Source organism: Poromitra crassiceps (genome assembly GCF_964638095.1).
Source record: "Poromitra crassiceps genome assembly, contig: HAP1_SCAFFOLD_54, whole genome shotgun sequence".
Classification (NCBI taxonomy): domain Eukaryota; kingdom Metazoa; phylum Chordata; class Actinopteri; order Beryciformes; family Melamphaidae; genus Poromitra; species Poromitra crassiceps.
Genome location: NW_028152261.1, coordinates 1,767,775 through 2,056,132, shown reverse-complemented (window position 1 = coordinate 2,056,132; position 288,358 = coordinate 1,767,775).

The window sequence follows — 288,358 nt, the reverse complement described above, 5'->3', positions numbered from 1 at the left end:
TTGTACATGGAGCGGAGAGGTACTTGTACATTGAGCGGAGAGGTACTTGTACATGGAGCGGAGAGGTACTTGTACATTGAGCGGAGAGGTACTTGTACATGGAGCGGAGAGGTACTTGTACATGGAGCGGAGAGGTACTTGTACATGGAGCGGAGAGGTACTTGTACATTCAGCGGAGAGGTACTTGTACATTGAGCGGAGAGGTACTTGTAGATGGAGCGGAGAGGTACTGTCGACACTTGTACATTGAGCGGAGAGGTACTTGTACATGGAGCGGAGAGGTACTTGTACATGGAGCGGAGAGGTACTGTCGACACTTGTACATTGAGCGGAGAGGTACTTGTACATGGAGTGGAGATGTACTTGTACATGGAGCGGAGATGTACTTGTACATTGAGCGGAGAGGTACTTGTACATGGAGCGGAGATGTACTTGTACATGGAGCGGAGAGGTACTTGTACATGGAGCGGAGAGGTACTTGTACATGGAGCGGAGATGTACTTGTACATGGAGCAGAGATGTACTTGTACATGGAGCGGAGAGGTACTTGTACATGGAGCGGAGAGGTACTTATACATTGAGCGGAGACGTACTTGTACATGGAGCGGAGATGTACTTGTACATTGAGCGGAGAGGTACTTGTACATTGAGCGGAGAGGTACTGGTACATGGAGCGGAGATGTACTTGTACATTGAGCGGAGAGGTACTTGTACATGGAGCGGAGAGGTACTTGTACATTGAGCGGAGAGGTACTTGTACATTGAGCGGAGACGTACTTGTACATTGAGCGGAGATGTACTTGTACATTGAGCGGAGATGTACTTGTACATTGAGCGGAGAGGTACTGGTACATGGAGCGGAGAGGTACTTGTACATGGAGCGGAGAGGTATTTGTACAGGGAGCGGAGAGGTACTTGTACATTGAGCGGAGAGGTACTTGTACATGGAGCGGAGAGGTACTTGTACATGGAGCGGAGAGGTACTTGTACATGGAGCGGAGAGGTACTTGTACATTGAGCGGAGAGGTACTTGTACATGGAGCGGAGAGGTACTTGTACATTCAGCGGAGAGGTACTTGTACATTGAGCGGAGAGGTACTTGTAGATGGAGCGGAGAGGTACTGTCGACACTTGTACATTGAGCGGAGAGGTACTTGTACATGGAGCGGAGAGGTACTTGTACATGGAGCGGAGAGGTACTGTCGACACTTGTACATTGAGCGGAGAGGTACTTGTACATGGAGTGGAGATGTACTTGTACATGGAGCGGAGATGTACTTGTACATTGAGCGGAGAGGTACTTGTACATGGAGCGGAGATGTACTTGTACATGGAGCGGAGAGGTACTTGTACATGGAGCGGAGAGGTACTTGTACATGGAGCGGAGATGTACTTGTACATGGAGCAGAGATGTACTTGTACATGGAGCGGAGAGGTACTTGTACATGGAGCGGAGAGGTACTTATACATTGAGCGGAGACGTACTTGTACATGGAGCGGAGATGTACTTGTACATTGAGCGGAGAGGTACTTGTACATTGAGCGGAGAGGTACTGGTACATGGAGCGGAGATGTACTTGTACATTGAGCGGAGAGGTACTTGTACATGGAGCGGAGAGGTACTTGTACATTGAGCGGAGAGGTACTTGTACATTGAGCGGAGACGTACTTGTACATTGAGCGGAGATGTACTTGTACATTGAGCGGAGATGTACTTGTACATTGAGCGGAGAGGTACTGGTACATGGAGCGGAGAGGTACTTGTACATGGAGCGGAGAGGTATTTGTACATGGAGCGGAGAGGTATTTGTACATGGAGCGGAGAGGTACTTGTACATTGAGCGGAGAGGTACTTGTACATGGAGCGGAGAGGTACTTGTACATGGAGCGGAGAGGTACTTGTACATGTAGCGGAGAGGTGCTTGTACATGGAGCGGAGAGGTACTTGTACATGGAGCGGAGAGGTATTTGTACATGGAGCGGAGAGGTACTTGTACATGGAGCGGAGAGGTACTTGTACATTCAGCGGAGAGGTACTTGTACATTGAGCGGAGAGGTACTTGTAGATGGAGCGGAGAGGTACTGTCGACACTTGTACATTGAGCGGAGAGGTACTTGTACATGGAGTGGAGATGTACTTGTACATTGAGCGGAGAGGTACTGGTACATGGAGCGGAGATGTACTTGTACATTGAGCGGAGAGGTACTTGTACATGGAGTGGAGATGTACTTGTACATTGAGCGGAGAGGTACTGGTACATGGAGCGGAGATGTACTTGTACATTGAGCGGAGAGGTACTTGTACATGGAGTGGAGATGTACTTGTACATGGAGCGGAGATGTACTTGTACATTGAGCGGAGAGGTACTTGTACATGGAGCGGAGATGTACTTGTACATGGAGCGGAGAGGTACTTGTACATGGAGCGGAGAGGTACTTGTACATGGAGCGGAGATGTACTTGTACATGGAGCGGAGATGTACTTGTACATGGAGCGGAGAGGTACTTGTACATGGAGCGGAGAGGTACTTATACATTGGGCGGAGACGTACTTGTACATGGAGCGGAGATGTACTTGTACATTGAGCGGAGAGGTACTTGTACATTGAGCGGAGAGGTACTGGTACATGGAGCGGAGATGTACTTGTACATTGAGCGGAGAGGTACTTGTACATGGAGCGGAGAGGTACTTGTACATTGAGCGGAGAGGTACTTGTACATTGAGCGGAGACGTACTTGTACATTGAGCGGAGATGTACTTGTACATTGAGCGGAGATGTACTTGTACATTGAGCGGAGAGGTACTGGTACATGGAGCGGAGAGCTACTTGTACATGGAGCGGAGAGGTATTTGTACATGGAGCGGAGAGGTATTTGTACATGGAGCGGAGAGGTACTTGTACATTGAGCGGAGAGGTACTTGTACATGGAGCGGAGAGGTACTTGTACATGGAGCGGAGAGGTACTTGTACATGTAGCGGAGAGGTGCTTGTACATGGAGCAGAGAGGTACTTGTACATGGAGCGGAGAGGTATTTGTACATGGAGCGGAGAGGTACTTGTACATGGAGCGGAGAGGTACTTGTACATTCAGCGGAGAGGTACTTGTACATTGAGCGGAGAGGTACTTGTAGATGGAGCGGAGAGGTACTGTCGACACTTGTACATTGAGCGGAGAGGTACTTGTACATGGAGCGGAGAGGTACTTGTACATGGAGCGGAGAGGTACTGTCGACACTTGTACATTGAGCGGAGAGGTACTTGTACATGGAGCGGAGAGGTACTTGTACATGGAGCGGAGATGTACTTGTACAGGGAGCGGAGAGGTACTTGTACATTGAGCGGAGAGGTACTTGTACATGGAGCGGAGAGGTACTTGTACATGGAGCGGAGAGGTACTTGTACATGGAGCGGAGAGGTACTTGTACATTGAGCGGAGAGGTACTTGTACATGGAGCGGAGAGGTACTTGTACATGGAGCGGAGAGGTACTTGTACATGGAGCGGAGAGGTACTTGTACATTGAGCGGAGAGGTACTTGTACATGGAGCGGAGAGGTACTTGTACATGGAGCGGAGAGGTACTTGTACATGGAGCGGAGAGGTACTTGTACATGGAGCGGAGAGGTACTTGTACATTGAGCGGAGATGTACTTGTACATGGAGCGGAGATGTACTTGTACATGGATCGGAGAGGTACTTGTACATGAGAGCGGAGAGGTACTGTCGACACTTGTACATTGAGCGTAGAGGTACTGTCGACACTTGTACATTGAGCGGAGAGGTACTTGTACATGGAGCGGAGAGGTACTGTCGACACTTGTACATTGAGCGGAGAGGTACTTGTACATTGAGCGGAGAGGTACTTGTACATGGAGCGCAGAGGTACTTGTACATTGAGCGGAGAGGTACTTGTACATGGAGCGGAGAGGTACTTGTACATGAGAGCGGAGAGGTACTTGTACATGGAGCGGAGAGGTACTTGTACATTGAGCGGAGAGGTACTGTCGACACTTGTACATTCAGCGGAGAGGTACTTGTACATGGAGCGGAGAGGTACTGTCGATACTTGACATTGAGCGGAGAGGTACTTGTACATGGAGCGGAGAGGTACTTGTACATGGAGCGGAGAGGTACTTGTACATGGAGCGGAGAGGTACTTGTACATTGAGTGGAGAGGTACTTGTACATGGAGCGGAGAGGTACTTGTACATTGAGCGGAGAGGTACTTGTACATGGAGCGGAGAGGTACTTGTACATGGAGCGGAGAGGTACTTGTACATGGAGCGGAGAGGTACTTGTACATTCAGCGGAGAGGTACTTGTACATTGAGCGGAGAGGTACTTGTAGATGGAGCGGAGAGGTACTGTCGACACTTGTACATTGAGCGGAGAGGTACTTGTACATGGAGCGGAGAGGTACTTGTACATGGAGCGGAGAGGTACTGTCGACACTTGTACATTGAGCGGAGAGGTACTTGTACATGGAGTGGAGATGTACTTGTACATGGAGCGGAGATGTACTTGTACATTGAGCGGAGAGGTACTTGTACATGGAGCGGAGATGTACTTGTACATGGAGCGGAGAGGTACTTGTACATGGAGCGGAGAGGTACTTGTACATGGAGCGGAGATGTACTTGTACATGGAGCGGAGATGTACTTGTACATGGAGCGGAGAGGTACTTGTACATGGAGCGGAGAGGTACTTATACATTGAGCGGAGACGTACTTGTACATGGAGCGGAGATGTACTTGTACATTGAGCGGAGAGGTACTTGTACATTGAGCGGAGAGGTACTGGTACATGGAGCGGAGATGTACTTGTACATTGAGCGGAGAGGTACTTGTACATGGAGCGGAGAGGTACTTGTACATTGAGCGGAGAGGTACTTGTACATTGAGCGGAGACGTACTTGTACATTGAGCGGAGATGTACTTGTACATTGAGCGGAGATGTACTTGTACATTGAGCGGAGAGGTACTGGTACATGGAGCGGAGAGGTACTTGTACATGGAGCGGAGAGGTATTTGTACATGGAGCGGAGAGGTATTTGTACATGGAGCGGAGAGGTACTTGTACATTGAGCGGAGAGGTACTTGTACATGGAGCGGAGAGGTACTTGTACATGGAGCGGAGAGGTACTTGTACATGTAGCAGAGAGGTGCTTGTACATGGAGCGGAGAGGTACTTGTACATGGAGCGGAGAGGTATTTGTACATGGAGCGGAGAGGTACTTGTACATGGAGCGGAGAGGTACTTGTACATTCAGCGGAGAGGTACTTGTACATTGAGCGGAGAGGTACTTGTAGATGGAGCGGAGAGGTACTGTCGACACTTGTACATTGAGCGGAGAGGTACTTGTACATGGAGCGGAGAGGTACTTGTACATGGAGCGGAGAGGTACTGTCGACACTTGTACATTGAGCGGAGAGGTACTTGTACATGGAGCGGAGAGGTACTTGTACATGGAGCGGAGATGTACTTGTACAGGGAGCGGAGAGGTACTTGTACATTGAGCGGAGAGGTACTTGTACATGGAGCGGAGAGGTACTTGTACATGGAGCGGAGAGGTACTTGTACATGGAGCGGAGAGGTACTTGTACATTGAGCGGAGAGGTACTTGTACATGGAGCGGAGAGGTACTTGTACATGGAGCGGAGAGGTACTTGTACATGGAGCGGAGAGGTACTTGTACATTGAGCGGAGAGGTACTTGTACATGGAGCGGAGAGGTACTTGTACATGGAGCGGAGAGGTACTTGTACATGGAGCGGAGAGGTACTTGTACATGGAGCGGAGAGGTACTTGTACATTGAGCGGAGATGTACTTGTACATGGAGCGGAGATGTACTTGTACATGGATCGGAGAGGTACTTGTACATGAGAGCGGAGAGGTACTGTCGACACTTGTACATTGAGCGTAGAGGTACTGTCGACACTTGTACATTGAGCGGAGAGGTACTTGTACATGGAGCGGAGAGGTACTGTCGACACTTGTACATTGAGCGGAGAGGTACTTGTACATTGAGCGGAGAGGTACTTGTACATGGAGCGCAGAGGTACTTGTACATTGAGCGGAGAGGTACTTGTACATGGAGCGGAGAGGTACTTGTACATGAGAGCGGAGAGGTACTTGTACATGGAGCGGAGAGGTACTTGTACATTGAGCGGAGAGGTACTTGTACATGGAGCGCAGAGGTACTTGTACATTGAGCGGAGAGGTACTTGTACATGGAGCGGAGAGGTACTTGTACATGAGAGCGGAGAGGTACTTGTACATGGAGCGGAGAGGTACTTGTACATTCAGCGGAGAGGTACTTGTACATTGAGCGGAGAGGTACTTGTAGATGGAGCGGAGAGGTACTGTCGACACTTGTACATTGAGCGGAGAGGTACTTGTACATGGAGCGGAGAGGTACTTGTACATGGAGCGGAGAGGTACTGTCGACACTTGTACATTGAGCGGAGAGGTACTTGTACATGGAGTGGAGATGTACTTGTACATGGAGCGGAGATGTACTTGTACATTGAGCGGAGAGGTACTTGTACATGGAGCGGAGATGTACTTGTACATGGAGCGGAGAGGTACTTGTACATGGAGCGGAGAGGTACTTGTACATGGAGTGGAGATGTACTTGTACATGGAGCAGAGATGTACTTGTACATGGAGCGGAGAGGTACTTGTACATGGAGCGGAGAGGTACTTATACATTGAGCGGAGACGTACTTGTACATGGAGCGGAGATGTACTTGTACATTGAGCGGAGAGGTACTTGTACATTGAGCGGAGAGGTACTGGTACATGGAGCGGAGATGTACTTGTACATTGAGCGGAGAGGTACTTGTACATGGAGCGGAGAGGTACTTGTACATTGAGCGGAGAGGTACTTGTACATTGAGCGGAGACGTACTTGTACATTGAGCGGAGATGTACTTGTACATTGAGCGGAGATGTACTTGTACATTGAGCGGAGAGGTACTGGTACATGGAGCGGAGAGGTACTTGTACATGGAGCGGAGAGGTATTTGTACAGGGAGCGGAGAGGTACTTGTACATTGAGCGGAGAGGTACTTGTACATGGAGCGGAGAGGTACTTGTACATGGAGCGGAGAGGTACTTGTACATGGAGCGGAGAGGTACTTGTACATTGAGCGGAGAGGTACTTGTACATTGAGCGGAGAGGTACTTGTACATGGAGCGGAGAGGTACTTGTACATGGAGCGGAGAGGTACTTGTACATTGAGCGGAGAGGTACTTGTACATGGAGCGGAGAGGTACTTGTACATGGAGCGGAGAGGTACTTGTACATGGAGCGGAGAGGTACTTGTACATGGAGCGGAGAGGTACTTGTACATTGAGCGGAGATGTACTTGTACATGGAGCGGAGATGTACTTGTACATGGATCGGAGAGGTACTTGTACATGAGAGCGGAGAGGTACTGTCGACACTTGTACATTGAGCGTAGAGGTACTGTCGACACTTGTACATTGAGCGGAGAGGTACTTGTACATGGAGCGGAGAGGTACTGTCGACACTTGTACATTGAGCGGAGAGGTACTTGTACATTGAGCGGAGAGGTACTTGTACATGGAGCGCAGAGGTACTTGTACATTGAGCGGAGAGGTACTTGTACATGGAGCGGAGAGGTACTTGTACATGAGAGCGGAGAGGTACTTGTACATGGAGCGGAGAGGTACTTGTACATTGAGCGGAGAGGTACTGTCGACACTTGTACATTCAGCGGAGAGGTACTTGTACATGGAGCGGAGAGGTACTGTCGATACTTGACATTGAGCGGAGAGGTACTTGTACATGGAGCGGAGAGGTACTTGTACATGGAGCGGAGAGGTACTTGTACATGGAGCGGAGAGGTACTTGTACATTGAGCGGAGAGGTACTTGTACATGGAGCGGAGAGGTACTTGTACATTGAGCGGAGAGGTACTTGTACATGGAGCGGAGAGGTACTTGTACATGGAGCGGAGAGGTACTTGTACATGGAGCGGAGAGGTACTTGTACATTCAGCGGAGAGGTACTTGTACATTGAGCGGAGAGGTACTTGTAGATGGAGCGGAGAGGTACTGTCGACACTTGTACATTGAGCGGAGAGGTACTTGTACATGGAGCGGAGAGGTACTTGTACATGGAGCGGAGAGGTACTGTCGACACTTGTACATTGAGCGGAGAGGTACTTGTACATGGAGTGGAGATGTACTTGTACATGGAGCGGAGATGTACTTGTACATTGAGCGGAGAGGTACTTGTACATGGAGCGGAGATGTACTTGTACATGGAGCGGAGAGGTACTTGTACATGGAGCGGAGAGGTACTTGTACATGGAGCGGAGATGTACTTGTACATGGAGCAGAGATGTACTTGTACATGGAGCGGAGAGGTACTTGTACATGGAGCGGAGAGGTACTTATACATTGAGCGGAGACGTACTTGTACATGGAGCGGAGATGTACTTGTACATTGAGCGGAGAGGTACTTGTACATTGAGCGGAGAGGTACTGGTACATGGAGCGGAGATGTACTTGTACATTGAGCGGAGAGGTACTTGTACATGGAGCGGAGAGGTACTTGTACATTGAGCGGAGAGGTACTTGTACATTGAGCGGAGACGTACTTGTACATTGAGCGGAGATGTACTTGTACATTGAGCGGAGATGTACTTGTACATTGAGCGGAGAGGTACTGGTACATGGAGCGGAGAGGTACTTGTACATGGAGCGGAGAGGTATTTGTACATGGAGCGGAGAGGTATTTGTACATGGAGCGGAGAGGTACTTGTACATTGAGCGGAGAGGTACTTGTACATGGAGCGGAGAGGTACTTGTACATGGAGCGGAGAGGTACTTGTACATGTAGCGGAGAGGTGCTTGTACATGGAGCGGAGAGGTACTTGTACATGGAGCGGAGAGGTATTTGTACATGGAGCGGAGAGGTACTTGTACATGGAGCGGAGAGGTACTTGTACATTCAGCGGAGAGGTACTTGTACATTGAGCGGAGAGGTACTTGTAGATGGAGCGGAGAGGTACTGTCGACACTTGTACATTGAGCGGAGAGGTACTTGTACATGGAGTGGAGATGTACTTGTACATTGAGCGGAGAGGTACTGGTACATGGAGCGGAGATGTACTTGTACATTGAGCGGAGAGGTACTTGTACATGGAGTGGAGATGTACTTGTACATTGAGCGGAGAGGTACTGGTACATGGAGCGGAGATGTACTTGTACATTGAGCGGAGAGGTACTTGTACATGGAGTGGAGATGTACTTGTACATGGAGCGGAGATGTACTTGTACATTGAGCGGAGAGGTACTTGTACATGGAGCGGAGATGTACTTGTACATGGAGCGGAGAGGTACTTGTACATGGAGCGGAGAGGTACTTGTACATGGAGCGGAGATGTACTTGTACATGGAGCGGAGATGTACTTGTACATGGAGCGGAGAGGTACTTGTACATGGAGCGGAGAGGTACTTATACATTGAGCGGAGACGTACTTGTACATGGAGCGGAGATGTACTTGTACATTGAGCGGAGAGGTACTTGTACATTGAGCGGAGAGGTACTGGTACATGGAGCGGAGATGTACTTGTACATTGAGCGGAGAGGTACTTGTACATGGAGCGGAGAGGTACTTGTACATTGAGCGGAGAGGTACTTGTACATTGAGCGGAGACGTACTTGTACATTGAGCGGAGATGTACTTGTACATTGAGCGGAGATGTACTTGTACATTGAGCGGAGAGGTACTGGTACATGGAGCGGAGAGGTACTTGTACATGGAGCGGAGAGGTATTTGTACATGGAGCGGAGAGGTATTTGTACATGGAGCGGAGAGGTACTTGTACATTGAGCGGAGAGGTACTTGTACATGGAGCGGAGAGGTACTTGTACATGGAGCGGAGAGGTACTTGTACATGTAGCGGAGAGGTGCTTGTACATGGAGCGGAGAGGTACTTGTACATGGAGCGGAGAGGTATTTGTACATGGAGCGGAGAGGTACTTGTACATGGAGCGGAGAGGTACTTGTACATTCAGCGGAGAGGTACTTGTACATTGAGCGGAGAGGTACTTGTAGATGGAGCGGAGAGGTACTGTCGACACTTGTACATTGAGCGGAGAGGTACTTGTACATGGAGCGGAGAGGTACTTGTACATGGAGCGGAGAGGTACTGTCGACACTTGTACATTGAGCGGAGAGGTACTTGTACATGGAGCGGAGAGGTACTTGTACATGGAGCGGAGATGTACTTGTACAGGGAGCGGAGAGGTACTTGTACATTGAGCGGAGAGGTACTTGTACATGGAGCGGAGAGGTACTTGTACATGGAGCGGAGAGGTACTTGTACATGGAGCGGAGAGGTACTTGTACATTGAGCGGAGAGGTACTTGTACATGGAGCGGAGAGGTACTTGTACATGGAGCGGAGAGGTACTTGTACATGGAGCGGAGAGGTACTTGTACATTGAGCGGAGAGGTACTTGTACATGGAGCGGAGAGGTACTTGTACATGGAGCGGAGAGGTACTTGTACATGGAGCGGAGAGGTACTTGTACATGGAGCGGAGAGGTACTTGTACATTGAGCGGAGATGTACTTGTACATGGAGCGGAGATGTACTTGTACATGGATCGGAGAGGTACTTGTACATGAGAGCGGAGAGGTACTGTCGACACTTGTACATTGAGCGTAGAGGTACTGTCGACACTTGTACATTGAGCGGAGAGGTACTTGTACATGGAGCGGAGAGGTACTGTCGACACTTGTACATTGAGCGGAGAGGTACTTGTACATTGAGCGGAGAGGTACTTGTACATGGAGCGCAGAGGTACTTGTACATTGAGCGGAGAGGTACTTGTACATGGAGCGGAGAGGTACTTGTACATGAGAGCGGAGAGGTACTTGTACATGGAGCGGAGAGGTACTTGTACATTGAGCGGAGAGGTACTGTCGACACTTGTACATTCAGCGGAGAGGTACTTGTACATGGAGCGGAGAGGTACTGTCGATACTTGACATTGAGCGGAGAGGTACTTGTACATGGAGCGGAGAGGTACTTGTACATGGAGCGGAGAGGTACTTGTACATGGAGCGGAGAGGTACTTGTACATTGAGCGGAGAGGTACTTGTACATGGAGCGGAGAGGTACTTGTACATTGAGCGGAGAGGTACTTGTACATGGAGCGGAGAGGTACTTGTACATGGAGCGGAGAGGTACTTGTACATGGAGCGGAGAGGTACTTGTACATTCAGCGGAGAGGTACTTGTACATTGAGCGGAGAGGTACTTGTAGATGGAGCGGAGAGGTACTGTCGACACTTGTACATTGAGCGGAGAGGTACTTGTACATGGAGCGGAGAGGTACTTGTACATGGAGCGGAGAGGTACTGTCGACACTTGTACATTGAGCGGAGAGGTACTTGTACATGGAGTGGAGATGTACTTGTACATGGAGCGGAGATGTACTTGTACATTGAGCGGAGAGGTACTTGTACATGGAGCGGAGATGTACTTGTACATGGAGCGGAGAGGTACTTGTACATGGAGCGGAGAGGTACTTGTACATGGAGCGGAGATGTACTTGTACATGGAGCGGAGATGTACTTGTACATGGAGCGGAGAGGTACTTGTACATGGAGCGGAGAGGTACTTATACATTGAGCGGAGACGTACTTGTACATGGAGCGGAGATGTACTTGTACATTGAGCGGAGAGGTACTTGTACATTGAGCGGAGAGGTACTGGTACATGGAGCGGAGATGTACTTGTACATTGAGCGGAGAGGTACTTGTACATGGAGCGGAGAGGTACTTGTACATTGAGCGGAGAGGTACTTGTACATTGAGCGGAGACGTACTTGTACATTGAGCGGAGATGTACTTGTACATTGAGCGGAGATGTACTTGTACATTGAGCGGAGAGGTACTGGTACATGGAGCGGAGAGGTACTTGTACATGGAGCGGAGAGGTATTTGTACATGGAGCGGAGAGGTATTTGTACATGGAGCGGAGAGGTACTTGTACATTGAGCGGAGAGGTACTTGTACATGGAGCGGAGAGGTACTTGTACATGGAGCGGAGAGGTACTTGTACATGTAGCAGAGAGGTGCTTGTACATGGAGCGGAGAGGTACTTGTACATGGAGCGGAGAGGTATTTGTACATGGAGCGGAGAGGTACTTGTACATGGAGCGGAGAGGTACTTGTACATTCAGCGGAGAGGTACTTGTACATTGAGCGGAGAGGTACTTGTAGATGGAGCGGAGAGGTACTGTCGACACTTGTACATTGAGCGGAGAGGTACTTGTACATGGAGCGGAGAGGTACTTGTACATGGAGCGGAGAGGTACTGTCGACACTTGTACATTGAGCGGAGAGGTACTTGTACATGGAGCGGAGAGGTACTTGTACATGGAGCGGAGATGTACTTGTACAGGGAGCGGAGAGGTACTTGTACATTGAGCGGAGAGGTACTTGTACATGGAGCGGAGAGGTACTTGTACATGGAGCGGAGAGGTACTTGTACATGGAGCGGAGAGGTACTTGTACATTGAGCGGAGAGGTACTTGTACATGGAGCGGAGAGGTACTTGTACATGGAGCGGAGAGGTACTTGTACATGGAGCGGAGAGGTACTTGTACATTGAGCGGAGAGGTACTTGTACATGGAGCGGAGAGGTACTTGTACATGGAGCGGAGAGGTACTTGTACATGGAGCGGAGAGGTACTTGTACATGGAGCGGAGAGGTACTTGTACATTGAGCGGAGATGTACTTGTACATGGAGCGGAGATGTACTTGTACATGGATCGGAGAGGTACTTGTACATGAGAGCGGAGAGGTACTGTCGACACTTGTACATTGAGCGTAGAGGTACTGTCGACACTTGTACATTGAGCGGAGAGGTACTTGTACATGGAGCGGAGAGGTACTGTCGACACTTGTACATTGAGCGGAGAGGTACTTGTACATTGAGCGGAGAGGTACTTGTACATGGAGCGCAGAGGTACTTGTACATTGAGCGGAGAGGTACTTGTACATGGAGCGGAGAGGTACTTGTACATGAGAGCGGAGAGGTACTTGTACATGGAGCGGAGAGGTACTTGTACATTGAGCGGAGAGGTACTGTCGACACTTGTACATTCAGCGGAGAGGTACTTGTACATGGAGCGGAGAGGTACTGTCGATACTTGACATTGAGCGGAGAGGTACTTGTACATGGAGCGGAGAGGTCCTTGTACATGGAGCGGAGAGGTACTTGTACATGGAGCGGAGAGGTACTTGTACATTGAGCGGAGAGGTACTTGTACATGGAGCGGAGAGGTACTTGTACATTGAGCGGAGAGGTACTTGTACATGGAGCGGAGAGGTACTTGTACATGGAGCGGAGAGGTACTTGTACATGGAGCGGAGAGGTACTTGTACATGGAGCGGAGAGGTACTTGTACATTGAGCGGAGATGTACTTGTACATGGAGCGGAGATGTACTTGTACATGGATCGGAGAGGTACTTGTACATGAGAGCGGAGAGGTACTGTCGACACTTGTACATTCAGCGGAGAGGTACTTGTACATTGAGCGTAGAGGTACTGTCGACACTTGTACATTGAGCGGAGAGGTACTTGTACATGGAGCGGAGAGGTACTGTCGACACTTGTACATTGAGCGGAGAGGTACTTGTACATTGAGCGGAGAGGTACTTGTACATGGAGCGCAGAGGTACTTGTACATTGAGCGGAGAGGTACTTGTACATGGAGCGGAGAGGTACTTGTACATGAGAGCGGAGAGGTACTTGTACATGGAGCGGAGAGGTACTTGTACATTGAGCGGAGAGGTACTGTCGACACTTGTACATTCAGCGGAGAGGTACTTGTACATGGAGCGGAGAGGTACTGTCGATACTTGACATTGAGCGGAGAGGTACTTGTACATGGAGCGGAGAGGTATTTGTACATTGAGCGGAGAGGTACTTGTACATTGAGCGGAGAGGTACTGTCGACACTTGTACATTCAGCGGAGAGCTACTTGTACATGGAGCGGAGAGGTATTTGTACATTGAGCGGAGAGGTACTTGTACATGGAGCGGAGAGGTACTGTCGATACTTGACATTGAGCGGAGAGGTACTTGTACATGGAGCGGAGAGGTACTTGTACATGGAGCGGAGAGGTACTTGTACATGGAGCGGAGATGTACTTGTACATGGAGCGGAGAGGTACTTGTACATGGAGCGGAGATGTACTTGTACATTGAGCGGAGAGGTACTTGTACATGGAGCAGAGATGTACTTGTACATGGAGCGGAGAGGTACTTGTACATGGAGCGGAGAGGTACTTGTACATTGAGCGGAGATGTACTTGTACATGGAGCGGAGATGTACTTGTACATGGATCGGAGAGGTACTTGTACATGAGAGCGGAGAGGTACTGTCGACACTTGTACATTGAGCGTAGAGGTACTGTCGACACTTGTACATTGAGCGGAGAGGTACTTGTACATGGAGCGGAGAGGTACTGTCGACACTTGTACATTGAGCGGAGAGGTACTTGTACATTGAGCGGAGAGGTACTTGTACATGGAGCGCAGAGGTACTTGTACATTGAGCGGAGAGGTACTTGTACATGGAGCGGAGAGGTACTTGTACATGAGAGCGGAGAGGTACTTGTACATGGAGCGGAGAGGTACTTGTACATTGAGCGGAGAGGTACTGTCGACACTTGTACATTCAGCGGAGAGGTACTTGTACATGGAGCGGAGAGGTACTGTCGATACTTGACATTGAGCGGAGAGGTACTTGTACATGGAGCGGAGAGGTACTTGTACATGGAGCGGAGAGGTACTTGTACATGGAGCGGAGAGGTACTTGTACATTGAGCGGAGAGGTACTTGTACATGGAGCGGAGAGGTACTTGTACATTGAGCGGAGAGGTACTTGTACATGGAGCGGAGAGGTACTTGTACATGGAGCGGAGAGGTACTTGTACATGGAGCGGAGAGGTACTTGTACATGGAGCGGAGAGGTACTTGTACATTCAGCGGAGAGGTACTTGTACATGGAGCGGAGAGGTACTGTCGATACTTGACATTGAGCGGAGAGGTACTTGTACATGGAGCGGAGAGGTACTTGTACATGGAGCGGAGAGGTACTTGTACATGGAGCGGAGAGGTACTTGTACATTGAGCGGAGAGGTACTTGTACATGGAGCGGAGAGGTACTTGTACATTGAGCGGAGAGGTACTTGTACATGGAGCGGAGAGGTACTTGTACATGGAGCGGAGAGGTACTTGTACATGGAGCGGAGAGGTACTTGTACATTCAGCGGAGAGGTACTTGTACATTGAGCGGAGAGGTACTTGTAGATGGAGCGGAGAGGTACTGTCGACACTTGTACATTGAGCGGAGAGGTACTTGTACATGGAGCGGAGAGGTACTTGTACATGGAGCGGAGAGGTACTGTCGACACTTGTACATTGAGCGGAGAGGTACTTGTACATGGAGTGGAGATGTACTTGTACATGGAGCGGAGATGTACTTGTACATTGAGCGGAGAGGTACTTGTACATGGAGCGGAGATGTACTTGTACATGGAGCGGAGAGGTACTTGTACATGGAGCGGAGAGGTACTTGTACATGGAGCGGAGATGTACTTGTACATGGAGCAGAGATGTACTTGTACATGGAGCGGAGAGGTACTTGTACATGGAGCGGAGAGGTACTTATACATTGAGCGGAGACGTACTTGTACATGGAGCGGAGATGTACTTGTACATTGAGCGGAGAGGTACTTGTACATTGAGCGGAGAGGTACTGGTACATGGAGCGGAGATGTACTTGTACATTGAGCGGAGAGGTACTTGTACATGGAGCGGAGAGGTACTTGTACATTGAGCGGAGAGGTACTTGTACATTGAGCGGAGACGTACTTGTACATTGAGCGGAGATGTACTTGTACATTGAGCGGAGATGTACTTGTACATTGAGCGGAGAGGTACTGGTACATGGAGCGGAGAGGTACTTGTACATGGAGCGGAGAGGTATTTGTACAGGGAGCGGAGAGGTACTTGTACATTGAGCGGAGAGGTACTTGTACATGGAGCGGAGAGGTACTTGTACATGGAGCGGAGAGGTACTTGTACATGGAGCGGAGAGGTACTTGTACATTGAGCGGAGAGGTACTTGTACATTGAGCGGAGAGGTACTTGTACATGGAGCGGAGAGGTACTTGTACATGGAGCGGAGAGGTACTTGTACATTGAGCGGAGAGGTACTTGTACATGGAGCGGAGAGGTACTTGTACATGGAGCGGAGAGGTACTTGTACATGGAGCGGAGAGGTACTTGTACATGGAGCGGAGAGGTACTTGTACATTGAGCGGAGATGTACTTGTACATGGAGCGGAGATGTACTTGTACATGGATCGGAGAGGTACTTGTACATGAGAGCGGAGAGGTACTGTCGACACTTGTACATTGAGCGTAGAGGTACTGTCGACACTTGTACATTGAGCGGAGAGGTACTTGTACATGGAGCGGAGAGGTACTGTCGACACTTGTACATTGAGCGGAGAGGTACTTGTACATTGAGCGGAGAGGTACTTGTACATGGAGCGCAGAGGTACTTGTACATTGAGCGGAGAGGTACTTGTACATGGAGCGGAGAGGTACTTGTACATGAGAGCGGAGAGGTACTTGTACATGGAGCGGAGAGGTACTTGTACATTGAGCGGAGAGGTACTGTCGACACTTGTACATTCAGCGGAGAGGTACTTGTACATGGAGCGGAGAGGTACTGTCGATACTTGACATTGAGCGGAGAGGTACTTGTACATGGAGCGGAGAGGTACTTGTACATGGAGCGGAGAGGTACTTGTACATGGAGCGGAGAGGTACTTGTACATTGAGCGGAGAGGTACTTGTACATGGAGCGGAGAGGTACTTGTACATTGAGCGGAGAGGTACTTGTACATGGAGCGGAGAGGTACTTGTACATGGAGCGGAGAGGTACTTGTACATGGAGCGGAGAGGTACTTGTACATTCAGCGGAGAGGTACTTGTACATTGAGCGGAGAGGTACTTGTAGATGGAGCGGAGAGGTACTGTCGACACTTGTACATTGAGCGGAGAGGTACTTGTACATGGAGCGGAGAGGTACTTGTACATGGAGCGGAGAGGTACTGTCGACACTTGTACATTGAGCGGAGAGGTACTTGTACATGGAGTGGAGATGTACTTGTACATGGAGCGGAGATGTACTTGTACATTGAGCGGAGAGGTACTTGTACATGGAGCGGAGATGTACTTGTACATGGAGCGGAGAGGTACTTGTACATGGAGCGGAGAGGTACTTGTACATGGAGTGGAGATGTACTTGTACATGGAGCAGAGATGTACTTGTACATGGAGCGGAGAGGTACTTGTACATGGAGCGGAGAGGTACTTATACATTGAGCGGAGACGTACTTGTACATGGAGCGGAGATGTACTTGTACATTGAGCGGAGAGGTACTTGTACATTGAGCGGAGAGGTACTGGTACATGGAGCGGAGATGTACTTGTACATTGAGCGGAGAGGTACTTGTACATGGAGCGGAGAGGTACTTGTACATTGAGCGGAGAGGTACTTGTACATTGAGCGGAGACGTACTTGTACATTGAGCGGAGATGTACTTGTACATTGAGCGGAGATGTACTTGTACATTGAGCGGAGAGGTACTGGTACATGGAGCGGAGAGGTACTTGTACATGGAGCGGAGAGGTATTTGTACAGGGAGCGGAGAGGTACTTGTACATTGAGCGGAGAGGTACTTGTACATGGAGCGGAGAGGTACTTGTACATGGAGCGGAGAGGTACTTGTACATGGAGCGGAGAGGTACTTGTACATTGAGCGGAGAGGTACTTGTACATTGAGCGGAGAGGTACTTGTACATGGAGCGGAGAGGTACTTGTACATGGAGCGGAGAGGTACTTGTACATTGAGCGGAGAGGTACTTGTACATGGAGCGGAGAGGTACTTGTACATGGAGCGGAGAGGTACTTGTACATGGAGCGGAGAGGTACTTGTACATGGAGCGGAGAGGTACTTGTACATTGAGCGGAGATGTACTTGTACATGGAGCGGAGATGTACTTGTACATGGATCGGAGAGGTACTTGTACATGAGAGCGGAGAGGTACTGTCGACACTTGTACATTGAGCGTAGAGGTACTGTCGACACTTGTACATTGAGCGGAGAGGTACTTGTACATGGAGCGGAGAGGTACTGTCGACACTTGTACATTGAGCGGAGAGGTACTTGTACATTGAGCGGAGAGGTACTTGTACATGGAGCGCAGAGGTACTTGTACATTGAGCGGAGAGGTACTTGTACATGGAGCGGAGAGGTACTTGTACATGAGAGCGGAGAGGTACTTGTACATGGAGCGGAGAGGTACTTGTACATTGAGCGGAGAGGTACTGTCGACACTTGTACATTCAGCGGAGAGGTACTTGTACATGGAGCGGAGAGGTACTGTCGATACTTGACATTGAGCGGAGAGGTACTTGTACATGGAGCGGAGAGGTACTTGTACATGGAGCGGAGAGGTACTTGTACATGGAGCGGAGAGGTACTTGTACATTGAGCGGAGAGGTACTTGTACATGGAGCGGAGAGGTACTTGTACATTGAGCGGAGAGGTACTTGTACATGGAGCGGAGAGGTACTTGTACATGGAGCGGAGAGGTACTTGTACATGGAGCGGAGAGGTACTTGTACATTCAGCGGAGAGGTACTTGTACATTGAGCGGAGAGGTACTTGTAGATGGAGCGGAGAGGTACTGTCGACACTTGTACATTGAGCGGAGAGGTACTTGTACATGGAGCGGAGAGGTACTTGTACATGGAGCGGAGAGGTACTGTCGACACTTGTACATTGAGCGGAGAGGTACTTGTACATGGAGTGGAGATGTACTTGTACATGGAGCGGAGATGTACTTGTACATTGAGCGGAGAGGTACTTGTACATGGAGCGGAGATGTACTTGTACATGGAGCGGAGAGGTACTTGTACATGGAGCGGAGAGGTACTTGTACATGGAGCGGAGATGTACTTGTACATGGAGCAGAGATGTACTTGTACATGGAGCGGAGAGGTACTTGTACATGGAGCGGAGAGGTACTTATACATTGAGCGGAGACGTACTTGTACATGGAGCGGAGATGTACTTGTACATTGAGCGGAGAGGTACTTGTACATTGAGCGGAGAGGTACTGGTACATGGAGCGGAGATGTACTTGTACATTGAGCGGAGAGGTACTTGTACATGGAGCGGAGAGGTACTTGTACATTGAGCGGAGAGGTACTTGTACATTGAGCGGAGACGTACTTGTACATTGAGCGGAGATGTACTTGTACATTGAGCGGAGATGTACTTGTACATTGAGCGGAGAGGTACTGGTACATGGAGCGGAGAGGTACTTGTACATGGAGCGGAGAGGTATTTGTACATGGAGCGGAGAGGTATTTGTACATGGAGCGGAGAGGTACTTGTACATTGAGCGGAGAGGTACTTGTACATGGAGCGGAGAGGTACTTGTACATGGAGCGGAGAGGTACTTGTACATGTAGCGGAGAGGTGCTTGTACATGGAGCGGAGAGGTACTTGTACATGGAGCGGAGAGGTATTTGTACATGGAGCGGAGAGGTACTTGTACATGGAGCGGAGAGGTACTTGTACATTCAGCGGAGAGGTACTTGTACATTGAGCGGAGAGGTACTTGTAGATGGAGCGGAGAGGTACTGTCGACACTTGTACATTGAGCGGAGAGGTACTTGTACATGGAGTGGAGATGTACTTGTACATTGAGCGGAGAGGTACTGGTACATGGAGCGGAGATGTACTTGTACATTGAGCGGAGAGGTACTTGTACATGGAGTGGAGATGTACTTGTACATTGAGCGGAGAGGTACTGGTACATGGAGCGGAGATGTACTTGTACATTGAGCGGAGAGGTACTTGTACATGGAGTGGAGATGTACTTGTACATGGAGCGGAGATGTACTTGTACATTGAGCGGAGAGGTACTTGTACATGGAGCGGAGATGTACTTGTACATGGAGCGGAGAGGTACTTGTACATGGAGCGGAGAGGTACTTGTACATGGAGCGGAGATGTACTTGTACATGGAGCGGAGATGTACTTGTACATGGAGCGGAGAGGTACTTGTACATGGAGCGGAGAGGTACTTATACATTGAGCGGAGACGTACTTGTACATGGAGCGGAGATGTACTTGTACATTGAGCGGAGAGGTACTTGTACATTGAGCGGAGAGGTACTGGTACATGGAGCGGAGATGTACTTGTACATTGAGCGGAGAGGTACTTGTACATGGAGCGGAGAGGTACTTGTACATTGAGCGGAGAGGTACTTGTACATTGAGCGGAGACGTACTTGTACATTGAGCGGAGATGTACTTGTACATTGAGCGGAGATGTACTTGTACATTGAGCGGAGAGGTACTGGTACATGGAGCGGAGAGGTACTTGTACATGGAGCGGAGAGGTATTTGTACATGGAGCGGAGAGGTATTTGTACATGGAGCGGAGAGGTACTTGTACATTGAGCGGAGAGGTACTTGTACATGGAGCGGAGAGGTACTTGTACATGGAGCGGAGAGGTACTTGTACATGTAGCGGAGAGGTGCTTGTACATGGAGCGGAGAGGTACTTGTACATGGAGCGGAGAGGTATTTGTACATGGAGCGGAGAGGTACTTGTACATGGAGCGGAGAGGTACTTGTACATTCAGCGGAGAGGTACTTGTACATTGAGCGGAGAGGTACTTGTAGATGGAGCGGAGAGGTACTGTCGACACTTGTACATTGAGCGGAGAGGTACTTGTACATGGAGCGGAGAGGTACTTGTACATGGAGCGGAGAGGTACTGTCGACACTTGTACATTGAGCGGAGAGGTACTTGTACATGGAGCGGAGAGGTACTTGTACATGGAGCGGAGATGTACTTGTACAGGGAGCGGAGAGGTACTTGTACATTGAGCGGAGAGGTACTTGTACATGGAGCGGAGAGGTACTTGTACATGGAGCGGAGAGGTACTTGTACATGGAGCGGAGAGGTACTTGTACATTGAGCGGAGAGGTACTTGTACATGGAGCGGAGAGGTACTTGTACATGGAGCGGAGAGGTACTTGTACATGGAGCGGAGAGGTACTTGTACATTGAGCGGAGAGGTACTTGTACATGGAGCGGAGAGGTACTTGTACATGGAGCGGAGAGGTACTTGTACATGGAGCGGAGAGGTACTTGTACATGGAGCGGAGAGGTACTTGTACATTGAGCGGAGATGTACTTGTACATGGAGCGGAGATGTACTTGTACATGGATCGGAGAGGTACTTGTACATGAGAGCGGAGAGGTACTGTCGACACTTGTACATTGAGCGTAGAGGTACTGTCGACACTTGTACATTGAGCGGAGAGGTACTTGTACATGGAGCGGAGAGGTACTGTCGACACTTGTACATTGAGCGGAGAGGTACTTGTACATTGAGCGGAGAGGTACTTGTACATGGAGCGCAGAGGTACTTGTACATTGAGCGGAGAGGTACTTGTACATGGAGCGGAGAGGTACTTGTACATGAGAGCGGAGAGGTACTTGTACATGGAGCGGAGAGGTACTTGTACATTGAGCGGAGAGGTACTGTCGACACTTGTACATTCAGCGGAGAGGTACTTGTACATGGAGCGGAGAGGTACTGTCGATACTTGACATTGAGCGGAGAGGTACTTGTACATGGAGCGGAGAGGTACTTGTACATGGAGCGGAGAGGTACTTGTACATGGAGCGGAGAGGTACTTGTACATTGAGCGGAGAGGTACTTGTACATGGAGCGGAGAGGTACTTGTACATTGAGCGGAGAGGTACTTGTACATGGAGCGGAGAGGTACTTGTACATGGAGCGGAGAGGTACTTGTACATGGAGCGGAGAGGTACTTGTACATTCAGCGGAGAGGTACTTGTACATTGAGCGGAGAGGTACTTGTAGATGGAGCGGAGAGGTACTGTCGACACTTGTACATTGAGCGGAGAGGTACTTGTACATGGAGCGGAGAGGTACTTGTACATGGAGCGGAGAGGTACTGTCGACACTTGTACATTGAGCGGAGAGGTACTTGTACATGGAGTGGAGATGTACTTGTACATGGAGCGGAGATGTACTTGTACATTGAGCGGAGAGGTACTTGTACATGGAGCGGAGATGTACTTGTACATGGAGCGGAGAGGTACTTGTACATTGAGCGGAGAGGTACTTGTACATTGAGCGGAGACGTACTTGTACATTGAGCGGAGATGTACTTGTACATTGAGCGGAGATGTACTTGTACATTGAGCGGAGAGGTACTGGTACATGGAGCGGAGAGGTACTTGTACATGGAGCGGAGAGGTATTTGTACATGGAGCGGAGAGGTATTTGTACATGGAGCGGAGAGGTACTTGTACATTGAGCGGAGAGGTACTTGTACATGGAGCGGAGAGGTACTTGTACATGGAGCGGAGAGGTACTTGTACATGTAGCGGAGAGGTGCTTGTACATGGAGCGGAGAGGTACTTGTACATGGAGCGGAGAGGTATTTGTACATGGAGCGGAGAGGTACTTGTACATGGAGCGGAGAGGTACTTGTACATTCAGCGGAGAGGTACTTGTACATTGAGCGGAGAGGTACTTGTAGATGGAGCGGAGAGGTACTGTCGACACTTGTACATTGAGCGGAGAGGTACTTGTACATGGAGTGGAGATGTACTTGTACATTGAGCGGAGAGGTACTGGTACATGGAGCGGAGATGTACTTGTACATTGAGCGGAGAGGTACTTGTACATGGAGTGGAGATGTACTTGTACATTGAGCGGAGAGGTACTGGTACATGGAGCGGAGATGTACTTGTACATTGAGCGGAGAGGTACTTGTACATGGAGTGGAGATGTACTTGTACATGGAGCGGAGATGTACTTGTACATTGAGCGGAGAGGTACTTGTACATGGAGCGGAGATGTACTTGTACATGGAGCGGAGAGGTACTTGTACATGGAGCGGAGAGGTACTTGTACATGGAGCGGAGATGTACTTGTACATGGAGCGGAGATGTACTTGTACATGGAGCGGAGAGGTACTTGTACATGGAGCGGAGAGGTACTTATACATTGAGCGGAGACGTACTTGTACATGGAGCGGAGATGTACTTGTACATTGAGCGGAGAGGTACTTGTACATTGAGCGGAGAGGTACTGGTACATGGAGCGGAGATGTACTTGTACATTGAGCGGAGAGGTACTTGTACATGGAGCGGAGAGGTACTTGTACATTGAGCGGAGAGGTACTTGTACATTGAGCGGAGACGTACTTGTACATTGAGCGGAGATGTACTTGTACATTGAGCGGAGATGTACTTGTACATTGAGCGGAGAGGTACTGGTACATGGAGCGGAGAGGTACTTGTACATGGAGCGGAGAGGTATTTGTACATGGAGCGGAGAGGTATTTGTACATGGAGCGGAGAGGTACTTGTACATTGAGCGGAGAGGTACTTGTACATGGAGCGGAGAGGTACTTGTACATGGAGCGGAGAGGTACTTGTACATGTAGCGGAGAGGTGCTTGTACATGGAGCGGAGAGGTACTTGTACATGGAGCGGAGAGGTATTTGTACATGGAGCGGAGAGGTACTTGTACATGGAGCGGAGAGGTACTTGTACATTCAGCGGAGAGGTACTTGTACATTGAGCGGAGAGGTACTTGTAGATGGAGCGGAGAGGTACTGTCGACACTTGTACATTGAGCGGAGAGGTACTTGTACATGGAGCGGAGAGGTACTTGTACATGGAGCGGAGAGGTACTGTCGACACTTGTACATTGAGCGGAGAGGTACTTGTACATGGAGCGGAGAGGTACTTGTACATGGAGCGGAGATGTACTTGTACAGGGAGCGGAGAGGTACTTGTACATTGAGCGGAGAGGTACTTGTACATGGAGCGGAGAGGTACTTGTACATGGAGCGGAGAGGTACTTGTACATGGAGCGGAGAGGTACTTGTACATTGAGCGGAGAGGTACTTGTACATGGAGCGGAGAGGTACTTGTACATGGAGCGGAGAGGTACTTGTACATGGAGCGGAGAGGTACTTGTACATTGAGCGGAGAGGTACTTGTACATGGAGCGGAGAGGTACTTGTACATGGAGCGGAGAGGTACTTGTACATGGAGCGGAGAGGTACTTGTACATGGAGCGGAGAGGTACTTGTACATTGAGCGGAGATGTACTTGTACATGGAGCGGAGATGTACTTGTACATGGATCGGAGAGGTACTTGTACATGAGAGCGGAGAGGTACTGTCGACACTTGTACATTGAGCGTAGAGGTACTGTCGACACTTGTACATTGAGCGGAGAGGTACTTGTACATGGAGCGGAGAGGTACTGTCGACACTTGTACATTGAGCGGAGAGGTACTTGTACATTGAGCGGAGAGGTACTTGTACATGGAGCGCAGAGGTACTTGTACATTGAGCGGAGAGGTACTTGTACATGGAGCGGAGAGGTACTTGTACATGAGAGCGGAGAGGTACTTGTACATGGAGCGGAGAGGTACTTGTACATTGAGCGGAGAGGTACTGTCGACACTTGTACATTCAGCGGAGAGGTACTTGTACATGGAGCGGAGAGGTACTGTCGATACTTGACATTGAGCGGAGAGGTACTTGTACATGGAGCGGAGAGGTACTTGTACATGGAGCGGAGAGGTACTTGTACATGGAGCGGAGAGGTACTTGTACATTGAGCGGAGAGGTACTTGTACATGGAGCGGAGAGGTACTTGTACATTGAGCGGAGAGGTACTTGTACATGGAGCGGAGAGGTACTTGTACATGGAGCGGAGAGGTACTTGTACATGGAGCGGAGAGGTACTTGTACATTCAGCGGAGAGGTACTTGTACATTGAGCGGAGAGGTACTTGTAGATGGAGCGGAGAGGTACTGTCGACACTTGTACATTGAGCGGAGAGGTACTTGTACATGGAGCGGAGAGGTACTTGTACATGGAGCGGAGAGGTACTGTCGACACTTGTACATTGAGCGGAGAGGTACTTGTACATGGAGTGGAGATGTACTTGTACATGGAGCGGAGATGTACTTGTACATTGAGCGGAGAGGTACTTGTACATGGAGCGGAGATGTACTTGTACATGGAGCGGAGAGGTACTTGTACATGGAGCGGAGAGGTACTTGTACATGGAGCGGAGATGTACTTGTACATGGAGCGGAGATGTACTTGTACATGGAGCGGAGAGGTACTTGTACATGGAGCGGAGAGGTACTTATACATTGAGCGGAGACGTACTTGTACATGGAGCGGAGATGTACTTGTACATTGAGCGGAGAGGTACTTGTACATTGAGCGGAGAGGTACTGGTACATGGAGCGGAGATGTACTTGTACATTGAGCGGAGAGGTACTTGTACATGGAGCGGAGAGGTACTTGTACATTGAGCGGAGAGGTACTTGTACATTGAGCGGAGACGTACTTGTACATTGAGCGGAGATGTACTTGTACATTGAGCGGAGATGTACTTGTACATTGAGCGGAGAGGTACTGGTACATGGAGCGGAGAGGTACTTGTACATGGAGCGGAGAGGTATTTGTACATGGAGCGGAGAGGTATTTGTACATGGAGCGGAGAGGTACTTGTACATTGAGCGGAGAGGTACTTGTACATGGAGCGGAGAGGTACTTGTACATGGAGCGGAGAGGTACTTGTACATGTAGCAGAGAGGTGCTTGTACATGGAGCGGAGAGGTACTTGTACATGGAGCGGAGAGGTATTTGTACATGGAGCGGAGAGGTACTTGTACATGGAGCGGAGAGGTACTTGTACATTCAGCGGAGAGGTACTTGTACATTGAGCGGAGAGGTACTTGTAGATGGAGCGGAGAGGTACTGTCGACACTTGTACATTGAGCGGAGAGGTACTTGTACATGGAGCGGAGAGGTACTTGTACATGGAGCGGAGAGGTACTGTCGACACTTGTACATTGAGCGGAGAGGTACTTGTACATGGAGCGGAGAGGTACTTGTACATGGAGCGGAGATGTACTTGTACAGGGAGCGGAGAGGTACTTGTACATTGAGCGGAGAGGTACTTGTACATGGAGCGGAGAGGTACTTGTACATGGAGCGGAGAGGTACTTGTACATGGAGCGGAGAGGTACTTGTACATTGAGCGGAGAGGTACTTGTACATGGAGCGGAGAGGTACTTGTACATGGAGCGGAGAGGTACTTGTACATGGAGCGGAGAGGTACTTGTACATTGAGCGGAGAGGTACTTGTACATGGAGCGGAGAGGTACTTGTACATGGAGCGGAGAGGTACTTGTACATGGAGCGGAGAGGTACTTGTACATGGAGCGGAGAGGTACTTGTACATTGAGCGGAGATGTACTTGTACATGGAGCGGAGATGTACTTGTACATGGATCGGAGAGGTACTTGTACATGAGAGCGGAGAGGTACTGTCGACACTTGTACATTGAGCGTAGAGGTACTGTCGACACTTGTACATTGAGCGGAGAGGTACTTGTACATGGAGCGGAGAGGTACTGTCGACACTTGTACATTGAGCGGAGAGGTACTTGTACATTGAGCGGAGAGGTACTTGTACATGGAGCGCAGAGGTACTTGTACATTGAGCGGAGAGGTACTTGTACATGGAGCGGAGAGGTACTTGTACATGAGAGCGGAGAGGTACTTGTACATGGAGCGGAGAGGTACTTGTACATTGAGCGGAGAGGTACTGTCGACACTTGTACATTCAGCGGAGAGGTACTTGTACATGGAGCGGAGAGGTACTGTCGATACTTGACATTGAGCGGAGAGGTACTTGTACATGGAGCGGAGAGGTACTTGTACATGGAGCGGAGAGGTACTTGTACATGGAGCGGAGAGGTACTTGTACATTGAGCGGAGAGGTACTTGTACATGGAGCGGAGAGGTACTTGTACATTGAGCGGAGAGGTACTTGTACATGGAGCGGAGAGGTACTTGTACATGGAGCGGAGAGGTACTTGTACATGGAGCGGAGAGGTACTTGTACATGGAGCGGAGAGGTACTTGTACATTGAGCGGAGATGTACTTGTACATGGAGCGGAGATGTACTTGTACATGGATCGGAGAGGTACTTGTACATGAGAGCGGAGAGGTACTGTCGACACTTGTACATTCAGCGGAGAGGTACTTGTACATTGAGCGTAGAGGTACTGTCGACACTTGTACATTGAGCGGAGAGGTACTTGTACATGGAGCGGAGAGGTACTGTCGACACTTGTACATTGAGCGGAGAGGTACTTGTACATTGAGCGGAGAGGTACTTGTACATGGAGCGCAGAGGTACTTGTACATTGAGCGGAGAGGTACTTGTACATGGAGCGGAGAGGTACTTGTACATGAGAGCGGAGAGGTACTTGTACATGGAGCGGAGAGGTACTTGTACATTGAGCGGAGAGGTACTGTCGACACTTGTACATTCAGCGGAGAGGTACTTGTACATGTAGCGGAGAGGTACTGTCGATACTTGACATTGAGCGGAGAGGTACTTGTACATGGAGCGGAGAGGTATTTGTACATTGAGCGGAGAGGTACTTGTACATTGAGCGGAGAGGTACTGTCGACACTTGTACATTCAGCGGAGAGCTACTTGTACATGGAGCGGAGAGGTATTTGTACATTGAGCGGAGAGGTACTTGTACATGGAGCGGAGAGGTACTGTCGATACTTGACATTGAGCGGAGAGGTACTTGTACATGGAGCGGAGAGGTACTTGTACATGGAGCGGAGAGGTACTTGTACATGGAGCGGAGATGTACTTGTACATGGAGCGGAGAGGTACTTGTACATGGAGCGGAGATGTACTTGTACATTGAGCGGAGAGGTACTTGTACATGGAGCAGAGATGTACTTGTACATGGAGCGGAGAGGTACTTGTACATGGAGCGGAGAGGTACTTGTACATTGAGCGGAGATGTACTTGTACATGGAGCGGAGATGTACTTGTACATGGATCGGAGAGGTACTTGTACATGAGAGCGGAGAGGTACTGTCGACACTTGTACATTGAGCGTAGAGGTACTGTCGACACTTGTACATTGAGCGGAGAGGTACTTGTACATGGAGCGGAGAGGTACTGTCGACACTTGTACATTGAGCGGAGAGGTACTTGTACATTGAGCGGAGAGGTACTTGTACATGGAGCGCAGAGGTACTTGTACATTGAGCGGAGAGGTACTTGTACATGGAGCGGAGAGGTACTTGTACATGAGAGCGGAGAGGTACTTGTACATGGAGCGGAGAGGTACTTGTACATTGAGCGGAGAGGTACTGTCGACACTTGTACATTCAGCGGAGAGGTACTTGTACATGGAGCGGAGAGGTACTGTCGATACTTGACATTGAGCGGAGAGGTACTTGTACATGGAGCGGAGAGGTACTTGTACATGGAGCGGAGAGGTACTTGTACATGGAGCGGAGAGGTACTTGTACATTGAGCGGAGAGGTACTTGTACATGGAGCGGAGAGGTACTTGTACATTGAGCGGAGAGGTACTTGTACATGGAGCGGAGAGGTACTTGTACATGGAGCGGAGAGGTACTTGTACATGGAGCGGAGAGGTACTTGTACATGGAGCGGAGAGGTACTTGTACATTGAGCGGAGATGTACTTGTACATGGAGCGGAGATGTACTTGTACATGGATCGGAGAGGTACTTGTACATGAGAGCGGAGAGGTACTGTCGACACTTGTACATTGAGCGTAGAGGTACTGTCGACACTTGTACATTGAGCGGAGAGGTACTTGTACATGGAGCGGAGAGGTACTGTCGACACTTGTACATTGAGCGGAGAGGTACTTGTACATTGAGCGGAGAGGTACTTGTACATGGAGCGCAGAGGTACTTGTACATTGAGCGGAGAGGTACTTGTACATGGAGCGGAGAGGTACTTGTACATGAGAGCGGAGAGGTACTTGTACATGGAGCGGAGAGGTACTTGTACATTGAGCGGAGAGGTACTGTCGACACTTGTACATTCAGCGGAGAGGTACTTGTACATGGAGCGGAGAGGTACTGTCGATACTTGACATTGAGCGGAGAGGTACTTGTACATGGAGCGGAGAGGTACTTGTACATGGAGCGGAGAGGTACTTGTACATGGAGCGGAGAGGTACTTGTACATTGAGCGGAGAGGTACTTGTACATGGAGCGGAGAGGTACTTGTACATTGAGCGGAGAGGTACTTGTACATGGAGCGGAGAGGTACTTGTACATGGAGCGGAGAGGTACTTGTACATGGAGCGGAGAGGTACTTGTACATTCAGCGGAGAGGTACTTGTACATTGAGCGGAGAGGTACTTGTAGATGGAGCGGAGAGGTACTGTCGACACTTGTACATTGAGCGGAGAGGTACTTGTACATGGAGCGGAGAGGTACTTGTACATGGAGCGGAGAGGTACTGTCGACACTTGTACATTGAGCGGAGAGGTACTTGTACATGGAGTGGAGATGTACTTGTACATGGAGCGGAGATGTACTTGTACATTGAGCGGAGAGGTACTTGTACATGGAGCGGAGATGTACTTGTACATGGAGCGGAGAGGTACTTGTACATGGAGCGGAGAGGTACTTGTACATGGAGCGGAGATGTACTTGTACATGGAGCAGAGATGTACTTGTACATGGAGCGGAGAGGTACTTGTACATGGAGCGGAGAGGTACTTATACATTGAGCGGAGAGGTACTTGTACATGGAGCGGAGAGGTACTTGTACATTGAGCGGAGAGGTACTTGTACATTGAGCGGAGAGGTACTTGTACATGGAGCGGAGAGGTACTTGTACATGGAGCGGAGAGGTACTTGTACATTGAGCGGAGAGGTACTTGTACATGGAGCGGAGAGGTACTTGTACATGGAGCGGAGAGGTACTTGTACATGGAGCGGAGAGGTACTTGTACATGGAGCGGAGAGGTACTTGTACATTGAGCGGAGATGTACTTGTACATGGAGCGGAGATGTACTTGTACATGGATCGGAGAGGTACTTGTACATGAGAGCGGAGAGGTACTGTCGACACTTGTACATTGAGCGTAGAGGTACTGTTGACACTTGTACATTGAGCGGAGAGGTACTTGTACATGGAGCGGAGAGGTACTGTCGACACTTGTACATTGAGCGGAGAGGTACTTGTACATTGAGCGGAGAGGTACTTGTACATGGAGCGCAGAGGTACTTGTACATTGAGCGGAGAGGTACTTGTACATGGAGCGGAGAGGTACTTGTACATGAGAGCGGAGAGGTACTTGTACATGGAGCGGAGAGGTACTTGTACATTGAGCGGAGAGGTACTGTCGACACTTGTACATTCAGCGGAGAGGTACTTGTACATGGAGCGGAGAGGTACTGTCGACACTTGTACATTCAGCGGAGAGGTACTTGTACATGGAGCGGAGAGGTACTTGTACATGGAGCGGAGAGGTACTTGTACATTGAGCGGATAGGTACTTGTACATGGAGCGGAGAGGTACTTGTACATTGAGCGGAGAGGTACTTGTACATGGAGCGGAGAGGTACTTGTACATGGAGCGGAGAGGTACTTGTACATGGAGCGGAGAGGTACTTGTACATTCAGCGGAGAGGTACTTGTACATTGAGCGGAGAGGTACTTGTAGATGGAGCGGAGAGGTACTGTCGACACTTGTACATTGAGCGGAGAGGTACTTGTACATGGAGCGGAGAGGTACTTGTACATGGAGCGGAGAGGTACTGTCGACACTTGTACATTGAGCGGAGAGGTACTTGTACATGGAGTGGAGATGTACTTGTACATGGAGCGGAGATGTACTTGTACATTGAGCGGAGAGGTACTTGTACATGGAGCGGAGATGTACTTGTACATGGAGCGGAGAGGTACTTGTACATGGAGCGGAGAGGTACTTGTACATGGAGCGGAGATGTACTTGTACATGGAGCAGAGATGTACTTGTACATGGAGCGGAGAGGTACTTGTACATGGAGCGGAGAGGTACTTATACATTGAGCGGAGACGTACTTGTACATGGAGCGGAGATGTACTTGTACATTGAGCGGAGAGGTACTTGTACATTGAGCGGAGAGGTACTGGTACATGGAGCGGAGATGTACTTGTACATTGAGCGGAGAGGTACTTGTACATGGAGCGGAGAGGTACTTGTACATTGAGCGGAGAGGTACTTGTACATTGAGCGGAGACGTACTTGTACATTGAGCGGAGATGTACTTGTACATTGAGCGGAGATGTACTTGTACATTGAGCGGAGAGGTACTGGTACATGGAGCGGAGAGGTACTTGTACATGGAGCGGATAGGTATTTGTACATGGAGCGGAGAGGTATTTGTACATGGAGCGGAGAGGTACTTGTACATTGAGCGGAGAGGTACTTGTACATGGAGCGGAGAGGTACTTGTACATGGAGCGGAGAGGTACTTGTACATGTAGCGGAGAGGTGCTTGTACATGGAGCGGAGAGGTACTTGTACATGGAGCGGAGAGGTATTTGTACATGGAGCGGAGAGGTACTTGTACATGGAGCGGAGAGGTACTTGTACATTCAGCGGAGAGGTACTTGTACATTGAGCGGAGAGGTACTTGTAGATGGAGCGGAGAGGTACTGTCGACACTTGTACATTGAGCGGAGAGGTACTTGTACATGGAGTGGAGATGTACTTGTACATTGAGCGGAGAGGTACTGGTACATGGAGCGGAGATGTACTTGTACATTGAGCGGAGAGGTACTTGTACATGGAGTGGAGATGTACTTGTACATTGAGCGGAGAGGTACTGGTACATGGAGCGGAGATGTACTTGTACATTGAGCGGAGAGGTACTTGTACATGGAGCGGAGATGTACTTGTACATGGATCGGAGAGGTACTTGTACATGAGAGCGGAGAGGTACTGTCGACACTTGTACATTCAGCGGAGAGGTACTTGTACATTGAGCGTAGAGGTACTGTCGACACTTGTACATTGAGTGGAGAGGTACTTGTACATGGAGCGGAGAGGTACTGTCGACACTTGTACATTGAGCGGAGAGGTACTTGTACATTGAGCGGAGAGGTACTTGTACATGGAGCGCAGAGGTACTTGTACATTGAGCGGAGAGGTACTTGTACATGGAGCGGAGAGGTACTTGTACATGAGAGCGGAGAGGTACTTGTACATGGAGCGGAGAGGTACTTGTACATTGAGCGGAGAGGTACTGTCGACACTTGTACATTCAGCGGAGAGGTACTTGTACATGGAGCGGAGAGGTACTGTCGATACTTGACATTGAGCGGAGAGGTACTTGTACATGGAGCGGAGAGGTATTTGTACATTGAGCGGAGAGGTACTTGTACATTGAGCGGAGAGGTACTGTCGACACTTGTACATTCAGCGGAGAGCTACTTGTACATGGAGCGGAGAGGTATTTGTACATTGAGCGGAGAGGTACTTGTACATGGAGCGGAGAGGTACTGTCGATACTTGACATTGAGCGGAGAGGTACTTGTACATGGAGCGGAGAGGTACTTGTACATGGAGCGGAGAGGTACTTGTACATGGAGCGGAGATGTACTTGTACATGGAGCGGAGAGGTACTTGTACATGGAGCGGAGATGTACTTGTACATTGAGCGGAGAGGTACTTGTACATGGAGCAGAGATGTACTTGTACATGGAGCGGAGAGGTACTTGTACATGGAGCGGAGAGGTACTTGTACATTGAGCGGAGATGTACTTGTACATGGAGCGGAGATGTACTTGTACATGGATCGGAGAGGTACTTGTACATGAGAGCGGAGAGGTACTGTCGACACTTGTACATTGAGCGTAGAGGTACTGTCGACACTTGTACATTGAGCGGAGAGGTACTTGTACATGGAGCGGAGAGGTACTGTCGACACTTGTACATTGAGCGGAGAGGTACTTGTACATTGAGCGGAGAGGTACTTGTACATGGAGCGCAGAGGTACTTGTACATTGAGCGGAGAGGTACTTGTACATGGAGCGGAGAGGTACTTGTACATGAGAGCGGAGAGGTACTTGTACATGGAGCGGAGAGGTACTTGTACATTGAGCGGAGAGGTACTGTCGACACTTGTACATTCAGCGGAGAGGTACTTGTACATGGAGCGGAGAGGTACTGTCGATACTTGACATTGAGCGGAGAGGTACTTGTACATGGAGCGGAGAGGTACTTGTACATGGAGCGGAGAGGTACTTGTACATGGAGCGGAGAGGTACTTGTACATTGAGCGGAGAGGTACTTGTACATGGAGCGGAGAGGTACTTGTACATTGAGCGGAGAGGTACTTGTACATGGAGCGGAGAGGTACTTGTACATGGAGCGGAGAGGTACTTGTACATGGAGCGGAGAGGTACTTGTACATGGAGCGGAGAGGTACTTGTACATTGAGCGGAGATGTACTTGTACATGGAGCGGAGATGTACTTGTACATGGATCGGAGAGGTACTTGTACATGAGAGCGGAGAGGTACTGTCGACACTTGTACATTGAGCGTAGAGGTACTGTCGACACTTGTACATTGAGCGGAGAGGTACTTGTACATGGAGCGGAGAGGTACTGTCGACACTTGTACATTGAGCGGAGAGGTACTTGTACATTGAGCGGAGAGGTACTTGTACATGGAGCGCAGAGGTACTTGTACATTGAGCGGAGAGGTACTTGTACATGGAGCGGAGAGGTACTTGTACATGAGAGCGGAGAGGTACTTGTACATGGAGCGGAGAGGTACTGTCGACACTTGTACATTCAGCGGAGAGGTACTTGTACATGGAGCGGAGAGGTACTGTCGATACTTGACATTGAGCGGAGAGGTACTTGTACATGGAGCGGAGAGGTACTTGTACATGGAGCGGAGAGGTACTTGTACATGGAGCGGAGAGGTACTTGTACATTGAGCGGAGAGGTACTTGTACATGGAGCGGAGAGGTACTTGTACATTGAGCGGAGAGGTACTTGTACATGGAGCGGAGAGGTACTTGTACATGGAGCGGAGAGGTACTTGTACATGGAGCGGAGAGGTACTTGTACATTCAGCGGAGAGGTACTTGTACATTGAGCGGAGAGGTACTTGTAGATGGAGCGGAGAGGTACTGTCGACACTTGTACATTGAGCGGAGAGGTACTTGTACATGGAGCGGAGAGGTACTTGTACATGGAGCGGAGAGGTACTGTCGACACTTGTACATTGAGCGGAGAGGTACTTGTACATGGAGTGGAGATGTACTTGTACATGGAGCGGAGATGTACTTGTACATTGAGCGGAGAGGTACTTGTACATGGAGCGGAGATGTACTTGTACATGGAGCGGAGAGGTACTTGTACATGGAGCGGAGAGGTACTTGTACATGGAGCGGAGATGTACTTGTACATGGAGCAGAGATGTACTTGTACATGGAGCGGAGAGGTACTTGTACATGGAGCGGAGAGGTACTTATACATTGAGCGGAGACGTACTTGTACATGGAGCGGAGATGTACTTGTACATTGAGCGGAGAGGTACTTGTACATTGAGCGGAGAGGTACTGGTACATGGAGCGGAGATGTACTTGTAGATGGAGCGGAGAGGTACTGTCGACACTTGTACATTGAGCGGAGAGGTACTTGTACATGGAGTGGAGATGTACTTGTACATTGAGCGGAGAGGTACTGGTACATGGAGCGGAGATGTACTTGTACATTGAGCGGAGAGGTACTTGTACATGGAGTGGAGATGTACTTGTACATTGAGCGGAGAGGTACTGGTACATGGAGCGGAGATGTACTTGTACATTGAGCGGAGAGGTACTTGTACATGGAGCGGAGATGTACTTGTACATGGATCGGAGAGGTACTTGTACATGAGAGCGGAGAGGTACTGTCGACACTTGTACATTCAGCGGAGAGGTACTTGTACATTGAGCGTAGAGGTACTGTCGACACTTGTACATTGAGCGGAGAGGTACTTGTACATGGAGCGGAGAGGTACTGTCGACACTTGTACATTGAGCGGAGAGGTACTTGTACATTGAGCGGAGAGGTACTTGTACATGGAGCGCAGAGGTACTTGTACATTGAGCGGAGAGGTACTTGTACATGGAGCGGAGAGGTACTTGTACATGAGAGCGGAGAGGTACTTGTACATGGAGCGGAGAGGTACTTGTACATTGAGCGGAGAGGTACTGTCGACACTTGTACATTCAGCGGAGAGGTACTTGTACATGGAGCGGAGAGGTACTGTCGATACTTGACATTGAGCGGAGAGGTACTTGTACATGGAGCGGAGAGGTATTTGTACATTGAGCGGAGAGGTACTTGTACATTGAGCGGAGAGGTACTGTCGACACTTGTACATTCAGCGGAGAGCTACTTGTACATGGAGCGGAGAGGTATTTGTACATTGAGCGGAGAGGTACTTGTACATGGAGCGGAGAGGTACTGTCGATACTTGACATTGAGCGGAGAGGTACTTGTACATGGAGCGGAGAGGTACTTGTACATGGAGCGGAGAGGTACTTGTACATGGAGCGGAGATGTACTTGTACATGGAGCGGAGAGGTACTTGTACATGGAGCGGAGATGTACTTGTACATTGAGCGGAGAGGTACTTGTACATGGAGCAGAGATGTACTTGTACATGGAGCGGAGAGGTACTTGTACATGGAGCGGAGAGGTACTTGTACATTGAGCGGAGATGTACTTGTACATGGAGCGGAGATGTACTTGTACATGGATCGGAGAGGTACTTGTACATGAGAGCGGAGAGGTACTGTCGACACTTGTACATTGAGCGTAGAGGTACTGTCGACACTTGTACATTGAGCGGAGAGGTACTTGTACATGGAGCGGAGAGGTACTGTCGACACTTGTACATTGAGCGGAGAGGTACTTGTACATTGAGCGGAGAGGTACTTGTACATGGAGCGCAGAGGTACTTGTACATTGAGCGGAGAGGTACTTGTACATGGAGCGGAGAGGTACTTGTACATGAGAGCGGAGAGGTACTTGTACATGGAGCGGAGAGGTACTTGTACATTGAGTGGAGAGGTACTGTCGACACTTGTACATTCAGCGGAGAGGTACTTGTACATGGAGCGGAGAGGTACTGTCGATACTTGACATTGAGCGGAGAGGTACTTGTACATGGAGCGGAGAGGTACTTGTACATGGAGCGGAGAGGTACTTGTACATGGAGCGGAGAGGTACTTGTACATTGAGCGGAGAGGTACTTGTACATGGAGCGGAGAGGTACTTGTACATTGAGCGGAGAGGTACTTGTACATGGAGCGGAGAGGTACTTGTACATGGAGCGGAGAGGTACTTGTACATGGAGCGGAGAGGTACTTGTACATGGAGCGGAGAGGTACTTGTACATTGAGTGGAGATGTACTTGTACATGGAGCGGAGATGTACTTGTACATGGATCGGAGAGGTACTTGTACATGAGAGCGGAGAGGTACTGTCGACACTTGTACATTGAGCGTAGAGGTACTGTCGACACTTGTACATTGAGCGGAGAGGTACTTGTACATGGAGCGGAGAGGTACTGTCGACACTTGTACATTGAGCGGAGAGGTACTTGTACATTGAGCGGAGAGGTACTTGTACATGGAGCGCAGAGGTACTTGTACATTGAGCGGAGAGGTACTTGTACATGGAGCGGAGAGGTACTTGTACATGAGAGCGGAGAGGTACTTGTACATGGAGCGGAGAGGTACTTGTACATTGAGCGGAGAGGTACTGTCGACACTTGTACATTCAGCGGAGAGGTACTTGTACATGGAGCGGAGAGGTACTGTCGATACTTGACATTGAGCGGAGAGGTACTTGTACATGGAGCGGAGAGGTACTTGTACATGGAGCGGAGAGGTACTTGTACATGGAGCGGAGAGGTACTTGTACATTGAGCGGAGAGGTACTTGTACATGGAGCGGAGAGGTACTTGTACATTGAGCGGAGAGGTACTTGTACATGGAGCGGAGAGGTACTTGTACATGGAGCGGAGAGGTACTTGTACATGGAGCGGAGAGGTACTTGTACATTCAGCGGAGAGGTACTTGTACATTGAGCGGAGAGGTACTTGTAGATGGAGCGGAGAGGTACTGTCGACACTTGTACATTGAGCGGAGAGGTACTTGTACATGGAGCGGAGAGGTACTTGTACATGGAGCGGAGAGGTACTGTCGACACTTGTACATTGAGCGGAGAGGTACTTGTACATGGAGTGGAGATGTACTTGTACATGGAGCGGAGATGTACTTGTACATTGAGCGGAGAGGTACTTGTACATGGAGCGGAGATGTACTTGTACATGGAGCGGAGAGGTACTTGTACATGGAGCGGAGAGGTACTTGTACATGGAGCGGAGATGTACTTGTACATGGAGCAGAGATGTACTTGTACATGGAGCGGAGAGGTACTTGTACATGGAGCGGAGAGGTACTTATACATTGAGCGGAGACGTACTTGTACATGGAGCGGAGATGTACTTGTACATTGAGCGGAGAGGTACTTGTACATTGAGCGGAGAGGTACTGGTACATGGAGCGGAGATGTACTTGTACATTGAGCGGAGAGGTACTTGTACATGGAGCGGAGAGGTACTTGTACATTGAGCGGAGAGGTACTTGTACATTGAGCGGAGACGTACTTGTACATTGAGCGGAGATGTACTTGTACATTGAGCGGAGATGTACTTGTACATTGAGCGGAGAGGTACTGGTACATGGAGCGGAGAGGTACTTGTACATGGAGCGGAGAGGTATTTGTACAGGGAGCGGAGAGGTACTTGTACATTGAGCGGAGAGGTACTTGTACATGGAGCGGAGAGGTACTTGTACATGGAGCGGAGAGGTACTTGTACATGGAGCGGAGAGGTACTTGTACATTGAGCGGAGAGGTACTTGTACATTGAGCGGAGAGGTACTTGTACATGGAGCGGAGAGGTACTTGTACATGGAGCGGAGAGGTACTTGTACATTGAGCGGAGAGGTACTTGTACATGGAGCGGAGAGGTACTTGTACATGGAGCGGAGAGGTACTTGTACATGGAGCGGAGAGGTACTTGTACATGGAGCGGAGAGGTACTTGTACATTGAGCGGAGATGTACTTGTACATGGAGCGGAGATGTACTTGTACATGGATCGGAGAGGTACTTGTACATGAGAGCGGAGAGGTACTGTCGACACTTGTACATTGAGCGTAGAGGTACTGTCGACACTTGTACATTGAGCGGAGAGGTACTTGTACATGGAGCGGAGAGGTACTGTCGACACTTGTACATTGAGCGGAGAGGTACTTGTACATTGAGCGGAGAGGTACTTGTACATGGAGTGCAGAGGTACTTGTACATTGAGCGGAGAGGTACTTGTACATGGAGCGGAGAGGTACTTGTACATGAGAGCGGAGAGGTACTTGTACATGGAGCGGAGAGGTACTTGTACATTGAGCGGAGAGGTACTGTCGACACTTGTACATTCAGCGGAGAGGTACTTGTACATGGAGCGGAGAGGTACTGTCGATACTTGACATTGAGCGGAGAGGTACTTGTACATGGAGCGGAGAGGTACTTGTACATGGAGCGGAGAGGTACTTGTACATGGAGCGGAGAGGTACTTGTACATTGAGCGGAGAGGTACTGTCGACACTTGTACATTCAGCGGAGAGGTACTTGTACATGGAGCGGAGAGGTACTGTCGATACTTGACATTGAGCGGAGAGGTACTTGTACATGGAGCGGAGAGGTATTTGTACATTGAGCGGAGAGGTACTTGTACATTGAGCGGAGAGGTACTGTCGACACTTGTACATTCAGCGGAGAGCTACTTGTACATGGAGCGGAGAGGTATTTGTACATTGAGCGGAGAGGTACTTGTACATGGAGCGGAGAGGTACTGTCGATACTTGACATTGAGCGGAGAGGTACTTGTACATGGAGCGGAGAGGTACTTGTACATGGAGCGGAGAGGTACTTGTACATGGAGCGGAGATGTACTTGTACATGGAGCGGAGAGGTACTTGTACATGGAGCGGAGATGTACTTGTACATTGAGCGGAGAGGTACTTGTACATGGAGCAGAGATGTACTTGTACATGGAGCGGAGAGGTACTTGTACATGGAGCGGAGAGGTACTTGTACATTGAGCGGAGATGTACTTGTACATGGAGCGGAGATGTACTTGTACATGGATCGGAGAGGTACTTGTACATGAGAGCGGAGAGGTACTGTCGACACTTGTACATTGAGCGTAGAGGTACTGTCGACACTTGTACATTGAGCGGAGAGGTACTTGTACATGGAGCGGAGAGGTACTGTCGACACTTGTACATTGAGCGGAGAGGTACTTGTACATTGAGCGGAGAGGTACTTGTACATGGAGCGCAGAGGTACTTGTACATTGAGCGGAGAGGTACTTGTACATGGAGCGGAGAGGTACTTGTACATGAGAGCGGAGAGGTACTTGTACATGGAGCGGAGAGGTACTTGTACATTGAGCGGAGAGGTACTGTCGACACTTGTACATTCAGCGGAGAGGTACTTGTACATGGAGCGGAGAGGTACTGTCGATACTTGACATTGAGCGGAGAGGTACTTGTACATGGAGCGGAGAGGTACTTGTACATGGAGCGGAGAGGTACTTGTACATGGAGCGGAGAGGTACTTGTACATTGAGCGGAGAGGTACTTGTACATGGAGCGGAGAGGTACTTGTACATTGAGCGGAGAGGTACTTGTACATGGAGCGGAGAGGTACTTGTACATGGAGCGGAGAGGTACTTGTACATGGAGCGGAGAGGTACTTGTACATGGAGCGGAGAGGTACTTGTACATTGAGCGGAGATGTACTTGTACATGGAGCGGAGATGTACTTGTACATGGATCGGAGAGGTACTTGTACATGAGAGCGGAGAGGTACTGTCGACACTTGTACATTGAGCGTAGAGGTACTGTCGACACTTGTACATTGAGCGGAGAGGTACTTGTACATGGAGCGGAGAGGTACTGTCGACACTTGTACATTGAGCGGAGAGGTACTTGTACATGGAGTGGAGATGTACTTGTACATGGAGCGGAGATGTACTTGTACATTGAGCGGAGAGGTACTTGTACATGGAGCGGAGATGTACTTGTACATGGAGCGGAGAGGTACTTGTACATGGAGCGGAGAGGTACTTGTACATGGAGTGGAGATGTACTTGTACATGGAGCAGAGATGTACTTGTACATGGAGCGGAGAGGTACTTGTACATGGAGCGGAGAGGTACTTATACATTGAGCGGAGACGTACTTGTACATGGAGCGGAGATGTACTTGTACATTGAGCGGAGAGGTACTTGTACATTGAGCGGAGAGGTACTGGTACATGGAGCGGAGATGTACTTGTACATTGAGCGGAGAGGTACTTGTACATGGAGCGGAGAGGTACTTGTACATTGAGCGGAGAGGTACTTGTACATTGAGCGGAGACGTACTTGTACATTGAGCGGAGATGTACTTGTACATTGAGCGGAGATGTACTTGTACATTGAGCGGAGAGGTACTGGTACATGGAGCGGAGAGGTACTTGTACATGGAGCGGAGAGGTATTTGTACAGGGAGCGGAGAGGTACTTGTACATTGAGCGGAGAGGTACTTGTACATGGAGCGGAGAGGTACTTGTACATGGAGCGGAGAGGTACTTGTACATGGAGCGGAGAGGTACTTGTACATTGAGCGGAGAGGTACTTGTACATTGAGCGGAGAGGTACTTGTACATGGAGCGGAGAGGTACTTGTACATGGAGCGGAGAGGTACTTGTACATTGAGCGGAGAGGTACTTGTACATGGAGCGGAGAGGTACTTGTACATGGAGCGGAGAGGTACTTGTACATGGAGCGGAGAGGTACTTGTACATGGAGCGGAGAGGTACTTGTACATTGAGCGGAGATGTACTTGTACATGGAGCGGAGATGTACTTGTACATGGATCGGAGAGGTACTTGTACATGAGAGCGGAGAGGTACTGTCGACACTTGTACATTGAGCGTAGAGGTACTGTCGACACTTGTACATTGAGCGGAGAGGTACTTGTACATGGAGCGGAGAGGTACTGTCGACACTTGTACATTGAGCGGAGAGGTACTTGTACATTGAGCGGAGAGGTACTTGTACATTGAGCGGAGAGGTACTGGTACATGGAGCGGAGATGTACTTGTACATTGAGCGGAGAGGTACTTGTACATGGAGCGGAGAGGTACTTGTACATTGAGCGGAGAGGTACTTGTACATTGAGCGGAGACGTACTTGTACATTGAGCGGAGATGTACTTGTACATTGAGCGGAGATGTACTTGTACATTGAGCGGAGAGGTACTGGTACATGGAGCGGAGAGGTACTTGTACATGGAGCGGAGAGGTATTTGTACAGGGAGCGGAGAGGTACTTGTACATTGAGCGGAGAGGTACTTGTACATGGAGCGGAGAGGTACTTGTACATGGAGCGGAGAGGTACTTGTACATGGAGCGGAGAGGTACTTGTACATTGAGCGGAGAGGTACTTGTACATTGAGCGGAGAGGTACTTGTACATGGAGCGGAGAGGTACTTGTACATGGAGCGGAGAGGTACTTGTACATTGAGCGGAGAGGTACTTGTACATGGAGCGGAGAGGTACTTGTACATGGAGCGGAGAGGTACTTGTACATGGAGCGGAGAGGTACTTGTACATGGAGCGGAGAGGTACTTGTACATTGAGCGGAGATGTACTTGTACATGGAGCGGAGATGTACTTGTACATGGATCGGAGAGGTACTTGTACATGAGAGCGGAGAGGTACTGTCGACACTTGTACATTGAGCGTAGAGGTACTGTCGACACTTGTACATTGAGCGGAGAGGTACTTGTACATGGAGCGGAGAGGTACTGTCGACACTTGTACATTGAGCGGAGAGGTACTTGTACATTGAGCGGAGAGGTACTTGTACATGGAGCGCAGAGGTACTTGTACATTGAGCGGAGAGGTACTTGTACATGGAGCGGAGAGGTACTTGTACATGAGAGCGGAGAGGTACTTGTACATGGAGCGGAGAGGTACTTGTACATTGAGCGGAGAGGTACTGTCGACACTTGTACATTCAGCGGAGAGGTACTTGTACATGGAGCGGAGAGGTACTGTCGATACTTGACATTGAGCGGAGAGGTACTTGTACATGGAGCGGAGAGGTACTTGTACATGGAGCGGAGAGGTACTTGTACATGGAGCGGAGAGGTACTTGTACATTGAGCGGAGAGGTACTTGTACATGGAGCGGAGAGGTACTTGTACATTGAGCGGAGAGGTACTTGTACATGGAGCGGAGAGGTACTTGTACATGGAGCGGAGAGGTACTTGTACATGGAGCGGAGAGGTACTTGTACATTCAGCGGAGAGGTACTTGTACATTGAGCGGAGAGGTACTTGTAGATGGAGCGGAGAGGTACTGTCGACACTTGTACATTGAGCGGAGAGGTACTTGTACATGGAGCGGAGAGGTACTTGTACATGGAGCGGAGAGGTACTGTCGACACTTGTACATTGAGCGGAGAGGTACTTGTACATGGAGTGGAGATGTACTTGTACATGGAGCGGAGATGTACTTGTACATTGAGCGGAGAGGTACTTGTACATGGAGCGGAGATGTACTTGTACATGGAGCGGAGAGGTACTTGTACATGGAGCGGAGAGGTACTTGTACATGGAGCGGAGATGTACTTGTACATGGAGCAGAGATGTACTTGTACATGGAGCGGAGAGGTACTTGTACATGGAGCGGAGAGGTACTTATACATTGAGCGGAGACGTACTTGTACATGGAGCGGAGATGTACTTGTACATTGAGCGGAGAGGTACTTGTACATTGAGCGGAGAGGTACTGGTACATGGAGCGGAGATGTACTTGTACATTGAGCGGAGAGGTACTTGTACATGGAGCGGAGAGGTACTTGTACATTGAGCGGAGAGGTACTTGTACATTGAGCGGAGAGGTACTTGTACATTGAGCGGAGAGGTACTTGTACATGGAGCGGAGAGGTACTTGTACATGGAGCGGAGAGGTACTTGTACATTGAGCGGAGAGGTACTTGTACATGGAGCGGAGAGGTACTTGTACATGGAGCGGAGAGGTACTTGTACATGGAGCGGAGAGGTACTTGTACATGGAGCGGAGAGGTACTTGTACATTGAGCGGAGATGTACTTGTACATGGAGCGGAGATGTACTTGTACATGGATCGGAGAGGTACTTGTACATGAGAGCGGAGAGGTACTGTCGACACTTGTACATTGAGCGTAGAGGTACTGTCGACACTTGTACATTGAGCGGAGAGGTACTTGTACATGGAGCGGAGAGGTACTGTCGACACTTGTACATTGAGCGGAGAGGTACTTGTACATTGAGCGGAGAGGTACTTGTACATGGAGTGCAGAGGTACTTGTACATTGAGCGGAGAGGTACTTGTACATGGAGCGGAGAGGTACTTGTACATGAGAGCGGAGAGGTACTTGTACATGGAGCGGAGAGGTACTTGTACATTGAGCGGAGAGGTACTGTCGACACTTGTACATTCAGCGGAGAGGTACTTGTACATGGAGCGGAGAGGTACTGTCGATACTTGACATTGAGCGGAGAGGTACTTGTACATGGAGCGGAGAGGTACTTGTACATGGAGCGGAGAGGTACTTGTACATGGAGCGGAGAGGTACTTGTACATTGAGCGGAGAGGTACTGTCGACACTTGTACATTCAGCGGAGAGGTACTTGTACATGGAGCGGAGAGGTACTGTCGATACTTGACATTGAGCGGAGAGGTACTTGTACATGGAGCGGAGAGGTATTTGTACATTGAGCGGAGAGGTACTTGTACATTGAGCGGAGAGGTACTGTCGACACTTGTACATTCAGCGGAGAGCTACTTGTACATGGAGCGGAGAGGTATTTGTACATTGAGCGGAGAGGTACTTGTACATGGAGCGGAGAGGTACTGTCGATACTTGACATTGAGCGGAGAGGTACTTGTACATGGAGCGGAGAGGTACTTGTACATGGAGCGGAGAGGTACTTGTACATGGAGCGGAGATGTACTTGTACATGGAGCGGAGAGGTACTTGTACATGGAGCGGAGATGTACTTGTACATTGAGCGGAGAGGTACTTGTACATGGAGCAGAGATGTACTTGTACATGGAGCGGAGAGGTACTTGTACATGGAGCGGAGAGGTACTTGTACATTGAGCGGAGATGTACTTGTACATGGAGCGGAGATGTACTTGTACATGGATCGGAGAGGTACTTGTACATGAGAGCGGAGAGGTACTGTCGACACTTGTACATTGAGCGTAGAGGTACTGTCGACACTTGTACATTGAGCGGAGAGGTACTTGTACATGGAGCGGAGAGGTACTGTCGACACTTGTACATTGAGCGGAGAGGTACTTGTACATTGAGCGGAGAGGTACTTGTACATGGAGCGCAGAGGTACTTGTACATTGAGCGGAGAGGTACTTGTACATGGAGCGGAGAGGTACTTGTACATGAGAGCGGAGAGGTACTTGTACATGGAGCGGAGAGGTACTTGTACATTGAGCGGAGAGGTACTGTCGACACTTGTACATTCAGCGGAGAGGTACTTGTACATGGAGCGGAGAGGTACTGTCGATACTTGACATTGAGCGGAGAGGTACTTGTACATGGAGCGGAGAGGTACTTGTACATGGAGCGGAGAGGTACTTGTACATGGAGCGGAGAGGTACTTGTACATTGAGCGGAGAGGTACTTGTACATGGAGCGGAGAGGTACTTGTACATTGAGCGGAGAGGTACTTGTACATGGAGCGGAGAGGTACTTGTACATGGAGCGGAGAGGTACTTGTACATGGAGCGGAGAGGTACTTGTACATGGAGCGGAGAGGTACTTGTACATTGAGCGGAGATGTACTTGTACATGGAGCGGAGATGTACTTGTACATGGATCGGAGAGGTACTTGTACATGAGAGCGGAGAGGTACTGTCGACACTTGTACATTGAGCGTAGAGGTACTGTCGACACTTGTACATTGAGCGGAGAGGTACTTGTACATGGAGCGGAGAGGTACTGTCGACACTTGTACATTGAGCGGAGAGGTACTTGTACATGGAGTGGAGATGTACTTGTACATGGAGCGGAGATGTACTTGTACATTGAGCGGAGAGGTACTTGTACATGGAGCGGAGATGTACTTGTACATGGAGCGGAGAGGTACTTGTACATGGAGCGGAGAGGTACTTGTACATGGAGTGGAGATGTACTTGTACATGGAGCAGAGATGTACTTGTACATGGAGCGGAGAGGTACTTGTACATGGAGCGGAGAGGTACTTATACATTGAGCGGAGACGTACTTGTACATGGAGCGGAGATGTACTTGTACATTGAGCGGAGAGGTACTTGTACATTGAGCGGAGAGGTACTGGTACATGGAGCGGAGATGTACTTGTACATTGAGCGGAGAGGTACTTGTACATGGAGCGGAGAGGTACTTGTACATTGAGCGGAGAGGTACTTGTACATTGAGCGGAGACGTACTTGTACATTGAGCGGAGATGTACTTGTACATTGAGCGGAGATGTACTTGTACATTGAGCGGAGAGGTACTGGTACATGGAGCGGAGAGGTACTTGTACATGGAGCGGAGAGGTATTTGTACAGGGAGCGGAGAGGTACTTGTACATTGAGCGGAGAGGTACTTGTACATGGAGCGGAGAGGTACTTGTACATGGAGCGGAGAGGTACTTGTACATGGAGCGGAGAGGTACTTGTACATTGAGCGGAGAGGTACTTGTACATTGAGCGGAGAGGTACTTGTACATGGAGCGGAGAGGTACTTGTACATGGAGCGGAGAGGTACTTGTACATTGAGCGGAGAGGTACTTGTACATGGAGCGGAGAGGTACTTGTACATGGAGCGGAGAGGTACTTGTACATGGAGCGGAGAGGTACTTGTACATGGAGCGGAGAGGTACTTGTACATTGAGCGGAGATGTACTTGTACATGGAGCGGAGATGTACTTGTACATGGATCGGAGAGGTACTTGTACATGAGAGCGGAGAGGTACTGTCGACACTTGTACATTGAGCGTAGAGGTACTGTCGACACTTGTACATTGAGCGGAGAGGTACTTGTACATGGAGCGGAGAGGTACTGTCGACACTTGTACATTGAGCGGAGAGGTACTTGTACATTGAGCGGAGAGGTACTTGTACATTGAGCGGAGAGGTACTGGTACATGGAGCGGAGATGTACTTGTACATTGAGCGGAGAGGTACTTGTACATGGAGCGGAGAGGTACTTGTACATTGAGCGGAGAGGTACTTGTACATTGAGCGGAGACGTACTTGTACATTGAGCGGAGATGTACTTGTACATTGAGCGGAGATGTACTTGTACATTGAGCGGAGAGGTACTGGTACATGGAGCGGAGAGGTACTTGTACATGGAGCGGAGAGGTATTTGTACAGGGAGCGGAGAGGTACTTGTACATTGAGCGGAGAGGTACTTGTACATGGAGCGGAGAGGTACTTGTACATGGAGCGGAGAGGTACTTGTACATGGAGCGGAGAGGTACTTGTACATTGAGCGGAGAGGTACTTGTACATTGAGCGGAGAGGTACTTGTACATGGAGCGGAGAGGTACTTGTACATGGAGCGGAGAGGTACTTGTACATTGAGCGGAGAGGTACTTGTACATGGAGCGGAGAGGTACTTGTACATGGAGCGGAGAGGTACTTGTACATGGAGCGGAGAGGTACTTGTACATGGAGCGGAGAGGTACTTGTACATTGAGCGGAGATGTACTTGTACATGGAGCGGAGATGTACTTGTACATGGATCGGAGAGGTACTTGTACATGAGAGCGGAGAGGTACTGTCGACACTTGTACATTGAGCGTAGAGGTACTGTCGACACTTGTACATTGAGCGGAGAGGTACTTGTACATGGAGCGGAGAGGTACTGTCGACACTTGTACATTGAGCGGAGAGGTACTTGTACATTGAGCGGAGAGGTACTTGTACATGGAGCGCAGAGGTACTTGTACATTGAGCGGAGAGGTACTTGTACATGGAGCGGAGAGGTACTTGTACATGAGAGCGGAGAGGTACTTGTACATGGAGCGGAGAGGTACTTGTACATTGAGCGGAGAGGTACTGTCGACACTTGTACATTCAGCGGAGAGGTACTTGTACATGGAGCGGAGAGGTACTGTCGATACTTGACATTGAGCGGAGAGGTACTTGTACATGGAGCGGAGAGGTACTTGTACATGGAGCGGAGAGGTACTTGTACATGGAGCGGAGAGGTACTTGTACATTGAGCGGAGAGGTACTTGTACATGGAGCGGAGAGGTACTTGTACATTGAGCGGAGAGGTACTTGTACATGGAGCGGAGAGGTACTTGTACATGGAGCGGAGAGGTACTTGTACATGGAGCGGAGAGGTACTTGTACATTCAGCGGAGAGGTACTTGTACATTGAGCGGAGAGGTACTTGTAGATGGAGCGGAGAGGTACTGTCGACACTTGTACATTGAGCGGAGAGGTACTTGTACATGGAGCGGAGAGGTACTTGTACATGGAGCGGAGAGGTACTGTCGACACTTGTACATTGAGCGGAGAGGTACTTGTACATGGAGTGGAGATGTACTTGTACATGGAGCGGAGATGTACTTGTACATTGAGCGGAGAGGTACTTGTACATGGAGCGGAGATGTACTTGTACATGGAGCGGAGAGGTACTTGTACATGGAGCGGAGAGGTACTTGTACATGGAGCGGAGATGTACTTGTACATGGAGCAGAGATGTACTTGTACATGGAGCGGAGAGGTACTTGTACATGGAGCGGAGAGGTACTTATACATTGAGCGGAGACGTACTTGTACATGGAGCGGAGATGTACTTGTACATTGAGCGGAGAGGTACTTGTACATTGAGCGGAGAGGTACTGGTACATGGAGCGGAGATGTACTTGTACATTGAGCGGAGAGGTACTTGTACATGGAGCGGAGAGGTACTTGTACATTGAGCGGAGAGGTACTTGTACATTGAGCGGAGACGTACTTGTACATTGAGCGGAGATGTACTTGTACATTGAGCGGAGATGTACTTGTACATTGAGCGGAGAGGTACTGGTACATGGAGCGGAGAGGTACTTGTACATGGAGCGGAGAGGTATTTGTACATGGAGCGGAGAGGTATTTGTACATGGAGCGGAGAGGTACTTGTACATTGAGCGGAGAGGTACTTGTACATGGAGCGGAGAGGTACTTGTACATGGAGCGGAGAGGTACTTGTACATGTAGCGGAGAGGTGCTTGTACATGGAGCGGAGAGGTACTTGTACATGGAGCGGAGAGGTATTTGTACATGGAGCGGAGAGGTACTTGTACATGGAGCGGAGAGGTACTTGTACATTCAGCGGAGAGGTACTTGTACATTGAGCGGAGAGGTACTTGTAGATGGAGCGGAGAGGTACTGTCGACACTTGTACATTGAGCGGAGAGGTACTTGTACATGGAGTGGAGATGTACTTGTACATTGAGCGGAGAGGTACTGGTACATGGAGCGGAGATGTACTTGTACATTGAGCGGAGAGGTACTTGTACATGGAGTGGAGATGTACTTGTACATTGAGCGGAGAGGTACTGGTACATGGAGCGGAGATGTACTTGTACATTGAGCGGAGAGGTACTTGTACATGGAGTGGAGATGTACTTGTACATGGAGCGGAGATGTACTTGTACATTGAGCGGAGAGGTACTTGTACATGGAGCGGAGATGTACTTGTACATGGAGCGGAGAGGTACTTGTACATGGAGCGGAGAGGTACTTGTACATGGAGCGGAGATGTACTTGTACATGGAGCGGAGATGTACTTGTACATGGAGCGGAGAGGTACTTGTACATGGAGCGGAGAGGTACTTATACATTGAGCGGAGACGTACTTGTACATGGAGCGGAGATGTACTTGTACATTGAGCGGAGAGGTACTTGTACATTGAGCGGAGAGGTACTGGTACATGGAGCGGAGATGTACTTGTACATTGAGCGGAGAGGTACTTGTACATGGAGCGGAGAGGTACTTGTACATTGAGCGGAGAGGTACTTGTACATTGAGCGGAGACGTACTTGTACATTGAGCGGAGATGTACTTGTACATTGAGCGGAGATGTACTTGTACATTGAGCGGAGAGGTACTGGTACATGGAGCGGAGAGGTACTTGTACATGGAGCGGAGAGGTATTTGTACATGGAGCGGAGAGGTATTTGTACATGGAGCGGAGAGGTACTTGTACATTGAGCGGAGAGGTACTTGTACATGGAGCGGAGAGGTACTTGTACATGGAGCGGAGAGGTACTTGTACATGTAGCGGAGAGGTGCTTGTACATGGAGCGGAGAGGTACTTGTACATGGAGCGGAGAGGTATTTGTACATGGAGCGGAGAGGTACTTGTACATGGAGCGGAGAGGTACTTGTACATTCAGCGGAGAGGTACTTGTACATTGAGCGGAGAGGTACTTGTAGATGGAGCGGAGAGGTACTGTCGACACTTGTACATTGAGCGGAGAGGTACTTGTACATGGAGCGGAGAGGTACTTGTACATGGAGCGGAGAGGTACTGTCGACACTTGTACATTGAGCGGAGAGGTACTTGTACATGGAGCGGAGAGGTACTTGTACATGGAGCGGAGATGTACTTGTACAGGGAGCGGAGAGGTACTTGTACATTGAGCGGAGAGGTACTTGTACATGGAGCGGAGAGGTACTTGTACATGGAGCGGAGAGGTACTTGTACATGGAGCGGAGAGGTACTTGTACATTGAGCGGAGAGGTACTTGTACATGGAGCGGAGAGGTACTTGTACATGGAGCGGAGAGGTACTTGTACATGGAGCGGAGAGGTACTTGTACATTGAGCGGAGAGGTACTTGTACATGGAGCGGAGAGGTACTTGTACATGGAGCGGAGAGGTACTTGTACATGGAGCGGAGAGGTACTTGTACATGGAGCGGAGAGGTACTTGTACATTGAGCGGAGATGTACTTGTACATGGAGCGGAGATGTACTTGTACATGGATCGGAGAGGTACTTGTACATGAGAGCGGAGAGGTACTGTCGACACTTGTACATTGAGCGTAGAGGTACTGTCGACACTTGTACATTGAGCGGAGAGGTACTTGTACATGGAGCGGAGAGGTACTGTCGACACTTGTACATTGAGCGGAGAGGTACTTGTACATTGAGCGGAGAGGTACTTGTACATGGAGCGCAGAGGTACTTGTACATTGAGCGGAGAGGTACTTGTACATGGAGCGGAGAGGTACTTGTACATGAGAGCGGAGAGGTACTTGTACATGGAGCGGAGAGGTACTTGTACATTGAGCGGAGAGGTACTGTCGACACTTGTACATTCAGCGGAGAGGTACTTGTACATGGAGCGGAGAGGTACTGTCGATACTTGACATTGAGCGGAGAGGTACTTGTACATGGAGCGGAGAGGTACTTGTACATGGAGCGGAGAGGTACTTGTACATGGAGCGGAGAGGTACTTGTACATTGAGCGGAGAGGTACTTGTACATGGAGCGGAGAGGTACTTGTACATTGAGCGGAGAGGTACTTGTACATGGAGCGGAGAGGTACTTGTACATGGAGCGGAGAGGTACTTGTACATGGAGCGGAGAGGTACTTGTACATTCAGCGGAGAGGTACTTGTACATTGAGCGGAGAGGTACTTGTAGATGGAGCGGAGAGGTACTGTCGACACTTGTACATTGAGCGGAGAGGTACTTGTACATGGAGCGGAGAGGTACTTGTACATGGAGCGGAGAGGTACTGTCGACACTTGTACATTGAGCGGAGAGGTACTTGTACATGGAGTGGAGATGTACTTGTACATGGAGCGGAGATGTACTTGTACATTGAGCGGAGAGGTACTTGTACATGGAGCGGAGATGTACTTGTACATGGAGCGGAGAGGTACTTGTACATGGAGCGGAGAGGTACTTGTACATGGAGCGGAGATGTACTTGTACATGGAGCGGAGATGTACTTGCACATGGAGCGGAGAGGTACTTGTACATGGAGCGGAGAGGTACTTATACATTGAGCGGAGACGTACTTGTACATGGAGCGGAGATGTACTTGTACATTGAGCGGAGAGGTACTTGTACATTGAGCGGAGAGGTACTGGTACATGGAGCGGAGATGTACTTGTACATTGAGCGGAGAGGTACTTGTACATGGAGCGGAGAGGTACTTGTACATTGAGCGGAGAGGTACTTGTACATTGAGCGGAGACGTACTTGTACATTGAGCGGAGATGTACTTGTACATTGAGCGGAGATGTACTTGTACATTGAGCGGAGAGGTACTGGTACATGGAGCGGAGAGGTACTTGTACATGGAGCGGAGAGGTATTTGTACATGGAGCGGAGAGGTATTTGTACATGGAGCGGAGAGGTACTTGTACATTGAGCGGAGAGGTACTTGTACATGGAGCGGAGAGGTACTTGTACATGGAGCGGAGAGGTACTTGTACATGTAGCAGAGAGGTGCTTGTACATGGAGCGGAGAGGTACTTGTACATGGAGCGGAGAGGTATTTGTACATGGAGCGGAGAGGTACTTGTACATGGAGCGGAGAGGTACTTGTACATTCAGCGGAGAGGTACTTGTACATTGAGCGGAGAGGTACTTGTAGATGGAGCGGAGAGGTACTGTCGACACTTGTACATTGAGCGGAGAGGTACTTGTACATGGAGCGGAGAGGTACTTGTACATGGAGCGGAGAGGTACTGTCGACACTTGTACATTGAGCGGAGAGGTACTTGTACATGGAGCGGAGAGGTACTTGTACATGGAGCGGAGATGTACTTGTACAGGGAGCGGAGAGGTACTTGTACATTGAGCGGAGAGGTACTTGTACATGGAGCGGAGAGGTACTTGTACATGGAGCGGAGAGGTACTTGTACATGGAGCGGAGAGGTACTTGTACATTGAGCGGAGAGGTACTTGTACATGGAGCGGAGAGGTACTTGTACATGGAGCGGAGAGGTACTTGTACATGGAGCGGAGAGGTACTTGTACATTGAGCGGAGAGGTACTTGTACATGGAGCGGAGAGGTACTTGTACATGGAGCGGAGAGGTACTTGTACATGGAGCGGAGAGGTACTTGTACATGGAGCGGAGAGGTACTTGTACATTGAGCGGAGATGTACTTGTACATGGAGCGGAGATGTACTTGTACATGGATCGGAGAGGTACTTGTACATGAGAGCGGAGAGGTACTGTCGACACTTGTACATTGAGCGTAGAGGTACTGTCGACACTTGTACATTGAGCGGAGAGGTACTTGTACATGGAGCGGAGAGGTACTGTCGACACTTGTACATTGAGCGGAGAGGTACTTGTACATTGAGCGGAGAGGTACTTGTACATGGAGCGCAGAGGTACTTGTACATTGAGCGGAGAGGTACTTGTACATGGAGCGGAGAGGTACTTGTACATGAGAGCGGAGAGGTACTTGTACATGGAGCGGAGAGGTACTTGTACATTGAGCGGAGAGGTACTGTCGACACTTGTACATTCAGCGGAGAGGTACTTGTACATGGAGCGGAGAGGTACTGTCGATACTTGACATTGAGCGGAGAGGTACTTGTACATGGAGCGGAGAGGTACTTGTACATGGAGCGGAGAGGTACTTGTACATGGAGCGGAGAGGTACTTGTACATTGAGCGGAGAGGTACTTGTACATGGAGCGGAGAGGTACTTGTACATTGAGCGGAGAGGTACTTGTACATGGAGCGGAGAGGTACTTGTACATGGAGCGGAGAGGTACTTGTACATGGAGCGGAGAGGTACTTGTACATGGAGCGGAGAGGTACTTGTACATTGAGCGGAGATGTACTTGTACATGGAGCGGAGATGTACTTGTACATGGATCGGAGAGGTACTTGTACATGAGAGCGGAGAGGTACTGTCGACACTTGTACATTCAGCGGAGAGGTACTTGTACATTGAGCGTAGAGGTACTGTCGACACTTGTACATTGAGCGGAGAGGTACTTGTACATGGAGCGGAGAGGTACTGTCGACACTTGTACATTGAGCGGAGAGGTACTTGTACATTGAGCGGAGAGGTACTTGTACATGGAGCGCAGAGGTACTTGTACATTGAGCGGAGAGGTACTTGTACATGGAGCGGAGAGGTACTTGTACATGAGAGCGGAGAGGTACTTGTACATGGAGCGGAGAGGTACTTGTACATTGAGCGGAGAGGTACTGTCGACACTTGTACATTCAGCGGAGAGGTACTTGTACATGGAGCGGAGAGGTACTGTCGATACTTGACATTGAGCGGAGAGGTACTTGTACATGGAGCGGAGAGGTATTTGTACATTGAGCGGAGAGGTACTTGTACATTGAGCGGAGAGGTACTGTCGACACTTGTACATTCAGCGGAGAGCTACTTGTACATGGAGCGGAGAGGTATTTGTACATTGAGCGGAGAGGTACTTGTACATGGAGCGGAGAGGTACTGTCGATACTTGACATTGAGCGGAGAGGTACTTGTACATGGAGCGGAGAGGTACTTGTACATGGAGCGGAGAGGTACTTGTACATGGAGCGGAGATGTACTTGTACATGGAGCGGAGAGGTACTTGTACATGGAGCGGAGATGTACTTGTACATTGAGCGGAGAGGTACTTGTACATGGAGCAGAGATGTACTTGTACATGGAGCGGAGAGGTACTTGTACATGGAGCGGAGAGGTACTTGTACATTGAGCGGAGATGTACTTGTACATGGAGCGGAGATGTACTTGTACATGGATCGGAGAGGTACTTGTACATGAGAGCGGAGAGGTACTGTCGACACTTGTACATTGAGCGTAGAGGTACTGTCGACACTTGTACATTGAGCGGAGAGGTACTTGTACATGGAGCGGAGAGGTACTGTCGACACTTGTACATTGAGCGGAGAGGTACTTGTACATTGAGCGGAGAGGTACTTGTACATGGAGCGCAGAGGTACTTGTACATTGAGCGGAGAGGTACTTGTACATGGAGCGGAGAGGTACTTGTACATGAGAGCGGAGAGGTACTTGTACATGGAGCGGAGAGGTACTTGTACATTGAGCGGAGAGGTACTGTCGACACTTGTACATTCAGCGGAGAGGTACTTGTACATGGAGCGGAGAGGTACTGTCGATACTTGACATTGAGCGGAGAGGTACTTGTACATGGAGCGGAGAGGTACTTGTACATGGAGCGGAGAGGTACTTGTACATGGAGCGGAGAGGTACTTGTACATTGAGCGGAGAGGTACTTGTACATGGAGCGGAGAGGTACTTGTACATTGAGCGGAGAGGTACTTGTACATGGAGCGGAGAGGTACTTGTACATGGAGCGGAGAGGTACTTGTACATGGAGCGGAGAGGTACTTGTACATGGAGCGGAGAGGTACTTGTACATTGAGCGGAGATGTACTTGTACATGGAGCGGAGATGTACTTGTACATGGATCGGAGAGGTACTTGTACATGAGAGCGGAGAGGTACTGTCGACACTTGTACATTGAGCGTAGAGGTACTGTCGACACTTGTACATTGAGCGGAGAGGTACTTGTACATGGAGCGGAGAGGTACTGTCGACACTTGTACATTGAGCGGAGAGGTACTTGTACATTGAGCGGAGAGGTACTTGTACATGGAGCGCAGAGGTACTTGTACATTGAGCGGAGAGGTACTTGTACATGGAGCGGAGAGGTACTTGTACATGAGAGCGGAGAGGTACTTGTACATGGAGCGGAGAGGTACTTGTACATTGAGCGGAGAGGTACTGTCGACACTTGTACATTCAGCGGAGAGGTACTTGTACATGGAGCGGAGAGGTACTGTCGATACTTGACATTGAGCGGAGAGGTACTTGTACATGGAGCGGAGAGGTACTTGTACATGGAGCGGAGAGGTACTTGTACATGGAGCGGAGAGGTACTTGTACATTGAGCGGAGAGGTACTTGTACATGGAGCGGAGAGGTACTTGTACATTGAGCGGAGAGGTACTTGTACATGGAGCGGAGAGGTACTTGTACATGGAGCGGAGAGGTACTTGTACATGGAGCGGAGAGGTACTTGTACATTCAGCGGAGAGGTACTTGTACATTGAGCGGAGAGGTACTTGTAGATGGAGCGGAGAGGTACTGTCGACACTTGTACATTGAGCGGAGAGGTACTTGTACATGGAGCGGAGAGGTACTTGTACATGGAGCGGAGAGGTACTGTCGACACTTGTACATTGAGCGGAGAGGTACTTGTACATGGAGTGGAGATGTACTTGTACATGGAGCGGAGATGTACTTGTACATTGAGCGGAGAGGTACTTGTACATGGAGCGGAGATGTACTTGTACATGGAGCGGAGAGGTACTTGTACATGGAGCGGAGAGGTACTTGTACATGGAGCGGAGATGTACTTGTACATGGAGCAGAGATGTACTTGTACATGGAGCGGAGAGGTACTTGTACATGGAGCGGAGAGGTACTTATACATTGAGCGGAGACGTACTTGTACATGGAGCGGAGATGTACTTGTACATTGAGCGGAGAGGTACTTGTACATTGAGCGGAGAGGTACTGGTACATGGAGCGGAGATGTACTTGTACATTGAGCGGAGAGGTACTTGTACATGGAGCGGAGAGGTACTTGTACATTGAGCGGAGAGGTACTTGTACATTGAGCGGAGACGTACTTGTACATTGAGCGGAGATGTACTTGTACATTGAGCGGAGATGTACTTGTACATTGAGCGGAGAGGTACTGGTACATGGAGCGGAGAGGTACTTGTACATGGAGCGGAGAGGTATTTGTACAGGGAGCGGAGAGGTACTTGTACATTGAGCGGAGAGGTACTTGTACATGGAGCGGAGAGGTACTTGTACATGGAGCGGAGAGGTACTTGTACATGGAGCGGAGAGGTACTTGTACATTGAGCGGAGAGGTACTTGTACATTGAGCGGAGAGGTACTTGTACATGGAGCGGAGAGGTACTTGTACATGGAGCGGAGAGGTACTTGTACATTGAGCGGAGAGGTACTTGTACATGGAGCGGAGAGGTACTTGTACATGGAGCGGAGAGGTACTTGTACATGGAGCGGAGAGGTACTTGTACATGGAGCGGAGAGGTACTTGTACATTGAGCGGAGATGTACTTGTACATGGAGCGGAGATGTACTTGTACATGGATCGGAGAGGTACTTGTACATGAGAGCGGAGAGGTACTGTCGACACTTGTACATTGAGCGTAGAGGTACTGTTGACACTTGTACATTGAGCGGAGAGGTACTTGTACATGGAGCGGAGAGGTACTGTCGACACTTGTACATTGAGCGGAGAGGTACTTGTACATTGAGCGGAGAGGTACTTGTACATGGAGCGCAGAGGTACTTGTACATTGAGCGGAGAGGTACTTGTACATGGAGCGGAGAGGTACTTGTACATGAGAGCGGAGAGGTACTTGTACATGGAGCGGAGAGGTACTTGTACATTGAGCGGAGAGGTACTGTCGACACTTGTACATTCAGCGGAGAGGTACTTGTACATGGAGCGGAGAGGTACTGTCGATACTTGACATTGAGCGGAGAGGTACTTGTACATGGAGCGGAGAGGTACTTGTACATGGAGCGGAGAGGTACTTGTACATGGAGCGGAGAGGTACTTGTACATTGAGCGGAGAGGTACTTGTACATGGAGCGGAGAGGTACTTGTACATTGAGCGGAGAGGTACTTGTACATGGAGCGGAGAGGTACTTGTACATGGAGCGGAGAGGTACTTGTACATGGAGCGGAGAGGTACTTGTACATTCAGCGGAGAGGTACTTGTACATTGAGCGGAGAGGTACTTGTAGATGGAGCGGAGAGGTACTGTCGACACTTGTACATTGAGCGGAGAGGTACTTGTACATGGAGCGGAGAGGTACTTGTACATGGAGCGGAGAGGTACTGTCGACACTTGTACATTGAGCGGAGAGGTACTTGTACATGGAGTGGAGATGTACTTGTACATGGAGCGGAGATGTACTTGTACATTGAGCGGAGAGGTACTTGTACATGGAGCGGAGATGTACTTGTACATGGAGCGGAGAGGTACTTGTACATGGAGCGGAGAGGTACTTGTACATGGAGCGGAGATGTACTTGTACATGGAGCAGAGATGTACTTGTACATGGAGCGGAGAGGTACTTGTACATGGAGCGGAGAGGTACTTATACATTGAGCGGAGACGTACTTGTACATGGAGCGGAGATGTACTTGTACATTGAGCGGAGAGGTACTTGTACATTGAGCGGAGAGGTACTGGTACATGGAGCGGAGATGTACTTGTACATTGAGCGGAGAGGTACTTGTACATGGAGCGGAGAGGTACTTGTACATTGAGCGGAGAGGTACTTGTACATTGAGCGGAGACGTACTTGTACATTGAGCGGAGATGTACTTGTACATTGAGCGGAGATGTACTTGTACATTGAGCGGAGAGGTACTGGTACATGGAGCGGAGAGGTACTTGTACATGGAGCGGATAGGTATTTGTACATGGAGCGGAGAGGTATTTGTACATGGAGCGGAGAGGTACTTGTACATTGAGCGGAGAGGTACTTGTACATGGAGCGGAGAGGTACTTGTACATGGAGCGGAGAGGTACTTGTACATGTAGCGGAGAGGTGCTTGTACATGGAGCGGAGAGGTACTTGTACATGGAGCGGAGAGGTATTTGTACATGGAGCGGAGAGGTACTTGTACATGGAGCGGACAGGTACTTGTACATTCAGCGGAGAGGTACTTGTACATTGAGCGGAGAGGTACTTGTAGATGGAGCGGAGAGGTACTGTCGACACTTGTACATTGAGCGGAGAGGTACTTGTACATGGAGTGGAGATGTACTTGTACATTGAGCGGAGAGGTACTGGTACATGGAGCGGAGATGTACTTGTACATTGAGCGGAGAGGTACTTGTACATGGAGTGGAGATGTACTTGTACATTGAGCGGAGAGGTACTGGTACATGGAGCGGAGATGTACTTGTACATTGAGCGGAGAGGTACTTGTACATGGAGCGGAGATGTACTTGTACATGGATCGGAGAGGTACTTGTACATGAGAGCGGAGAGGTACTGTCGACACTTGTACATTCAGCGGAGAGGTACTTGTACATTGAGCGTAGAGGTACTGTCGACACTTGTACATTGAGTGGAGAGGTACTTGTACATGGAGCGGAGAGGTACTGTCGACACTTGTACATTGAGCGGAGAGGTACTTGTACATTGAGCGGAGAGGTACTTGTACATGGAGCGCAGAGGTACTTGTACATTGAGCGGAGAGGTACTTGTACATGGAGCGGAGAGGTACTTGTACATGAGAGCGGAGAGGTACTTGTACATGGAGCGGAGAGGTACTTGTACATTGAGCGGAGAGGTACTGTCGACACTTGTACATTCAGCGGAGAGGTACTTGTACATGGAGCGGAGAGGTACTGTCGATACTTGACATTGAGCGGAGAGGTACTTGTACATGGAGCGGAGAGGTATTTGTACATTGAGCGGAGAGGTACTTGTACATTGAGCGGAGAGGTACTGTCGACACTTGTACATTCAGCGGAGAGCTACTTGTACATGGAGCGGAGAGGTATTTGTACATTGAGCGGAGAGGTACTTGTACATGGAGCGGAGAGGTACTGTCGATACTTGACATTGAGCGGAGAGGTACTTGTACATGGAGCGGAGAGGTACTTGTACATGGAGCGGAGAGGTACTTGTACATGGAGCGGAGATGTACTTGTACATGGAGCGGAGAGGTACTTGTACATGGAGCGGAGATGTACTTGTACATTGAGCGGAGAGGTACTTGTACATGGAGCAGAGATGTACTTGTACATGGAGCGGAGAGGTACTTGTACATGGAGCGGAGAGGTACTTGTACATTGAGCGGAGATGTACTTGTACATGGAGCGGAGATGTACTTGTACATGGATCGGAGAGGTACTTGTACATGAGAGCGGAGAGGTACTGTCGACACTTGTACATTGAGCGTAGAGGTACTGTCGACACTTGTACATTGAGCGGAGAGGTACTTGTACATGGAGCGGAGAGGTACTGTCGACACTTGTACATTGAGCGGAGAGGTACTTGTACATTGAGCGGAGAGGTACTTGTACATGGAGCGCAGAGGTACTTGTACATTGAGCGGAGAGGTACTTGTACATGGAGCGGAGAGGTACTTGTACATGAGAGCGGAGAGGTACTTGTACATGGAGCGGAGAGGTACTTGTACATTGAGCGGAGAGGTACTGTCGACACTTGTACATTCAGCGGAGAGGTACTTGTACATGGAGCGGAGAGGTACTGTCGATACTTGACATTGAGCGGAGAGGTACTTGTACATGGAGCGGAGAGGTACTTGTACATGGAGCGGAGAGGTACTTGTACATGGAGCGGAGAGGTACTTGTACATTGAGCGGAGAGGTACTTGTACATGGAGCGGAGAGGTACTTGTACATTGAGCGGAGAGGTACTTGTACATGGAGCGGAGAGGTACTTGTACATGGAGCGGAGAGGTACTTGTACATGGAGCGGAGAGGTACTTGTACATGGAGCGGAGAGGTACTTGTACATTGAGCGGAGATGTACTTGTACATGGAGCGGAGATGTACTTGTACATGGATCGGAGAGGTACTTGTACATGAGAGCGGAGAGGTACTGTCGACACTTGTACATTGAGCGTAGAGGTACTGTCGACACTTGTACATTGAGCGGAGAGGTACTTGTACATGGAGCGGAGAGGTACTGTCGACACTTGTACATTGAGCGGAGAGGTACTTGTACATTGAGCGGAGAGGTACTTGTACATGGAGCGCAGAGGTACTTGTACATTGAGCGGAGAGGTACTTGTACATGGAGCGGAGAGGTACTTGTACATGAGAGCGGAGAGGTACTTGTACATGGAGCGGAGAGGTACTTGTACATTGAGCGGAGAGGTACTGTCGACACTTGTACATTCAGCGGAGAGGTACTTGTACATGGAGCGGAGAGGTACTGTCGATACTTGACATTGAGCGGAGAGGTACTTGTACATGGAGCGGAGAGGTACTTGTACATGGAGCGGAGAGGTACTTGTACATGGAGCGGAGAGGTACTTGTACATTGAGCGGAGAGGTACTTGTACATGGAGCGGAGAGGTACTTGTACATTGAGCGGAGAGGTACTTGTACATGGAGCGGAGAGGTACTTGTACATGGAGCGGAGAGGTACTTGTACATGGAGCGGAGAGGTACTTGTACATTCAGCGGAGAGGTACTTGTACATTGAGCGGAGAGGTACTTGTAGATGGAGCGGAGAGGTACTGTCGACACTTGTACATTGAGCGGAGAGGTACTTGTACATGGAGCGGAGAGGTACTTGTACATGGAGCGGAGAGGTACTGTCGACACTTGTACATTGAGCGGAGAGGTACTTGTACATGGAGTGGAGATGTACTTGTACATGGAGCGGAGATGTACTTGTACATTGAGCGGAGAGGTACTTGTACATGGAGCGGAGATGTACTTGTACATGGAGCGGAGAGGTACTTGTACATGGAGCGGAGAGGTACTTGTACATGGAGCGGAGATGTACTTGTACATGGAGCAGAGATGTACTTGTACATGGAGCGGAGAGGTACTTGTACATGGAGCGGAGAGGTACTTATACATTGAGCGGAGACGTACTTGTACATGGAGCGGAGATGTACTTGTACATTGAGCGGAGAGGTACTTGTACATTGAGCGGAGAGGTACTGGTACATGGAGCGGAGATGTACTTGTAGATGGAGCGGAGAGGTACTGTCGACACTTGTACATTGAGCGGAGAGGTACTTGTACATGGAGTGGAGATGTACTTGTACATTGAGCGGAGAGGTACTGGTACATGGAGCGGAGATGTACTTGTACATTGAGCGGAGAGGTACTTGTACATGGAGTGGAGATGTACTTGTACATTGAGCGGAGAGGTACTGGTACATGGAGCGGAGATGTACTTGTACATTGAGCGGAGAGGTACTTGTACATGGAGCGGAGATGTACTTGTACATGGATCGGAGAGGTACTTGTACATGAGAGCGGAGAGGTACTGTCGACACTTGTACATTCAGCGGAGAGGTACTTGTACATTGAGCGTAGAGGTACTGTCGACACTTGTACATTGAGCGGAGAGGTACTTGTACATGGAGCGGAGAGGTACTGTCGACACTTGTACATTGAGCGGAGAGGTACTTGTACATTGAGCGGAGAGGTACTTGTACATGGAGCGCAGAGGTACTTGTACATTGAGCGGAGAGGTACTTGTACATGGAGCGGAGAGGTACTTGTACATGAGAGCGGAGAGGTACTTGTACATGGAGCGGAGAGGTACTTGTACATTGAGCGGAGAGGTACTGTCGACACTTGTACATTCAGCGGAGAGGTACTTGTACATGGAGCGGAGAGGTACTGTCGATACTTGACATTGAGCGGAGAGGTACTTGTACATGGAGCGGAGAGGTATTTGTACATTGAGCGGAGAGGTACTTGTACATTGAGCGGAGAGGTACTGTCGACACTTGTACATTCAGCGGAGAGCTACTTGTACATGGAGCGGAGAGGTATTTGTACATTGAGCGGAGAGGTACTTGTACATGGAGCGGAGAGGTACTGTCGATACTTGACATTGAGCGGAGAGGTACTTGTACATGGAGCGGAGAGGTACTTGTACATGGAGCGGAGAGGTACTTGTACATGGAGCGGAGATGTACTTGTACATGGAGCGGAGAGGTACTTGTACATGGAGCGGAGATGTACTTGTACATTGAGCGGAGAGGTACTTGTACATGGAGCAGAGATGTACTTGTACATGGAGCGGAGAGGTACTTGTACATGGAGCGGAGAGGTACTTGTACATTGAGCGGAGATGTACTTGTACATGGAGCGGAGATGTACTTGTACATGGATCGGAGAGGTACTTGTACATGAGAGCGGAGAGGTACTGTCGACACTTGTACATTGAGCGTAGAGGTACTGTCGACACTTGTACATTGAGCGGAGAGGTACTTGTACATGGAGCGGAGAGGTACTGTCGACACTTGTACATTGAGCGGAGAGGTACTTGTACATTGAGCGGAGAGGTACTTGTACATGGAGCGCAGAGGTACTTGTACATTGAGCGGAGAGGTACTTGTACATGGAGCGGAGAGGTACTTGTACATGAGAGCGGAGAGGTACTTGTACATGGAGCGGAGAGGTACTTGTACATTGAGCGGAGAGGTACTGTCGACACTTGTACATTCAGCGGAGAGGTACTTGTACATGGAGCGGAGAGGTACTGTCGATACTTGACATTGAGCGGAGAGGTACTTGTACATGGAGCGGAGAGGTACTTGTACATGGAGCGGAGAGGTACTTGTACATGGAGCGGAGAGGTACTTGTACATTGAGCGGAGAGGTACTTGTACATGGAGCGGAGAGGTACTTGTACATTGAGCGGAGAGGTACTTGTACATGGAGCGGAGAGGTACTTGTACATGGAGCGGAGAGGTACTTGTACATGGAGCGGAGAGGTACTTGTACATGGAGCGGAGAGGTACTTGTACATTGAGTGGAGATGTACTTGTACATGGAGCAGAGATGTACTTGTACATGGATCGGAGAGGTACTTGTACATGAGAGCGGAGAGGTACTGTCGACACTTGTACATTGAGCGTAGAGGTACTGTCGACACTTGTACATTGAGCGGAGAGGTACTTGTACATGGAGCGGAGAGGTACTGTCGACACTTGTACATTGAGCGGAGAGGTACTTGTACATTGAGCGGAGAGGTACTTGTACATGGAGCGCAGAGGTACTTGTACATTGAGCGGAGAGGTACTTGTACATGGAGCGGAGAGGTACTTGTACATGAGAGCGGAGAGGTACTTGTACATGGAGCGGAGAGGTACTTGTACATTGAGCGGAGAGGTACTGTCGACACTTGTACATTCAGCGGAGAGGTACTTGTACATGGAGCGGAGAGGTACTGTCGATACTTGACATTGAGCGGAGAGGTACTTGTACATGGAGCGGAGAGGTACTTGTACATGGAGCGGAGAGGTACTTGTACATGGAGCGGAGAGGTACTTGTACATTGAGCGGAGAGGTACTTGTACATGGAGCGGAGAGGTACTTGTACATTGAGCGGAGAGGTACTTGTACATGGAGCGGAGAGGTACTTGTACATGGAGCGGAGAGGTACTTGTACATGGAGCGGAGAGGTACTTGTACATTCAGCGGAGAGGTACTTGTACATTGAGCGGAGAGGTACTTGTAGATGGAGCGGAGAGGTACTGTCGACACTTGTACATTGAGCGGAGAGGTACTTGTACATGGAGCGGAGAGGTACTTGTACATGGAGCGGAGAGGTACTGTCGACACTTGTACATTGAGCGGAGAGGTACTTGTACATGGAGTGGAGATGTACTTGTACATGGAGCGGAGATGTACTTGTACATTGAGCGGAGAGGTACTTGTACATGGAGCGGAGATGTACTTGTACATGGAGCGGAGAGGTACTTGTACATGGAGCGGAGAGGTACTTGTACATGGAGCGGAGATGTACTTGTACATGGAGCAGAGATGTACTTGTACATGGAGCGGAGAGGTACTTGTACATGGAGCGGAGAGGTACTTATACATTGAGCGGAGACGTACTTGTACATGGAGCGGAGATGTACTTGTACATTGAGCGGAGAGGTACTTGTACATTGAGCGGAGAGGTACTGGTACATGGAGCGGAGATGTACTTGTACATTGAGCGGAGAGGTACTTGTACATGGAGCGGAGAGGTACTTGTACATTGAGCGGAGAGGTACTTGTACATTGAGCGGAGACGTACTTGTACATTGAGCGGAGATGTACTTGTACATTGAGCGGAGATGTACTTGTACATTGAGCGGAGAGGTACTGGTACATGGAGCGGAGAGGTACTTGTACATGGAGCGGAGAGGTATTTGTACAGGGAGCGGAGAGGTACTTGTACATTGAGCGGAGAGGTACTTGTACATGGAGCGGAGAGGTACTTGTACATGGAGCGGAGAGGTACTTGTACATGGAGCGGAGAGGTACTTGTACATTGAGCGGAGAGGTACTTGTACATTGAGCGGAGAGGTACTTGTACATGGAGCGGAGAGGTACTTGTACATGGAGCGGAGAGGTACTTGTACATTGAGCGGAGAGGTACTTGTACATGGAGCGGAGAGGTACTTGTACATGGAGCGGAGAGGTACTTGTACATGGAGCGGAGAGGTACTTGTACATGGAGCGGAGAGGTACTTGTACATTGAGCGGAGATGTACTTGTACATGGAGCGGAGATGTACTTGTACATGGATCGGAGAGGTACTTGTACATGAGAGCGGAGAGGTACTGTCGACACTTGTACATTGAGCGTAGAGGTACTGTCGACACTTGTACATTGAGCGGAGAGGTACTTGTACATGGAGCGGAGAGGTACTGTCGACACTTGTACATTGAGCGGAGAGGTACTTGTACATTGAGCGGAGAGGTACTTGTACATGGAGTGCAGAGGTACTTGTACATTGAGCGGAGAGGTACTTGTACATGGAGCGGAGAGGTACTTGTACATGAGAGCGGAGAGGTACTTGTACATGGAGCGGAGAGGTACTTGTACATTGAGCGGAGAGGTACTGTCGACACTTGTACATTCAGCGGAGAGGTACTTGTACATGGAGCGGAGAGGTACTGTCGATACTTGACATTGAGCGGAGAGGTACTTGTACATGGAGCGGAGAGGTACTTGTACATGGAGCGGAGAGGTACTTGTACATGGAGCGGAGAGGTACTTGTACATTGAGCGGAGAGGTACTGTCGACACTTGTACATTCAGCGGAGAGGTACTTGTACATGGAGCGGAGAGGTACTGTCGATACTTGACATTGAGCGGAGAGGTACTTGTACATGGAGCGGAGAGGTATTTGTACATTGAGCGGAGAGGTACTTGTACATTGAGCGGAGAGGTACTGTCGACACTTGTACATTCAGCGGAGAGCTACTTGTACATGGAGCGGAGAGGTATTTGTACATTGAGCGGAGAGGTACTTGTACATGGAGCGGAGAGGTACTGTCGATACTTGACATTGAGCGGAGAGGTACTTGTACATGGAGCGGAGAGGTACTTGTACATGGAGCGGAGAGGTACTTGTACATGGAGCGGAGATGTACTTGTACATGGAGCGGAGAGGTACTTGTACATGGAGCGGAGATGTACTTGTACATTGAGCGGAGAGGTACTTGTACATGGAGCAGAGATGTACTTGTACATGGAGCGGAGAGGTACTTGTACATGGAGCGGAGAGGTACTTGTACATTGAGCGGAGATGTACTTGTACATGGAGCGGAGATGTACTTGTACATGGATCGGAGAGGTACTTGTACATGAGAGCGGAGAGGTACTGTCGACACTTGTACATTGAGCGTAGAGGTACTGTCGACACTTGTACATTGAGCGGAGAGGTACTTGTACATGGAGCGGAGAGGTACTGTCGACACTTGTACATTGAGCGGAGAGGTACTTGTACATTGAGCGGAGAGGTACTTGTACATGGAGCGCAGAGGTACTTGTACATTGAGCGGAGAGGTACTTGTACATGGAGCGGAGAGGTACTTGTACATGAGAGCGGAGAGGTACTTGTACATGGAGCGGAGAGGTACTTGTACATTGAGCGGAGAGGTACTGTCGACACTTGTACATTCAGCGGAGAGGTACTTGTACATGGAGCGGAGAGGTACTGTCGATACTTGACATTGAGCGGAGAGGTACTTGTACATGGAGCGGAGAGGTACTTGTACATGGAGCGGAGAGGTACTTGTACATGGAGCGGAGAGGTACTTGTACATTGAGCGGAGAGGTACTTGTACATGGAGCGGAGAGGTACTTGTACATTGAGCGGAGAGGTACTTGTACATGGAGCGGAGAGGTACTTGTACATGGAGCGGAGAGGTACTTGTACATGGAGCGGAGAGGTACTTGTACATGGAGCGGAGAGGTACTTGTACATTGAGCGGAGATGTACTTGTACATGGAGCGGAGATGTACTTGTACGTGGATCGGAGAGGTACTTGTACATGAGAGCGGAGAGGTACTGTCGACACTTGTACATTGAGCGTAGAGGTACTGTCGACACTTGTACATTGAGCGGAGAGGTACTTGTACATGGAGCGGAGAGGTACTGTCGACACTTGTACATTGAGCGGAGAGGTACTTGTACATGGAGTGGAGATGTACTTGTACATGGAGCGGAGATGTACTTGTACATTGAGCGGAGAGGTACTTGTACATGGAGCGGAGATGTACTTGTACATGGAGCGGAGAGGTACTTGTACATGGAGCGGAGAGGTACTTGTACATGGAGTGGAGATGTACTTGTACATGGAGCAGAGATGTACTTGTACATGGAGCGGAGAGGTACTTGTACATGGAGCGGAGAGGTACTTATACATTGAGCGGAGACGTACTTGTACATGGAGCGGAGATGTACTTGTACATTGAGCGGAGAGGTACTTGTACATTGAGCGGAGAGGTACTGGTACATGGAGCGGAGATGTACTTGTACATTGAGCGGAGAGGTACTTGTACATGGAGCGGAGAGGTACTTGTACATTGAGCGGAGAGGTACTTGTACATTGAGCGGAGACGTACTTGTACATTGAGCGGAGATGTACTTGTACATTGAGCGGAGATGTACTTGTACATTGAGCGGAGAGGTACTGGTACATGGAGCGGAGAGGTACTTGTACATGGAGCGGAGAGGTATTTGTACAGGGAGCGGAGAGGTACTTGTACATTGAGCGGAGAGGTACTTGTACATGGAGCGGAGAGGTACTTGTACATGGAGCGGAGAGGTACTTGTACATGGAGCGGAGAGGTACTTGTACATTGAGCGGAGAGGTACTTGTACATTGAGCGGAGAGGTACTTGTACATGGAGCGGAGAGGTACTTGTACATGGAGCGGAGAGGTACTTGTACATTGAGCGGAGAGGTACTTGTACATGGAGCGGAGAGGTACTTGTACATGGAGCGGAGAGGTACTTGTACATGGAGCGGAGAGGTACTTGTACATGGAGCGGAGAGGTACTTGTACATTGAGCGGAGATGTACTTGTACATGGAGCGGAGATGTACTTGTACATGGATCGGAGAGGTACTTGTACATGAGAGCGGAGAGGTACTGTCGACACTTGTACATTGAGCGTAGAGGTACTGTCGACACTTGTACATTGAGCGGAGAGGTACTTGTACATGGAGCGGAGAGGTACTGTCGACACTTGTACATTGAGCGGAGAGGTACTTGTACATTGAGCGGAGAGGTACTTGTACATTGAGCGGAGAGGTACTGGTACATGGAGCGGAGATGTACTTGTACATTGAGCGGAGAGGTACTTGTACATGGAGCGGAGAGGTACTTGTACATTGAGCGGAGAGGTACTTGTACATTGAGCGGAGACGTACTTGTACATTGAGCGGAGATGTACTTGTACATTGAGCGGAGATGTACTTGTACATTGAGCGGAGAGGTACTGGTACATGGAGCGGAGAGGTACTTGTACATGGAGCGGAGAGGTATTTGTACAGGGAGCGGAGAGGTACTTGTACATTGAGCGGAGAGGTACTTGTACATGGAGCGGAGAGGTACTTGTACATGGAGCGGAGAGGTACTTGTACATGGAGCGGAGAGGTACTTGTACATTGAGCGGAGAGGTACTTGTACATTGAGCGGAGAGGTACTTGTACATGGAGCGGAGAGGTACTTGTACATGGAGCGGAGAGGTACTTGTACATTGAGCGGAGAGGTACTTGTACATGGAGCGGAGAGGTACTTGTACATGGAGCGGAGAGGTACTTGTACATGGAGCGGAGAGGTACTTGTACATGGAGCGGAGAGGTACTTGTACATTGAGCGGAGATGTACTTGTACATGGAGCGGAGATGTACTTGTACATGGATCGGAGAGGTACTTGTACATGAGAGCGGAGAGGTACTGTCGACACTTGTACATTGAGCGTAGAGGTACTGTCGACACTTGTACATTGAGCGGAGAGGTACTTGTACATGGAGCGGAGAGGTACTGTCGACACTTGTACATTGAGCGGAGAGGTACTTGTACATTGAGCGGAGAGGTACTTGTACATGGAGCGCAGAGGTACTTGTACATTGAGCGGAGAGGTACTTGTACATGGAGCGGAGAGGTACTTGTACATGAGAGCGGAGAGGTACTTGTACATGGAGCGGAGAGGTACTTGTACATTGAGCGGAGAGGTACTGTCGACACTTGTACATTCAGCGGAGAGGTACTTGTACATGGAGCGGAGAGGTACTGTCGATACTTGACATTGAGCGGAGAGGTACTTGTACATGGAGCGGAGAGGTACTTGTACATGGAGCGGAGAGGTACTTGTACATGGAGCGGAGAGGTACTTGTACATTGAGCGGAGAGGTACTTGTACATGGAGCGGAGAGGTACTTGTACATTGAGCGGAGAGGTACTTGTACATGGAGCGGAGAGGTACTTGTACATGGAGCGGAGAGGTACTTGTACATGGAGCGGAGAGGTACTTGTACATTCAGCGGAGAGGTACTTGTACATTGAGCGGAGAGGTACTTGTAGATGGAGCGGAGAGGTACTGTCGACACTTGTACATTGAGCGGAGAGGTACTTGTACATGGAGCGGAGAGGTACTTGTACATGGAGCGGAGAGGTACTGTCGACACTTGTACATTGAGCGGAGAGGTACTTGTACATGGAGTGGAGATGTACTTGTACATGGAGCGGAGATGTACTTGTACATTGAGCGGAGAGGTACTTGTACATGGAGCGGAGATGTACTTGTACATGGAGCGGAGAGGTACTTGTACATGGAGCGGAGAGGTACTTGTACATGGAGCGGAGATGTACTTGTACATGGAGCAGAGATGTACTTGTACATGGAGCGGAGAGGTACTTGTACATGGAGCGGAGAGGTACTTATACATTGAGCGGAGACGTACTTGTACATGGAGCGGAGATGTACTTGTACATTGAGCGGAGAGGTACTTGTACATTGAGCGGAGAGGTACTGGTACATGGAGCGGAGATGTACTTGTACATTGAGCGGAGAGGTACTTGTACATGGAGCGGAGAGGTACTTGTACATTGAGCGGAGAGGTACTTGTACATTGAGCGGAGACGTACTTGTACATTGAGCGGAGATGTACTTGTACATTGAGCGGAGATGTACTTGTACATTGAGCGGAGAGGTACTGGTACATGGAGCGGAGAGGTACTTGTACATGGAGCGGAGAGGTATTTGTACATGGAGCGGAGAGGTATTTGTACATGGAGCGGAGAGGTACTTGTACATTGAGCGGAGAGGTACTTGTACATGGAGCGGAGAGGTACTTGTACATGGAGCGGAGAGGTACTTGTACATGTAGCGGAGAGGTGCTTGTACATGGAGCGGAGAGGTACTTGTACATGGAGCGGAGAGGTATTTGTACATGGAGCGGAGAGGTACTTGTACATGGAGCGGAGAGGTACTTGTACATTCAGCGGAGAGGTACTTGTACATTGAGCGGAGAGGTACTTGTAGATGGAGCGGAGAGGTACTGTCGACACTTGTACATTGAGCGGAGAGGTACTTGTACATGGAGTGGAGATGTACTTGTACATTGAGCGGAGAGGTACTGGTACATGGAGCGGAGATGTACTTGTACATTGAGCGGAGAGGTACTTGTACATGGAGTGGAGATGTACTTGTACATTGAGCGGAGAGGTACTGGTACATGGAGCGGAGATGTACTTGTACATTGAGCGGAGAGGTACTTGTACATGGAGTGGAGATGTACTTGTACATGGAGCGGAGATGTACTTGTACATTGAGCGGAGAGGTACTTGTACATGGAGCGGAGATGTACTTGTACATGGAGCGGAGAGGTACTTGTACATGGAGCGGAGAGGTACTTGTACATGGAGCGGAGATGTACTTGTACATGGAGCGGAGATGTACTTGTACATGGAGCGGAGAGGTACTTGTACATGGAGCGGAGAGGTACTTATACATTGAGCGGAGACGTACTTGTACATGGAGCGGAGATGTACTTGTACATTGAGCGGAGAGGTACTTGTACATTGAGCGGAGAGGTACTGGTACATGGAGCGGAGATGTACTTGTACATTGAGCGGAGAGGTACTTGTACATGGAGCGGAGAGGTACTTGTACATTGAGCGGAGAGGTACTTGTACATTGAGCGGAGACGTACTTGTACATTGAGCGGAGATGTACTTGTACATTGAGCGGAGATGTACTTGTACATTGAGCGGAGAGGTACTGGTACATGGAGCGGAGAGGTACTTGTACATGGAGCGGAGAGGTATTTGTACATGGAGCGGAGAGGTATTTGTACATGGAGCGGAGAGGTACTTGTACATTGAGCGGAGAGGTACTTGTACATGGAGCGGAGAGGTACTTGTACATGGAGCGGAGAGGTACTTGTACATGTAGCGGAGAGGTGCTTGTACATGGAGCGGAGAGGTACTTGTACATGGAGCGGAGAGGTATTTGTACATGGAGCGGAGAGGTACTTGTACATGGAGCGGAGAGGTACTTGTACATTCAGCGGAGAGGTACTTGTACATTGAGCGGAGAGGTACTTGTAGATGGAGCGGAGAGGTACTGTCGACACTTGTACATTGAGCGGAGAGGTACTTGTACATGGAGCGGAGAGGTACTTGTACATGGAGCGGAGAGGTACTGTCGACACTTGTACATTGAGCGGAGAGGTACTTGTACATGGAGCGGAGAGGTACTTGTACATGGAGCGGAGATGTACTTGTACAGGGAGCGGAGAGGTACTTGTACATTGAGCGGAGAGGTACTTGTACATGGAGCGGAGAGGTACTTGTACATGGAGCGGAGAGGTACTTGTACATGGAGCGGAGAGGTACTTGTACATTGAGCGGAGAGGTACTTGTACATGGAGCGGAGAGGTACTTGTACATGGAGCGGAGAGGTACTTGTACATGGAGCGGAGAGGTACTTGTACATTGAGCGGAGAGGTACTTGTACATGGAGCGGAGAGGTACTTGTACATGGAGCGGAGAGGTACTTGTACATGGAGCGGAGAGGTACTTGTACATGGAGCGGAGAGGTACTTGTACATTGAGCGGAGATGTACTTGTACATGGAGCGGAGATGTACTTGTACATGGATCGGAGAGGTACTTGTACATGAGAGCGGAGAGGTACTGTCGACACTTGTACATTGAGCGTAGAGGTACTGTCGACACTTGTACATTGAGCGGAGAGGTACTTGTACATGGAGCGGAGAGGTACTGTCGACACTTGTACATTGAGCGGAGAGGTACTTGTACATTGAGCGGAGAGGTACTTGTACATGGAGCGCAGAGGTACTTGTACATTGAGCGGAGAGGTACTTGTACATGGAGCGGAGAGGTACTTGTACATGAGAGCGGAGAGGTACTTGTACATGGAGCGGAGAGGTACTTGTACATTGAGCGGAGAGGTACTGTCGACACTTGTACATTCAGCGGAGAGGTACTTGTACATGGAGCGGAGAGGTACTGTCGATACTTGACATTGAGCGGAGAGGTACTTGTACATGGAGCGGAGAGGTACTTGTACATGGAGCGGAGAGGTACTTGTACATGGAGCGGAGAGGTACTTGTACATTGAGCGGAGAGGTACTTGTACATGGAGCGGAGAGGTACTTGTACATTGAGCGGAGAGGTACTTGTACATGGAGCGGAGAGGTACTTGTACATGGAGCGGAGAGGTACTTGTACATGGAGCGGAGAGGTACTTGTACATTCAGCGGAGAGGTACTTGTACATTGAGCGGAGAGGTACTTGTAGATGGAGCGGAGAGGTACTGTCGACACTTGTACATTGAGCGGAGAGGTACTTGTACATGGAGCGGAGAGGTACTTGTACATGGAGCGGAGAGGTACTGTCGACACTTGTACATTGAGCGGAGAGGTACTTGTACATGGAGTGGAGATGTACTTGTACATGGAGCGGAGATGTACTTGTACATTGAGCGGAGAGGTACTTGTACATGGAGCGGAGATGTACTTGTACATGGAGCGGAGAGGTACTTGTACATGGAGCGGAGAGGTACTTGTACATGGAGCGGAGATGTACTTGTACATGGAGCGGAGATGTACTTGCACATGGAGCGGAGAGGTACTTGTACATGGAGCGGAGAGGTACTTATACATTGAGCGGAGACGTACTTGTACATGGAGCGGAGATGTACTTGTACATTGAGCGGAGAGGTACTTGTACATTGAGCGGAGAGGTACTGGTACATGGAGCGGAGATGTACTTGTACATTGAGCGGAGAGGTACTTGTACATGGAGCGGAGAGGTACTTGTACATTGAGCGGAGAGGTACTTGTACATTGAGCGGAGACGTACTTGTACATTGAGCGGAGATGTACTTGTACATTGAGCGGAGATGTACTTGTACATTGAGCGGAGAGGTACTGGTACATGGAGCGGAGAGGTACTTGTACATGGAGCGGAGAGGTATTTGTACATGGAGCGGAGAGGTATTTGTACATGGAGCGGAGAGGTACTTGTACATTGAGCGGAGAGGTACTTGTACATGGAGCGGAGAGGTACTTGTACATGGAGCGGAGAGGTACTTGTACATGTAGCAGAGAGGTGCTTGTACATGGAGCGGAGAGGTACTTGTACATGGAGCGGAGAGGTATTTGTACATGGAGCGGAGAGGTACTTGTACATGGAGCGGAGAGGTACTTGTACATTCAGCGGAGAGGTACTTGTACATTGAGCGGAGAGGTACTTGTAGATGGAGCGGAGAGGTACTGTCGACACTTGTACATTGAGCGGAGAGGTACTTGTACATGGAGCGGAGAGGTACTTGTACATGGAGCGGAGAGGTACTGTCGACACTTGTACATTGAGCGGAGAGGTACTTGTACATGGAGCGGAGAGGTACTTGTACATGGAGCGGAGATGTACTTGTACAGGGAGCGGAGAGGTACTTGTACATTGAGCGGAGAGGTACTTGTACATGGAGCGGAGAGGTACTTGTACATGGAGCGGAGAGGTACTTGTACATGGAGCGGAGAGGTACTTGTACATTGAGCGGAGAGGTACTTGTACATGGAGCGGAGAGGTACTTGTACATGGAGCGGAGAGGTACTTGTACATGGAGCGGAGAGGTACTTGTACATTGAGCGGAGAGGTACTTGTACATGGAGCGGAGAGGTACTTGTACATGGAGCGGAGAGGTACTTGTACATGGAGCGGAGAGGTACTTGTACATGGAGCGGAGAGGTACTTGTACATTGAGCGGAGATGTACTTGTACATGGAGCGGAGAGGTACTTGTACATGGAGCGGAGAGGTACTTGTACATGGAGCGGAGAGGTACTTGTACATTGAGCGGAGATGTACTTGTACATGGAGCGGAGATGTACTTGTACATGGATCGGAGAGGTACTTGTACATGAGAGCGGAGAGGTACTGTCGACACTTGTACATTGAGCGTAGAGGTACTGTCGACACTTGTACATTGAGCGGAGAGGTACTTGTACATGGAGCGGAGAGGTACTGTCGACACTTGTACATTGAGCGGAGAGGTACTTGTACATTGAGCGGAGAGGTACTTGTACATGGAGCGCAGAGGTACTTGTACATTGAGCGGAGAGGTACTTGTACATGGAGCGGAGAGGTACTTGTACATGAGAGCGGAGAGGTACTTGTACATGGAGCGGAGAGGTACTTGTACATTGAGCGGAGAGGTACTGTCGACACTTGTACATTCAGCGGAGAGGTACTTGTACATGGAGCGGAGAGGTACTGTCGATACTTGACATTGAGCGGAGAGGTACTTGTACATGGAGCGGAGAGGTACTTGTACATGGAGCGGAGAGGTACTTGTACATGGAGCGGAGAGGTACTTGTACATTGAGCGGAGAGGTACTTGTACATGGAGCGGAGAGGTACTTGTACATTGAGCGGAGAGGTACTTGTACATGGAGCGGAGAGGTACTTGTACATGGAGCGGAGAGGTACTTGTACATGGAGCGGAGAGGTACTTGTACATTCAGCGGAGAGGTACTTGTACATTGAGCGGAGAGGTACTTGTAGATGGAGCGGAGAGGTACTGTCGACACTTGTACATTGAGCGGAGAGGTACTTGTACATGGAGCGGAGAGGTACTTGTACATGGAGCGGAGAGGTACTGTCGACACTTGTACATTGAGCGGAGAGGTACTTGTACATGGAGTGGAGATGTACTTGTACATGGAGCGGAGATGTACTTGTACATTGAGCGGAGAGGTACTTGTACATGGAGCGGAGATGTACTTGTACATGGAGCGGAGAGGTACTTGTACATGGAGCGGAGAGGTACTTGTACATGGAGCGGAGATGTACTTGTACATGGAGCGGAGATGTACTTGCACATGGAGCGGAGAGGTACTTGTACATGGAGCGGAGAGGTACTTATACATTGAGCGGAGACGTACTTGTACATGGAGCGGAGATGTACTTGTACATTGAGCGGAGAGGTACTTGTACATTGAGCGGAGAGGTACTGGTACATGGAGCGGAGATGTACTTGTACATTGAGCGGAGAGGTACTTGTACATGGAGCGGAGAGGTACTTGTACATTGAGCGGAGAGGTACTTGTACATTGAGCGGAGACGTACTTGTACATTGAGCGGAGATGTACTTGTACATTGAGCGGAGATGTACTTGTACATTGAGCGGAGAGGTACTGGTACATGGAGCGGAGAGGTACTTGTACATGGAGCGGAGAGGTATTTGTACATGGAGCGGAGAGGTATTTGTACATGGAGCGGAGAGGTACTTGTACATTGAGCGGAGAGGTACTTGTACATGGAGCGGAGAGGTACTTGTACATGGAGCGGAGAGGTACTTGTACATGTAGCAGAGAGGTGCTTGTACATGGAGCGGAGAGGTACTTGTACATGGAGCGGAGAGGTATTTGTACATGGAGCGGAGAGGTACTTGTACATGGAGCGGAGAGGTACTTGTACATTCAGCGGAGAGGTACTTGTACATTGAGCGGAGAGGTACTTGTAGATGGAGCGGAGAGGTACTGTCGACACTTGTACATTGAGCGGAGAGGTACTTGTACATGGAGCGGAGAGGTACTTGTACATGGAGCGGAGAGGTACTGTCGACACTTGTACATTGAGCGGAGAGGTACTTGTACATGGAGCGGAGAGGTACTTGTACATGGAGCGGAGATGTACTTGTACAGGGAGCGGAGAGGTACTTGTACATTGAGCGGAGAGGTACTTGTACATGGAGCGGAGAGGTACTTGTACATGGAGCGGAGAGGTACTTGTACATGGAGCGGAGAGGTACTTGTACATTGAGCGGAGAGGTACTTGTACATGGAGCGGAGAGGTACTTGTACATGGAGCGGAGAGGTACTTGTACATGGAGCGGAGAGGTACTTGTACATTGAGCGGAGAGGTACTTGTACATGGAGCGGAGAGGTACTTGTACATGGAGCGGAGAGGTACTTGTACATGGAGCGGAGAGGTACTTGTACATGGAGCGGAGAGGTACTTGTACATTGAGCGGAGATGTACTTGTACATGGAGCGGAGATGTACTTGTACATGGATCGGAGAGGTACTTGTACATGAGAGCGGAGAGGTACTGTCGACACTTGTACATTGAGCGTAGAGGTACTGTCGACACTTGTACATTGAGCGGAGAGGTACTTGTACATGGAGCGGAGAGGTACTGTCGACACTTGTACATTGAGCGGAGAGGTACTTGTACATTGAGCGGAGAGGTACTTGTACATGGAGCGCAGAGGTACTTGTACATTGAGCGGAGAGGTACTTGTACATGGAGCGGAGAGGTACTTGTACATGAGAGCGGAGAGGTACTTGTACATGGAGCGGAGAGGTACTTGTACATTGAGCGGAGAGGTACTGTCGACACTTGTACATTCAGCGGAGAGGTACTTGTACATGGAGCGGAGAGGTACTGTCGATACTTGACATTGAGCGGAGAGGTACTTGTACATGGAGCGGAGAGGTACTTGTACATGGAGCGGAGAGGTACTTGTACATGGAGCGGAGAGGTACTTGTACATTGAGCGGAGAGGTACTTGTACATGGAGCGGAGAGGTACTTGTACATGGAGCGGAGAGGTACTTGTACATGGAGCGGAGAGGTACTTGTACATGGAGCGGAGAGGTACTTGTACATTGAGCGGAGATGTACTTGTACATGGAGCGGAGATGTACTTGTACATGGATCGGAGAGGTACTTGTACATGAGAGCGGAGAGGTACTGTCGACACTTGTACATTCAGCGGAGAGGTACTTGTACATTGAGCGTAGAGGTACTGTCGACACTTGTACATTGAGCGGAGAGGTACTTGTACATGGAGCGGAGAGGTACTGTCGACACTTGTACATTGAGCGGAGAGGTACTTGTACATTGAGCGGAGAGGTACTTGTACATGGAGCGCAGAGGTACTTGTACATTGAGCGGAGAGGTACTTGTACATGGAGCGGAGAGGTACTTGTACATGAGAGCGGAGAGGTACTTGTACATGGAGCGGAGAGGTACTTGTACATTGAGCGGAGAGGTACTGTCGACACTTGTACATTCAGCGGAGAGGTACTTGTACATGGAGCGGAGAGGTACTGTCGATACTTGACATTGAGCGGAGAGGTACTTGTACATGGAGCGGAGAGGTATTTGTACATTGAGCGGAGAGGTACTTGTACATTGAGCGGAGAGGTACTGTCGACACTTGTACATTCAGCGGAGAGCTACTTGTACATGGAGCGGAGAGGTATTTGTACATTGAGCGGAGAGGTACTTGTACATGGAGCGGAGAGGTACTGTCGATACTTGACATTGAGCGGAGAGGTACTTGTACATGGAGCGGAGAGGTACTTGTACATGGAGCGGAGAGGTACTTGTACATGGAGCGGAGATGTACTTGTACATGGAGCGGAGAGGTACTTGTACATGGAGCGGAGATGTACTTGTACATTGAGCGGAGAGGTACTTGTACATGGAGCAGAGATGTACTTGTACATGGAGCGGAGAGGTACTTGTACATGGAGCGGAGAGGTACTTGTACATTGAGCGGAGATGTACTTGTACATGGAGCGGAGATGTACTTGTACATGGATCGGAGAGGTACTTGTACATGAGAGCGGAGAGGTACTGTCGACACTTGTACATTGAGCGTAGAGGTACTGTCGACACTTGTACATTGAGCGGAGAGGTACTTGTACATGGAGCGGAGAGGTACTGTCGACACTTGTACATTGAGCGGAGAGGTACTTGTACATTGAGCGGAGAGGTACTTGTACATGGAGCGCAGAGGTACTTGTACATTGAGCGGAGAGGTACTTGTACATGGAGCGGAGAGGTACTTGTACATGAGAGCGGAGAGGTACTTGTACATGGAGCGGAGAGGTACTTGTACATTGAGCGGAGAGGTACTGTCGACACTTGTACATTCAGCGGAGAGGTACTTGTACATGGAGCGGAGAGGTACTGTCGATACTTGACATTGAGCGGAGAGGTACTTGTACATGGAGCGGAGAGGTACTTGTACATGGAGCGGAGAGGTACTTGTACATGGAGCGGAGAGGTACTTGTACATTGAGCGGAGAGGTACTTGTACATGGAGCGGAGAGGTACTTGTACATTGAGCGGAGAGGTACTTGTACATGGAGCGGAGAGGTACTTGTACATGGAGCGGAGAGGTACTTGTACATGGAGCGGAGAGGTACTTGTACATGGAGCGGAGAGGTACTTGTACATTGAGCGGAGATGTACTTGTACATGGAGCGGAGATGTACTTGTACATGGATCGGAGAGGTACTTGTACATGAGAGCGGAGAGGTACTGTCGACACTTGTACATTGAGCGTAGAGGTACTGTCGACACTTGTACATTGAGCGGAGAGGTACTTGTACATGGAGCGGAGAGGTACTGTCGACACTTGTACATTGAGCGGAGAGGTACTTGTACATTGAGCGGAGAGGTACTTGTACATGGAGCGCAGAGGTACTTGTACATTGAGCGGAGAGGTACTTGTACATGGAGCGGAGAGGTACTTGTACATGAGAGCGGAGAGGTACTTGTACATGGAGCGGAGAGGTACTTGTACATTGAGCGGAGAGGTACTGTCGACACTTGTACATTCAGCGGAGAGGTACTTGTACATGGAGCGGAGAGGTACTGTTGATACTTGACATTGAGCGGAGAGGTACTTGTACATGGAGCGGAGAGGTACTTGTACATGGAGCGGAGAGGTACTTGTACATGGAGCGGAGAGGTACTTGTACATTGAGCGGAGAGGTACTTGTACATGGAGCGGAGAGGTACTTGTACATTGAGCGGAGAGGTACTTGTACATGGAGCGGAGAGGTACTTGTACATGGAGCGGAGAGGTACTTGTACATGGAGCGGAGAGGTACTTGTACATTCAGCGGAGAGGTACTTGTACATTGAGCGGAGAGGTACTTGTAGATGGAGCGGAGAGGTACTGTCGACACTTGTACATTGAGCGGAGAGGTACTTGTACATGGAGCGGAGAGGTACTTGTACATGGAGCGGAGAGGTACTGTCGACACTTGTACATTGAGCGGAGAGGTACTTGTACATGGAGTGGAGATGTACTTGTACATGGAGCGGAGATGTACTTGTACATTGAGCGGAGAGGTACTTGTACATGGAGCGGAGATGTACTTGTACATGGAGCGGAGAGGTACTTGTACATGGAGCGGAGAGGTACTTGTACATGGAGCGGAGATGTACTTGTACATGGAGCAGAGATGTACTTGTACATGGAGCGGAGAGGTACTTGTACATGGAGCGGAGAGGTACTTATACATTGAGCGGAGACGTACTTGTACATGGAGCGGAGATGTACTTGTACATTGAGCGGAGAGGTACTTGTACATTGAGCGGAGAGGTACTGGTACATGGAGCGGAGATGTACTTGTACATTGAGCGGAGAGGTACTTGTACATGGAGCGGAGAGGTACTTGTACATTGAGCGGAGAGGTACTTGTACATTGAGCGGAGACGTACTTGTACATTGAGCGGAGATGTACTTGTACATTGAGCGGAGATGTACTTGTACATTGAGCGGAGAGGTACTGGTACATGGAGCGGAGAGGTACTTGTACATGGAGCGGAGAGGTATTTGTACAGGGAGCGGAGAGGTACTTGTACATTGAGCGGAGAGGTACTTGTACATGGAGCGGAGAGGTACTTGTACATGGAGCGGAGAGGTACTTGTACATGGAGCGGAGAGGTACTTGTACATTGAGCGGAGAGGTACTTGTACATTGAGCGGAGAGGTACTTGTACATGGAGCGGAGAGGTACTTGTACATGGAGCGGAGAGGTACTTGTACATTGAGCGGAGAGGTACTTGTACATGGAGCGGAGAGGTACTTGTACATGGAGCGGAGAGGTACTTGTACATGGAGCGGAGAGGTACTTGTACATGGAGCGGAGAGGTACTTGTACATTGAGCGGAGATGTACTTGTACATGGAGCGGAGATGTACTTGTACATGGATCGGAGAGGTACTTGTACATGAGAGCGGAGAGGTACTGTCGACACTTGTACATTGAGCGTAGAGGTACTGTTGACACTTGTACATTGAGCGGAGAGGTACTTGTACATGGAGCGGAGAGGTACTGTCGACACTTGTACATTGAGCGGAGAGGTACTTGTACATTGAGCGGAGAGGTACTTGTACATGGAGCGCAGAGGTACTTGTACATTGAGCGGAGAGGTACTTGTACATGGAGCGGAGAGGTACTTGTACATGAGAGCGGAGAGGTACTTGTACATGGAGCGGAGAGGTACTTGTACATTGAGCGGAGAGGTACTGTCGACACTTGTACATTCAGCGGAGAGGTACTTGTACATGGAGCGGAGAGGTACTGTCGATACTTGACATTGAGCGGAGAGGTACTTGTACATGGAGCGGAGAGGTACTTGTACATGGAGCGGAGAGGTACTTGTACATGGAGCGGAGAGGTACTTGTACATTGAGCGGAGAGGTACTTGTACATGGAGCGGAGAGGTACTTGTACATTGAGCGGAGAGGTACTTGTACATGGAGCGGAGAGGTACTTGTACATGGAGCGGAGAGGTACTTGTACATGGAGCGGAGAGGTACTTGTACATTCAGCGGAGAGGTACTTGTACATTGAGCGGAGAGGTACTTGTAGATGGAGCGGAGAGGTACTGTCGACACTTGTACATTGAGCGGAGAGGTACTTGTACATGGAGCGGAGAGGTACTTGTACATGGAGCGGAGAGGTACTGTCGACACTTGTACATTGAGCGGAGAGGTACTTGTACATGGAGTGGAGATGTACTTGTACATGGAGCGGAGATGTACTTGTACATTGAGCGGAGAGGTACTTGTACATGGAGCGGAGATGTACTTGTACATGGAGCGGAGAGGTACTTGTACATGGAGCGGAGAGGTACTTGTACATGGAGCGGAGATGTACTTGTACATGGAGCAGAGATGTACTTGTACATGGAGCGGAGAGGTACTTGTACATGGAGCGGAGAGGTACTTATACATTGAGCGGAGACGTACTTGTACATGGAGCGGAGATGTACTTGTACATTGAGCGGAGAGGTACTTGTACATTGAGCGGAGAGGTACTGGTACATGGAGCGGAGATGTACTTGTACATTGAGCGGAGAGGTACTTGTACATGGAGCGGAGAGGTACTTGTACATTGAGCGGAGAGGTACTTGTACATTGAGCGGAGACGTACTTGTACATTGAGCGGAGATGTACTTGTACATTGAGCGGAGATGTACTTGTACATTGAGCGGAGAGGTACTGGTACATGGAGCGGAGAGGTACTTGTACATGGAGCGGAGAGGTATTTGTACATGGAGCGGAGAGGTATTTGTACATGGAGCGGAGAGGTACTTGTACATTGAGCGGAGAGGTACTTGTACATGGAGCGGAGAGGTACTTGTACATGGAGCGGAGAGGTACTTGTACATGTAGCGGAGAGGTGCTTGTACATGGAGCGGAGAGGTACTTGTACATGGAGCGGAGAGGTATTTGTACATGGAGCGGAGAGGTACTTGTACATGGAGCGGAGAGGTACTTGTACATTCAGCGGAGAGGTACTTGTACATTGAGCGGAGAGGTACTTGTAGATGGAGCGGAGAGGTACTGTCGACACTTGTACATTGAGCGGAGAGGTACTTGTACATGGAGTGGAGATGTACTTGTACATTGAGCGGAGAGGTACTGGTACATGGAGCGGAGATGTACTTGTACATTGAGCGGAGAGGTACTTGTACATGGAGTGGAGATGTACTTGTACATTGAGCGGAGAGGTACTGGTACATGGAGCGGAGATGTACTTGTACATTGAGCGGAGAGGTACTTGTACATGGAGTGGAGATGTACTTGTACATGGAGCGGAGATGTACTTGTACATTGAGCGGAGAGGTACTTGTACATGGAGCGGAGATGTACTTGTACATGGAGCGGAGAGGTACTTGTACATGGAGCGGAGAGGTACTTGTACATGGAGCGGAGATGTACTTGTACATGGAGCGGAGATGTACTTGTACATGGAGCGGAGAGGTACTTGTACATGGAGCGGAGAGGTACTTATACATTGAGCGGAGACGTACTTGTACATGGAGCGGAGATGTACTTGTACATTGAGCGGAGAGGTACTTGTACATTGAGCGGAGAGGTACTGGTACATGGAGCGGAGATGTACTTGTACATTGAGCGGAGAGGTACTTGTACATGGAGCGGAGAGGTACTTGTACATTGAGCGGAGAGGTACTTGTACATTGAGCGGAGACGTACTTGTACATTGAGCGGAGATGTACTTGTACATTGAGCGGAGATGTACTTGTACATTGAGCGGAGAGGTACTGGTACATGGAGCGGAGAGGTACTTGTACATGGAGCGGAGAGGTATTTGTACATGGAGCGGAGAGGTATTTGTACATGGAGCGGAGAGGTACTTGTACATTGAGCGGAGAGGTACTTGTACATGGAGCGGAGAGGTACTTGTACATGGAGCGGAGAGGTACTTGTACATGTAGCGGAGAGGTGCTTGTACATGGAGCGGAGAGGTACTTGTACATGGAGCGGAGAGGTATTTGTACATGGAGCGGAGAGGTACTTGTACATGGAGCGGAGAGGTACTTGTACATTCAGCGGAGAGGTACTTGTACATTGAGCGGAGAGGTACTTGTAGATGGAGCGGAGAGGTACTGTCGACACTTGTACATTGAGCGGAGAGGTACTTGTACATGGAGCGGAGAGGTACTTGTACATGGAGCGGAGAGGTACTGTCGACACTTGTACATTGAGCGGAGAGGTACTTGTACATGGAGCGGAGAGGTACTTGTACATGGAGCGGAGATGTACTTGTACAGGGAGCGGAGAGGTACTTGTACATTGAGCGGAGAGGTACTTGTACATGGAGCGGAGAGGTACTTGTACATGGAGCGGAGAGGTACTTGTACATGGAGCGGAGAGGTACTTGTACATTGAGCGGAGAGGTACTTGTACATGGAGCGGAGAGGTACTTGTACATGGAGCGGAGAGGTACTTGTACATGGAGCGGAGAGGTACTTGTACATTGAGCGGAGAGGTACTTGTACATGGAGCGGAGAGGTACTTGTACATGGAGCGGAGAGGTACTTGTACATGGAGCGGAGAGGTACTTGTACATGGAGCGGAGAGGTACTTGTACATTGAGCGGAGATGTACTTGTACATGGAGCGGAGATGTACTTGTACATGGATCGGAGAGGTACTTGTACATGAGAGCGGAGAGGTACTGTCGACACTTGTACATTGAGCGTAGAGGTACTGTCGACACTTGTACATTGAGCGGAGAGGTACTTGTACATGGAGCGGAGAGGTACTGTCGACACTTGTACATTGAGCGGAGAGGTACTTGTACATTGAGCGGAGAGGTACTTGTACATGGAGCGCAGAGGTACTTGTACATTGAGCGGAGAGGTACTTGTACATGGAGCGGAGAGGTACTTGTACATGAGAGCGGAGAGGTACTTGTACATGGAGCGGAGAGGTACTTGTACATTGAGCGGAGAGGTACTGTCGACACTTGTACATTCAGCGGAGAGGTACTTGTACATGGAGCGGAGAGGTACTGTCGATACTTGACATTGAGCGGAGAGGTACTTGTACATGGAGCGGAGAGGTACTTGTACATGGAGCGGAGAGGTACTTGTACATGGAGCGGAGAGGTACTTGTACATTGAGCGGAGAGGTACTTGTACATGGAGCGGAGAGGTACTTGTACATTGAGCGGAGAGGTACTTGTACATGGAGCGGAGAGGTACTTGTACATGGAGCGGAGAGGTACTTGTACATGGAGCGGAGAGGTACTTGTACATTCAGCGGAGAGGTACTTGTACATTGAGCGGAGAGGTACTTGTAGATGGAGCGGAGAGGTACTGTCGACACTTGTACATTGAGCGGAGAGGTACTTGTACATGGAGCGGAGAGGTACTTGTACATGGAGCGGAGAGGTACTGTCGACACTTGTACATTGAGCGGAGAGGTACTTGTACATGGAGTGGAGATGTACTTGTACATGGAGCGGAGATGTACTTGTACATTGAGCGGAGAGGTACTTGTACATGGAGCGGAGATGTACTTGTACATGGAGCGGAGAGGTACTTGTACATGGAGCGGAGAGGTACTTGTACATGGAGCGGAGATGTACTTGTACATGGAGCGGAGATGTACTTGCACATGGAGCGGAGAGGTACTTGTACATGGAGCGGAGAGGTACTTATACATTGAGCGGAGACGTACTTGTACATGGAGCGGAGATGTACTTGTACATTGAGCGGAGAGGTACTTGTACATTGAGCGGAGAGGTACTGGTACATGGAGCGGAGATGTACTTGTACATTGAGCGGAGAGGTACTTGTACATGGAGCGGAGAGGTACTTGTACATTGAGCGGAGAGGTACTTGTACATTGAGCGGAGACGTACTTGTACATTGAGCGGAGATGTACTTGTACATTGAGCGGAGATGTACTTGTACATTGAGCGGAGAGGTACTGGTACATGGAGCGGAGAGGTACTTGTACATGGAGCGGAGAGGTATTTGTACATGGAGCGGAGAGGTATTTGTACATGGAGCGGAGAGGTACTTGTACATTGAGCGGAGAGGTACTTGTACATGGAGCGGAGAGGTACTTGTACATGGAGCGGAGAGGTACTTGTACATGTAGCAGAGAGGTGCTTGTACATGGAGCGGAGAGGTACTTGTACATGGAGCGGAGAGGTATTTGTACATGGAGCGGAGAGGTACTTGTACATGGAGCGGAGAGGTACTTGTACATTCAGCGGAGAGGTACTTGTACATTGAGCGGAGAGGTACTTGTAGATGGAGCGGAGAGGTACTGTCGACACTTGTACATTGAGCGGAGAGGTACTTGTACATGGAGCGGAGAGGTACTTGTACATGGAGCGGAGAGGTACTGTCGACACTTGTACATTGAGCGGAGAGGTACTTGTACATGGAGCGGAGAGGTACTTGTACATGGAGCGGAGATGTACTTGTACAGGGAGCGGAGAGGTACTTGTACATTGAGCGGAGAGGTACTTGTACATGGAGCGGAGAGGTACTTGTACATGGAGCGGAGAGGTACTTGTACATGGAGCGGAGAGGTACTTGTACATTGAGCGGAGAGGTACTTGTACATGGAGCGGAGAGGTACTTGTACATGGAGCGGAGAGGTACTTGTACATGGAGCGGAGAGGTACTTGTACATTGAGCGGAGAGGTACTTGTACATGGAGCGGAGAGGTACTTGTACATGGAGCGGAGAGGTACTTGTACATGGAGCGGAGAGGTACTTGTACATGGAGCGGAGAGGTACTTGTACATTGAGCGGAGATGTACTTGTACATGGAGCGGAGATGTACTTGTACATGGATCGGAGAGGTACTTGTACATGAGAGCGGAGAGGTACTGTCGACACTTGTACATTGAGCGTAGAGGTACTGTCGACACTTGTACATTGAGCGGAGAGGTACTTGTACATGGAGCGGAGAGGTACTGTCGACACTTGTACATTGAGCGGAGAGGTACTTGTACATTGAGCGGAGAGGTACTTGTACATGGAGCGCAGAGGTACTTGTACATTGAGCGGAGAGGTACTTGTACATGGAGCGGAGAGGTACTTGTACATGAGAGCGGAGAGGTACTTGTACATGGAGCGGAGAGGTACTTGTACATTGAGCGGAGAGGTACTGTCGACACTTGTACATTCAGCGGAGAGGTACTTGTACATGGAGCGGAGAGGTACTGTCGATACTTGACATTGAGCGGAGAGGTACTTGTACATGGAGCGGAGAGGTACTTGTACATGGAGCGGAGAGGTACTTGTACATGGAGCGGAGAGGTACTTGTACATTGAGCGGAGAGGTACTTGTACATGGAGCGGAGAGGTACTTGTACATTGAGCGGAGAGGTACTTGTACATGGAGCGGAGAGGTACTTGTACATGGAGCGGAGAGGTACTTGTACATGGAGCGGAGAGGTACTTGTACATGGAGCGGAGAGGTACTTGTACATTGAGCGGAGATGTACTTGTACATGGAGCGGAGATGTACTTGTACATGGATCGGAGAGGTACTTGTACATGAGAGCGGAGAGGTACTGTCGACACTTGTACATTCAGCGGAGAGGTACTTGTACATTGAGCGTAGAGGTACTGTCGACACTTGTACATTGAGCGGAGAGGTACTTGTACATGGAGCGGAGAGGTACTGTCGACACTTGTACATTGAGCGGAGAGGTACTTGTACATTGAGCGGAGAGGTACTTGTACATGGAGCGCAGAGGTACTTGTACATTGAGCGGAGAGGTACTTGTACATGGAGCGGAGAGGTACTTGTACATGAGAGCGGAGAGGTACTTGTACATGGAGCGGAGAGGTACTTGTACATTGAGCGGAGAGGTACTGTCGACACTTGTACATTCAGCGGAGAGGTACTTGTACATGGAGCGGAGAGGTACTGTCGATACTTGACATTGAGCGGAGAGGTACTTGTACATGGAGCGGAGAGGTATTTGTACATTGAGCGGAGAGGTACTTGTACATTGAGCGGAGAGGTACTGTCGACACTTGTACATTCAGCGGAGAGCTACTTGTACATGGAGCGGAGAGGTATTTGTACATTGAGCGGAGAGGTACTTGTACATGGAGCGGAGAGGTACTGTCGATACTTGACATTGAGCGGAGAGGTACTTGTACATGGAGCGGAGAGGTACTTGTACATGGAGCGGAGAGGTACTTGTACATGGAGCGGAGATGTACTTGTACATGGAGCGGAGAGGTACTTGTACATGGAGCGGAGATGTACTTGTACATTGAGCGGAGAGGTACTTGTACATGGAGCAGAGATGTACTTGTACATGGAGCGGAGAGGTACTTGTACATGGAGCGGAGAGGTACTTGTACATTGAGCGGAGATGTACTTGTACATGGAGCGGAGATGTACTTGTACATGGATCGGAGAGGTACTTGTACATGAGAGCGGAGAGGTACTGTCGACACTTGTACATTGAGCGTAGAGGTACTGTCGACACTTGTACATTGAGCGGAGAGGTACTTGTACATGGAGCGGAGAGGTACTGTCGACACTTGTACATTGAGCGGAGAGGTACTTGTACATTGAGCGGAGAGGTACTTGTACATGGAGCGCAGAGGTACTTGTACATTGAGCGGAGAGGTACTTGTACATGGAGCGGAGAGGTACTTGTACATGAGAGCGGAGAGGTACTTGTACATGGAGCGGAGAGGTACTTGTACATTGAGCGGAGAGGTACTGTCGACACTTGTACATTCAGCGGAGAGGTACTTGTACATGGAGCGGAGAGGTACTGTCGATACTTGACATTGAGCGGAGAGGTACTTGTACATGGAGCGGAGAGGTACTTGTACATGGAGCGGAGAGGTACTTGTACATGGAGCGGAGAGGTACTTGTACATTGAGCGGAGAGGTACTTGTACATGGAGCGGAGAGGTACTTGTACATTGAGCGGAGAGGTACTTGTACATGGAGCGGAGAGGTACTTGTACATGGAGCGGAGAGGTACTTGTACATGGAGCGGAGAGGTACTTGTACATGGAGCGGAGAGGTACTTGTACATTGAGCGGAGATGTACTTGTACATGGAGCGGAGATGTACTTGTACATGGATCGGAGAGGTACTTGTACATGAGAGCGGAGAGGTACTGTCGACACTTGTACATTGAGCGTAGAGGTACTGTCGACACTTGTACATTGAGCGGAGAGGTACTTGTACATGGAGCGCAGAGGTACTGTCGACACTTGTACATTGAGCGGAGAGGTACTTGTACATTGAGCGGAGAGGTACTTGTACATGGAGCGCAGAGGTACTTGTACATTGAGCGGAGAGGTACTTGTACATGGAGCGGAGAGGTACTTGTACATGAGAGCGGAGAGGTACTTGTACATGGAGCGGAGAGGTACTTGTACATTGAGCGGAGAGGTACTGTCGACACTTGTACATTCAGCGGAGAGGTACTTGTACATGGAGCGGAGAGGTACTGTCGATACTTGACATTGAGCGGAGAGGTACTTGTACATGGAGCGGAGAGGTACTTGTACATGGAGCGGAGAGGTACTTGTACATGGAGCGGAGAGGTACTTGTACATTGAGCGGAGAGGTACTTGTACATGGAGCGGAGAGGTACTTGTACATTGAGCGGAGAGGTACTTGTACATGGAGCGGAGAGGTACTTGTACATGGAGCGGAGAGGTACTTGTACATGGAGCGGAGAGGTACTTGTACATTCAGCGGAGAGGTACTTGTACATTGAGCGGAGAGGTACTTGTAGATGGAGCGGAGAGGTACTGTCGACACTTGTACATTGAGCGGAGAGGTACTTGTACATGGAGCGGAGAGGTACTTGTACATGGAGCGGAGAGGTACTGTCGACACTTGTACATTGAGCGGAGAGGTACTTGTACATGGAGTGGAGATGTACTTGTACATGGAGCGGAGATGTACTTGTACATTGAGCGGAGAGGTACTTGTACATGGAGCGGAGATGTACTTGTACATGGAGCGGAGAGGTACTTGTACATGGAGCGGAGAGGTACTTGTACATGGAGCGGAGATGTACTTGTACATGGAGCAGAGATGTACTTGTACATGGAGCGGAGAGGTACTTGTACATGGAGCGGAGAGGTACTTATACATTGAGCGGAGACGTACTTGTACATGGAGCGGAGATGTACTTGTACATTGAGCGGAGAGGTACTTGTACATTGAGCGGAGAGGTACTGGTACATGGAGCGGAGATGTACTTGTACATTGAGCGGAGAGGTACTTGTACATGGAGCGGAGAGGTACTTGTACATTGAGCGGAGAGGTACTTGTACATTGAGCGGAGACGTACTTGTACATTGAGCGGAGATGTACTTGTACATTGAGCGGAGATGTACTTGTACATTGAGCGGAGAGGTACTGGTACATGGAGCGGAGAGGTACTTGTACATGGAGCGGAGAGGTATTTGTACAGGGAGCGGAGAGGTACTTGTACATTGAGCGGAGAGGTACTTGTACATGGAGCGGAGAGGTACTTGTACATGGAGCGGAGAGGTACTTGTACATGGAGCGGAGAGGTACTTGTACATTGAGCGGAGAGGTACTTGTACATTGAGCGGAGAGGTACTTGTACATGGAGCGGAGAGGTACTTGTACATGGAGCGGAGAGGTACTTGTACATTGAGCGGAGAGGTACTTGTACATGGAGCGGAGAGGTACTTGTACATGGAGCGGAGAGGTACTTGTACATGGAGCGGAGAGGTACTTGTACATGGAGCGGAGAGGTACTTGTACATTGAGCGGAGATGTACTTGTACATGGAGCGGAGATGTACTTGTACATGGATCGGAGAGGTACTTGTACATGAGAGCGGAGAGGTACTGTCGACACTTGTACATTGAGCGTAGAGGTACTGTTGACACTTGTACATTGAGCGGAGAGGTACTTGTACATGGAGCGGAGAGGTACTGTCGACACTTGTACATTGAGCGGAGAGGTACTTGTACATTGAGCGGAGAGGTACTTGTACATGGAGCGCAGAGGTACTTGTACATTGAGCGGAGAGGTACTTGTACATGGAGCGGAGAGGTACTTGTACATGAGAGCGGAGAGGTACTTGTACATGGAGCGGAGAGGTACTTGTACATTGAGCGGAGAGGTACTGTCGACACTTGTACATTCAGCGGAGAGGTACTTGTACATGGAGCGGAGAGGTACTGTCGATACTTGACATTGAGCGGAGAGGTACTTGTACATGGAGCGGAGAGGTACTTGTACATGGAGCGGAGAGGTACTTGTACATGGAGCGGAGAGGTACTTGTACATTGAGCGGAGAGGTACTTGTACATGGAGCGGAGAGGTACTTGTACATTGAGCGGAGAGGTACTTGTACATGGAGCGGAGAGGTACTTGTACATGGAGCGGAGAGGTACTTGTACATGGAGCGGAGAGGTACTTGTACATTCAGCGGAGAGGTACTTGTACATTGAGCGGAGAGGTACTTGTAGATGGAGCGGAGAGGTACTGTCGACACTTGTACATTGAGCGGAGAGGTACTTGTACATGGAGCGGAGAGGTACTTGTACATGGAGCGGAGAGGTACTGTCGACACTTGTACATTGAGCGGAGAGGTACTTGTACATGGAGTGGAGATGTACTTGTACATGGAGCGGAGATGTACTTGTACATTGAGCGGAGAGGTACTTGTACATGGAGCGGAGATGTACTTGTACATGGAGCGGAGAGGTACTTGTACATGGAGCGGAGAGGTACTTGTACATGGAGCGGAGATGTACTTGTACATGGAGCAGAGATGTACTTGTACATGGAGCGGAGAGGTACTTGTACATGGAGCGGAGAGGTACTTATACATTGAGCGGAGACGTACTTGTACATGGAGCGGAGATGTACTTGTACATTGAGCGGAGAGGTACTTGTACATTGAGCGGAGAGGTACTGGTACATGGAGCGGAGATGTACTTGTACATTGAGCGGAGAGGTACTTGTACATGGAGCGGAGAGGTACTTGTACATTGAGCGGAGAGGTACTTGTACATTGAGCGGAGACGTACTTGTACATTGAGCGGAGATGTACTTGTACATTGAGCGGAGATGTACTTGTACATTGAGCGGAGAGGTACTGGTACATGGAGCGGAGAGGTACTTGTACATGGAGCGGATAGGTATTTGTACATGGAGCGGAGAGGTATTTGTACATGGAGCGGAGAGGTACTTGTACATTGAGCGGAGAGGTACTTGTACATGGAGCGGAGAGGTACTTGTACATGGAGCGGAGAGGTACTTGTACATGTAGCGGAGAGGTGCTTGTACATGGAGCGGAGAGGTACTTGTACATGGAGCGGAGAGGTATTTGTACATGGAGCGGAGAGGTACTTGTACATGGAGCGGACAGGTACTTGTACATTCAGCGGAGAGGTACTTGTACATTGAGCGGAGAGGTACTTGTAGATGGAGCGGAGAGGTACTGTCGACACTTGTACATTGAGCGGAGAGGTACTTGTACATGGAGTGGAGATGTACTTGTACATTGAGCGGAGAGGTACTGGTACATGGAGCGGAGATGTACTTGTACATTGAGCGGAGAGGTACTTGTACATGGAGTGGAGATGTACTTGTACATTGAGCGGAGAGGTACTGGTACATGGAGCGGAGATGTACTTGTACATTGAGCGGAGAGGTACTTGTACATGGAGCGGAGATGTACTTGTACATGGATCGGAGAGGTACTTGTACATGAGAGCGGAGAGGTACTGTCGACACTTGTACATTCAGCGGAGAGGTACTTGTACATTGAGCGTAGAGGTACTGTCGACACTTGTACATTGAGTGGAGAGGTACTTGTACATGGAGCGGAGAGGTACTGTCGACACTTGTACATTGAGCGGAGAGGTACTTGTACATTGAGCGGAGAGGTACTTGTACATGGAGCGCAGAGGTACTTGTACATTGAGCGGAGAGGTACTTGTACATGGAGCGGAGAGGTACTTGTACATGAGAGCGGAGAGGTACTTGTACATGGAGCGGAGAGGTACTTGTACATTGAGCGGAGAGGTACTGTCGACACTTGTACATTCAGCGGAGAGGTACTTGTACATGGAGCGGAGAGGTACTGTCGATACTTGACATTGAGCGGAGAGGTACTTGTACATGGAGCGGAGAGGTATTTGTACATTGAGCGGAGAGGTACTTGTACATTGAGCGGAGAGGTACTGTCGACACTTGTACATTCAGCGGAGAGCTACTTGTACATGGAGCGGAGAGGTATTTGTACATTGAGCGGAGAGGTACTTGTACATGGAGCGGAGAGGTACTGTCGATACTTGACATTGAGCGGAGAGGTACTTGTACATGGAGCGGAGAGGTACTTGTACATGGAGCGGAGAGGTACTTGTACATGGAGCGGAGATGTACTTGTACATGGAGCGGAGAGGTACTTGTACATGGAGCGGAGATGTACTTGTACATTGAGCGGAGAGGTACTTGTACATGGAGCAGAGATGTACTTGTACATGGAGCGGAGAGGTACTTGTACATGGAGCGGAGAGGTACTTGTACATTGAGCGGAGATGTACTTGTACATGGAGCGGAGATGTACTTGTACATGGATCGGAGAGGTACTTGTACATGAGAGCGGAGAGGTACTGTCGACACTTGTACATTGAGCGTAGAGGTACTGTCGACACTTGTACATTGAGCGGAGAGGTACTTGTACATGGAGCGGAGAGGTACTGTCGACACTTGTACATTGAGCGGAGAGGTACTTGTACATTGAGCGGAGAGGTACTTGTACATGGAGCGCAGAGGTACTTGTACATTGAGCGGAGAGGTACTTGTACATGGAGCGGAGAGGTACTTGTACATGAGAGCGGAGAGGTACTTGTACATGGAGCGGAGAGGTACTTGTACATTGAGCGGAGAGGTACTGTCGACACTTGTACATTCAGCGGAGAGGTACTTGTACATGGAGCGGAGAGGTACTGTCGATACTTGACATTGAGCGGAGAGGTACTTGTACATGGAGCGGAGAGGTACTTGTACATGGAGCGGAGAGGTACTTGTACATGGAGCGGAGAGGTACTTGTACATTGAGCGGAGAGGTACTTGTACATGGAGCGGAGAGGTACTTGTACATTGAGCGGAGAGGTACTTGTACATGGAGCGGAGAGGTACTTGTACATGGAGCGGAGAGGTACTTGTACATGGAGCGGAGAGGTACTTGTACATGGAGCGGAGAGGTACTTGTACATTGAGCGGAGATGTACTTGTACATGGAGCGGAGATGTACTTGTACATGGATCGGAGAGGTACTTGTACATGAGAGCGGAGAGGTACTGTCGACACTTGTACATTGAGCGTAGAGGTACTGTCGACACTTGTACATTGAGCGGAGAGGTACTTGTACATGGAGCGGAGAGGTACTGTCGACACTTGTACATTGAGCGGAGAGGTACTTGTACATTGAGCGGAGAGGTACTTGTACATGGAGCGCAGAGGTACTTGTACATTGAGCGGAGAGGTACTTGTACATGGAGCGGAGAGGTACTTGTACATGAGAGCGGAGAGGTACTTGTACATGGAGCGGAGAGGTACTTGTACATTGAGCGGAGAGGTACTGTCGACACTTGTACATTCAGCGGAGAGGTACTTGTACATGGAGCGGAGAGGTACTGTCGATACTTGACATTGAGCGGAGAGGTACTTGTACATGGAGCGGAGAGGTACTTGTACATGGAGCGGAGAGGTACTTGTACATGGAGCGGAGAGGTACTTGTACATTGAGCGGAGAGGTACTTGTACATGGAGCGGAGAGGTACTTGTACATTGAGCGGAGAGGTACTTGTACATGGAGCGGAGAGGTACTTGTACATGGAGCGGAGAGGTACTTGTACATGGAGCGGAGAGGTACTTGTACATTCAGCGGAGAGGTACTTGTACATTGAGCGGAGAGGTACTTGTAGATGGAGCGGAGAGGTACTGTCGACACTTGTACATTGAGCGGAGAGGTACTTGTACATGGAGCGGAGAGGTACTTGTACATGGAGCGGAGAGGTACTGTCGACACTTGTACATTGAGCGGAGAGGTACTTGTACATGGAGTGGAGATGTACTTGTACATGGAGCGGAGATGTACTTGTACATTGAGCGGAGAGGTACTTGTACATGGAGCGGAGATGTACTTGTACATGGAGCGGAGAGGTACTTGTACATGGAGCGGAGAGGTACTTGTACATGGAGCGGAGATGTACTTGTACATGGAGCAGAGATGTACTTGTACATGGAGCGGAGAGGTACTTGTACATGGAGCGGAGAGGTACTTATACATTGAGCGGAGACGTACTTGTACATGGAGCGGAGATGTACTTGTACATTGAGCGGAGAGGTACTTGTACATTGAGCGGAGAGGTACTGGTACATGGAGCGGAGATGTACTTGTAGATGGAGCGGAGAGGTACTGTCGACACTTGTACATTGAGCGGAGAGGTACTTGTACATGGAGTGGAGATGTACTTGTACATTGAGCGGAGAGGTACTGGTACATGGAGCGGAGATGTACTTGTACATTGAGCGGAGAGGTACTTGTACATGGAGTGGAGATGTACTTGTACATTGAGCGGAGAGGTACTGGTACATGGAGCGGAGATGTACTTGTACATTGAGCGGAGAGGTACTTGTACATGGAGCGGAGATGTACTTGTACATGGATTGGAGAGGTACTTGTACATGAGAGCGGAGAGGTACTGTCGACACTTGTACATTCAGCGGAGAGGTACTTGTACATTGAGCGTAGAGGTACTGTCGACACTTGTACATTGAGCGGAGAGGTACTTGTACATGGAGCGGAGAGGTACTGTCGACACTTGTACATTGAGCGGAGAGGTACTTGTACATTGAGCGGAGAGGTACTTGTACATGGAGCGCAGAGGTACTTGTACATTGAGCGGAGAGGTACTTGTACATGGAGCGGAGAGGTACTTGTACATGAGAGCGGAGAGGTACTTGTACATGGAGCGGAGAGGTACTTGTACATTGAGCGGAGAGGTACTGTCGACACTTGTACATTCAGCGGAGAGGTACTTGTACATGGAGCGGAGAGGTACTGTCGATACTTGACATTGAGCGGAGAGGTACTTGTACATGGAGCGGAGAGGTATTTGTACATTGAGCGGAGAGGTACTTGTACATTGAGCGGAGAGGTACTGTCGACACTTGTACATTCAGCGGAGAGCTACTTGTACATGGAGCGGAGAGGTATTTGTACATTGAGCGGAGAGGTACTTGTACATGGAGCGGAGAGGTACTGTCGATACTTGACATTGAGCGGAGAGGTACTTGTACATGGAGCGGAGAGGTACTTGTACATGGAGCGGAGAGGTACTTGTACATGGAGCGGAGATGTACTTGTACATGGAGCGGAGAGGTACTTGTACATGGAGCGGAGATGTACTTGTACATTGAGCGGAGAGGTACTTGTACATGGAGCAGAGATGTACTTGTACATGGAGCGGAGAGGTACTTGTACATGGAGCGGAGAGGTACTTGTACATTGAGCGGAGATGTACTTGTACATGGAGCGGAGATGTACTTGTACATGGATCGGAGAGGTACTTGTACATGAGAGCGGAGAGGTACTGTCGACACTTGTACATTGAGCGTAGAGGTACTGTCGACACTTGTACATTGAGCGGAGAGGTACTTGTACATGGAGCGGAGAGGTACTGTCGACACTTGTACATTGAGCGGAGAGGTACTTGTACATTGAGCGGAGAGGTACTTGTACATGGAGCGCAGAGGTACTTGTACATTGAGCGGAGAGGTACTTGTACATGGAGCGGAGAGGTACTTGTACATGAGAGCGGAGAGGTACTTGTACATGGAGCGGAGAGGTACTTGTACATTGAGCGGAGAGGTACTGTCGACACTTGTACATTCAGCGGAGAGGTACTTGTACATGGAGCGGAGAGGTACTGTCGATACTTGACATTGAGCGGAGAGGTACTTGTACATGGAGCGGAGAGGTACTTGTACATGGAGCGGAGAGGTACTTGTACATGGAGCGGAGAGGTACTTGTACATTGAGCGGAGAGGTACTTGTACATGGAGCGGAGAGGTACTTGTACATTGAGCGGAGAGGTACTTGTACATGGAGCGGAGAGGTACTTGTACATGGAGCGGAGAGGTACTTGTACATGGAGCGGAGAGGTACTTGTACATGGAGCGGAGAGGTACTTGTACATTGAGTGGAGATGTACTTGTACATGGAGCAGAGATGTACTTGTACATGGATCGGAGAGGTACTTGTACATGAGAGCGGAGAGGTACTGTCGACACTTGTACATTGAGCGTAGAGGTACTGTCGACACTTGTACATTGAGCGGAGAGGTACTTGTACATGGAGCGGAGAGGTACTGTCGACACTTGTACATTGAGCGGAGAGGTACTTGTACATTGAGCGGAGAGGTACTTGTACATGGAGCGCAGAGGTACTTGTACATTGAGCGGAGAGGTACTTGTACATGGAGCGGAGAGGTACTTGTACATGAGAGCGGAGAGGTACTTGTACATGGAGCGGAGAGGTACTTGTACATTGAGCGGAGAGGTACTGTCGACACTTGTACATTCAGCGGAGAGGTACTTGTACATGGAGCGGAGAGGTACTGTCGATACTTGACATTGAGCGGAGAGGTACTTGTACATGGAGCGGAGAGGTACTTGTACATGGAGCGGAGAGGTACTTGTACATGGAGCGGAGAGGTACTTGTACATTGAGCGGAGAGGTACTTGTACATGGAGCGGAGAGGTACTTGTACATTGAGCGGAGAGGTACTTGTACATGGAGCGGAGAGGTACTTGTACATGGAGCGGAGAGGTACTTGTACATGGAGCGGAGAGGTACTTGTACATTCAGCGGAGAGGTACTTGTACATTGAGCGGAGAGGTACTTGTAGATGGAGCGGAGAGGTACTGTCGACACTTGTACATTGAGCGGAGAGGTACTTGTACATGGAGCGGAGAGGTACTTGTACATGGAGCGGAGAGGTACTGTCGACACTTGTACATTGAGCGGAGAGGTACTTGTACATGGAGTGGAGATGTACTTGTACATGGAGCGGAGATGTACTTGTACATTGAGCGGAGAGGTACTTGTACATGGAGCGGAGATGTACTTGTACATGGAGCGGAGAGGTACTTGTACATGGAGCGGAGAGGTACTTGTACATGGAGCGGAGATGTACTTGTACATGGAGCAGAGATGTACTTGTACATGGAGCGGAGAGGTACTTGTACATGGAGCGGAGAGGTACTTATACATTGAGCGGAGACGTACTTGTACATGGAGCGGAGATGTACTTGTACATTGAGCGGAGAGGTACTTGTACATTGAGCGGAGAGGTACTGGTACATGGAGCGGAGATGTACTTGTACATTGAGCGGAGAGGTACTTGTACATGGAGCGGAGAGGTACTTGTACATTGAGCGGAGAGGTACTTGTACATTGAGCGGAGACGTACTTGTACATTGAGCGGAGATGTACTTGTACATTGAGCGGAGATGTACTTGTACATTGAGCGGAGAGGTACTGGTACATGGAGCGGAGAGGTACTTGTACATGGAGCGGAGAGGTATTTGTACAGGGAGCGGAGAGGTACTTGTACATTGAGCGGAGAGGTACTTGTACATGGAGCGGAGAGGTACTTGTACATGGAGCGGAGAGGTACTTGTACATGGAGCGGAGAGGTACTTGTACATTGAGCGGAGAGGTACTTGTACATTGAGCGGAGAGGTACTTGTACATGGAGCGGAGAGGTACTTGTACATGGAGCGGAGAGGTACTTGTACATTGAGCGGAGAGGTACTTGTACATGGAGCGGAGAGGTACTTGTACATGGAGCGGAGAGGTACTTGTACATGGAGCGGAGAGGTACTTGTACATGGAGCGGAGAGGTACTTGTACATTGAGCGGAGATGTACTTGTACATGGAGCGGAGATGTACTTGTACATGGATCGGAGAGGTACTTGTACATGAGAGCGGAGAGGTACTGTCGACACTTGTACATTGAGCGTAGAGGTACTGTCGACACTTGTACATTGAGCGGAGAGGTACTTGTACATGGAGCGGAGAGGTACTGTCGACACTTGTACATTGAGCGGAGAGGTACTTGTACATTGAGCGGAGAGGTACTTGTACATGGAGTGCAGAGGTACTTGTACATTGAGCGGAGAGGTACTTGTACATGGAGCGGAGAGGTACTTGTACATGAGAGCGGAGAGGTACTTGTACATGGAGCGGAGAGGTACTTGTACATTGAGCGGAGAGGTACTGTCGACACTTGTACATTCAGCGGAGAGGTACTTGTACATGGAGCGGAGAGGTACTGTCGATACTTGACATTGAGCGGAGAGGTACTTGTACATGGAGCGGAGAGGTACTTGTACATGGAGCGGAGAGGTACTTGTACATGGAGCGGAGAGGTACTTGTACATTGAGCGGAGAGGTACTGTCGACACTTGTACATTCAGCGGAGAGGTACTTGTACATGGAGCGGAGAGGTACTGTCGATACTTGACATTGAGCGGAGAGGTACTTGTACATGGAGCGGAGAGGTATTTGTACATTGAGCGGAGAGGTACTTGTACATTGAGCGGAGAGGTACTGTCGACACTTGTACATTCAGCGGAGAGCTACTTGTACATGGAGCGGAGAGGTATTTGTACATTGAGCGGAGAGGTACTTGTACATGGAGCGGAGAGGTACTGTCGATACTTGACATTGAGCGGAGAGGTACTTGTACATGGAGCGGAGAGGTACTTGTACATGGAGCGGAGAGGTACTTGTACATGGAGCGGAGATGTACTTGTACATGGAGCGGAGAGGTACTTGTACATGGAGCGGAGATGTACTTGTACATTGAGCGGAGAGGTACTTGTACATGGAGCAGAGATGTACTTGTACATGGAGCGGAGAGGTACTTGTACATGGAGCGGAGAGGTACTTGTACATTGAGCGGAGATGTACTTGTACATGGAGCGGAGATGTACTTGTACATGGATCGGAGAGGTACTTGTACATGAGAGCGGAGAGGTACTGTCGACACTTGTACATTGAGCGTAGAGGTACTGTCGACACTTGTACATTGAGCGGAGAGGTACTTGTACATGGAGCGGAGAGGTACTGTCGACACTTGTACATTGAGCGGAGAGGTACTTGTACATTGAGCGGAGAGGTACTTGTACATGGAGCGCAGAGGTACTTGTACATTGAGCGGAGAGGTACTTGTACATGGAGCGGAGAGGTACTTGTACATGAGAGCGGAGAGGTACTTGTACATGGAGCGGAGAGGTACTTGTACATTGAGCGGAGAGGTACTGTCGACACTTGTACATTCAGCGGAGAGGTACTTGTACATGGAGCGGAGAGGTACTGTCGATACTTGACATTGAGCGGAGAGGTACTTGTACATGGAGCGGAGAGGTACTTGTACATGGAGCGGAGAGGTACTTGTACATGGAGCGGAGAGGTACTTGTACATTGAGCGGAGAGGTACTTGTACATGGAGCGGAGAGGTACTTGTACATTGAGCGGAGAGGTACTTGTACATGGAGCGGAGAGGTACTTGTACATGGAGCGGAGAGGTACTTGTACATGGAGCGGAGAGGTACTTGTACATGGAGCGGAGAGGTACTTGTACATTGAGCGGAGATGTACTTGTACATGGAGCGGAGATGTACTTGTACGTGGATCGGAGAGGTACTTGTACATGAGAGCGGAGAGGTACTGTCGACACTTGTACATTGAGCGTAGAGGTACTGTCGACACTTGTACATTGAGCGGAGAGGTACTTGTACATGGAGCGGAGAGGTACTGTCGACACTTGTACATTGAGCGGAGAGGTACTTGTACATGGAGTGGAGATGTACTTGTACATGGAGCGGAGATGTACTTGTACATTGAGCGGAGAGGTACTTGTACATGGAGCGGAGATGTACTTGTACATGGAGCGGAGAGGTACTTGTACATGGAGCGGAGAGGTACTTGTACATGGAGTGGAGATGTACTTGTACATGGAGCAGAGATGTACTTGTACATGGAGCGGAGAGGTACTTGTACATGGAGCGGAGAGGTACTTATACATTGAGCGGAGACGTACTTGTACATGGAGCGGAGATGTACTTGTACATTGAGCGGAGAGGTACTTGTACATTGAGCGGAGAGGTACTGGTACATGGAGCGGAGATGTACTTGTACATTGAGCGGAGAGGTACTTGTACATGGAGCGGAGAGGTACTTGTACATTGAGCGGAGAGGTACTTGTACATTGAGCGGAGACGTACTTGTACATTGAGCGGAGATGTACTTGTACATTGAGCGGAGATGTACTTGTACATTGAGCGGAGAGGTACTGGTACATGGAGCGGAGAGGTACTTGTACATGGAGCGGAGAGGTATTTGTACAGGGAGCGGAGAGGTACTTGTACATTGAGCGGAGAGGTACTTGTACATGGAGCGGAGAGGTACTTGTACATGGAGCGGAGAGGTACTTGTACATGGAGCGGAGAGGTACTTGTACATTGAGCGGAGAGGTACTTGTACATTGAGCGGAGAGGTACTTGTACATGGAGCGGAGAGGTACTTGTACATGGAGCGGAGAGGTACTTGTACATTGAGCGGAGAGGTACTTGTACATGGAGCGGAGAGGTACTTGTACATGGAGCGGAGAGGTACTTGTACATGGAGCGGAGAGGTACTTGTACATGGAGCGGAGAGGTACTTGTACATTGAGCGGAGATGTACTTGTACATGGAGCGGAGATGTACTTGTACATGGATCGGAGAGGTACTTGTACATGAGAGCGGAGAGGTACTGTCGACACTTGTACATTGAGCGTAGAGGTACTGTCGACACTTGTACATTGAGCGGAGAGGTACTTGTACATGGAGCGGAGAGGTACTGTCGACACTTGTACATTGAGCGGAGAGGTACTTGTACATTGAGCGGAGAGGTACTTGTACATTGAGCGGAGAGGTACTGGTACATGGAGCGGAGATGTACTTGTACATTGAGCGGAGAGGTACTTGTACATGGAGCGGAGAGGTACTTGTACATTGAGCGGAGAGGTACTTGTACATTGAGCGGAGACGTACTTGTACATTGAGCGGAGATGTACTTGTACATTGAGCGGAGATGTACTTGTACATTGAGCGGAGAGGTACTGGTACATGGAGCGGAGAGGTACTTGTACATGGAGCGGAGAGGTATTTGTACAGGGAGCGGAGAGGTACTTGTACATTGAGCGGAGAGGTACTTGTACATGGAGCGGAGAGGTACTTGTACATGGAGCGGAGAGGTACTTGTACATGGAGCGGAGAGGTACTTGTACATTGAGCGGAGAGGTACTTGTACATTGAGCGGAGAGGTACTTGTACATGGAGCGGAGAGGTACTTGTACATGGAGCGGAGAGGTACTTGTACATTGAGCGGAGAGGTACTTGTACATGGAGCGGAGAGGTACTTGTACATGGAGCGGAGAGGTACTTGTACATGGAGCGGAGAGGTACTTGTACATGGAGCGGAGAGGTACTTGTACATTGAGCGGAGATGTACTTGTACATGGAGCGGAGATGTACTTGTACATGGATCGGAGAGGTACTTGTACATGAGAGCGGAGAGGTACTGTCGACACTTGTACATTGAGCGTAGAGGTACTGTCGACACTTGTACATTGAGCGGAGAGGTACTTGTACATGGAGCGGAGAGGTACTGTCGACACTTGTACATTGAGCGGAGAGGTACTTGTACATTGAGCGGAGAGGTACTTGTACATGGAGCGCAGAGGTACTTGTACATTGAGCGGAGAGGTACTTGTACATGGAGCGGAGAGGTACTTGTACATGAGAGCGGAGAGGTACTTGTACATGGAGCGGAGAGGTACTTGTACATTGAGCGGAGAGGTACTGTCGACACTTGTACATTCAGCGGAGAGGTACTTGTACATGGAGCGGAGAGGTACTGTCGATACTTGACATTGAGCGGAGAGGTACTTGTACATGGAGCGGAGAGGTACTTGTACATGGAGCGGAGAGGTACTTGTACATGGAGCGGAGAGGTACTTGTACATTGAGCGGAGAGGTACTTGTACATGGAGCGGAGAGGTACTTGTACATTGAGCGGAGAGGTACTTGTACATGGAGCGGAGAGGTACTTGTACATGGAGCGGAGAGGTACTTGTACATGGAGCGGAGAGGTACTTGTACATTCAGCGGAGAGGTACTTGTACATTGAGCGGAGAGGTACTTGTAGATGGAGCGGAGAGGTACTGTCGACACTTGTACATTGAGCGGAGAGGTACTTGTACATGGAGCGGAGAGGTACTTGTACATGGAGCGGAGAGGTACTGTCGACACTTGTACATTGAGCGGAGAGGTACTTGTACATGGAGTGGAGATGTACTTGTACATGGAGCGGAGATGTACTTGTACATTGAGCGGAGAGGTACTTGTACATGGAGCGGAGATGTACTTGTACATGGAGCGGAGAGGTACTTGTACATGGAGCGGAGAGGTACTTGTACATGGAGCGGAGATGTACTTGTACATGGAGCAGAGATGTACTTGTACATGGAGCGGAGAGGTACTTGTACATGGAGCGGAGAGGTACTTATACATTGAGCGGAGACGTACTTGTACATGGAGCGGAGATGTACTTGTACATTGAGCGGAGAGGTACTTGTACATTGAGCGGAGAGGTACTGGTACATGGAGCGGAGATGTACTTGTACATTGAGCGGAGAGGTACTTGTACATGGAGCGGAGAGGTACTTGTACATTGAGCGGAGAGGTACTTGTACATTGAGCGGAGACGTACTTGTACATTGAGCGGAGATGTACTTGTACATTGAGCGGAGATGTACTTGTACATTGAGCGGAGAGGTACTGGTACATGGAGCGGAGAGGTACTTGTACATGGAGCGGAGAGGTATTTGTACATGGAGCGGAGAGGTATTTGTACATGGAGCGGAGAGGTACTTGTACATTGAGCGGAGAGGTACTTGTACATGGAGCGGAGAGGTACTTGTACATGGAGCGGAGAGGTACTTGTACATGTAGCGGAGAGGTGCTTGTACATGGAGCGGAGAGGTACTTGTACATGGAGCGGAGAGGTATTTGTACATGGAGCGGAGAGGTACTTGTACATGGAGCGGAGAGGTACTTGTACATTCAGCGGAGAGGTACTTGTACATTGAGCGGAGAGGTACTTGTAGATGGAGCGGAGAGGTACTGTCGACACTTGTACATTGAGCGGAGAGGTACTTGTACATGGAGTGGAGATGTACTTGTACATTGAGCGGAGAGGTACTGGTACATGGAGCGGAGATGTACTTGTACATTGAGCGGAGAGGTACTTGTACATGGAGTGGAGATGTACTTGTACATTGAGCGGAGAGGTACTGGTACATGGAGCGGAGATGTACTTGTACATTGAGCGGAGAGGTACTTGTACATGGAGTGGAGATGTACTTGTACATGGAGCGGAGATGTACTTGTACATTGAGCGGAGAGGTACTTGTACATGGAGCGGAGATGTACTTGTACATGGAGCGGAGAGGTACTTGTACATGGAGCGGAGAGGTACTTGTACATGGAGCGGAGATGTACTTGTACATGGAGCGGAGATGTACTTGTACATGGAGCGGAGAGGTACTTGTACATGGAGCGGAGAGGTACTTATACATTGAGCGGAGACGTACTTGTACATGGAGCGGAGATGTACTTGTACATTGAGCGGAGAGGTACTTGTACATTGAGCGGAGAGGTACTGGTACATGGAGCGGAGATGTACTTGTACATTGAGCGGAGAGGTACTTGTACATGGAGCGGAGAGGTACTTGTACATTGAGCGGAGAGGTACTTGTACATTGAGCGGAGACGTACTTGTACATTGAGCGGAGATGTACTTGTACATTGAGCGGAGATGTACTTGTACATTGAGCGGAGAGGTACTGGTACATGGAGCGGAGAGGTACTTGTACATGGAGCGGAGAGGTATTTGTACATGGAGCGGAGAGGTATTTGTACATGGAGCGGAGAGGTACTTGTACATTGAGCGGAGAGGTACTTGTACATGGAGCGGAGAGGTACTTGTACATGGAGCGGAGAGGTACTTGTACATGTAGCGGAGAGGTGCTTGTACATGGAGCGGAGAGGTACTTGTACATGGAGCGGAGAGGTATTTGTACATGGAGCGGAGAGGTACTTGTACATGGAGCGGAGAGGTACTTGTACATTCAGCGGAGAGGTACTTGTACATTGAGCGGAGAGGTACTTGTAGATGGAGCGGAGAGGTACTGTCGACACTTGTACATTGAGCGGAGAGGTACTTGTACATGGAGCGGAGAGGTACTTGTACATGGAGCGGAGAGGTACTGTCGACACTTGTACATTGAGCGGAGAGGTACTTGTACATGGAGCGGAGAGGTACTTGTACATGGAGCGGAGATGTACTTGTACAGGGAGCGGAGAGGTACTTGTACATTGAGCGGAGAGGTACTTGTACATGGAGCGGAGAGGTACTTGTACATGGAGCGGAGAGGTACTTGTACATGGAGCGGAGAGGTACTTGTACATTGAGCGGAGAGGTACTTGTACATGGAGCGGAGAGGTACTTGTACATGGAGCGGAGAGGTACTTGTACATGGAGCGGAGAGGTACTTGTACATTGAGCGGAGAGGTACTTGTACATGGAGCGGAGAGGTACTTGTACATGGAGCGGAGAGGTACTTGTACATGGAGCGGAGAGGTACTTGTACATGGAGCGGAGAGGTACTTGTACATTGAGCGGAGATGTACTTGTACATGGAGCGGAGATGTACTTGTACATGGATCGGAGAGGTACTTGTACATGAGAGCGGAGAGGTACTGTCGACACTTGTACATTGAGCGTAGAGGTACTGTCGACACTTGTACATTGAGCGGAGAGGTACTTGTACATGGAGCGGAGAGGTACTGTCGACACTTGTACATTGAGCGGAGAGGTACTTGTACATTGAGCGGAGAGGTACTTGTACATGGAGCGCAGAGGTACTTGTACATTGAGCGGAGAGGTACTTGTACATGGAGCGGAGAGGTACTTGTACATGAGAGCGGAGAGGTACTTGTACATGGAGCGGAGAGGTACTTGTACATTGAGCGGAGAGGTACTGTCGACACTTGTACATTCAGCGGAGAGGTACTTGTACATGGAGCGGAGAGGTACTGTCGATACTTGACATTGAGCGGAGAGGTACTTGTACATGGAGCGGAGAGGTACTTGTACATGGAGCGGAGAGGTACTTGTACATGGAGCGGAGAGGTACTTGTACATTGAGCGGAGAGGTACTTGTACATGGAGCGGAGAGGTACTTGTACATTGAGCGGAGAGGTACTTGTACATGGAGCGGAGAGGTACTTGTACATGGAGCGGAGAGGTACTTGTACATGGAGCGGAGAGGTACTTGTACATTCAGCGGAGAGGTACTTGTACATTGAGCGGAGAGGTACTTGTAGATGGAGCGGAGAGGTACTGTCGACACTTGTACATTGAGCGGAGAGGTACTTGTACATGGAGCGGAGAGGTACTTGTACATGGAGCGGAGAGGTACTGTCGACACTTGTACATTGAGCGGAGAGGTACTTGTACATGGAGTGGAGATGTACTTGTACATGGAGCGGAGATGTACTTGTACATTGAGCGGAGAGGTACTTGTACATGGAGCGGAGATGTACTTGTACATGGAGCGGAGAGGTACTTGTACATGGAGCGGAGAGGTACTTGTACATGGAGCGGAGATGTACTTGTACATGGAGCGGAGATGTACTTGCACATGGAGCGGAGAGGTACTTGTACATGGAGCGGAGAGGTACTTATACATTGAGCGGAGACGTACTTGTACATGGAGCGGAGATGTACTTGTACATTGAGCGGAGAGGTACTTGTACATTGAGCGGAGAGGTACTGGTACATGGAGCGGAGATGTACTTGTACATTGAGCGGAGAGGTACTTGTACATGGAGCGGAGAGGTACTTGTACATTGAGCGGAGAGGTACTTGTACATTGAGCGGAGACGTACTTGTACATTGAGCGGAGATGTACTTGTACATTGAGCGGAGATGTACTTGTACATTGAGCGGAGAGGTACTGGTACATGGAGCGGAGAGGTACTTGTACATGGAGCGGAGAGGTATTTGTACATGGAGCGGAGAGGTATTTGTACATGGAGCGGAGAGGTACTTGTACATTGAGCGGAGAGGTACTTGTACATGGAGCGGAGAGGTACTTGTACATGGAGCGGAGAGGTACTTGTACATGTAGCAGAGAGGTGCTTGTACATGGAGCGGAGAGGTACTTGTACATGGAGCGGAGAGGTATTTGTACATGGAGCGGAGAGGTACTTGTACATGGAGCGGAGAGGTACTTGTACATTCAGCGGAGAGGTACTTGTACATTGAGCGGAGAGGTACTTGTAGATGGAGCGGAGAGGTACTGTCGACACTTGTACATTGAGCGGAGAGGTACTTGTACATGGAGCGGAGAGGTACTTGTACATGGAGCGGAGAGGTACTGTCGACACTTGTACATTGAGCGGAGAGGTACTTGTACATGGAGCGGAGAGGTACTTGTACATGGAGCGGAGATGTACTTGTACAGGGAGCGGAGAGGTACTTGTACATTGAGCGGAGAGGTACTTGTACATGGAGCGGAGAGGTACTTGTACATGGAGCGGAGAGGTACTTGTACATGGAGCGGAGAGGTACTTGTACATTGAGCGGAGAGGTACTTGTACATGGAGCGGAGAGGTACTTGTACATGGAGCGGAGAGGTACTTGTACATGGAGCGGAGAGGTACTTGTACATTGAGCGGAGAGGTACTTGTACATGGAGCGGAGAGGTACTTGTACATGGAGCGGAGAGGTACTTGTACATGGAGCGGAGAGGTACTTGTACATGGAGCGGAGAGGTACTTGTACATTGAGCGGAGATGTACTTGTACATGGAGCGGAGATGTACTTGTACATGGATCGGAGAGGTACTTGTACATGAGAGCGGAGAGGTACTGTCGACACTTGTACATTGAGCGTAGAGGTACTGTCGACACTTGTACATTGAGCGGAGAGGTACTTGTACATGGAGCGGAGAGGTACTGTCGACACTTGTACATTGAGCGGAGAGGTACTTGTACATTGAGCGGAGAGGTACTTGTACATGGAGCGCAGAGGTACTTGTACATTGAGCGGAGAGGTACTTGTACATGGAGCGGAGAGGTACTTGTACATGAGAGCGGAGAGGTACTTGTACATGGAGCGGAGAGGTACTTGTACATTGAGCGGAGAGGTACTGTCGACACTTGTACATTCAGCGGAGAGGTACTTGTACATGGAGCGGAGAGGTACTGTCGATACTTGACATTGAGCGGAGAGGTACTTGTACATGGAGCGGAGAGGTACTTGTACATGGAGCGGAGAGGTACTTGTACATGGAGCGGAGAGGTACTTGTACATTGAGCGGAGAGGTACTTGTACATGGAGCGGAGAGGTACTTGTACATGGAGCGGAGAGGTACTTGTACATGGAGCGGAGAGGTACTTGTACATGGAGCGGAGAGGTACTTGTACATTGAGCGGAGATGTACTTGTACATGGAGCGGAGATGTACTTGTACATGGATCGGAGAGGTACTTGTACATGAGAGCGGAGAGGTACTGTCGACACTTGTACATTCAGCGGAGAGGTACTTGTACATTGAGCGTAGAGGTACTGTCGACACTTGTACATTGAGCGGAGAGGTACTTGTACATGGAGCGGAGAGGTACTGTCGACACTTGTACATTGAGCGGAGAGGTACTTGTACATTGAGCGGAGAGGTACTTGTACATGGAGCGCAGAGGTACTTGTACATTGAGCGGAGAGGTACTTGTACATGGAGCGGAGAGGTACTTGTACATGAGAGCGGAGAGGTACTTGTACATGGAGCGGAGAGGTACTTGTACATTGAGCGGAGAGGTACTGTCGACACTTGTACATTCAGCGGAGAGGTACTTGTACATGGAGCGGAGAGGTACTGTCGATACTTGACATTGAGCGGAGAGGTACTTGTACATGGAGCGGAGAGGTATTTGTACATTGAGCGGAGAGGTACTTGTACATTGAGCGGAGAGGTACTGTCGACACTTGTACATTCAGCGGAGAGCTACTTGTACATGGAGCGGAGAGGTATTTGTACATTGAGCGGAGAGGTACTTGTACATGGAGCGGAGAGGTACTGTCGATACTTGACATTGAGCGGAGAGGTACTTGTACATGGAGCGGAGAGGTACTTGTACATGGAGCGGAGAGGTACTTGTACATGGAGCGGAGATGTACTTGTACATGGAGCGGAGAGGTACTTGTACATGGAGCGGAGATGTACTTGTACATTGAGCGGAGAGGTACTTGTACATGGAGCAGAGATGTACTTGTACATGGAGCGGAGAGGTACTTGTACATGGAGCGGAGAGGTACTTGTACATTGAGCGGAGATGTACTTGTACATGGAGCGGAGATGTACTTGTACATGGATCGGAGAGGTACTTGTACATGAGAGCGGAGAGGTACTGTCGACACTTGTACATTGAGCGTAGAGGTACTGTCGACACTTGTACATTGAGCGGAGAGGTACTTGTACATGGAGCGGAGAGGTACTGTCGACACTTGTACATTGAGCGGAGAGGTACTTGTACATTGAGCGGAGAGGTACTTGTACATGGAGCGCAGAGGTACTTGTACATTGAGCGGAGAGGTACTTGTACATGGAGCGGAGAGGTACTTGTACATGAGAGCGGAGAGGTACTTGTACATGGAGCGGAGAGGTACTTGTACATTGAGCGGAGAGGTACTGTCGACACTTGTACATTCAGCGGAGAGGTACTTGTACATGGAGCGGAGAGGTACTGTCGATACTTGACATTGAGCGGAGAGGTACTTGTACATGGAGCGGAGAGGTACTTGTACATGGAGCGGAGAGGTACTTGTACATGGAGCGGAGAGGTACTTGTACATTGAGCGGAGAGGTACTTGTACATGGAGCGGAGAGGTACTTGTACATTGAGCGGAGAGGTACTTGTACATGGAGCGGAGAGGTACTTGTACATGGAGCGGAGAGGTACTTGTACATGGAGCGGAGAGGTACTTGTACATGGAGCGGAGAGGTACTTGTACATTGAGCGGAGATGTACTTGTACATGGAGCGGAGATGTACTTGTACATGGATCGGAGAGGTACTTGTACATGAGAGCGGAGAGGTACTGTCGACACTTGTACATTGAGCGTAGAGGTACTGTCGACACTTGTACATTGAGCGGAGAGGTACTTGTACATGGAGCGGAGAGGTACTGTCGACACTTGTACATTGAGCGGAGAGGTACTTGTACATTGAGCGGAGAGGTACTTGTACATGGAGCGCAGAGGTACTTGTACATTGAGCGGAGAGGTACTTGTACATGGAGCGGAGAGGTACTTGTACATGAGAGCGGAGAGGTACTTGTACATGGAGCGGAGAGGTACTTGTACATTGAGCGGAGAGGTACTGTCGACACTTGTACATTCAGCGGAGAGGTACTTGTACATGGAGCGGAGAGGTACTGTTGATACTTGACATTGAGCGGAGAGGTACTTGTACATGGAGCGGAGAGGTACTTGTACATGGAGCGGAGAGGTACTTGTACATGGAGCGGAGAGGTACTTGTACATTGAGCGGAGAGGTACTTGTACATGGAGCGGAGAGGTACTTGTACATTGAGCGGAGAGGTACTTGTACATGGAGCGGAGAGGTACTTGTACATGGAGCGGAGAGGTACTTGTACATGGAGCGGAGAGGTACTTGTACATTCAGCGGAGAGGTACTTGTACATTGAGCGGAGAGGTACTTGTAGATGGAGCGGAGAGGTACTGTCGACACTTGTACATTGAGCGGAGAGGTACTTGTACATGGAGCGGAGAGGTACTTGTACATGGAGCGGAGAGGTACTGTCGACACTTGTACATTGAGCGGAGAGGTACTTGTACATGGAGTGGAGATGTACTTGTACATGGAGCGGAGATGTACTTGTACATTGAGCGGAGAGGTACTTGTACATGGAGCGGAGATGTACTTGTACATGGAGCGGAGAGGTACTTGTACATGGAGCGGAGAGGTACTTGTACATGGAGCGGAGATGTACTTGTACATGGAGCAGAGATGTACTTGTACATGGAGCGGAGAGGTACTTGTACATGGAGCGGAGAGGTACTTATACATTGAGCGGAGACGTACTTGTACATGGAGCGGAGATGTACTTGTACATTGAGCGGAGAGGTACTTGTACATTGAGCGGAGAGGTACTGGTACATGGAGCGGAGATGTACTTGTACATTGAGCGGAGAGGTACTTGTACATGGAGCGGAGAGGTACTTGTACATTGAGCGGAGAGGTACTTGTACATTGAGCGGAGACGTACTTGTACATTGAGCGGAGATGTACTTGTACATTGAGCGGAGATGTACTTGTACATTGAGCGGAGAGGTACTGGTACATGGAGCGGAGAGGTACTTGTACATGGAGCGGAGAGGTATTTGTACAGGGAGCGGAGAGGTACTTGTACATTGAGCGGAGAGGTACTTGTACATGGAGCGGAGAGGTACTTGTACATGGAGCGGAGAGGTACTTGTACATGGAGCGGAGAGGTACTTGTACATTGAGCGGAGAGGTACTTGTACATTGAGCGGAGAGGTACTTGTACATGGAGCGGAGAGGTACTTGTACATGGAGCGGAGAGGTACTTGTACATTGAGCGGAGAGGTACTTGTACATGGAGCGGAGAGGTACTTGTACATGGAGCGGAGAGGTACTTGTACATGGAGCGGAGAGGTACTTGTACATGGAGCGGAGAGGTACTTGTACATTGAGCGGAGATGTACTTGTACATGGAGCGGAGATGTACTTGTACATGGATCGGAGAGGTACTTGTACATGAGAGCGGAGAGGTACTGTCGACACTTGTACATTGAGCGTAGAGGTACTGTTGACACTTGTACATTGAGCGGAGAGGTACTTGTACATGGAGCGGAGAGGTACTGTCGACACTTGTACATTGAGCGGAGAGGTACTTGTACATTGAGCGGAGAGGTACTTGTACATGGAGCGCAGAGGTACTTGTACATTGAGCGGAGAGGTACTTGTACATGGAGCGGAGAGGTACTTGTACATGAGAGCGGAGAGGTACTTGTACATGGAGCGGAGAGGTACTTGTACATTGAGCGGAGAGGTACTGTCGACACTTGTACATTCAGCGGAGAGGTACTTGTACATGGAGCGGAGAGGTACTGTCGATACTTGACATTGAGCGGAGAGGTACTTGTACATGGAGCGGAGAGGTACTTGTACATGGAGCGGAGAGGTACTTGTACATGGAGCGGAGAGGTACTTGTACATTGAGCGGAGAGGTACTTGTACATGGAGCGGAGAGGTACTTGTACATTGAGCGGAGAGGTACTTGTACATGGAGCGGAGAGGTACTTGTACATGGAGCGGAGAGGTACTTGTACATGGAGCGGAGAGGTACTTGTACATTCAGCGGAGAGGTACTTGTACATTGAGCGGAGAGGTACTTGTAGATGGAGCGGAGAGGTACTGTCGACACTTGTACATTGAGCGGAGAGGTACTTGTACATGGAGCGGAGAGGTACTTGTACATGGAGCGGAGAGGTACTGTCGACACTTGTACATTGAGCGGAGAGGTACTTGTACATGGAGTGGAGATGTACTTGTACATGGAGCGGAGATGTACTTGTACATTGAGCGGAGAGGTACTTGTACATGGAGCGGAGATGTACTTGTACATGGAGCGGAGAGGTACTTGTACATGGAGCGGAGAGGTACTTGTACATGGAGCGGAGATGTACTTGTACATGGAGCAGAGATGTACTTGTACATGGAGCGGAGAGGTACTTGTACATGGAGCGGAGAGGTACTTATACATTGAGCGGAGACGTACTTGTACATGGAGCGGAGATGTACTTGTACATTGAGCGGAGAGGTACTTGTACATTGAGCGGAGAGGTACTGGTACATGGAGCGGAGATGTACTTGTACATTGAGCGGAGAGGTACTTGTACATGGAGCGGAGAGGTACTTGTACATTGAGCGGAGAGGTACTTGTACATTGAGCGGAGACGTACTTGTACATTGAGCGGAGATGTACTTGTACATTGAGCGGAGATGTACTTGTACATTGAGCGGAGAGGTACTGGTACATGGAGCGGAGAGGTACTTGTACATGGAGCGGATAGGTATTTGTACATGGAGCGGAGAGGTATTTGTACATGGAGCGGAGAGGTACTTGTACATTGAGCGGAGAGGTACTTGTACATGGAGCGGAGAGGTACTTGTACATGGAGCGGAGAGGTACTTGTACATGGAGCGGAGAGGTACTTGTACATTGAGCGGAGAGGTACTTGTACATTGAGCGGAGAGGTACTTGTACATGGAGCGGAGAGGTACTTGTACATGGAGCGGAGAGGTACTTGTACATTGAGCGGAGAGGTACTTGTACATGGAGCGGAGAGGTACTTGTACATGGAGCGGAGAGGTACTTGTACATGGAGCGGAGAGGTACTTGTACATGGAGCGGAGAGGTACTTGTACATTGAGCGGAGATGTACTTGTACATGGAGCGGAGATGTACTTGTACATGGATCGGAGAGGTACTTGTACATGAGAGCGGAGAGGTACTGTCGACACTTGTACATTGAGCGTAGAGGTACTGTTGACACTTGTACATTGAGCGGAGAGGTACTTGTACATGGAGCGGAGAGGTACTGTCGACACTTGTACATTGAGCGGAGAGGTACTTGTACATTGAGCGGAGAGGTACTTGTACATGGAGCGCAGAGGTACTTGTACATTGAGCGGAGAGGTACTTGTACATGGAGCGGAGAGGTACTTGTACATGAGAGCGGAGAGGTACTTGTACATGGAGCGGAGAGGTACTTGTACATTGAGCGGAGAGGTACTGTCGACACTTGTACATTCAGCGGAGAGGTACTTGTACATGGAGCGGAGAGGTACTGTCGATACTTGACATTGAGCGGAGAGGTACTTGTACATGGAGCGGAGAGGTACTTGTACATGGAGCGGAGAGGTACTTGTACATGGAGCGGAGAGGTACTTGTACATTGAGCGGAGAGGTACTTGTACATGGAGCGGAGAGGTACTTGTACATTGAGCGGAGAGGTACTTGTACATGGAGCGGAGAGGTACTTGTACATGGAGCGGAGAGGTACTTGTACATGGAGCGGAGAGGTACTTGTACATTCAGCGGAGAGGTACTTGTACATTGAGCGGAGAGGTACTTGTAGATGGAGCGGAGAGGTACTGTCGACACTTGTACATTGAGCGGAGAGGTACTTGTACATGGAGCGGAGAGGTACTTGTACATGGAGCGGAGAGGTACTGTCGACACTTGTACATTGAGCGGAGAGGTACTTGTACATGGAGTGGAGATGTACTTGTACATGGAGCGGAGATGTACTTGTACATTGAGCGGAGAGGTACTTGTACATGGAGCGGAGATGTACTTGTACATGGAGCGGAGAGGTACTTGTACATGGAGCGGAGAGGTACTTGTACATGGAGCGGAGATGTACTTGTACATGGAGCAGAGATGTACTTGTACATGGAGCGGAGAGGTACTTGTACATGGAGCGGAGAGGTACTTATACATTGAGCGGAGACGTACTTGTACATGGAGCGGAGATGTACTTGTACATTGAGCGGAGAGGTACTTGTACATTGAGCGGAGAGGTACTGGTACATGGAGCGGAGATGTACTTGTACATTGAGCGGAGAGGTACTTGTACATGGAGCGGAGAGGTACTTGTACATTGAGCGGAGAGGTACTTGTACATTGAGCGGAGACGTACTTGTACATTGAGCGGAGATGTACTTGTACATTGAGCGGAGATGTACTTGTACATTGAGCGGAGAGGTACTGGTACATGGAGCGGAGAGGTACTTGTACATGGAGCGGATAGGTATTTGTACATGGAGCGGAGAGGTATTTGTACATGGAGCGGAGAGGTACTTGTACATTGAGCGGAGAGGTACTTGTACATGGAGCGGAGAGGTACTTGTACATGGAGCGGAGAGGTACTTGTACATGTAGCGGAGAGGTGCTTGTACATGGAGCGGAGAGGTACTTGTACATGGAGCGGAGAGGTATTTGTACATGGAGCGGAGAGGTACTTGTACATGGAGCGGAGAGGTACTTGTACATTCAGCGGAGAGGTACTTGTACATTGAGCGGAGAGGTACTTGTAGATGGAGCGGAGAGGTACTGTCGACACTTGTACATTGAGCGGAGAGGTACTTGTACATGGAGTGGAGATGTACTTGTACATTGAGCGGAGAGGTACTGGTACATGGAGCGGAGATGTACTTGTACATTGAGCGGAGAGGTACTTGTACATGGAGTGGAGATGTACTTGTACATTGAGCGGAGAGGTACTGGTACATGGAGCGGAGATGTACTTGTACATTGAGCGGAGAGGTACTTGTACATGGAGCGGAGATGTACTTGTACATGGATCGGAGAGGTACTTGTACATGAGAGCGGAGAGGTACTGTCGACACTTGTACATTCAGCGGAGAGGTACTTGTACATTGAGCGTAGAGGTACTGTCGACACTTGTACATTGAGTGGAGAGGTACTTGTACATGGAGCGGAGAGGTACTGTCGACACTTGTACATTGAGCGGAGAGGTACTTGTACATTGAGCGGAGAGGTACTTGTACATGGAGCGCAGAGGTACTTGTACATTGAGCGGAGAGGTACTTGTACATGGAGCGGAGAGGTACTTGTACATGAGAGCGGAGAGGTACTTGTACATGGAGCGGAGAGGTACTTGTACATTGAGCGGAGAGGTACTGTCGACACTTGTACATTCAGCGGAGAGGTACTTGTACATGGAGCGGAGAGGTACTGTCGATACTTGACATTGAGCGGAGAGGTACTTGTACATGGAGCGGAGAGGTATTTGTACATTGAGCGGAGAGGTACTTGTACATTGAGCGGAGAGGTACTGTCGACACTTGTACATTCAGCGGAGAGCTACTTGTACATGGAGCGGAGAGGTATTTGTACATTGAGCGGAGAGGTACTTGTACATGGAGCGGAGAGGTACTGTCGATACTTGACATTGAGCGGAGAGGTACTTGTACATGGAGCGGAGAGGTACTTGTACATGGAGCGGAGAGGTACTTGTACATGGAGCGGAGATGTACTTGTACATGGAGCGGAGAGGTACTTGTACATGGAGCGGAGATGTACTTGTACATTGAGCGGAGAGGTACTTGTACATGGAGCAGAGATGTACTTGTACATGGAGCGGAGAGGTACTTGTACATGGAGCGGAGAGGTACTTGTACATTGAGCGGAGATGTACTTGTACATGGAGCGGAGATGTACTTGTACATGGATCGGAGAGGTACTTGTACATGAGAGCGGAGAGGTACTGTCGACACTTGTACATTGAGCGTAGAGGTACTGTCGACACTTGTACATTGAGCGGAGAGGTACTTGTACATGGAGCGGAGAGGTACTGTCGACACTTGTACATTGAGCGGAGAGGTACTTGTACATTGAGCGGAGAGGTACTTGTACATGGAGCGCAGAGGTACTTGTACATTGAGCGGAGAGGTACTTGTACATGGAGCGGAGAGGTACTTGTACATGAGAGCGGAGAGGTACTTGTACATGGAGCGGAGAGGTACTTGTACATTGAGCGGAGAGGTACTGTCGACACTTGTACATTCAGCGGAGAGGTACTTGTACATGGAGCGGAGAGGTACTGTCGATACTTGACATTGAGCGGAGAGGTACTTGTACATGGAGCGGAGAGGTACTTGTACATGGAGCGGAGAGGTACTTGTACATTGAGCGGAGAGGTACTTGTACATGGAGCGGAGAGGTACTTGTACATTGAGCGGAGAGGTACTTGTACATGGAGCGGAGAGGTACTTGTACATGGAGCGGAGAGGTACTTGTACATGGAGCGGAGAGGTACTTGTACATTCAGCGGAGAGGTACTTGTACATTGAGCGGAGAGGTACTTGTAGATGGAGCGGAGAGGTACTGTCGACACTTGTACATTGAGCGGAGAGGTACTTGTACATGGAGCGGAGAGGTACTTGTACATGGAGCGGAGAGGTACTGTCGACACTTGTACATTGAGCGGAGAGGTACTTGTACATGGAGTGGAGATGTACTTGTACATGGAGCGGAGATGTACTTGTACATTGAGCGGAGAGGTACTTGTACATGGAGCGGAGATGTACTTGTACATGGAGCGGAGAGGTACTTGTACATGGAGCGGAGAGGTACTTGTACATGGAGCGGAGATGTACTTGTACATGGAGCAGAGATGTACTTGTACATGGAGCGGAGAGGTACTTGTACATGGAGCGGAGAGGTACTTATACATTGAGCGGAGACGTACTTGTACATGGAGCGGAGATGTACTTGTACATTGAGCGGAGAGGTACTTGTACATTGAGCGGAGAGGTACTGGTACATGGAGCGGAGATGTACTTGTACATTGAGCGGAGAGGTACTTGTACATGGAGCGGAGAGGTACTTGTACATTGAGCGGAGAGGTACTTGTACATTGAGCGGAGACGTACTTGTACATTGAGCGGAGATGTACTTGTACATTGAGCGGAGATGTACTTGTACATTGAGCGGAGAGGTACTGGTACATGGAGCGGAGAGGTACTTGTACATGGAGCGGAGAGGTATTTGTACAGGGAGCGGAGAGGTACTTGTACATTGAGCGGAGAGGTACTTGTACATGGAGCGGAGAGGTACTTGTACATGGAGCGGAGAGGTACTTGTACATGGAGCGGAGAGGTACTTGTACATTGAGCGGAGAGGTACTTGTACATTGAGCGGAGAGGTACTTGTACATGGAGCGGAGAGGTACTTGTACATGGAGCGGAGAGGTACTTGTACATTGAGCGGAGAGGTACTTGTACATGGAGCGGAGAGGTACTTGTACATGGAGCGGAGAGGTACTTGTACATGGAGCGGAGAGGTACTTGTACATGGAGCGGAGAGGTACTTGTACATTGAGCGGAGATGTACTTGTACATGGAGCGGAGATGTACTTGTACATGGATCGGAGAGGTACTTGTACATGAGAGCGGAGAGGTACTGTCGACACTTGTACATTGAGCGTAGAGGTACTGTTGACACTTGTACATTGAGCGGAGAGGTACTTGTACATGGAGCGGAGAGGTACTGTCGACACTTGTACATTGAGCGGAGAGGTACTTGTACATTGAGCGGAGAGGTACTTGTACATGGAGCGCAGAGGTACTTGTACATTGAGCGGAGAGGTACTTGTACATGGAGCGGAGAGGTACTTGTACATGAGAGCGGAGAGGTACTTGTACATGGAGCGGAGAGGTACTTGTACATTGAGCGGAGAGGTACTGTCGACACTTGTACATTCAGCGGAGAGGTACTTGTACATGGAGCGGAGAGGTACTGTCGATACTTGACATTGAGCGGAGAGGTACTTGTACATGGAGCGGAGAGGTACTTGTACATGGAGCGGAGAGGTACTTGTACATGGAGCGGAGAGGTACTTGTACATTGAGCGGAGAGGTACTTGTACATGGAGCGGAGAGGTACTTGTACATTGAGCGGAGAGGTACTTGTACATGGAGCGGAGAGGTACTTGTACATGGAGCGGAGAGGTACTTGTACATGGAGCGGAGAGGTACTTGTACATTCAGCGGAGAGGTACTTGTACATTGAGCGGAGAGGTACTTGTAGATGGAGCGGAGAGGTACTGTCGACACTTGTACATTGAGCGGAGAGGTACTTGTACATGGAGCGGAGAGGTACTTGTACATGGAGCGGAGAGGTACTGTCGACACTTGTACATTGAGCGGAGAGGTACTTGTACATGGAGTGGAGATGTACTTGTACATGGAGCGGAGATGTACTTGTACATTGAGCGGAGAGGTACTTGTACATGGAGCGGAGATGTACTTGTACATGGAGCGGAGAGGTACTTGTACATGGAGCGGAGAGGTACTTGTACATGGAGCGGAGATGTACTTGTACATGGAGCAGAGATGTACTTGTACATGGAGCGGAGAGGTACTTGTACATGGAGCGGAGAGGTACTTATACATTGAGCGGAGACGTACTTGTACATGGAGCGGAGATGTACTTGTACATTGAGCGGAGAGGTACTTGTACATTGAGCGGAGAGGTACTGGTACATGGAGCGGAGATGTACTTGTACATTGAGCGGAGAGGTACTTGTACATGGAGCGGAGAGGTACTTGTACATTGAGCGGAGAGGTACTTGTACATTGAGCGGAGACGTACTTGTACATTGAGCGGAGATGTACTTGTACATTGAGCGGAGATGTACTTGTACATTGAGCGGAGAGGTACTGGTACATGGAGCGGAGAGGTACTTGTACATGGAGCGGATAGGTATTTGTACATGGAGCGGAGAGGTATTTGTACATGGAGCGGAGAGGTACTTGTACATTGAGCGGAGAGGTACTTGTACATGGAGCGGAGAGGTACTTGTACATGGAGCGGAGAGGTACTTGTACATGGAGCGGAGAGGTACTTGTACATTGAGCGGAGAGGTACTTGTACATTGAGCGGAGAGGTACTTGTACATGGAGCGGAGAGGTACTTGTACATGGAGCGGAGAGGTACTTGTACATTGAGCGGAGAGGTACTTGTACATGGAGCGGAGAGGTACTTGTACATGGAGCGGAGAGGTACTTGTACATGGAGCGGAGAGGTACTTGTACATGGAGCGGAGAGGTACTTGTACATTGAGCGGAGATGTACTTGTACATGGAGCGGAGATGTACTTGTACATGGATCGGAGAGGTACTTGTACATGAGAGCGGAGAGGTACTGTCGACACTTGTACATTGAGCGTAGAGGTACTGTTGACACTTGTACATTGAGCGGAGAGGTACTTGTACATGGAGCGGAGAGGTACTGTCGACACTTGTACATTGAGCGGAGAGGTACTTGTACATTGAGCGGAGAGGTACTTGTACATGGAGCGCAGAGGTACTTGTACATTGAGCGGAGAGGTACTTGTACATGGAGCGGAGAGGTACTTGTACATGAGAGCGGAGAGGTACTTGTACATGGAGCGGAGAGGTACTTGTACATTGAGCGGAGAGGTACTGTCGACACTTGTACATTCAGCGGAGAGGTACTTGTACATGGAGCGGAGAGGTACTGTCGATACTTGACATTGAGCGGAGAGGTACTTGTACATGGAGCGGAGAGGTACTTGTACATGGAGCGGAGAGGTACTTGTACATGGAGCGGAGAGGTACTTGTACATTGAGCGGAGAGGTACTTGTACATGGAGCGGAGAGGTACTTGTACATTGAGCGGAGAGGTACTTGTACATGGAGCGGAGAGGTACTTGTACATGGAGCGGAGAGGTACTTGTACATGGAGCGGAGAGGTACTTGTACATTCAGCGGAGAGGTACTTGTACATTGAGCGGAGAGGTACTTGTAGATGGAGCGGAGAGGTACTGTCGACACTTGTACATTGAGCGGAGAGGTACTTGTACATGGAGCGGAGAGGTACTTGTACATGGAGCGGAGAGGTACTGTCGACACTTGTACATTGAGCGGAGAGGTACTTGTACATGGAGTGGAGATGTACTTGTACATGGAGCGGAGATGTACTTGTACATTGAGCGGAGAGGTACTTGTACATGGAGCGGAGATGTACTTGTACATGGAGCGGAGAGGTACTTGTACATGGAGCGGAGAGGTACTTGTACATGGAGCGGAGATGTACTTGTACATGGAGCAGAGATGTACTTGTACATGGAGCGGAGAGGTACTTGTACATGGAGCGGAGAGGTACTTATACATTGAGCGGAGACGTACTTGTACATGGAGCGGAGATGTACTTGTACATTGAGCGGAGAGGTACTTGTACATTGAGCGGAGAGGTACTGGTACATGGAGCGGAGATGTACTTGTACATTGAGCGGAGAGGTACTTGTACATGGAGCGGAGAGGTACTTGTACATTGAGCGGAGAGGTACTTGTACATTGAGCGGAGACGTACTTGTACATTGAGCGGAGATGTACTTGTACATTGAGCGGAGATGTACTTGTACATTGAGCGGAGAGGTACTGGTACATGGAGCGGAGAGGTACTTGTACATGGAGCGGATAGGTATTTGTACATGGAGCGGAGAGGTATTTGTACATGGAGCGGAGAGGTACTTGTACATTGAGCGGAGAGGTACTTGTACATGGAGCGGAGAGGTACTTGTACATGGAGCGGAGAGGTACTTGTACATGTAGCGGAGAGGTGCTTGTACATGGAGCGGAGAGGTACTTGTACATGGAGCGGAGAGGTATTTGTACATGGAGCGGAGAGGTACTTGTACATGGAGCGGAGAGGTACTTGTACATTCAGCGGAGAGGTACTTGTACATTGAGCGGAGAGGTACTTGTAGATGGAGCGGAGAGGTACTGTCGACACTTGTACATTGAGCGGAGAGGTACTTGTACATGGAGTGGAGATGTACTTGTACATTGAGCGGAGAGGTACTGGTACATGGAGCGGAGATGTACTTGTACATTGAGCGGAGAGGTACTTGTACATGGAGTGGAGATGTACTTGTACATTGAGCGGAGAGGTACTGGTACATGGAGCGGAGATGTACTTGTACATTGAGCGGAGAGGTACTTGTACATGGAGCGGAGATGTACTTGTACATGGATCGGAGAGGTACTTGTACATGAGAGCGGAGAGGTACTGTCGACACTTGTACATTCAGCGGAGAGGTACTTGTACATTGAGCGTAGAGGTACTGTCGACACTTGTACATTGAGTGGAGAGGTACTTGTACATGGAGCGGAGAGGTACTGTCGACACTTGTACATTGAGCGGAGAGGTACTTGTACATTGAGCGGAGAGGTACTTGTACATGGAGCGCAGAGGTACTTGTACATTGAGCGGAGAGGTACTTGTACATGGAGCGGAGAGGTACTTGTACATGAGAGCGGAGAGGTACTTGTACATGGAGCGGAGAGGTACTTGTACATTGAGCGGAGAGGTACTGTCGACACTTGTACATTCAGCGGAGAGGTACTTGTACATGGAGCGGAGAGGTACTGTCGATACTTGACATTGAGCGGAGAGGTACTTGTACATGGAGCGGAGAGGTATTTGTACATTGAGCGGAGAGGTACTTGTACATTGAGCGGAGAGGTACTGTCGACACTTGTACATTCAGCGGAGAGCTACTTGTACATGGAGCGGAGAGGTATTTGTACATTGAGCGGAGAGGTACTTGTACATGGAGCGGAGAGGTACTGTCGATACTTGACATTGAGCGGAGAGGTACTTGTACATGGAGCGGAGAGGTACTTGTACATGGAGCGGAGAGGTACTTGTACATGGAGCGGAGATGTACTTGTACATGGAGCGGAGAGGTACTTGTACATGGAGCGGAGATGTACTTGTACATTGAGCGGAGAGGTACTTGTACATGGAGCAGAGATGTACTTGTACATGGAGCGGAGAGGTACTTGTACATGGAGCGGAGAGGTACTTGTACATTGAGCGGAGATGTACTTGTACATGGAGCGGAGATGTACTTGTACATGGATCGGAGAGGTACTTGTACATGAGAGCGGAGAGGTACTGTCGACACTTGTACATTGAGCGTAGAGGTACTGTCGACACTTGTACATTGAGCGGAGAGGTACTTGTACATGGAGCGGAGAGGTACTGTCGACACTTGTACATTGAGCGGAGAGGTACTTGTACATTGAGCGGAGAGGTACTTGTACATGGAGCGCAGAGGTACTTGTACATTGAGCGGAGAGGTACTTGTACATGGAGCGGAGAGGTACTTGTACATGAGAGCGGAGAGGTACTTGTACATGGAGCGGAGAGGTACTTGTACATTGAGCGGAGAGGTACTGTCGACACTTGTACATTCAGCGGAGAGGTACTTGTACATGGAGCGGAGAGGTACTGTCGATACTTGACATTGAGCGGAGAGGTACTTGTACATGGAGCGGAGAGGTACTTGTACATGGAGCGGAGAGGTACTTGTACATGGAGCGGAGAGGTACTTGTACATTGAGCGGAGAGGTACTTGTACATGGAGCGGAGAGGTACTTGTACATTGAGCGGAGAGGTACTTGTACATGGAGCGGAGAGGTACTTGTACATGGAGCGGAGAGGTACTTGTACATGGAGCGGAGAGGTACTTGTACATGGAGCGGAGAGGTACTTGTACATTGAGCGGAGATGTACTTGTACATGGAGCGGAGATGTACTTGTACATGGATCGGAGAGGTACTTGTACATGAGAGCGGAGAGGTACTGTCGACACTTGTACATTGAGCGTAGAGGTACTGTCGACACTTGTACATTGAGCGGAGAGGTACTTGTACATGGAGCGGAGAGGTACTGTCGACACTTGTACATTGAGCGGAGAGGTACTTGTACATTGAGCGGAGAGGTACTTGTACATGGAGCGCAGAGGTACTTGTACATTGAGCGGAGAGGTACTTGTACATGGAGCGGAGAGGTACTTGTACATGAGAGCGGAGAGGTACTTGTACATGGAGCGGAGAGGTACTTGTACATTGAGCGGAGAGGTACTGTCGACACTTGTACATTCAGCGGAGAGGTACTTGTACATGGAGCGGAGAGGTACTGTCGATACTTGACATTGAGCGGAGAGGTACTTGTACATGGAGCGGAGAGGTACTTGTACATGGAGCGGAGAGGTACTTGTACATGGAGCGGAGAGGTACTTGTACATTGAGCGGAGAGGTACTTGTACATGGAGCGGAGAGGTACTTGTACATTGAGCGGAGAGGTACTTGTACATGGAGCGGAGAGGTACTTGTACATGGAGCGGAGAGGTACTTGTACATGGAGCGGAGAGGTACTTGTACATTCAGCGGAGAGGTACTTGTACATTGAGCGGAGAGGTACTTGTAGATGGAGCGGAGAGGTACTGTCGACACTTGTACATTGAGCGGAGAGGTACTTGTACATGGAGCGGAGAGGTACTTGTACATGGAGCGGAGAGGTACTGTCGACACTTGTACATTGAGCGGAGAGGTACTTGTACATGGAGTGGAGATGTACTTGTACATGGAGCGGAGATGTACTTGTACATTGAGCGGAGAGGTACTTGTACATGGAGCGGAGATGTACTTGTACATGGAGCGGAGAGGTACTTGTACATGGAGCGGAGAGGTACTTGTACATGGAGCGGAGATGTACTTGTACATGGAGCAGAGATGTACTTGTACATGGAGCGGAGAGGTACTTGTACATGGAGCGGAGAGGTACTTATACATTGAGCGGAGACGTACTTGTACATGGAGCGGAGATGTACTTGTACATTGAGCGGAGAGGTACTTGTACATTGAGCGGAGAGGTACTGGTACATGGAGCGGAGATGTACTTGTAGATGGAGCGGAGAGGTACTGTCGACACTTGTACATTGAGCGGAGAGGTACTTGTACATGGAGTGGAGATGTACTTGTACATTGAGCGGAGAGGTACTGGTACATGGAGCGGAGATGTACTTGTACATTGAGCGGAGAGGTACTTGTACATGGAGTGGAGATGTACTTGTACATTGAGCGGAGAGGTACTGGTACATGGAGCGGAGATGTACTTGTACATTGAGCGGAGAGGTACTTGTACATGGAGCGGAGATGTACTTGTACATGGATCGGAGAGGTACTTGTACATGAGAGCGGAGAGGTACTGTCGACACTTGTACATTCAGCGGAGAGGTACTTGTACATTGAGCGTAGAGGTACTGTCGACACTTGTACATTGAGCGGAGAGGTACTTGTACATGGAGCGGAGAGGTACTGTCGACACTTGTACATTGAGCGGAGAGGTACTTGTACATTGAGCGGAGAGGTACTTGTACATGGAGCGCAGAGGTACTTGTACATTGAGCGGAGAGGTACTTGTACATGGAGCGGAGAGGTACTTGTACATGAGAGCGGAGAGGTACTTGTACATGGAGCGGAGAGGTACTTGTACATTGAGCGGAGAGGTACTGTCGACACTTGTACATTCAGCGGAGAGGTACTTGTACATGGAGCGGAGAGGTACTGTCGATACTTGACATTGAGCGGAGAGGTACTTGTACATGGAGCGGAGAGGTATTTGTACATTGAGCGGAGAGGTACTTGTACATTGAGCGGAGAGGTACTGTCGACACTTGTACATTCAGCGGAGAGCTACTTGTACATGGAGCGGAGAGGTATTTGTACATTGAGCGGAGAGGTACTTGTACATGGAGCGGAGAGGTACTGTCGATACTTGACATTGAGCGGAGAGGTACTTGTACATGGAGCGGAGAGGTACTTGTACATGGAGCGGAGAGGTACTTGTACATGGAGCGGAGATGTACTTGTACATGGAGCGGAGAGGTACTTGTACATGGAGCGGAGATGTACTTGTACATTGAGCGGAGAGGTACTTGTACATGGAGCAGAGATGTACTTGTACATGGAGCGGAGAGGTACTTGTACATGGAGCGGAGAGGTACTTGTACATTGAGCGGAGATGTACTTGTACATGGAGCGGAGATGTACTTGTACATGGATCGGAGAGGTACTTGTACATGAGAGCGGAGAGGTACTGTCGACACTTGTACATTGAGCGTAGAGGTACTGTCGACACTTGTACATTGAGCGGAGAGGTACTTGTACATGGAGCGGAGAGGTACTGTCGACACTTGTACATTGAGCGGAGAGGTACTTGTACATTGAGCGGAGAGGTACTTGTACATGGAGCGCAGAGGTACTTGTACATTGAGCGGAGAGGTACTTGTACATGGAGCGGAGAGGTACTTGTACATGAGAGCGGAGAGGTACTTGTACATGGAGCGGAGAGGTACTTGTACATTGAGCGGAGAGGTACTGTCGACACTTGTACATTCAGCGGAGAGGTACTTGTACATGGAGCGGAGAGGTACTGTCGATACTTGACATTGAGCGGAGAGGTACTTGTACATGGAGCGGAGAGGTACTTGTACATGGAGCGGAGAGGTACTTGTACATGGAGCGGAGAGGTACTTGTACATTGAGCGGAGAGGTACTTGTACATGGAGCGGAGAGGTACTTGTACATTGAGCGGAGAGGTACTTGTACATGGAGCGGAGAGGTACTTGTACATGGAGCGGAGAGGTACTTGTACATGGAGCGGAGAGGTACTTGTACATGGAGCGGAGAGGTACTTGTACATTGAGTGGAGATGTACTTGTACATGGAGCGGAGATGTACTTGTACATGGATCGGAGAGGTACTTGTACATGAGAGCGGAGAGGTACTGTCGACACTTGTACATTGAGCGTAGAGGTACTGTCGACACTTGTACATTGAGCGGAGAGGTACTTGTACATGGAGCGGAGAGGTACTGTCGACACTTGTACATTGAGCGGAGAGGTACTTGTACATTGAGCGGAGAGGTACTTGTACATGGAGCGCAGAGGTACTTGTACATTGAGCGGAGAGGTACTTGTACATGGAGCGGAGAGGTACTTGTACATGAGAGCGGAGAGGTACTTGTACATGGAGCGGAGAGGTACTTGTACATTGAGCGGAGAGGTACTGTCGACACTTGTACATTCAGCGGAGAGGTACTTGTACATGGAGCGGAGAGGTACTGTCGATACTTGACATTGAGCGGAGAGGTACTTGTACATGGAGCGGAGAGGTACTTGTACATGGAGCGGAGAGGTACTTGTACATGGAGCGGAGAGGTACTTGTACATTGAGCGGAGAGGTACTTGTACATGGAGCGGAGAGGTACTTGTACATTGAGCGGAGAGGTACTTGTACATGGAGCGGAGAGGTACTTGTACATGGAGCGGAGAGGTACTTGTACATGGAGCGGAGAGGTACTTGTACATTCAGCGGAGAGGTACTTGTACATTGAGCGGAGAGGTACTTGTAGATGGAGCGGAGAGGTACTGTCGACACTTGTACATTGAGCGGAGAGGTACTTGTACATGGAGCGGAGAGGTACTTGTACATGGAGCGGAGAGGTACTGTCGACACTTGTACATTGAGCGGAGAGGTACTTGTACATGGAGTGGAGATGTACTTGTACATGGAGCGGAGATGTACTTGTACATTGAGCGGAGAGGTACTTGTACATGGAGCGGAGATGTACTTGTACATGGAGCGGAGAGGTACTTGTACATGGAGCGGAGAGGTACTTGTACATGGAGCGGAGATGTACTTGTACATGGAGCAGAGATGTACTTGTACATGGAGCGGAGAGGTACTTGTACATGGAGCGGAGAGGTACTTATACATTGAGCGGAGACGTACTTGTACATGGAGCGGAGATGTACTTGTACATTGAGCGGAGAGGTACTTGTACATTGAGCGGAGAGGTACTGGTACATGGAGCGGAGATGTACTTGTACATTGAGCGGAGAGGTACTTGTACATGGAGCGGAGAGGTACTTGTACATTGAGCGGAGAGGTACTTGTACATTGAGCGGAGACGTACTTGTACATTGAGCGGAGATGTACTTGTACATTGAGCGGAGATGTACTTGTACATTGAGCGGAGAGGTACTGGTACATGGAGCGGAGAGGTACTTGTACATGGAGCGGAGAGGTATTTGTACAGGGAGCGGAGAGGTACTTGTACATTGAGCGGAGAGGTACTTGTACATGGAGCGGAGAGGTACTTGTACATGGAGCGGAGAGGTACTTGTACATGGAGCGGAGAGGTACTTGTACATTGAGCGGAGAGGTACTTGTACATTGAGCGGAGAGGTACTTGTACATGGAGCGGAGAGGTACTTGTACATGGAGCGGAGAGGTACTTGTACATTGAGCGGAGAGGTACTTGTACATGGAGCGGAGAGGTACTTGTACATGGAGCGGAGAGGTACTTGTACATGGAGCGGAGAGGTACTTGTACATGGAGCGGAGAGGTACTTGTACATTGAGCGGAGATGTACTTGTACATGGAGCGGAGATGTACTTGTACATGGATCGGAGAGGTACTTGTACATGAGAGCGGAGAGGTACTGTCGACACTTGTACATTGAGCGTAGAGGTACTGTCGACACTTGTACATTGAGCGGAGAGGTACTTGTACATGGAGCGGAGAGGTACTGTCGACACTTGTACATTGAGCGGAGAGGTACTTGTACATTGAGCGGAGAGGTACTTGTACATGGAGCGCAGAGGTACTTGTACATTGAGCGGAGAGGTACTTGGGGCGGCTTTAGCTCAGGAGGTAGAGCGGGTCGGCCAATGACGCAAGGGTTGGCGGTTCGATCCCCGCTCCCTCCCAGCTGCCGTTGTGTCCCTGGGCAAGACACCCAACCCTCCTTGCTCCCGATGGTGTGTAGGCACCCTGCGTGGCAGCCTGCCACCATCGGTGTATGAATGGGTGAATGTAGACTATCTACTGATTGTAAAGCGCTTTGGATAAAAGCGCTATATAAATGCAGGCCATTTACCATTTACCACTTGTACATGGAGCGGAGAGGTACTTGTACATGAGAGCGGAGAGGTACTTGTACATGGAGCGGAGAGGTACTTGTACATTGAGCGGAGAGGTACTGTCGACACTTGTACATTCAGCGGAGAGGTACTTGTACATGGAGCGGAGAGGTACTGTCGATACTTGACATTGAGCGGAGAGGTACTTGTACATGGAGCGGAGAGGTACTTGTACATGGAGCGGAGAGGTACTTGTACATGGAGCGGAGAGGTACTTGTACATTGAGCGGAGAGGTACTGTCGACACTTGTACATTCAGCGGAGAGGTACTTGTACATGGAGCGGAGAGGTACTGTCGATACTTGACATTGAGCGGAGAGGTACTTGTACATGGAGCGGAGAGGTATTTGTACATTGAGCGGAGAGGTACTTGTACATTGAGCGGAGAGGTACTTGTACATGGAGCGGAGAGGTACTGTCGATACTTGACATTGAGCGGAGAGGTACTTGTACATGGAGCGGAGAGGTACTTGTACATGGAGCGGAGAGGTACTTGTACATGGAGCGGAGATGTACTTGTACATGGAGCGGAGAGGTACTTGTACATGGAGCGGAGATGTACTTGTACATTGAGCGGAGAGGTACTTGTACATGGAGCAGAGATGTACTTGTACATGGAGCGGAGAGGTACTTGTACATGGAGCGGAGAGGTACTTGTACATTGAGCGGAGATGTACTTGTACATGGAGCGGAGATGTACTTGTACATGGATCGGAGAGGTACTTGTACATGAGAGCGGAGAGGTACTGTCGACACTTGTACATTGAGCGTAGAGGTACTGTCGACACTTGTACATTGAGCGGAGAGGTACTTGTACATGGAGCGGAGAGGTACTGTCGACACTTGTACATTGAGCGGAGAGGTACTTGTACATTGAGCGGAGAGGTACTTGTACATGGAGCGCAGAGGTACTTGTACATTGAGCGGAGAGGTACTTGTACATGGAGCGGAGAGGTACTTGTACATGAGAGCGGAGAGGTACTTGTACATGGAGCGGAGAGGTACTTGTACATTGAGCGGAGAGGTACTGTCGACACTTGTACATTCAGCGGAGAGGTACTTGTACATGGAGCGGAGAGGTACTGTCGATACTTGACATTGAGCGGAGAGGTACTTGTACATGGAGCGGAGAGGTACTTGTACATGGAGCGGAGAGGTACTTGTACATGGAGCGGAGAGGTACTTGTACATTGAGCGGAGAGGTACTTGTACATGGAGCGGAGAGGTACTTGTACATTGAGCGGAGAGGTACTTGTACATGGAGCGGAGAGGTACTTGTACATGGAGCGGAGAGGTACTTGTACATGGAGCGGAGAGGTACTTGTACATGGAGCGGAGAGGTACTTGTACATTGAGCGGAGATGTACTTGTACATGGAGCGGAGATGTACTTGTACATGGATCGGAGAGGTACTTGTACATGAGAGCGGAGAGGTACTGTCGACACTTGTACATTGAGCGTAGAGGTACTGTCGACACTTGTACATTGAGCGGAGAGGTACTTGTACATGGAGCGGAGAGGTACTGTCGACACTTGTACATTGAGCGGAGAGGTACTTGTACATTGAGCGGAGAGGTACTTGTACATGGAGCGCAGAGGTACTTGTACATTGAGCGGAGAGGTACTTGTACATGGAGCGGAGAGGTACTTGTACATGAGAGCGGAGAGGTACTTGTACATGGAGCGGAGAGGTACTTGTACATTGAGCGGAGAGGTACTGTCGACACTTGTACATTCAGCGGAGAGGTACTTGTACATGGAGCGGAGAGGTACTGTCGATACTTGACATTGAGCGGAGAGGTACTTGTACATGGAGCGGAGAGGTACTTGTACATGGAGCGGAGAGGTACTTGTACATGGAGCGGAGAGGTACTTGTACATTGAGCGGAGAGGTACTTGTACATGGAGCGGAGAGGTACTTGTACATTGAGCGGAGAGGTACTTGTACATGGAGCGGAGAGGTACTTGTACATGGAGCGGAGAGGTACTTGTACATGGAGCGGAGAGGTACTTGTACATTCAGCGGAGAGGTACTTGTACATTGAGCGGAGAGGTACTTGTAGATGGAGCGGAGAGGTACTGTCGACACTTGTACATTGAGCGGAGAGGTACTTGTACATGGAGCGGAGAGGTACTTGTACATGGAGCGGAGAGGTACTGTCGACACTTGTACATTGAGCGGAGAGGTACTTGTACATGGAGTGGAGATGTACTTGTACATGGAGCGGAGATGTACTTGTACATTGAGCGGAGAGGTACTTGTACATGGAGCGGAGATGTACTTGTACATGGAGCGGAGAGGTACTTGTACATGGAGCGGAGAGGTACTTGTACATGGAGCGGAGATGTACTTGTACATGGAGCAGAGATGTACTTGTACATGGAGCGGAGAGGTACTTGTACATGGAGCGGAGAGGTACTTATACATTGAGCGGAGACGTACTTGTACATGGAGCGGAGATGTACTTGTACATTGAGCGGAGAGGTACTTGTACATTGAGCGGAGAGGTACTGGTACATGGAGCGGAGATGTACTTGTACATTGAGCGGAGAGGTACTTGTACATGGAGCGGAGAGGTACTTGTACATTGAGCGGAGAGGTACTTGTACAATGAGCGGAGACGTACTTGTACATTGAGCGGAGATGTACTTGTACATTGAGCGGAGATGTACTTGTACATTGAGCGGAGAGGTACTGGTACATGGAGCGGAGAGGTACTTGTACATGGAGCGGAGAGGTATTTGTACAGGGAGCGGAGAGGTACTTGTACATTGAGCGGAGAGGTACTTGTACATGGAGCGGAGAGGTACTTGTACATGGAGCGGAGAGGTACTTGTACATGGAGCGGAGAGGTACTTGTACATTGAGCGGAGAGGTACTTGTACATTGAGCGGAGAGGTACTTGTACATGGAGCGGAGAGGTACTTGTACATGGAGCGGAGAGGTACTTGTACATTGAGCGGAGAGGTACTTGTACATGGAGCGGAGAGGTACTTGTACATGGAGCGGAGAGGTACTTGTACATGGAGCGGAGAGGTACTTGTACATGGAGCGGAGAGGTACTTGTACATTGAGCGGAGATGTACTTGTACATGGAGCGGAGATGTACTTGTACATGGATCGGAGAGGTACTTGTACATGAGAGCGGAGAGGTACTGTCGACACTTGTACATTGAGCGTAGAGGTACTGTCGACACTTGTACATTGAGCGGAGAGGTACTTGTACATGGAGCGGAGAGGTACTGTCGACACTTGTACATTGAGCGGAGAGGTACTTGTACATTGAGCGGAGAGGTACTTGTACATGGAGCGCAGAGGTACTTGTACATTGAGCGGAGAGGTACTTGTACATGGAGCGGAGAGGTACTTGTACATGAGAGCGGAGAGGTACTTGTACATGGAGCGGAGAGGTACTTGTACATTGAGCGGAGAGGTACTTGTACATGGAGCGGAGAGGTACTTGTACATGGAGCGGAGAGGTACTTGTACATGGAGCGGAGAGGTACTTGTACATTCAGCGGAGAGGTACTTGTACATTGAGCGGAGAGGTACTTGTAGATGGAGCGGAGAGGTACTGTCGACACTTGTACATTGAGCGGAGAGGTACTTGTACATGGAGCGGAGAGGTACTTGTACATGGAGCGGAGAGGTACTGTCGACACTTGTACATTGAGCGGAGAGGTACTTGTACATGGAGTGGAGATGTACTTGTACATGGAGCGGAGATGTACTTGTACATTGAGCGGAGAGGTACTTGTACATGGAGCGGAGATGTACTTGTACATGGAGCGGAGAGGTACTTGTACATGGAGCGGAGAGGTACTTGTACATGGAGCGGAGATGTACTTGTACATGGAGCAGAGATGTACTTGTACATGGAGCGGAGAGGTACTTGTACATGGAGCGGAGAGGTACTTATACATTGAGCGGAGACGTACTTGTACATGGAGCGGAGATGTACTTGTACATTGAGCGGAGAGGTACTTGTACATTGAGCGGAGAGGTACTGGTACATGGAGCGGAGATGTACTTGTACATTGAGCGGAGAGGTACTTGTACATGGAGCGGAGAGGTACTTGTACATTGAGCGGAGAGGTACTTGTACATTGAGCGGAGACGTACTTGTACATTGAGCGGAGATGTACTTGTACATTGAGCGGAGATGTACTTGTACATTGAGCGGAGAGGTACTGGTACATGGAGCGGAGAGGTACTTGTACATGGAGCGGAGAGGTATTTGTACATGGAGCGGAGAGGTATTTGTACATGGAGCGGAGAGGTACTTGTACATTGAGCGGAGAGGTACTTGTACATGGAGCGGAGAGGTACTTGTACATGGAGCGGAGAGGTACTTGTACATGTAGCGGAGAGGTGCTTGTACATGGAGCGGAGAGGTACTTGTACATGGAGCGGAGAGGTATTTGTACATGGAGCGGAGAGGTACTTGTACATGGAGCGGAGAGGTACTTGTACATTCAGCGGAGAGGTACTTGTACATTGAGCGGAGAGGTACTTGTAGATGGAGCGGAGAGGTACTGTCGACACTTGTACATTGAGCGGAGAGGTACTTGTACATGGAGTGGAGATGTACTTGTACATTGAGCGGAGAGGTACTGGTACATGGAGCGGAGATGTACTTGTACATTGAGCGGAGAGGTACTTGTACATGGAGTGGAGATGTACTTGTACATTGAGCGGAGAGGTACTGGTACATGGAGCGGAGATGTACTTGTACATTGAGCGGAGAGGTACTTGTACATGGAGTGGAGATGTACTTGTACATGGAGCGGAGATGTACTTGTACATTGAGCGGAGAGGTACTTGTACATGGAGCGGAGATGTACTTGTACATGGAGCGGAGAGGTACTTGTACATGGAGCGGAGAGGTACTTGTACATGGAGCGGAGATGTACTTGTACATGGAGCGGAGATGTACTTGTACATGGAGCGGAGAGGTACTTGTACATGGAGCGGAGAGGTACTTATACATTGAGCGGAGACGTACTTGTACATGGAGCGGAGATGTACTTGTACATTGAGCGGAGAGGTACTTGTACATTGAGCGGAGAGGTACTGGTACATGGAGCGGAGATGTACTTGTACATTGAGCGGAGAGGTACTTGTACATGGAGCGGAGAGGTACTTGTACATTGAGCGGAGAGGTACTTGTACATTGAGCGGAGACGTACTTGTACATTGAGCGGAGATGTACTTGTACATTGAGCGGAGATGTACTTGTACATTGAGCGGAGAGGTACTGGTACATGGAGCGGAGAGGTACTTGTACATGGAGCGGAGAGGTATTTGTACATGGAGCGGAGAGGTATTTGTACATGGAGCGGAGAGGTACTTGTACATTGAGCGGAGAGGTACTTGTACATGGAGCGGAGAGGTACTTGTACATGGAGCGGAGAGGTACTTGTACATGTAGCGGAGAGGTGCTTGTACATGGAGCGGAGAGGTACTTGTACATGGAGCGGAGAGGTATTTGTACATGGAGCGGAGAGGTACTTGTACATGGAGCGGAGAGGTACTTGTACATTCAGCGGAGAGGTACTTGTACATTGAGCGGAGAGGTACTTGTAGATGGAGCGGAGAGGTACTGTCGACACTTGTACATTGAGCGGAGAGGTACTTGTACATGGAGCGGAGAGGTACTTGTACATGGAGCGGAGAGGTACTGTCGACACTTGTACATTGAGCGGAGAGGTACTTGTACATGGAGCGGAGAGGTACTTGTACATGGAGCGGAGATGTACTTGTACAGGGAGCGGAGAGGTACTTGTACATTGAGCGGAGAGGTACTTGTACATGGAGCGGAGAGGTACTTGTACATGGAGCGGAGAGGTACTTGTACATGGAGCGGAGAGGTACTTGTACATTGAGCGGAGAGGTACTTGTACATGGAGCGGAGAGGTACTTGTACATGGAGCGGAGAGGTACTTGTACATGGAGCGGAGAGGTACTTGTACATTGAGCGGAGAGGTACTTGTACATGGAGCGGAGAGGTACTTGTACATGGAGCGGAGAGGTACTTGTACATGGAGCGGAGAGGTACTTGTACATGGAGCGGAGAGGTACTTGTACATGGAGCGGAGATGTACTTGTACATGGATCGGAGAGGTACTTGTAGATGGAGCGGAGAGGTACTGTCGACACTTGTACATTGAGCGGAGAGGTACTTGTACATGGAGCGGAGAGGTACTTGTACATGGAGCGGAGAGGTACTTGTACATTGAGCGGAGATGTACTTGTACATGGAGCGGAGATGTACTTGTACATGGATCGGAGAGGTACTTGTAGATGGAGCGGAGAGGTACTGTCGACACTTGTACATTGAGCGGAGAGGTACTTGTACATGGAGCGGAGAGGTACTTGTACATGGAGCGGAGAGGTACTTGTACATGGAGCGGAGAGGTACTTGTACATTGAGCGGAGATGTACTTGTACATGGAGCGGAGAGGTACTTGTACATTGAGCGGAGAGGTACTTGTAGATGGAGCGGAGAGGTACTGTCGACACTTGTACATTGAGCGGAGAGGTACTTGTACATGGAGCGGAGAGGTACTTGTACATGGAGCGGAGAGGTACTGTCGACACTTGTACATTGAGCGGAGAGGTACTTGTACATGGAGTGGAGATGTACTTGTACATGGAGCGGAGATGTACTTGTACATTGAGCGGAGAGGTACTTGTACATGGAGCGGAGATGTACTTGTACATGGAGCGGAGAGGTACTTGTACATGGAGCGGAGAGGTACTTGTACATGGAGCGGAGATGTACTTGTACATGGAGCAGAGATGTACTTGTACATGGAGCGGAGAGGTACTTGTACATGGAGCGGAGAGGTACTTATACATTGAGCGGAGACGTACTTGTACATGGAGCGGAGATGTACTTGTACATTGAGCGGAGAGGTACTTGTACATTGAGCGGAGAGGTACTGGTACATGGAGCGGAGATGTACTTGTACATTGAGCGGAGAGGTACTTGTACATGGAGCGGAGAGGTACTTGTACATTGAGCGGAGAGGTACTTGTACATTGAGCGGAGACGTACTTGTACATTGAGCGGAGATGTACTTGTACATTGAGCGGAGATGTACTTGTACATTGAGCGGAGAGGTACTGGTACATGGAGCGGAGAGGTACTTGTACATGGAGCGGAGAGGTATTTGTACATGGAGCGGAGAGGTATTTGTACATGGAGCGGAGAGGTACTTGTACATTGAGCGGAGAGGTACTTGTACATGGAGCGGAGAGGTACTTGTACATGGAGCGGAGAGGTACTTGTACATGTAGCGGAGAGGTGCTTGTACATGGAGCGGAGAGGTACTTGTACATGGAGCGGAGAGGTATTTGTACATGGAGCGGAGAGGTACTTGTACATGGAGCGGAGAGGTACTTGTACATTCAGCGGAGAGGTACTTGTACATTGAGCGGAGAGGTACTTGTAGATGGAGCGGAGAGGTACTGTCGACACTTGTACATTGAGCGGAGAGGTACTTGTACATGGAGTGGAGATGTACTTGTACATTGAGCGGAGAGGTACTGGTACATGGAGCGGAGATGTACTTGTACATTGAGCGGAGAGGTACTTGTACATGGAGTGGAGATGTACTTGTACATTGAGCGGAGAGGTACTGGTACATGGAGCGGAGATGTACTTGTACATTGAGCGGAGAGGTACTTGTACATGGAGTGGAGATGTACTTGTACATGGAGCGGAGATGTACTTGTACATTGAGCGGAGAGGTACTTGTACATGGAGCGGAGATGTACTTGTACATGGAGCGGAGAGGTACTTGTACATGGAGCGGAGAGGTACTTGTACATGGAGCGGAGATGTACTTGTACATGGAGCGGAGATGTACTTGTACATGGAGCGGAGAGGTACTTGTACATGGAGCGGAGAGGTACTTATACATTGAGCGGAGACGTACTTGTACATGGAGCGGAGATGTACTTGTACATTGAGCGGAGAGGTACTTGTACATTGAGCGGAGAGGTACTGGTACATGGAGCGGAGATGTACTTGTACATTGAGCGGAGAGGTACTTGTACATGGAGCGGAGAGGTACTTGTACATTGAGCGGAGAGGTACTTGTACATTGAGCGGAGACGTACTTGTACATTGAGCGGAGATGTACTTGTACATTGAGCGGAGATGTACTTGTACATTGAGCGGAGAGGTACTGGTACATGGAGCGGAGAGGTACTTGTACATGGAGCGGAGAGGTATTTGTACATGGAGCGGAGAGGTATTTGTACATGGAGCGGAGAGGTACTTGTACATTGAGCGGAGAGGTACTTGTACATGGAGCGGAGAGGTACTTGTACATGGAGCGGAGAGGTACTTGTACATGTAGCGGAGAGGTGCTTGTACATGGAGCGGAGAGGTACTTGTACATGGAGCGGAGAGGTATTTGTACATGGAGCGGAGAGGTACTTGTACATGGAGCGGAGAGGTACTTGTACATTCAGCGGAGAGGTACTTGTACATTGAGCGGAGAGGTACTTGTAGATGGAGCGGAGAGGTACTGTCGACACTTGTACATTGAGCGGAGAGGTACTTGTACATGGAGCGGAGAGGTACTTGTACATGGAGCGGAGAGGTACTGTCGACACTTGTACATTGAGCGGAGAGGTACTTGTACATGGAGCGGAGAGGTACTTGTACATGGAGCGGAGATGTACTTGTACAGGGAGCGGAGAGGTACTTGTACATTGAGCGGAGAGGTACTTGTACATGGAGCGGAGAGGTACTTGTACATGGAGCGGAGAGGTACTTGTACATGGAGCGGAGAGGTACTTGTACATTGAGCGGAGAGGTACTTGTACATGGAGCGGAGAGGTACTTGTACATGGAGCGGAGAGGTACTTGTACATGGAGCGGAGAGGTACTTGTACATTGAGCGGAGAGGTACTTGTACATGGAGCGGAGAGGTACTTGTACATGGAGCGGAGAGGTACTTGTACATGGAGCGGAGATGTACTTGTACATGGAGCGGAGAGGTACTTGTACATTGAGCGGAGATGTACTTGTACATGGAGCGGAGATGTACTTGTACATGGATCGGAGAGGTACTTGTACATGAGAGCGGAGAGGTACTGTCGACACTTGTACATTGAGCGTAGAGGTACTGTCGACACTTGTACATTGAGCGGAGAGGTACTTGTACATGGAGCGGAGAGGTACTGTCGACACTTGTACATTGAGCGGAGAGGTACTTGTACATTGAGCGGAGAGGTACTTGTACATGGAGCGCAGAGGTACTTGTACATTGAGCGGAGAGGTACTTGTACATGGAGCGGAGAGGTACTTGTACATGAGAGCGGAGAGGTACTTGTACATGGAGCGGAGAGGTACTTGTACATTGAGCGGAGAGGTACTGTCGACACTTGTACATTCAGCGGAGAGGTACTTGTACATGGAGCGGAGAGGTACTGTCGATACTTGACATTGAGCGGAGAGGTACTTGTACATGGAGCGGAGAGGTACTTGTACATGGAGCGGAGAGGTACTTGTACATGGAGCGGAGAGGTACTTGTACATTGAGCGGAGAGGTACTTGTACATGGAGCGGAGAGGTACTTGTACATTGAGCGGAGAGGTACTTGTACATGGAGCGGAGAGGTACTTGTACATGGAGCGGAGAGGTACTTGTACATGGAGCGGAGAGGTACTTGTACATTCAGCGGAGAGGTACTTGTACATTGAGCGGAGAGGTACTTGTAGATGGAGCGGAGAGGTACTGTCGACACTTGTACATTGAGCGGAGAGGTACTTGTACATGGAGCGGAGAGGTACTTGTACATGGAGCGGAGAGGTACTGTCGACACTTGTACATTGAGCGGAGAGGTACTTGTACATGGAGTGGAGATGTACTTGTACATGGAGCGGAGATGTACTTGTACATTGAGCGGAGAGGTACTTGTACATGGAGCGGAGATGTACTTGTACATGGAGCGGAGAGGTACTTGTACATGGAGCGGAGAGGTACTTGTACATGGAGCGGAGATGTACTTGTACATGGAGCGGAGATGTACTTGTACATGGAGCGGAGAGGTACTTGTACATGGAGCGGAGAGGTACTTATACATTGAGCGGAGACGTACTTGTACATGGAGCGGAGATGTACTTGTACATTGAGCGGAGAGGTACTTGTACATTGAGCGGAGAGGTACTGGTACATGGAGCGGAGATGTACTTGTACATTGAGCGGAGAGGTACTTGTACATGGAGCGGAGAGGTACTTGTACATTGAGCGGAGAGGTACTTGTACATTGAGCGGAGACGTACTTGTACATTGAGCGGAGATGTACTTGTACATTGAGCGGAGATGTACTTGTACATTGAGCGGAGAGGTACTGGTACATGGAGCGGAGAGGTACTTGTACATGGAGCGGAGAGGTATTTGTACATGGAGCGGAGAGGTATTTGTACATGGAGCGGAGAGGTACTTGTACATTGAGCGGAGAGGTACTTGTACATGGAGCGGAGAGGTACTTGTACATGGAGCGGAGAGGTACTTGTACATGTAGCAGAGAGGTGCTTGTACATGGAGCGGAGAGGTACTTGTACATGGAGCGGAGAGGTATTTGTACATGGAGCGGAGAGGTACTTGTACATGGAGCGGAGAGGTACTTGTACATTCAGCGGAGAGGTACTTGTACATTGAGCGGAGAGGTACTTGTAGATGGAGCGGAGAGGTACTGTCGACACTTGTACATTGAGCGGAGAGGTACTTGTACATGGAGCGGAGAGGTACTTGTACATGGAGCGGAGAGGTACTGTCGACACTTGTACATTGAGCGGAGAGGTACTTGTACATGGAGCGGAGAGGTACTTGTACATGGAGCGGAGATGTACTTGTACAGGGAGCGGAGAGGTACTTGTACATTGAGCGGAGAGGTACTTGTACATGGAGCGGAGAGGTACTTGTACATGGAGCGGAGAGGTACTTGTACATGGAGCGGAGAGGTACTTGTACATTGAGCGGAGAGGTACTTGTACATGGAGCGGAGAGGTACTTGTACATGGAGCGGAGAGGTACTTGTACATGGAGCGGAGAGGTACTTGTACATTGAGCGGAGAGGTACTTGTACATGGAGCGGAGAGGTACTTGTACATGGAGCGGAGAGGTACTTGTACATGGAGCGGAGAGGTACTTGTACATGGAGCGGAGAGGTACTTGTACATTGAGCGGAGATGTACTTGTACATGGAGCGGAGATGTACTTGTACATGGATCGGAGAGGTACTTGTACATGAGAGCGGAGAGGTACTGTCGACACTTGTACATTGAGCGTAGAGGTACTGTCGACACTTGTACATTGAGCGGAGAGGTACTTGTACATGGAGCGGAGAGGTACTGTCGACACTTGTACATTGAGCGGAGAGGTACTTGTACATTGAGCGGAGAGGTACTTGTACATGGAGCGCAGAGGTACTTGTACATTGAGCGGAGAGGTACTTGTACATGGAGCGGAGAGGTACTTGTACATGAGAGCGGAGAGGTACTTGTACATGGAGCGGAGAGGTACTTGTACATTGAGCGGAGAGGTACTGTCGACACTTGTACATTCAGCGGAGAGGTACTTGTACATGGAGCGGAGAGGTACTGTCGATACTTGACATTGAGCGGAGAGGTACTTGTACATGGAGCGGAGAGGTACTTGTACATGGAGCGGAGAGGTACTTGTACATGGAGCGGAGAGGTACTTGTACATTGAGCGGAGAGGTACTTGTACATGGAGCGGAGAGGTACTTGTACATTGAGCGGAGAGGTACTTGTACATGGAGCGGAGAGGTACTTGTACATGGAGCGGAGAGGTACTTGTACATGGAGCGGAGAGGTACTTGTACATGGAGCGGAGAGGTACTTGTACATTGAGCGGAGATGTACTTGTACATGGAGCGGAGATGTACTTGTACATGGATCGGAGAGGTACTTGTACATGAGAGCGGAGAGGTACTGTCGACACTTGTACATTCAGCGGAGAGGTACTTGTACATTGAGCGTAGAGGTACTGTCGACACTTGTACATTGAGCGGAGAGGTACTTGTACATGGAGCGGAGAGGTACTGTCGACACTTGTACATTGAGCGGAGAGGTACTTGTACATTGAGCGGAGAGGTACTTGTACATGGAGCGCAGAGGTACTTGTACATTGAGCGGAGAGGTACTTGTACATGGAGCGGAGAGGTACTTGTACATGAGAGCGGAGAGGTACTTGTACATGGAGCGGAGAGGTACTTGTACATTGAGCGGAGAGGTACTGTCGACACTTGTACATTCAGCGGAGAGGTACTTGTACATGGAGCGGAGAGGTACTGTCGATACTTGACATTGAGCGGAGAGGTACTTGTACATGGAGCGGAGAGGTATTTGTACATTGAGCGGAGAGGTACTTGTAGATTGAGCGGAGAGGTACTGTCGACACTTGTACATTCAGCGGAGAGCTACTTGTACATGGAGCGGAGAGGTATTTGTACATTGAGCGGAGAGGTACTTGTACATGGAGCGGAGAGGTACTGTCGATACTTGACATTGAGCGGAGAGGTACTTGTACATGGAGCGGAGAGGTACTTGTACATGGAGCGGAGAGGTACTTGTACATGGAGCGGAGATGTACTTGTACATGGAGCGGAGAGGTACTTGTACATGGAGCGGAGATGTACTTGTACATTGAGCGGAGAGGTACTTGTACATGGAGCAGAGATGTACTTGTACATGGAGCGGAGAGGTACTTGTACATGGAGCGGAGAGGTACTTGTACATTGAGCGGAGATGTACTTGTACATGGAGCGGAGATGTACTTGTACATGGATCGGAGAGGTACTTGTACATGAGAGCGGAGAGGTACTGTCGACACTTGTACATTGAGCGTAGAGGTACTGTCGACACTTGTACATTGAGCGGAGAGGTACTTGTACATGGAGCGGAGAGGTACTGTCGACACTTGTACATTGAGCGGAGAGGTACTTGTACATTGAGCGGAGAGGTACTTGTACATGGAGCGCAGAGGTACTTGTACATTGAGCGGAGAGGTACTTGTACATGGAGCGGAGAGGTACTTGTACATGAGAGCGGAGAGGTACTTGTACATGGAGCGGAGAGGTACTTGTACATTGAGCGGAGAGGTACTGTCGACACTTGTACATTCAGCGGAGAGGTACTTGTACATGGAGCGGAGAGGTACTGTCGATACTTGACATTGAGCGGAGAGGTACTTGTACATGGAGCGGAGAGGTACTTGTACATGGAGCGGAGAGGTACTTGTACATGGAGCGCAGAGGTACTTGTACATTGAGCGGAGAGGTACTTGTACATGGAGCGGAGAGGTACTTGTACATGAGAGCGGAGAGGTACTTGTACATGGAGCGGAGAGGTACTTGTACATTGAGCGGAGAGGTACTGTCGACACTTGTACATTCAGCGGAGAGGTACTTGTACATGGAGCGGAGAGGTACTGTCGATACTTGACATTGAGCGGAGAGGTACTTGTACATGGAGCGGAGAGGTACTTGTACATGGAGCGGAGAGGTACTTGTACATGGAGCGGAGAGGTACTTGTACATTGAGCGGAGAGGTACTTGTACATGGAGCGGAGAGGTACTTGTACATGGAGCGGAGAGGTACTTGTACATGGAGCGGAGAGGTACTTGTACATGGAGCGGAGAGGTACTTGTACATTGAGCGGAGATGTACTTGTACATGGAGCGGAGATGTACTTGTACATGGATCGGAGAGGTACTTGTACATGAGAGCGGAGAGGTACTGTCGACACTTGTACATTGAGCGTAGAGGTACTGTCGACACTTGTACATTGAGCGGAGAGGTACTTGTACATGGAGCGGAGAGGTACTGTCGACACTTGTACATTGAGCGGAGAGGTACTTGTACATTGAGCGGAGAGGTACTTGTACATGGAGCGCAGAGGTACTTGTACATTGAGCGGAGAGGTACTTGTACATGAGAGCGGAGAGGTACTTGTACATGGAGCGGAGAGGTACTTGTACATTGAGCGGAGAGGTACTGTCGACACTTGTACATTCAGCGGAGAGGTACTTGTACATGGAGCGGAGAGGTACTGTCGATACTTGACATTGAGCGGAGAGGTACTTGTACATGGAGCGGAGAGGTACTTGTACATGGAGCGGAGAGGTACTTGTACATGGAGCGGAGAGGTACTTGTACATTGAGCGGAGAGGTACTTGTACATGGAGCGGAGAGGTACTTGTACATTGAGCGGAGAGGTACTTGTACATGGAGCGGAGAGGTACTTGTACATGGAGCGGAGAGGTACTTGTACATGGAGCGGAGAGGTACTTGTACATGGAGCGGAGAGGTACTTGTACATTGAGCGGAGATGTACTTGTACATGGAGCGGAGATGTACTTGTACATGGATCGGAGAGGTACTTGTACATGAGAGCGGAGAGGTACTGTCGACACTTGTACATTCAGCGGAGAGGTACTTGTACATTGAGCGTAGAGGTACTGTCGACACTTGTACATTGAGCGGAGAGGTACTTGTACATGGAGCGGAGAGGTACTGTCGACACTTGTACATTGAGCGGAGAGGTACTTGTACATTGAGCGGAGAGGTACTTGTACATGGAGCGCAGAGGTACTTGTACATTGAGCGGAGAGGTACTTGTACATGGAGCGGAGAGGTACTTGTACATGAGAGCGGAGAGGTACTTGTACATGGAGCGGAGAGGTACTTGTACATTGAGCGGAGAGGTACTGTCGACACTTGTACATTCAGCGGAGAGGTACTTGTACATGGAGCGGAGAGGTACTGTCGATACTTGACATTGAGCGGAGAGGTACTTGTACATGGAGCGGAGAGGTATTTGTACATTGAGCGGAGAGGTACTTGTAGATTGAGCGGAGAGGTACTGTCGACACTTGTACATTCAGCGGAGAGCTACTTGTACATGGAGCAGAGAGGTATTTGTACATTGAGCGGAGAGGTACTTGTACATGGAGCGGAGAGGTACTGTCGATACTTGACATTGAGCGGAGAGGTACTTGTACATGGAGCGGAGAGGTACTTGTACATGGAGCGGAGAGGTACTTGTACATGGAGCGGAGATGTACTTGTACATGGAGCGGAGAGGTACTTGTACATGGAGCGGAGATGTACTTGTACATTGAGCGGAGAGGTACTTGTACATGGAGCAGAGATGTACTTGTACATGGAGCGGAGAGGTACTTGTACATGGAGCGGAGAGGTACTTGTACATTGAGCGGAGATGTACTTGTACATGGAGCGGAGATGTACTTGTACATGGATCGGAGAGGTACTTGTACATGAGAGCGGAGAGGTACTGTCGACACTTGTACATTGAGCGTAGAGGTACTGTCGACACTTGTACATTGAGCGGAGAGGTACTTGTACATGGAGCGGAGAGGTACTGTCGACACTTGTACATTGAGCGGAGAGGTACTTGTACATTGAGCGGAGAGGTACTTGTACATGGAGCGCAGAGGTACTTGTACATTGAGCGGAGAGGTACTTGTACATGGAGCGGAGAGGTACTTGTACATGAGAGCGGAGAGGTACTTGTACATGGAGCGGAGAGGTACTTGTACATTGAGCGGAGAGGTACTGTCGACACTTGTACATTCAGCGGAGAGGTACTTGTACATGGAGCGGAGAGGTACTGTCGATACTTGACATTGAGCGGAGAGGTACTTGTACATGGAGCGGAGAGGTACTTGTACATGGAGCGGAGAGGTACTTGTACATGGAGCGCAGAGGTACTTGTACATTGAGCGGAGAGGTACTTGTACATGGAGCGGAGAGGTACTTGTACATGAGAGCGGAGAGGTACTTGTACATGGAGCGGAGAGGTACTTGTACATTGAGCGGAGAGGTACTGTCGACACTTGTACATTCAGCGGAGAGGTACTTGTACATGGAGCGGAGAGGTACTGTCGATACTTGACATTGAGCGGAGAGGTACTTGTACATGGAGCGGAGAGGTACTTGTACATGGAGCGGAGAGGTACTTGTACATGGAGCGGAGAGGTACTTGTACATTGAGCGGAGAGGTACTTGTACATGGAGCGGAGAGGTACTTGTACATGGAGCGGAGAGGTACTTGTACATGGAGCGGAGAGGTACTTGTACATGGAGCGGAGAGGTACTTGTACATTGAGCGGAGATGTACTTGTACATGGAGCGGAGATGTACTTGTACATGGATCGGAGAGGTACTTGTACATGAGAGCGGAGAGGTACTGTCGACACTTGTACATTGAGCGTAGAGGTACTGTCGACACTTGTACATTGAGCGGAGAGGTACTTGTACATGGAGCGGAGAGGTACTGTCGACACTTGTACATTGAGCGGAGAGGTACTTGTACATTGAGCGGAGAGGTACTTGTACATGGAGCGCAGAGGTACTTGTACATTGAGCGGAGAGGTACTTGTACATGGAGCGGAGAGGTACTTGTACATGAGAGCGGAGAGGTACTTGTACATGGAGCGGAGAGGTACTTGTACATTGAGCGGAGAGGTACTGTCGACACTTGTACATTCAGCGGAGAGGTACTTGTACATGGAGCGGAGAGGTACTGTCGATACTTGACATTGAGCGGAGAGGTACTTGTACATGGAGCAGAGAGGTATTTGTACATTGAGCGGAGAGGTACTTGTACATTGAGCGGATAGGTACTGTCGACACTTGTACATTCAGCGGAGAGCTACTTGTACATGGAGCGGAGAGGTATTTGTACATTGAGCGGAGAGGTACTTGTACATGGAGCGGAGAGGTACTTGTACATGGAGTGGAGATGTACTTGTACATTGAGCGGAGAGGTACTGGTACATGGAGCGGAGATGTACTTGTACATTGAGCGGAGAGGTACTTGTACATGGAGTGGAGATGTACTTGTACATTGAGCGGAGAGGTACTGGTACATGGAGCGGAGATGTACTTGTACATTGAGCGGAGAGGTACTTGTACATGGAGTGGAGATGTACTTGTACATGGAGCGGAGATGTACTTGTACATTGAGCGGAGAGGTACTTGTACATGGAGCGGAGATGTACTTGTACATGGAGCGGAGAGGTACTTGTACATGGAGCGGAGAGGTACTTGTACATGGAGCGGAGATGTACTTGTACATGGAGCGGAGATGTACTTGTACATGGAGCGGAGAGGTACTTGTACATGGAGCGGAGAGGTACTTATACATTGAGCGGAGACGTACTTGTACATGGAGCGGAGATGTACTTGTACATTGAGCGGAGAGGTACTTGTACATTGAGCGGAGAGGTACTGGTCCATGGAGCGGAGATGTACTTGTACATTGAGCGGAGAGGTACTTGTACATGGAGCGGAGAGGTACTTGTACATTGAGCGGAGAGGTACTGGTACATGGAGCGGAGATGTACTTGTACATTGAGCGGAGAGGTACTTGTACATGGAGTGGAGATGTACTTGTACATTGAGCGGAGAGGTACTGGTACATGGAGCGGAGATGTACTTGTACATTGAGCGGAGAGGTACTTGTACATGGAGTGGAGATGTACTTGTACATGGAGCGGAGATGTACTTGTACATTGAGCGGAGAGGTACTTGTACATGGAGCGGAGATGTACTTGTACATGGAGCGGAGAGGTACTTGTACATGGAGCGGAGAGGTACTTGTACATGGAGCGGAGATGTACTTGTACATGGAGCGGAGATGTACTTGTACATGGAGCGGAGAGGTACTTGTACATGGAGCGGAGAGGTACTTATACATTGAGCGGAGACGTACTTGTACATGGAGCGGAGATGTACTTGTACATTGAGCGGAGAGGTACTTGTACATTGAGCGGAGAGGTACTGGTACATGGAGCGGAGATGTACTTGTACATTGAGCGGAGAGGTACTTGTACATGGAGCGGAGAGGTACTTGTACATTGAGCGGAGAGGTACTTGTACATTGAGCGGAGACGTACTTGTACATTGAGCGGAGATGTACTTGTACATTGAGCGGAGATGTACTTGTACATTGAGCGGAGAGGTACTGGTACATGGAGCGGAGAGGTACTTGTACATGGAGCGGAGAGGTATTTGTACATGGAGCGGAGAGGTATTTGTACATGGAGCGGAGAGGTACTTGTACATTGAGCGGAGAGGTACTTGTACATGGAGCGGAGAGGTACTTGTACATGGAGCGGAGAGGTACTTGTACATGTAGCGGAGAGGTGCTTGTACATGGAGCGGAGAGGTACTTGTACATGGAGCGGAGAGGTATTTGTACATGGAGCGGAGAGGTACTTGTACATGGAGCGGAGAGGTACTTGTACATTCAGCGGAGAGGTACTTGTACATTGAGCGGAGAGGTACTTGTAGATGGAGCGGAGAGGTACTGTCGACACTTGTACATTGAGCGGAGAGGTACTTGTACATGGAGCGGAGAGGTACTTGTACATGGAGCGGAGAGGTACTGTCGACACTTGTACATTGAGCGGAGAGGTACTTGTACATGGAGCGGAGAGGTACTTGTACATGGAGCGGAGATGTACTTGTACAGGGAGCGGAGAGGTACTTGTACATTGAGCGGAGAGGTACTTGTACATGGAGCGGAGAGGTACTTGTACATGGAGCGGAGAGGTACTTGTACATGGAGCGGAGAGGTACTTGTACATTGAGCGGAGAGGTACTTGTACATGGAGCGGAGAGGTACTTGTACATGGAGCGGAGAGGTACTTGTACATTGAGCGGAGAGGTACTGTCGACACTTGTACATTCAGCGGAGAGGTACTTGTACATGGAGCGGAGAGGTACTGTCGATACTTGACATTGAGCGGAGAGGTACTTGTACATGGAGCGGAGAGGTATTTGTACATTGAGCGGAGAGGTACTTGTACATTGAGCGGATAGGTACTGTCGACACTTGTACATTCAGCGGAGAGCTACTTGTACATGGAGCGGAGAGGTATTTGTACATTGAGCGGAGAGGTACTTGTACATGGAGCGGAGAGGTACTTGTACATGGAGTGGAGATGTACTTGTACATTGAGCGGAGAGGTACTGGTACATGGAGCGGAGATGTACTTGTACATTGAGCGGAGAGGTACTTGTACATGGAGTGGAGATGTACTTGTACATTGAGCGGAGAGGTACTGGTACATGGAGCGGAGATGTACTTGTACATTGAGCGGAGAGGTACTTGTACATGGAGTGGAGATGTACTTGTACATGGAGCGGAGATGTACTTGTACATTGAGCGGAGAGGTACTTGTACATGGAGCGGAGATGTACTTGTACATGGAGCGGAGAGGTACTTGTACATGGAGCGGAGAGGTACTTGTACATGGAGCGGAGATGTACTTGTACATGGAGCGGAGATGTACTTGTACATGGAGCGGAGAGGTACTTGTACATGGAGCGGAGAGGTACTTATACATTGAGCGGAGACGTACTTGTACATGGAGCGGAGATGTACTTGTACATTGAGCGGAGAGGTACTTGTACATTGAGCGGAGAGGTACTGGTCCATGGAGCGGAGATGTACTTGTACATTGAGCGGAGAGGTACTTGTACATGGAGCGGAGAGGTACTTGTACATTGAGCGGAGAGGTACTGGTACATGGAGCGGAGATGTACTTGTACATTGAGCGGAGAGGTACTTGTACATGGAGTGGAGATGTACTTGTACATTGAGCGGAGAGGTACTGGTACATGGAGCGGAGATGTACTTGTACATTGAGCGGAGAGGTACTTGTACATGGAGTGGAGATGTACTTGTACATGGAGCGGAGATGTACTTGTACATTGAGCGGAGAGGTACTTGTACATGGAGCGGAGATGTACTTGTACATGGAGCGGAGAGGTACTTGTACATGGAGCGGAGAGGTACTTGTACATGGAGCGGAGATGTACTTGTACATGGAGCGGAGATGTACTTGTACATGGAGCGGAGAGGTACTTGTACATGGAGCGGAGAGGTACTTATACATTGAGCGGAGACGTACTTGTACATGGAGCGGAGATGTACTTGTACATTGAGCGGAGAGGTACTTGTACATTGAGCGGAGAGGTACTGGTACATGGAGCGGAGATGTACTTGTACATTGAGCGGAGAGGTACTTGTACATGGAGCGGAGAGGTACTTGTACATTGAGCGGAGAGGTACTTGTACATTGAGCGGAGACGTACTTGTACATTGAGCGGAGATGTACTTGTACATTGAGCGGAGATGTACTTGTACATTGAGCGGAGAGGTACTGGTACATGGAGCGGAGAGGTACTTGTACATGGAGCGGAGAGGTATTTGTACATGGAGCGGAGAGGTATTTGTACATGGAGCGGAGAGGTACTTGTACATTGAGCGGAGAGGTACTTGTACATGGAGCGGAGAGGTACTTGTACATGGAGCGGAGAGGTACTTGTACATGTAGCGGAGAGGTGCTTGTACATGGAGCGGAGAGGTACTTGTACATGGAGCGGAGAGGTATTTGTACATGGAGCGGAGAGGTACTTGTACATGGAGCGGAGAGGTACTTGTACATTCAGCGGAGAGGTACTTGTACATTGAGCGGAGAGGTACTTGTAGATGGAGCGGAGAGGTACTGTCGACACTTGTACATTGAGCGGAGAGGTACTTGTACATGGAGCGGAGAGGTACTTGTACATGGAGCGGAGAGGTACTGTCGACACTTGTACATTGAGCGGAGAGGTACTTGTACATGGAGCGGAGAGGTACTTGTACATGGAGCGGAGATGTACTTGTACAGGGAGCGGAGAGGTACTTGTACATTGAGCGGAGAGGTACTTGTACATGGAGCGGAGAGGTACTTGTACATGGAGCGGAGAGGTACTTGTACATGGAGCGGAGAGGTACTTGTACATTGAGCGGAGAGGTACTTGTACATGGAGCGGAGAGGTACTTGTACATGGAGCGGAGAGGTACTTGTACATGGAGCGGAGAGGTACTGTCGACACTTGTACATTCAGCGGAGAGCTACTTGTACATGGAGCGGAGAGGTATTTGTACATTGAGCGGAGAGGTACTTGTACATGGAGCGGAGAGGTACTGTCGATACTTGACATTGAGCGGAGAGGTACTTGTACATGGAGCGGAGAGGTACTTGTACATGGAGCGGAGAGGTACTTGTACATGGAGCGGAGATGTACTTGTACATGGAGCGGAGAGGTACTTGTACATGGAGCGGAGATGTACTTGTACATTGAGCGGAGAGGTACTTGTACATGGAGCAGAGATGTACTTGTACATGGAGCGGAGAGGTACTTGTACATGGAGCGGAGAGGTACTTGTACATTGAGCGGAGATGTACTTGTACATGGAGCGGAGATGTACTTGTACATGGATCGGAGAGGTACTTGTACATGAGAGCGGAGAGGTACTGTCGACACTTGTACATTGAGCGTAGAGGTACTGTCGACACTTGTACATTGAGCGGAGAGGTACTTGTACATGGAGCGGAGAGGTACTGTCGACACTTGTACATTGAGCGGAGAGGTACTTGTACATTGAGCGGAGAGGTACTTGTACATGGAGCGCAGAGGTACTTGTACATTGAGCGGAGAGGTACTTGTACATGGAGCGGAGAGGTACTTGTACATGAGAGCGGAGAGGTACTTGTACATGGAGCGGAGAGGTACTTGTACATTGAGCGGAGAGGTACTGTCGACACTTGTACATTCAGCGGAGAGGTACTTGTACATGGAGCGGAGAGGTACTGTCGATACTTGACATTGAGCGGAGAGGTACTTGTACATGGAGCGGAGAGGTACTTGTACATGGAGCGGAGAGGTACTTGTACATGGAGCGGAGAGGTACTTGTACATTGAGCGGAGAGGTACTTGTACATGGAGCGGAGAGGTACTTGTACATTGAGCGGAGAGGTACTTGTACATGGAGCGGAGAGGTACTTGTACATGGAGCGGAGAGGTACTTGTACATGGAGCGGAGAGGTACTTGTACATGGAGCGGAGAGGTACTTGTACATTGAGTGGAGATGTACTTGTACATGGAGCGGAGATGTACTTGTACATGGATCGGAGAGGTACTTGTACATGAGAGCGGAGAGGTACTGTCGACACTTGTACATTGAGCGTAGAGGTACTGTCGACACTTGTACATTGAGCGGAGAGGTACTTGTACATGGAGCGGAGAGGTACTGTCGACACTTGTACATTGAGCGGAGAGGTACTTGTACATTGAGCGGAGAGGTACTTGTACATGGAGCGCAGAGGTACTTGTACATTGAGCGGAGAGGTACTTGTACATGGAGCGGAGAGGTACTTGTACATGAGAGCGGAGAGGTACTTGTACATGGAGCGGAGAGGTACTTGTACATTGAGCGGAGAGGTACTGTCGACACTTGTACATTCAGCGGAGAGGTACTTGTACATGGAGCGGAGAGGTACTGTCGATACTTGACATTGAGCGGAGAGGTACTTGTACATGGAGCGGAGAGGTACTTGTACATGGAGCGGAGAGGTACTTGTACATGGAGCGGAGAGGTACTTGTACATTGAGCGGAGAGGTACTTGTACATGGAGCGGAGAGGTACTTGTACATTGAGCGGAGAGGTACTTGTACATGGAGCGGAGAGGTACTTGTACATGGAGCGGAGAGGTACTTGTACATGGAGCGGAGAGGTACTTGTACATTCAGCGGAGAGGTACTTGTACATTGAGCGGAGAGGTACTTGTAGATGGAGCGGAGAGGTACTGTCGACACTTGTACATTGAGCGGAGAGGTACTTGTACATGGAGCGGAGAGGTACTTGTACATGGAGCGGAGAGGTACTGTCGACACTTGTACATTGAGCGGAGAGGTACTTGTACATGGAGTGGAGATGTACTTGTACATGGAGCGGAGATGTACTTGTACATTGAGCGGAGAGGTACTTGTACATGGAGCGGAGATGTACTTGTACATGGAGCGGAGAGGTACTTGTACATGGAGCGGAGAGGTACTTGTACATGGAGCGGAGATGTACTTGTACATGGAGCAGAGATGTACTTGTACATGGAGCGGAGAGGTACTTGTACATGGAGCGGAGAGGTACTTATACATTGAGCGGAGACGTACTTGTACATGGAGCGGAGATGTACTTGTACATTGAGCGGAGAGGTACTTGTACATTGAGCGGAGAGGTACTGGTACATGGAGCGGAGATGTACTTGTACATTGAGCGGAGAGGTACTTGTACATGGAGCGGAGAGGTACTTGTACATTGAGCGGAGAGGTACTTGTACATTGAGCGGAGACGTACTTGTACATTGAGCGGAGATGTACTTGTACATTGAGCGGAGATGTACTTGTACATTGAGCGGAGAGGTACTGGTACATGGAGCGGAGAGGTACTTGTACATGGAGCGGAGAGGTATTTGTACAGGGAGCGGAGAGGTACTTGTACATTGAGCGGAGAGGTACTTGTACATGGAGCGGAGAGGTACTTGTACATGGAGCGGAGAGGTACTTGTACATGGAGCGGAGAGGTACTTGTACATTGAGCGGAGAGGTACTTGTACATTGAGCGGAGAGGTACTTGTACATGGAGCGGAGAGGTACTTGTACATGGAGCGGAGAGGTACTTGTACATTGAGCGGAGAGGTACTTGTACATGGAGCGGAGAGGTACTTGTACATGGAGCGGAGAGGTACTTGTACATGGAGCGGAGAGGTACTTGTACATGGAGCGGAGAGGTACTTGTACATTGAGCGGAGATGTACTTGTACATGGAGCGGAGATGTACTTGTACATGGATCGGAGAGGTACTTGTACATGAGAGCGGAGAGGTACTGTCGACACTTGTACATTGAGCGTAGAGGTACTGTCGACACTTGTACATTGAGCGGAGAGGTACTTGTACATGGAGCGGAGAGGTACTGTCGACACTTGTACATTGAGCGGAGAGGTACTTGTACATTGAGCGGAGAGGTACTTGTACATGGAGCGCAGAGGTACTTGTACATTGAGCGGAGAGGTACTTGTACATGGAGCGGAGAGGTACTTGTACATGAGAGCGGAGAGGTACTTGTACATGGAGCGGAGAGGTACTTGTACATTGAGCGGAGAGGTACTGTCGACACTTGTACATTCAGCGGAGAGGTACTTGTACATGGAGCGGAGAGGTACTGTCGATACTTGACATTGAGCGGAGAGGTACTTGTACATGGAGCGGAGAGGTACTTGTACATGGAGCGGAGAGGTACTTGTACATGGAGCGGAGAGGTACTTGTACATTGAGCGGAGAGGTACTGTCGACACTTGTACATTCAGCGGAGAGGTACTTGTACATGGAGCGGAGAGGTACTGTCGATACTTGACATTGAGCGGAGAGGTACTTGTACATGGAGCGGAGAGGTATTTGTACATTGAGCGGAGAGGTACTTGTACATTGAGCGGAGAGGTACTGTCGACACTTGTACATTCAGCGGAGAGCTACTTGTACATGGAGCGGAGAGGTATTTGTACATTGAGCGGAGAGGTACTTGTACATGGAGCGGAGAGGTACTGTCGATACTTGACATTGAGCGGAGAGGTACTTGTACATGGAGCGGAGAGGTACTTGTACATGGAGCGGAGAGGTACTTGTACATGGAGCGGAGATGTACTTGTACATGGAGCGGAGAGGTACTTGTACATGGAGCGGAGATGTACTTGTACATTGAGCGGAGAGGTACTTGTACATGGAGCAGAGATGTACTTGTACATGGAGCGGAGAGGTACTTGTACATGGAGCGGAGAGGTACTTGTACATTGAGCGGAGATGTACTTGTACATGGAGCGGAGATGTACTTGTACATGGATCGGAGAGGTACTTGTACATGAGAGCGGAGAGGTACTGTCGACACTTGTACATTGAGCGTAGAGGTACTGTCGACACTTGTACATTGAGCGGAGAGGTACTTGTACATGGAGCGGAGAGGTACTGTCGACACTTGTACATTGAGCGGAGAGGTACTTGTACATTGAGCGGAGAGGTACTTGTACATGGAGCGCAGAGGTACTTGTACATTGAGCGGAGAGGTACTTGTACATGGAGCGGAGAGGTACTTGTACATGAGAGCGGAGAGGTACTTGTACATGGAGCGGAGAGGTACTTGTACATTGAGCGGAGAGGTACTGTCGACACTTGTACATTCAGCGGAGAGGTACTTGTACATGGAGCGGAGAGGTACTGTCGATACTTGACATTGAGCGGAGAGGTACTTGTACATGGAGCGGAGAGGTACTTGTACATGGAGCGGAGAGGTACTTGTACATGGAGCGGAGAGGTACTTGTACATTGAGCGGAGAGGTACTTGTACATGGAGCGGAGAGGTACTTGTACATTGAGCGGAGAGGTACTTGTACATGGAGCGGAGAGGTACTTGTACATGGAGCGGAGAGGTACTTGTACATGGAGCGGAGAGGTACTTGTACATGGAGCGGAGAGGTACTTGTACATTGAGCGGAGATGTACTTGTACATGGAGCGGAGATGTACTTGTACATGGATCGGAGAGGTACTTGTACATGAGAGCGGAGAGGTACTGTCGACACTTGTACATTGAGCGTAGAGGTACTGTCGACACTTGTACATTGAGCGGAGAGGTACTTGTACATGGAGCGGAGAGGTACTGTCGACACTTGTACATTGAGCGGAGAGGTACTTGTACATTGAGCGGAGAGGTACTTGTACATGGAGCGCAGAGGTACTTGTACATTGAGCGGAGAGGTACTTGTACATGGAGCGGAGAGGTACTTGTACATGAGAGCGGAGAGGTACTTGTACATGGAGCGGAGAGGTACTTGTACATTGAGCGGAGAGGTACTGTCGACACTTGTACATTCAGCGGAGAGGTACTTGTACATGGAGCGGAGAGGTACTGTCGATACTTGACATTGAGCGGATAGGTACTTGTACATGGAGCGGAGAGGTACTTGTACATGGAGCGGAGAGGTACTTGTACATGGAGCGGAGAGGTACTTGTACATTGAGCGGAGAGGTACTTGTACATGGAGCGGAGAGGTACTTGTACATTGAGCGGAGAGGTACTTGTACATGGAGCGGAGAGGTACTTGTACATGGAGCGGAGAGGTACTTGTACATGGAGTGGAGAGGTACTTGTACATTCAGCGGAGAGGTACTTGTACATTGAGCGGAGAGGTACTTGTAGATGGAGCGGAGAGGTACTGTCGACACTTGTACATTGAGCGGAGAGGTACTTGTACATGGAGCGGAGAGGTACTTGTACATGGAGCGGAGAGGTACTGTCGACACTTGTACATTGAGCGGAGAGGTACTTGTACATGGAGTGGAGATGTACTTGTACATGGAGCGGAGATGTACTTGTACATTGAGCGGAGAGGTACTTGTACATGGAGCGGAGATGTACTTGTACATGGAGCGGAGAGGTACTTGTACATGGAGCGGAGAGGTACTTGTACATGGAGCGGAGATGTACTTGTACATGGAGCAGAGATGTACTTGTACATGGAGCGGAGAGGTACTTGTACATGGAGCGGAGAGGTACTTATACATTGAGCGGAGACGTACTTGTACATGGAGCGGAGATGTACTTGTACATTGAGCGGAGAGGTACTTGTACATTGAGCGGAGAGGTACTGGTACATGGAGCGGAGATGTACTTGTACATTGAGCGGAGAGGTACTTGTACATGGAGCGGAGAGGTACTTGTACATTGAGCGGAGAGGTACTTGTACATTGAGCGGAGACGTACTTGTACATTGAGCGGAGATGTACTTGTACATTGAGCGGAGATGTACTTGTACATTGAGCGGAGAGGTACTGGTACATGGAGCGGAGAGGTACTTGTACATGGAGCGGAGAGGTATTTGTACAGGGAGCGGAGAGGTACTTGTACATTGAGCGGAGAGGTACTTGTACATGGAGCGGAGAGGTACTTGTACATGGAGCGGAGAGGTACTTGTACATGGAGCGGAGAGGTACTTGTACATTGAGCGGAGAGGTACTTGTACATTGAGCGGAGAGGTACTTGTACATGGAGCGGAGAGGTACTTGTACATGGAGCGGAGAGGTACTTGTACATTGAGCGGAGAGGTACTTGTACATGGAGCGGAGAGGTACTTGTACATGGAGCGGAGAGGTACTTGTACATGGAGCGGAGAGGTACTTGTACATGGAGCGGAGAGGTACTTGTACATTGAGCGGAGATGTACTTGTACATGGAGCGGAGATGTACTTGTACATGGATCGGAGAGGTACTTGTACATGAGAGCGGAGAGGTACTGTCGACACTTGTACATTGAGCGTAGAGGTACTGTCGACACTTGTACATTGAGCGGAGAGGTACTTGTACATGGAGCGGAGAGGTACTGTCGACACTTGTACATTGAGCGGAGAGGTACTTGTACATTGAGCGGAGAGGTACTTGTACATGGAGCGCAGAGGTACTTGTACATTGAGCGGAGAGGTACTTGTACATGGAGCGGAGAGGTACTTGTACATGAGAGCGGAGAGGTACTTGTACATGGAGCGGAGAGGTACTTGTACATTGAGCGGAGAGGTACTTGTACATGGAGCGGAGAGGTAATTGTACATGGAGCGGAGAGGTACTTGTACATGGAGCGGAGAGGTACTTGTACATTCAGCGGAGAGGTACTTGTACATTGAGCGGAGAGGTACTTGTAGATGGAGCGGAGAGGTACTGTCGACACTTGTACATTGAGCGGAGAGGTACTTGTACATGGAGCGGAGAGGTACTTGTACATGGAGCGGAGAGGTACTGTCGACACTTGTACATTGAGCGGAGAGGTACTTGTACATGGAGTGGAGATGTACTTGTACATGGAGCGGAGATGTACTTGTACATTGAGCGGAGAGGTACTTGTACATGGAGCGGAGATGTACTTGTACATGGAGCGGAGAGGTACTTGTACATGGAGCGGAGAGGTACTTGTACATGGAGCGGAGATGTACTTGTACATGGAGCAGAGATGTACTTGTACATGGAGCGGAGAGGTACTTGTACATGGAGCGGAGAGGTACTTATACATTGAGCGGAGACGTACTTGTACATGGAGCGGAGATGTACTTGTACATTGAGCGGAGAGGTACTTGTACATTGAGCGGAGAGGTACTGGTACATGGAGCGGAGATGTACTTGTACATTGAGCGGAGAGGTACTTGTACATGGAGCGGAGAGGTACTTGTACATTGAGCGGAGAGGTACTTGTACATTGAGCGGAGACGTACTTGTACATTGAGCGGAGATGTACTTGTACATTGAGCGGAGATGTACTTGTACATTGAGCGGAGAGGTACTGGTACATGGAGCGGAGAGGTACTTGTACATGGAGCGGAGAGGTATTTGTACATGGAGCGGAGAGGTATTTGTACATGGAGCGGAGAGGTACTTGTACATTGAGCGGAGAGGTACTTGTACATGGAGCGGAGAGGTACTTGTACATGGAGCGGAGAGGTACTTGTACATGTAGCGGAGAGGTGCTTGTACATGGAGCGGAGAGGTACTTGTACATGGAGCGGAGAGGTATTTGTACATGGAGCGGAGAGGTACTTGTACATGGAGCGGAGAGGTACTTGTACATTCAGCGGAGAGGTACTTGTACATTGAGCGGAGAGGTACTTGTAGATGGAGCGGAGAGGTACTGTCGACACTTGTACATTGAGCGGAGAGGTACTTGTACATGGAGTGGAGATGTACTTGTACATTGAGCGGAGAGGTACTGGTACATGGAGCGGAGATGTACTTGTACATTGAGCGGAGAGGTACTTGTACATGGAGTGGAGATGTACTTGTACATTGAGCGGAGAGGTACTGGTACATGGAGCGGAGATGTACTTGTACATTGAGCGGAGAGGTACTTGTACATGGAGTGGAGATGTACTTGTACATGGAGCGGAGATGTACTTGTACATTGAGCGGAGAGGTACTTGTACATGGAGCGGAGATGTACTTGTACATGGAGCGGAGAGGTACTTGTACATGGAGCGGAGAGGTACTTGTACATGGAGCGGAGATGTACTTGTACATGGAGCGGAGATGTACTTGTACATGGAGCGGAGAGGTACTTGTACATGGAGCGGAGAGGTACTTATACATTGAGCGGAGACGTACTTGTACATGGAGCGGAGATGTACTTGTACATTGAGCGGAGAGGTACTTGTACATTGAGCGGAGAGGTACTGGTACATGGAGCGGAGATGTACTTGTACATTGAGCGGAGAGGTACTTGTACATGGAGCGGAGAGGTACTTGTACATTGAGCGGAGAGGTACTTGTACATTGAGCGGAGACGTACTTGCACATTGAGCGGAGATGTACTTGTACATTGAGCGGAGATGTACTTGTACATTGAGCGGAGAGGTACTGGTACATGGAGCGGAGAGGTACTTGTACATGGAGCGGAGAGGTATTTGTACATGGAGCGGAGAGGTATTTGTACATGGAGCGGAGAGGTACTTGTACATTGAGCGGAGAGGTACTTGTACATGGAGCGGAGAGGTACTTGTACATGGAGCGGAGAGGTACTTGTACATGTAGCGGAGAGGTGCTTGTACATGGAGCGGAGAGGTACTTGTACATGGAGCGGAGAGGTATTTGTACATGGAGCGGAGAGGTACTTGTACATGGAGCGGAGAGGTACTTGTACATTCAGCGGAGAGGTACTTGTACATTGAGCGGAGAGGTACTTGTAGATGGAGCGGAGAGGTACTGTCGACACTTGTACATTGAGCGGAGAGGTACTTGTACATGGAGCGGAGAGGTACTTGTACATGGAGCGGAGAGGTACTGTCGACACTTGTACATTGAGCGGAGAGGTACTTGTACATGGAGCGGAGAGGTACTTGTACATGGAGCGGAGATGTACTTGTACAGGGAGCGGAGAGGTACTTGTACATTGAGCGGAGAGGTACTTGTACATGGAGCGGAGAGGTACTTGTACATGGAGCGGAGAGGTACTTGTACATGGAGCGGAGAGGTACTTGTACATTGAGCGGAGAGGTACTTGTACATGGAGCGGAGAGGTACTTGTACATGGAGCGGAGAGGTACTTGTACATGGAGCGGAGAGGTACTTGTACATTGAGCGGAGAGGTACTTGTACATGGAGCGGAGAGGTACTTGTACATGGAGCGGAGAGGTACTTGTACATGGAGCGGAGAGGTACTTGTACATGGAGCGGAGAGGTACTTGTACATGGAGCGGAGAGGTACTTGTACATTGAGCGGAGATGTACTTGTACATGGAGCGGAGATGTACTTGTACATGGATCGGAGAGGTACTTGTAGATGGAGCGGAGAGGTACTGTCGACACTTGTACATTGAGCGGAGAGGTACTTGTACATGGAGCGGAGAGGTACTTGTACATGGAGCGGAGAGGTACTTGTACATTGAGCGGAGATGTACTTGTACATGGAGCGGAGATGTACTTGTACATGGATCGGAGAGGTACTTGTAGATGGAGCGGAGAGGTACTGTCGACACTTGTACATTGAGCGGAGAGGTACTTGTACATGGAGCGGAGAGGTACTTGTACATGGAGCGGAGAGGTACTTGTACATGGAGCGGAGAGGTACTTGTACATTGAGCGGAGATGTACTTGTACATGGAGCGGAGAGGTACTTGTACATTGAGCGGAGAGGTACTTGTAGATGGAGCGGAGAGGTACTGTCGACACTTGTACATTGAGCGGAGAGGTACTTGTACATGGAGCGGAGAGGTACTTGTACATGGAGCGGAGAGGTACTGTCGACACTTGTACATTGAGCGGAGAGGTACTTGTACATGGAGTGGAGATGTACTTGTACATGGAGCGGAGATGTACTTGTACATTGAGCGGAGAGGTACTTGTACATGGAGCGGAGATGTACTTGTACATGGAGCGGAGAGGTACTTGTACATGGAGCGGAGAGGTACTTGTACATGGAGCGGAGATGTACTTGTACATGGAGCAGAGATGTACTTGTACATGGAGCGGAGAGGTACTTGTACATGGAGCGGAGAGGTACTTATACATTGAGCGGAGACGTACTTGTACATGGAGCGGAGATGTACTTGTACATTGAGCGGAGAGGTACTTGTACATTGAGCGGAGAGGTACTGGTACATGGAGCGGAGATGTACTTGTACATTGAGCGGAGAGGTACTTGTACATGGAGCGGAGAGGTACTTGTACATTGAGCGGAGAGGTACTTGTACATTGAGCGGAGACGTACTTGTACATTGAGCGGAGATGTACTTGTACATTGAGCGGAGATGTACTTGTACATTGAGCGGAGAGGTACTGGTACATGGAGCGGAGAGGTACTTGTACATGGAGCGGAGAGGTATTTGTACATGGAGCGGAGAGGTATTTGTACATGGAGCGGAGAGGTACTTGTACATTGAGCGGAGAGGTACTTGTACATGGAGCGGAGAGGTACTTGTACATGGAGCGGAGAGGTACTTGTACATGTAGCGGAGAGGTGCTTGTACATGGAGCGGAGAGGTACTTGTACATTGAGCGGAGAGGTACTGGTACATGGAGCGGAGAGGTACTTGTACATTGAGCGGAGAGGTACTTGTACATGGAGCGGAGAGGTACTTGTACATGGAGCGGAGAGGTACTTGTACATGGAGCGGAGATGTACTTGTACATGGAGCGGAGAGGTACTTGTACATTGAGCGGAGATGTACTTGTACATGGAGCGGAGATGTACTTGTACATGGATCGGAGAGGTACTTGTACATGAGAGCGGAGAGGTACTGTCGACACTTGTACATTGAGCGTAGAGGTACTGTCGACACTTGTACATTGAGCGGAGAGGTACTTGTACATGGAGCGGAGAGGTACTGTCGACACTTGTACATTGAGCGGAGAGGTACTTGTACATTGAGCGGAGAGGTACTTGTACATGGAGCGCAGAGGTACTTGTACATTGAGCGGAGAGGTACTTGTACATGGAGCGGAGAGGTACTTGTACATGAGAGCGGAGAGGTACTTGTACATGGAGCGGAGAGGTACTTGTACATTGAGCGGAGAGGTACTGTCGACACTTGTACATTCAGCGGAGAGGTACTTGTACATGGAGCGGAGAGGTACTGTCGATACTTGACATTGAGCGGAGAGGTACTTGTACATGGAGCGGAGAGGTACTTGTACATGGAGCGGAGAGGTACTTGTACATGGAGCGGAGAGGTACTTGTACATTGAGCGGAGAGGTACTTGTACATGGAGCGGAGAGGTACTTGTACATTGAGCGGAGAGGTACTTGTACATGGAGCGGAGAGGTACTTGTACATGGAGCGGAGAGGTACTTGTACATGGAGCGGAGAGGTACTTGTACATTCAGCGGAGAGGTACTTGTACATTGAGCGGAGAGGTACTTGTAGATGGAGCGGAGAGGTACTGTCGACACTTGTACATTGAGCGGAGAGGTACTTGTACATGGAGCGGAGAGGTACTTGTACATGGAGCGGAGAGGTACTGTCGACACTTGTACATTGAGCGGAGAGGTACTTGTACATGGAGTGGAGATGTACTTGTACATGGAGCGGAGATGTACTTGTACATTGAGCGGAGAGGTACTTGTACATGGAGCGGAGATGTACTTGTACATGGAGCGGAGAGGTACTTGTACATGGAGCGGAGAGGTACTTGTACATGGAGCGGAGATGTACTTGTACATGGAGCGGAGATGTACTTGTACATGGAGCGGAGAGGTACTTGTACATGGAGCGGAGAGGTACTTATACATTGAGCGGAGACGTACTTGTACATGGAGCGGAGATGTACTTGTACATTGAGCGGAGAGGTACTTGTACATTGAGCGGAGAGGTACTGGTACATGGAGCGGAGATGTACTTGTACATTGAGCGGAGAGGTACTTGTACATGGAGCGGAGAGGTACTTGTACATTGAGCGGAGAGGTACTTGTACATTGAGCGGAGACGTACTTGTACATTGAGCGGAGATGTACTTGTACATTGAGCGGAGATGTACTTGTACATTGAGCGGAGAGGTACTGGTACATGGAGCGGAGAGGTACTTGTACATGGAGCGGAGAGGTATTTGTACATGGAGCGGAGAGGTATTTGTACATGGAGCGGAGAGGTACTTGTACATTGAGCGGAGAGGTACTTGTACATGGAGCGGAGAGGTACTTGTACATGGAGCGGAGAGGTACTTGTACATGTAGCAGAGAGGTGCTTGTACATGGAGCGGAGAGGTACTTGTACATGGAGCGGAGAGGTATTTGTACATGGAGCGGAGAGGTACTTGTACATGGAGCGGAGAGGTACTTGTACATTCAGCGGAGAGGTACTTGTACATTGAGCGGAGAGGTACTTGTAGATGGAGCGGAGAGGTACTGTCGACACTTGTACATTGAGCGGAGAGGTACTTGTACATGGAGCGGAGAGGTACTTGTACATGGAGCGGAGAGGTACTGTCGACACTTGTACATTGAGCGGAGAGGTACTTGTACATGGAGCGGAGAGGTACTTGTACATGGAGCGGAGATGTACTTGTACAGGGAGCGGAGAGGTACTTGTACATTGAGCGGAGAGGTACTTGTACATGGAGCGGAGAGGTACTTGTACATGGAGCGGAGAGGTACTTGTACATGGAGCGGAGAGGTACTTGTACATTGAGCGGAGAGGTACTTGTACATGGAGCGGAGAGGTACTTGTACATGGAGCGGAGAGGTACTTGTACATGGAGCGGAGAGGTACTTGTACATTGAGCGGAGAGGTACTTGTACATGGAGCGGAGAGGTACTTGTACATGGAGCGGAGAGGTACTTGTACATGGAGCGGAGAGGTACTTGTACATGGAGCGGAGAGGTACTTGTACATTGAGCGGAGATGTACTTGTACATGGAGCGGAGATGTACTTGTACATGGATCGGAGAGGTACTTGTACATGAGAGCGGAGAGGTACTGTCGACACTTGTACATTGAGCGTAGAGGTACTGTCGACACTTGTACATTGAGCGGAGAGGTACTTGTACATGGAGCGGAGAGGTACTGTCGACACTTGTACATTGAGCGGAGAGGTACTTGTACATTGAGCGGAGAGGTACTTGTACATGGAGCGCAGAGGTACTTGTACATTGAGCGGAGAGGTACTTGTACATGGAGCGGAGAGGTACTTGTACATGAGAGCGGAGAGGTACTTGTACATGGAGCGGAGAGGTACTTGTACATTGAGCGGAGAGGTACTGTCGACACTTGTACATTCAGCGGAGAGGTACTTGTACATGGAGCGGAGAGGTACTGTCGATACTTGACATTGAGCGGAGAGGTACTTGTACATGGGGCGGAGAGGTACTTGTACATGGAGCGGAGAGGTACTTGTACATGGAGCGGAGAGGTACTTGTACATTGAGCGGAGAGGTACTTGTACATGGAGCGGAGAGGTACTTGTACATTGAGCGGAGAGGTACTTGTACATGGAGCGGAGAGGTACTTGTACATGGAGCGGAGAGGTACTTGTACATGGAGCGGAGAGGTACTTGTACATGGAGCGGAGAGGTACTTGTACATTGAGCGGAGATGTACTTGTACATGGAGCGGAGATGTACTTGTACATGGATCGGAGAGGTACTTGTACATGAGAGCGGAGAGGTACTGTCGACACTTGTACATTCAGCGGAGAGGTACTTGTACATTGAGCGTAGAGGTACTGTCGACACTTGTACATTGAGCGGAGAGGTACTTGTACATGGAGCGGAGAGGTACTGTCGACACTTGTACATTGAGCGGAGAGGTACTTGTACATTGAGCGGAGAGGTACTTGTACATGGAGCGCAGAGGTACTTGTACATTGAGCGGAGAGGTACTTGTACATGGAGCGGAGAGGTACTTGTACATGAGAGCGGAGAGGTACTTGTACATGGAGCGGAGAGGTACTTGTACATTGAGCGGAGAGGTACTGTCGACACTTGTACATTCAGCGGAGAGGTACTTGTACATGGAGCGGAGAGGTACTGTCGATACTTGACATTGAGCGGAGAGGTACTTGTACATGGAGCGGAGAGGTATTTGTACATTGAGCGGAGAGGTACTTGTAGATTGAGCGGAGAGGTACTGTCGACACTTGTACATTCAGCGGAGAGCTACTTGTACATGGAGCGGAGAGGTATTTGTACATTGAGCGGAGAGGTACTTGTACATGGAGCGGAGAGGTACTGTCGATACTTGACATTGAGCGGAGAGGTACTTGTACATGGAGCGGAGAGGTACTTGTACATGGAGCGGAGAGGTACTTGTACATGGAGCGGAGATGTACTTGTACATGGAGCGGAGAGGTACTTGTACATGGAGCGGAGATGTACTTGTACATTGAGCGGAGAGGTACTTGTACATGGAGCAGAGATGTACTTGTACATGGAGCGGAGAGGTACTTGTACATGGAGCGGAGAGGTACTTGTACATTGAGCGGAGATGTACTTGTACATGGAGCGGAGATGTACTTGTACATGGATCGGAGAGGTACTTGTACATGAGAGCGGAGAGGTACTGTCGACACTTGTACATTGAGCGTAGAGGTACTGTCGACACTTGTACATTGAGCGGAGAGGTACTTGTACATGGAGCGGAGAGGTACTGTCGACACTTGTACATTGAGCGGAGAGGTACTTGTACATTGAGCGGAGAGGTACTTGTACATGGAGCGCAGAGGTACTTGTACATTGAGCGGAGAGGTACTTGTACATGGAGCGGAGAGGTACTTGTACATGAGAGCGGAGAGGTACTTGTACATGGAGCGGAGAGGTACTTGTACATTGAGCGGAGAGGTACTGTCGACACTTGTACATTCAGCGGAGAGGTACTTGTACATGGAGCGGAGAGGTACTGTCGATACTTGACATTGAGCGGAGAGGTACTTGTACATGGAGCGGAGAGGTACTTGTACATGGAGCGGAGAGGTACTTGTACATGGAGCGCAGAGGTACTTGTACATTGAGCGGAGAGGTACTTGTACATGGAGCGGAGAGGTACTTGTACATGAGAGCGGAGAGGTACTTGTACATGGAGCGGAGAGGTACTTGTACATTGAGCGGAGAGGTACTGTCGACACTTGTACATTCAGCGGAGAGGTACTTGTACATGGAGCGGAGAGGTACTGTCGATACTTGACATTGAGCGGAGAGGTACTTGTACATGGAGCGGAGAGGTACTTGTACATGGAGCGGAGAGGTACTTGTACATGGAGCGGAGAGGTACTTGTACATTGAGCGGAGAGGTACTTGTACATGGAGCGGAGAGGTACTTGTACATGGAGCGGAGAGGTACTTGTACATGGAGCGGAGAGGTACTTGTACATGGAGCGGAGAGGTACTTGTACATTGAGCGGAGATGTACTTGTACATGGAGCGGAGATGTACTTGTACATGGATCGGAGAGGTACTTGTACATGAGAGCGGAGAGGTACTGTCGACACTTGTACATTGAGCGTAGAGGTACTGTCGACACTTGTACATTGAGCGGAGAGGTACTTGTACATGGAGCGGAGAGGTACTGTCGACACTTGTACATTGAGCGGAGAGGTACTTGTACATTGAGCGGAGAGGTACTTGTACATGGAGCGCAGAGGTACTTGTACATTGAGCGGAGAGGTACTTGTACATGGAGCGGAGAGGTACTTGTACATGAGAGCGGAGAGGTACTTGTACATGGAGCGGAGAGGTACTTGTACATTGAGCGGAGAGGTACTGTCGACACTTGTACATTCAGCGGAGAGGTACTTGTACATGGAGCGGAGAGGTACTGTCGATACTTGACATTGAGCGGAGAGGTACTTGTACATGGAGCGGAGAGGTATTTGTACATTGAGCGGAGAGGTACTTGTACATTGAGCGGATAGGTACTGTCGACACTTGTACATTCAGCGGAGAGCTACTTGTACATGGAGCGGAGAGGTATTTGTACATTGAGCGGAGAGGTACTTGTACATGGAGCGGAGAGGTACTTGTACATGGAGTGGAGATGTACTTGTACATTGAGCGGAGAGGTACTGGTACATGGAGCGGAGATGTACTTGTACATTGAGCGGAGAGGTACTTGTACATGGAGTGGAGATGTACTTGTACATTGAGCGGAGAGGTACTGGTACATGGAGCGGAGATGTACTTGTACATTGAGCGGAGAGGTACTTGTACATGGAGTGGAGATGTACTTGTACATGGAGCGGAGATGTACTTGTACATTGAGCGGAGAGGTACTTGTACATGGAGCGGAGATGTACTTGTACATGGAGCGGAGAGGTACTTGTACATGGAGCGGAGAGGTACTTGTACATGGAGCGGAGATGTACTTGTACATGGAGCGGAGATGTACTTGTACATGGAGCGGAGAGGTACTTGTACATGGAGCGGAGAGGTACTTATACATTGAGTGGAGACGTACTTGTACATGGAGCGGAGATGTACTTGTACATTGAGCGGAGAGGTACTTGTACATTGAGCGGAGAGGTACTGGTCCATGGAGCGGAGATGTACTTGTACATTGAGCGGAGAGGTACTTGTACATGGAGCGGAGAGGTACTTGTACATTGAGCGGAGAGGTACTGGTACATGGAGCGGAGATGTACTTGTACATTGAGCGGAGAGGTACTTGTACATGGAGTGGAGATGTACTTGTACATTGAGCGGAGAGGTACTGGTACATGGAGCGGAGATGTACTTGTACATTGAGCGGAGAGGTACTTGTACATGGAGTGGAGATGTACTTGTACATGGAGCGGAGATGTACTTGTACATTGAGCGGAGAGGTACTTGTACATGGAGCGGAGATGTACTTGTACATGGAGCGGAGAGGTACTTGTACATGGAGCGGAGAGGTACTTGTACATGGAGCGGAGATGTACTTGTACATGGAGCGGAGATGTACTTGTACATGGAGCGGAGAGGTACTTGTACATGGAGCGGAGAGGTACTTATACATTGAGCGGAGACGTACTTGTACATGGAGCGGAGATGTACTTGTACATTGAGCGGAGAGGTACTTGTACATTGAGCGGAGAGGTACTGGTACATGGAGCGGAGATGTACTTGTACATTGAGCGGAGAGGTACTTGTACATGGAGCGGAGAGGTACTTGTACATTGAGCGGAGAGGTACTTGTACATTGAGCGGAGACGTACTTGTACATTGAGCGGAGATGTACTTGTACATTGAGCGGAGATGTACTTGTACATTGAGCGGAGAGGTACTGGTACATGGAGCGGAGAGGTACTTGTACATGGAGCGGAGAGGTATTTGTACATGGAGCGGAGAGGTATTTGTACATGGAGCGGAGAGGTACTTGTACATTGAGCGGAGAGGTACTTGTACATGGAGCGGAGAGGTACTTGTACATGGAGCGGAGAGGTACTTGTACATGTAGCGGAGAGGTGCTTGTACATGGAGCAGAGAGGTACTTGTACATGGAGCGGAGAGGTATTTGTACATGGAGCGGAGAGGTACTTGTACATGGAGCGGAGAGGTACTTGTACATTCAGCGGAGAGGTACTTGTACATTGAGCGGAGAGGTACTTGTAGATGGAGCGGAGAGGTACTGTCGACACTTGTACATTGAGCGGAGAGGTACTTGTACATGGAGCGGAGAGGTACTTGTACATGGAGCGGAGAGGTACTGTCGACACTTGTACATTGAGCGGAGAGGTACTTGTACATGGAGCGGAGAGGTACTTGTACATGGAGCGGAGATGTACTTGTACAGGGAGCGGAGAGGTACTTGTACATTGAGCGGAGAGGTACTTGTACATGGAGCGGAGAGGTACTTGTACATGGAGCGGAGAGGTACTTGTACATGGAGCGGAGAGGTACTTGTACATTGAGCGGAGAGGTACTTGTACATGGAGCGGAGAGGTACTTGTACATGGAGCGGAGAGGTACTTGTACATTGAGCGGAGAGGTACTGTCGACACTTGTACATTCAGCGGAGAGGTACTTGTACATGGAGCGGAGAGGTACTGTCGATACTTGACATTGAGCGGAGAGGTACTTGTACATGGAGCGGAGAGGTATTTGTACATTGAGCGGAGAGGTACTTGTACATTGAGCGGATAGGTACTGTCGACACTTGTACATTCAGCGGAGAGCTACTTGTACATGGAGCGGAGAGGTATTTGTACATTGAGCGGAGAGGTACTTGTACATGGAGCGGAGAGGTACTTGTACATGGAGTGGAGATGTACTTGTACATTGAGCGGAGAGGTACTGGTACATGGAGCGGAGATGTACTTGTACATTGAGCGGAGAGGTACTTGTACATGGAGTGGAGATGTACTTGTACATTGAGCGGAGAGGTACTGGTACATGGAGCGGAGATGTACTTGTACATTGAGCGGAGAGGTACTTGTACATGGAGTGGAGATGTACTTGTACATGGAGCGGAGATGTACTTGTACATTGAGCGGAGAGGTACTTGTACATGGAGCGGAGATGTACTTGTACATGGAGCGGAGAGGTACTTGTACATGGAGCGGAGAGGTACTTGTACATGGAGCGGAGATGTACTTGTACATGGAGCGGAGATGTACTTGTACATGGAGCGGAGAGGTACTTGTACATGGAGCGGAGAGGTACTTATACATTGAGCGGAGACGTACTTGTACATGGAGCGGAGATGTACTTGTACATTGAGCGGAGAGGTACTTGTACATTGAGCGGAGAGGTACTGGTCCATGGAGCGGAGATGTACTTGTACATTGAGCGGAGAGGTACTTGTACATGGAGCGGAGAGGTACTTGTACATTGAGCGGAGAGGTACTGGTACATGGAGCGGAGATGTACTTGTACATTGAGCGGAGAGGTACTTGTACATGGAGTGGAGATGTACTTGTACATTGAGCGGAGAGGTACTGGTACATGGAGCGGAGATGTACTTGTACATTGAGCGGAGAGGTACTTGTACATGGAGTGGAGATGTACTTGTACATGGAGCGGAGATGTACTTGTACATTGAGCGGAGAGGTACTTGTACATGGAGCGGAGATGTACTTGTACATGGAGCGGAGAGGTACTTGTACATGGAGCGGAGAGGTACTTGTACATGGAGCGGAGATGTACTTGTACATGGAGCGGAGATGTACTTGTACATGGAGCGGAGAGGTACTTGTACATGGAGCGGAGAGGTACTTATACATTGAGCGGAGACGTACTTGTACATGGAGCGGAGATGTACTTGTACATTGAGCGGAGAGGTACTTGTACATTGAGCGGAGAGGTACTGGTACATGGAGCGGAGATGTACTTGTACATTGAGCGGAGAGGTACTTGTACATGGAGCGGAGAGGTACTTGTACATTGAGCGGAGAGGTACTTGTACATTGAGCGGAGACGTACTTGTACATTGAGCGGAGATGTACTTGTACATTGAGCGGAGATGTACTTGTACATTGAGCGGAGAGGTACTGGTACATGGAGCGGAGAGGTACTTGTACATGGAGCGGAGAGGTATTTGTACATGGAGCGGAGAGGTATTTGTACATGGAGCGGAGAGGTACTTGTACATTGAGCGGAGAGGTACTTGTACATGGAGCGGAGAGGTACTTGTACATGGAGCGGAGAGGTACTTGTACATGTAGCGGAGAGGTGCTTGTACATGGAGCAGAGAGGTACTTGTACATGGAGCGGAGAGGTATTTGTACATGGAGCGGAGAGGTACTTGTACATGGAGCGGAGAGGTACTTGTACATTCAGCGGAGAGGTACTTGTACATTGAGCGGAGAGGTACTTGTAGATGGAGCGGAGAGGTACTGTCGACACTTGTACATTGAGCGGAGAGGTACTTGTACATGGAGCGGAGAGGTACTTGTACATGGAGCGGAGAGGTACTGTCGACACTTGTACATTGAGCGGAGAGGTACTTGTACATGGAGCGGAGAGGTACTTGTACATGGAGCGGAGATGTACTTGTACAGGGAGCGGAGAGGTACTTGTACATTGAGCGGAGAGGTACTTGTACATGGAGCGGAGAGGTACTTGTACATGGAGCGGAGAGGTACTTGTACATGGAGCGGAGAGGTACTTGTACATTGAGCGGAGAGGTACTTGTACATGGAGCGGAGAGGTACTTGTACATGGAGCGGAGAGGTACTTGTACATTGAGCGGAGAGGTACTGTCGACACTTGTACATTCAGCGGAGAGGTACTTGTACATGGAGCGGAGAGGTACTGTCGATACTTGACATTGAGCGGAGAGGTACTTGTACATGGAGCGGAGAGGTATTTGTACATTGAGCGGAGAGGTACTTGTACATTGAGCGGATAGGTACTGTCGACACTTGTACATTCAGCGGAGAGCTACTTGTACATGGAGCGGAGAGGTATTTGTACATTGAGCGGAGAGGTACTTGTACATGGAGCGGAGAGGTACTTGTACATGGAGTGGAGATGTACTTGTACATTGAGCGGAGAGGTACTGGTACATGGAGCGGAGATGTACTTGTACATTGAGCGGAGAGGTACTTGTACATGGAGTGGAGATGTACTTGTACATTGAGCGGAGAGGTACTGGTACATGGAGCGGAGATGTACTTGTACATTGAGCGGAGAGGTACTTGTACATGGAGTGGAGATGTACTTGTACATGGAGCGGAGATGTACTTGTACATTGAGCGGAGAGGTACTTGTACATGGAGCGGAGATGTACTTGTACATGGAGCGGAGAGGTACTTGTACATGGAGCGGAGAGGTACTTGTACATGGAGCGGAGATGTACTTGTACATGGAGCGGAGATGTACTTGTACATGGAGCGGAGAGGTACTTGTACATGGAGCGGAGAGGTACTTATACATTGAGCGGAGACGTACTTGTACATGGAGCGGAGATGTACTTGTACATTGAGCGGAGAGGTACTTGTACATTGAGCGGAGAGGTACTGGTCCATGGAGCGGAGATGTACTTGTACATTGAGCGGAGAGGTACTTGTACATGGAGCGGAGAGGTACTTGTACATTGAGCGGAGAGGTACTGGTACATGGAGCGGAGATGTACTTGTACATTGAGCGGAGAGGTACTTGTACATGGAGTGGAGATGTACTTGTACATTGAGCGGAGAGGTACTGGTACATGGAGCGGAGATGTACTTGTACATTGAGCGGAGAGGTACTTGTACATGGAGTGGAGATGTACTTGTACATGGAGCGGAGATGTACTTGTACATTGAGCGGAGAGGTACTTGTACATGGAGCGGAGATGTACTTGTACATGGAGCGGAGAGGTACTTGTACATGGAGCGGAGAGGTACTTGTACATGGAGCGGAGATGTACTTGTACATGGAGCGGAGATGTACTTGTACATGGAGCGGAGAGGTACTTGTACATGGAGCGGAGAGGTACTTATACATTGAGCGGAGACGTACTTGTACATGGAGCGGAGATGTACTTGTACATTGAGCGGAGAGGTACTTGTACATTGAGCGGAGAGGTACTGGTACATGGAGCGGAGATGTACTTGTACATTGAGCGGAGAGGTACTTGTACATGGAGCGGAGAGGTACTTGTACATTGAGCGGAGAGGTACTTGTACATTGAGCGGAGACGTACTTGTACATTGAGCGGAGATGTACTTGTACATTGAGCGGAGATGTACTTGTACATTGAGCGGAGAGGTACTGGTACATGGAGCGGAGAGGTACTTGTACATGGAGCGGAGAGGTATTTGTACATGGAGCGGAGAGGTATTTGTACATGGAGCGGAGAGGTACTTGTACATTGAGCGGAGAGGTACTTGTACATGGAGCGGAGAGGTACTTGTACATGGAGCGGAGAGGTACTTGTACATGTAGCGGAGAGGTGCTTGTACATGGAGCGGAGAGGTACTTGTACATGGAGCGGAGAGGTATTTGTACATGGAGCGGAGAGGTACTTGTACATGGAGCGGAGAGGTACTTGTACATTCAGCGGAGAGGTACTTGTACATTGAGCGGAGAGGTACTTGTAGATGGAGCGGAGAGGTACTGTCGACACTTGTACATTGAGCGGAGAGGTACTTGTACATGGAGCGGAGAGGTACTTGTACATGGAGCGGAGAGGTACTGTCGACACTTGTACATTGAGCGGAGAGGTACTTGTACATGGAGCGGAGAGGTACTTGTACATGGAGCGGAGATGTACTTGTACAGGGAGCGGAGAGGTACTTGTACATTGAGCGGAGAGGTACTTGTACATGGAGCGGAGAGGTACTTGTACATGGAGCGGAGAGGTACTTGTACATGGAGCGGAGAGGTACTTGTACATTGAGCGGAGAGGTACTTGTACATGGAGCGGAGAGGTACTTGTACATGGAGCGGAGAGGTACTTGTACATGGAGCGGAGAGGTACTTGTACATTGAGCGGAGAGGTACTTGTACATGGAGCGGAGAGGTACTTGTACATGGAGCGGAGAGGTACTTGTACATGGAGCGGAGAGGTACTTGTACATGGAGCGGAGAGGTACTTGTACATTGAGCGGAGATGTACTTGTACATGGAGCGGAGATGTACTTGTACATGGATCGGAGAGGTACTTGTAGATGGAGCGGAGAGGTACTGTCGACACTTGTACATTGAGCGGAGAGGTACTTGTACATGGAGCGGAGAGGTACTTGTACATGGAGCGGAGAGGTACTTGTACATTGAGCGGAGATGTACTTGTACATGGAGCGGAGATGTACTTGTACATGGATCGGAGAGGTACTTGTAGATGGAGCGGAGAGGTACTGTCGACACTTGTACATTGAGCGGAGAGGTACTTGTACATGGAGCGGAGAGGTACTTGTACATGGAGCGGAGAGGTACTTGTACATGGAGCGGAGAGGTACTTGTACATTGAGCGGAGATGTACTTGTACATGGAGCGGAGAGGTACTTGTACATTGAGCGGAGAGGTACTTGTAGATGGAGCGGAGAGGTACTGTCGACACTTGTACATTGAGCGGAGAGGTACTTGTACATGGAGCGGAGAGGTACTTGTACATGGAGCGGAGAGGTACTGTCGACACTTGTACATTGAGCGGAGAGGTACTTGTACATGGAGTGGAGATGTACTTGTACATGGAGCGGAGATGTACTTGTACATTGAGCGGAGAGGTACTTGTACATGGAGCGGAGATGTACTTGTACATGGAGCGGAGAGGTACTTGTACATGGAGCGGAGAGGTACTTGTACATGGAGCGGAGATGTACTTGTACATGGAGCAGAGATGTACTTGTACATGGAGCGGAGAGGTACTTGTACATGGAGCGGAGAGGTACTTATACATTGAGCGGAGACGTACTTGTACATGGAGCGGAGATGTACTTGTACATTGAGCGGAGAGGTACTTGTACATTGAGCGGAGAGGTACTGGTACATGGAGCGGAGATGTACTTGTACATTGAGCGGAGAGGTACTTGTACATGGAGCGGAGAGGTACTTGTACATTGAGCGGAGAGGTACTTGTACATTGAGCGGAGACGTACTTGTACATTGAGCGGAGATGTACTTGTACATTGAGCGGAGATGTACTTGTACATTGAGCGGAGAGGTACTGGTACATGGAGCGGAGAGGTACTTGTACATGGAGCGGAGAGGTATTTGTACATGGAGCGGAGAGGTATTTGTACATGGAGCGGAGAGGTACTTGTACATTGAGCGGAGAGGTACTTGTACATGGAGCGGAGAGGTACTTGTACATGGAGCGGAGAGGTACTTGTACATGTAGCGGAGAGGTGCTTGTACATGGAGCGGAGAGGTACTTGTACATGGAGCGGAGAGGTATTTGTACATGGAGCGGAGAGGTACTTGTACATGGAGCGGAGAGGTACTTGTACATTCAGCGGATAGGTACTTGTACATTGAGCGGAGAGGTACTTGTAGATGGAGCGGAGAGGTACTGTCGACACTTGTACATTGAGCGGAGAGGTACTTGTACATGGAGTGGAGATGTACTTGTACATTGAGCGGAGAGGTACTGGTACATGGAGCGGAGATGTACTTGTACATGGAGCGGAGAGGTACTTGTACATGGAGCGGAGAGGTACTTGTACATGGAGCGGAGATGTACTTGTACATGGAGCGGAGATGTACTTGTACATGGAGCGGAGAGGTACTTGTACATGGAGCGGAGAGGTACTTATACATTGAGCGGAGACGTACTTGTACATGGAGCGGAGATGTACTTGTACATTGAGCGGAGAGGTACTTGTACATTGAGCGGAGAGGTACTGGTCCATGGAGCGGAGATGTACTTGTACATTGAGCGGAGAGGTACTTGTACATGGAGCGGAGAGGTACTTGTACATTGAGCGGAGAGGTACTGGTACATGGAGCGGAGATGTACTTGTACATTGAGCGGAGAGGTACTTGTACATGGAGTGGAGATGTACTTGTACATTGAGCGGAGAGGTACTGGTACATGGAGCGGAGATGTACTTGTACATTGAGCGGAGAGGTACTTGTACATGGAGTGGAGATGTACTTGTACATGGAGCGGAGATGTACTTGTACATTGAGCGGAGAGGTACTTGTACATGGAGCGGAGATGTACTTGTACATGGAGCGGAGAGGTACTTGTACATGGAGCGGAGAGGTACTTGTACATGGAGCGGAGATGTACTTGTACATGGAGCGGAGATGTACTTGTACATGGAGCGGAGAGGTACTTGTACATGGAGCGGAGAGGTACTTATACATTGAGCGGAGACGTACTTGTACATGGAGCGGAGATGTACTTGTACATTGAGCGGAGAGGTACTTGTACATTGAGCGGAGAGGTACTGGTACATGGAGCGGAGATGTACTTGTACATTGAGCGGAGAGGTACTTGTACATGGAGCGGAGAGGTACTTGTACATTGAGCGGAGAGGTACTTGTACATTGAGCGGAGACGTACTTGTACATTGAGCGGAGATGTACTTGTACATTGAGCGGAGATGTACTTGTACATTGAGCGGAGAGGTACTGGTACATGGAGCGGAGAGGTACTTGTACATGGAGCGGAGAGGTATTTGTACATGGAGCGGAGAGGTATTTGTACATGGAGCGGAGAGGTACTTGTACATTGAGCGGAGAGGTACTTGTACATGGAGCGGAGAGGTACTTGTACATGGAGCGGAGAGGTACTTGTACATGTAGCGGAGAGGTGCTTGTACATGGAGCGGAGAGGTACTTGTACATGGAGCGGAGAGGTATTTGTACATGGAGCGGAGAGGTACTTGTACATGGAGCGGAGAGGTACTTGTACATTCAGCGGAGAGGTACTTGTACATTGAGCGGAGAGGTACTTGTAGATGGAGCGGAGAGGTACTGTCGACACTTGTACATTGAGCGGAGAGGTACTTGTACATGGAGCGGAGAGGTACTTGTACATGGAGCGGAGAGGTACTGTCGACACTTGTACATTGAGCGGAGAGGTACTTGTACATGGAGCGGAGAGGTACTTGTACATGGAGCGGAGATGTACTTGTACAGGGAGCGGAGAGGTACTTGTACATTGAGCGGAGAGGTACTTGTACATGGAGCGGAGAGGTACTTGTACATGGAGCGGAGAGGTACTTGTACATGGAGCGGAGAGGTACTTGTACATTGAGCGGAGAGGTACTTGTACATGGAGCGGAGAGGTACTTGTACATGGAGCGGAGAGGTACTTGTACATGGAGCGGAGAGGTACTTGTACATTGAGCGGAGAGGTACTTGTACATGGAGCGGAGAGGTACTTGTACATGGAGCGGAGAGGTACTTGTACATGGAGCGGAGAGGTACTTGTACATGGAGCGGAGAGGTACTTGTACATTGAGCGGAGATGTACTTGTACATGGAGCGGAGATGTACTTGTACATGGATCGGAGAGGTACTTGTAGATGGAGCGGAGAGGTACTGTCGACACTTGTACATTGAGCGGAGAGGTACTTGTACATGGAGCGGAGAGGTACTTGTACATGGAGCGGAGAGGTACTTGTACATTGAGCGGAGATGTACTTGTACATGGAGCGGAGATGTACTTGTACATGGATCGGAGAGGTACTTGTAGATGGAGCGGAGAGGTACTGTCGACACTTGTACATTGAGCGGAGAGGTACTTGTACATGGAGCGGAGAGGTACTTGTACATGGAGCGGAGAGGTACTTGTACATGGAGCGGAGAGGTACTTGTACATTGAGCGGAGATGTACTTGTACATGGAGCGGAGAGGTACTTGTACATTGAGCGGAGAGGTACTTGTAGATGGAGCGGAGAGGTACTGTCGACACTTGTACATTGAGCGGAGAGGTACTTGTACATGGAGCGGAGAGGTACTTGTACATGGAGCGGAGAGGTACTGTCGACACTTGTACATTGAGCGGAGAGGTACTTGTACATGGAGTGGAGATGTACTTGTACATGGAGCGGAGATGTACTTGTACATTGAGCGGAGAGGTACTTGTACATGGAGCGGAGATGTACTTGTACATGGAGCGGAGAGGTACTTGTACATGGAGCGGAGAGGTACTTGTACATGGAGCGGAGATGTACTTGTACATGGAGCAGAGATGTACTTGTACATGGAGCGGAGAGGTACTTGTACATGGAGCGGAGAGGTACTTATACATTGAGCGGAGACGTACTTGTACATGGAGCGGAGATGTACTTGTACATTGAGCGGAGAGGTACTTGTACATTGAGCGGAGAGGTACTGGTACATGGAGCGGAGATGTACTTGTACATTGAGCGGAGAGGTACTTGTACATGGAGCGGATAGGTACTTGTACATTGAGCGGAGAGGTACTTGTACATTGAGCGGAGACGTACTTGTACATTGAGCGGAGATGTACTTGTACATTGAGCGGAGATGTACTTGTACATTGAGCGGAGAGGTACTGGTACATGGAGCGGAGAGGTACTTGTACATGGAGCGGAGAGGTATTTGTACATGGAGCGGAGAGGTATTTGTACATGGAGCGGAGAGGTACTTGTACATTGAGCGGAGAGGTACTTGTACATGGAGCGGAGAGGTACTTGTACATGGAGCGGAGAGGTACTTGTACATGTAGCGGAGAGGTGCTTGTACATGGAGCGGAGAGGTACTTGTACATGGAGCGGAGAGGTATTTGTACATGGAGCGGAGAGGTACTTGTACATGGAGCGGAGAGGTACTTGTACATTCAGCGGAGAGGTACTTGTACATTGAGCGGAGAGGTACTTGTAGATGGAGCGGAGAGGTACTGTCGACACTTGTACATTGAGCGGAGAGGTACTTGTACATGGAGTGGAGATGTACTTGTACATTGAGCGGAGAGGTACTGGTACATGGAGCGGAGATGTACTTGTACATTGAGCGGAGAGGTACTTGTACATGGAGTGGAGATGTACTTGTACATTGAGCGGAGAGGTACTGGTACATGGAGCGGAGATGTACTTGTACATTGAGCGGAGAGGTACTTGTACATGGAGCGGAGAGGTACTTGTACATTGAGCGGAGAGGTACTTGTACATTGAGCGGAGACGTACTTGTACATTGAGCGGAGATGTACTTGTACATTGAGCGGAGATGTACTTGTACATTGAGCGGAGAGGTACTGGTACATGGAGCGGAGAGGTACTTGTACATGGAGCGGAGAGGTATTTGTACATGGAGCGGAGAGGTATTTGTACATGGAGCGGAGAGGTACTTGTACATTGAGCGGAGAGGTACTTGTACATGGAGCGGAGAGGTACTTGTACATGGAGCGGAGAGGTACTTGTACATGTAGCGGAGAGGTGCTTGTACATGGAGCGGAGAGGTACTTGTACATGGAGCGGAGAGGTATTTGTACATGGAGCGGAGAGGTACTTGTACATGGAGCGGAGAGGTACTTGTACATTCAGCGGAGAGGTACTTGTACATTGAGCGGAGAGGTACTTGTAGATGGAGCGGAGAGGTACTGTCGACACTTGTACATTGAGCGGAGAGGTACTTGTACATGGAGCGGAGAGGTACTTGTACATGGAGCGGAGAGGTACTGTCAACACTTGTACATTGAGCGGAGAGGTACTTGTACATGGAGCGGAGAGGTACTTGTACATGGAGCGGAGATGTACTTGTACAGGGAGCGGAGAGGTACTTGTACATTGAGCGGAGAGGTACTTGTACATGGAGCGGAGAGGTACTTGTACATGGAGCGGAGAGGTACTTGTACATGGAGCGGAGAGGTACTTGTACATTGAGCGGAGAGGTACTTGTACATGGAGCGGAGAGGTACTTGTACATGGAGCGGAGAGGTACTTGTACATGGAGCGGAGAGGTACTTGTACATTGAGCGGAGAGGTACTTGTACATGGAGCGGAGAGGTACTTGTACATGGAGCGGAGAGGTACTTGTACATGGAGCGGAGAGGTACTTGTACATGGAGCGGAGAGGTACTTGTACATTGAGCGGAGATGTACTTGTACATGGAGCGGAGATGTACTTGTACATGGATCGGAGAGGTACTTGTAGATGGAGCGGAGAGGTACTGTCGACACTTGTACATTGAGCGGAGAGGTACTTGTACATGGAGCGGAGAGGTACTTGTACATGGAGCGGAGAGGTACTTGTACATTGAGCGGAGATGTACTTGTACATGGAGCGGAGATGTACTTGTACATGGATCGGAGAGGTACTTGTAGATGGAGCGGAGAGGTACTGTCGACACTTGTACATTGAGCGGAGAGGTACTTGTACATGGAGCGGAGAGGTACTTGTACATGGAGCGGAGAGGTACTTGTACATGGAGCGGAGAGGTACTTGTACATTGAGCGGAGATGTACTTGTACATGGAGCGGAGAGGTACTTGTACATTGAGCGGAGAGGTACTTGTAGATGGAGCGGAGAGGTACTGTCGACACTTGTACATTGAGCGGAGAGGTACTTGTACATGGAGTGGAGATGTACTTGTACATGGAGCGGAGATGTACTTGTACATTGAGCGGAGAGGTACTTGTACATGGAGCGGAGATGTACTTGTACATGGAGCGGAGAGGTACTTGTACATGGAGCGGAGAGGTACTTGTACATGGAGCGGAGATGTACTTGTACATGGAGCAGAGATGTACTTGTACATGGAGCGGAGAGGTACTTGTACATGGAGCGGAGAGGTACTTATACATTGAGCGGAGACGTACTTGTACATGGAGCGGAGATGTACTTGTACATTGAGCGGAGAGGTACTTGTACATTGAGCGGAGAGGTACTGGTACATGGAGCGGAGATGTACTTGTACATTGAGCGGAGAGGTACTTGTACATGGAGCGGAGAGGTACTTGTACATTGAGCGGAGAGGTACTTGTACATTGAGCGGAGACGTACTTGTACATTGAGCGGAGATGTACTTGTACATTGAGCGGAGATGTACTTGTACATTGAGCGGAGAGGTACTGGTACATGGAGCGGAGAGGTACTTGTACATGGAGCGGAGAGGTATTTGTACATGGAGCGGAGAGGTATTTGTACATGGAGCGGAGAGGTACTTGTACATTGAGCGGAGAGGTACTTGTACATGGAGCGGAGAGGTACTTGTACATGGAGCGGAGAGGTACTTGTACATGTAGCGGAGAGGTGCTTGTACATGGAGCGGAGAGGTACTTGTACATGGAGCGGAGAGGTATTTGTACATGGAGCGGAGAGGTACTTGTACATGGAGCGGAGAGGTACTTGTACATTCAGCGGAGAGGTACTTGTACATTGAGCGGAGAGGTACTTGTAGATGGAGCGGAGAGGTACTGTCGACACTTGTACATTGAGCGGAGAGGTACTTGTACATGGAGTGGAGATGTACTTGTACATTGAGCGGAGAGGTACTGGTACATGGAGCGGAGATGTACTTGTACATTGAGCGGAGAGGTACTTGTACATGGAGTGGAGATGTACTTGTACATTGAGCGGAGAGGTACTGGTACATGGAGCGGAGATGTACTTGTACATTGAGCGGAGAGGTACTTGTACATGGAGTGGAGATGTACTTGTACATGGAGCGGAGATGTACTTGTACATTGAGCGGAGAGGTACTTGTACATGGAGCGGAGATGTACTTGTACATGGAGCGGAGAGGTACTTGTACATGGAGCGGAGAGGTACTTGTACATGGAGCGGAGATGTACTTGTACATGGAGCGGAGATGTACTTGTACATGGAGCGGAGAGGTACTTGTACATGGAGCGGAGAGGTACTTATACATTGAGCGGAGACGTACTTGTACATGGAGCGGAGATGTACTTGTACATTGAGCGGAGAGGTACTTGTACATTGAGCGGAGAGGTACTGGTACATGGAGCGGAGATGTACTTGTACATTGAGCGGAGAGGTACTTGTACATGGAGCGGAGAGGTACTTGTACATTGAGCGGAGAGGTACTTGTACATTGAGCGGAGACGTACTTGTACATTGAGCGGAGATGTACTTGTACATTGAGCGGAGATGTACTTGTACATTGAGCGGAGAGGTACTGGTACATGGAGCGGAGAGGTACTTGTACATGGAGCGGAGAGGTATTTGTACATGGAGCGGAGAGGTATTTGTACATGGAGCGGAGAGGTACTTGTACATTGAGCGGAGAGGTACTTGTACATGGAGCGGAGAGGTACTTGTACATGGAGCGGAGAGGTACTTGTACATGTAGCGGAGAGGTGCTTGTACATGGAGCGGAGAGGTACTTGTACATGGAGCGGAGAGGTATTTGTACATGGAGCGGAGAGGTACTTGTACATGGAGCGGAGAGGTACTTGTACATTCAGCGGAGAGGTACTTGTACATTGAGCGGAGAGGTACTTGTAGATGGAGCGGAGAGGTACTGTCGACACTTGTACATTGAGCGGAGAGGTACTTGTACATGGAGCGGAGAGGTACTTGTACATGGAGCGGAGAGGTACTGTCGACACTTGTACATTGAGCGGAGAGGTACTTGTACATGGAGCGGAGAGGTACTTGTACATGGAGCGGAGATGTACTTGTACAGGGAGCGGAGAGGTACTTGTACATTGAGCGGAGAGGTACTTGTACATGGAGCGGAGAGGTACTTGTACATGGAGCGGAGAGGTACTTGTACATGGAGCGGAGAGGTACTTGTACATTGAGCGGAGAGGTACTTGTACATGGAGCGGAGAGGTACTTGTACATGGAGCGGAGAGGTACTTGTACATGGAGCGGAGAGGTACTTGTACATTGAGCGGAGAGGTACTTGTACATGGAGCGGAGAGGTACTTGTACATGGAGCGGAGAGGTACTTGTACATGGAGCGGAGAGGTACTTGTACATGGAGCGGAGAGGTACTTGTACATTGAGCGGAGATGTACTTGTACATGGAGCGGAGATGTACTTGTACATGAGAGCGGAGAGGTACTGTCGACACTTGTACATTGAGCGTAGAGGTACTGTCGACACTTGTACATTGAGCGGAGAGGTACTTGTACATGGAGCGGAGAGGTACTGTCGACACTTGTACATTGAGCGGAGAGGTACTTGTACATTGAGCGGAGAGGTACTTGTACATGGAGCGCAGAGGTACTTGTACATTGAGCGGAGAGGTACTTGTACATGGAGCGGAGAGGTACTTGTACATGAGAGCGGAGAGGTACTTGTACATGGAGCGGAGAGGTACTTGTACATTGAGCGGAGAGGTACTGTCGACACTTGTACATTCAGCGGAGAGGTACTTGTACATGGAGCGGAGAGGTACTGTCGATACTTGACATTGAGCGGAGAGGTACTTGTACATGGAGCGGAGAGGTACTTGTACATGGAGCGGAGAGGTACTTGTACATGGAGCGGAGAGGTACTTGTACATTGAGCGGAGAGGTACTTGTACATGGAGCGGAGAGGTACTTGTACATTGAGCGGAGAGGTACTTGTACATGGAGCGGAGAGGTACTTGTACATGGAGCGGAGAGGTACTTGTACATGGAGCGGAGAGGTACTTGTACATTCAGCGGAGAGGTACTTGTACATTGAGCGGAGAGGTACTTGTAGATGGAGCGGAGAGGTACTGTCGACACTTGTACATTGAGCGGAGAGGTACTTGTACATGGAGCGGAGAGGTACTTGTACATGGAGCGGAGAGGTACTGTCGACACTTGTACATTGAGCGGAGAGGTACTTGTACATGGAGTGGAGATGTACTTGTACATTGAGCGGAGAGGTACTGGTACATGGAGCGGAGATGTACTTGTACATTGAGCGGAGAGGTACTTGTACATGGAGTGGAGATGTACTTGTACATTGAGCGGAGAGGTACTGGTACATGGAGCGGAGATGTACTTGTACATTGAGCGGAGAGGTACTTGTACATGGAGCGGAGAGGTACTTGTACATTGAGCGGAGAGGTACTTGTACATTGAGCGGAGACGTACTTGTACATTGAGCGGAGATGTACTTGTACATTGAGCGGAGATGTACTTGTACATTGAGCGGAGAGGTACTGGTACATGGAGCGGAGAGGTACTTGTACATGGAGCGGAGAGGTATTTGTACATGGAGCGGAGAGGTATTTGTACATGGAGCGGAGAGGTACTTGTACATTGAGCGGAGAGGTACTTGTACATGGAGCGGAGAGGTACTTGTACATGGAGCGGAGAGGTACTTGTACATGTAGCGGAGAGGTGCTTGTACATGGAGCGGAGAGGTACTTGTACATGGAGCGGAGAGGTATTTGTACATGGAGCGGAGAGGTACTTGTACATGGAGCGGAGAGGTACTTGTACATTCAGCGGAGAGGTACTTGTACATTGAGCGGAGAGGTACTTGTAGATGGAGCGGAGAGGTACTGTCGACACTTGTACATTGAGCGGAGAGGTACTTGTACATGGAGCGGAGAGGTACTTGTACATGGAGCGGAGAGGTACTGTCAACACTTGTACATTGAGCGGAGAGGTACTTGTACATGGAGCGGAGAGGTACTTGTACATGGAGCGGAGATGTACTTGTACAGGGAGCGGAGAGGTACTTGTACATTGAGCGGAGAGGTACTTGTACATGGAGCGGAGAGGTACTTGTACATGGAGCGGAGAGGTACTTGTACATGGAGCGGAGAGGTACTTGTACATTGAGCGGAGAGGTACTTGTACATGGAGCGGAGAGGTACTTGTACATGGAGCGGAGAGGTACTTGTACATGGAGCGGAGAGGTACTTGTACATTGAGCGGAGAGGTACTTGTACATGGAGCGGAGAGGTACTTGTACATGGAGCGGAGAGGTACTTGTACATGGAGCGGAGAGGTACTTGTACATGGAGCGGAGAGGTACTTGTACATTGAGCGGAGATGTACTTGTACATGGAGCGGAGATGTACTTGTACATGGATCGGAGAGGTACTTGTAGATGGAGCGGAGAGGTACTGTCGACACTTGTACATTGAGCGGAGAGGTACTTGTACATGGAGCGGAGAGGTACTTGTACATGGAGCGGAGAGGTACTTGTACATTGAGCGGAGATGTACTTGTACATGGAGCGGAGATGTACTTGTACATGGATCGGAGAGGTACTTGTAGATGGAGCGGAGAGGTACTGTCGACACTTGTACATTGAGCGGAGAGGTACTTGTACATGGAGCGGAGAGGTACTTGTACATGGAGCGGAGAGGTACTTGTACATGGAGCGGAGAGGTACTTGTACATTGAGCGGAGATGTACTTGTACATGGAGCGGAGAGGTACTTGTACATTGAGCGGAGAGGTACTTGTAGATGGAGCGGAGAGGTACTGTCGACACTTGTACATTGAGCGGAGATGTACTTGTACATGGAGTGGAGATGTACTTGTACATGGAGCGGAGATGTACTTGTACATTGAGCGGAGAGGTACTTGTACATGGAGCGGAGATGTACTTGTACATGGAGCGGAGAGGTACTTGTACATGGAGCGGAGAGGTACTTGTACATGGAGCGGAGATGTACTTGTACATGGAGCAGAGATGTACTTGTACATGGAGCGGAGAGGTACTTGTACATGGAGCGGAGAGGTACTTATACATTGAGCGGAGACGTACTTGTACATGGAGCGGAGATGTACTTGTACATTGAGCGGAGAGGTACTTGTACATTGAGCGGAGAGGTACTGGTACATGGAGCGGAGATGTACTTGTACATTGAGCGGAGAGGTACTTGTACATGGAGCGGAGAGGTACTTGTACATTGAGCGGAGAGGTACTTGTACATTGAGCGGAGACGTACTTGTACATTGAGCGGAGATGTACTTGTACATTGAGCGGAGATGTACTTGTACATTGAGCGGAGAGGTACTGGTACATGGAGCGGAGAGGTACTTGTACATGGAGCGGAGAGGTATTTGTACATGGAGCGGAGAGGTATTTGTACATGGAGCGGAGAGGTACTTGTACATTGAGCGGAGAGGTACTTGTACATGGAGCGGAGAGGTACTTGTACATGGAGCGGAGAGGTACTTGTACATGTAGCGGAGAGGTGCTTGTACATGGAGCGGAGAGGTACTTGTACATGGAGCGGAGAGGTATTTGTACATGGAGCGGAGAGGTACTTGTACATGGAGCGGAGAGGTACTTGTACATTCAGCGGAGAGGTACTTGTACATTGAGCGGAGAGGTACTTGTAGATGGAGCGGAGAGGTACTGTCGACACTTGTACATTGAGCGGAGAGGTACTTGTACATGGAGTGGAGATGTACTTGTACATTGAGCGGAGAGGTACTGGTACATGGAGCGGAGATGTACTTGTACATTGAGCGGAGAGGTACTTGTACATGGAGTGGAGATGTACTTGTACATTGAGCGGAGAGGTACTGGTACATGGAGCGGAGATGTACTTGTACATTGAGCGGAGAGGTACTTGTACATGGAGTGGAGATGTACTTGTACATGGAGCGGAGATGTACTTGTACATTGAGCGGAGAGGTACTTGTACATGGAGCGGAGATGTACTTGTACATGGAGCGGAGAGGTACTTGTACATGGAGCGGAGAGGTACTTGTACATGGAGCGGAGATGTACTTGTACATGGAGCGGAGATGTACTTGTACATGGAGCGGAGAGGTACTTGTACATGGAGCGGAGAGGTACTTATACATTGAGCGGAGACGTACTTGTACATGGAGCGGAGATGTACTTGTACATTGAGCGGAGAGGTACTTGTACATTGAGCGGAGAGGTACTGGTACATGGAGCGGAGATGTACTTGTACATTGAGCGGAGAGGTACTTGTACATGGAGCGGAGAGGTACTTGTACATTGAGCGGAGAGGTACTTGTACATTGAGCGGAGACGTACTTGTACATTGAGCGGAGATGTACTTGTACATTGAGCGGAGATGTACTTGTACATTGAGCGGAGAGGTACTGGTACATGGAGCGGAGAGGTACTTGTACATGGAGCGGAGAGGTATTTGTACATGGAGCGGAGAGGTATTTGTACATGGAGCGGAGAGGTACTTGTACATTGAGCGGAGAGGTACTTGTACATGGAGCGGAGAGGTACTTGTACATGGAGCGGAGAGGTACTTGTACATGTAGCGGAGAGGTGCTTGTACATGGAGCGGAGAGGTACTTGTACATGGAGCGGAGAGGTATTTGTACATGGAGCGGAGAGGTACTTGTACATGGAGCGGAGAGGTACTTGTACATTCAGCGGAGAGGTACTTGTACATTGAGCGGAGAGGTACTTGTAGATGGAGCGGAGAGGTACTGTCGACACTTGTACATTGAGCGGAGAGGTACTTGTACATGGAGCGGAGAGGTACTTGTACATGGAGCGGAGAGGTACTGTCGACACTTGTACATTGAGCGGAGAGGTACTTGTACATGGAGCGGAGAGGTACTTGTACATGGAGCGGAGATGTACTTGTACAGGGAGCGGAGAGGTACTTGTACATTGAGCGGAGAGGTACTTGTACATGGAGCGGAGAGGTACTTGTACATGGAGCGGAGAGGTACTTGTACATGGAGCGGAGAGGTACTTGTACATTGAGCGGAGAGGTACTTGTACATGGAGCGGAGAGGTACTTGTACATGGAGCGGAGAGGTACTTGTACATGGAGCGGAGAGGTACTTGTACATTGAGCGGAGAGGTACTTGTACATGGAGCGGAGAGGTACTTGTACATGGAGCGGAGAGGTACTTGTACATGGAGCGGAGAGGTACTTGTACATGGAGCGGAGAGGTACTTGTACATTGAGCGGAGATGTACTTGTACATGGAGCGGAGATGTACTTGTACATGAGAGCGGAGAGGTACTGTCGACACTTGTACATTGAGCGTAGAGGTACTGTCGACACTTGTACATTGAGCGGAGAGGTACTTGTACATGGAGCGGAGAGGTACTGTCGACACTTGTACATTGAGCGGAGAGGTACTTGTACATTGAGCGGAGAGGTACTTGTACATGGAGCGCAGAGGTACTTGTACATTGAGCGGAGAGGTACTTGTACATGGAGCGGAGAGGTACTTGTACATGAGAGCGGAGAGGTACTTGTACATGGAGCGGAGAGGTACTTGTACATTGAGCGGAGAGGTACTGTCGACACTTGTACATTCAGCGGAGAGGTACTTGTACATGGAGCGGAGAGGTACTGTCGATACTTGACATTGAGCGGAGAGGTACTTGTACATGGAGCGGAGAGGTACTTGTACATGGAGCGGAGAGGTACTTGTACATGGAGCGGAGAGGTACTTGTACATTGAGCGGAGAGGTACTTGTACATGGAGCGGAGAGGTACTTGTACATTGAGCGGAGAGGTACTTGTACATGGAGCGGAGAGGTACTTGTACATGGAGCGGAGAGGTACTTGTACATGGAGCGGAGAGGTACTTGTACATTCAGCGGAGAGGTACTTGTACATTGAGCGGAGAGGTACTTGTAGATGGAGCGGAGAGGTACTGTCGACACTTGTACATTGAGCGGAGAGGTACTTGTACATGGAGCGGAGAGGTACTTGTACATGGAGCGGAGAGGTACTGTCGACACTTGTACATTGAGCGGAGAGGTACTTGTACATGGAGTGGAGATGTACTTGTACATGGAGCGGAGATGTACTTGTACATTGAGCGGAGAGGTACTTGTACATGGAGCGGAGATGTACTTGTACATGGAGCGGAGAGGTACTTGTACATGGAGCAGAGAGGTACTTGTACATGGAGCGGAGATGTACTTGTACATGGAGCGGAGATGTACTTGTACATGGAGCGGAGAGGTACTTGTACATGGAGCGGAGAGGTACTTATACATTGAGCGGAGACGTACTTGTACATGGAGCGGAGATGTACTTGTACATTGAGCGGAGAGGTACTTGTACATTGAGCGGAGAGGTACTGGTACATGGAGCGGAGATGTACTTGTACATTGAGCGGAGAGGTACTTGTACATGGAGCGGAGAGGTACTTGTACATTGAGCGGAGAGGTACTTGTACATTGAGCGGAGACGTACTTGTACATTGAGCGGAGATGTACTTGTACATTGAGCGGAGATGTACTTGTACATTGAGCGGAGAGGTACTGGTACATGGAGCGGAGAGGTACTTGTACATGGAGCGGAGAGGTATTTGTACATGGAGCGGAGAGGTATTTGTACATGGAGCGGAGAGGTACTTGTACATTGAGCGGAGAGGTACTTGTACATGGAGCGGAGAGGTACTTGTACATGGAGCGGAGAGGTACTTGTACATGTAGCAGAGAGGTGCTTGTACATGGAGCGGAGAGGTACTTGTACATGGAGCGGAGAGGTATTTGTACATGGAGCGGAGAGGTACTTGTACATGGAGCGGAGAGGTACTTGTACATTCAGCGGAGAGGTACTTGTACATTGAGCGGAGAGGTACTTGTAGATGGAGCGGAGAGGTACTGTCGACACTTGTACATTGAGCGGAGAGGTACTTGTACATGGAGCGGAGAGGTACTTGTACATGGAGCGGAGAGGTACTGTCGACACTTGTACATTGAGCGGAGAGGTACTTGTACATGGAGCGGAGAGGTACTTGTACATGGAGCGGAGATGTACTTGTACAGGGAGCGGAGAGGTACTTGTACATTGAGCGGAGAGGTACTTGTACATGGAGCGGAGAGGTACTTGTACATGGAGCGGAGAGGTACTTGTACATGGAGCGGAGAGGTACTTGTACATTGAGCGGAGAGGTACTTGTACATGGAGCGGAGAGGTACTTGTACATGGAGCGGAGAGGTACTTGTACATGGAGCGGAGAGGTACTTGTACATTGAGCGGAGAGGTACTTGTACATGGAGCGGAGAGGTACTTGTACATGGAGCGGAGAGGTACTTGTACATGGAGCGGAGAGGTACTTGTACATGGAGCGGAGAGGTACTTGTACATTGAGCGGAGATGTACTTGTACATGGAGCGGAGATGTACTTGTACATGGATCGGAGAGGTACTTGTACATGAGAGCGGAGAGGTACTGTCGACACTTGTACATTGAGCGTAGAGGTACTGTCGACACTTGTACATTGAGCGGAGAGGTACTTGTACATGGAGCGGAGAGGTACTGTCGACACTTGTACATTGAGCGGAGAGGTACTTGTACATTGAGCGGAGAGGTACTTGTACATGGAGCGCAGAGGTACTTGTACATTGAGCGGAGAGGTACTTGTACATGGAGCGGAGAGGTACTTGTACATGAGAGCGGAGAGGTACTTGTACATGGAGCGGAGAGGTACTTGTACATTGAGCGGAGAGGTACTGTCGACACTTGTACATTCAGCGGAGAGGTACTTGTACATGGAGCGGAGAGGTACTGTCGATACTTGACATTGAGCGGAGAGGTACTTGTACATGGAGCGGAGAGGTACTTGTACATGGAGCGGAGAGGTACTTGTACATGGAGCGGAGAGGTACTTGTACATTGAGCGGAGAGGTACTTGTACATGGAGCGGAGAGGTACTTGTACATTGAGCGGAGAGGTACTTGTACATGGAGCGGAGAGGTACTTGTACATGGAGCGGAGAGGTACTTGTACATGGAGCGGAGAGGTACTTGTACATGGAGCGGAGAGGTACTTGTACATTGAGCGGAGATGTACTTGTACATGGAGCGGAGATGTACTTGTACATGGATCGGAGAGGTACTTGTACATGAGAGCGGAGAGGTACTGTCGACACTTGTACATTCAGCGGAGAGGTACTTGTACATTGAGCGTAGAGGTACTGTCGACACTTGTACATTGAGCGGAGAGGTACTTGTACATGGAGCGGAGAGGTACTGTCGACACTTGTACATTGAGCGGAGAGGTACTTGTACATTGAGCGGAGAGGTACTTGTACATGGAGCGCAGAGGTACTTGTACATTGAGCGGAGAGGTACTTGTACATGGAGCGGAGAGGTACTTGTACATGAGAGCGGAGAGGTACTTGTACATGGAGCGGAGAGGTACTTGTACATTGAGCGGAGAGGTACTGTCGACACTTGTACATTCAGCGGAGAGGTACTTGTACATGGAGCGGAGAGGTACTGTCGATACTTGACATTGAGCGGAGAGGTACTTGTACATGGAGCGGAGAGGTATTTGTACATTGAGCGGAGAGGTACTTGTACATTGAGCGGAGAGGTACTGTCGACACTTGTACATTCAGCGGAGAGCTACTTGTACATGGAGCGGAGAGGTATTTGTACATTGAGCGGAGAGGTACTTGTACATGGAGCGGAGAGGTACTGTCGATACTTGACATTGAGCGGAGAGGTACTTGTACATGGAGCGGAGAGGTACTTGTACATGGAGCGGAGAGGTACTTGTACATGGAGCGGAGATGTACTTGTACATGGAGCGGAGAGGTACTTGTACATGGAGCGGAGATGTACTTGTACATTGAGCGGAGAGGTACTTGTACATGGAGCAGAGATGTACTTGTACATGGAGCGGAGAGGTACTTGTACATGGAGCGGAGAGGTACTTGTACATTGAGCGGAGATGTACTTGTACATGGAGCGGAGATGTACTTGTACATGGATCGGAGAGGTACTTGTACATGAGAGCGGAGAGGTACTGTCGACACTTGTACATTGAGCGTAGAGGTACTGTCGACACTTGTACATTGAGCGGAGAGGTACTTGTACATGGAGCGGAGAGGTACTGTCGACACTTGTACATTGAGCGGAGAGGTACTTGTACATTGAGCGGAGAGGTACTTGTACATGGAGCGCAGAGGTACTTGTACATTGAGCGGAGAGGTACTTGTACATGGAGCGGAGAGGTACTTGTACATGAGAGCGGAGAGGTACTTGTACATGGAGCGGAGAGGTACTTGTACATTGAGCGGAGAGGTACTGTCGACACTTGTACATTCAGCGGAGAGGTACTTGTACATGGAGCGGAGAGGTACTGTCGATACTTGACATTGAGCGGAGAGGTACTTGTACATGGAGCGGAGAGGTACTTGTACATGGAGCGGAGAGGTACTTGTACATGGAGCGGAGAGGTACTTGTACATTGAGCGGAGAGGTACTTGTACATGGAGCGGAGAGGTACTTGTACATTGAGCGGAGAGGTACTTGTACATGGAGCGGAGAGGTACTTGTACATGGAGCGGAGAGGTACTTGTACATGGAGCGGAGAGGTACTTGTACATGGAGCGGAGAGGTACTTGTACATTGAGCGGAGATGTACTTGTACATGGAGCGGAGATGTACTTGTACATGGATCGGAGAGGTACTTGTACATGAGAGCGGAGAGGTACTGTCGACACTTGTACATTGAGCGTAGAGGTACTGTCGACACTTGTACATTGAGCGGAGAGGTACTTGTACATGGAGCGGAGAGGTACTGTCGACACTTGTACATTGAGCGGAGAGGTACTTGTACATTGAGCGGAGAGGTACTTGTACATGGAGCGCAGAGGTACTTGTACATTGAGCGGAGAGGTACTTGTACATGGAGCGGAGAGGTACTTGTACATGAGAGCGGAGAGGTACTTGTACATGGAGCGGAGAGGTACTTGTACATTGAGCGGAGAGGTACTGTCGACACTTGTACATTCAGCGGAGAGGTACTTGTACATGGAGCGGAGAGGTACTGTCGATACTTGACATTGAGCGGAGAGGTACTTGTACATGGAGCGGAGAGGTATTTGTACATTGAGCGGAGAGGTACTTGTACATTGAGCGGAGAGGTACTGTCGACACTTGTACATTCAGCGGAGAGCTACTTGTACATGGAGCGGAGAGGTATTTGTACATTGAGCGGAGAGGTACTTGTACATGGAGCGGAGAGGTACTTGTACATGGAGTGGAGATGTACTTGTACATTGAGCGGAGAGGTACTGGTACATGGAGCGGAGATGTACTTGTACATTGAGCGGAGAGGTACTTGTACATGGAGTGGAGATGTACTTGTACATTGAGCGGAGAGGTACTGGTACATGGAGCGGAGATGTACTTGTACATTGAGCGGAGAGGTACTTGTACATGGAGTGGAGATGTACTTGTACATGGAGCGGAGATGTACTTGTACATTGAGCGGAGAGGTACTTGTACATGGAGCGGAGATGTACTTGTACATGGAGCGGAGAGGTACTTGTACATGGAGCGGAGAGGTACTTGTACATGGAGCGGAGATGTAGTTGTACATGGAGCGGAGATGTACTTGTACATGGAGCGGAGAGGTACTTGTACATGGAGCGGAGAGGTACTTATACATTGAGCGGAGACGTACTTGTACATGGAGCGGAGATGTACTTGTACATTGAGCGGAGAGGTACTTGTACATTGAGCGGAGAGGTACTGGTCCATGGAGCGGAGATGTACTTGTACATTGAGCGGAGAGGTACTTGTACATGGAGCGGAGAGGTACTTGTACATTGAGCGGAGAGGTACTTGTACATTGAGCGGAGACGTACTTGTACATTGAGCGGAGATGTACTTGTACATTGAGCGGAGATGTACTTGTACATTGAGCGGAGAGGTACTGGTACATGGAGCGGAGAGGTACTTGTACATGGAGCGGAGAGGTATTTGTACATGGAGCGGAGAGGTATTTGTACATGGAGCGGAGAGGTACTTGTACATTGAGCGGAGAGGTACTTGTACATGGAGCGGAGAGGTACTTGTACATGGAGCGGAGAGGTACTTGTACATGTAGCGGAGAGGTGCTTGTACATGGAGCGGAGAGGTACTTGTACATGGAGCGGAGAGGTATTTGTACATGGAGCGGAGAGGTACTTGTACATGGAGCGGAGAGGTACTTGTACATTCAGCGGAGAGGTACTTGTACATTGAGCGGAGAGGTACTTGTAGATGGAGCGGAGAGGTACTGTCGACACTTGTACATTGAGCGGAGAGGTACTTGTACATGGAGCGGAGAGGTACTTGTACATGGAGCGGAGAGGTACTGTCGACACTTGTACATTGAGCGGAGAGGTACTTGTACATGGAGCGGAGAGGTACTTGTACATGGAGCGGAGATGTACTTGTACAGGGAGCGGAGAGGTACTTGTACATTGAGCGGAGAGGTACTTGTACATGGAGCGGAGAGGTACTTGTACATGGAGCGGAGAGGTACTTGTACATGGAGCGGAGAGGTACTTGTACATTGAGCGGAGAGGTACTTGTACATGGAGCGGAGAGGTACTTGTACATGGAGCGGAGAGGTACTTGTACATGGAGCGGAGAGGTACTTGTACATTGAGCGGAGAGGTACTTGTACATGGAGCGGAGAGGTACTTGTACATGGAGCGGAGAGGTACTTGTACATGGAGCGGAGAGGTACTTGTACATGGAGCGGAGAGGTACTTGTACATTGAGCGGAGATGTACTTGTACATGGAGCGGAGATGTACTTGTACATGGATCGGAGAGGTACTTGTACATGAGAGCGGAGAGGTACTGTCGACACTTGTACATTGAGCGTAGAGGTACTGTCGACACTTGTACATTGAGCGGAGAGGTACTTGTACATGGAGCGGAGAGGTACTGTCGACACTTGTACATTGAGCGCAGAGGTACTTGTACATTGAGCGGAGAGGTACTTGTACATGGAGCGGAGAGGTACTTGTACATGAGAGCGGAGAGGTACTTGTACATGGAGCGGAGAGGTACTTGTACATTGAGCGGAGAGGTACTGTCGACACTTGTACATTCAGCGGAGAGGTACTTGTACATGGAGCGGAGAGGTACTGTCGATACTTGACATTGAGCGGAGAGGTACTTGTACATGGAGCGGAGAGGTACTTGTACATGGAGCGGAGAGGTACTTGTACATGGAGCGGAGAGGTACTTGTACATTGAGCGGAGAGGTACTTGTACATGGAGCGGAGAGGTACTTGTACATTGAGCGGAGAGGTACTTGTACATGGAGCGGAGAGGTACTTGTACATGGAGTGGAGATGTACTTGTACATTGAGCGGAGAGGTACTGGTACATGGAGCGGAGATGTACTTGTACATTGAGCGGAGAGGTACTTGTACATGGAGTGGAGATGTACTTGTACATTGAGCGGAGAGGTACTGGTACATGGAGCGGAGATGTACTTGTACATTGAGCGGAGAGGTACTTGTACATGGAGTGGAGATGTACTTGTACATGGAGCGGAGATGTACTTGTACATTGAGCGGAGAGGTACTTGTACATGGAGCGGAGATGTACTTGTACATGGAGCGGAGAGGTACTTGTACATGGAGCGGAGAGGTACTTGTACATGGAGCGGAGATGTACTTGTACATGGAGCGGAGATGTACTTGTACATGGAGCGGAGAGGTACTTGTACATGGAGCGGAGAGGTACTTATACATTGAGCGGAGACGTACTTGTACATGGAGCGGAGATGTACTTGTACATTGAGCGGAGAGGTACTTGTACATTGAGCGGAGAGGTACTGGTCCATGGAGCGGAGATGTACTTGTACATTGAGCGGAGAGGTACTTGTACATGGAGCGGAGAGGTACTTGTACATTGAGCGGAGAGGTACTTGTACATGGAGCGCAGAGGTACTTGTACATTGAGCGGAGAGGTACTTGTACATGGAGCGGAGAGGTACTTGTACATGAGAGCGGAGAGGTACTTGTACATGGAGCGGAGAGGTACTTGTACATTGAGCGGAGAGGTACTGTCGACACTTGTACATTCAGCGGAGAGGTACTTGTACATGGAGCGGAGAGGTACTGTCGATACTTGACATTGAGCGGAGAGGTACTTGTACATGGAGCGGAGAGGTATTTGTACATTGAGCGGAGAGGTACTTGTACATTGAGCGGAGAGGTACTGTCGACACTTGTACATTCAGCGGAGAGCTACTTGTACATGGAGCGGAGAGGTATTTGTACATTGAGCGGAGAGGTACTTGTACATGGAGCGGAGAGGTACTGTCGATACTTGACATTGAGCGGAGAGGTACTTGTACATGGAGCGGAGAGGTACTTGTACATGGAGCGGAGAGGTACTTGTACATGGAGCGGAGATGTACTTGTACATGGAGCGGAGAGGTACTTGTACATGGAGCGGAGATGTACTTGTACATTGAGCGGAGAGGTACTTGTACATGGAGCAGAGATGTACTTGTACATGGAGCGGAGAGGTACTTGTACATGGAGCGGAGAGGTACTTGTACATTGAGCGGAGATGTACTTGTACATGGAGCGGAGATGTACTTGTACATGGATCGGAGAGGTACTTGTACATGAGAGCGGAGAGGTACTGTCGACACTTGTACATTGAGCGTAGAGGTACTGTCGACACTTGTACATTGAGCGGAGAGGTACTTGTACATGGAGCGGAGAGGTACTGTCGACACTTGTACATTGAGCGGAGAGGTACTTGTACATTGAGCGGAGAGGTACTTGTACATGGAGCGCAGAGGTACTTGTACATTGAGCGGAGAGGTACTTGTACATGGAGCGGAGAGGTACTTGTACATGAGAGCGGAGAGGTACTTGTACATGGAGCGGAGAGGTACTTGTACATTGAGCGGAGAGGTACTGTCGACACTTGTACATTCAGCGGAGAGGTACTTGTACATGGAGCGGAGAGGTACTGTCGATACTTGACATTGAGCGGAGAGGTACTTGTACATGGAGCGGAGAGGTACTTGTACATGGAGCGGAGAGGTACTTGTACATGGAGCGGAGAGGTACTTGTACATTGAGCGGAGAGGTACTTGTACATGGAGCGGAGAGGTACTTGTACATTGAGCGGAGAGGTACTTGTACATGGAGCGGAGAGGTACTTGTACATGGAGCGGAGAGGTACTTGTACATGGAGCGGAGAGGTACTTGTACATGGAGCGGAGAGGTACTTGTACATTGAGCGGAGATGTACTTGTACATGGAGCGGAGATGTACTTGTACATGGATCGGAGAGGTACTTGTACATGAGAGCGGAGAGGTACTGTCGACACTTGTACATTGAGCGTAGAGGTACTGTCGACACTTGTACATTGAGCGGAGAGGTACTTGTACATGGAGCGGAGAGGTACTGTCGACACTTGTACATTGAGCGGAGAGGTACTTGTACATTGAGCGGAGAGGTACTTGTACATGGAGCGCAGAGGTACTTGTACATTGAGCGGAGAGGTACTTGTACATGGAGCGGAGAGGTACTTGTACATGAGAGCGGAGAGGTACTTGTACATGGAGCGGAGAGGTACTTGTACATTGAGCGGAGAGGTACTGTCGACACTTGTACATTCAGCGGAGAGGTACTTGTACATGGAGCGGAGAGGTACTGTCGATACTTGACATTGAGCGGAGAGGTACTTGTACATGGAGCGGAGAGGTATTTGTACATTGAGCGGAGAGGTACTTGTACATTGAGCGGAGAGGTACTGTCGACACTTGTACATTCAGCGGAGAGCTACTTGTACATGGAGCGGAGAGGTATTTGTACATTGAGCGGAGAGGTACTTGTACATGGAGCGGAGAGGTACTTGTACATGGAGTGGAGATGTACTTGTACATTGAGCGGAGAGGTACTGGTACATGGAGCGGAGATGTACTTGTACATTGAGCGGAGAGGTACTTGTACATGGAGTGGAGATGTACTTGTACATTGAGCGGAGAGGTACTGGTACATGGAGCGGAGATGTACTTGTACATTGAGCGGAGAGGTACTTGTACATGGAGTGGAGATGTACTTGTACATGGAGCGGAGATGTACTTGTACATTGAGCGGAGAGGTACTTGTACATGGAGCGGAGATGTACTTGTACATGGAGCGGAGAGGTACTTGTACATGGAGCGGAGAGGTACTTGTACATGGAGCGGAGATGTACTTGTACATGGAGCGGAGATGTACTTGTACATGGAGCGGAGAGGTACTTGTACATGGAGCGGAGAGGTACTTATACATTGAGCGGAGACGTACTTGTACATGGAGCGGAGATGTACTTGTACATTGAGCGGAGAGGTACTTGTACATTGAGCGGAGAGGTACTGGTCCATGGAGCGGAGATGTACTTGTACATTGAGCGGAGAGGTACTTGTACATGGAGCGGAGAGGTACTTGTACATTGAGCGGAGAGGTACTTGTACATTGAGCGGAGACGTACTTGTACATTGAGCGGAGATGTACTTGTACATTGAGCGGAGATGTACTTGTACATTGAGCGGAGAGGTACTGGTACATGGAGCGGAGAGGTACTTGTACATGGAGCGGAGAGGTATTTGTACATGGAGCGGAGAGGTATTTGTACATGGAGCGGAGAGGTACTTGTACATTGAGCGGAGAGGTACTTGTACATGGAGCGGAGAGGTACTTGTACATGGAGCGGAGAGGTACTTGTACATGTAGCGGAGAGGTGCTTGTACATGGAGCGGAGAGGTACTTGTACATGGAGCGGAGAGGTATTTGTACATGGAGCGGAGAGGTACTTGTACATGGAGCGGAGAGGTACTTGTACATTCAGCGGAGAGGTACTTGTACATTGAGCGGAGAGGTACTTGTAGATGGAGCGGAGAGGTACTGTCGACACTTGTACATTGAGCGGAGAGGTACTTGTACATGGAGCGGAGAGGTACTTGTACATGGAGCGGAGAGGTACTGTCGACACTTGTACATTGAGCGGAGAGGTACTTGTACATGGAGCGGAGAGGTACTTGTACATGGAGCGGAGATGTACTTGTACAGGGAGCGGAGAGGTACTTGTACATTGAGCGGAGAGGTACTTGTACATGGAGCGGAGAGGTACTTGTACATGGAGCGGAGAGGTACTTGTACATGGAGCGGAGAGGTACTTGTACATTGAGCGGAGAGGTACTTGTACATGGAGCGGAGAGGTACTTGTACATGGAGCGGAGAGGTACTTGTACATGGAGCGGAGAGGTACTTGTACATTGAGCGGAGAGGTACTTGTACATGGAGCGGAGAGGTACTTGTACATGGAGCGGAGAGGTACTTGTACATGGAGCGGAGAGGTACTTGTACATGGAGCGGAGAGGTACTTGTACATTGAGCGGAGATGTACTTGTACATGGAGCGGAGATGTACTTGTACATGGATCGGAGAGGTACTTGTACATGAGAGCGGAGAGGTACTGTCGACACTTGTACATTGAGCGTAGAGGTACTGTCGACACTTGTACATTGAGCGGAGAGGTACTTGTACATGGAGCGGAGAGGTACTGTCGACACTTGTACATTGAGCGCAGAGGTACTTGTACATTGAGCGGAGAGGTACTTGTACATGGAGCGGAGAGGTACTTGTACATGAGAGCGGAGAGGTACTTGTACATGGAGCGGAGAGGTACTTGTACATTGAGCGGAGAGGTACTGTCGACACTTGTACATTCAGCGGAGAGGTACTTGTACATGGAGCGGAGAGGTACTGTCGATACTTGACATTGAGCGGAGAGGTACTTGTACATGGAGCGGAGAGGTACTTGTACATGGAGCGGAGAGGTACTTGTACATGGAGCGGAGAGGTACTTGTACATTGAGCGGAGAGGTACTTGTACATGGAGCGGAGAGGTACTTGTACATTGAGCGGAGAGGTACTTGTACATGGAGCGGAGAGGTACTTGTACATGGAGTGGAGATGTACTTGTACATTGAGCGGAGAGGTACTGGTACATGGAGCGGAGATGTACTTGTACATTGAGCGGAGAGGTACTTGTACATGGAGTGGAGATGTACTTGTACATTGAGCGGAGAGGTACTGGTACATGGAGCGGAGATGTACTTGTACATTGAGCGGAGAGGTACTTGTACATGGAGTGGAGATGTACTTGTACATGGAGCGGAGATGTACTTGTACATTGAGCGGAGAGGTACTTGTACATGGAGCGGAGATGTACTTGTACATGGAGCGGAGAGGTACTTGTACATGGAGCGGAGAGGTACTTGTACATGGAGCGGAGATGTACTTGTACATGGAGCGGAGATGTACTTGTACATGGAGCGGAGAGGTACTTGTACATGGAGCGGAGAGGTACTTATACATTGAGCGGAGACGTACTTGTACATGGAGCGGAGATGTACTTGTACATTGAGCGGAGAGGTACTTGTACATTGAGCGGAGAGGTACTGGTCCATGGAGCGGAGATGTACTTGTACATTGAGCGGAGAGGTACTTGTACATGGAGCGGAGAGGTACTTGTACATTGAGCGGAGAGGTACTTGTACATTGAGCGGAGACGTACTTGTACATTGAGCGGAGATGTACTTGTACATTGAGCGGAGATGTACTTGTACATTGAGCGGAGAGGTACTGGTACATGGAGCGGAGAGGTACTTGTACATGGAGCGGAGAGGTATTTGTACATGGAGCGGAGAGGTATTTGTACATGGAGCGGAGAGGTACTTGTACATTGAGCGGAGAGGTACTTGTACATGGAGCGGAGAGGTACTTGTACATGGAGCGGAGAGGTACTTGTACATGTAGCGGAGAGGTGCTTGTACATGGAGCGGAGAGGTACTTGTACATGGAGCGGAGAGGTATTTGTACATGGAGCGGAGAGGTACTTGTACATGGAGCGGAGAGGTACTTGTACATTCAGCGGAGAGGTACTTGTACATTGAGCGGAGAGGTACTTGTAGATGGAGCGGAGAGGTACTGTCGACACTTGTACATTGAGCGGAGAGGTACTTGTACATGGAGCGGAGAGGTACTTGTACATGGAGCGGAGAGGTACTGTCGACACTTGTACATTGAGCGGAGAGGTACTTGTACATGGAGCGGAGAGGTACTTGTACATGGAGCGGAGATGTACTTGTACAGGGAGCGGAGAGGTACTTGTACATTGAGCGGAGAGGTACTTGTACATGGAGCGGAGAGGTACTTGTACATGGAGCGGAGAGGTACTTGTACATGGAGCGGAGAGGTACTTGTACATTGAGCGGAGAGGTACTTGTACATGGAGCGGAGAGGTACTTGTACATGGAGCGGAGAGGTACTTGTACATGGAGCGGAGAGGTACTTGTACATTGAGCGGAGAGGTACTTGTACATGGAGCGGAGAGGTACTTGTACATGGAGCGGAGAGGTACTTGTACATGGAGCGGAGAGGTACTTGTACATGGAGCGGAGAGGTACTTGTACATTGAGCGGAGATGTACTTGTACATGGAGCGGAGATGTACTTGTACATGGATCGGAGAGGTACTTGTACATGAGAGCGGAGAGGTACTGTCGACACTTGTACATTGAGCGTAGAGGTACTGTCGACACTTGTACATTGAGCGGAGAGGTACTTGTACATGGAGCGGAGAGGTACTGTCGACACTTGTACATTGAGCGCAGAGGTACTTGTACATTGAGCGGAGAGGTACTTGTACATGGAGCGGAGAGGTACTTGTACATGAGAGCGGAGAGGTACTTGTACATGGAGCGGAGAGGTACTTGTACATTGAGCGGAGAGGTACTGTCGACACTTGTACATTCAGCGGAGAGGTACTTGTACATGGAGCGGAGAGGTACTGTCGATACTTGACATTGAGCGGAGAGGTACTTGTACATGGAGCGGAGAGGTACTTGTACATGGAGCGGAGAGGTACTTGTACATGGAGCGGAGAGGTACTTGTACATTGAGCGGAGAGGTACTTGTACATGGAGCGGAGAGGTACTTGTACATTGAGCGGAGAGGTACTTGTACATGGAGCGGAGAGGTACTTGTACATGGAGCGGAGAGGTACTTGTACATGGAGCGGAGAGGTACTTGTACATTCAGCGGAGAGGTACTTGTACATTCAGCGGAGAGGTACTTGTACATTGAGCGGAGAGGTACTGTCGACACTTGTACATTGAGCGGAGAGGTACTTGTACATGGAGCGGAGAGGTACTGTCGACACTTGTACATTGAGCGGAGAGGTACTTGTACATGGAGCGGAGATGTACTTGTACATGGAGCGGAGATGTACTTGTACATTGAGCGGAGAGGTACTTGTACATGGAGCGGAGATGTACTTGTACATGGAGCGGAGAGGTACTTGTACATGGAGCGGAGAGGTACTTGTACATGGAGCGGAGATGTACTTGTACATGGAGCGGAGATGTACTTGTACATGGAGCGGAGAGGTACTTGTACATGGAGCGGAGAGGTACTTATACATTGAGCGGAGACGTACTTGTACATGGAGCGGAGATGTACTTGTACATTGAGCGGAGAGGTACTTGTACATTGAGCGGAGAGGTACTGGTACATGGAGCGGAGATGTACTTGTACATTGAGCGGAGAGGTACTTGTAGATGGAGCGGAGAGGTACTGTCGACACTTGTACATTGAGCGGAGAGGTACTTGTACATGGAGCGGAGAGGTACTTGTACATGGAGCGGAGAGGTACTGTCGACACTTGTACATTGAGCGGAGAGGTACTTGTACATGGAGCGGAGAGGTACTTGTACATGGAGCGGAGATGTACTTGTACAGGGAGCGGAGAGGTACTTGTACATTGAGCGGAGAGGTACTTGTACATGGAGCGGAGAGGTACTTGTACATGGAGCGGAGAGGTACTTGTACATGGAGCGGAGAGGTACTTGTACATTGAGCGGAGAGGTACTTGTACATGGAGCGGAGAGGTACTTGTACATGGAGCGGAGAGGTACTTGTACATGGAGCGGAGAGGTACTTGTACATTGAGCGGAGAGGTACTTGTACATGGAGCGGAGAGGTACTTGTACATGGAGCGGAGAGGTACTTGTACATGGAGCGGAGAGGTACTTGTACATGGAGCGGAGAGGTACTTGTACATTGAGCGGAGATGTACTTGTACATGGAGCGGAGATGTACTTGTACATGGATCGGAGAGGTACTTGTACATGAGAGCGGAGAGGTACTGTCGACACTTGTACATTGAGCGTAGAGGTACTGTCGACACTTGTACATTGAGCGGAGAGGTACTTGTACATGGAGCGGAGAGGTACTGTCGACACTTGTACATTGAGCGCAGAGGTACTTGTACATTGAGCGGAGAGGTACTTGTACATGGAGCGGAGAGGTACTTGTACATGAGAGCGGAGAGGTACTTGTACATGGAGCGGAGAGGTACTTGTACATTGAGCGGAGAGGTACTGTCGACACTTGTACATTCAGCGGAGAGGTACTTGTACATGGAGCGGAGAGGTACTGTCGATACTTGACATTGAGCGGAGAGGTACTTGTACATGGAGCGGAGAGGTACTTGTACATGGAGCGGAGAGGTACTTGTACATGGAGCGGAGAGGTACTTGTACATTGAGCGGAGAGGTACTTGTACATGGAGCGGAGAGGTACTTGTACATTGAGCGGAGAGGTACTTGTACATGGAGCGGAGAGGTACTTGTACATGGAGCGGAGAGGTACTTGTACATGGAGCGGAGAGGTACTTGTACATTCAGCGGAGAGGTACTTGTACATTCAGCGGAGAGGTACTTGTACATTGAGCGGAGAGGTACTGTCGACACTTGTACATTGAGCGGAGAGGTACTTGTACATGGAGCGGAGAGGTACTGTCGACACTTGTACATTGAGCGGAGAGGTACTTGTACATGGAGCGGAGATGTACTTGTACATGGAGCGGAGATGTACTTGTACATTGAGCGGAGAGGTACTTGTACATGGAGCGGAGATGTACTTGTACATGGAGCGGAGAGGTACTTGTACATGGAGCGGAGAGGTACTTGTACATGGAGCGGAGATGTACTTGTACATGGAGCGGAGATGTACTTGTACATGGAGCGGAGAGGTACTTGTACATGGAGCGGAGAGGTACTTATACATTGAGCGGAGACGTACTTGTACATGGAGCGGAGATGTACTTGTACATTGAGCGGAGAGGTACTTGTACATTGAGCGGAGAGGTACTGGTACATGGAGCGGAGATGTACTTGTACATTGAGCGGAGAGGTACTTGTACATGGAGCGGAGAGGTACTTGTACATTGAGCGGAGAGGTACTTGTACATTGAGCGGAGACGTACTTGTACATTGAGCGGAGATGTACTTGTACATTGAGCGGAGATGTACTTGTACATTGAGCGGAGAGGTACTGGTACATGGAGCGGAGAGGTACTTGTACATGGAGCGGAGAGGTATTTGTACATGGAGCGGAGAGGTATTTGTACATGGAGCGGAGAGGTACTTGTACATTGAGCGGAGAGGTACTTGTACATGGAGCGGAGAGGTACTTGTACATGTAGCGGAGAGGTGCTTGTACATGGAGCGGAGAGGTACTTGTACATGGAGCGGAGAGGTATTTGTACATGGAGCGGAGAGGTACTTGTACATGGAGCGGAGAGGTACTTGTACATTCAGCGGAGAGGTACTTGTACATTGAGCGGAGAGGTACTTGTAGATGGAGCGGAGAGGTACTGTCGACACTTGTACATTGAGCGGAGAGGTACTTGTACATGGAGCGGAGAGGTACTTGTACATGGAGCGGAGAGGTACTGTCGACACTTGTACATTGAGCGGAGAGGTACTTGTACATGGAGCGGAGAGGTACTTGTACATGGAGCGGAGATGTACTTGTACAGGGAGCGGAGAGGTACTTGTACATTGAGCGGAGAGGTACTTGTACATGGAGCGGAGAGGTACTTGTACATGGAGCGGAGAGGTACTTGTACATGGAGCGGAGAGGTACTTGTACATTGAGCGGAGAGGTACTTGTACATGGAGCGGAGAGGTACTTGTACATGGAGCGGAGAGGTACTTGTACATGGAGCGGAGAGGTACTTGTACATTGAGCGGAGAGGTACTTGTACATGGAGCGGAGAGGTACTTGTACATGGAGCGGAGAGGTACTTGTACATGGAGCGGAGAGGTACTTGTACATGGAGCGGAGAGGTACTTGTACATTGAGCGGAGATGTACTTGTACATGGAGCGGAGATGTACTTGTACATGGATCGGAGAGGTACTTGTACATGAGAGCGGAGAGGTACTGTCGACACTTGTACATTGAGCGTAGAGGTACTGTCGACACTTGTACATTGAGCGGAGAGGTACTTGTACATGGAGCGGAGAGGTACTGTCGACACTTGTACATTGAGCGGAGAGGTACTTGTACATTGAGCGGAGAGGTACTTGTACATGGAGTGCAGAGGTACTTGTACATTGAGCGGAGAGGTACTTGTACATGGAGCGGAGAGGTACTTGTACATGAGAGCGGAGAGGTACTTGTACATGGAGCGGAGAGGTACTTGTACATTGAGCGGAGAGGTACTGTCGACACTTGTACATTCAGCGGAGAGGTACTTGTACATGGAGCGGAGAGGTACTGTCGATACTTGACATTGAGCGGAGAGGTACTTGTACATGGAGCGGAGAGGTACTTGTACATGGAGCGGAGAGGTACTTGTACATGGAGCGGAGAGGTACTTGTACATTGAGCGGAGAGGTACTTGTACATGGAGCGGAGAGGTACTTGTACATTGAGCGGAGAGGTACTTGTACATGGAGCGGAGAGGTACTTGTACATGGAGCGGAGAGGTACTTGTACATGGAGCGGAGAGGTACTTGTACATGGAGCGGAGAGGTACTTGTACATTGAGCGGAGATGTACTTGTACATGGAGCGGAGATGTACTTGTACATGGATCGGAGAGGTACTTGTACATGAGAGCGGAGAGGTACTGTCGACACTTGTACATTCAGCGGAGAGGTACTTGTACATTGAGCGTAGAGGTACTGTCGACACTTGTACATTGAGCGGAGAGGTACTTGTACATGGAGCGGAGAGGTACTGTCGACACTTGTACATTGAGCGGAGAGGTACTTGTACATTGAGCGGAGAGGTACTTGTACATGGAGCGCAGAGGTACTTGTACATTGAGCGGAGAGGTACTTGTACATGGAGCGGAGAGGTACTTGTACATGAGAGCGGAGAGGTACTTGTACATGGAGCGGAGAGGTACTTGTACATTGAGCGGAGAGGTACTGTCGACACTTGTACATTCAGCGGAGAGGTACTTGTACATGGAGCGGAGAGGTACTGTCGATACTTGACATTGAGCGGAGAGGTACTTGTACATGGAGCGGAGAGGTATTTGTACATTGAGCGGAGAGGTACTTGTACATTGAGCGGAGAGGTACTGTCGACACTTGTACATTCAGCGGAGAGCTACTTGTACATGGAGCGGAGAGGTATTTGTACATTGAGCGGAGAGGTACTTGTACATGGAGCGGAGAGGTACTGTCGATACTTGACATTGAGCGGAGAGGTACTTGTACATGGAGCGGAGAGGTACTTGTACATGGAGCGGAGAGGTACTTGTACATGGAGCGGAGATGTACTTGTACATGGAGCGGAGAGGTACTTGTACATGGAGCGGAGATGTACTTGTACATTGAGCGGAGAGGTACTTGTACATGGAGCAGAGATGTACTTGTACATGGAGCGGAGAGGTACTTGTACATGGAGCGGAGAGGTACTTGTACATTGAGCGGAGATGTACTTGTACATGGAGCGGAGATGTACTTGTACATGGATCGGAGAGGTACTTGTACATGAGAGCGGAGAGGTACTGTCGACACTTGTACATTGAGCGTAGAGGTACTGTCGACACTTGTACATTGAGCGGAGAGGTACTTGTACATGGAGCGGAGAGGTACTGTCGACACTTGTACATTGAGCGGAGAGGTACTTGTACATTGAGCGGAGAGGTACTTGTACATGGAGCGCAGAGGTACTTGTACATTGAGCGGAGAGGTACTTGTACATGGAGCGGAGAGGTACTTGTACATGAGAGCGGAGAGGTACTTGTACATGGAGCGGAGAGGTACTTGTACATTGAGCGGAGAGGTACTGTCGACACTTGTACATTCAGCGGAGAGGTACTTGTACATGGAGCGGAGAGGTACTGTCGATACTTGACATTGAGCGGAGAGGTACTTGTACATGGAGCGGAGAGGTACTTGTACATGGAGCGGAGAGGTACTTGTACATGGAGCGGAGAGGTACTTGTACATTGAGCGGAGAGGTACATGGAGCGGAGAGGTACTTGTACATTGAGCGGAGAGGTACTTGTACATGGAGCGGAGAGGTACTTGTACATGGAGCGGAGAGGTACTTGTACATGGAGCGGAGAGGTACTTGTACATGGAGCGGAGAGGTACTTGTACATTGAGCGGAGATGTACTTGTACATGGAGCGGAGATGTACTTGTACATGGATCGGAGAGGTACTTGTACATGAGAGCGGAGAGGTACTGTCGACACTTGTACATTGAGCGTAGAGGTACTGTCGACACTTGTACATTGAGCGGAGAGGTACTTGTACATGGAGCGGAGAGGTACTGTCGACACTTGTACATTGAGCGGAGAGGTACTTGTACATTGAGCGGAGAGGTACTTGTACATGGAGCGCAGAGGTACTTGTACATTGAGCGGAGAGGTACTTGTACATGGAGCGGAGAGGTACTTGTACATGAGAGCGGAGAGGTACTTGTACATGGAGCGGAGAGGTACTTGTACATTGAGCGGAGAGGTACTGTCGACACTTGTACATTCAGCGGAAAGGTACTTGTACATGGAGCGGAGAGGTACTGTCGATACTTGACATTGAGCGGAGAGGTACTTGTACATGGAGCGGAGAGGTATTTGTACATTGAGCGGAGAGGTACTTGTACATTGAGCGGAGAGGTACTGTCAACACTTGTACATTCAGCGGAGAGCTACTTGTACATGGAGCGGAGAGGTATTTGTACATTGAGCGGAGAGGTACTTGTACATGGAGCGGAGAGGTACTTGTACATAGAGCGGAGAGGTACTTATACATGGAGCGGAGAGGTATTTGTACATTGAGCGGAGAGGTACTTGTACATGGAGCGGAGAGGTACTTGTACATGAGAGCGGAGAGGTATTTGTACATGGAGCGGAAAGGTACTGTCGACACTTGTACATTGAGCGGAGAGCTACTTGTACATGGAGCGGAGAGGTACTTGTACATGAGAGCGGAGAGGTACTTGTACATGGAGCGGAGAGGTATTTGTACATGGAGCGGAGAGGTACTGTCGACACTTGACATTGAGCGGAGAGGTACTTGTACATGGAGCGGAGAGGTACTTGTACATGAGAGCGGAGAGGTATTTGTACATGGAGCAGAGAGGTACTGTCGACACTTGACATTGAGCGGAGAGGTACTTGTACATGGAGCGGAGAGGTACTTGTACATGGAGCGGAGAGGTACTTGTACATGGAGCGGAGAGGTACTTGTACATGGAGCGGAGAGGTACTTGTACATGGAGCGGAGATGTACTTGTACATTGAGCGGAGAGGTACTTGTACATGGAGCAGAGATGTACTTGTACATGGAGCGGAGATGTACTTGTACATTGAGCGGAGAGGTACTTGTACATGGAGCGGAGAGGTACTTGTACATGGAGCGGAGATGTACTTGTACATGGAGCGGAGAGGTACTTGTACATGGAGCGGAGATGTACTTGTACATTGAGCGGAGAGGTACTTGTACATGGAGCAGAGATGTACTTGTACATGGAGCGGAGAGGTACTTGTACATGGAGCGGAGAGGTACTTGTACATTGAGCGGAGAGGTACTTGTACATTGAGCGGAGAGGTACTTGTACATGGAGCTAGGGCTGGGTATCGAGTTTCGATACTTACTTGGCACCGAAATGGAAACATCGATACTAAGGGGTATCGAAGCCTCCCTTGTCAATCGATACCAATTTTCGATACCAAAACAAAACAGCGTCATTGAGCCTATAAGCATGCGACATGCTTGCACGCCGCGCTCTAATATGGCTGGTGATTGGCTGTCATGTAGAGGCATGCAGGAAACGTTACGCCCACTTTAGCCGGTGTGTTTGTTGTGACTGTGAGCCAGGCGTGCGGTGCGGATAGTATACAAGAAGTTAGCCACTCAAGCTACTCCTATCCTGGATTACCATATGGCGAAGATGATGAAAAGCAGGAAAAGAAACAGAAACAACACGGACTGGTTTCCACAGACAAGAGAAATAATTGAGAGGTGGGTCAGCTCAGCTTACCGCAAGTTAGCGGTTATCAGATCCCTCAGTCTGACAAATCCATGCATCTGGCTGTGAGTTGTAGCATTAGATCGTTTAATTAATTGCCGCCGTAACGTTATGCGCAAGCGGGCATTGTGTATTTTTAGCAACTCGTTAACAAACGCTGATGTCATGATAGTTTGTTGAATGTAAATGCGATTCATTTATATTGATTGGCTAGTCAGTGAAGTTGAGCTGTCTCGTCAGATTTGACAAGAATGACGTTCTGTTGCAGCAGTGAGCACACTGATCTGCAACGCTATCGTTAATGTTTAATTAATTAGCGTTATGTGCAAGCGGGCAGTTATCGCCCATGTATTTTTAGCAACTCGTTAACAAACGCTGATGTCATGATAGTTTGTTGAATATAAATGCGATTCACTTTGTGGCATATAAGGCTATATTGATAGGCTAGTCAATGCTCAACTAGTCTTCCATGCATGAAGTGGAGCCATCTCATCAGTTTGTACAAGAATAGAGTTCTGTTGCATCAGTGAGCATTAAACCCTGATTTGCAACTCTCTGTTTTGCACTGAAAACTATTCCACTGATTTATTTGTTTTAGCTACATTTCTTTCCTTTGTAGTACTCCAATATTTTTTGTAGGGACGGCAATACGTTTAGAGAACTTAAAGTTATGTTAAATACAGTAGGTTTTATTTTTTTCTGCTGTAAAACTTAAGATGGGGGGAAACTAAAGATTTGTAAAATAATTTCAATGTGTAATGCAGTTTTATTTTTGTTAAAATGGATTTTTCTAAAAATTGGTATCGAAAAAAGTATCGTTCAGGAACCGGTATCGAAATCCAAGTATCGAAACGGTATCGATATCGAAAAATTTTGAACGATACCCAGCCCTACATGGAGCGCAGATGTACTTGTACATTGAGCGGAGAGGTACTGGTACATGGAGCGGAGATGTACTTGTACATTGAGCGGAGAGGTACTTGTACATTGAGCGGAGAGGTACTTGTACATGGAGCGGAGATGTACTTGTACATTGAGCGGAGAGGTACTTGTACATGGAGTGGAGATGTACTTGTACATTGAGCGGAGAGGTACTGGTACATGGAGCGGAGATGTACTTGTACATTGAGCGGAGAGGTACTTGTACATGGAGTGGAGATGTACTTGTACATTGAGCGGAGAGGTACTGGTACATGGAGCGGAGATGTACTTGTACATTGAGCGGAGAGGTACTTGTACATGGAGTGGAGATGTACTTGTACATGGAGCGGAGATGTACTTGTACATTGAGCGGAGAGGTACTTGTACATGGAGCGGAGATGTACTTGTACATGGAGCGGAGAGGTACTTGTACATGGAGCGGAGATGTACTTGTACATTGAGCGGAGAGGTACTTGTACATGGAGCGGAGAGGTACTTGTACATGGAGCGGAGATGTACTTGTACATGGAGCGGAGAGGTACTTGTACATGGAGCGGAGATGTACTTGTACATTGAGCGGAGAGGTACTTGTACATGGAGCAGAGATGTACTTGTACATGGAGCGGAGAGGTACTTGTACATGGAGCGGAGAGGTACTTGTACATTGAGCGGAGATGTACTTGTACATGGAGCGGAGATGTACTTGTACATGGATCGGAGAGGTACTTGTACATGAGAGCGGAGAGGTACTGTCGACACTTGTACATTGAGCGTAGAGGTACTGTCGACACTTGTACATTGAGCGGAGAGGTACTTGTACATGGAGCGGAGAGGTACTGTCGACACTTGTACATTGAGCGGAGAGGTACTTGTACATTGAGCGGAGAGGTACTTGTACATGGAGCGCAGAGGTACTTGTACATTGAGCGGAGAGGTACTTGTACATGGAGCGGAGAGGTACTTGTACATGAGAGCGGAGAGGTACTTGTACATGGAGCGGAGAGGTACTTGTACATTGAGCGGAGAGGTACTGTCGACACTTGTACATTCAGCGGAGAGGTACTTGTACATGGAGCGGAGAGGTACTGTCGATACTTGACATTGAGCGGAGAGGTACTTGTACATGGAGCGGAGAGGTACTTGTACATGGAGCGGAGAGGTACTTGTACATGGAGCGGAGATGTACTTGTACATTGAGCGGAGAGGTACTTGTACATGGAGCGGAGAGGTACTTGTACATGGAGCGGAGATGTACTTGTACATGGAGCGGAGAGGTACTTGTACATGGAGCGGAGATGTACTTGTACATTGAGCGGAGAGGTACTTGTACATGGAGCGGAGATGTACTTGTACATGGAGCGGAGAGGTACTTGTACATGGAGCGGAGATGTACTTGTACATTGAGCGGAGAGGTACTTGTACATGGAGCGGAGAGGTACTTGTACATGGAGCGGAGATGTACTTGTACATGGAGCGGAGAGGTACTTGTACATGGAGCGGAGATGTACTTGTACATTGAGCGGAGAGGTACTTGTACATGGAGCAGAGATGTACTTGTACATGGAGCGGAGAGGTACTTGTACATGGAGCGGAGAGGTACTTGTACATTGAGCGGAGATGTACTTGTACATGGAGCGGAGATGTACTTGTACATGGATCGGAGAGGTACTTGTACATGAGAGCGGAGAGGTACTGTCGACACTTGTACATTGAGCGTAGAGGTACTGTCGACACTTGTACATTGAGCGGAGAGGTACTTGTACATGGAGCGGAGAGGTACTGTCGACACTTGTACATTGAGCGGAGAGGTACTTGTACATTGAGCGGAGAGGTACTTGTACATGGAGCGCAGAGGTACTTGTACATTGAGCGGAGAGGTACTTGTACATGGAGCGGAGAGGTACTTGTACATGAGAGCGGAGAGGTACTTGTACATGGAGCGGAGAGGTACTTGTACATTGAGCGGAGAGGTACTGTCGACACTTGTACATTCAGCGGAGAGGTACTTGTACATGGAGCGGAGAGGTACTGTCGATACTTGACATTGAGCGGAGAGGTACTTGTACATGGAGCGGAGAGGTACTTGTACATGGAGCGGAGAGGTACTTGTACATGGAGCGGAGATGTACTTGTACATTGAGCGGAGAGGTACTTGTACATGGAGCGGAGAGGTACTTGTACATGGAGCGGAGATGTACTTGTACATGGAGCGGAGAGGTACTTGTACATGGAGCGGAGATGTACTTGTACATTGAGCGGAGAGGTACTTGTACATGGAGCAGAGATGTACTTGTACATGGAGCGGAGAGGTACTTGTACATGGAGCGGAGAGGTACTTGTACATTGAGCGGAGATGTACTTGTACATGGAGCGGAGATGTACTTGTACATGGATCGGAGAGGTACTTGTACATGAGAGCGGAGAGGTACTGTCGACACTTGTACATTGAGCGTAGAGGTACTGTCGACACTTGTACATTGAGCGGAGAGGTACTTGTACATGGAGCGGAGAGGTACTGTCGACACTTGTACATTGAGCGGAGAGGTACTTGTACATTGAGCGGAGAGGTACTTGTACATGGAGCGCAGAGGTACTTGTACATTGAGCGGAGAGGTACTTGTACATGGAGCGGAGAGGTACTTGTACATGAGAGCGGAGAGGTACTTGTACATGGAGCGGAGAGGTACTTGTACATTGAGCGGAGAGGTACTGTCGACACTTGTACATTCAGCGGAGAGGTACTTGTACATGGAGCGGAGAGGTACTGTCGATACTTGACATTGAGCGGAGAGGTACTTGTACATGGAGCGGAGAGGTACTTGTACATGGAGCGGAGAGGTACTTGTACATGGAGCGGAGAGGTACTTGTACATTGAGCGGAGAGGTACTTGTACATGGAGCGGAGAGGTACTTGTACATTGAGCGGAGAGGTACTTGTACATGGAGCGGAGAGGTACTTGTACATGGAGCGGAGAGGTACTTGTACATGGAGCGGAGAGGTACTTGTACATGGAGCGGAGAGGTACTTGTACATTGAGCGGAGATGTACTTGTACATGGAGCGGAGATGTACTTGTACATGGATCGGAGAGGTACTTGTACATGAGAGCGGAGAGGTACTGTCGACACTTGTACATTGAGCGTAGAGGTACTGTCGACACTTGTACATTGAGCGGAGAGGTACTTGTACATGGAGCGGAGAGGTACTGTCGACACTTGTACATTGAGCGGAGAGGTACTTGTACATTGAGCGGAGAGGTACTTGTACATGGAGCGCAGAGGTACTTGTACATTGAGCGGAGAGGTACTTGTACATGGAGCGGAGAGGTACTTGTACATGAGAGCGGAGAGGTACTTGTACATGGAGCGGAGAGGTACTTGTACATTGAGCGGAGAGGTACTGTCGACACTTGTACATTCAGCGGAGAGGTACTTGTACATGGAGCGGAGAGGTACTGTCGATACTTGACATTGAGCGGAGAGGTACTTGTACATGGAGCGGAGAGGTATTTGTACATTGAGCGGAGAGGTACTTGTACATTGAGCGGAGAGGTACTGTCGACACTTGTACATTCAGCGGAGAGCTACTTGTACATGGAGCGGAGATGTATTTGTACATTGAGCGGAGAGGTACTTGTACATGGAGCGGAGAGGTACTTGTACATAGAGCGGAGAGGTACTTATACATGGAGCGGAGAGGTATTTGTACATTGAGCGGAGAGGTACTTGTACATGGAGCGGAGAGGTACTTGTACATGAGAGCGGAGAGGTATTTGTACATGGAGCGGAAAGGTACTGTCGACACTTGTACATTGAGCGGAGAGCTACTTGTACATGGAGCGGAGAGGTACTTGTACATGAGAGCGGAGAGGTACTTGTACATGGAGCGGAGAGGTATTTGTACATGGAGCGGAGAGGTACTGTCGACACTTGACATTGAGCGGAGAGGTACTTGTACATGGAGCGGAGAGGTACTTGTACATGAGAGCGGAGAGGTATTTGTACATGGAGCGGAGAGGTACTGTCGACACTTGACATTGAGCGGAGAGGTACTTGTACATGGAGCGGAGAGGTACTTGTACATGGAGCGGAGAGGTACTTGTACATGGAGCGGAGAGGTACTTGTACATGGAGCGGAGATGTACTTGTACATTGAGCGGAGAGGTACTTGTACATGGAGCAGAGATGTACTTGTACATGGAGCGGAGATGTACTTGTACATTGAGCGGAGAGGTACTTGTACATGGAGCGGAGAGGTACTTGTACATGGAGCGGAGATGTACTTGTACATGGAGCGGAGAGGTACTTGTACATGGAGCGGAGATGTACTTGTACATTGAGCGGAGAGGTACTTGTACATGGAGCAGAGATGTACTTGTACATGGAGCGGAGAGGTACTTGTACATGGAGCGGAGAGGTACTTGTACATGGAGCGGAGAGGTACTTGTACATTGAGCGGAGAGGTACTTGTACATTGAGCGGAGAGGTACTTGTACATGGAGCTAGGGCTGGGTATCGAGTTTCGATACTTACTTGGCACCGAAATGGAAACATCGATACTAAGGGGTATCGAAGCCTCCCTTGTCAATCGATACCAATTTTCGATACCAAAACAAAACAGCGTCATTGAGCCTATAAGCATGCGACATGCTTGCACGCCGCGCTCTAATACGGCTGGTGATTGGCTGTCATGTAGAGGCATGCAGGAAACGTTACGCCCACTTTAGCCGGTGTGTTTGTTGTGACTGTGAGCCAGGCGTGCGGTGCGGATAGTATACAAGAAGTTAGCCACTCAAGCTACTCCTATCCTGGATTACCATATGGCGAAGATGATGAAAAGCAGGAAAAGAAACAGAAACAACACGGACTGGTTTCCACAGACAAGAGAAATAATTGAGAGGTGGGTCAGCTCAGCTTACCGCAAGTTAGCGGTTATCAGATCCCTCAGTCTGACAAATCCATGCATCTGGCTGTGAGTTGTAGCATTAGATCGTTTAATTAATTGCCGCCGTAACGTTATGCGCAAGCGGGCATTGTGTATTTTTAGCAACTCGTTAACAAACGCTGATGTCATGATAGTTTGTTGAATGTAAATGCGATTCATTTATATTGATTGGCTAGTCAGTGAAGTTGAGCTGTCTCGTCAGATTTGACAAGAATGACGTTCTGTTGCAGCAGTGAGCACACTGATCTGCAACGCTAGCGTTAATGTTTAATTAATTAGCGTTATGTGCAAGCGGGCAGTTATCGCCCATGTATTTTTAGCAACTCGTTAACAAACGCTGATGTCATGATAGTTTGTTGAATATAAATGCGATTCACTTTGTGGCATATAAGGCTATATTGATAGGCTAGTCAATGCTCAACTAGTCTTCCATGCATGAAGTGGAGCCATCTCATCAGTTTGTACAAGAATAGAGTTCTGTTGCATCAGTGAGCATTAAACCCTGATTTGCAACTCTCTGTTTTGCACTGAAAACTATTCCACTGATTTATTTGTTTTAGCTACATTTCTTTCCTTTGTAGTACTCCAATATTTTTTGTAGGGACGGCAATACGTTTAGAGAACTTAAAGTTATGTTAAATACAGTAGGTTTTATTTTTTCTGCTGTAAAACTTAAGATGGGGGGAAACTAAAGATTTGTAAAATAATTTCAATGTGTAATGCAGTTTTATTTTTGTTAAAATGGATTTTTCTAAAAATTGGTATCGAAAAAAGTATCGTTCAGGAACCGGTATCGAAATCCAAGTATCGAAACGGTATCGATATCGAAAAATTTTGAACGATACCCAGCCCTACATGGAGCGCAGATGTACTTGTACATTGAGCGGAGAGGTACTGGTACATGGAGCGGAGATGTACTTGTACATTGAGCGGAGAGGTACTTGTACATTGAGCGGAGAGGTACTTGTACATGGAGCGGAGATGTACTTGTACATTGAGCGGAGAGGTACTGGTACATGGAGCGGAGATGTACTTGTACATTGAGCGGAGAGGTACTTGTACATTGAGCGGAGAGGTACTTGTACATGGAGCGGAGAGGTACTTGTACATGGAGCGGAGAGGTACTTGTACATGGAGCGGAGATGTACTTGTACATTGAGCGGAGAGGTACTGCTACATGGAGCGGAGATGTACTTGTACATGGAGCGGAGAGGTACTTGTACATTGAGCGGAGAGGTACTTGTACATGGAGCGGAGAGGTACTTGTACATGGAGCGGAGAGGTACTTGTACATGGAGCGGAGAGGTACTTGTACATGGAGCGGAGAGGTACTTGTACATTGAGCGGAGATGTACTTGTACATGGAGCGGAGATGTACTTGTACATGGATCGGAGAGGTACTTGTACATGAGAGCGGAGAGGTACTGTCGACACTTGTACATTGAGCGTAGAGGTACTGTCGACACTTGTACATTGAGCGGAGAGGTACTTGTACATGGAGCGGAGAGGTACTGTCGACACTTGTACATTGAGCGGAGAGGTACTTGTACATTGAGCGGAGAGGTACTTGTACATGGAGCGCAGAGGTACTTGTACATTGAGCGGAGAGGTACTTGTACATGGAGCGGAGAGGTACTTGTACATGAGAGCGGAGAGGTACTTGTACATGGAGCGGAGAGGTACTTGTACATTGAGCGGAGAGGTACTGTCGACACTTGTACATTCAGCGGAGAGGTACTTGTACATGGAGCGGAGAGGTACTGTCGATACTTGACATTGAGCGGAGAGGTACTTGTACATGGAGCGGAGAGGTATTTGTACATTGAGCGGAGAGGTACTTGTACATTGAGCGGAGAGGTACTGTCGACACTTGTACATTCAGCGGAGAGCTACTTGTACATGGAGCGGAGATGTATTTGTACATTGAGCGGAGAGGTACTTGTACATGGAGCGGAGAGGTACTTGTACATAGAGCGGAGAGGTACTTATACATGGAGCGGAGAGGTATTTGTACATTGAGCGGAGAGGTACTTGTACATGGAGCGGAGAGGTACTTGTACATGAGAGCGGAGAGGTATTTGTACATGGAGCGGAAAGGTACTGTCGACACTTGTACATTGAGCGGAGAGCTACTTGTACATGGAGCGGAGAGGTACTTGTACATGAGAGCGGAGAGGTACTTGTACATGGAGCGGAGAGGTATTTGTACATGGAGCGGAGAGGTACTGTCGACACTTGACATTGAGCGGAGAGGTACTTGTACATGGAGCGGAGAGGTACTTGTACATGAGAGCGGAGAGGTATTTGTACATGGAGCGGAGAGGTACTGTCGACACTTGACATTGAGCGGAGAGGTACTTGTACATGGAGCGGAGAGGTACTTGTACATGGAGCGGAGAGGTACTTGTACATGGAGCGGAGAGGTACTTGTACATGGAGCGGAGATGTACTTGTACATTGAGCGGAGAGGTACTTGTACATGGAGCAGAGATGTACTTGTACATGGAGCGGAGATGTACTTGTACATTGAGCGGAGAGGTACTTGTACATGGAGCGGAGAGGTACTTGTACATGGAGCGGAGATGTACTTGTACATGGAGCGGAGAGGTACTTGTACATGGAGCGGAGATGTACTTGTACATTGAGCGGAGAGGTACTTGTACATGGAGCAGAGATGTACTTGTACATGGAGCGGAGAGGTACTTGTACATGGAGCGGAGAGGTACTTGTACATGGAGCGGAGAGGTACTTGTACATTGAGCGGAGAGGTACTTGTACATTGAGCGGAGAGGTACTTGTACATGGAGCTAGGGCTGGGTATCGAGTTTCGATACTTACTTGGCACCGAAATGGAAACATCGATACTAAGGGGTATCGAAGCCTCCCTTGTCAATCGATACCAATTTTCGATACCAAAACAAAACAGCGTCATTGAGCCTATAAGCATGCGACATGCTTGCACGCCGCGCTCTAATACGGCTGGTGATTGGCTGTCATGTAGAGGCATGCAGGAAACGTTACGCCCACTTTAGCCGGTGTGTTTGTTGTGACTGTGAGCCAGGCGTGCGGTGCGGATAGTATACAAGAAGTTAGCCACTCAAGCTACTCCTATCCTGGATTACCATATGGCGAAGATGATGAAAAGCAGGAAAAGAAACAGAAACAACACGGACTGGTTTCCACAGACAAGAGAAATAATTGAGAGGTGGGTCAGCTCAGCTTACCGCAAGTTAGCGGTTATCAGATCCCTCAGTCTGACAAATCCATGCATCTGGCTGTGAGTTGTAGCATTAGATCGTTTAATTAATTGCCGCCGTAACGTTATGCGCAAGCGGGCATTGTGTATTTTTAGCAACTCGTTAACAAACGCTGATGTCATGATAGTTTGTTGAATGTAAATGCGATTCATTTATATTGATTGGCTAGTCAGTGAAGTTGAGCTGTCTCGTCAGATTTGACAAGAATGACGTTCTGTTGCAGCAGTGAGCACACTGATCTGCAACGCTAGCGTTAATGTTTAATTAATTAGCGTTATGTGCAAGCGGGCAGTTATCGCCCATGTATTTTTAGCAACTCGTTAACAAACGCTGATGTCATGATAGTTTGTTGAATATAAATGCGATTCACTTTGTGGCATATAAGGCTATATTGATAGGCTAGTCAATGCTCAACTAGTCTTCCATGCATGAAGTGGAGCCATCTCATCAGTTTGTACAAGAATAGAGTTCTGTTGCATCAGTGAGCATTAAACCCTGATTTGCAACTCTCTGTTTTGCACTGAAAACTATTCCACTGATTTATTTGTTTTAGCTACATTTCTTTCCTTTGTAGTACTCCAATATTTTTTGTAGGGACGGCAATACGTTTAGAGAACTTAAAGTTATGTTAAATACAGTAGGTTTTATTTTTTCTGCTGTAAAACTTAAGATGGGGGGAAACTAAAGATTTGTAAAATAATTTCAATGTGTAATGCAGTTTTATTTTTGTTAAAATGGATTTTTCTAAAAATTGGTATCGAAAAAAGTATCGTTCAGGAACCGGTATCGAAATCCAAGTATCGAAACGGTATCGATATCGAAAAATTTTGAACGATACCCAGCCCTACATGGAGCGCAGATGTACTTGTACATTGAGCGGAGAGGTACTGGTACATGGAGCGGAGATGTACTTGTACATTGAGCGGAGAGGTACTTGTACATTGAGCGGAGAGGTACTTGTACATGGAGCGGAGATGTACTTGTACATTGAGCGGAGAGGTACTGGTACATGGAGCGGAGATGTACTTGTACATTGAGCGGAGAGGTACTTGTACATTGAGCGGAGAGGTACTTGTACATGGAGCGGAGAGGTACTTGTACATGGAGCGGAGAGGTACTTGTACATGGAGCGGAGATGTACTTGTACATTGAGCGGAGAGGTACTGCTACATGGAGCGGAGATGTACTTGTACATGGAGCGGAGAGGTACTTGTACATTGAGCGGAGAGGTACTTGTACATGGAGCGGAGAGGTACTTGTACATGGAGCGGAGAGGTACTTGTACATGGAGCGGAGAGGTACTTGTACATGGAGCGGAGAGGTACTTGTACATTGAGCGGAGATGTACTTGTACATGGAGCGGAGATGTACTTGTACATGGATCGGAGAGGTACTTGTACATGAGAGCGGAGAGGTACTGTCGACACTTGTACATTGAGCGTAGAGGTACTGTCGACACTTGTACATTGAGCGGAGAGGTACTTGTACATGGAGCGGAGAGGTACTGTCGACACTTGTACATTGAGCGGAGAGGTACTTGTACATTGAGCGGAGAGGTACTTGTACATGGAGCGCAGAGGTACTTGTACATTGAGCGGAGAGGTACTTGTACATGGAGCGGAGAGGTACTTGTACATGAGAGCGGAGAGGTACTTGTACATGGAGCGGAGAGGTACTTGTACATTGAGCGGAGAGGTACTGTCGACACTTGTACATTCAGCGGAGAGGTACTTGTACATGGAGCGGAGAGGTACTGTCGATACTTGACATTGAGCGGAGAGGTACTTGTACATGGAGCGGAGAGGTATTTGTACATTGAGCGGAGAGGTACTTGTACATTGAGCGGAGAGGTACTGTCGACACTTGTACATTCAGCGGAGAGCTACTTGTACATGGAGCGGAGATGTATTTGTACATTGAGCGGAGAGGTACTTGTACATGGAGCGGAGAGGTACTTGTACATAGAGCGGAGAGGTACTTATACATGGAGCGGAGAGGTATTTGTACATTGAGCGGAGAGGTACTTGTACATGGAGCGGAGAGGTACTTGTACATGAGAGCGGAGAGGTATTTGTACATGGAGCGGAAAGGTACTGTCGACACTTGTACATTGAGCGGAGAGCTACTTGTACATGGAGCGGAGAGGTACTTGTACATGAGAGCGGAGAGGTACTTGTACATGGAGCGGAGAGGTATTTGTACATGGAGCGGAGAGGTACTGTCGACACTTGACATTGAGCGGAGAGGTACTTGTACATGGAGCGGAGAGGTACTTGTACATGAGAGCGGAGAGGTATTTGTACATGGAGCGGAGAGGTACTGTCGACACTTGACATTGAGCGGAGAGGTACTTGTACATGGAGCGGAGAGGTACTTGTACATGGAGCGGAGAGGTACTTGTACATGGAGCGGAGAGGTACTTGTACATGGAGCGGAGATGTACTTGTACATTGAGCGGAGAGGTACTTGTACATGGAGCAGAGATGTACTTGTACATGGAGCGGAGATGTACTTGTACATTGAGCGGAGAGGTACTTGTACATGGAGCGGAGAGGTACTTGTACATGGAGCGGAGATGTACTTGTACATGGAGCGGAGAGGTACTTGTACATGGAGCGGAGATGTACTTGTACATTGAGCGGAGAGGTACTTGTACATGGAGCAGAGATGTACTTGTACATGGAGCGGAGAGGTACTTGTACATGGAGCGGAGAGGTACTTGTACATGGAGCGGAGAGGTACTTGTACATTGAGCGGAGAGGTACTTGTACATTGAGCGGAGAGGTACTTGTACATGGAGCTAGGGCTGGGTATCGAGTTTCGATACTTACTTGGCACCGAAATGGAAACATCGATACTAAGGGGTATCGAAGCCTCCCTTGTCAATCGATACCAATTTTCGATACCAAAACAAAACAGCGTCATTGAGCCTATAAGCATGCGACATGCTTGCACGCCGCGCTCTAATACGGCTGGTGATTGGCTGTCATGTAGAGGCATGCAGGAAACGTTACGCCCACTTTAGCCGGTGTGTTTGTTGTGACTGTGAGCCAGGCGTGCGGTGCGGATAGTATACAAGAAGTTAGCCACTCAAGCTACTCCTATCCTGGATTACCATATGGCGAAGATGATGAAAAGCAGGAAAAGAAACAGAAACAACACGGACTGGTTTCCACAGACAAGAGAAATAATTGAGAGGTGGGTCAGCTCAGCTTACCGCAAGTTAGCGGTTATCAGATCCCTCAGTCTGACAAATCCATGCATCTGGCTGTGAGTTGTAGCATTAGATCGTTTAATTAATTGCCGCCGTAACGTTATGCGCAAGCGGGCATTGTGTATTTTTAGCAACTCGTTAACAAACGCTGATGTCATGATAGTTTGTTGAATGTAAATGCGATTCATTTATATTGATTGGCTAGTCAGTGAAGTTGAGCTGTCTCGTCAGATTTGACAAGAATGACGTTCTGTTGCAGCAGTGAGCACACTGATCTGCAACGCTAGCGTTAATGTTTAATTAATTAGCGTTATGTGCAAGCGGGCAGTTATCGCCCATGTATTTTTAGCAACTCGTTAACAAACGCTGATGTCATGATAGTTTGTTGAATATAAATGCGATTCACTTTGTGGCATATAAGGCTATATTGATAGGCTAGTCAATGCTCAACTAGTCTTCCATGCATGAAGTGGAGCCATCTCATCAGTTTGTACAAGAATAGAGTTCTGTTGCATCAGTGAGCATTAAACCCTGATTTGCAACTCTCTGTTTTGCACTGAAAACTATTCCACTGATTTATTTGTTTTAGCTACATTTCTTTCCTTTGTAGTACTCCAATATTTTTTGTAGGGACGGCAATACGTTTAGAGAACTTAAAGTTATGTTAAATACAGTAGGTTTTATTTTTTCTGCTGTAAAACTTAAGATGGGGGGAAACTAAAGATTTGTAAAATAATTTCAATGTGTAATGCAGTTTTATTTTTGTTAAAATGGATTTTTCTAAAAATTGGTATCGAAAAAAGTATCGTTCAGGAACCGGTATCGAAATCCAAGTATCGAAACGGTATCGATATCGAAAAATTTTGAACGATACCCAGCCCTACATGGAGCGCAGATGTACTTGTACATTGAGCGGAGAGGTACTGGTACATGGAGCGGAGATGTACTTGTACATTGAGCGGAGAGGTACTTGTACATTGAGCGGAGAGGTACTTGTACATGGAGCGGAGATGTACTTGTACATTGAGCGGAGAGGTACTGGTACATGGAGCGGAGATGTACTTGTACATTGAGCGGAGAGGTACTTGTACATGGAGTGGAGATGTACTTGTACATTGAGCGGAGAGGTACTGGTACATGGAGCGGAGATGTACTTGTACATTGAGCGGAGAGGTACTTGTACATGGAGTGGAGATGTACTTGTACATTGAGCGGAGAGGTACTGGTACATGGAGCGGAGATGTACTTGTACATTGAGCGGAGAGGTACTTGTACATGGAGTGGAGATGTACTTGTACATGGAGCGGAGATGTACTTGTACATTGAGCGGAGAGGTACTTGTACATGGAGCGGAGATGTACTTGTACATGGAGCGGAGAGGTACTTGTACATGGAGCGGAGATGTACTTGTACATTGAGCGGAGAGGTACTTGTACATGGAGCGGAGAGGTACTTGTACATGGAGCAGAGATGTACTTGTACATGGAGCGGAGAGGTACTTGTACATGGAGCGGAGATGTACTTGTACATTGAGCGGAGAGGTACTTGTACATGGAGCAGAGATGTACTTGTACATGGAGCGGAGAGGTACTTGTACATGGAGCGGAGAGGTACTTGTACATTGAGCGGAGATGTACTTGTACATGGAGCGGAGATGTACTTGTACATGGATCGGAGAGGTACTTGTACATGAGAGCGGAGAGGTACTGTCGACACTTGTACATTGAGCGTAGAGGTACTGTCGACACTTGTACATTGAGCGGAGAGGTACTTGTACATGGAGCGGAGAGGTACTGTCGACACTTGTACATTGAGCGGAGAGGTACTTGTACATTGAGCGGAGAGGTACTTGTACATGGAGCGCAGAGGTACTTGTACATTGAGCGGAGAGGTACTTGTACATGGAGCGGAGAGGTACTTGTACATGAGAGCGGAGAGGTACTTGTACATGGAGCGGAGAGGTACTTGTACATTGAGCGGAGCGGTACTGTCGACACTTGTACATTCAGCGGAGAGGTACTTGTACATGGAGCGGAGAGGTACTGTCGATACTTGACATTGAGCGGAGAGGTACTTGTACATGGAGCGGAGAGGTACTTGTACATGGAGCGGAGAGGTACTTGTACATGGAGCGGAGATGTACTTGTACATTGAGCGGAGAGGTACTTGTACATGGAGCGGAGAGGTACTTGTACATGGAGCGGAGATGTACTTGTACATGGAGCGGAGAGGTACTTGTACATGGAGCGGAGATGTACTTGTACATTGAGCGGAGAGGTACTTGTACATGGAGCAGAGATGTACTTGTACATGGAGCGGAGAGGTACTTGTACATGGAGCGGAGAGGTACTTGTACATTGAGCGGAGATGTACTTGTACATGGAGCGGAGATGTACTTGTACATGGATCGGAGAGGTACTTGTACATGAGAGCGGAGAGGTACTGTTGACACTTGTACATTGAGCGTAGAGGTACTGTCGACACTTGTACATTGAGCGGAGAGGTACTTGTACATGGAGCGGAGAGGTACTGTCGACACTTGTACATTGAGCGGAGAGGTACTTGTACATTGAGCGGAGAGGTACTTGTACATGGAGCGCAGAGGTACTTGTACATTGAGCGGAGAGGTACTTGTACATGGAGCGGAGAGGTACTTGTACATGAGAGCGGAGAGGTACTTGTACATGGAGCGGAGAGGTACTTGTACATTGAGCGGAGAGGTACTGTCGACACTTGTACATTCAGCGGAGAGGTACTTGTACATGGAGCGGAGAGGTACTGTCGATACTTGACATTGAGCGGAGAGGTACTTGTACATGGAGCGGAGAGGTACTTGTACATGGAGCGGAGAGGTACTTGTACATGGAGCGGAGAGGTACTTGTACATTGAGCGGAGAGGTACTTGTACATGGAGCGGAGAGGTACTTGTACATTGAGCGGAGAGGTACTTGTACATGGAGCGGAGAGGTACTTGTACATGGAGCGGAGAGGTACTTGTACATGGAGCGGAGAGGTACTTGTACATTGAGCGGAGATGTACTTGTACATGGAGCGGAGATGTACTTGTACATGGATCGGAGAGGTACTTGTACATGAGAGCGGAGAGGTACTGTCGACACTTGTACATTGAGCGTAGAGGTACTGTCGACACTTGTACATTGAGCGGAGAGGTACTTGTACATGGAGCGGAGAGGTACTGTCGACACTTGTACATTGAGCGGAGAGGTACTTGTACATTGAGCGGAGAGGTACTTGTATATGGAGCGCAGAGGTACTTGTACATTGAGCGGAGAGGTACTTGTACATGGAGCGGAGAGGTACTTGTACATGAGAGCGGAGAGGTACTTGTACATGGAGCGGAGAGGTACTTGTACATTGAGCGGAGAGGTACTGTCGACACTTGTACATTCAGCGGAGAGGTACTTGTACATGGAGCGGAGAGGTACTGTCGATACTTGACATTGAGCGGAGAGGTACTTGTACATGGAGCGGAGAGGTATTTGTACATTGAGCGGAGAGGTACTTGTACATTGAGCGGAGAGGTACTGTCGACACTTGTACATTCAGCGGAGAGCTACTTGTACATGGAGCGGAGAGGTATTTGTACATTGAGCGGAGAGGTACTTGTACATGGAGCGGAGAGGTACTTGTACATAGAGCGGAGAGGTACTTATACATGGAGCGGAGAGGTATTTGTACATTGAGCGGAGAGGTACTTGTACATGGAGCGGAGAGGTACTTGTACATGAGAGCGGAGAGGTATTTGTACATGGAGCGGAAAGGTACTGTCGACACTTGTACATTGAGCGGAGAGCTACTTGTACATGGAGCGGAGAGGTACTTGTACATGAGAGCGGAGAGGTACTTGTACATGGAGCGGAGAGGTATTTGTACATGGAGCGGAGAGGTACTGTCGACACTTGACATTGAGCGGAGAGGTACTTGTACATGGAGCGGAGAGGTACTTGTACATGAGAGCGGAGAGGTATTTGTACATGGAGCGGAGAGGTACTGTCGACACTTGACATTGAGCGGAGAGGTACTTGTACATGGAGCGGAGAGGTACTTGTACATGGAGCGGAGAGGTACTTGTACATGGAGCGGAGAGGTACTTGTACATGGAGCGGAGAGGTACTTGTACATGGAGCGGAGATGTACTTGTACATTGAGCGGAGAGGTACTTGTACATGGAGCAGAGATGTACTTGTACATGGAGCGGAGATGTACTTGTACATTGAGCGGAGAGGTACTTGTACATGGAGCGGAGAGGTACTTGTACATGGAGCGGAGATGTACTTGTACATGGAGCGGAGAGGTACTTGTACATGGAGCGGAGATGTACTTGTACATTGAGCGGAGAGGTACTTGTACATGGAGCAGAGATGTACTTGTACATGGAGTGGAGAGGTACTTGTACATGGAGCGGAGAGGTACTTGTACATGGAGCGGAGAGGTACTTGTACATTGAGCGGAGAGGTACTTGTACATTGAGCGGAGAGGTACTTGTACATGGAGCTAGGGCTGGGTATCGAGTTTCGATACTTACTTGGCACCGAAATGGAAACATCGATACTAAGGGGTATCGAAGCCTCCCTTGTCAATCGATACCAATTTTCGATACCAAAACAAAACAGCGTCATTGAGCCTATAAGCATGCGACATGCTTGCACGCCGCGCTCTAATACGGCTGGTGATTGGCTGTCATGTAGAGGCATGCAGGAAACGTTACGCCCACTTTAGCCGGTGTGTTTGTTGTGACTGTGAGCCAGGCGTGCGGTGCGGATAGTATACAAGAAGTTAGCCACTCAAGCTACTCCTATCCTGGATTACCATATGGCGAAGATGATGAAAAGCAGGAAAAGAAACAGAAACAACACGGACTGGTTTCCACAGACAAGAGAAATAATTGCGAGGTGGGTCAGCTCAGCTTACCGCAAGTTAGCGGTTATCAGATCCCTCAGTCTGACAAATCCATGCATCTGGCTGTGAGTTGTAGCATTAGATCGTTTAATTAATTGCCGCCGTAACGTTATGCGCAAGCGGGCATTGTGTATTTTTAGCAACTCGTTAACAAACGCTGATGTCATGATAGTTTGTTGAATGTAAATGCGATTCATTTATATTGATTGGCTAGTCAGTGAAGTTGAGCTGTCTCGTCAGATTTGACAAGAATGACGTTCTGTTGCAGCAGTGAGCACACTGATCTGCAACGCTAGCGTTAATGTTTAATTAATTAGCGTTATGTGCAAGCGGGCAGTTATCGCCCATGTATTTTTAGCAACTCGTTAACAAACGATGATGTCATGATAGTTTGTTGAATATAAATGCGATTCACTTTGTGGCATATAAGGCTATATTGATAGGCTAGTCAATGCTCAACTAGTCTTCCATGCATGAAGTGGAGCCATCTCATCAGTTTGTACAAGAATAGAGTTCTGTTGCATCAGTGAGCATTAAACCCTGATTTGCAACTCTCTGTTTTGCACTGAAAACTATTCCACTGATTTATTTGTTTTAGCTACATTTCTTTCCTTTGTAGTACTCCAATATTTTTTGTAGGGACGGCAATACGTTTAGAGAACTTAAAGTTATGTTAAATACAGTAGGTTTTATTTTTTTCTGCTGTAAAACTTAAGATGGGGGGAAACTAAAGATTTGTAAAATAATTTCAATGTGTAATGCAGTTTTATTTTTGTTAAAATGGATTTTTCTAAAAATTGGTATCGAAAAAAGTATCGTTCAGGAACCGGTATCGAAATCCAAGTATCGAAACGGTATCGATATCGAAAAATTTTGAACGATACCCAGCCCTACATGGAGCGCAGATGTACTTGTACATTGAGCGGAGAGGTACTGGTACATGGAGCGGAGATGTACTTGTACATTGAGCGGAGAGGTACTTGTACATTGAGCGGAGAGGTACTTGTACATGGAGCGGAGATGTACTTGTACATTGAGCGGAGAGGTACTGGTACATGGAGCGGAGATGTACTTGTACATTGAGCGGAGAGGTACTTGTACATGGAGTGGAGATGTACTTGTACATTGAGCGGAGAGGTACTGGTACATGGAGCGGAGATGTACTTGTACATTGAGCGGAGAGGTACTTGTACATGGAGTGGAGATGTACTTGTACATTGAGCGGAGAGGTACTGGTACATGGAGCGGAGATGTACTTGTACATTGAGCGGAGAGGTACTTGTACATGGAGTGGAGATGTACTTGTACATGGAGCGGAGATGTACTTGTACATGGAGCGGAGAGGTACTTGTACATGGAGCGGAGATGTACTTGTACATGGAGCGGAGATGTACTTGTACATGGAGCGGAGAGGTACTTGTACATGGAGCGGAGAGGTACTTATACATTGAGCGGAGACGTACTTGTACATGGAGCGGAGATGTACTTGTACATTGAGCGGAGAGGTACTTGTACATTGAGCGGAGAGGTACTGGTACATGGAGCGGAGATGTACTTGTACATTGAGCGGAGAGGTACTTGTACATGGAGCGGAGAGGTACTTGTACATTGAGCGGAGAGGTACTTGTACATTGAGCGGAGACGTACTTGTACATTGAGCGGAGATGTACTTGTACATTGAGCGGAGATGTACTTGTACATTGAGCGGAGAGGTACTGGTACATGGAGCGGAGAGGTACTTGTACATGGAGCGGAGAGGTATTTGTACATGGAGCGGAGAGGTATTTGTACATGGAGCGGAGAGGTACTTGTACATTGAGCGGAGAGGTACTTGTACATGGAGCGGAGAGGTACTTGTACATGGAGCGGAGAGGTACTTGTACATGTAGCGGAGAGGTGCTTGTACATGGAGCGGAGAGGTACTTGTACATGGAGCGGAGAGGTATTTGTACATGGAGCGGAGAGGTACTTGTACATGGAGCGGAGAGGTACTTGTACATTCAGCGGAGAGGTACTTGTACATTGAGCGGAGAGGTACTTGTAGATGGAGCGGAGAGGTACTGTCGACACTTGTACATTGAGCGGAGAGGTACTTGTACATGGAGTGGAGATGTACTTGTACATTGAGCGGAGAGGTACTGGTACATGGAGCGGAGATGTACTTGTACATTGAGCGGAGAGGTACTTGTACATGGAGTGGAGATGTACTTGTACATTGAGCGGAGAGGTACTGGTACATGGAGCGGAGATGTACTTGTACATTGAGCGGAGAGGTACTTGTACATGGAGTGGAGATGTACTTGTACATGGAGCGGAGATGTACTTGTACATTGAGCGGAGAGGTACTTGTACATGGAGCGGAGATGTACTTGTACATGGAGCGGAGAGGTACTTGTACATGGAGCGGAGAGGTACTTGTACATGGAGCGGAGATGTACTTGTACATGGAGCGGAGATGTACTTGTACATGGAGCGGAGAGGTACTTGTACATGGAGCGGAGAGGTACTTATACATTGAGCGGAGACGTACTTGTACATGGAGCGGAGATGTACTTGTACATTGAGCGGAGAGGTACTTGTACATTGAGCGGAGAGGTACTGGTACATGGAGCGGAGATGTACTTGTACATTGAGCGGAGAGGTACTTGTACATGGAGCGGAGAGGTACTTGTACATTGAGCGGAGAGGTACTTGTACATTGAGCGGAGACGTACTTGTACATTGAGCGGAGATGTACTTGTACATTGAGCGGAGATGTACTTGTACATTGAGAGGAGAGGTACTGGTACATGGAGCGGAGAGGTACTTGTACATGGAGCGGAGAGGTATTTGTACATGGAGCGGAGAGGTATTTGTACATGGAGCGGAGAGGTACTTGTACATTGAGCGGAGAGGTACTCGTACATGGAGCGGAGAGGTACTTGTACATGGAGCGGAGAGGTACTTGTACATGTAGCGGAGAGGTGCTTGTACATGGAGCGGAGAGGTACTTGTACATGGAGCGGAGAGGTATTTGTACATGGAGCGGAGAGGTACTTGTACATGGAGCGGAGAGGTACTTGTACATTCAGCGGAGAGGTACTTGTACATTGAGCGGAGAGGTACTTGTAGATGGAGCGGAGAGGTACTGTCGACACTTGTACATTGAGCGGAGAGGTACTTGTACATGGAGCGGAGAGGTACTTGTACATGGAGCGGAGAGGTACTGTCGACACTTGTACATTGAGCGGAGAGGTACTTGTACATGGAGCGGAGAGGTACTTGTACATGGAGCGGAGATGTACTTGTACAGGGAGCGGAGAGGTACTTGTACATTGAGCGGAGAGGTACTTGTACATGGAGCGGAGAGGTACTTGTACATGGAGCGGAGAGGTACTTGTACATGGAGCGGAGAGGTACTTGTACATTGAGCGGAGAGGTACTTGTACATGGAGCGGAGAGGTACTTGTACATGGAGCGGAGAGGTACTTGTACATGGAGCGGAGAGGTACTTGTACATTGAGCGGAGAGGTACTTGTACATGGAGCGGAGAGGTACTTGTACATGGAGCGGAGAGGTACTTGTACATGGAGCGGAGAGGTACTTGTACATGGAGCGGAGAGGTACTTGTACATTGAGCGGAGATGTACTTGTACATGGAGCGGAGATGTACTTGTACATGGATCGGAGAGGTACTTGTACATGAGAGCGGAGAGGTACTGTCGACACTTGTACATTGAGCGTAGAGGTACTGTCGACACTTGTACATTGAGCGGAGAGGTACTTGTACATGGAGCGGAGAGGTACTGTCGACACTTGTACATTGAGCGGAGAGGTACTTGTACATTGAGCGGAGAGGTACTTGTACATGGAGCGCAGAGGTACTTGTACATTGAGCGGAGAGGTACTTGTACATGGAGCGGAGAGGTACTTGTACATGAGAGCGGAGAGGTACTTGTACATGGAGCGGAGAGGTACTTGTACATTGAGCGGAGAGGTACTGTCGACACTTGTACATTCAGCGGAGAGGTACTTGTACATGGAGCGGAGAGGTACTGTCGATACTTGACATTGAGCGGAGAGGTACTTGTACATGGAGCGGAGAGGTACTTGTACATGGAGCGGAGAGGTACTTGTACATGGAGCGGAGAGGTACTTGTACATTGAGCGGAGAGGTACTTGTACATGGAGCGGAGAGGTACTTGTACATTGAGCGGAGAGGTACTTGTACATGGAGCGGAGAGGTACTTGTACATGGAGCGGAGAGGTACTTGTACATGGAGCGGAGAGGTACTTGTACATTCAGCGGAGAGGTACTTGTACATTGAGCGGAGAGGTACTTGTAGATGGAGCGGAGAGGTACTGTCGACACTTGTACATTGAGCGGAGAGGTACTTGTACATGGAGCGGAGAGGTACTTGTACATGGAGCGGAGAGGTACTGTCGACACTTGTACATTGAGCGGAGAGGTACTTGTACATGGAGTGGAGATGTACTTGTACATGGAGCGGAGATGTACTTGTACATTGAGCGGAGAGGTACTTGTACATGGAGCGGAGATGTACTTGTACATGGAGCGGAGAGGTACTTGTACATGGAGCGGAGAGGTACTTGTACATGGAGCGGAGATGTACTTGTACATGGAGCGGAGATGTACTTGTACATGGAGCGGAGAGGTACTTGTACATGGAGCGGAGAGGTACTTATACATTGAGCGGAGACGTACTTGTACATGGAGCGGAGATGTACTTGTACATTGAGCGGAGAGGTACTTGTACATTGAGCGGAGAGGTACTGGTACATGGAGCGGAGATGTACTTGTACATTGAGCGGAGAGGTACTTGTACATGGAGCGGAGAGGTACTTGTACATTGAGCGGAGAGGTACTTGTACATTGAGCGGAGACGTACTTGTACATTGAGCGGAGATGTACTTGTACATTGAGCGGAGATGTACTTGTACATTGAGCGGAGAGGTACTGGTACATGGAGCGGAGAGGTACTTGTACATGGAGCGGAGAGGTATTTGTACATGGAGCGGAGAGGTATTTGTACATGGAGCGGAGAGGTACTTGTACATTGAGCGGAGAGGTACTTGTACATGGAGCGGAGAGGTACTTGTACATGGAGCGGAGAGGTACTTGTACATGTAGCGGAGAGGTGCTTGTACATGGAGCGGAGAGGTACTTGTACATGGAGCGGAGAGGTATTTGTACATGGAGCGGAGAGGTACTTGTACATGGAGCGGAGAGGTACTTGTACATTCAGCGGAGAGGTACTTGTACATTGAGCGGAGAGGTACTTGTAGATGGAGCGGAGAGGTACTGTCGACACTTGTACATTGAGCGGAGAGGTACTTGTACATGGAGCGGAGAGGTACTTGTACATGGAGCGGAGAGGTACTGTCGACACTTGTACATTGAGCGGAGAGGTACTTGTACATGGAGCGGAGAGGTACTTGTACATGGAGCGGAGATGTACTTGTACAGGGAGCGGAGAGGTACTTGTACATTGAGCGGAGAGGTACTTGTACATGGAGCGGAGAGGTACTTGTACATGGAGCGGAGAGGTACTTGTACATGGAGCGGAGAGGTACTTGTACATTGAGCGGAGAGGTACTTGTACATGGAGCGGAGAGGTACTTGTACATGGAGCGGAGAGGTACTTGTACATGGAGCGGAGAGGTACTTGTACATTGAGCGGAGAGGTACTTGTACATGGAGCGGAGAGGTACTTGTACATGGAGCGGAGAGGTACTTGTACATGGAGCGGAGAGGTACTTGTACATGGAGCGGAGAGGTACTTGTACATTGAGCGGAGATGTACTTGTACATGGAGCGGAGATGTACTTGTACATGGATCGGAGAGGTACTTGTACATGAGAGCGGAGAGGTACTGTCGACACTTGTACATTGAGCGTAGAGGTACTGTCGACACTTGTACATTGAGCGGAGAGGTACTTGTACATGGAGCGGAGAGGTACTGTCGACACTTGTACATTGAGCGGAGAGGTACTTGTACATTGAGCGGAGAGGTACTTGTACATGGAGCGCAGAGGTACTTGTACATTGAGCGGAGAGGTACTTGTACATGGAGCGGAGAGGTACTTGTACATGAGAGCGGAGAGGTACTTGTACATGGAGCGGAGAGGTACTTGTACATTGAGCGGAGAGGTACTGTCGACACTTGTACATTCAGCGGAGAGGTACTTGTACATGGAGCGGAGAGGTACTGTCGATACTTGACATTGAGCGGAGAGGTACTTGTACATGGAGCGGAGAGGTACTTGTACATGGAGCGGAGAGGTACTTGTACATGGAGCGGAGAGGTACTTGTACATTGAGCGGAGAGGTACTTGTACATGGAGCGGAGAGGTACTTGTACATTGAGCGGAGAGGTACTTGTACATGGAGCGGAGAGGTACTTGTACATGGAGCGGAGAGGTACTTGTACATGGAGCGGAGAGGTACTTGTACATGGAGCGGAGAGGTACTTGTACATTGAGCGGAGATGTACTTGTACATGGAGCGGAGATGTACTTGTACATGGATCGGAGAGGTACTTGTACATGAGAGCGGAGAGGTACTGTCGACACTTGTACATTCAGCGGAGAGGTACTTGTACATTGAGCGTAGAGGTACTGTCGACACTTGTACATTGAGCGGAGAGGTACTTGTACATGGAGCGGAGAGGTACTGTCGACACTTGTACATTGAGCGGAGAGGTACTTGTACATTGAGCGGAGAGGTACTTGTACATGGAGCGCAGAGGTACTTGTACATTGAGCGGAGAGGTACTTGTACATGGAGCGGAGAGGTACTTGTACATGAGAGCGGAGAGGTACTTGTACATGGAGCGGAGAGGTACTTGTACATTGAGCGGAGAGGTACTGTCGACACTTGTACATTCAGCGGAGAGGTACTTGTACATGGAGCGGAGAGGTACTGTCGATACTTGACATTGAGCGGAGAGGTACTTGTACATGGAGCGGAGAGGTATTTGTACATTGAGCGGAGAGGTACTTGTACATTGAGCGGAGAGGTACTGTCGACACTTGTACATTCAGCGGAGAGCTACTTGTACATGGAGCGGAGAGGTATTTGTACATTGAGCGGAGAGGTACTTGTACATGGAGCGGAGAGGTACTGTCGATACTTGACATTGAGCGGAGAGGTACTTGTACATGGAGCGGAGAGGTACTTGTACATGGAGCGGAGAGGTACTTGTACATGGAGCGGAGATGTACTTGTACATGGAGCGGAGAGGTACTTGTACATGGAGCGGAGATGTACTTGTACATTGAGCGGAGAGGTACTTGTACATGGAGCAGAGATGTACTTGTACATGGAGCGGAGAGGTACTTGTACATGGAGCGGAGAGGTACTTGTACATTGAGCGGAGATGTACTTGTACATGGAGCGGAGATGTACTTGTACATGGATCGGAGAGGTACTTGTACATGAGAGCGGAGAGGTACTGTCGACACTTGTACATTGAGCGTAGAGGTACTGTCGACACTTGTACATTGAGCGGAGAGGTACTTGTACATGGAGCGGAGAGGTACTGTCGACACTTGTACATTGAGCGGAGAGGTACTTGTACATTGAGCGGAGAGGTACTTGTACATGGAGCGCAGAGGTACTTGTACATTGAGCGGAGAGGTACTTGTACATGGAGCGGAGAGGTACTTGTACATGAGAGCGGAGAGGTACTTGTACATGGAGCGGAGAGGTACTTGTACATTGAGCGGAGAGGTACTGTCGACACTTGTACATTCAGCGGAGAGGTACTTGTACATGGAGCGGAGAGGTACTGTCGATACTTGACATTGAGCGGAGAGGTACTTGTACATGGAGCGGAGAGGTACTTGTACATGGAGCGGAGAGGTACTTGTACATGGAGCGGAGAGGTACTTGTACATTGAGCGGAGAGGTACTTGTACATGGAGCGGAGAGGTACTTGTACATTGAGCGGAGAGGTACTTGTACATGGAGCGGAGAGGTACTTGTACATGGAGCGGAGAGGTACTTGTACATGGAGCGGAGAGGTACTTGTACATGGAGCGGAGAGGTACTTGTACATTGAGCGGAGATGTACTTGTACATGGAGCGGAGATGTACTTGTACATGGATCGGAGAGGTACTTGTACATGAGAGCGGAGAGGTACTGTCGACACTTGTACATTCAGCGGAGAGGTACTTGTACATTGAGCGTAGAGGTACTGTCGACACTTGTACATTGAGCGGAGAGGTACTTGTACATGGAGCGGAGAGGTACTGTCGACACTTGTACATTGAGCGGAGAGGTACTTGTACATTGAGCGGAGAGGTACTTGTACATGGAGCGCAGAGGTACTTGTACATTGAGCGGAGAGGTACTTGTACATGGAGCGGAGAGGTACTTGTACATGAGAGCGGAGAGGTACTTGTACATGGAGCGGAGAGGTACTTGTACATTGAGCGGAGAGGTACTGTCGACACTTGTACATTCAGCGGAGAGGTACTTGTACATGGAGCGGAGAGGTACTGTCGATACTTGACATTGAGCGGAGAGGTACTTGTACATGGAGCGGAGAGGTATTTGTACATTGAGCGGAGAGGTACTTGTACATTGAGCGGAGAGGTACTGTCGACACTTGTACATTCAGCGGAGAGCTACTTGTACATGGAGCGGAGAGGTATTTGTACATTGAGCGGAGAGGTACTTGTACATGGAGCGGAGAGGTACTGTCGATACTTGACATTGAGCGGAGAGGTACTTGTACATGGAGCGGAGAGGTACTTGTACATGGAGCGGAGAGGTACTTGTACATGGAGCGGAGATGTACTTGTACATGGAGCGGAGAGGTACTTGTACATGGAGCGGAGATGTACTTGTACATTGAGCGGAGAGGTACTTGTACATGGAGCAGAGATGTACTTGTACATGGAGCGGAGAGGTACTTGTACATGGAGCGGAGAGGTACTTGTACATTGAGCGGAGATGTACTTGTACATGGAGCGGAGATGTACTTGTACATGGATCGGAGAGGTACTTGTACATGAGAGCGGAGAGGTACTGTCGACACTTGTACATTGAGCGTAGAGGTACTGTCGACACTTGTACATTGAGCGGAGAGGTACTTGTACATGGAGCGGAGAGGTACTGTCGACACTTGTACATTGAGCGGAGAGGTACTTGTACATTGAGCGGAGAGGTACTTGTACATGGAGCGCAGAGGTACTTGTACATTGAGCGGAGAGGTACTTGTACATGGAGCGGAGAGGTACTTGTACATGAGAGCGGAGAGGTACTTGTACATGGAGCGGAGAGGTACTTGTACATTGAGCGGAGAGGTACTGTCGACACTTGTACATTCAGCGGAGAGGTACTTGTACATGGAGCGGAGAGGTACTGTCGATACTTGACATTGAGCGGAGAGGTACTTGTACATGGAGCGGAGAGGTACTTGTACATGGAGCGGAGAGGTACTTGTACATGGAGCGGAGAGGTACTTGTACATTGAGCGGAGAGGTACTTGTACATGGAGCGGAGAGGTACTTGTACATTGAGCGGAGAGGTACTTGTACATGGAGCGGAGAGGTACTTGTACATGGAGCGGAGAGGTACTTGTACATGGAGCGGAGAGGTACTTGTACATGGAGCGGAGAGGTACTTGTACATTGAGCGGAGATGTACTTGTACATGGAGCGGAGATGTACTTGTACATGGATCGGAGAGGTACTTGTACATGAGAGCGGAGAGGTACTGTCGACACTTGTACATTGAGCGTAGAGGTACTGTCGACACTTGTACATTGAGCGGAGAGGTACTTGTACATGGAGCGGAGAGGTACTGTCGACACTTGTACATTGAGCGGAGAGGTACTTGTACATTGAGCGGAGAGGTACTTGTACATGGAGCGCAGAGGTACTTGTACATTGAGCGGAGAGGTACTTGTACATGGAGCGGAGAGGTACTTGTACATGAGAGCGGAGAGGTACTTGTACATGGAGCGGAGAGGTACTTGTACATTGAGCGGAGAGGTACTGTCGACACTTGTACATTCAGCGGAGAGGTACTTGTACATGGAGCGGAGAGGTACTGTCGATACTTGACATTGAGCGGAGAGGTACTTGTACATGGAGCGGAGAGGTATTTGTACATTGAGCGGAGAGGTACTTGTACATTGAGCGGAGAGGTACTGTCGACACTTGTACATTCAGCGGAGAGCTACTTGTACATGGAGCGGAGAGGTATTTGTACATTGAGCGGAGAGGTACTTGTACATGGAGCGGAGAGGTACTTGTACATGGAGTGGAGATGTACTTGTACATTGAGCGGAGAGGTACTGGTACATGGAGCGGAGATGTACTTGTACATTGAGCGGAGAGGTACTTGTACATGGAGTGGAGATGTACTTGTACATTGAGCGGAGAGGTACTGGTACATGGAGCGGAGATGTACTTGTACATTGAGCGGAGAGGTACTTGTACATGGAGTGGAGATGTACTTGTACATGGAGCGGAGATGTACTTGTACATTGAGCGGAGAGGTACTTGTACATGGAGCGGAGATGTACTTGTACATGGAGCGGAGAGGTACTTGTACATGGAGCGGAGAGGTACTTGTACATGGAGCGGAGATGTACTTGTACATGGAGCGGAGATGTACTTGTACATGGAGCGGAGAGGTACTTGTACATGGAGCGGAGAGGTACTTATACATTGAGCGGAGACGTACTTGTACATGCAGCGGAGATGTACTTGTACATTGAGCGGAGAGGTACTTGTACATTGAGCGGAGAGGTACTGGTCCATGGAGCGGAGATGTACTTGTACATTGAGCGGAGAGGTACTTGTACATGGAGCGGAGAGGTACTTGTACATTGAGCGGAGAGGTACTTGTACATTGAGCGGAGACGTACTTGTACATTGAGCGGAGATGTACTTGTACATTGAGCGGAGATGTACTTGTACATTGAGCGGAGATGTACTTGTACATTGAGCGGAGAGGTACTGGTACATGGAGCGGAGAGGTACTTGTACATGGAGCGGAGAGGTATTTGTACATGGAGTGGAGAGGTATTTGTACATGGAGCGGAGAGGTACTTGTACATTGAGCGGAGAGGTACTTGTACATGGAGCGGAGAGGTACTTGTACATGGAGCGGAGAGGTACTTGTACATGTAGCGGAGAGGTGCTTGTACATGGAGCGGAGAGGTACTTGTACATGGAGCGGAGAGGTATTTGTACATGGAGCGGAGAGGTACTTGTACATGGAGCGGAGAGGTACTTGTACATTCAGCGGAGAGGTACTTGTACATTGAGCGGAGAGGTACTTGTAGATGGAGCGGAGAGGTACTGTCGACACTTGTACATTGAGCGGAGAGGTACTTGTACATGGAGCGGAGAGGTACTTGTACATGGAGCGGAGAGGTACTGTCGACACTTGTACATTGAGCGGAGAGGTACTTGTACATGGAGCGGAGAGGTACTTGTACATGGAGCGGAGATGTACTTGTACAGGGAGCGGAGAGGTACTTGTACATTGAGCGGAGAGGTACTTGTACATGGAGCGGAGAGGTACTTGTACATTGAGCGGAGATGTACTTGTACATGGAGCGGAGATGTACTTGTACATGGATCGGAGAGGTACTTGTACATGGAGCGGAGAGGTACTTGTACATGAGAGCGGAGAGGTACTTGTACATGGAGCGGAGAGGTACTTGTACATTGAGCGGAGAGGTACTGTCGACACTTGTACATTGAGCGGAGAGGTACTTGTACATGGAGCGGAGAGGTACTGTCGACACTTGTACATTGAGCGGAGAGGTACTTGTACATTGAGCGGAGAGGTACTTGTACATGGAGCGCAGAGGTACTTGTACATTGAGCGGAGAGGTACTTGTACATGGAGCGGAGAGGTACTTGTACATGAGAGCGGAGAGGTACTTGTACATGGAGCGGAGAGGTACTTGTACATTGAGCGGAGAGGTACTGTCGACACTTGTACATTCAGCGGAGAGGTACTTGTACATGGAGCGGAGAGGTACTGTCGATACTTGACATTGAGCGGAGAGGTACTTGTACATGGAGCGGAGAGGTATTTGTACATTGAGCGGAGAGGTACTTGTACATTGAGCGGAGAGGTACTGTCGACACTTGTACATTCAGCGGAGAGCTACTTGTACATGGAGCGGAGAGGTATTTGTACATTGAGCGGAGAGGTACTTGTACATGGAGCGGAGAGGTACTTGTACATGGAGTGGAGATGTACTTGTACATTGAGCGGAGAGGTACTGGTACATGGAGCGGAGATGTACTTGTACATTGAGCGGAGAGGTACTTGTACATGGAGTGGAGATGTACTTGTACATTGAGCGGAGAGGTACTGGTACATGGAGCGGAGATGTACTTGTACATTGAGCGGAGAGGTACTTGTACATGGAGTGGAGATGTACTTGTACATGGAGCGGAGATGTACTTGTACATGGAGCGGAGATGTACTTGTACATTGAGCGGAGAGGTACTTGTACATGGAGCGGAGATGTACTTGTACATGGAGCGGAGAGGTACTTGTACATGGAGCGGAGAGGTACTTGTACATGGAGCGGAGATGTACTTGTACATGGAGCGGAGATGTACTTGTACATGGAGCGGAGAGGTACTTGTACATGGAGCGGAGAGGTACTTATACATTGAGCGGAGACGTACTTGTACATGCAGCGGAGATGTACTTGTACATTGAGCGGAGAGGTACTTGTACATTGAGCGGAGAGGTACTGGTCCATGGAGCGGAGATGTACTTGTACATTGAGCGGAGAGGTACTTGTACATGGAGCGGAGAGGTACTTGTACATTGAGCGGAGAGGTACTTGTACATTGAGCGGAGACGTACTTGTACATTGAGCGGAGATGTACTTGTACATTGAGCGGAGATGTACTTGTACATTGAGCGGAGAGGTACTGGTACATGGAGCGGAGAGGTACTTGTACATGGAGCGGAGAGGTATTTGTACATGGAGCGGAGAGGTATTTGTACATGGAGCGGAGAGGTACTTGTACATTGAGCGGAGAGGTACTTGTACATGGAGCGGAGAGGTACTTGTACATGGAGCGGAGAGGTACTTGTACATGTAGCGGAGAGGTGCTTGTACATGGAGCGGAGAGGTACTTGTACATGGAGCGGAGAGGTATTTGTACATGGAGCGGAGAGGTACTTGTACATGGAGCGGAGAGGTACTTGTACATTCAGCGGAGAGGTACTTGTACATTGAGCGGAGAGGTACTTGTAGATGGAGCGGAGAGGTACTGTCGACACTTGTACATTGAGCGGAGAGGTACTTGTACATGGAGCGGAGAGGTACTTGTACATGGAGCGGAGAGGTACTGTCGACACTTGTACATTGAGCGGAGAGGTACTTGTACATGGAGCGGAGAGGTACTTGTACATGGAGCGGAGATGTACTTGTACAGGGAGCGGAGAGGTACTTGTACATTGAGCGGAGAGGTACTTGTACATGGAGCGGAGAGGTACTTGTACATGGAGCGGAGAGGTACTTGTACATGGAGCGGAGAGGTACTTGTACATTGAGCGGAGAGGTACTTGTACATGGAGCGGAGAGGTACTTGTACATGGAGCGGAGAGGTACTTGTACATGGAGCGGAGAGGTACTTGTACATTGAGCGGAGAGGTACTTGTACATGGAGCGGAGAGGTACTTGTACATGGAGCGGAGAGGTACTTGTACATGGAGCGGAGAGGTACTTGTACATTGAGCGGAGATGTACTTGTACATGGAGCGGAGATGTACTTGTACATGGATCGGAGAGGTACTTGTACATGAGAGCGGAGAGGTACTGTCGACACTTGTACATTGAGCGTAGAGGTACTGTCGACACTTGTACATTGAGCGGAGAGGTACTTGTACATGGAGCGGAGAGGTACTGTCGACACTTGTACATTGAGCGCAGAGGTACTTGTACATTGAGCGGAGAGGTACTTGTACATGGAGCGGAGAGGTACTTGTACATGAGAGCGGAGAGGTACTTGTACATGGAGCGGAGAGGTACTTGTACATTGAGCGGAGAGGTACTGTCGACACTTGTACATTCAGCGGAGAGGTACTTGTACATGGAGCGGAGAGGTACTGTCGATACTTGACATTGAGCGGAGAGGTACTTGTACATGGAGCGGAGAGGTACTTGTACATGGAGCGGAGAGGTACTTGTACATGGAGCGGAGAGGTACTTGTACATTGAGCGGAGAGGTACTTGTACATGGAGCGGAGAGGTACTTGTACATTGAGCGGAGAGGTACTTGTACATGGAGCGGAGAGGTACTTGTGTTAGGATGACGTCATCATTCCTACTTTGACGTCGTCACCCCGACTATGATGTCATCGATCACTGATGATGTCATGGTTCATAAGTGTCTTTCTTGCCTTTCGCTAGTGATGTCATAGCACAGGTGATGTCATGTCTCTGATGATGTCACAAACGGTATGATGTCATAGCACAGGTGGTGTCATGCTCGGATCTATAAAGGCCTGTTCCGGCAGGCTCTGGCCAGTGATTCATAATCTAAATTAGGATCATACCAATCTCAAGCAACGTCTGCAACCTGCAACCAACTGTTCCCAAACCCCGAACAGTGCAGCTCCCAGCTTTCAAGCTACCAAGTTCCACAGCACCCCGGCTTCTCCAGACCTACCAAGTTTCCCGTGGTCATCAACTACCCGCGATTAGATCCACACTTCTCACCCCGATCCTGACAGTATGAATCACTCAGAAATGGATCTAGCGGGCAAATTTCTCCCCCCAATCAAGGAGGAAGACCCTGAGACGCCAGCTTTCCCGCTGGCCGCTCCAAGCTTCCTGCTTGACACCCAGAAAGTTCGCCTGGCGAACTTCCTGGGCAGGTATGAGTTTCAGAGTGTGAGCCACTCTGAGATGGATTTAGCGGGTACCCCAATCAAGGAGGAAGCCCCCGAGAGGCCAGTTACCCGGCCGGTCGCTTCAGCTGGGGGTCAGCTGGATATCTCCACTCACCCTGATATCTCCCCCCTTTGGGGCCTAACCACCTGCGTCTAACCACCTGCGGAAGGGCACCTCCACCAGAACCTACGGATTTTTTGTCTCCCAGATGCCATCCTTGATGGCCTCATTGGACGCCAGGTGACGTCCGTTGAGGGGAGGGTACTGTTAGGATGACGTCATCATTCCTACTTTGACGTCGTCACCCCGACTATGATGTCATCGATCACTGATGATGTCATGGTTCATAAGTGTCTTTCTTGCCTTTCGCTAGTGATGTCATAGCACAGGTGATGTCATGTCTCTGATGATGTCACAAACGGTATGATGTCATAGCACAGGTGGTGTCATGCTCGGATCTATAAAGGCCTGTTCCGGCAGGCTCTGGCCAGTGATTCATAATCTAAATTAGGATCATACCAATCTCAAGCAACGTCTGCAACCTGCAACCAACTGTTCCCAAACCCCGAACAGTGCAGCTCCCAGCTTTCAAGCTACCAAGTTCCACAGCACCCCGGCTTCTCCAGACCTACCAAGTTTCCCGTGGTCATCAACTACCCGCGATTAGATCCACACTTCTCACCCCGATCCTGACAACTTGTACATGGAGCGGAGAGGTACTTGTACATGGAGCGGAGAGGTACTTGTACATTCAGCGGAGAGGTACTTGTACATTGAGCGGAGAGGTACTTGTAGATGGAGCGGAGAGGTACTGTCGACACTTGTACATTGAGCGGAGAGGTACTTGTACATGGAGCGGAGAGGTACTGTCGACACTTGTACATTGAGCGGAGAGGTACTTGTACATTGAGCGGAGAGGTACTTGTACATGGAGCGGAGAGGTACTTGTACATGAGAGCGGAGAGGTACTTGTACATGGAGCGGAGAGGTACTTGTACATTGAGCGGAGAGGTACTGTCGACACTTGTACATTCAGCGGAGAGGTACTTGTACATGGAGCGGAGAGGTACTGTCGATACTTGACATTGAGCGGAGAGGTACTTGTACATGGAGCGGAGAGGTATTTGTACATTGAGCGGAGAGGTACTTGTACATTGAGCGGAGAGGTACTGTCGACACTTGTACATTCAGCGGAGAGCTACTTGTACATGGAGCGGAGAGGTATTTGTACATTGAGCGGAGAGGTACTTGTACATGGAGCGGAGAGGTACTGTCGATACTTGACATTGAGCGGAGAGGTACTTGTACATGGAGCGGAGAGGTACTTGTACATGGAGCGGAGAGGTACTTGTACATGGAGCGGAGATGTACTTGTACATGGAGCGGAGAGGTACTTGTACATGGAGCGGAGATGTACTTGTACATTGAGCGGAGAGGTACTTGTACATGTAGCAGAGATGTACTTGTACATGGAGCGGAGAGGTACTTGTACATGGAGCGGAGAGGTACTTGTACATTGAGCGGAGATGTACTTGTACATGGAGCGGAGATGTACTTGTACATGGATCGGAGAGGTACTTGTACATGAGAGCGGAGAGGTACTGTCGACACTTGTACATTGAGCGTAGAGGTACTGTCGACACTTGTACATTGAGCGGAGAGGTACTTGTACATGGAGCGGAGAGGTACTGTCGACACTTGTACATTGAGCGGAGAGGTACTTGTACATTGAGCGGAGAGGTACTTGTACATGGAGCGCAGAGGTACTTGTACATTGAGCGGAGAGGTACTTGTACATGGAGCGGAGAGGTACTTGTACATGAGAGCGGAGAGGTACTTGTACATGGAGCGGAGAGGTACTTGTACATTGAGCGGAGAGGTACTGTCGACACTTGTACATTCAGCGGAGAGGTACTTGTACATGGAGCGGAGAGGTACTGTCGATACTTGACATTGAGCGGAGAGGTACTTGTACATGGAGCGGAGAGGTACTTGTACATGGAGCGGAGAGGTACTTGTACATGGAGCGGAGAGGTACTTGTACATTGAGCGGAGAGGTACTTGTACATGGAGCGGAGAGGTACTTGTACATTGAGCGGAGAGGTACTTGTACATGGAGCGGAGAGGTACTTGTACATGGAGCGGAGAGGTACTTGTACATGGAGCGGAGAGGTACTTGTACATGGAGCGGAGAGGTACTTGTACATTGAGCGGAGATGTACTTGTACATGGAGCGGAGATGTACTTGTACATGGATCGGAGAGGTACTTGTACATGAGAGCGGAGAGGTACTGTCGACACTTGTACATTGAGCGTAGAGGTACTGTCGACACTTGTACATTGAGCGGAGAGGTACTTGTACATGGAGCGGAGAGGTACTGTCGACACTTGTACATTGAGCGGAGAGGTACTTGTACATTGAGCGGAGAGGTACTTGTACATGGAGCGCAGAGGTACTTGTACATTGAGCGGAGAGGTACTTGTACATGGAGCGGAGAGGTACTTGTACATGAGAGCGGAGAGGTACTTGTACATGGAGCGGAGAGGTACTTGTACATTGAGCGGAGAGGTACTGTCGACACTTGTACATTCAGCGGAGAGGTACTTGTACATGGAGCGGAGAGGTACTGTCGATACTTGACATTGAGCGGAGAGGTACTTGTACATGGAGCGGAGAGGTATTTGTACATTGAGCGGAGAGGTACTTGTACATTGAGCGGAGAGGTACTGTCGACACTTGTACATTCAGCGGAGAGCTACTTGTACATGGAGCGGAGAGGTATTTGTACATTGAGCGGAGAGGTACTTGTACATGGAGCGGAGAGGTACTTGTACATGGAGTGGAGATGTACTTGTACATTGAGCGGAGAGGTACTGGTACATGGAGCGGAGATGTACTTGTACATTGAGCGGAGAGGTACTTGTACATGGAGTGGAGATGTACTTGTACATTGAGCGGAGAGGTACTGGTACATGGAGCGGAGATGTACTTGTACATTGAGCGGAGAGGTACTTGTACATGGAGTGGAGATGTACTTGTACATGGAGCGGAGATGTACTTGTACATTGAGCGGAGAGGTACTTGTACATGGAGCGGAGATGTACTTGTACATGGAGCGGAGAGGTACTTGTACATGGAGCGGAGAGGTACTTGTACATGGAGCGGAGATGTACTTGTACATGGAGCGGAGATGTACTTGTACATGGAGCGGAGAGGTACTTGTACATGGAGCGGAGAGGTACTTATACATTGAGCGGAGACGTACTTGTACATGGAGCGGAGATGTACTTGTACATTGAGCGGAGAGGTACTTGTACATTGAGCGGAGAGGTACTGGTCCATGGAGCGGAGATGTACTTGTACATTGAGCGGAGAGGTACTTGTACATGGAGCGGAGAGGTACTTGTACATTGAGCGGAGAGGTACTTGTACATTGAGCGGAGACGTACTTGTACATTGAGCGGAGATGTACTTGTACATTGAGCGGAGATGTACTTGTACATTGAGCGGAGAGGTACTGGTACATGGAGCGGAGAGGTACTTGTACATGGAGCGGAGAGGTATTTGTACATGGAGCGGAGAGGTATTTGTACATGGAGCGGAGAGGTACTTGTACATTGAGCGGAGAGGTACTTGTACATGGAGCGGAGAGGTACTTGTACATGGAGCGGAGAGGTACTTGTACATGTAGCGGAGAGGTGCTTGTACATGGAGCGGAGAGGTACTTGTACATGGAGCGGAGAGGTATTTGTACATGGAGCGGAGAGGTACTTGTACATGGAGCGGAGAGGTACTTGTACATTCAGCGGAGAGGTACTTGTACATTGAGCGGAGAGGTACTTGTAGATGGAGCGGAGAGGTACTGTCGACACTTGTACATTGAGCGGAGAGGTACTTGTACATGGAGCGGAGAGGTACTTGTACATGGAGCGGAGAGGTACTGTCGACACTTGTACATTGAGCGGAGAGGTACTTGTACATGGAGCGGAGAGGTACTTGTACATGGAGCGGAGATGTACTTGTACAGGGAGCGGAGAGGTACTTGTACATTGAGCGGAGAGGTACTTGTACATGGAGCGGAGAGGTACTTGTACATGGAGCGGAGAGGTACTTGTACATGGAGCGGAGAGGTACTTGTACATGGAGCGGAGAGGTACTTGTACATTGAGCGGAGATGTACTTGTACATGGAGCGGAGATGTACTTGTACATGGATCGGAGAGGTACTTGTACATGAGAGCGGAGAGGTACTGTCGACACTTGTACATTGAGCGTAGAGGTACTGTCGACACTTGTACATTGAGCGGAGAGGTACTTGTACATGGAGCGGAGAGGTACTGTCGACACTTGTACATTGAGCGCAGAGGTACTTGTACATTGAGCGGAGAGGTACTTGTACATGGAGCGGAGAGGTACTTGTACATGAGAGCGGAGAGGTACTTGTACATGGAGCGGAGAGGTACTTGTACATTGAGCGGAGAGGTACTGTCGACACTTGTACATTCAGCGGAGAGGTACTTGTACATGGAGCGGAGAGGTACTGTCGATACTTGACATTGAGCGGAGAGGTACTTGTACATGGAGCGGAGAGGTACTTGTACATGGAGCGGAGAGGTACTTGTACATGGAGCGGAGAGGTACTTGTACATTGAGCGGAGAGGTACTTGTACATGGAGCGGAGAGGTACTTGTACATTGAGCGGAGAGGTACTTGTACATGGAGCGGAGAGGTACTTGTACATGGAGCGGAGAGGTACTTGTACATGGAGCGGAGAGGTACTTGTACATTCAGCGGAGAGGTACTTGTACATTGAGCGGAGAGGTACTTGTAGATGGAGCGGAGAGGTACTGTCGACACTTGTACATTGAGCGGAGAGGTACTTGTACATGGAGCGGAGAGGTACTGTCGACACTTGTACATTGAGCGGAGAGGTACTTGTACATGGAGTGGAGATGTACTTGTACATGGAGCGGAGATGTACTTGTACATTGAGCGGAGAGGTACTTGTACATGGAGTGGAGATGTACTTGTACATGGAGCGGAGAGGTACTTGTACATGGAGCGGAGAGGTACTTGTACATGGAGCGGAGATGTACTTGTACATGGAGCGGAGATGTACTTGTACATGGAGCGGAGAGGTACTTGTACATGGAGCGGAGAGGTACTTATACATTGAGCGGAGACGTACTTGTACATGGAGCGGAGATGTACTTGTACATTGAGCGGAGAGGTACTTGTACATTGAGCGGAGAGGTACTGGTACATGGAGCGGAGATGTACTTGTACATTGAGCGGAGAGGTACTTGTACATGGAGCGGAGAGGTACTTGTACATTGAGCGGAGAGGTACTTGTACATTGAGCGGAGACGTACTTGTACATTGAGCGGAGATGTACTTGTACATTGAGCGGAGATGTACTTGTACATTGAGCGGAGAGGTACTGGTACATGGAGCGGAGAGGTACTTGTACATGGAGCGGAGAGGTATTTGTACATGGAGCGGAGAGGTATTTGTACATGGAGCGGAGAGGTACTTGTACATTGAGCGGAGAGGTACTTGTACATGGAGCGGAGAGGTACTTGTACATGTAGCGGAGAGGTGCTTGTACATGGAGCGGAGAGGTACTTGTACATGGAGCGGAGAGGTATTTGTACATGGAGCGGAGAGGTACTTGTACATGGAGCGGAGAGGTACTTGTACATTCAGCGGAGAGGTACTTGTACATTGAGCGGAGAGGTACTTGTAGATGGAGCGGAGAGGTACTGTCGACACTTGTACATTGAGCGGAGAGGTACTTGTACATGGAGCGGAGAGGTACTTGTACATGGAGCGGAGAGGTACTGTCGACACTTGTACATTGAGCGGAGAGGTACTTGTACATGGAGCGGAGAGGTACTTGTACATGGAGCGGAGATGTACTTGTACAGGGAGCGGAGAGGTACTTGTACATTGAGCGGAGAGGTACTTGTACATGGAGCGGAGAGGTACTTGTACATGGAGCGGAGAGGTACTTGTACATGGAGCGGAGAGGTACTTGTACATTGAGCGGAGAGGTACTTGTACATGGAGCGGAGAGGTACTTGTACATGGAGCGGAGAGGTACTTGTACATGGAGCGGAGAGGTACTTGTACATTGAGCGGAGAGGTACTTGTACATGGAGCGGAGAGGTACTTGTACATGGAGCGGAGAGGTACTTGTACATGGAGCGGAGAGGTACTTGTACATGGAGCGGAGAGGTACTTGTACATTGAGCGGAGATGTACTTGTACATGGAGCGGAGATGTACTTGTACATGGATCGGAGAGGTACTTGTACATGAGAGCGGAGAGGTACTGTCGACACTTGTACATTGAGCGTAGAGGTACTGTCGACACTTGTACATTGAGCGGAGAGGTACTTGTACATGGAGCGGAGAGGTACTGTCGACACTTGTACATTGAGCGGAGAGGTACTTGTACATTGAGCGGAGAGGTACTTGTACATGGAGCGCAGAGGTACTTGTACATTGAGCGGAGAGGTACTTGTACATGGAGCGGAGAGGTACTTGTACATGAGAGCGGAGAGGTACTTGTACATGGAGCGGAGAGGTACTTGTACATTGAGCGGAGAGGTACTGTCGACACTTGTACATTCAGCGGAGAGGTACTTGTACATGGAGCGGAGAGGTACTGTCGATACTTGACATTGAGCGGAGAGGTACTTGTACATGGAGCGGAGAGGTACTTGTACATGGAGCGGAGAGGTACTTGTACATGGAGCGGAGAGGTACTTGTACATTGAGCGGAGAGGTACTTGTACATGGAGCGGAGAGGTACTTGTACATTGAGCGGAGAGGTACTTGTACATGGAGCGGAGAGGTACTTGTACATGGAGCGGAGAGGTACTTGTACATGGAGCGGAGAGGTACTTGTACATGGAGCGGAGAGGTACTTGTACATTGAGCGGAGATGTACTTGTACATGGAGCGGAGATGTACTTGTACATGGATCGGAGAGGTACTTGTACATGAGAGCGGAGAGGTACTGTCGACACTTGTACATTCAGCGGAGAGGTACTTGTACATTGAGCGTAGAGGTACTGTCGACACTTGTACATTGAGCGGAGAGGTACTTGTACATGGAGCGGAGAGGTACTGTCGACACTTGTACATTGAGCGGAGAGGTACTTGTACATTGAGCGGAGAGGTACTTGTACATGGAGCGCAGAGGTACTTGTACATTGAGCGGAGAGGTACTTGTACATGGAGCGGAGAGGTACTTGTACATGAGAGCGGAGAGGTACTTGTACATGGAGCGGAGAGGTACTTGTACATTGAGCGGAGAGGTACTGTCGACACTTGTACATTCAGCGGAGAGGTACTTGTACATGGAGCGGAGAGGTACTGTCGATACTTGACATTGAGCGGAGAGGTACTTGTACATGGAGCGGAGAGGTATTTGTACATTGAGCGGAGAGGTACTTGTACATTGAGCGGAGAGGTACTGTCGACACTTGTACATTCAGCGGAGAGCTACTTGTACATGGAGCGGAGAGGTATTTGTACATTGAGCGGAGAGGTACTTGTACATGGAGCGGAGAGGTACTGTCGATACTTGACATTGAGCGGAGAGGTACTTGTACATGGAGCGGAGAGGTACTTGTACATGGAGCGGAGAGGTACTTGTACATGGAGCGGAGATGTACTTGTACATGGAGCGGAGAGGTACTTGTACATGGAGCGGAGATGTACTTGTACATTGAGCGGAGAGGTACTTGTACATGGAGCAGAGATGTACTTGTACATGGAGCGGAGAGGTACTTGTACATGGAGCGGAGAGGTACTTGTACATTGAGCGGAGATGTACTTGTACATGGAGCGGAGATGTACTTGTACATGGATCGGAGAGGTACTTGTACATGAGAGCGGAGAGGTACTGTCGACACTTGTACATTGAGCGTAGAGGTACTGTCGACACTTGTACATTGAGCGGAGAGGTACTTGTACATGGAGCGGAGAGGTACTGTCGACACTTGTACATTGAGCGGAGAGGTACTTGTACATTGAGCGGAGAGGTACTTGTACATGGAGCGCAGAGGTACTTGTACATTGAGCGGAGAGGTACTTGTACATGGAGCGGAGAGGTACTTGTACATGAGAGCGGAGAGGTACTTGTACATGGAGCGGAGAGGTACTTGTACATTGAGCGGAGAGGTACTGTCGACACTTGTACATTCAGCGGAGAGGTACTTGTACATGGAGCGGAGAGGTACTGTCGATACTTGACATTGAGCGGAGAGGTACTTGTACATGGAGCGGAGAGGTACTTGTACATGGAGCGGAGAGGTACTTGTACATGGAGCGGAGAGGTACTTGTACATTGAGCGGAGAGGTACATGGAGCGGAGAGGTACTTGTACATTGAGCGGAGAGGTACTTGTACATGGAGCGGAGAGGTACTTGTACATGGAGCGGAGAGGTACTTGTACATGGAGCGGAGAGGTACTTGTACATTGAGCGGAGATGTACTTGTACATGGAGCGGAGATGTACTTGTACATGGATCGGAGAGGTACTTGTACATGAGAGCGGAGAGGTACTGTCGACACTTGTACATTGAGCGTAGAGGTACTGTCGACACTTGTACATTGAGCGGAGAGGTACTTGTACATGGAGCGGAGAGGTACTGTCGACACTTGTACATTGAGCGGAGAGGTACTTGTACATTGAGCGGAGAGGTACTTGTACATGGAGCGCAGAGGTACTTGTACATTGAGCGGAGAGGTACTTGTACATGGAGCGGAGAGGTACTTGTACATGAGAGCGGAGAGGTACTTGTACATGGAGCGGAGAGGTACTTGTACATTGAGCGGAGAGGTACTGTCGACACTTGTACATTCAGCGGAGAGGTACTTGTACATGGAGCGGAGAGGTACTGTCGATACTTGACATTGAGCGGAGAGGTACTTGTACATGGAGCGGAGAGGTATTTGTACATTGAGCGGAGAGGTACTTGTACATTGAGCGGAGAGGTACTGTCGACACTTGTACATTCAGCGGAGAGCTACTTGTACATGGAGCGGAGAGGTATTTGTACATTGAGCGGAGAGGTACTTGTACATGGAGCGGAGAGGTACTTGTACATAGAGCGGAGAGGTACTTATACATGGAGCGGAGAGGTATTTGTACATTGAGCGGAGAGGTACTTGTACATGGAGCGGAGAGGTACTTGTACATGAGAGCGGAGAGGTATTTGTACATGGAGCGGAAAGGTACTGTCGACACTTGTACATTGAGCGGAGAGCTACTTGTACATGGAGCGGAGAGGTACTTGTACATGAGAGCGGAGAGGTACTTGTACATGGAGCGGAGAGGTATTTGTACATGGAGCGGAGAGGTACTGTCGACACTTGACATTGAGCGGAGAGGTACTTGTACATGGAGCGGAGAGGTACTTGTACATGAGAGCGGAGAGGTATTTGTACATGGAGCGGAGAGGTACTGTCGACACTTGACATTGAGCGGAGAGGTACTTGTACATGGAGCGGAGAGGTACTTGTACATGGAGCGGAGAGGTACTTGTACATGGAGCGGAGAGGTACTTGTACATGGAGCGGAGAGGTACTTGTACATGGAGCGGAGATGTACTTGTACATTGAGCGGAGAGGTACTTGTACATGGAGCAGAGATGTACTTGTACATGGAGCGGAGATGTACTTGTACATTGAGCGGAGAGGTACTTGTACATGGAGCGGAGAGGTACTTGTACATGGAGCGGAGATGTACTTGTACATGGAGCGGAGAGGTACTTGTACATGGAGCGGAGATGTACTTGTACATTGAGCGGAGAGGTACTTGTACATGGAGCAGAGATGTACTTGTACATGGAGCGGAGAGGTACTTGTACATGGAGCGGAGAGGTACTTGTACATGGAGCGGAGAGGTACTTGTACATTGAGCGGAGAGGTACTTGTACATTGAGCGGAGAGGTACTTGTACATGGAGCTAGGGCTGGGTATCGAGTTTCGATACTTACTTGGCACCGAAATGGAAACATCGATACTAAGGGGTATCGAAGCCTCCCTTGTCAATCGATACCAATTTTCGATACCAAAACAAAACAGCGTCATTGAGCCTATAAGCATGCGACATGCTTGCACGCCGCGCTCTAATACGGCTGGTGATTGGCTGTCATGTAGAGGCATGCAGGAAACGTTACGCCCACTTTAGCCAGTGTGTTTGTTGTGACTGTGAGCCAGGCGTGCGGTGCGGATAGTATACAAGAAGTTAGCCACTCAAGCTACTCCTATCCTGGATTACCATATGGCGAAGATGATGAAAAGCAGGAAAAGAAACAGAAACAACACGGACTGGTTTCCACAGACAAGAGAAATAATTGAGAGGTGGGTCAGCTCAGCTTACCGCAAGTTAGCGGTTATCAGATCCCTCAGTCTGACAAATCCATGCATCTGGCTGTGAGTTGTAGCATTAGATCGTTTAATTAATTGCCGCCGTAACGTTATGCGCAAGCGGGCATTGTGTATTTTTAGCAACTCGTTAACAAACGCTGATGTCATGATAGTTTGTTGAATGTAAATGCGATTCATTTATATTGATTGGCTAGTCAGTGAAGTTGAGCTGTCTCGTCAGATTTGACAAGAATGACGTTCTGTTGCAGCAGTGAGCACACTGATCTGCAACGCTAGCGTTAATGTTTAATTAATTAGCGTTATGTGCAAGCGGGCAGTTATCGCCCATGTATTTTTAGCAACTCGTTAACAAACGCTGATGTCATGATAGTTTGTTGAATATAAATGCGATTCACTTTGTGGCATATAAGGCTATATTGATAGGCTAGTCAATGCTCAACTAGTCTTCCATGCATGAAGTGGAGCCATCTCATCAGTTTGTACAAGAATAGAGTTCTGTTGCATCAGTGAGCATTAAACCCTGATTTGCAACTCTCTGTTTTGCACTGAAAACTATTCCACTGATTTATTTGTTTTAGCTACATTTCTTTCCTTTGTAGTACTCCAATATTTTTTGTAGGGACGGCAATACGTTTAGAGAACTTAAAGTTATGTTAAATACAGTAGGTTTTATTTTTTTCTGCTGTAAAACTTAAGATGGGGGGAAACTAAAGATTTGTAAAATAATTTCAATGTGTAATGCAGTTTTATTTTTGTTAAAATGGATTTTTCTAAAAATTGGTATCGAAAAAAGTATCGTTCAGGAACCGGTATCGAAATCCAAGTATCGAAACGGTATCGATATCGAAAAATTTTGAACGATACCCAGCCCTACATGGAGCGCAGATGTACTTGTACATTGAGCGGAGAGGTACTGGTACATGGAGCGGAGATGTACTTGTACATTGAGCGGAGAGGTACTTGTACATTGAGCGGAGAGGTACTTGTACATGGAGCGGAGATGTACTTGTACATTGAGCGGAGAGGTACTTGTACATGGAGTGGAGATGTACTTGTACATTGAGCGGAGAGGTACTGGTACATGGAGCGGAGATGTACTTGTACATTGAGCGGAGAGGTACTTGTACATGGAGTGGAGATGTACTTGTACATTGAGCGGAGAGGTACTGGTACATGGAGCGGAGATGTACTTGTACATTGAGCGGAGAGGTACTTGTACATGGAGTGGAGATGTACTTGTACATGGAGCGGAGATGTACTTGTACATTGAGCGGAGAGGTACTTGTACATGGAGCGGAGATGTACTTGTACATGGAGCGGAGAGGTACTTGTACATGGAGCGGAGATGTACTTGTACATTGAGCGGAGAGGTACTTGTACATGGAGCGGAGAGGTACTTGTACATGGAGCGGAGATGTACTTGTACATGGAGCGGAGAGGTACTTGTACATGGAGCGGAGATGTACTTGTACATTGAGCGGAGAGGTACTTGTACATGGAGCAGAGATGTACTTGTACATGGAGCGGAGAGGTACTTGTACATGGAGCGGAGAGGTACTTGTACATTGAGCGGAGATGTACTTGTACATGGAGCGGAGATGTACTTGTACATGGATCGGAGAGGTACTTGTACATGAGAGCGGAGAGGTACTGTCGACACTTGTACATTGAGCGTAGAGGTACTGTCGACACTTGTACATTGAGCGGAGAGGTACTTGTACATGGAGCGGAGAGGTACTGTCGACACTTGTACATTGAGCGGAGAGGTACTTGTACATTGAGCGGAGAGGTACTTGTACATGGAGCGCAGAGGTACTTGTACATTGAGCGGAGAGGTACTTGTACATGGAGCGGAGAGGTACTTGTACATGAGAGCGGAGAGGTACTTGTACATGGAGCGGAGAGGTACTTGTACATTGAGCGGAGAGGTACTGTCGACACTTGTACATTCAGCGGAGAGGTACTTGTACATGGAGCGGAGAGGTACTGTCGATACTTGACATTGAGCGGAGAGGTACTTGTACATGGAGCGGAGAGGTACTTGTACATGGAGCGGAGAGGTACTTGTACATGGAGCGGAGATGTACTTGTACATTGAGCGGAGAGGTACTTGTACATGGAGCGGAGAGGTACTTGTACATGGAGCGGAGATGTACTTGTACATGGAGCGGAGAGGTACTTGTACATGGAGCGGAGATGTACTTGTACATTGAGCGGAGAGGTACTTGTACATGGAGCGGAGATGTACTTGTACATGGAGCGGAGAGGTACTTGTACATGGAGCGGAGATGTACTTGTACATTGAGCGGAGAGGTACTTGTACATGGAGCGGAGAGGTACTTGTACATGGAGCGGAGATGTACTTGTACATGGAGCGGAGAGGTACTTGTACATGGAGCGGAGATGTACTTGTACATTGAGCGGAGAGGTACTTGTACATGGAGCAGAGATGTACTTGTACATGGAGCGGAGAGGTACTTGTACATGGAGCGGAGAGGTACTTGTACATTGAGCGGAGATGTACTTGTACATGGAGCGGAGATGTACTTGTACATGGATCGGAGAGGTACTTGTACATGAGAGCGGAGAGGTACTGTCGACACTTGTACATTGAGCGTAGAGGTACTGTCGACACTTGTACATTGAGCGGAGAGGTACTTGTACATGGAGCGGAGAGGTACTGTCGACACTTGTACATTGAGCGGAGAGGTACTTGTACATTGAGCGGAGAGGTACTTGTACATGGAGCGCAGAGGTACTTGTACATTGAGCGGAGAGGTACTTGTACATGGAGCGGAGAGGTACTTGTACATGAGAGCGGAGAGGTACTTGTACATGGAGCGGAGAGGTACTTGTACATTGAGCGGAGAGGTACTGTCGACACTTGTACATTCAGCGGAGAGGTACTTGTACATGGAGCGGAGAGGTACTGTCGATACTTGACATTGAGCGGAGAGGTACTTGTACATGGAGCGGAGAGGTACTTGTACATGGAGCGGAGAGGTACTTGTACATGGAGCAGAGATGTACTTGTACATTGAGCGGAGAGGTACTTGTACATGGAGCGGAGAGGTACTTGTACATGGAGCGGAGATGTACTTGTACATGGAGCGGAGAGGTACTTGTACATGGAGCGGAGATGTACTTGTACATTGAGCGGAGAGGTACTTGTACATGGAGCAGAGATGTACTTGTACATGGAGCGGAGAGGTACTTGTACATGGAGCGGAGAGGTACTTGTACATTGAGCGGAGATGTACTTGTACATGGAGCGGAGATGTACTTGTACATGGATCGGAGAGGTACTTGTACATGAGAGCGGAGAGGTACTGTCGACACTTGTACATTGAGCGTAGAGGTACTGTCGACACTTGTACATTGAGCGGAGAGGTACTTGTACATGGAGCGGAGAGGTACTGTCGACACTTGTACATTGAGCGGAGAGGTACTTGTACATTGAGCGGAGAGGTACTTGTACATGGAGCGCAGAGGTACTTGTACATTGAGCGGAGAGGTACTTGTACATGGAGCGGAGAGGTACTTGTACATGAGAGCGGAGAGGTACTTGTACATGGAGCGGAGAGGTACTTGTACATTGAGCGGAGAGGTACTGTCGACACTTGTACATTCAGCGGAGAGGTACTTGTACATGGAGCGGAGAGGTACTGTCGATACTTGACATTGAGCGGAGAGGTACTTGTACATGGAGCGGAGAGGTACTTGTACATGGAGCGGAGAGGTACTTGTACATGGAGCGGAGAGGTACTTGTACATTGAGCGGAGAGGTACTTGTACATGGAGCGGAGAGGTACTTGTACATTGAGCGGAGAGGTACTTGTACATGGAGCGGAGAGGTACTTGTACATGGAGCGGAGAGGTACTTGTACATGGAGCGGAGAGGTACTTGTACATGGAGCGGAGAGGTACTTGTACATTGAGCGGAGATGTACTTGTACATGGAGCGGAGATGTACTTGTACATGGATCGGAGAGGTACTTGTACATGAGAGCGGAGAGGTACTGTCGACACTTGTACATTGAGCGTAGAGGTACTGTCGACACTTGTACATTGAGCGGAGAGGTACTTGTACATGGAGCGGAGAGGTACTGTCGACACTTGTACATTGAGCGGAGAGGTACTTGTACATTGAGCGGAGAGGTACTTGTACATGGAGCGCAGAGGTACTTGTACATTGAGCGGAGAGGTACTTGTACATGGAGCGGAGAGGTACTTGTACATGAGAGCGGAGAGGTACTTGTACATGGAGCGGAGAGGTACTTGTACATTGAGCGGAGAGGTACTGTCGACACTTGTACATTCAGCGGAGAGGTACTTGTACATGGAGCGGAGAGGTACTGTCGATACTTGACATTGAGCGGAGAGGTACTTGTACATGGAGCGGAGAGGTATTTGTACATTGAGCGGAGAGGTACTTGTACATTGAGCGGAGAGGTACTGTCGACACTTGTACATTCAGCGGAGAGCTACTTGTACATGGAGCGGAGATGTATTTGTACATTGAGCGGAGAGGTACTTGTACATGGAGCGGAGAGGTACTTGTACATAGAGCGGAGAGGTACTTATACATGGAGCGGAGAGGTATTTGTACATTGAGCGGAGAGGTACTTGTACATGGAGCGGAGAGGTACTTGTACATGAGAGCGGAGAGGTATTTGTACATGGAGCGGAAAGGTACTGTCGACACTTGTACATTGAGCGGAGAGCTACTTGTACATGGAGCGGAGAGGTACTTGTACATGAGAGCGGAGAGGTACTTGTACATGGAGCGGAGAGGTATTTGTACATGGAGCGGAGAGGTACTGTCGACACTTGACATTGAGCGGAGAGGTACTTGTACATGGAGCGGAGAGGTACTTGTACATGAGAGCGGAGAGGTATTTGTACATGGAGCGGAGAGGTACTGTCGACACTTGACATTGAGCGGAGAGGTACTTGTACATGGAGCGGAGAGGTACTTGTACATGGAGCGGAGAGGTACTTGTACATGGAGCGGAGAGGTACTTGTACATGGAGCGGAGATGTACTTGTACATTGAGCGGAGAGGTACTTGTACATGGAGCAGAGATGTACTTGTACATGGAGCGGAGATGTACTTGTACATTGAGCGGAGAGGTACTTGTACATGGAGCGGAGAGGTACTTGTACATGGAGCGGAGATGTACTTGTACATGGAGCGGAGAGGTACTTGTACATGGAGCGGAGATGTACTTGTACATTGAGCGGAGAGGTACTTGTACATGGAGCAGAGATGTACTTGTACATGGAGCGGAGAGGTACTTGTACATGGAGCGGAGAGGTACTTGTACATGGAGCGGAGAGGTACTTGTACATTGAGCGGAGAGGTACTTGTACATTGAGCGGAGAGGTACTTGTACATGGAGCTAGGGCTGGGTATCGAGTTTCGATACTTACTTGGCACCGAAATGGAAACATCGATACTAAGGGGTATCGAAGCCTCCCTTGTCAATCAATACCAATTTTCGATACCAAAACAAAACAGCGTCATTGAGCCTATAAGCATGCGACATGCTTGCACGCCGCGCTCTAATACGGCTGGTGATTGGCTGTCATGTAGAGGCATGCAGGAAACGTTACGCCCACTTTAGCCGGTGTGTTTGTTGTGACTGTGAGCCAGGCGTGCGGTGCGGATAGTATACAAGAAGTTAGCCACTCAAGCTACTCCTATCCTGGATTACCATATGGCGAAGATGATGAAAAGCAGGAAAAGAAACAGAAACAACACGGACTGGTTTCCACAGACAAGAGAAATAATTGAGAGGTGGGTCAGCTCAGCTTACCGCAAGTTAGCGGTTATCAGATCCCTCAGTCTGACAAATCCATGCATCTGGCTGTGAGTTGTAGCATTAGATCGTTTAATTAATTGCCGCCGTAACGTTATGCGCAAGCGGGCATTGTGTATTTTTAGCAACTCGTTAACAAACGCTGATGTCATGATAGTTTGTTGAATGTAAATGCGATTCATTTATATTGATTGGCTAGTCAGTGAAGTTGAGCTGTCTCGTCAGATTTGACAAGAATGACGTTCTGTTGCAGCAGTGAGCACACTGATCTGCAACGCTAGCGTTAATGTTTAATTAATTAGCGTTATGTGCAAGCGGGCAGTTATCGCCCATGTATTTTTAGCAACTCGTTAACAAACGCTGATGTCATGATAGTTTGTTGAATATAAATGCGATTCACTTTGTGGCATATAAGGCTATATTGATAGGCTAGTCAATGCTCAACTAGTCTTCCATGCATGAAGTGGAGCCATCTCATCAGTTTGTACAAGAATAGAGTTCTGTTGCATCAGTGAGCATTAAACCCTGATTTGCAACTCTCTGTTTTGCACTGAAAACTATTCCACTGATTTATTTGTTTTAGCTACATTTCTTTCCTTTGTAGTACTCCAATATTTTTTGTAGGGACGGCAATACGTTTAGAGAACTTAAAGTTATGTTAAATACAGTAGGTTTTATTTTTTCTGCTGTAAAACTTAAGATGGGGGGAAACTAAAGATTTGTAAAATAATTTCAATGTGTAATGCAGTTTTATTTTTGTTAAAATGGATTTTTCTAAAAATTGGTATCGAAAAAAGTATCGTTCAGGAACCGGTATCGAAATCCAAGTATCGAAACGGTATCGATATCGAAAAATTTTGAACGATACCCAGCCCTACATGGAGCGCAGATGTACTTGTACATTGAGCGGAGAGGTACTGGTACATGGAGCGGAGATGTACTTGTACATTGAGCGGAGAGGTACTTGTACATTGAGCGGAGAGGTACTTGTACATGGAGCGGAGATGTACTTGTACATTGAGCGGAGAGGTACTGGTACATGGAGCGGAGATGTACTTGTACATTGAGCGGAGAGGTACTTGTACATGGAGTGGAGATGTACTTGTACATTGAGCGGAGAGGTACTGGTACATGGAGCGGAGATGTACTTGTACATTGAGCGGAGAGGTACTTGTACATGGAGTGGAGATGTACTTGTACATTGAGCGGAGAGGTACTGGTACATGGAGCGGAGATGTACTTGTACATTGAGCGGAGAGGTACTTGTACATGGAGTGGAGATGTACTTGTACATGGAGCGGAGATGTACTTGTACATTGAGCGGAGAGGTACTTGTACATGGAGCGGAGATGTACTTGTACATGGAGCGGAGAGGTACTTGTACATGGAGCGGAGATGTACTTGTACATTGAGCGGAGAGGTACTTGTACATGGAGCGGAGAGGTACTTGTACATGGAGCGGAGATGTACTTGTACATGGAGCGGAGAGGTACTTGTACATGGAGCGGAGATGTACTTGTACATTGAGCGGAGAGGTACTTGTACATGGAGCAGAGATGTACTTGTACATGGAGCGGAGAGGTACTTGTACATGGAGCGGAGAGGTACTTGTACATTGAGCGGAGATGTACTTGTACATGGAGCGGAGATGTACTTGTACATGGATCGGAGAGGTACTTGTACATGAGAGCGGAGAGGTACTGTCGACACTTGTACATTGAGCGTAGAGGTACTGTCGACACTTGTACATTGAGCGGAGAGGTACTTGTACATGGAGCGGAGAGGTACTGTCGACACTTGTACATTGAGCGGAGAGGTACTTGTACATTGAGCGGAGAGGTACTTGTACATGGAGCGCAGAGGTACTTGTACATTGAGCGGAGAGGTACTAGTACATGGAGCGGAGAGGTACTTGTACATGAGAGCGGAGAGGTACTTGTACATGGAGCGGAGAGGTACTTGTACATTGAGCGGAGAGGTACTGTCGACACTTGTACATTCAGCGGAGAGGTACTTGTACATGGAGCGGAGAGGTACTGTCGATACTTGACATTGAGCGGAGAGGTACTTGTACATGGAGCGGAGAGGTACTTGTACATGGAGCGGAGAGGTACTTGTACATGGAGCGGAGATGTACTTGTACATTGAGCGGAGAGGTACTTGTACATGGAGCGGAGAGGTACTTGTACATGGAGCGGAGATGTACTTGTACATGGAGCGGAGAGGTACTTGTACATGGAGCGGAGATGTACTTGTACATTGAGCGGAGAGGTACTTGTACATGGAGCAGAGATGTACTTGTACATGGAGCGGAGAGGTACTTGTACATGGAGCGGAGAGGTACTTGTACATTGAGCGGAGATGTACTTGTACATGGAGCGGAGATGTACTTGTACATGGATCGGAGAGGTACTTGTACATGAGAGCGGAGAGGTACTGTCGACACTTGTACATTGAGCGTAGAGGTACTGTCGACACTTGTACATTGAGCGGAGAGGTACTTGTACATGGAGCGGAGAGGTACTGTCGACACTTGTACATTGAGCGGAGAGGTACTTGTACATTGAGCGGAGAGGTACTTGTACATGGAGCGCAGAGGTACTTGTACATTGAGCGGAGAGGTACTTGTACATGGAGCGGAGAGGTACTTGTACATGAGAGCGGAGAGGTACTTGTACATGGAGCGGAGAGGTACTTGTACATTGAGCGGAGAGGTACTGTCGACACTTGTACATTCAGCGGAGAGGTACTTGTACATGGAGCGGAGAGGTACTGTCGATACTTGACATTGAGCGGAGAGGTACTTGTACATGGAGCGGAGAGGTACTTGTACATGGAGCGGAGAGGTACTTGTACATGGAGCGGAGAGGTACTTGTACATTGAGCGGAGAGGTACTTGTACATGGAGCGGAGAGGTACTTGTACATTGAGCGGAGAGGTACTTGTACATGGAGCGGAGAGGTACTTGTACATGGAGCGGAGAGGTACTTGTACATGGAGCGGAGAGGTACTTGTACATGGAGCGGAGAGGTACTTGTACATTGAGCGGAGATGTACTTGTACATGGAGCGGAGATGTACTTGTACATGGATCGGAGAGGTACTTGTACATGAGAGCGGAGAGGTACTGTCGACACTTGTACATTGAGCGTAGAGGTACTGTCGACACTTGTACATTGAGCGGAGAGGTACTTGTACATGGAGCGGAGAGGTACTGTCGACACTTGTACATTGAGCGGAGAGGTACTTGTACATTGAGCGGAGAGGTACTTGTATATGGAGCGCAGATGTACTTGTACATTGAGCGGAGAGGTACTTGTACATGGAGCGGAGAGGTACTTGTACATGAGAGCGGAGAGGTACTTGTACATGGAGCGGAGAGGTACTTGTACATTGAGCGGAGAGGTACTGTCGACACTTGTACATTCAGCGGAGAGGTACTTGTACATGGAGCGGAGAGGTACTGTCGATACTTGACATTGAGCGGAGAGGTACTTGTACATGGAGCGGAGAGGTATTTGTACATTGAGCGGAGAGGTACTTGTACATTGAGCGGAGAGGTACTGTCGACACTTGTACATTCAGCGGAGAGCTACTTGTACATGGAGCGGAGAGGTATTTGTACATTGAGCGGAGAGGTACTTGTACATGGAGCGGAGAGGTACTTGTACATAGAGCGGAGAGGTACTTATACATGGAGCGGAGAGGTATTTGTACATTGAGCGGAGAGGTACTTGTACATGGAGCGGAGAGGTACTTGTACATGAGAGCGGAGAGGTATTTGTACATGGAGCGGAAAGGTACTGTCGACACTTGTACATTGAGCGGAGAGCTACTTGTACATGGAGCGGAGAGGTACTTGTACATGAGAGCGGAGAGGTACTTGTACATGGAGCTGAGAGGTATTTGTACATGGAGCGGAGAGGTACTGTCGACACTTGACATTGAGCGGAGAGGTACTTGTACATGGAGCGGAGAGGTACTTGTACATGAGAGCGGAGAGGTATTTGTACATGGAGCGGAGAGGTACTGTCGACACTTGACATTGAGCGGAGAGGTACTTGTACATGGAGCGGAGAGGTACTTGTACATGGAGCGGAGAGGTACTTGTACATGGAGCGGAGAGGTACTTGTACATGGAGCGGAGAGGTACTTGTACATGGAGCGGAGATGTACTTGTACATTGAGCGGAGAGGTACTTGTACATGGAGCAGAGATGTACTTGTACATGGAGCGGAGATGTACTTGTACATTGAGCGGAGAGGTACTTGTACATGGAGCGGAGAGGTACTTGTACATGGAGCGGAGATGTACTTGTACATGGAGCGGAGAGGTACTTGTACATGGAGCGGAGATGTACTTGTACATTGAGCGGAGAGGTACTTGTACATGGAGCAGAGATGTACTTGTACATGGAGCGGAGAGGTACTTGTACATGGAGCGGAGAGGTACTTGTACATGGAGCGGAGAGGTACTTGTACATGGAGCGGAGAGGTACTTGTACATTGAGCGGAGAGGTACTTGTACATTGAGCGGAGAGGTACTTGTACATGGAGCTAGGGCTGGGTATCGAGTTTCGATACTTACTTGGCACCGAAATGGAAACATCGATACTAAGGGGTATCGAAGCCTCCCTTGTCAATCGATACCAATTTTCGATACCAAAACAAAACAGCGTCATTGAGCCTATAAGCATGCGACATGCTTGCACGCCGCGCTCTAATACGGCTGGTGATTGGCTGTCATGTAGAGGCATGCAGGAAACGTTACGCCCACTTTAGCCGGTGTGTTTGTTGTGACTGTGAGCCAGGCGTGCGGTGCGGATAGTATACAAGAAGTTAGCCACTCAAGCTACTCCTATCCTGGATTACCATATGGCGAAGATGATGAAAAGCAGGAAAAGAAACAGAAACAACACGGACTGGTTTCCACAGACAAGAGAAATAATTGCGAGGTGGGTCAGCTCAGCTTACCGCAAGTTAGCGGTTATCAGATCCCTCAGTCTGACAAATCCATGCATCTGGCTGTGAGTTGTAGCATTAGATCGTTTAATTAATTGCTGCCGTAACGTTATGCGCAAGCGGGCATTGTGTATTTTTAGCAACTCGTTAACAAACGCTGATGTCATGATAGTTTGTTGAATGTAAATGCGATTCATTTATATTGATTGGCTAGTCAGTGAAGTTGAGCTGTCTCGTCAGATTTGACAAGAATGACGTTCTGTTGCAGCAGTGAGCACACTGATCTGCAACGCTAGCGTTAATGTTTAATTAATTAGCGTTATGTGCAAGCGGGCAGTTATCGCCCATGTATTTTTAGCAACTCGTTAACAAACGATGATGTCATGATAGTTTGTTGAATATAAATGCGATTCACTTTGTGGCATATAAGGCTATATTGATAGGCTAGTCAATGCTCAACTAGTCTTCCATGCATGAAGTGGAGCCATCTCATCAGTTTGTACAAGAATAGAGTTCTGTTGCATCAGTGAGCATTAAACCCTGATTTGCAACTCTCTGTTTTGCACTGAAAACTATTCCACTGATTTATTTGTTTTAGCTACATTTCTTTCCTTTGTAGTACTCCAATATTTTTTGTAGGGACGGCAATACGTTTAGAGAACTTAAAGTTATGTTAAATACAGTAGGTTTTATTTTTTTCTGCTGTAAAACTTAAGATGGGGGGAAACTAAAGATTTGTAAAATAATTTCAATGTGTAATGCAGTTTTATTTTTGTTAAAATGGATTTTTCTAAAAATTGGTATCGAAAAAAGTATCGTTCAGGAACCGGTATCGAAATCCAAGTATCGAAACGGTATCGATATCGAAAAATTTTGAACGATACCCAGCCCTACATGGAGCGCAGATGTACTTGTACATTGAGCGGAGAGGTACTGGTACATGGAGCGGAGATGTACTTGTACATTGAGCGGAGAGGTACTTGTACATTGAGCGGAGAGGTACTTGTACATGGAGCGGAGATGTACTTGTACATTGAGCGGAGAGGTACTGGTACATGGAGCGGAGATGTACTTGTACATTGAGCGGAGAGGTACTTGTACATGGAGTGGAGATGTACTTGTACATTGAGCGGAGAGGTACTGGTACATGGAGCGGAGATGTACTTGTACATTGAGCGGAGAGGTACTTGTACATGGAGTGGAGATGTACTTGTACATTGAGCGGAGAGGTACTGGTACATGGAGCGGAGATGTACTTGTACATTGAGCGGAGAGGTACTTGTACATGGAGTGGAGATGTACTTGTACATGGAGCGGAGATGTACTTGTACATTGAGCGGAGAGGTACTTGTACATGGAGCGGAGATGTACTTGTACATGGAGCGGAGAGGTACTTGTACATGGAGCGGAGATGTACTTGTACATTGAGCGGAGAGGTACTTGTACATGGAGCGGAGAGGTACTTGTACATGGAGCGGAGATGTACTTGTACATGGAGCGGAGAGGTACTTGTACATGGAGCGGAGATGTACTTGTACATTGAGCGGAGAGGTACTTGTACATGGAGCGGAGATGTACTTGTACATGGAGCGGAGAGGTACTTGTACATGGAGCGGAGAGGTACTTGTACATTGAGCGGAGATGTACTTGTACATGGAGCGGAGATGTACTTGTACATGGATCGGATAGGTACTTGTACATGAGAGCGGAGAGGTACTGTCGACACTTGTACATTGAGCGTAGAGGTACTGTCGACACTTGTACATTGAGCGGAGAGGTACTTGTACATGGAGCGGAGAGGTACTGTCGACACTTGTACATTGAGCGGAGAGGTACTTGTACATTGAGCGGAGAGGTACTTGTACATGGAGCGCAGAGGTACTTGTACATTGAGCGGAGAGGTACTTGTACATGGAGCGGAGAGGTACTTGTACATGAGAGCGGAGAGGTACTTGTACATGGAGCGGAGAGGTACTTGTACATTGAGCGGAGAGGTACTGTCGACACTTGTACATTCAGCGGAGAGGTACTTGTACATGGAGCGGAGAGGTACTGTCGATACTTGACATTGAGCGGAGAGGTACTTGTACATGGAGCGGAGAGGTACTTGTACATGGAGCGGAGAGGTACTTGTACATGGAGCGGAGATGTACTTGTACATTGAGCGGAGAGGTACTTGTACATGGAGCGGAGAGGTACTTGTACATGGAGCGGAGATGTACTTGTACATGGAGCGGAGAGGTACTTGTACATGGAGCGGAGATGTACTTGTACATTGAGCGGAGAGGTACTTGTACATGGAGCAGAGATGTACTTGTACATGGAGCGGAGAGGTACTTGTACATGGAGCGGAGAGGTACTTGTACATTGAGCGGAGATGTACTTGTACATGGAGCGGAGATGTACTTGTACATGGATCGGAGAGGTACTTGTACATGAGAGCGGAGAGGTACTGTCGACACTTGTACATTGAGCGTAGAGGTACTGTCGACACTTGTACATTGAGCGGAGAGGTACTTGTACATGGAGCGGAGAGGTACTGTCGACACTTGTACATTGAGCGGAGAGGTACTTGTACATTGAGCGGAGAGGTACTTGTACATGGAGCGCAGAGGTACTTGTACATTGAGCGGAGAGGTACTTGTACATGGAGCGGAGAGGTACTTGTACATGAGAGCGGAGAGGTACTTGTACATGGAGCGGAGAGGTACTTGTACATTGAGCGGAGAGGTACTGTCGACACTTGTACATTCAGCGGAGAGGTACTTGTACATGGAGCGGAGAGGTACTGTCGATACTTGACATTGAGCGGAGAGGTACTTGTACATGGAGCGGAGAGGTACTTGTACATGGAGCGGAGAGGTACTTGTACATGGAGCGGAGAGGTACTTGTACATTGAGCGGAGAGGTACTTGTACATGGAGCGGAGAGGTACTTGTACATTGAGCGGAGAGGTACTTGTACATGGAGCGGAGAGGTACTTGTACATGGAGCGGAGAGGTACTTGTACATGGAGCGGAGAGGTACTTGTACATGGAGCGGAGAGGTACTTGTACATGGATCGGAGAGGTACTTGTACATGAGAGCGGAGAGGTACTGTCGACACTTGTACATTGAGCGTAGAGGTACTGTCGACACTTGTACATTGAGCGGAGAGGTACTTGTACATGGAGCGGAGAGGTACTGTCGACACTTGTACATTGAGCGGAGAGGTACTTGTACATTGAGCGGAGAGGTACTTGTACATGGAGCGCAGAGGTACTTGTACATTGAGCGGAGAGGTACTTGTACATGGAGCGGAGAGGTACTTGTACATGAGAGCGGAGAGGTACTTGTACATGGAGCGGAGAGGTACTTGTACATTGAGCGGAGAGGTACTGTCGACACTTGTACATTCAGCGGAGAGGTACTTGTACATGGAGCGGAGAGGTACTGTCGATACTTGACATTGAGCGGAGAGGTACTTGTACATGGAGCGGAGAGGTATTTGTACATTGAGCGGAGAGATACTTGTACATTGAGCGGAGAGGTACTGTCGACACTTGTACATTCAGCGGAGAGCTACTTGTACATGGAGCGGAGAGGTATTTGTACATTGAGCGGAGAGGTACTTGTACATGGAGCGGAGAGGTACTTATACATGGAGCGGAGAGGTATTTGTACATTGAGCGGAGAGGTACTTGTACATGGAGCGGAGAGGTACTTGTACATGAGAGCGGAGAGGTATTTGTACATGGAGCGGAAAGGTACTGTCGACACTTGTACATTGAGCGGAGAGCTACTTGTACATGGAGCGGAGAGGTACTTGTACATGAGAGCGGAGAGGTACTTGTACATGGAGCGGAGAGGTATTTGTACATGGAGCGGAGAGGTACTGTCGACACTTGACATTGAGCGGAGAGGTACTTGTACATGGAGCGGAGAGGTACTTGTACATGAGAGCGGAGAGGTATTTGTACATGGAGCGGAGAGGTACTGTCGACACTTGACATTGAGCGGAGAGGTACTTGTACATGGAGCGGAGAGGTACTTGTACATGGAGCGGAGAGGTACTTGTACATGGAGCGGAGAGGTACTTGTACATGGAGCGGAGAGGTACTTGTACATGGAGCGGAGATGTACTTGTACATTGAGCGGAGAGGTACTTGTACATGGAGCAGAGATGTACTTGTACATGGAGCGGAGATGTACTTGTACATTGAGCGGAGAGGTACTTGTACATGGAGCGGAGAGGTACTTGTACATGGAGCGGAGATGTACTTGTACATGGAGCGGAGAGGTACTTGTACATGGAGCGGAGATGTACTTGTACATTGAGCGGAGAGGTACTTGTACATGGAGCAGAGATGTACTTGTACATGGAGCGGAGAGGTACTTGTACATGGAGCGGAGAGGTACTTGTACATGGAGCGGAGAGGTACTTGTACATGGAGCGGAGAGGTACTTGTACATTGAGCGGAGAGGTACTTGTACATTGAGCGGAGAGGTACTTGTACATGGAGCTAGGGCTGGGTATCGAGTTTCGATACTTACTTGGCACCGAAATGGAAACATCGATACTAAGGGGTATCGAAGCCTCCCTTGTCAATCGATACCAATTTTCGATACCAAAACAAAACAGCGTCATTGAGCCTATAAGCATGCGACATGCTTGCACGCCGCGCTCTAATACGGCTGGTGATTGGCTGTCATGTAGAGGCATGCAGGAAACGTTACGCCCACTTTAGCCGGTGTGTTTGTTGTGACTGTGAGCCAGGCGTGCGGTGCGGATAGTATACAAGAAGTTAGCCACTCAAGCTACTCCTATCCTGGATTACCATATGGCGAAGATGATGAAAAGCAGGAAAAGAAACAGAAACAACACGGACTGGTTTCCACAGACAAGAGAAATAATTGAGAGGTGGGTCAGTTCAGCTTACCGCAAGTTAGCGGTTATCAGATCCCTCAGTCTGACAAATCCATGCATCTGGCTGTGAGTTGTAGCATTAGATCGTTTAATTAATTGCCGCCGTAACGTTATGCGCAAGCGGGCATTGTGTATTTTTAGCAACTCGTTAACAAACGCTGATGTCATGATAGTTTGTTGAATGTAAATGCGATTCATTTATATTGATTGGCTAGTCAGTGAAGTTGAGCTGTCTCGTCAGATTTGACAAGAATGACGTTCTGTTGCAGCAGTGAGCACACTGATCTGCAACGCTAGCGTTAATGTTTAATTAATTAGCGTTATGTGCAAGCGGGCAGTTATCGCCCATGTATTTTTAGCAACTCGTTAACAAACGCTGATGTCATGATAGTTTGTTGAATATAAATGCGATTCACTTTGTGGCATATAAGGCTATATTGATAGGCTAGTCAATGCTCAACTAGTCTTCCATGCATGAAGTGGAGCCATCTCATCAGTTTGTACAAGAATAGAGTTCTGTTGCATCAGTGAGCATTAAACCCTGATTTGCAACTCTCTGTTTTGCACTGAAAACTATTCCACTGATTTATTTGTTTTAGCTACATTTCTTTCCTTTGTAGTACTCCAATATTTTTTGTAGGGACGGCAATACGTTTAGAGAACTTAAAGTTATGTTAAATACAGTAGGTTTTATTTTTTTCTGCTGTAAAACTTAAGATGGGGGGAAACTAAAGATTTGTAAAATAATTTCAATGTGTAATGCAGTTTTATTTTTGTTAAAATGGATTTTTCTAAAAATTGGTATCGAAAAAAGTATCGTTCAGGAACCGGTATCGAAATCCAAGTATCGAAACGGTATCGATATCGAAAAATTTTGAACGATACCCAGCCCTACATGGAGCGCAGATGTACTTGTACATTGAGCGGAGAGGTACTGGTACATGGAGCGGAGATGTACTTGTACATTGAGCGGAGAGGTACTTGTACATTGAGCGGAGAGGTACTTGTACATGGAGCGGAGAGGTACTTGTACATGAGAGCGGAGAGGTACTTGTACATGGAGCGGAGAGGTACTTGTACATTGAGCGGAGAGGTACTGTCGACACTTGTACATTCAGCGGAGAGGTACTTGTACATGGAGCGGAGAGGTACTGTCGATACTTGACATTGAGCGGAGAGGTACTTGTACATGGAGCGGAGAGGTATTTGTACATTGAGCGGAGAGGTACTTGTACATTGAGCGGAGAGGTACTGTCGACACTTGTACATTCAGCGGAGAGCTACTTGTACATGGAGCGGAGAGGTATTTGTACATTGAGCGGAGAGGTACTTGTACATGGAGCGGAGAGGTACTTGTACATAGAGCGGAGAGGTACTTATACATGGAGCGGAGAGGTATTTGTACATTGAGCGGAGAGGTACTTGTACATGGAGCGGAGAGGTACTTGTACATGAGAGCGGAGAGGTATTTGTACATGGAGCGGAAAGGTACTGTCGACACTTGTACATTGAGCGGAGAGCTACTTGTACATGGAGCGGAGAGGTACTTGTACATGAGAGCGGAGAGGTACTTGTACATGGAGCGGAGAGGTATTTGTACATGGAGCGGAGAGGTACTGTCGACACTTGACATTGAGCGGAGAGGTACTTGTACATGGAGCGGAGAGGTACTTGTACATGAGAGCGGAGAGGTATTTGTACATGGAGCGGAGAGGTACTGTCGACACTTGACATTGAGCGGAGAGGTACTTGTACATGGAGCGGAGAGGTACTTGTACATGGAGCGGAGAGGTACTTGTACATGGAGCGGAGAGGTACTTGTACATGGAGCGGAGAGGTACTTGTACATGGAGCGGAGATGTACTTGTACATTGAGCGGAGAGGTACTTGTACATGGAGCAGAGATGTACTTGTACATGGAGCGGAGATGTACTTGTACATTGAGCGGTGAGGTACTTGTACATGGAGCGGAGAGGTACTTGTACATGGAGCGGAGATGTACTTGTACATGGAGCGGAGAGGTACTTGTACATGGAGCGGAGATGTACTTGTACATTGAGCGGAGAGGTACTTGTACATGGAGCAGAGATGTACTTGTACATGGAGCGGAGAGGTACTTGTACATGGAGCGGAGAGGTACTTGTACATGGAGCGGAGAGGTACTTGTACATGGAGCGGAGAGGTACTTGTACATTGAGCGGAGAGGTACTTGTACATGGAGCTAGGGCTGGGTATCGAGTTTCGATACTTACTTGGCACCGAAATGGAAACATCGATACTAAGGGGTATCGAAGCCTCCCTTGTCAATCGATACCAATTTTCGATACCAAAACAAAACAGCGTCATTGAGCCTATAAGCATGCGACATGCTTGCACGCCGCGCTCTAATACGGCTGGTGATTGGCTGTCATGTAGAGGCATGCAGGAAACGTTACGCCCACTTTAGCCGGTGTGTTTGTTGTGACTGTGAGCCAGGCGTGCGGTGCGGATAGTATACAAGAAGTTAGCCACTCAAGCTACTCCTATCCTGGATTACCATATGGCGAAGATGATGAAAAGCAGGAAAAGAAACAGAAACAACACGGACTGGTTTCCACAGACAAGATAAATAATTGAGAGGTGGGTCAGCTCAGCTTACCGCAAGTTAGCGGTTATCAGATCCCTCAGTCTGACAAATCCATGCATCTGGCTGTGAGTTGTAGCATTAGATCGTTTAATTAATTGCCGCCGTAACGTTATGCGCAAGCGGGCATTGTGTATTTTTAGCAACTCGTTAACAAACGCTGATGTCATGATAGTTTGTTGAATGTAAATGCGATTCATTTATATTGATTGGCTAGTCAGTGAAGTTGAGCTGTCTCGTCAGATTTGACAAGAATGACGTTCTGTTGCAGCAGTGAGCACACTGATCTGCAACGCTAGCGTTAATGTTTAATTAATTAGCGTTATGTGCAAGCGGGCAGTTATCGCCCATGTATTTTTAGCAACTCGTTAACAAACGCTGATGTCATGATAGTTTGTTGAATATAAATGCGATTCACTTTGTGGCATATAAGGCTATATTGATAGGCTAGTCAATGCTCAACTAGTCTTCCATGCATGAAGTGGAGCCATCTCATCAGTTTGTACAAGAATAGAGTTATGTTGCATCAGTGAGCATTAAACCCTGATTTGCAACTCTCTGTTTTGCACTGAAAACTATTCCACTGATTTATTTGTTTTAGCTACATTTCTTTCCTTTGTAGTACTCCAATATTTTTTGTAGGGACGGCAATACGTTTAGAGAACTTAAAGTTATGTTAAATACAGTAGGTTTTATTTTTTTCTGCTGTAAAACTTAAGATGGGGGGAAACTAAAGATTTGTAAAATAATTTCAATGTGTAATGCAGTTTTATTTTTGTTAAAATGGATTTTTCTAAAAATTGGTATCGAAAAAAGTATCGTTCAGGAACCGGTATCGAAATCCAAGTAACGAAACGGTATCGATATCGAAAAATGTTGAACGATACCCAGCCCTACATGGAGCGCAGATGTACTTGTACATTGAGCGGAGAGGTACTGGTACATGGAGCGGAGATGTACTTGTACATTGAGCGGAGAGGTACTTGTACATTGAGCGGAGAGGTACTTGTACATGGAGCGGAGATGTACTTGTACATTGAGCGGAGAGGTACTGGTACATGGAGCGGAGATGTACTTGTACATTGAGCGGAGAGGTACTTGTACATGGAGTGGAGATGTACTTGTACATTGAGCGGAGAGGTACTGGTACATGGAGCGGAGATGTACTTGTACATTGAGCGGAGAGGTACTTGTACATGGAGTGGAGATGTACTTGTACATTGAGCGGAGAGGTACTGGTACATGGAGCGGAGATGTACTTGTACATTGAGCGGAGAGGTACTTGTACATGGAGTGGAGATGTACTTGTACATGGAGCGGAGATGTACTTGTACATTGAGCGGAGAGGTACTTGTACATGGAGCGGAGATGTACTTGTACATGGAGCGGAGAGGTACTTGTACATGGAGCGGAGATGTACTTGTACATTGAGCGGAGAGGTACTTGTACATGGAGCGGAGAGGTACTTGTACATGGAGCGGAGATGTACTTGTACATGGAGCGGAGAGGTACTTGTACATGGAGCGGAGATGTACTTGTACATTGAGCGGAGAGGTACTTGTACATGGAGCAGAGATGTACTTGTACATGGAGCGGAGAGGTACTTGTACATGGAGCGGAGAGGTACTTGTACATTGAGCGGAGATGTACTTGTACATGGAGCGGAGATGTACTTGTACATGGATCGGATAGGTACTTGTACATGAGAGCGGAGAGGTACTGTCGACACTTGTACATTGAGCGTAGAGGTACTGTCGACACTTGTACATTGAGCGGAGAGGTACTTGTACATGGAGCGGAGAGGTACTGTCGACACTTGTACATTGAGCGGAGAGGTACTTGTACATTGAGCGGAGAGGTACTTGTACATGGAGCGCAGAGGTACTTGTACATTGAGCGGAGAGGTACTTGTACATGGAGCGGAGAGGTACTTGTACATGAGAGCGGAGAGGTACTTGTACATGGAGCGGAGAGGTACTTGTACATTGAGCGGAGAGGTACTGTCGACACTTGTACATTCAGCGGAGAGGTACTTGTACATGGAGCGGAGAGGTACTGTCGATACTTGACATTGAGCGGAGAGGTACTTGTACATGGAGCGGAGAGGTACTTGTACATGGAGCGGAGAGGTACTTGTACATGGAGCGGAGATGTACTTGTACATTGAGCGGAGAGGTACTTGTACATGGAGCGGAGAGGTACTTGTACATGGAGCGGAGATGTACTTGTACATGGAGCGGAGAGGTACTTGTACATGGAGCGGAGATGTACTTGTACATTGAGCGGAGAGGTACTTGTACATGGAGCAGAGATGTACTTGTACATGGAGCGGAGAGGTACTTGTACATGGAGCGGAGAGGTACTTGTACATTGAGCGGAGATGTACTTGTACATGGAGCGGAGATGTACTTGTACATGGATCGGAGAGGTACTTGTACATGAGAGCGGAGAGGTACTGTCGACACTTGTACATTGAGCGTAGAGGTACTGTCGACACTTGTACATTGAGCGGAGAGGTACTTGTACATGGAGCGGAGAGGTACTGTCGACACTTGTACATTGAGCGGAGAGGTACTTGTACATTGAGCGGAGAGGTACTTGTACATGGAGCGCAGAGGTACTTGTACATTGAGCGGAGAGGTACTTGTACATGGAGCGGAGAGGTACTTGTACATGAGAGCGGAGAGGTACTTGTACATGGAGCGGAGAGGTACTTGTACATTGAGCGGAGAGGTACTGTCGACACTTGTACATTCAGCGGAGAGGTACTTGTACATGGAGCGGAGAGGTACTGTCGATACTTGACATTGAGCGGAGAGGTACTTGTACATGGAGCGGAGAGGTACTTGTACATGGAGCGGAGAGGTACTTGTACATGGAGCGGAGAGGTACTTGTACATTGAGCGGAGAGGTACTTGTACATGGAGCGGAGAGGTACTTGTACATTGAGCGGAGAGGTACTTGTACATGGAGCGGAGAGGTACTTGTACATGGAGCGGAGAGGTACTTGTACATGGAGCGGAGAGGTACTTGTACATGGAGCGGAGAGGTACTTGTACATGGATCGGAGAGGTACTTGTACATGAGAGCGGAGAGGTACTGTCGACACTTGTACATTGAGCGTAGAGGTACTGTCGACACTTGTACATTGAGCGGAGAGGTACTTGTACATGGAGCGGAGAGGTACTGTCGACACTTGTACATTGAGCGGAGAGGTACTTGTACATTGAGCGGAGAGGTACTTGTACATGGAGCGCAGAGGTACTTGTACATTGAGCGGAGAGGTACTTGTACATGGAGCGGAGAGGTACTTGTACATGAGAGCGGAGAGGTACTTGTACATGGAGCGGAGAGGTACTTGTACATTGAGCGGAGAGGTACTGTCGACACTTGTACATTCAGCGGAGAGGTACTTGTACATGGAGCGGAGAGGTACTGTCGATACTTGACATTGAGCGGAGAGGTACTTGTACATGGAGCGGAGAGGTATTTGTACATTGAGCGGAGAGATACTTGTACATTGAGCGGAGAGGTACTGTCGACACTTGTACATTCAGCGGAGAGCTACTTGTACATGGAGCGGAGAGGTATTTGTACATTGAGCGGAGAGGTACTTGTACATGGAGCGGAGAGGTACTTGTACATAGAGCGGAGAGGTACTTATACATGGAGCGGAGAGGTATTTGTACATTGAGCGGAGAGGTACTTGTACATGGAGCGGAGAGGTACTTGTACATGAGAGCGGAGAGGTATTTGTACATGGAGCGGAAAGGTACTGTCGACACTTGTACATTGAGCGGAGAGCTACTTGTACATGGAGCGGAGAGGTACTTGTACATGAGAGCGGAGAGGTACTTGTACATGGAGCGGAGAGGTATTTGTACATGGAGCGGAGAGGTACTGTCGACACTTGACATTGAGCGGAGAGGTACTTGTACATGGAGCGGAGAGGTACTTGTACATGAGAGCGGAGAGGTATTTGTACATGGAGCGGAGAGGTACTGTCGACACTTGACATTGAGCGGAGAGGTACTTGTACATGGAGCGGAGAGGTACTTGTACATGGAGCGGAGAGGTACTTGTACATGGAGCGGAGAGGTACTTGTACATGGAGCGGAGAGGTACTTGTACATGGAGCGGAGATGTACTTGTACATTGAGCGGAGAGGTACTTGTACATGGAGCAGAGATGTACTTGTACATGGAGCGGAGATGTACTTGTACATTGAGCGGAGAGGTACTTGTACATGGAGCGGAGAGGTACTGTCGACACTTGTACATTGAGCGGAGAGGTACTTGTACATTGAGCGGAGAGGTACTTGTACATGGAGCGCAGAGGTACTTGTACATTGAGCGGAGAGGTACTTGTACATGGAGCGGAGAGGTACTTGTACATGAGAGCGGAGAGGTACTTGTACATGGAGCGGAGAGGTACTTGTACATTGAGCGGAGAGGTACTGTCGACACTTGTACATTCAGCGGAGAGGTACTTGTACATGGAGCGGAGAGGTACTGTCGATACTTGACATTGAGCGGAGAGGTACTTGTACATGGAGCGGAGAGGTACTTGTACATGGAGCGGAGAGGTACTTGTACATGGAGCGGAGAGGTACTTGTACATTGAGCGGAGAGGTACTTGTACATGGAGCGGAGAGGTACTTGTACATTGAGCGGAGAGGTACTTGTACATGGAGCGGAGAGGTACTTGTACATGGAGCGGAGAGGTACTTGTACATGGAGCGGAGAGGTACTTGTACATGGAGCGGAGAGGTACTTGTACATGGATCGGAGAGGTACTTGTACATGAGAGCGGAGAGGTACTGTCGACACTTGTACATTGAGCGTAGAGGTACTGTCGACACTTGTACATTGAGCGGAGAGGTACTTGTACATGGAGCGGAGAGGTACTGTCGACACTTGTACATTGAGCGGAGAGGTACTTGTACATTGAGCGGAGAGGTACTTGTACATGGAGCGCAGAGGTACTTGTACATTGAGCGGAGAGGTACTTGTACATGGAGCGGAGAGGTACTTGTACATGAGAGCGGAGAGGTACTTGTACATGGAGCGGAGAGGTACTTGTACATTGAGCGGAGAGGTACTGTCGACACTTGTACATTCAGCGGAGAGGTACTTGTACATGGAGCGGAGAGGTACTGTCGATACTTGACATTGAGCGGAGAGGTACTTGTACATGGAGCGGAGAGGTATTTGTACATTGAGCGGAGAGATACTTGTACATTGAGCGGAGAGGTACTGTCGACACTTGTACATTCAGCGGAGAGCTACTTGTACATGGAGCGGAGAGGTATTTGTACATTGAGCGGAGAGGTACTTGTACATGGAGCGGAGAGGTACTTATACATGGAGCGGAGAGGTATTTGTACATTGAGCGGAGAGGTACTTGTACATGGAGCGGAGAGGTACTTGTACATGAGAGCGGAGAGGTATTTGTACATGGAGCGGAAAGGTACTGTCGACACTTGTACATTGAGCGGAGAGCTACTTGTACATGGAGCGGAGAGGTACTTGTACATGAGAGCGGAGAGGTACTTGTACATGGAGCGGAGAGGTATTTGTACATGGAGCGGAGAGGTACTGTCGACACTTGACATTGAGCGGAGAGGTACTTGTACATGGAGCGGAGAGGTACTTGTACATGAGAGCGGAGAGGTATTTGTACATGGAGCGGAGAGGTACTGTCGACACTTGACATTGAGCGGAGAGGTACTTGTACATGGAGCGGAGAGGTACTTGTACATGGAGCGGAGAGGTACTTGTACATGGAGCGGAGAGGTACTTGTACATGGAGCGGAGAGGTACTTGTACATGGAGCGGAGATGTACTTGTACATTGAGCGGAGAGGTACTTGTACATGGAGCAGAGATGTACTTGTACATGGAGCGGAGATGTACTTGTACATTGAGCGGAGAGGTACTTGTACATGGAGCGGAGAGGTACTTGTACATGGAGCGGAGATGTACTTGTACATGGAGCGGAGAGGTACTTGTACATGGAGCGGAGATGTACTTGTACATTGAGCGGAGAGGTACTTGTACATGGAGCAGAGATGTACTTGTACATGGAGCGGAGAGGTACTTGTACATGGAGCGGAGAGGTACTTGTACATGGAGCGGAGAGGTACTTGTACATGGAGCGGAGAGGTACTTGTACATTGAGCGGAGAGGTACTTGTACATTGAGCGGAGAGGTACTTGTACATGGAGCTAGGGCTGGGTATCGAGTTTCGATACTTACTTGGCACCGAAATGGAAACATCGATACTAAGGGGTATCGAAGCCTCCCTTGTCAATCGATACCAATTTTCGATACCAAAACAAAACAGCGTCATTGAGCCTATAAGCATGCGACATGCTTGCACGCCGCGCTCTAATACGGCTGGTGATTGGCTGTCATGTAGAGGCATGCAGGAAACGTTACGCCCACTTTAGCCGGTGTGTTTGTTGTGACTGTGAGCCAGGCGTGCGGTGCGGATAGTATACAAGAAGTTAGCCACTCAAGCTACTCCTATCCTGGATTACCATATGGCGAAGATGATGAAAAGCAGGAAAAGAAACAGAAACAACACGGACTGGTTTCCACAGACAAGAGAAATAATTGAGAGGTGGGTCAGTTCAGCTTACCGCAAGTTAGCGGTTATCAGATCCCTCAGTCTGACAAATCCATGCATCTGGCTGTGAGTTGTAGCATTAGATCGTTTAATTAATTGCCGCCGTAACGTTATGCGCAAGCGGGCATTGTGTATTTTTAGCAACTCGTTAACAAACGCTGATGTCATGATAGTTTGTTGAATGTAAATGCGATTCATTTATATTGATTGGCTAGTCAGTGAAGTTGAGCTGTCTCGTCAGATTTGACAAGAATGACGTTCTGTTGCAGCAGTGAGCACACTGATCTGCAACGCTAGCGTTAATGTTTAATTAATTAGCGTTATGTGCAAGCGGGCAGTTATCGCCCATGTATTTTTAGCAACTCGTTAACAAACGCTGATGTCATGATAGTTTGTTGAATATAAATGCGATTCACTTTGTGGCATATAAGGCTATATTGATAGGCTAGTCAATGCTCAACTAGTCTTCCATGCATGAAGTGGAGCCATCTCATCAGTTTGTACAAGAATAGAGTTCTGTTGCATCAGTGAGCATTAAACCCTGATTTGCAACTCTCTGTTTTGCACTGAAAACTATTCCACTGATTTATTTGTTTTAGCTACATTTCTTTCCTTTGTAGTACTCCAATATTTTTTGTAGGGACGGCAATACGTTTAGAGAACTTAAAGTTATGTTAAATACAGTAGGTTTTATTTTTTTCTGCTGTAAAACTTAAGATGGGGGGAAACTAAAGATTTGTAAAATAATTTCAATGTGTAATGCAGTTTTATTTTTGTTAAAATGGATTTTTCTAAAAATTGGTATCGAAAAAAGTATCGTTCAGGAACCGGTATCGAAATCCAAGTATCGAAACGGTATCGATATCGAAAAATTTTGAACGATACCCAGCCCTACATGGAGCGCAGATGTACTTGTACATTGAGCGGAGAGGTACTGGTACATGGAGCGGAGATGTACTTGTACATTGAGCGGAGAGGTACTTGTACATTGAGCGGAGAGGTACTTGTACATGGAGCGGAGAGGTACTTGTACATGAGAGCGGAGAGGTACTTGTACATGGAGCGGAGAGGTACTTGTACATTGAGCGGAGAGGTACTGTCGACACTTGTACATTCAGCGGAGAGGTACTTGTACATGGAGCGGAGAGGTACTGTCGATACTTGACATTGAGCGGAGAGGTACTTGTACATGGAGCGGAGAGGTATTTGTACATTGAGCGGAGAGGTACTTGTACATTGAGCGGAGAGGTACTGTCGACACTTGTACATTCAGCGGAGAGCTACTTGTACATGGAGCGGAGAGGTATTTGTACATTGAGCGGAGAGGTACTTGTACATGGAGCGGAGAGGTACTTGTACATAGAGCGGAGAGGTACTTATACATGGAGCGGAGAGGTATTTGTACATTGAGCGGAGAGGTACTTGTACATGGAGCGGAGAGGTACTTGTACATGAGAGCGGAGAGGTATTTGTACATGGAGCGGAAAGGTACTGTCGACACTTGTACATTGAGCGGAGAGCTACTTGTACATGGAGCGGAGAGGTACTTGTACATGAGAGCGGAGAGGTACTTGTACATGGAGCGGAGAGGTATTTGTACATGGAGCGGAGAGGTACTGTCGACACTTGACATTGAGCGGAGAGGTACTTGTACATGGAGCGGAGAGGTACTTGTACATGAGAGCGGAGAGGTATTTGTACATGGAGCGGAGAGGTACTGTCGACACTTGACATTGAGCGGAGAGGTACTTGTACATGGAGCGGAGAGGTACTTGTACATGGAGCGGAGAGGTACTTGTACATGGAGCGGAGAGGTACTTGTACATGGAGCGGAGAGGTACTTGTACATGGAGCGGAGATGTACTTGTACATTGAGCGGAGAGGTACTTGTACATGGAGCAGAGATGTACTTGTACATGGAGCGGAGATGTACTTGTACATTGAGCGGTGAGGTACTTGTACATGGAGCGGAGAGGTACTTGTACATGGAGCGGAGATGTACTTGTACATGGAGCGGAGAGGTACTTGTACATGGAGCGGAGATGTACTTGTACATTGAGCGGAGAGGTACTTGTACATGGAGCAGAGATGTACTTGTACATGGAGCGGAGAGGTACTTGTACATGGAGCGGAGAGGTACTTGTACATGGAGCGGAGAGGTACTTGTACATGGAGCGGAGAGGTACTTGTACATTGAGCGGAGAGGTACTTGTACATGGAGCTAGGGCTGGGTATCGAGTTTCGATACTTACTTGGCACCGAAATGGAAACATCGATACTAAGGGGTATCGAAGCCTCCCTTGTCAATCGATACCAATTTTCGATACCAAAACAAAACAGCGTCATTGAGCCTATAAGCATGCGACATGCTTGCACGCCGCGCTCTAATACGGCTGGTGATTGGCTGTCATGTAGAGGCATGCAGGAAACGTTACGCCCACTTTAGCCGGTGTGTTTGTTGTGACTGTGAGCCAGGCGTGCGGTGCGGATAGTATACAAGAAGTTAGCCACTCAAGCTACTCCTATCCTGGATTACCATATGGCGAAGATGATGAAAAGCAGGAAAAGAAACAGAAACAACACGGACTGGTTTCCACAGACAAGATAAATAATTGAGAGGTGGGTCAGCTCAGCTTACCGCAAGTTAGCGGTTATCAGATCCCTCAGTCTGACAAATCCATGCATCTGGCTGTGAGTTGTAGCATTAGATCGTTTAATTAATTGCCGCCGTAACGTTATGCGCAAGCGGGCATTGTGTATTTTTAGCAACTCGTTAACAAACGCTGATGTCATGATAGTTTGTTGAATGTAAATGCGATTCATTTATATTGATTGGCTAGTCAGTGAAGTTGAGCTGTCTCGTCAGATTTGACAAGAATGACGTTCTGTTGCAGCAGTGAGCACACTGATCTGCAACGCTAGCGTTAATGTTTAATTAATTAGCGTTATGTGCAAGCGGGCAGTTATCGCCCATGTATTTTTAGCAACTCGTTAACAAACGCTGATGTCATGATAGTTTGTTGAATATAAATGCGATTCACTTTGTGGCATATAAGGCTATATTGATAGGCTAGTCAATGCTCAACTAGTCTTCTATGCATGAAGTGGAGCCATCTCATCAGTTTGTACAAGAATAGAGTTATGTTGCATCAGTGAGCATTAAACCCTGATTTGCAACTCTCTGTTTTGCACTGAAAACTATTCCACTGATTTATTTGTTTTAGCTACATTTCTTTCCTTTGTAGTACTCCAATATTTTTTGTAGGGACGGCAATACGTTTAGAGAACTTAAAGTTATGTTAAATACAGTAGGTTTTATTTTTTTCTGCTGTAAAACTTAAGATGGGGGGAAACTAAAGATTTGTAAAATAATTTCAATGTGTAATGCAGTTTTATTTTTGTTAAAATGGATTTTTCTAAAAATTGGTATCGAAAAAAGTATCGTTCAGGAACCGGTATCGAAATCCAAGTAACGAAACGGTATCGATATCGAAAAATGTTGAACGATACCCAGCCCTACATGGAGCGCAGATGTACTTGTACATTGAGCGGAGAGGTACTGGTACATGGAGCGGAGATGTACTTGTACATTGAGCGGAGAGGTACTTGTACATTGAGCGGAGAGGTACTTGTACATGGAGCGGAGATGTACTTGTACATTGAGCGGAGAGGTACTGGTACATGGAGCGGAGATGTACTTGTACATTGAGCGGAGAGGTACTTGTACATGGAGTGGAGATGTACTTGTACATTGAGCGGAGAGGTACTGGTACATGGAGCGGAGATGTACTTGTACATTGAGCGGAGAGGTACTTGTACATGGAGTGGAGATGTACTTGTACATTGAGCGGAGAGGTACTGGTACATGGAGCGGAGATGTACTTGTACATTGAGCGGAGAGGTACTTGTACATGGAGTGGAGATGTACTTGTACATGGAGCGGAGATGTACTTGTACATTGAGCGGAGAGGTACTTGTACATGGAGCGGAGATGTACTTGTACATGGAGCGGAGAGGTACTTGTACATGGAGCGGAGATGTACTTGTACATTGAGCGGAGAGGTACTTGTACATGGAGCGGAGAGGTACTTGTACATGGAGCGGAGATGTACTTGTACATGGAGCGGAGAGGTACTTGTACATGGAGCGGAGATGTACTTGTACATTGAGCGGAGAGGTACTTGTACATGGAGCAGAGATGTACTTGTACATGGAGCGGAGAGGTACTTGTACATGGAGCGGAGAGGTACTTGTACATTGAGCGGAGATGTACTTGTACATGGAGCGGAGATGTACTTGTACATGGATCGGATAGGTACTTGTACATGAGAGCGGAGAGGTACTGTCGACACTTGTACATTGAGCGTAGAGGTACTGTCGACACTTGTACATTGAGCGGAGAGGTACTTGTACATGGAGCGGAGAGGTACTGTCGACACTTGTACATTGAGCGGAGAGGTACTTGTACATTGAGCGGAGAGGTACTTGTACATGGAGCGCAGAGGTACTTGTACATTGAGCGGAGAGGTACTTGTACATGGAGCGGAGAGGTACTTGTACATGAGAGCGGAGAGGTACTTGTACATGGAGCGGAGAGGTACTTGTACATTGAGCGGAGAGGTACTGTCGACACTTGTACATTCAGCGGAGAGGTACTTGTACATGGAGCGGAGAGGTACTGTCGATACTTGACATTGAGCGGAGAGGTACTTGTACATGGAGCGGAGAGGTACTTGTACATGGAGCGGAGAGGTACTTGTACATGGAGCGGAGATGTACTTGTACATTGAGCGGAGAGGTACTTGTACATGGAGCGGAGAGGTACTTGTACATGGAGCGGAGATGTACTTGTACATGGAGCGGAGAGGTACTTGTACATGGAGCGGAGATGTACTTGTACATTGAGCGGAGAGGTACTTGTACATGGAGCAGAGATGTACTTGTACATGGAGCGGAGAGGTACTTGTACATGGAGCGGAGAGGTACTTGTACATTGAGCGGAGATGTACTTGTACATGGAGCGGAGATGTACTTGTACATGGATCGGAGAGGTACTTGTACATGAGAGCGGAGAGGTACTGTCGACACTTGTACATTGAGCGTAGAGGTACTGTCGACACTTGTACATTGAGCGGAGAGGTACTTGTACATGGAGCGGAGAGGTACTGTCGACACTTGTACATTGAGCGGAGAGGTACTTGTACATTGAGCGGAGAGGTACTTGTACATGGAGCGCAGAGGTACTTGTACATTGAGCGGAGAGGTACTTGTACATGGAGCGGAGAGGTACTTGTACATGAGAGCGGAGAGGTACTTGTACATGGAGCGGAGAGGTACTTGTACATTGAGCGGAGAGGTACTGTCGACACTTGTACATTCAGCGGAGAGGTACTTGTACATGGAGCGGAGAGGTACTGTCGATACTTGACATTGAGCGGAGAGGTACTTGTACATGGAGCGGAGAGGTACTTGTACATGGAGCGGAGAGGTACTTGTACATGGAGCGGAGAGGTACTTGTACATTGAGCGGAGAGGTACTTGTACATGGAGCGGAGAGGTACTTGTACATTGAGCGGAGAGGTACTTGTACATGGAGCGGAGAGGTACTTGTACATGGAGCGGAGAGGTACTTGTACATGGAGCGGAGAGGTACTTGTACATGGAGCGGAGAGGTACTTGTACATGGATCGGAGAGGTACTTGTACATGAGAGCGGAGAGGTACTGTCGACACTTGTACATTGAGCGTAGAGGTACTGTCGACACTTGTACATTGAGCGGAGAGGTACTTGTACATGGAGCGGAGAGGTACTGTCGACACTTGTACATTGAGCGGAGAGGTACTTGTACATTGAGCGGAGAGGTACTTGTACATGGAGCGCAGAGGTACTTGTACATTGAGCGGAGAGGTACTTGTACATGGAGCGGAGAGGTACTTGTACATGAGAGCGGAGAGGTACTTGTACATGGAGCGGAGAGGTACTTGTACATTGAGCGGAGAGGTACTGTCGACACTTGTACATTCAGCGGAGAGGTACTTGTACATGGAGCGGAGAGGTACTGTCGATACTTGACATTGAGCGGAGAGGTACTTGTACATGGAGCGGAGAGGTATTTGTACATTGAGCGGAGAGATACTTGTACATTGAGCGGAGAGGTACTGTCGACACTTGTACATTCAGCGGAGAGCTACTTGTACATGGAGCGGAGAGGTATTTGTACATTGAGCGGAGAGGTACTTGTACATGGAGCGGAGAGGTACTTGTACATAGAGCGGAGAGGTACTTATACATGGAGCGGAGAGGTATTTGTACATTGAGCGGAGAGGTACTTGTACATGGAGCGGAGAGGTACTTGTACATGAGAGCGGAGAGGTATTTGTACATGGAGCGGAAAGGTACTGTCGACACTTGTACATTGAGCGGAGAGCTACTTGTACATGGAGCGGAGAGGTACTTGTACATGAGAGCGGAGAGGTACTTGTACATGGAGCGGAGAGGTATTTGTACATGGAGCGGAGAGGTACTGTCGACACTTGACATTGAGCGGAGAGGTACTTGTACATGGAGCGGAGAGGTACTTGTACATGAGAGCGGAGAGGTATTTGTACATGGAGCGGAGAGGTACTGTCGACACTTGACATTGAGCGGAGAGGTACTTGTACATGGAGCGGAGAGGTACTTGTACATGGAGCGGAGAGGTACTTGTACATGGAGCGGAGAGGTACTTGTACATGGAGCGGAGAGGTACTTGTACATGGAGCGGAGATGTACTTGTACATTGAGCGGAGAGGTACTTGTACATGGAGCAGAGATGTACTTGTACATGGAGCGGAGATGTACTTGTACATTGAGCGGAGAGGTACTTGTACATGGAGCGGAGAGGTACTGTCGACACTTGTACATTGAGCGGAGAGGTACTTGTACATTGAGCGGAGAGGTACTTGTACATGGAGCGCAGAGGTACTTGTACATTGAGCGGAGAGGTACTTGTACATGGAGCGGAGAGGTACTTGTACATGAGAGCGGAGAGGTACTTGTACATGGAGCGGAGAGGTACTTGTACATTGAGCGGAGAGGTACTGTCGACACTTGTACATTCAGCGGAGAGGTACTTGTACATGGAGCGGAGAGGTACTGTCGATACTTGACATTGAGCGGAGAGGTACTTGTACATGGAGCGGAGAGGTACTTGTACATGGAGCGGAGAGGTACTTGTACATGGAGCGGAGAGGTACTTGTACATTGAGCGGAGAGGTACTTGTACATGGAGCGGAGAGGTACTTGTACATTGAGCGGAGAGGTACTTGTACATGGAGCGGAGAGGTACTTGTACATGGAGCGGAGAGGTACTTGTACATGGAGCGGAGAGGTACTTGTACATGGAGCGGAGAGGTACTTGTACATGGATCGGAGAGGTACTTGTACATGAGAGCGGAGAGGTACTGTCGACACTTGTACATTGAGCGTAGAGGTACTGTCGACACTTGTACATTGAGCGGAGAGGTACTTGTACATGGAGCGGAGAGGTACTGTCGACACTTGTACATTGAGCGGAGAGGTACTTGTACATTGAGCGGAGAGGTACTTGTACATGGAGCGCAGAGGTACTTGTACATTGAGCGGAGAGGTACTTGTACATGGAGCGGAGAGGTACTTGTACATGAGAGCGGAGAGGTACTTGTACATGGAGCGGAGAGGTACTTGTACATTGAGCGGAGAGGTACTGTCGACACTTGTACATTCAGCGGAGAGGTACTTGTACATGGAGCGGAGAGGTACTGTCGATACTTGACATTGAGCGGAGAGGTACTTGTACATGGAGCGGAGAGGTATTTGTACATTGAGCGGAGAGATACTTGTACATTGAGCGGAGAGGTACTGTCGACACTTGTACATTCAGCGGAGAGCTACTTGTACATGGAGCGGAGAGGTATTTGTACATTGAGCGGAGAGGTACTTGTACATGGAGCGGAGAGGTACTTGTACATAGAGCGGAGAGGTACTTATACATGGAGCGGAGAGGTATTTGTACATTGAGCGGAGAGGTACTTGTACATGGAGCGGAGAGGTACTTGTACATGAGAGCGGAGAGGTATTTGTACATGGAGCGGAAAGGTACTGTCGACACTTGTACATTGAGCGGAGAGCTACTTGTACATGGAGCGGAGAGGTACTTGTACATGAGAGCGGAGAGGTACTTGTACATGGAGCGGAGAGGTATTTGTACATGGAGCGGAGAGGTACTGTCGACACTTGACATTGAGCGGAGAGGTACTTGTACATGGAGCGGAGAGGTACTTGTACATGAGAGCGGAGAGGTATTTGTACATGGAGCGGAGAGGTACTGTCGACACTTGACATTGAGCGGAGAGGTACTTGTACATGGAGCGGAGAGGTACTTGTACATGGAGCGGAGAGGTACTTGTACATGGAGCGGAGAGGTACTTGTACATGGAGCGGAGAGGTACTTGTACATGGAGCGGAGATGTACTTGTACATTGAGCGGAGAGGTACTTGTACATGGAGCAGAGATGTACTTGTACATGGAGCGGAGATGTACTTGTACATTGAGCGGAGAGGTACTTGTACATGGAGCGGAGAGGTACTGTCGACACTTGTACATTGAGCGGAGAGGTACTTGTACATTGAGCGGAGAGGTACTTGTACATGGAGCGCAGAGGTACTTGTACATTGAGCGGAGAGGTACTTGTACATGGAGCGGAGAGGTACTTGTACATGAGAGCGGAGAGGTACTTGTACATGGAGTGGAGAGGTACTTGTACATTGAGCGGAGAGGTACTGTCGACACTTGTACATTCAGCGGAGAGGTACTTGTACATGGAGCGGAGAGGTACTGTCGATACTTGACATTGAGCGGAGAGGTACTTGTACATGGAGCGGAGAGGTACTTGTACATGGAGCGGAGAGGTACTTGTACATGGAGCGGAGAGGTACTTGTACATTGAGCGGAGAGGTACTTGTACATGGAGCGGAGAGGTACTTGTACATTGAGCGGAGAGGTACTTGTACATGGAGCGGAGAGGTACTTGTACATGGAGCGGAGAGGTACTTGTACATGGAGCGGAGAGGTACTTGTACATGGAGCGGAGAGGTACTTGTACATGGATCGGAGAGGTACTTGTACATGAGAGCGGAGAGGTACTGTCGACACTTGTACATTGAGCGTAGAGGTACTGTCGACACTTGTACATTGAGCGGAGAGGTACTTGTACATGGAGCGGAGAGGTACTGTCGACACTTGTACATTGAGCGGAGAGGTACTTGTACATTGAGCGGAGAGGTACTTGTACATGGAGCGCAGAGGTACTTGTACATTGAGCGGAGAGGTACTTGTACATGGAGCGGAGAGGTACTTGTACATGAGAGCGGAGAGGTACTTGTACATGGAGCGGAGAGGTACTTGTACATTGAGCGGAGAGGTACTGTCGACACTTGTACATTCAGCGGAGAGGTACTTGTACATGGAGCGGAGAGGTACTGTCGATACTTGACATTGAGCGGAGAGGTACTTGTACATGGAGCGGAGAGGTATTTGTACATTGAGCGGAGAGATACTTGTACATTGAGCGGAGAGGTACTGTCGACACTTGTACATTCAGCGGAGAGCTACTTGTACATGGAGCGGAGAGGTATTTGTACATTGAGCGGAGAGGTACTTGTACATGGAGCGGAGAGGTACTTGTACATAGAGCGGAGAGGTACTTATACATGGAGCGGAGAGGTATTTGTACATTGAGCGGAGAGGTACTTGTACATGGAGCGGAGAGGTACTTGTACATGAGAGCGGAGAGGTATTTGTACATGGAGCGGAAAGGTACTGTCGACACTTGTACATTGAGCGGAGAGCTACTTGTACATGGAGCGGAGAGGTACTTGTACATGAGAGCGGAGAGGTACTTGTACATGGAGCGGAGAGGTATTTGTACATGGAGCGGAGAGGTACTGTCGACACTTGACATTGAGCGGAGAGGTACTTGTACATGGAGCGGAGAGGTACTTGTACATGAGAGCGGAGAGGTATTTGTACATGGAGCGGAGAGGTACTGTCGACACTTGACATTGAGCGGAGAGGTACTTGTACATGGAGCGGAGAGGTACTTGTACATGGAGCGGAGAGGTACTTGTACATGGAGCGGAGAGGTACTTGTACATGGAGCGGAGAGGTACTTGTACATGGAGCGGAGATGTACTTGTACATTGAGCGGAGAGGTACTTGTACATGGAGCAGATATGTACTTGTACATGGAGCGGAGATGTACTTGTACATTGAGCGGAGAGGTACTTGTACATGGAGCGGAGAGGTACTTGTACATGGAGCGGAGATGTACTTGTACATGGAGCGGAGAGGTACTTGTACATGGAGCGGAGATGTACTTGTACATTGAGCGGAGAGGTACTTGTACATGGAGCAGAGATGTACTTGTACATGGAGCGGAGAGGTACTTGTACATGGAGCGGAGAGGTACTTGTACATGGAGCGGAGAGGTACTTGTACATGGAGCGGAGAGGTACTTGTACATTGAGCGGAGAGGTACTTGTACATTGAGCGGAGAGGTACTTGTACATGGAGCTAGGGCTGGGTATCGAGTTTCGATACTTACTTGGCACCGAAATGGAAACATCGATACTAAGGGGTATCGAAGCCTCCCTTGTCAATCGATACCAATTTTCGATACCAAAACAAAACAGCGTCATTGAGCCTATAAGCATGCGACATGCTTGCACGCCGCGCTCTAATACGGCTGGTGATTGGCTGTCATGTAGAGGCATGCAGGAAACGTTACGCCCACTTTAGCCGGTGTGTTTGTTGTGACTGTGAGCCAGGCGTGCGGTGCGGATAGTATACAAGAAGTTAGCCACTCAAGCTACTCCTATCCTGGATTACCATATGGCGAAGATGATGAAAAGCAGGAAAAGAAACAGAAACAACACGGACTGGTTTCCACAGACAAGATAAATAATTGAGAGGTGGGTCAGCTCAGCTTACCGCAAGTTAGCGGTTATCAGATCCCTCAGTCTGACAAATCCATGCATCTGGCTGTGAGTTGTAGCATTAGATCGTTTAATTAATTGCCGCCGTAACGTTATGCGCAAGCGGGCATTGTGTATTTTTAGCAACTCGTTAACAAACGCTGATGTCATGATAGTTTGTTGAATGTAAATGCGATTCATTTATATTGATTGGCTAGTCAGTGAAGTTGAGCTGTCTCGTCAGATTTGACAAGAATGACGTTCTGTTGCAGCAGTGAGCACACTGATCTGCAACGCTAGCGTTAATGTTTAATTAATTAGCGTTATGTGCAAGCGGGCAGTTATCGCCCATGTATTTTTAGCAACTCGTTAACAAACGCTGATGTCATGATAGTTTGTTGAATATAAATGCGATTCACTTTGTGGCATATAAGGCTATATTGATAGGCTAGTCAATGCTCAACTAGTCTTCCATGCATGAAGTGGAGCCATCTCATCAGTTTGTACAAGAATATAGTTCTGTTGCATCAGTGAGCATTAAACCCTGATTTGCAACTCTCTGTTTTGCACTGAAAACTATTCCACTGATTTATTTGTTTTAGCTACATTTCTTTCCTTTGTAGTACTCCAATATTTTTTGTAGGGACGGCAATACGTTTAGAGAACTTAAAGTTATGTTAAATACAGTAGGTTTTATTTTTTTCTGCTGTAAAACTTAAGATGGGGGGAAACTAAAGATTTGTAAAATAATTTCAATGTGTAATGCAGTTTTATTTTTGTTAAAATGGATTTTTCTAAAAATTGGTATCGAAAAAAGTATCGTTCAGGAACCGGTATCGAAATCCAAGTATCGAAACGGTATCGATATCGAAAAATTTTGAACGATACCCAGCCCTACATGGAGCGCAGATGTACTTGTACATTGAGCGGAGAGGTACTGGTACATGGAGCGGAGATGTACTTGTACATTGAGCGGAGAGGTACTTGTACATTGAGCGGAGAGGTACTTGTACATGGAGCGGAGAGGTACTTGTACATGAGAGCGGAGAGGTACTTGTACATGGAGCGGAGAGGTACTTGTACATTGAGCGGAGAGGTACTGTCGACACTTGTACATTCAGCGGAGAGGTACTTGTACATGGAGCGGAGAGGTACTGTCGATACTTGACATTGAGCGGAGAGGTACTTGTACATGGAGCGGAGAGGTATTTGTACATTGAGCGGAGAGGTACTTGTACATTGAGCGGAGAGGTACTGTCAACACTTGTACATTCAGCGGAGAGCTACTTGTACATGGAGCGGAGAGGTATTTGTACATTGAGCGGAGAGGTACTTGTACATGGAGCGGAGAGGTACTTGTACATAGAGCGGAGAGGTACTTATACATGGAGCGGAGAGGTATTTGTACATTGAGCGGAGAGGTACTTGTACATGGAGCGGAGAGGTACTTGTACATGAGAGCGGAGAGGTATTTGTACATGGAGCGGAAAGGTACTGTCGACACTTGTACATTGAGCGGAGAGCTACTTGTACATGGAGCGGAGAGGTACTTGTACATGAGAGCGGAGAGGTACTTGTACATGGAGCGGAGAGGTATTTGTACATGGAGCGGAGAGGTACTGTCGACACTTGACATTGAGCGGAGAGGTACTTGTACATGGAGCGGAGAGGTACTTGTACATGAGAGCGGAGAGGTATTTGTACATGGAGCGGAGAGGTACTGTCGACACTTGACATTGAGCGGAGAGGTACTTGTACATGGAGCGGAGAGGTACTTGTACATGGAGCGGAGAGGTACTTGTACATGGAGCGGAGAGGTACTTGTACATGGAGCGGAGAGGTACTTGTACATGGATCGGAGATGTACTTGTACATTGAGCGGAGAGGTACTTGTACATGGAGCAGAGATGTACTTGTACATGGAGCGGAGATGTACTTGTACATTGAGCGGTGAGGTACTTGTACATGGAGCGGAGAGGTACTTGTACATGGAGCGGAGATGTACTTGTACATGGAGCGGAGAGGTACTTGTACATGGAGCGGAGATGTACTTGTACATTGAGCGGAGAGGTACTTGTACATGGAGCAGAGATGTACTTGTACATGGAGCGGAGAGGTACTTGTACATGGAGCGGAGAGGTACTTGTACATGGAGCGGAGAGGTACTTGTACATTGAGCGGAGAGGTACTTGTACATGGAGCTAGGGCTGGGTATCGAGTTTCGATACTTACTTGGCACCGAAATGGAAACATCGATACTAAGGGGTATCGAAGCCTCCCTTGTCAATCGATACCAATTTTCGATACCAAAACAAAACAGCGTCATTGAGCCTATAAGCATGCGACATGCTTGCACGCCGCGCTCTAATACGGCTGGTGATTGGCTGTCATGTAGAGGCATGCAGGAAACGTTACGCCCACTTTAGCCGGTGTGTTTGTTGTGACTGTGAGCCAGGCGTGCGGTGCGGATAGTATACAAGAAGTTAGCCACTCAAGCTACTCCTATCCTGGATTACCATATGGCGAAGATGATGAAAAGCAGGAAAAGAAACAGAAACAACACGGACTGGTTTCCACAGACAAGATAAATAATTGAGAGGTGGGTCAGCTCAGCTTACCGCAAGTTAGCGGTTATCAGATCCCTCAGTCTGACAAATCCATGCATCTGGCTGTGAGTTGTAGCATTAGATCGTTTAATTAATTGCCGCCGTAACGTTATGCGCAAGCGGGCATTGTGTATTTTTAGCAACTCGTTAACAAACGCTGATGTCATGATAGTTTGTTGAATGTAAATGCGATTCATTTATATTGATTGGCTAGTCAGTGAAGTTGAGCTGTCTCGTCAGATTTGACAAGAATGACGTTCTGTTGCAGCAGTGAGCACACTGATCTGCAACGCTAGCGTTAATGTTTAATTAATTAGCGTTATGTGCAAGCGGGCAGTTATCGCCCATGTATTTTTAGCAACTCGTTAACAAACGCTGATGTCATGATAGTTTGTTGAATATAAATGCGATTCACTTTGTGGCATATAAGGCTATATTGATAGGCTAGTCAATGCTCAACTAGTCTTCCATGCATGAAGTGGAGCCATCTCATCAGTTTGTACAAGAATAGAGTTCTGTTGCATCAGTGAGCATTAAACCCTGATTTGCAACTCTCTGTTTTGCACTGAAAACTATTCCACTGATTTATTTGTTTTAGCTACATTTCTTTCCTTTGTAGTACTCCAATATTTTTTGTAGGGACGGCAATACGTTTAGAGAACTTAAAGTTATGTTAAATACAGTAGGTTTTATTTTTTTCTGCTGTAAAACTTAAGATGGGGGGAAACTAAAGATTTGTAAAATAATTTCAATGTGTAATGCAGTTTTATTTTTGTTAAAATGGATTTTTCTAAAAATTGGTATCGAAAAAAGTATCGTTCAGGAACCGGTATCGAAATCCAAGTATCGAAACGGTATCGATATCGAAAAATTTTGAACGATACCCAGCCCTACATGGAGCGCAGATGTACTTGTACATTGAGCGGAGAGGTACTGGTACATGGAGCGGAGATGTACTTGTACATTGAGCGGAGAGGTACTTGTACATTGAGCGGAGAGGTACTTGTACATGGAGCGGAGAGATACTTGTACATGAGAGCGGAGAGGTACTTGTACATGGAGCGGAGAGGTACTTGTACATTGAGCGGAGAGGTACTGTCGACACTTGTACATTCAGCGGAGAGGTACTTGTACATGGAGCGGAGAGGTACTGTCGATACTTGACATTGAGCGGAGAGGTACTTGTACATGGAGCGGAGAGGTATTTGTACATTGAGCGGAGAGGTACTTGTACATTGAGCGGAGAGGTACTGTCGACACTTGTACATTCAGCGGAGAGCTACTTGTACATGGAGCGGAGAGGTATTTGTACATTGAGCGGAGAGGTACTTGTACATGGAGCGGAGAGGTACTTGTACATAGAGCGGAGAGGTACTTATACATGGAGCGGAGAGGTATTTGTACATTGAGCGGAGAGGTACTTGTACATGGAGCGGAGAGGTACTTGTACATGAGAGCGGAGAGGTATTTGTACATGGAGCGGAAAGGTACTGTCGACACTTGTACATTGAGCGGAGAGCTACTTGTACATGGAGCGGAGAGGTACTTGTACATGAGAGCGGAGAGGTACTTGTACATGGAGCGGAGAGGTATTTGTACATGGAGCGGAGAGGTACTGTCGACACTTGACATTGAGCGGAGAGGTACTTGTACATGGAGCGGAGAGGTACTTGTACATGAGAGCGGAGAGGTATTTGTACATGGAGCGGAGAGGTACTGTCGACACTTGACATTGAGCGGAGAGGTACTTGTACATGGAGCGGAGAGGTACTTGTACATGGAGCGGAGAGGTACTTGTACATGGAGCGGAGAGGTACTTGTACATGGAGCGGAGAGGTACTTGTACATGGAGCGGAGATGTACTTGTACATTGAGCGGAGAGGTACTTGTACATGGAGCAGAGATGTACTTGTACATGGAGCGGAGATGTACTTGTACATTGAGCGGTGAGGTACTTGTACATGGA